The sequence below is a fragment of the Talpa occidentalis genome, unplaced genomic scaffold (assembly GCF_014898055.3).
Source record: "Talpa occidentalis isolate TD23 unplaced genomic scaffold, MPIMG_talOcc4v2.1 talOcc4.16, whole genome shotgun sequence".
Classification (NCBI taxonomy): Eukaryota; Metazoa; Chordata; class Mammalia; order Eulipotyphla; family Talpidae; genus Talpa; species Talpa occidentalis.
The window spans coordinates 27,080,898-27,288,562 of NW_023601653.1; the positions used below are offsets into that span (position 1 = coordinate 27,080,898).

Genomic DNA, 207,665 nt, shown 5'->3' on the forward strand with positions numbered 1-207,665 from the left:
TACAAATCCTCATAAGAGCAGTACCTACAAGCTCATGAGAAAATAAATCAGGCTACAGAAAAACTAAATGAGGTGATGGGTTAGCAGCAGTGGCACAGGGAGGGCCACTTTACATTGGGTGGTGAATGGAGACTCATTACCAGATTAGTGTGATTTGGTACCTATCAGTGTGCTCCTCTGTGTGAGCTGCACAGTACTAGGCTCTGTGCAAAACAAAGTCAAAAATAGCAAAAGACAAAAAATGGCCCCTGTAAAGATTAAAGGTGCATATTTACAGAATTCTTGCCCAGAAAATAAATTCAGGAGATGGAGAATCCTATGCCTTACTTGTATTCGAATTATAATTACACAACCTTCATAAAAAATAGAAAAGATGGAAATAAAGAATTCTGTCACCTTACCACAGATTTTTGAAAGCATTTTCTATGTTAAGACCAACAAAGAAAAGATAATGTCAATACTGGGAGGAGATGAAGGGCTGAGGCAAATACTAGAACAGAGGTTGATTGCCTCTGTGGCAAAAGCCCCTTAGGCTAGAACATAAATTAAACCATCCCTCAAGGGCTGTTCACAAGAGCAGACAGCCTATTAAGGCAAAGTTTAGAGACTGTCTTGTTTATTGTCTGGATTTTCGTTGTTTTTTTTTTATAACTAAAGCATTTTGGATTCCCCCTGCCAATATTTTCATTTCAGCTAAGGTTATGAAAGTGATCTGAATTGTACATAACTGCTTCACATCCTCATGAAATCTCTCAATATGACACATTTTAAAGGGAATGATTGTGTGAGGTATGTTTAGAATAGGAAAGCATCCTGGGAGTGCTTCACTGTGAATTTCATTTTTGACATTTATCCATAAATTAATTACTCAATTATTCATGCATAAATAAACATCATTGAGTTTTCTCATATGTTAATGATTGACCAAAATCTTATTAATACTTAGATTCCTGTCATTCTAGCATTATTTTTTTCCAGCATTATTTTCTGATGTGCAGCGTATCTCTAGAAATAAAATATGAACCTCTGAGGTAATTAAAAAAACACTGTATTTTAACAATTATCAGATAAAGTCTAAGGGAATAAATAGTTCCTCTAAAACATCTGGAAAACCAGTATCTAAAAATAAACGGCACACTAAGCATGATTTCATTTTGCAGGACTTTGAAGCTATAACTCAATTTATTCTTTCCTCTATTCATTTAACCTATTGTTCCCTCACTCTCCCTATTTCCAAGGAGATGGTAATAATAACCCCTTTGCATCTCAAAGGGGCTGTTATGAAGATAAATGGCATAATGTATGTGAACATACTTTTCACTACTTGAAGGAGTATATCTTCTATATCTACACTTAACGCTAATTGTGTTTCAGGACATATAGAAAGAACATTTAATAAGATTTTATACTCTACTTGAAATAAAATTTCATAGATATATTGAATATATTTTCAATTAAAAAAACAGCCATTTACTATATCCTCTGGTTTGACTGATTTGGAATAAATGCTATTGATTTTTTCCTCTTGAATTCATTGTTTTTCATTAATCTAGTAAGTGTTCATGGGCAAGCACTCGTTGACATGTTTTCTGGGCTGTTAAGCCTAAACTCCGAAACATACCACACCTTGTACTCTGTGTTACAACTATAAATATTAGTCTATGACAGCCTAGAGTTAACAAGGTATGTTCTTTGTATTAATTTTAAAAACCATATTTTGTTACCTTCAGTCTTGTGAATTTTTCAATCCACCATTTTACCCATAAACAGAAAGTAGTAATGATGCAAGTTATCTGAAGCCACAGATAATCCATTGACTCACCCAACAAAATAAGAAGTTGTGTGCTACAACACTAATGATAAAGGACTGATCACAAAAATCTACAAAGAGCTGATGAGACTCAACACAAACAAAGAAAATAATCCAGTCAAAAAATGGGCAGAAGAGCTAAAAAGAAACTTCTCTAAAGAGGAAATGCAAATGGCCAACAGGCATATGAAAAAAATGTTCAACATCACTTGTAACCAGGCAAATGCAAATCAAAACTACAATGAGATACCATCTTACACCAGTGAGAATGGCACATATTAAAAAAACTAGCAACAACAAATGTTGGCGAGGATGTGGAGAAAAAGGAACTCTTCTGCACTGTTGGTGGGAGTGCGAACTGGTCCATCCACTATGGAGAGCTGTGTGGAGATTTCTGGACCTACTGAACATAGAGCTTCCATATGATCCAGCAATTCCACTCCTAGGTATTTACCCAAAGGGCACAGAAACATCCATTCCAAAGAGCACCTGCACCCCTATGTTTATAGCAGTACTATTTACAATAGCTAAGCTTTGGAAACAGCCCAAATGCCCAAAAATAGATGACTGGATCAAGAAGATGTGATACATATACACCATGGAATATTACTCAGCATTCAAAAAAGATAAACACATGCAATTTGCAGCAACATGGATGGCGCTGGAAGGGATCATGCTCAGCGAAATAAGCCAGAAAGAAAAAGAAAAATACCTGATGGTCTCACTCATAGCAGGAATTTAGAAAATCTAAATAAGAGACCAGGAAAAAGACTAATCAATGCAAAGTAATAATCAAAATCAACAAGCAACTATAAACCAGGGACACATGGAGGGGGTGCGGGGGAGAAAGAGGAAGGTGCGGGGAGAGCAAGAACTAGAGTCAAAATAAGGGGGTGGGGGTGCAATTGTATGGGGAATATAATCAAAATGAAAATGCATACATTGTGCAAAGATGAAAAAAGATGTAAGAATTATATAAATAAAATATTAAAAATAGGGCCAACTCTGGTGGCGCAGTGCTTGAGCGCTGGGCTGCGAGGCTGCCCGCAGTCTCTCTCTGTAGTGCCGGTTCGTTCTCTGGCCGCCAGCGAGGTTCCCACAATAAATAAATAGATAGATAGATAGATAGATAGATAGATAGATAGATAGATAGATAGATAGATAGATAAAGGAACTTCTGGAACAAAAAAAAAAAGTTGTGTGCGATGGTGGCAGTCATGAGGATTGTAAATATGTGACCATAACTAGGCTGAATTTATTCTTTTATGTGTCTTCAGTGTATTATTCAAGAGGAATCCCAGCTGAGTTCTCCAACCCCCCAGTTGAATTGTGATTATTCATGGTTTCAAGGTCATCAACAGTCATAAAATGAATGCAGATTAATATAGGGAATTGAATTTAATTCCCATTACAACAGAGAAATAGTGCTGGGAATGGATACTATGCCTGCTTGTCTAATATATCCTTCTCTGCTCCCAAAGCACTTGGCCTACAGAAATATTAACACTTGGACAAATAAATAAGCCTGACAATGACACATATCCTTTCAAAGACCAAAGCATTGTGTACTTTTACCCCCAGCCACTAGAATAGAGATTGGAATGGAACAGATATAATGTGAAATCTCCATAGATGAATGTGTTACCTGAAAATAATTACTAATTAATCATGTTAATCTCAATTTTGAAAAATATTACTTTATTGAAGCCAAATAAAATCAGAAAAAGAGGTTTGGAAAGAAACTTGAGAGAAAATTATTTGGACTTTTTAAAGCACAGTTTTATTTCTTTTTTTAAAATTTAAATTAAATCCCATTTATCTCTCTTTTTTTCAAGTATTATTTTTTGAATTTTGAAGATTTTTTTTAAAGATTTTTTTTTATTTATACAAGAACCGGGGTACAAGCCAGATGCGCAGGAGGGTGGGAGGATCCACCAGAGACAGAGCGGGGAACAGAACAGGCAGAATGACCGAAATACACTGCTGAGAGGAGCAGCGGGTGAGTCAGGAGAGGTCTGCTGCACCGTGTGTGTGTGTGTGTGTGTGTGTGTGTGTGTGTGTGTGTGTGTATCTCCCCAGCTGGCTGGGATCGAACCTGCACTGCGGAAGCTGTGGACAGCTTCACAGTGCTGTGCTGAACCACCTGCACCACCGGGGTATGCCCTCCCAGAGTTTTATTTCTTAATACCTGTTCTTTCCTTTATCCAAGATGCTTCTGTCTGTCTGTCTCTGTCTCTGTCTCTCTCATTTTCTTAAGGCAGAATGACAGCAGAATGTCCAGCAAGGCCTAAGTATTTGCTTTTTAATGCTTGCCCATGCTTTTGTATGAAGTAACTCACAAAATAAAAAGAGCTGAGTCTCAGTCACTAAGGAAGGTCATGAGTATTTGACTTCAACCAGGAATTAAAGAGATGTTCAGCACTTCAGAAGGTTTCACATACCACAAACACTCCAGAAAAGACTCCTTCATATCTTTTGCCCTGAGTCTTTGAAAGAAAAGCAACTGCTATTGTAGGAATAAAGGTTTATAGCTTGTGTTGCTGCTGAAGTTTGAAACAGACCTGACTTCCATGGATGGGGATGATTTGGATGATCAAGAATCATAGTGCTGCAAACCAATGTTATCTTAAAAAAATACTTTAAAAAGAAGGGTTAAACATAAGAGAAAATGCAACTTGTCAAATTTCTTCTCTTAGATATACAATAGTGTCTAACCAAGGGCCATTTCCTGGTACTTCCACCTGTCTATTTTATGATTACTGTCCCTATGTGCAGATTCAGCAGTACTTTCAAAATGTACTATATCTGTAAGTCACCAAGGTATACTGAAAATAGTGTATGATATAAATATTAATATTTCTCTTAAATTTGATCATAGGTTAGTTATACCTCCATGGGGAACATTTCTTACATGCTACAGAGAATCTTTTGATGGAATTTCTCATTGCCGAATGAATTACTGGAAAAGAAATTAAAACACTCTCCCATTCAGAAAAAGTGAAATTTTCCAAATGATTATTTTTTCCTATCTGAAATTATGACAGTTTGAATTAATTCTAGATATAACCTAATTTAGGCATAAACTAATCTGAGATAAACTTTTAGCCTGACTTGTCATTTGAAAGATTTACACTTCACTAGAGACACACATATCATAAATTTTCCTATTAAAAAGAACCCTCCACATTTCTTCATTTACATTTGCTGGCATGCCAGGATTGTGTATTGTTAAATTAGAAAGGAAGAGAAAGTGGAATGAATTACTCTGTCCAATCCTCCACTTGAAACTTGAACTCTATGGAGAAGAATGAGAGAGAATGAGAGAGTAGGGGAAATAGTGGGAGAAACAAAGCAAAGAGAAACTACCAGAAGTTAAGTAAAGATACTACACTAGTGTACCATCCTCTCTGAAGCAATCTGAAGCTTAGAGGTTTTCTTTCATTCTATTTTATTACTTTATCATCTACATTAATGTATTCACAAAGGCCTACTGATTTCTTCTTTCAAATGCTCAGACTTCATTGGTTACTTATGTCACCCAGACTTCAAATGTTTACTGAATGACTACCATGGGTAAAGAATTGTGTTTATGGAGCAGGAGTATATGGCATATGCTATAAGTATCATTTCTGTGAGTTTCCAGGAGCCAGATGTGTGTGTGTGTGTGTTTATATGTAAAATATGAATAATAAGAGCCTGAGAACATTTTTTTTGTCTTTCCAGATGATGCAATCTTGTGAGAAAGATGTATAGAAAACAACAAAAGAAATTTATTCAGGACAATGATCCAAAGATAATTATAATTGAAAGACTTATTATTATTCAAAGAAGGGAATGTATCTAGCTGGGTCAAAGCTTCATAGAGGAAATGAAAGCTAAATCTGCCTAGAACCATTAACCTCTTATGCTAGGATAATTCGTTTTGTGTGTACCAATAAGCTTTAAAATCATAATTCAGTAATGGAGCCACTTCATTTCATAGAGTTGGGTTTTTAAAAATGTTTGTCATGTGAAAAGATATGCTATAGGGCAGTCAGTGGATCTGCCTTGACTGGTCTAAAACGCCATTACCCATGCATGATCATAAACTTCAGTTGGGCTTTCAAAACTCCAGGCTTTCTCCCCTCTAAATTATTTGGCACACTTCATTAAGATAATATTTCATTTTTTTTAAAGATTCATTTATTTATGCATACAAGAACTGGGGTATAGACCAGAGGTGTGGGGACGGGGGTGGCCGTGAGAGGATTCACCAGAGAGAGTAGGGAACAGAACAGGCAGACTGACTGAAATACACTGCTGAGGGGAGCAGTGGGGTGAGACAGGAGAGGTCTGCTGTGTGGATCACACCCTGGCCTACCAGGAATCGAACGAGTGCTGCAGTGACTGGCTATAGCTTAATATTGCTGTGCCTTTAACCCTTGTACCACCAGGGAGGCCCCTAAGATTAATATTTCTTACATCTTGCTGTATCTTGTCATTCCCTTATTCTTTGATGGTCCTTATTTTTTCCACTTCAAATCTAAACTGGCCTTCATGGCCCTGCTTCTACTTATTTAATCAGACATCCTGCACCTCCACCTGCACCTTTCCAGGGATCCATTCTGGTTGAGAACAAGCTCCAGAGCTTGACTGCCAGGGTCTGAAGCTGGTTCTGCCACTCAGGAACCATGTGGTCATGGGCAAGATAGGCGTTCACTCAGTGCCTCATTTTCCTCATCTAGAAAATGGCCATAATTGTTTTGCCTCAAATCATTAAGTAATATATTAATTGAAATGATAGAATAGTTCTTAGCAGCTAGTAAGTATGCAATAAATGATAGCTTTAGTTTTCTATTGAAATCAGCTTTTTTACAAGATACTACCAAGAATTATAATTCCATTAAGTTTACATTTAGCAAAAGCATCATCACTTGAGAACAGCAGTTACTTAACTGAAAGTGAGATTGAACTCAAAATTACTTTTGGATAGAGACCAAAAATATTGCCAAGTTTCTTGTTGTTTTGGATTTTTGGATGCAGGGTGGTGGGGCTCATTTGAAGTCAGAATCAGCCCTGAAGTGACTCAATTCTACTCCCAGGGTGTAGTGTGGGGAGAATCCGACACTTGGGGGAAGATAATTAGAAAACTCTTTCAATGAGTAGACATTTTTCTCATTACGAAAAGAGGAGTGGTAGGGCAGGGAAATCTCTTGCTGTAATTTATTTTCTGGAAGTTTCGTACACACTTTGGGAGAAGGCAGAAGAAAGGAGAACCTCTTCTCATGAAAAAATAATTGCATCCATAGGAAATAATGAATCTCAAATTGGAGGAAAATGTGTGGGGAAAGAAAGGCAGGACCAATTGTCTCACTTTTGATGGGGAGAGATGAATCAGGGACATGTAAATTATCGAGATTCTCCTTGCTATTATCTCTGCTGAATTTCATTTCTAAAGACGTTGGCCCATCTGTTTCATTCAAAGATGCTGTATTAAAACTTCTGTGTGTTACTGGTTCAGATAGTCTACCAAATTTAGAATAAAATCTCTCTTGCCTTTGTGGAAGAAGAGTGGAATCAGGATATGGTTGGTCTTACCTTTTTCCATGGAGGAAAATGGCACCCAGTGTCAGAAGGTGCTCTATGAGGATCAACTAACCTGTCACAGGTTAAATCTCTGCTTTCTTTGTGATCTTATGATCAAGGGGACTTCCTGGACCTCTTGAGCCTCTTTCCCGTTTCCCTGCATGCAAAGGTAACAGTCTGAATGGAAACTCCAAGGAAATTGAAGAGGAGAGAAAATAATTCATTTCTGATGATGGTCAACTCAGTGGTGGGGCACCACATGGAGAATACTCCTTTGTGCCAAGAACTATATTTGGAACATCAAGTGCATAAGGATCTTTTTCTAAAAGTTCAAATTTATACTCTATTTTAATTAATTTTTATTTGAGGTAAGTATATTCTTTCTTTAAATTGTCAAGGATTCTTGGAGCAATTTGAGCTGCCAACATTATGTATTTTTTTTTCCTCATAGGAAATAATCTGCCCTTGATAAGAATGACTGGTTCTCACCAATTCTTCCCCAAGAGATTTCACTCACTTTTTTACAAGTCTCAACTCCTCAGATGCATGGCTGGTCTTTTCATCACCTTTGGAAAGTTTTTCCTCTTTCTCTAACCAGCAATTTCTCTCTTCTGTTAATTTTCTTTGAAGTGTCATGTAGTCTCCAGAAATAGTTGAATCATTATTTCAGGTTTTGCTGAAGGTTTTTATTCTTACTTTCGAACTGTATTTTCTGACTGCAAAGATGCTTGTTCAGTCTGGATCTTACAGAGTATAGCTCTTCATTTGTTTTATCTACTTCAGACAACTGAGTGTAAATTTGGTTTCTTTTTCCTTCTAGGATTTTTAAAGAAGCATTTGGAAGCATTTAAAGAAGGATTTTTTTTTTTCATTTAAAGAAGCATTTAAGTTAGCAGAAGGAATCTGTTGCTTAACAGCTTCTTTTTGTTGTTATTTTTTGATTCAACCTTTATTTCAGGTTTCAAGTTAGCGTCATTTGTTACGTCTTCTCCAAGCATAGTAGTTCAACCTTTCCTCTTTAGCAAGGGTTCAGTCAGAGACTTGATCTGTCTTTCTTTGTCATACAGGATTTGGTCAGCATGTACTCTGGAATCTCTGAACGTTATTTTATTTTTAAATTCACTCACATCTTCTTTCCGTTTTCAGTCTCTTGTAAAAGCAATCTCTGCCTTCTGTGAAGTTGGGAGTCATCACTCATGTAACCTTTTATAGGTTTCCTAAGTCATTCTTCATTCATTTGAACTCTATTAAGGGTAGTTTTGACTTAGCTTCTTGTGATTGAGAGATTTTGATTCATCTTCTGGGGAGTGTATCCTTTTAGAAATACTCGTTATCAATTCACCTTTTTTTTTTTTTTTTTTTTTTTGGAATGTTTAGATTTCCCTTCTAACTATTGAGAGTAAGCACTCCACACTTAAGGCAGATTTAGACCTGTTCAGCTTTTCACATATAGCCTCCAAGCTTTGTACTTCTGTAGACTCCTCCTCCTCCAAGATGACATCATATAAAGATGGCTCTGGGTCTTCATACTCTTTGAACATGACTCTATTTTTCAAGTAGTTTACATTGCTCTTCAATTAGTGTAGAAAGTTTTTCAGCAAACTTTTTCTTTCTTCCCACATGAACCCACCTTATAATAAATTGAAAACTTCACAAAAACAAGTGAACATCGAAAAATCCAAGAATAGTTGCACATATTACCATTTTCTGTCTTTTTTTTAAGATTTATTTATTTATACAAGAACAAGGGTATAGGCCAGAAACGTGAGAGGTTGAGAGGATTCACCAGAGACAGAGTGGGGAGAAGAACAGGCAGACTGACTGAAATACACTGCTGAGGGTAGCAATGGGTGAGACAGGAGAGGTCTGCAAAGCTATGTGGGTATCTCCCTGGCTGGCCAAGAATCGAACCCACGCTGCTGAGACTTCAGACAGCTTCACAGTACAGCGCTCAGTCTGCTGCGCCACCGGGGAGGCCACATATTACCATTTTCCAGGGAAACTAAGACCTAGATGCACATTTTTAGGCAATGCTGCTACAACCCCGAGTAGCTTTTCCAGGATAAGCTCCAAATACCTCTGAAGAGCAGTCATAGGCTCCTCCCAAACACCAAGGCTACTTGCCTGTTACCTGTTATGATCACAGATCAGAATTAGCCAGGGAATGGCAATGACCACAGCTCAGAATTAGCCAGAGAACTGCGTAGAAGCCAACGGAACACAGGAGACAATGGAGCAAAGCACTGCAGAACAGGCTGCAGGGGATGGGTAGGAGGCCCCATTCCAATCAACTTTATGTGTCCAGGCTGCTGACTCAGAGCGCGTGAGCCCTCATACTTCACTTCAGTCTTGAAACTCATCATGTCTGAATCTATATTTAGCTGATATTTCTGCTTAAGGACACACTTTCTCCTTTCTTCATTATGTCATACTATTTTCCCTTCAGAAACTTCTCTCCAGATTCCATCCTCTCCTAATACATGTATTGATGAAGAAACCCCATCCACATCATCCCAGGATCTGAGAGTGCTCCATTCAGGCAAAACAAATTTTTCTCTCTCTCCTTGGAATTTGGGGATTGCAGCTAAAACTATCTTCTGTCAGTTCTCCAAGCAGATTATTAATTGGTTCCATCATTTTGTGCACATCTATTTATGAATATGTTGCTGCTTGTTGTATTAGACCCTTAATCATAATACAGTGCCCATCTCTATTATTACCTTTCTTAATGTGAAGTCTATTTTATAAGACATAAGTAGAGCTGTTTATGATTGGTTTTGGTTGTCACACACTATAAGCAGAATTCACGTAAAGTTTTTCCTATCTCTTTGTGCAGACTGTTCCTGCTAGTGTGTGCTGCAGTTATCTGTTTTTCTCTCAGGTGTTTTATTGCAACTTAGTTGTGAGTGTCTGGAGGAGGCGAATCCAATGTCTTGTTGCCATCTTGTTGAACTCTGTTAGAATCTGTAGTTTTATACAGGTGATGTTCAAAATTATTCTGCATGTGCTATATTTAAAAAACTGCAAAAAAATGCTTATACTGTATAACAAAATCTCCACTGGGCTTGTTCTAAATAATTGGATAGAATATTAAAAATGTTAAAGCAATCTTTTAACTACCAAGCACAGAAAATGAGTAAAATATGATCTTTGACAGAAAATGTAATCAATTTGAATTGCTCTCTCTATATTGCTTGGTATAAACTTGTGATTGCCACTGATAATGTTAGCAAGGATATAGGTAAATAAATTTAAAGTTGGCTACTTCGATTTTAGACACTTTATAATACACTATCTCAAAAAACTGAGAAATGTTTTCTATGCTAAAAAGCTGAATATAAAATATGCAACAAACTGAGTTCCTAATAGAATATGAGGAAATTAAGATGCAAATATTTACATAAATGTAAAGGAGAAAATTTGCATACAAATAATACCGAAACTTTTCTATAGAGACTGTTTACTGGCTTATATAAATTCAAGGCATGATCTTGATAGAAGAGTTGAACAAATTGAGTGAGTTACCAATTCTTACTTTAAATATTCTTTGTAATATCCTAGCATTCAAATAAGTCAAGAAACATGTATGGCTCTAGTTATTGCATTATGAAATGGTAAATATCTTGATATAAGTATAATAATCATTTTGTGGAGTATTATTTTTTCAAAAATTAGCACCATTATAATATTTGAACATAAACATTTATAGAATGATTTCAAGTATTATTTTATAAATTTGCAAACAATTCCATACACATTTTTCAAATTTGAATTAGTGCAATAAACCCTATTTAAGCACTATGATGATTCAGTCAATGTTGACTAATTGGTATTGCTGTCAATAGGTTACAAATATTGTGAAAACATTGGTTATACAACATAATGAGTAATTTTGCTGATAAGAAGTCTGGAAAACAATTTATACAATTATAAACGTATAATTATAATTTATGTTTTTATTATTCAAATTCTTTCCTCCTTTCAAAAGAATAACTAAATGTATTATAATTTGATTTGTTCATTTTGCTATTTTACTAACCTTCAGTAATAAAATTTCAAAAGTGTAATGTATATTTCTCAATGTATTTATCAAAAACGAATACTTGTCAAGGTAGAATGGCAAAATATATTTCATTTAATAGTATATATACTTGTGCATGATCCCTTCCAGCTCAAGCCATGTTTTTTCAACTTAAAAAAAATTAGACACTACAGACAGTCTCCAATTTAGAAGCAAAATTTTTCCAGTGGTACTTTTCAATGTAAATTCAAAATGTATTTATCATAGGGCATAATGGGTTAAACATATAAATTTATCCCCAAGAGGCTATGGAAACCTTCCAACCACATAAATCAATGTTTCTGTTAGAAAATATGTTCAGAACTTCAGGACAATTACTCTTGGTTTGTTGACTGAATAGTTATTCACAAACCTTTCTCTCTATCCAATCTCTACCATGGAAACACTAAGGTAAAAAAAATTAAATGCTGCTTTCCCAACCTCCCTTCCAGCTAGCAGTCATCAGGTGACATGAATTTAACCAATTAAAGGTAAGCCTTTTTTGGGTCATTAAAGAAATTTTCATCCTCATAACTAATGGAGGGACAAGATGAAAGCTTCTTCACTATCACTTTCCCCTTTTTGGTTTGGATTCAGACATGAGTAGTAACCCTTCTCTGACCAGAAGACAAAAATCACAAGGCTGAGCATGCCCACCAAGAATGGCAGAGCAAAGGAGTAGAAAGAGCCAGGGTCCAAGATAATCCTTCAGAGCAGCCAGACTAACACCAGCCACCATTTACCTCCAGCCTTCTTTTTAAGTGTGTTAATAAATGACTATATTAAAAAAGTCTATAGTTTGATTTACAACGTTTACGTATCTAATTTTATTGCATATGGACCTTTGTTCTTAATGTTTTCTAGGTTCCACAAATATTAGTTGTAAACCTGATTAGTGAGTCTTGTTCTGGAGGAGGTGGACATTTCTATTTTTACTGAGCTTGGGAAGATGCTAATCAGTGTATCAATGTGTAAGTTAAAAATATAACAAAAAACGGAAGGTAAGCTCCTATCAAAAACACTAATGAGGAATTAGGCCAAAGGTTAAACTAGTTCAATGGCATATAAGAAAGACCAAAATATGCTAATTTCTAAAAGAAAAAAAAAAAAGACTGAAATGACATAATCAATACAAAGCTGTTTAATATCCTCCAGGACCATGAAAGTTAACCTTTGGGGTTATCATTTTTATTGCACAGAAATATTTTTTATCTCAACTTGACAAAAGTCATTTGCAACTTAGCAGTCTTCTAAAGGTTAACATTTAACTGCATAGAATCTGGAACTTTGTCAATAGTAAAAGTAAATCAAACAAAACTGAATTCTCTTTTAAGATTAGATAAGCCTTGAGCTAGGCTATGCTCTAGTTTACCATGAGAAGTCATCCTTGACATCCAAAATTTGAATACTTTTTCTTAATAAGGGAAAGGAAATAAAATATGGGTAATTAATTTTAACTTGGGGTGAGAGAGGAAGTTCTCTAACTGGAGCTTTGGCAATGGGTCAATATTTCATGTGTTTATGGGACTCTGACTTCAGCCATATGGAGTTAGGCCCAGAAATGGCCTGTGACTACCTCCCTGGTGGTGCAGCAGGTTAAGCGCAGTGCTGTGAAGCTGTCTAGAGCCTCTGAAGTGCGAGTTCAATTCCCGGCTGGCCAGGGAGATACCCACATGGCGTGGCAGACCTCTCCTGTCTCGCCTGCTGCTCCCCTCAGCAGTGCTTTCGGTCCGTCTGCCTGTTCTGATCCCTGCTCTGTCTCTGGTGAATCCTCTCACCCTCCTGTGCCTCTGACCTGTACCCCAGCTCTTGTATAAATAAATAAAAAAATCTTTAAAAAAATAGATTAAAAAAAATGAAATGGCCTGTGACTGAAACTCTTCAAGAAGGGATGTGGATGAGCACCCTCCCAAGGCAGGCTAATTTTATCTGAATTTCATTTTTGTTTTGGTAGATTTTCTTCTCTTCAGACTTCAGTAAAATCTTGCCAAGCATTGGCCTAATCTTTAGCTGTCTTCTGGAAAATTAGTTTGGGTGGGTTATTTGTGTTAGGAAGAGAGAGAAGGTGGAGGGGCAGCATTATTTTCCCTCAGACTGACGCACTATGTTGGTAGCAACAGTGGCTCAAGTAAAGATGATGAGGCAAGAGAACTTACATGAAATTACTTATCATTGAAATTGTTGACTATACAAAGAGTAAGAGTTACATAGGTCAAGTTTGACCAATACCATTGGCAAGTGAAGATCAGATGAGATGAAATCCTGAACAGGTGTGTATCAGAAATTCTTAGAAGGGTACTTTGGAAAATACTAACTTTTTCCTTTGGATGAATAAATGAGGGTGCAGGTCACCTACACTTATCAAACTATAATGCAATGATTACAGGTTTGAATTCTAGAGTTATATTGCTTGGGTTTAAATCTTAATTTTACCTCTTAATAGCTATGTGAACGTGATATTCAAGTTGATTATTCAGGTTGATATTCAAGCTTGATTATCTAGCTCTTTTATACTTCAGTTTCCCTGTCATACCTGCCACACAGGATTGTTGTGAAACTAAACGTCTGTCTATCTATCTATCTATCTATCTATCTATCTATCTATCTATCTATCTAGACAGAACCTCCATCAGAACAGTGAAAATGCAGAGCTTCTCCCCAGGAGAAGGCCAACTGAATGTCAGTGGATAAGTCTCCTTAATCTTTTGTTTGCTCATCCTCTCCAACAACATTATAAATAATTCTGTGCATGATGTCCCTTTGCACCTGAAGTATCCAGGGTGGTTTATATTTTCCTGACTGAGGAACATAGTTTTTATTACTTTATCATATTATATTATTTTTATCATTAATATAGTTTATACAATTAATATTATTAATATCCTATGAAACATTATCTGGAGACCAAAGCATCTAACCAATGTTACCTTCCTACCCAACTTTTCCAACCTATTATTATACTCCTTTTCCCCATAGACTTCATCCTTGACCCAGAATTATATATTATGGTTGATCAATAGCTACATGAACTGGTGTCTCATTTAGATACACCACAATAGGTTTATATCTATCACTGATAAATGATCTAATGGGAGGAAAGATTTGTTTCATTCAACATCAGTGTAAGAAAGATCATTGGTATTTTAGAGAACAGATTTTGAGCAATTAGAAAAATGTATAATCAATAATAGGAAAGTTCTTACGTCCCACATAAGGCAAATGTATCTAGAAATATTGTGTGATTTACCTTTAATACATTATCTTTCTCCAGGTCTCTATTGATTACCCATGACTTACAACTGTTTGAGGAGAAAATATATAGTATGCAGATAACCTCTTTTTATAGCTCAAGTAAATGTGGTTTATTTTCATAGCTGCACTGCCATGGTAAAAGGAGCTTTAATCAATGAATTTAGCATCCAGAATTATAAAATTACAGAAGGATTTGTGAATGTGAGGACTTAATACTGGGGGATAATTTAAAAAATGGTCTGGAAAAGAAATGAGACAGAGGAAAAGTGTTTGGCTCAGAAATGGACTAAAATGATTTTAGAAATCAGTCTGGCTTACATTAGGCTCATTTTCCTTTGATTTTCATTCTCCCCCTTTTTTGAAGACTTTAATTCTATTTGAAATTTGTCATATCTATCTTTCCTCACTATTTTCCCCTGGTAGTCTCTGGAGAGGACGATTGTTGAATCTGTCATCTTAGCTGGTTTTTGCTGGCAAACAAGAGGATCCTCATTACACAGTTACACAGACATCTAGCTGGCCATTAACTGTGTGAGCTGGAAAATGTCTTTTCTTTGAATGATCTTTTCTAATGGCATAGTTCAGCAAACAGTTTCCTTGGCTGTGTTGATCTCTTTACTTATAACCTACAGCTTGTGACTATGGAACATATAACTTAAAGTAAACTAAAAGTAAATAAGCTGAAAATCTAGTTGAGACCTATAAAACCTGCATCATGTTATCATTATACCTCTTGCAACAACTGGTTATTTTACACATGAAACAATCTACTGTTTTCTGAAAGCCTGAAAAAAATCAAAGAAATGATGGCATATAATTTTTTGAATATTTTATTTCATATTATTCTTACATCATTTTTCATTTTTGCACAATCCATGCATTTTCATTTTGGTTATATTCCCCATACAATTGCAACCCCCCCCCTTATTTTGACCCTAATCCTTCCTCTCCCCACTCCTTCTCCCCGTAGTGTGTCTCTGGTTTATAGTTGCTTGTTGATTTTGATTTTTACTTTGTATTAATTAGTCTTTTTCCTGGTCCCTTATTTAGGTTTTCTAAATTCCTGCTATGAGTGAGACCATCCATTATTTTTCTTTTTCTTTCTCACTTATTTCGCTGAGCATGATCTGATGGGATGTAATTTGAAGAGTTGTTGACTGGAGGGAAGTAGAGTCGAACAAAAATGACACTGGCTTTATGAGATATAAGATCACTTGAATTTATTCCCTGACTCTCTCTCTCCCCCTCTCTCTCTCTTTGTCTCTGTCTCTCCTTCCCCTTCCTTCCCTCTTCCCACACACATCACAAATGCAGTTATATCATGAGCAGTTATATCATGAAGGTCGAACAACTATGACCTTCACCTATTGACCTTTACCTTCACCTGTCACCTATTTTAGCACTGAAAATTTTATTGGAAAATAACCATACTTATTGTTTGCATATTGTCTGTGACAGCTTTTCACTTCAAAAGCACTCAAGTTGTTGTGACAGACACCACATGGCTGCAAAGTCTAAAATATTTGCTATTTGGCCTTTTATAGAAAATATTTGCTGATCTCTGGCTTAGAAGTTCAAGTGGAAGCTCAGAGTAGAAATTCAAGAAATATTAGCCCATCATTATAGCTTGAAAAAAAATACCACAGAACATCTAATGATCAGGCCTGGGTTTCTCATGTGATTCTCCAATAAATCAAAGCAGGGATCCTCAGGGAAACAAGCGATTCTGTGGCTGGGACAGGAAATATACAGGGTGAAACTGGAACATCTTGTAGTGCCAAAAAAGAAAAGAAATACTAAAAAAGAAAAAAGAAAAATAAAGCAAACAATAATAAGGATATATCAAAGGGACATAGGAAATAAGTGAAGGTGCTTGCAATGGCTAAAGCTAGTGTGGTTTGAGTTAATTAAAATAGTACTGGATTATAAATCAGAGTATAAAATAAATCTCCACATGTCCAAACTGATGTAAATAATTGATTAAATAAATAATTGGGAGTATAGAAAAATCTCCAATATGGGAGAATTCAAAATAATTTATTTGGGTAGCCCACCCACAAGGAGGAATACAGTCCACTCCTTAAGCTGGGCTGCAAACTGTGACTGCCTTCACAACGTGAGGCTGGAGAAAGGAGTAACTGTAAAGGAGTAACTTTACAGTAGAGGAGCCTGACAAACACTACTCAAGTTAAGTGATCAAGGTCAGCATGAGCAGTGATTGGTTGGCTTAATAGTATGTACCCTTGATAGTATGTGATAAGAATGCTATCTTGCCTCTGTGGTCTTTCTCCACAAAATTTATAACCCAGGTCTAACCATGAAAAGAAAAAGTCACACAAATCCCAGCTAGGGGACATTCTACGAAACATCCAACTAGTCCTTCTCAAAACTGTCATGGACGTCAAAAATAAGGAAAATCTGATTACTGTCACAGTCAAGTGGAGGCTACAAAGACCTAATTACTAAATGCAATATGATTTCCTGGAAAAGAAATAAGATAGGAGATAAAAACTAAGGAAAACTGAATAAGCTATGAGCTTTAGTGATGACATAATATCAACATTGTGGCATATTAATTGTAAAAAGTGTATCATACTAATTTGTTTATAATAGGGGGAAACTAGGCTTGGGGTATAATGAACTCTGACCTATTTTTAAATTTTTATGTAAATCTAAGTTTATTCAAAATTGAAAAATTATTTAGAAGTTTGATAGAAAAAACTTAAAAAGTTAGATGGCCATAACTTACACGTAATTAAATGTAGAAATTATTTCACCATATGTTTAACAAAGAAGAAAATGAAAAAAAGAATTTCAAATATGTTTATTCTCTTTTAGTAATACACTTTACTAAAATGTTTTATTTAAAATTTTTTGCAGCCTTTGCGTTTGTAACTAATAGGTTCTGATCTGAAAAGTGCTAAAGAATAGAAACTACTTCAAAAAGAAAAGACAAAGAAATGGGAAATAATTGTCATGTTTTAAAATATAATAGTTACTTGTAGGTTTTATATAATAGAAGTAGAAACAGAGAAGGATAGAGTTAAAGGGTAAAACCTACAGGGGACATATTTAATTCAAGTATTGTATTTTGGAAACTCACCAAAAGCAGAGAATATGACAACTGGGAAATTAGAGTGAGCAATACAATGTTATGGAAGTTCATTTGTGCATCTGGAGGGAAAAATCAGCATAATAAGAAAGAAAACGTTTTTCTTACCTTTAAAGGAGAAAAACATAGTAAACCATAAAAATATTTCTGAAAGAAATAACTTTATCCAGGTAGAAAATATGCAGCTTATAATGTACAGCTTATTATGCCTGGGCAAACCAGTGCTAATAATTAATCTAAAATTGACACACAGTTCATTCCAGATATTGCTAAAGTTTGAATGCTTTAAAAATTTAAGTAAAGAAATCCAAAGCTGTCATCTGAAACACTTTAAATCCATGACAACATACTAAGTTATAAGATGACTTAAGCCAAAGTGAGCCATATTGGCAATCTTTCTGAAAGAGAAACTGATATTTCACAAGGGCTAACTCAAGTTATGCTCAAATAGGGTGTCATAGAAGCTCTAGGTCTCTGATGCTAGAAGCAAAGTGAAGGAACCTGATTCAATCCCTAGGTTTTATCTTTTTTCAGTCTATTCAAATATAAGGAAGCAATGCAGTTATTTGAAAGGCTGATGATATTCCCATCAAAAGGCTTATCACTGTGAATGTAGTCACAAATTAACATTTTCAATTGTTTTCCCTGATATAATAGGAAAAAAAAATTTAGAATCACCATACCTTTAGTAAGTATTTTTTAAAAACATAGGTAGCCCTCAAAAACTCAGGATAATAAAGGAATTTAACACTTACTCCATGATGTTAGATCAGAAAACATTTGCTGAGTGCATGTGCATATATGTGTGTGTATGTGTGTGTGTGCGCGCGCTAACTGGTACATTATAAAAATGCTAAAGTATAAAAAATCAATACTATGTGATATTAAGGAAACCAAGGTGCTTATAGTCTTTTCTTGATTCTATTTATGTTGCAAGATTAGAAAGGTGGGCTCTCAGAATGAAACAATGTGACAAAAATACCCTTATCCATTTTTAACAAGGAAACAACAGATTTTTCACAAATTGACAAGTTGTGTATTATGATACAGGTCCAGAGGAGTGTTCTCTCTCTCTGAGTTGTTCTCTCATTGCCCAAACAGAAAAATAGCCATGGAAAATGGAAGTAAGATCGCCAGACTCCTGGCTAAATGGACAACATTCAGAAGAGGTTATTCTGGTTTGTTGTAGTTCTGGACTCAAATTACGGTTAGACCATGATTGAGCAGAAGGTAACCAATCAGAATCTACCAACTTGCTATTTTTTGTTTATACTTTCTTTGTTCCTCATCCCCATAAATACTGTCCAAACCTCCATTCTATTGGAAACTTATTTGCAGTTCTTGCCCTCAATAAGATTACATTCCAGGTAAACTTGTATAAAACTGGTTCTTTTCTCAAAGCTTGTGGCATTTTTTTTTTTTTTTTTTTTTGCTCCCATGCCATTGGGTAACCACCCTGTGTTCAGCAACATTAGGCAGTTAATTGTTAAAAATAAATTTCAAAATCTGATCATATTAAAAAAACTCCAAACTGAGTGTATAAATTCTGCACACATCCAATTAATTTTTTAAAAAATAAGTAATATTTCTTTCAATGAAGAGTCAAACAGTAAAGGTGAAGCAGATAGAATTCTTCTGCTGATTGTTTGATAATTGTGCTGTTTAACTTCTTGGCTAAATGGTAAGGACTTTATTTTTCTTGTCCCATTATAGCTTTAGAATAGATCATTTATCAAATTTCACTTACTTAATAAATGTTTATTGATCCTAAAATTTATATCAGGCATTATGCTAAAGCTCTGGGGCTACAACTGTAAACAAAATCAGAAGAGTGTCTCAGCTCATGAAAATTAGAGTCTAATAGAAGAGATGGATATTAATGAACTAATTCCATACATTGCTCTTGTCATAATTGGTAGGAAGGACAAGTGCATTGTGCTAGGTGATTTAGTGAGAGAGTTGGAAAAAGCTTCTCTGAGAAGTCACTCTTGAGATAAGATATAAGTTTAAGTAAAATTTCACTAGACAAAGAGAGGAGGAAAAATTTCTCAGGTAGAGGAAAGGACTTATGCTAATACCTTATAGTAGAAGATGCTTTGGGTCATGAATGAGCTTTGAAAAATCATAGTAATAATGTCTGCATTTCTTTTATGAATCAAAAAGTATTTAAAAATTTTAACTAAAAGTGACATAACATTTTTGCATGGTAAAATAGTTATGCACTCTACTCTGTGAATAAATAATATGCCTGGCCTGGATGAAGGTAGATTAGTTACAGGGTTAATGTAGTTATACATCATATCATATCATTTATCAGATCATTATGGGTACATTATGGTACCCAGTATATCTTGAGCCATGCTGGAGATTCTATAAAGTGGACAGATTTGAGAGTCATTTAGGAAATAACATGCTATGTTCCTAATGGTAGATTGAATATGAGTAGCGAGGGGTGGGGTGTGCAGAGAGAAGGAAAAACAAGTATAAAGAATTTCTAGGTTTCTGGCTAATGCAACCCGATGGGTATTAGGCTATTCATTGAGTCAGGCTAGAAAGATGATTATTAAAATGTAGGGAAAGATGACATGGAATAGAATGAGTCCATTTTGGGATACTGACTTTAAGAAACCACTGAGATATATGAGAAGGAATGACGCAAATTACACTTCCAGAGGGCAGAGTAAGAATCTGAAAATCTGCTTCCCATAAAAACAATGAGGGACTGGCAATAATCATCAAAACCAACTTTCTTAAACTTCAAGAATTTAACCAAACAAGCAACAGTGACAGAAACTTTTATGGAAGAAAAGTGACAAAATCTCAGTAAGCACAATGAGCTTGGTGGCGTTAGAACTTGTCTTACTCCTATCATACTCCCTGGCTGGCTGCTGGGATTAGAAAACCACAATGAAACTCACAACTATGTTGTTGTTACAACTGGCAGCCTAGCAGACACTGGGGACAGCAGACTGGGCTTGAAGTTTCCTAAAGCCATTGACCTAGACCCAGAGACAGGTCACAATCTGATGTTTCTACTAGCAACCAGGTAAAAATCCATTCTGGGGGTTTCTCTTTATTTCACCTAACTCAGAGCTCCTTCTATGTGAGTCTTGCATCCTTATAATTACAACTATTGCTAACTGTTTAATAGCTGCTTAAAACACTGATGCCAGTTGTAACTAAGAAGTTGACAAAAAGTCTTTTTTTTTTTAAAGATTTGTTGATTTATACAAGAACTGGGGTACAGGCCAGGGGCATGGGAGGGTAAGAGAATTCACCAGAGACAGAGGGGGGAGCAGAACAGGCAGACGACTGAAAACACTGCTGAGGGGAGCAGGGGGCAAGACAGGAGAGGTCTGCCACACCATGTGGGTATCTCCCTGGCCATGTGGGTATCTCCTTGGCTGGCTGGGAATAGAACCCGTGCCACAGAGGCTGTGGGCAGCTTCACGGTTCTGCGCTCAAACTGCTGTGCCACCGGGGAGGCCCTGACCAAAAGTCTTAAAAAGCAAAACTGGAGAATGAAATGTCCATTGGAGGATTTGAAAAGCTCCAGCACCTTGGAAATCTGGAAGGCTTTATTCATATGCAGGGCTGTGCAATGACTTGAGAAAACCCTTGTCTCTCATGTTTGTCTGATGTTCTGCATGAGGAGGAAGGAAAGACTAAGGCAGAATTTTAGCTGCGTGCTGAAGCTTTGTAGGCATACCCTAACACACAGACAACCCTTCACAAACATAGGGAGACCAAGTGGTTCAAGGTCTTTAGAGAAATCTCTGTCTAATCCTTAGTGTATCACTAGGTAACTGAGTAGAGACTTCGTCGCCTACATGAAACAAAAATCAGACTGAATTACTGTAAGAAAGTTACTAAATAAGTAACTTTGCTGGTGGGATTATAAAGTTGTGTAGCTGATTTGTAAAGCAATTTGGCAGTAACTAAAATTGGTAAACAGAGTTACCATAAGATCCAACATTTCTCTCCTAAGTATATGCACAAGAGAAATGAAATCAATGTCTATACAAAGCTCATGTATGAATATTCATGGTATGTTTATGGAATGTTCATGGTATTTATAATAACAAAAAAAGTAGAAACAGCCCAAATATCCATCAGTTGAAGAATGGAGTTTAGAAAATATGTGCATCTATACAAGAGACTGTCGTTAGTCCATAAAAATACAGTGTTTATAAATGCTAAAACATGGACAAACCTTGAATAAAACCAAACACAAATGGTCACATGTTGTATGATTCCATTTAAATGAAATGTCCAGAATAGGTAGATCTAGAGAGAGAAATTAGAGGTTACTAGGGCCTAAGAGAAATAGAAATAGGTGTGACTGCTACTAATTATATTTCCTTTTGGGGTGAAATTACAGTAAAATTATATTTATATAAACTTATATAGTAAAATTATATAAAATTGGTGTCTATGCAATTTGGTGAATATACACAATTATATACTTTAAATGAGTGAGTTTTATGGCATATGAATTTTATCCCAATAAAGTTGGTACAAAAAATAAAAATGATAGAATGCTACATTTGAATGCTTGCCATTTATAGGAAAGATTAATTTTGGATACAAACTAGAAAGTTTACTGTCACTTTTTTAATATAAAAAAAGGAAAATTTCATAATTGCTTTAGTCCATTCCAGCTGCTAAGATAGAGGTGACTTAGAAACAACAGAAAATTATTAGTCACAGTCCTGAGACTGAGCAGTCCAATATCAAGTCACCTGCAGATATTTTGTCTGGTGACTGCCTGTTTCCTGATTCTTCTCCCTGTGTTCCTACTTGGTGGAAAGGCCAAGGGGCTCTCTAGGGTCTCTTTAATAAGCACACCATTCTCATTCGAGAAGGCTCCATGCTCATAATATATTCACCTCCCCAAGTCCCCTACCACCAAATACCATCTCATTAGAGGTTAGGATTTCAACATATGAATTTTGGACGGACACAGACATTGAGTCCATAACAATAATGAAGTTACAGAGCCTGTGTATTTAGAAGAATTTTAAAACTCTATGGGGGAGATATAACATCCAGAGATTGTAGGAAGAAATTGCTGTACAGAACAACTTGATGAAATATATATACACACACTATATAATATATACTATATAACATATATAGTATAATTATATATAGTATATATAGTATAATTATATTATATATAATACATAATATTATACACACACACACACACTATCTTCTGGTTTACCCTGACTTAAATCTATCATGTGAGAGAACGTAAATATGTCAAAAGTTACTTTGAAACCAGGGAAGAAATATTATTAAGATAAAAGAAGTCAGCTAAGAAGATTAAAGCATATAGTCTTTTCCTGTTTCCCAGACTTCTCCAAACTTTTCAAAGCCATTTGGATAAGAGGACAAGGCAAAAAGACAGAGTACAACACTAAAGGGAGCCTTTCATAATCATTGAAATGTCCAAATGTAAAATGCAAATCATTTTTAAGGCACTGGTTCTGTGCCTTGAGAATGCTTGAAGGATTTTTAAAAGGAACTAGAGATGGGCAAAGCCTAGATGGATAAAGAAAGGAGATTTAGGTGGAAAAGAACCATTCTCCTCAAGGTACATGGCACATTCAAACCACTATTCAATTTTTAGGGCCAACTGTATACATCTACAGGATAAGCTAAAGAAAACGTTTAGAGTGTGTGAGTGTATTTTAGCAAGAAATACATTGCAGCATCAAATAACTCAGGCTCTGCATGGAACCTCATTGTCTTACATAATTGGTGTCGCTATCAGCTTTGTCCACATTAAGGTCATATTCAAAGAAGTGTTTGTATCTATTCAAATCCTCTTGGCAAGGTTACCCACTGGCATTTAAACAATCGCCAACCTCGAAAACTAATATCAGAACTCTCAATAAGGAGCAGATTGGATGGTGATGGGTGAATTTGTTTTTGAACAGTGAATGAGACAGTGATGTATCCACAGTTCAGCTTTATTTTGTTTTATTTTATTTTTTTAAAGATTTATCCATTCATGAATACAAGAGCTGGGGCACAGGTCAGAGGTGTGGGGGGTGAGAGGATTCACCAGAGACAGAGAGGGGAAAGAGAACAGGCAGACGGACTGAAATACACTGCTGAGGGGAGCAGCGAGTGAGACAGGAGAGGTCTGCTGTGCCATGTGGGTTGCCCCCTGGCCAGCCAGGGGTAGAACTCATGCTTCAGAGGCTGCGGATTGCTTCATAGTGCGGTGCTCAACCCCTTGCGCCACCAGGGAGGCCTCCTCACCGTTAAGCTTTAAATGTAGTTTTTTGAGCTTTAAATGTAGGGCAGGATGAAAGAAAGGTGGACTTTGAATCAGGCTCATGAGGGAGAGTGATTATAATTCTTAGCCTCTATGATTTCCTTATCTATAAATAGAGAATCAAAATTTCTTCAGGGAGATTCAGGATAGATGAAACAAAATAATGTAAATATTGTGTGTTCCTGGCATATAAAGGTTTTCAATCACTGTAGCTATCATCATGTGCTACTGAATCATATTTTATATCTTAACAATGAAAAACATCAGAAAAAAGCAACATAATTGTGGCATTATAAAATACCCAAATATGTATAACTCATCATAATAAGCTTTAACCAACACAATTTCGTATTTTAGAAACTTGGTCCAGCTTCAGGAAATGTGATGAAAAGAATAAAGCTACTATTTAAGGGTGTCACTTCTATATGGAATATAGAGACACCTACAAAAAGGCCAGTCAAACCAATAATAATCTCATAACATCTGACAGCAAAATTGAGGTGAGCGAAGAGGAGTGTGGGAGGTGAGGGGCCCAATGGATCACAGTAGAGGATTGTTGAGGCACCTGTGGTGATCATGGTGTGCATTTTTAGTGGTTTAAACCTATAACCCCAGAACAGACACAAAGATGTAAGCCTACTTTACCCAATAAACATAATTTGGAAAGAAAAATAAATAACATGGAGGCACAGTGTTTATGAAAGAAATGTTCCTTCATTTTCCACCTTAAAATAAAAGAGAAAGATTCACCTCAGATGTAATTATCTAACAACTGGTAGAATGAGAAAAACGAATGAAAAATGCCAGACTCCTTCTAGATCTTCTCTTCTTCACAGGTGAAAATTAGAACAGGTTAAAGTGACTATTTTTCACATGGCTATGCTTGTCACTCAGGGGAGAATAGCACATATATCTGAATATCACCAGTATTTCATATTTATGTAGACTATATTCAGGCCTTGCTATCCTACAAATTTAACAACAGAGTTGCATTTGGTGGCCTATGTTCATTAAAATATCTGTTATTAAAATTTTCATTCTTTGTCAGCTATAGATGTCATGAGATCAGTGTATCTTATTCATTTATTAGAACCATAAGTGCCCCTCACGATCGCTGGTATGCCACAATACTAAATAAATATTGGTTGAATGAATGAGATACTCACACTGGGTATGCGAGGGATACATTTGCCACCACACTTCATTAGGAAAGAATAGGGTTTGCCCTTCTAGAAGCAGACACAGGCAGGGACTCCCAGATTAAAGATCCATGGAATTGATGTTGACAAAGGAGTAGAAACTGAAGTAGTTCTAAGTACAGAAGGTAGGAGTGTGTGTGTGTGTGTGTGTGTGTGTGTGGTTGTGTGTATGTGTGTGTTGGGCAGGAAAATGCAGGGCGGATAATGAACACAGTGATGTTGAGGCAGAACACATAGAGAATCACTCCTTTGGGATGCTAGTTGGAGTTGGATGTGCCATTGAAACTTTTCCACACATAATAGCAGGGGTGGTTGTTAGGTGAAATAACAAAAAAAAAAAAAATTAGGTATTATGAACTAGTAGGTCTCAGTGTGATGGAGTTAAATATACTTTATAATTATGAAATGTACATGATAGGTACATTTAACTTTTGAACTGAATTTGAAACCTAACTGTCCTTTCATTTGCATTTAATATCTAAAAGCATGAGACTGACACCTGTTAAGTAGGACCTCTAAGGCACTGGCAGCCTGGAAAGATTGCTGCTGGCAGCCAAGGTCATTCATCTGCATATCCTTTCCAAGAATACTATGCATGTCCCCCTGCTCATGCAAGATTGATATTAAAGTCTAGTAAGCATCACCTACTGTGTGCCAGGTCACATTTTATCTTGTTACCTCCTTCCAGGAAATAATTTATTTAAATTCATTAAGTTTATAGAGAATGATTTATTAAAATAGAATGCAGTAATTCCTTCAGGCAAACAGAGGTATTTTATAATTCTCATCCATCATTTGTTCTTCATGAGGAATTTTATAGTTACCATAAAATCAGAAGGAATAGTAAACACACTGTATACCAGACACTGTTTCAAATAGTTTACACTGATTATCTCATTTGATTCTCATAGCAACCCATTCTATAGGTACAATTATCACCCAATTTCAAAGAAATAGAAACAGTAAGAGACATTAAATCATCTGGTCAAGGACACAGAAGCTCTAAATTAATGGATCTAGGGATTCAAAGTCAACAGACTGACTTCAAAGGATGGACTCAACCCCCAATCCTTCACTAAGCACTGGGTCACTCAATACCAAGGGTTTCAACTTTGTTTTTGTCTGAAGTTCAGCACAGAAATCCTTGGATTTTAATGCATTTAAGAATTACACAAATTCCAAACACAGATTCTAAATTATATGAACACAAATTCCAAATTAAGTTTTATGTGTGATCTAAGGGATTTCAAGGACAATTTTTGCCTTACTAACTGACTTTAGAACTTAACCCTGGTAACAAAACAATTTCACTGTAATTTGCAAAATCACAGTCAGCCTGTAAAGCAAATGCAATGTAAGTAGCAGCCAGCCCTCCCTATCAGGGTGCTTGGATGTGTCAATTACAGATAATTCATGTATTCATTAGTACTCAGAGGTTATTAGGTAACAGAAGTCATCCCACTGGATTGTAGTTAGTTTACACAATTTAAGACACAAAATAAATACTTAGATTATTAGTATTGTTACCTTTTCAGACATGCCTGACTTACTCTTCATTTCTTTATTCATTCATTTGCCCCTCTCCTCTTTCCCTTCTAACATACATTATTCATTCACTGCCATGTGTTAGGTATGTGGACAAAACAAAACAAAATGAAACAAAACCCTCACATGGTCTTGTCCATGTTCAGTTTATGCCCTTTAAATGAGTCAGTCAGTGTTGGCTTAATTCTTAGAATTATGTCTAATATTAATAATGAAACTATGACCGAAAACCATAGAAAAATCTACGATACCTAGAATTATGTTGTGATATTTATATATTTCAGAACTGTAATCAATAAAATTCTAGTGTGAATTGACAAAGGAATCTCATTTGAATTTGGTAATTGCATTGTGACACTTTTTTATTGCTAGATTATAGAAACATGTGTAGCTCTAAAAATGTCCATCTGTCATCAAGATAGAGGATCAGTTTCAGTTGTCTATCTTTTATTTGTATATTTCCAAATTTAGAACTTTCTTAATAAGAATTTCTGGATTATTACTTCTACATGTTTAAATGATACAAATAGAAATTCAACAATAGTTTACTGTTCAAATACTCAATGCCCAAAAGAAAGCTTCTAAGTCACAAGTAAGACCAGAATGTTATTAAAGAAATGCTATTAAATATATTTATTAATTTATCTTATGGAAGTAGGGATTATAAACCAAGATGAGAAAGGTCAATCCACATCTCATTCTGAAGGAAACAAATTTATGCTCCTCAATGCAATAAGGTTATGGCCATCTAAGACGATCTAATGATGGAGAGAGGATGTTGTCAAGTTTAGAAAAACACCTCAACATATTTTAATTAGTTTAAATTTTATATAAACTTGTGTATTTTGTCTATCAAAGCACATAAGTATGACTCATGGTTCCCATTTAGATAAAAGAAAATCAAAATCACCAATAAGCCTATATATGTACAAACATAATTATATAGGGCCTCTCCGGTGGCGCAGCGGTTGAGCGCTGGGTTGTGAAGCTGCCCGCGGCCTCTGCAGCGCCGGTTCAATCCCCGGCTTCTCCCCAGCCACTGGAGGCGGGTCCCGCATGGTGCGCAGACCTCTCCTGCCACCCGCTGCTCCCCTCAGCAGTGTACTTCGGTCCTTCTGCCTGCTCTGCTCCCTGCTCTGGCTCTGGTGAATTCTCTCACCCTCCCGCGCTTCTGACTGTACCCAGTGCTTGTATAAATAAAATATATGTATATATATATATATAATTATATATACTTTTCTATCACAGAATGGGCTTAGATTTGTAAAAATTCAAAAACAATTTTAAGTATTTTTTATCCTAGTACATATTAAAAAACTTAAATTGTGAGGTAAGTAACGTCATGAGTATTTTAAACATATTTAATGACAAAATACAATTTGAATGAGTGTTTTTTTTTAAGATTTATTTATTTATACAAGCACTGGGGTACAGGCCAGAGGCATGGGAGGGTGAGAGAATTCACCAGAGACAGAGCAGGGAGCAGAACAGGCAGAAGGACCATATCCACTGCTGAGGGGAGCAGCGGGCGAGATAGGAGAGGTCTGCCGCGCCATGTGGGAATCTCCCTGGCCAGCTGGGAATGAATGTTTTTTTCACAAAACTATTCAATAAAATTTGTAACCTGATGGAAAGTTGTTTTACAGAATTCTTTGAAAGTGAAGTCACAAAAGAAAAGTAAGTTTTGTTTATTCCTAGTTAAAAATAAATTTTGCATTTAATAAGAATTACAATTTACAATCCATAAAAGGTCCTTTCAGATTTCATTTTGTTACCTTCAGTTCCCTTGAGATTTATGTAAATGTTTTCCAAATTTACCAATGAAATATCTAAATATAATTTATAAGGGCAATATAACTATTGTTTAAAAAATGAACTTGAAACAAAAAAATGAAAAATTGAATAGTGAGAACATGAAGAAAATACATAAGTGGATGAGAAGCAAAATATAGGTATCCTTTAAATAAATAATAACTTTTTGAAACAGCAAAGTAGTGAAAAATGTTGATAGCTAGCTAGTAGTATCCTTGACACTTGATTGTACTCTAAGCCAGATCTAAGTCACATTGTAAAGACCAGGACTCAGAGAATATAAAAATCAAATTATTGAACAGTGTATTTGAAGTCAGGTTTTTTTTTCCTTACATGAAAGTAACTTCTCCAGTCATTGAGTAGGTGGATCCCAAAGGACTAGAAAACTACTAAGAGAGAAAAATGACCTGTCAGATGATAATTAAAATTACCTGCAGGTTTAGCATTGTTGCTGTATTACAACCCCTAGCATGCCTTAGAGATATCTAGTAAAATAAGTCTTTCCTCTCAAAATCTATTTGTCAATCCAGTTACTTGGTAATATTATCCACAGAAATATATCTCCCACTGTATATTGAAAATGAATAGATGAATTGCATTTTCTTTATTTTAAAAATGCCTTGAAAGTCAACTTTATAAAATATATCTGTTCAATCATCCAAAGAGGTAGCGAAAGGAAAAAAATCCGACATGGGATGTAAATAATAACAAGTAAAGGAAATATAGCAAGTCTAGAGATGAAGGAAAATTGAAGGGCAGAAATATAAATGCTGCAATTTTATCTCTACTTTTTCTCCTGAGTGATGCTGAATGCAAAAATTAACCTGGCACTAACCTCCACCCACACTTCCCATTGACATAGTGGGAGATCTTCACAGAGTTACAATTATGAGCTGTACATAACACAAAATTGTTAACTTGCTCATTTACCATCTCTCCAACTCTCTAAATATTTTATCTCATATACTTAGGTGAAAGTTGCACTGACATCAAATGCAGACATTCTATGTCTTAAATCTACAGCATATATACATGTATATATATATATATGTATATGGAAATGAAAAATAAATTTCATATCTATGCTTAAACTGTCTTACATATATATATGAAAGTTTGTCTTATTTGTCCACCAGTCACTCTGAAAACATTATCATCTGGAAAATCTTTGGTAGGAATGTTGTGCATGTAAAAGTTTGAGGTAAACAGAACAATTCCCCCCACCTGATAATATAAATTTTACAGCCTCAATGATATTTTTCATTTTCTCCAGCTTTGTCTTTAGTTTTAAAATTGGTGTTAATATCATTATAACAGAACTGACATAAATGACTCAGTGTATACATCACCATGTAAATCCCTATAGCCACTCTCTAGTTCATTTTTTTAGCAACATTTTAACTGAATGAAAATATCTTTATTTCAAAACTCATTTAGAAATGAAGAGAGGGGCCACATTTTATTTATTCTTTTTTTTTCATAAATCTCTACAGATCATGTAGAGAATATCTTGTATATATAAGAAATCAGTAAACAGAGTCAAGCTAAGTTTCCAATGTAAAATGTATTTTTAAAAAAGTTTAACTGCTAAGCAAGTTCCATTCTTTCATTCACTAATGTTTATTGAAAAATCAATAAATTAAATGTCAATCAATGAGTAAACAGGGAAAAAGTGACAAACCAAACATTGTCCCTCTACCTATGAAATCTACAATTTAGTGTTATAACATAATATCATAAAAAGCACTAGGCTGGTTGCAACTTGGGTTTGAGTCTGAGCTCTGTTCTCCCTCCCAGGAAAAGTTGGATAGTTGATGGAATCTGGATTTCATTTTCCTTTGTTGGTTAGACTCAATCTTCATTATTATCCTTTATGGCTCAAAACTATTATTGTTCTTTAAATTGACTCTGGAGAAACACACTTAGATGGATGCAACTTGTTTAATAATATATTTCAATATCAGGTCTGTGTTTTTTAAGACTTAAACTGCTTCCTTTCTTTTGCAGACCAATCACAGAACCAGAACATATGGGTATTACCAATAGTCATAAAGAAATAGAAAACTATTTGAAATAAATATTCTGGTAGGCCTAGTATATTATTGAAAGTTAATAATAAAAAAATATTAGATTAATATGTATTGCTTTAGACAAATAAATGATAGCCACCTTGGAAGATCCTGGCAAGGGAGTTCTGATGCATGGTTACCCCATCAGGCAGTTGTGATGACTTTCCCCAAATCAGTCCAGTGCTCTAGAAAGAATTTGAGGACACAGAACAATGGCTAAACCATAGATTGTTTTTTTTTAAATAAATTTTATTTTTATATTCCCCATACAATTGCAACCCCCTTATTTTGACTCCAATCCCTCCTCTCCCCGCCCCCCACCACCCATAGAGTGTCTCTGGTTCATATTTGTTTGTTGATTTTGATTTTCACTTTCTTATTCATTTTCCTGGTCCCTTATTTAAGTTTTCTAGATTGCTGCTATGAGTGAGACCATCCGGTATTTTTCTTTTTCTTTTTGGCTTATTTCGCTGAGCATGATCCCTTCCAGCTCCATCCATGTTGCTGCAAATTGCATGTGTTTATCTTTTTTGAATGCTGAGTAATATTCCATGGTGTATATGTGCCACATCTTCTTGATCCAGTCATCTATTTTTGGGCATTTGGGTTGTTTCCAAAGCTTAGCTATTGTAAACAGTGCTGCTATAAACATAGGGGTGCAGGTGCTCTTTGGAATGGATGTTTCTGTGTCCTTTGGGTAAATACCTAGGAGTGGAATTGCTGGATCATATGGAAACTCTATGTTAGTAGGTCCAGGAATCTCCACACAGCTCTCCATCGTGGTTGGACCAGTTTGCACTCCCACCAACAGTGCAGGAGAGTTCCTTTTTCTCCACAACCTCGCCAACATTTGTTGTTGCTAGTTTTTTAATATGTGCCATTTTCACTGGTGTGAGATGGTATATCATGGTAGTTTTGATTTGCATTTCCCTGATTACAAGTGATGTTGAACATTTTTTCATATGTCTGTTGGCCATTTGCATTTCCTCTTCAGAGAAGTTTCTTTTTAGCTCTTCTGCCCATTTTTTGAATGGATTATTTTCTTTGTTTGTGTTGAGTCTCATCAGCTGTTTGCAGATTTTTGTGATCAGTCCTTTATCATTAGTGTTGTGTGCAAAAATGTTCTCCCAGTCGGTGGGGTTTCTCTTTGTTTTTGTTATTGTCTCTTTTGCTTTGCAGAAGCTCTTTAATTTGATGTAGTCCCAGCTGTTTATCTTTGCCTTCACTATCACTGCTTTGGTTGATGTGTCTGTAAAGATGTCTTTGATGTGCATATCGCGTAGTGTTTCACCTATATTTCCTTCTATGTATTTTATGTAAACCATAGATTGCTGTAATTTACTTTGAGGTCTGTTAAAGAGAATAATTCACAAGGCCACTCAGAGTATCCTCTTTGGAACTTCAGGGATCTCAAAGCACAACTTACATGGCCAAGACAGTTTCAGTTAGCTCAGGAGGAGAAAATCCCTCCAAGTCTGACCCAACCTGGAACTAGATGCACTTTTATCAACTTTATACAGTAGTAATTTCAGATATTTTTATTCTTCTCATAACCAATTTGGTTTTAGCATTTGATCTTGCTGTCTAGATCATCTAAATCCTAGAAGACTTCCTGTGGGAAGAACCTCAATCTCTTCAGAGACTCCACAAACTGACCTGCAATGCTGTCCATTTTCTTACTTTTTGGTTCCAAGAGAGGAAGTATTTTCCTTTTACCAAAGTTTATCTTGCTTTCTAGTCTCCAGTTTCCTTTTAGCTCCTCCTGCCTTTCTGGTTACTGTTTGCCATCTGCTATCGCTTCTCCTGTACCTTCAAATGTGCATCTCAGCTACTTACTTTTTTCCCACTATTTAAATAAGTTCAAGTCTCTACTTAACTACCTAAATGTTCTCTTTGGGGAAGTCTTTTCTGAATCCCAAAATTGGTTTAGGTATCTTAGTTATAGACTCTCATTGTACCATGTATATTTCTTAATAGCTTTTATAACTACCTTAATTGAAACTAATTCCACAAAAACCATTAACTCCAGTGGGGTACTGGTGGTCTTCGATACTGCTTTATCTACAGTGTTTAGTATAAGGCTTGATGCATAGTAGCCATTTGATATGAAACTATAGAATGAATAAACAAATGTATTCTCGCTCTTTTCTGTAGCAAATGTCTTTCACAACTGGTAATAAAATTTCCTCTTAAGCTTCAAAAGAAGCACTGGTAAGCTATATGTTTAGTGGTGAGGCAAAGAGTGGTAGAGATAGGAAAAAAGGGAAAAGCCCATAATGGTAGTTACTCTCCCTTAGGAGTTGCTGAATATTCAAAGTTACCCATTCTTCTGCTGGGAGGCCTTCACCTGTCTTCTCCAGTAATCAGGCAAAATGATCATCTACTGAATCACTGAATATTAACTGAACAGAAAAACATTATGCTTTTTACTACAACTTTGAAACTTTCCTTTTCTATTATCTTTTTATTACATTATCATTTAGGATAATGAATTTTCAAAATTGACTTCACTATAAAATTTCAAGAATATTTTTATGCATAAGCAAGCATATGCACACACATACAATGGAATACTACTTAAGTATAAAAAAAGGTAAACTCTTGCCATTTGCTATAACATGACTGGAACTCAAAGGATAATGTTAAGCAAAATAAAACAGGAGAAAGACAAATACCAGGTGTGTCATTTTTATATTAAACATAGAGAAACTAAAAAGAGGTTCAGATAAAATCAAATCAATAAAAATCCCTAGAAATCTTACTGTAGGATTAAATGTACCGGAATTGGGGGAGGGGAAGAGCAAAGTGAGGAGAATGCAATGGACTATGGCAGAGGACTATGGGTGCCTTGGTAGCAGGTGTTGTATGGAAACATACACGTGTGGTGTGATCCTATAACTCTAAGTCATATACTGTGTTGTAAACCAATTTTACCTCAATTAAAAAAAGAAGAAAAAAGGTAGAAAAAAATAGAAAACAAATAGAAATTAAATTACTACTGGTATTTTGGGATAAAGTTGATTTTCATGACTCTGTGTAAATACAAATTTGACACTGGTTGTAGATGCAATAAAGATAAGACCAGTAGAGAGCACTGCATGTCCTGGCTTTTTAAATAGTCCCTTGAATACTAACGAGTAACAATGTTTTATGAAAGAATATTATTTCTCATTTTAATTTTTACTTAGATTTTTATCTAGTGAGTCAATGTGTTATTTTATTTGCAAAATAATGTATTCAAATACTTCCTTTGTGTTTTCATTGTCTTCTTATTTAACTTGGTGGAAATAAAATATTCCAAAAAAACTAAACTATGTAAAAGTTGATTTTAGGCTTTTAATTTTAACTCCTTTTTAGACAGTCATACTGTTAGCTTCTTTGGTGAAAATTATGGCCATCATCAATATACAGGAATGCTAGGTGGTGTATCATGGCACATATTTTAAACAGAAAATGATCATCAGTCTATGGCACCTAGTTTTTTTTAAATCTCTTTGACCTTTTAGTTTTTAGAAATTCAATTATGACAGTTCTGTAGATAAGAGATATCAATTGGCATGTAATAGGATGCTTGCAACAGAGCAGGAATAAAATAGTCACAAGTTTTATAATCTGGATATTATTGAAAATGGACACATTAATATTGGATTATACAAAAGTACACGGTTATCACTGCGAGAATCCATGTTCCTAAGTATGATATAAATAAAAAAGACTTTTAATTGTCACACTGGTTGAAATAGCAAAAGCCTGGAAACCTTGAATTTATGTCTATAAAAGACTATTTCAATGGGATTTTGTGATGTGGTTAAGATTTTATACATATATATGTCTGTATTTAATAGGAAAATATCACTAAGTAAAATATGGTGTAAAATATGTCATATAGAATAATGCTGCATGATTTTTTAAAGATGTGCACAGGAGTATATGTGTACATATATATACTACATATAATACACATAAATATCTAATAACTTCTGGAAGAATACACACACACAGTCATACACGTACACACAAATCCCTGTACACTGGTTATTTGTGGTGAGTGGGTTTCTTTGCAATACCCTTTGAGAATTATATTCCATGTATATTATTTCACACCTAAAATTTCAAAACAAAAATTCTTGTCAAAAACAGACTATGTATAAACAATATAAAAGATTCAATAGGATGATTTACTTGTTTGTCTGAGCTAAAAATGATAGAGAGGCTAAATCTCTCCACTTATTTCAGATTGCTTATATTTGGCTTCTAGGCAAAAACGTTTATTTAGCTTGATATGCCATTACTGATCTATGCAAAATTCCAGGTGACAGAAAGCTGAAGACATTCTGAATTAAAACCATCTTCATTTGTATCATTCATTCTCTCTCTAGTTAAATCTTTACAATAAAGCCATAATTGGATTTATTGTGTGAGTAAATGCTTTAGACAAGAAGTAAAAATAAGACATCTTTTTTTTTTTATTTTTATAGAGGCATGTTTTTATTTATTTATTTATTTTATTTGTTTGTTTGGTTTTTTTTGTTTATACATGAACTGGGTACAGTCAGAAGTGCGGGAGGGTGAGAGAATTCACCAGAGCCAGAGCGGGGAGCAGAGCAGGCAGAAGGACCGAAGCACACTGCTGAGGGGAGCAGCGGGTGGCAGGAGAGGTCTGCGCGCCATGTGGGACCCTCCTCAGGTGGCCGGGGAGCAGCCGGGGATCGAACCGGTGCCAGAGGCCGCGGGCAGCTTCGCAACCAAGCGCTCAACCTCTGTGCCACCGGGGAGCCCCTTAAGACATCTTTAAGAGGGGATTTCTCATAGACACTGAACACCAGGAAGCGGGTCTAGCTTGCATGACCTAGAACCAGGGAATGGCATGATAAGATCACAGCATCAGCAAGTTCAGCTACTCAGGTGGTAAGAGTTCCCCTGGACCAGAAAGGGTAGGCAGAGAGCTGAGAGGGTGGAACCAAATTTAGAAGAGCATAATCCAAATGCCCAAAAATAGATGACCCAAATGCCCAAAAATAGATGACTGGATCAAGAAGATGTGGTACATATACACCATGGAATATTACTCAGCAGTCAAAAAAGATAAACACATGCAGTTTGCAGCAACATGAATGGAGCTGGAAGGGATCACGCTCGGCGAAATAAGTCAGAAAGAAAAAGAAAAATACTGGATGGCCTCACTCATAGCAGGAATTTAGGAATTTAGAAACCTAAATAAGGGACCAGGAAAAAGACTAATTAATGCAAAGTAAAAGTCAAAATCAACAAGCAACCATAAGCCAGAGACACACGGGGGTGGTGGGGGGAGAGTGGAGAGAGGAAGGATTAGGGTCAAAATAAGGGGGGGGTGCAATTGTATGGGGAATATAACCAAAATGAAAATGTATACATTGTGCAAAAATGAAAAATGATGCAAGAATTATATAAAAGAAAATATTAAAAAAAGAAGATCATAATCCAATCCTACTGGTAAGAAAAAGTGAATTGGTGGTGGGAATTTCAGGGGGACAACACCTGAGAGCAGAATACATTGAACGAAAATAAAAAATGATGTAAAAAATATATAAAAGAAAGTAAAAGAAAAAGACACATGATGAGGTTGTGCCCAGAATCATATTTAATTGCAAACCAATTAAAATTAAATTGCTTTTTTTTTGCTATGAATCGAAGCATTGGGCTAAAGCAAGAATTTGAAACTCTCCTCCTTTAAATGTGCTGTCCATGCTAATGCTACATTTTGCCTTTAAACTTGGTAATTACTGACACATCCTCAGCACACACTTAGAGCAAATTCTGTAACTGCCTCAATTACTGTGCTGTATCATTATCCACAAAGACTTCAAAGAGAGCCTTTTCATCCATTTCTCTTTATTAATTAATTGTGTAGTAACAGAATCATGGGGAAATAAATAAATTGAGCTGGATTTTAAAAAATAAAGATAGGAATTCAGGTACTTTCCTAGAAAACCCATTTAAATAATATTTTAAATGAAGCTAAAATCCCAAACAAATCTTGACCATCATTAATGGGTTTTTCAAGGATCAAGCTGACAACAGTTACCTCTTCAGCCTGCTAAGATTCACTGTCAACATGGACACAATGTTATAACGACCATGACCCTCCTCCTTTAGTTCCTCATGAAATCCCTTAGAAGGTCCTGGCTACTTGGTTAGCAATCTTCTGATTGAAAATTGCAGAGGGACCTCCCTGGTGACACAGGGGTTAAAGTCTCAGCTATCAAGCTATTGCCAGCCACTGTGGCATGAGTTTGATCCCTGACCAGGGAGCTGACCAACATGGCATAGCAGACTTCTCCTGTCTCGCCCTCTGCTCCCCTCAGCAGTTTATTTCAGTAGATCCACCTGTTCTGCTCCCCTCTGTCTCTGGTGAATCCGTTCACCCCTCCACACCTCTGGCCTACATCCTAGTTCTTGTATGCGTAAATAAAATAAAAAATCTGTAGAAAATTGCAAAGAGTAGTATTTTGCTCAAAGGTATAATATAACATTTTATTATCTACATGCAGCAAAGAAAAGATCCCCATTTCTTCTGAAAGTGAACATAAATTGCCTTAGGAAGCTTTCACACAATCCAGACTTCCCTGTTTTTCTCTATGCTGTTGTTACATACATATTTATAATCTTCATTTGTATCACATATATATCATTTTGTAATTAATTCTATGCCTTTTCATGAATGACTATTTCCTTTCCAATTACTTTGGAAACTCCTCAAAAATAACATGAATGTCTCTCTCTAACACGATCCCAGATCTAGCAGTCCAGTCAGTATTCCAACAAGCACCGTATTGAGTTGTTACTTAAAAAATTTTTCTATCAAGTGCAACGTGACTTATTTTCTGACCATTCTAAAGCAGTCTCCTCCTCTGCCACATATTCCATCACAACTTCTTATTTTATTTTCTTTGTGAACCTTATGGTGTGAATGTACATGTTTAACAACTGGCTTTTCAGAGGAAAAAAGGAAACTTCCATACATAGTTTTTTGACACTATGGTATCAACATTCCCAGCACAGTCAATGCAAAGAGACCAAAGTGATGTCACTGAAACAGATACTGGAACAAAATGCTCATCATTACATCTGAACAGGTTGCAGCATATCACTGTGTGGTGTTTACCACTACCTCAGATTTTTAGATTATTTACTGTGTATTTGTAACTTACCTGTCACCCTTCATACAGATTAATTTCTTCAAAGAATTTTTTCCATGTTTACCACTGAATCTTTCCATGCATAGAAAAGTACCTGGCAGACAGCAGATGTACAAAAATTAGGTGGATAAAATAATAATTTTGAACTCCATATTAAATACACTAAAAAAATTTAAGATGTAATGTTAGATATTTTTTAACAAAGCAAGAGAATTTTTTTAAAAAATATTAAGTGTTGTGGGTTCTAGAAGTTTGGAAATATCTCCTATGTAGATGTGAGAAAGAAATGAGTCCAATACTGCTTTTTAAAATCATTTCATCTTACCCTTTTGTACTTCTTAGATTTCCCAATGGTGGAAATACGAGGTTGGGATGCATTAAAAAAAAGGAAGGGAATCAAAGCTTTAAATTTAGATTTCATTATAAAAGATCAATCATAACTCCCAACTGTGAAAACAAAAAAAAAATGTTCATTTTACAATGAAACAAAACATCATTTTATATTCTATGAGTAAAATAGGCATAATTAAAATACCCTAGAACCAGACTTTGCACTTACTGTATATGCTATTGCTTATGGTAGAATTAGAGTAAAAAGTAATTATTATACTTATGATTTGCTTAAAATAATGCAAATAAGACTCTACAACTGAAGAATAATTATTCAGATTTCATGTTTCCTTTTCTCACAGTTCTTTTTTACTTCTTTTAAAATAGATGAAAATTAGTTATAATTGACTTTATATATTTTATTTCATCTTTAATTTTCTAACATCTGACACTGAATTAATAACTCTTGATTTCATTCTGATGTATTTTTTAATGTAGACACTACAATTTTTTCTTAACCCAGAGTGTATTTGTACATTTCACTGTGTGATGGCACAAAGTAACTCATGAAAGATTCCTTACATTTTTGTTTATTATTCTATCTTTCACAACCTGACTTTCAATGGTCCTTTTTAGATTTGTTTTGTTTTACTCAAATATGCACCATATCTGCTCTCCCATCCCTGGCTTGGTTCTTTTGCTCCTCTTAATGCTTTTCTCCCTATTTCTGTCTTTGATAATCCTGGCATTATTCTAGGAGCAATTTAATCACCAAATTATTCAATTTTTTGTATAGTCATTAATTAACTTCTGTCTTATTACTTTGTTTTGTCTTTCCTTTCTCTCCCCGTGAGAATAAAAGCCAAGTAAAAACAAGGCCTTTCTTTGTTCATTACAATAAATAGCTCAATGCCTAGAACAGTGCCTGATGTAAGTATATTAGTTACCCTTAGTATTTGTTGCATGAACAAATAAGTAGCTATCAAAACAAATCTTATGATAAAACAAATATAGTAAGAGTCTCGAATTATGATGATTAAGAAAACCCACAGTCATTTATATTCCAAAGTATAGGTTGGCACTTCGTCTTAATCTAGTGCTATTTTGACAAAGCTGTGAGAATTAAAGAAGATAATGTGATATCTTGAATAAGTCAAAAATAATTTCTAACACTCAAGGTTGAAAGAATTTCAGTTTGAAGGTGCTATTTTCCTTATATGAAACTGTGCTTACTTTACTCCATTTATAATCTAACTAAACACATTTTCTTGGCATGCTAATGCTTTATGAAAACCTCTTGATTTTGTCATAATTCAAAAAGCTTCAATTAAATGAAACAGACTTTAATGTAGTTTTCATTGATTTTCTTTAACAAAAACATATTTTATTTTTCAAAGTAGGTAGGCATTTTGATATTAACTTGTATTTATATAGAATAAAACATAAAAAAAAATTGTAGTTCTTTCTTTTTACCTAATTTTCCTCCATATATTCCTCTCTTTGTATATCTCAAGCATAACAAAAAAGAGAAAAGATATCTGGAACTTTGAAATAAAAGGTTAAAATCACTAAATCTTCATAACATAAAATGAAGCACGATGTTTCTTTTCTTTTCTCTCTCTTTTTTTAAAGATTTATTTATTTATTTATACAAGCAGTGGGTACAGTCAGAAGAGCGGGAGGGTGAGAGAATTCACCAGAGCCAGAGCGGGGAGCAGAACAGGCAGAAGGACCGAAGTACACTGCTGAGGGGAGCAGCGGGCGGCAGGAGAGGTCTGCGCGGCCATGTGGGACCTTCGCCCAGCGGCTGGGAATAGAACCGGCGCTGTAGAGGCTGCGGCAGCTTTGCAGCCCAGCGCTCAACTGCTGCGCCACCAGGGGAGGCCCAGCACGATGTTTCTTAGTGGGAAGCACGGACACTTAAATCCAGGTGCTACTATTCTGAGGCAAGTTACTTAACCTCTCAGAACCTCAGGTCACCTATCAATAAAATGAGATAATAATACATTTTGTTCCAGACTGAAAAGAAAAGGAGAGAGAAGCCAAGCTAGTGCCAAGCCTGCGATATAAAATACTCAATATTTATTTCTTTAATTAATGAGTTCAACTTAGTTACTGTTGAGCTAAATTACTATGCATCATTTAATGGAAAATTGCAGCAACTGTGCAACCAAATACCTAAAACGTATTATTACAGGTGTCTTCACATTTCCCTGATTAACACACAATTAACAAAGCAACATACATACATAGGAGCCATCAAGCACATGATCCTTGATGAAACACTAGGTTAGTATAGGCATAAGCCAAACAAGTAACTATGAGAGCTAAGTATGGCTCACAGCCACCAAAGAAAAAGAAGAGGTGATAAAAATTTTCTACGTCTCTACAGGTCTCAAATAAAAATTCACAAATGTTTTCAGTGAGAGTAGTATTCACACATCTTAAAACCAGAATTTAACAGATACTCAATTGTTTATCATTCATTTTTCTATACCCATGTAGGCATAAGCTAAAGGTATTTAATTTGCCACTACTAGAAATAAGAACTGATGAATATGTGGTTATTTGTGCTGCTTCTTACTTTCACTCTTATTCATTATAAAAGCCCTACAGAAACAGAAAGCGAGTGTGATAGTGCAGATTTTCAGTTAGAGGACTCAAGGTGTTAGTCCAGAAATGTGCTCTTCAATGTTTGGTGTTGGGGATACATCGGGAAACAAAAAGATAACAAGCCAACCTTCTTGGATCTCACAGTTTGGGATTTGTGTTGAAATGGAAACAATGATGACTTTTAGATATATGAATGAAGCCACACAAATATTTATATATAGTACAGAGTGTTTCTAGGAGAACATTAGTGGTCAAGAGACTGGGTATGACCTTTTCATCCTCAATTATTGAATGAAGCTTGATATTTCATGAAAACTTCAACTGCTATTGTGCACACCTGAACTTATTTCTGTTATTTGATTCAGGGGATATGAATAAGGAAAATCAGAATAGTTGCTTCCCCCCCCCCCTTATTTTCGGTGGCGTTTAAAGACTTATTCTATAGAATTCTTATAGTTTGTTCATTGTTTGTCTCCCAAAGTTGACAGAGTAATCTGCAGGAAGGCTATGTCAGGTAAACCAAGCACTACCACAGGGCTTGCCAACCAGTTCAGGTGGATGCATATTTATGTATGAATAAATGTGTATATAATTCACTATTTTTGAAGATTTATTTTATTTATTTATGCATATAAGAACTGGGGTGTAGGCCAGAAATGAGGGGTGAGAGGATTCACTAGAGATAGAGTGGGGAGCAGAACAGGCAGATCTACTGAAATACACTGCTTCAGGGAGCAGCGGGCGAGACAGGAGAGGTCTGCTGCGCCATGTGGGTTAGCTCCCTGGCCAGGGATCGAACTCATGCCTGCAGTGTCTGGCTGGCAATAGCTTGATAGCATTGAGACTTTAATCCTTGTGCCACCAGGGAGGCCCTAACTTACTATTTTTAAAAGATACCTCATCATCTCTCCAGATCCTCACAAAACTCAGGGAAATTGCAGGATGGAAAATGCAGTTCCCTCATTTTATAGGATGTCAGTGAGATTGAAGGTTATTAATTCCCTTCCCTTCTTTGACAGATAAAGAAATTGGAGATCAGTGAGAGATTATGTGATTTCTGAATAGTACATAAGTAAGGATTGAATGTCAAGATCAGGGTATTTAAAAACACTACAAGAAAATATAAGCATATTCAACTACAATTTTAGTTGTCTTTCAGTTCTGTTATATGGTCAATCATCTTCAACTTGCTTATTCAATAATGAAATCTTGCTGTTTAAAAATGCAGGTCAGAGCATGGGATGGAAAAGATCTTCAGAAACCATCCATATTTTAATCAGAAGACAATGACAAAACATGTGCAGATATTTTGCTATGAAAAAGTTGCATTTAAGAGTTTATTATTAGTTTTAAAAAATTCTGTTCTGTTACATGGAAGTGAATGAATGGAGACAACTTTGTCATTTCCCATATTGAGCCCACAGTCATCATCATTGAGCATATTCAAAATTCCTCCATGCTCCTTAAAAAATTGTCTGGTAAAGGAGTGACTACAGCAGAGCCAGAGTGAAAGCTATCTGTTGGGGTCACAGCCAGAAGTTGAAGATTCTGATTACTGAAACTTGATCAACTGACCCCAAAGTCACCCTTTTAATAAAATCATTTCCCACTAGATTACAGGCTACAGGAAGGCAGAAGTATATTGAACCCCTAAGTTACAGAAGGCCACACGGCCCGTTACACTCGGTTCAATTCTTGGCACACATGTTATTTAATTATTCAGTGGCATCTGAGTAATCACTGTTTATAGATCAACCTATAACTGCTTTATGGAAAAAAAATGCTAGGTTCATGTTTTCAAATAATGATAGAAAGTTCTTTTTGTGCAATTTTATTTAAAACTATTTTAAGAAGTTTTAAGGTAAGTTATTTTCTAAGCAATGTACTGAGGTCCTTTTGCTGACACCCAAAGATGGAACCCTGGTCTTAAGTCAGTTACATCGTACACTGTTACAAGTCAACATTCCAAAAACTTTAACAGAAATTAACAGCAACTGTAATTAAAACCTCAACATTTCTGACACTCACAGCATGTTCTCTACCAAGGGGATGGGATTACTGAGTTGAAGATCTCTGCTAATCTGAAAATTCATCTGCGATCCCCCATCCCCCAGACCTGTGTGTGTTCTGGCCGTTTTATTTGAATGGAAAGTTGAAAGACAGCGAGCAGCCAGCGACACCCATCCAGCGCTGCAGGGGTGGCATTGCAAAGTTCTAGGGCAGAGCCTCGGTTCCCAGGGCTGGAGATGCTGTCGCTCCCCGATACCTGATACCTGCTCAGCCTCACGCGGAATCTGAAGGTCTGCCCGCCCAGGAACAGGGGCGTCTCCAACTGGCTGCCAACCCACCCAAGCTTTCCTCTCCACGCCTCTCCACCACCACCACCTTCCCACCTTCTCCCCTCCCCCTCCTCTCCTCTTCCCTCTCCACCCCCGCCCCCAAGCTCCTCTTTTTCTCACTACAAGCGCTTGCTGATGCTGAAGCCGAGCGTCACTTCGGCTCCCACGGCAGACATGGCGACATTGACAGTGGTCCAGCCGCTCACTCTGGACAGAGGTAAGGAAGCGGCCCGCCCGCCGGGCCACTGCGCTCCCCCTGCCCGCGCAGAAGCCCCCGCCAACTCCCACCGGGACAGCCCGGCGCGCTCGGGCAGGGGCAGCAGGGCGAGAGAGGACGGGCGGAGAAGGCGTTCGCGCAGAGAGCAGGACACTTTCTTCCCCTTTCTGCGCCCGCCACGTCCGCTCTGCCCCTGCACGGCGCGCTCGCCGGGCCAAGAGGTGCCTTCTCCCGGCTCCGGCGCCCCGGCCGCCACTCCCAGTGGCTCCCCGGGTCGCCTCTCGGCCGCCGGCTTTGTTGAAGCGGATGCGCGGGGACCGCTAGGAGCCTGGGACTCGCGCTTGGAGAGGGGCAAGGAGGAGGCTCGCCGCGCCGGGTGAGGGCGCCTGCAGCCGGAGACCCGGGAAGCCGGGCGAGGAGCCGCCTGGCAGTAGCCAGAGCCGGGGGGCCCAAGAAGAATGAAGTTTGTCCCGGCGCCCGGGGGGCGATGGTCGGTCCAGCTGCGGGTGCCCAGGCAGCCGCCCGGGGGCGGACAAGGCGCACGGAGGGGTGGCCTGTGCCGGGGCGCACGGCGGCGGGGCTGCCGCGGCGGGGAGCTGTCCTCGGCCGAAAGGGCAGCGCCAAGCTGGGCAGCCCTGTCGGGCTCGGGGCGCGGCGTCGTGACTGAGGATCCAGGTTCTCCCCGGCTGCGTCCTCGGAAGGCGGCGGGAGTCGCGTTTGCGCTCGCCACCGACAGCTCCAAGGCAGTGGCAACTCAGTTTCTCCAGCCCCAGTCAGCCTCATCCTCCCCTATTCCGGTGCCACCGCGGTGCCCCAGCTGCGGAAAGCGCGGGGACGCAGCGCAGGCTGGGTTGAAATGCAACTTCTGACCTGCGACCCTGTGCGTCCTGCTCTTTGACTTGAATGGGGAAGCAGCGTTCGCCCGTTCCCCAGCATCTCCCCAAGCCTAAGAATGGAGTCCCCCCGCTTGGATTGGGGCCTCTCTGGTGCACGGTGCGGGGTTATACCTGTCCCTGTGTGCTCGGGTTTTCTTTCTGGTTTCTGACGTCCAGTTATGAATGCGCTCCGGTGCCACGACTCTGCAGCGGAGGGCACCTGCTTGTCCCCGTCCACAGCAGCAGCCGGATTTAGGACCCTGGGCGGCCATTTGGAAATGGTTTGCTCAGACGAAAATGATTTAGTCCGATGTACCTCTAAAAATATTCTTTCTAGCAGATTAAACTGGACTGTGGGGCACGGGAAAAGAGCATCCTGAGGCGAGGACAGTGAAAATGCCAGAGAACTCAGTGAGGTTTTTAATTTGGAGAGATTGTGAGTGACTTTAACGCAATCTGTTGGCACCGGAACAGATGTGTGGTGCCCATGGCAACCTTATTGGGGTAAAAGTTGAAAGATAAAAAAGCATTGATTTTATGTTGAGAAATGTGGATTTGCAAGCCAGTAAATTAATAACAGTAGTTAAAGAGCTCAGAAATCCATTGTATAACACATGATTTCATCCAGTATCATCATCTGCACTAAATAGGATAAATCCATTGCCAGTAGGAGCTAAACAAATGGCAAGCTATTAGAAATTATGGATTTTGCAAACGTTTCTATTTTAGTGTAATGTTCTTTTATATTGTTCATTATTAAAACAGCCTTTTAACATCCTAAGCAAAAAGACTAGGTTAAGGAGGAAAGAAACTCCAAGAAAATCGCATATTTGAGCAAACGTATACACTACTACTACTCAAAATATTTTACTTTTGGGGTTTTACTCTAGCCCTTAGATGCTTAGCTCAGTCATTGAGAGGAAATGCAATCAGGCAGCGATTTTCTTCAACTTTGTTCTTGTTCACAGCCAGACTATTCCTGTTCTTCCCAATGTGAGTTGATCCATAGGCAAGCGAGGTGAGTTGTAACTGAATAAATTCACCAGCAGCTCACTGCAAAATCTAAAATTTATGAATGATGGGTTATTGACATTATTGCTGTGTATGCAGTCAATATATAAATGTTTTCTCTCTTCCTCATTAAAATATGAATTAATTGCATGTTTCAACTGATGAAAGAGATCTGAGAAATTTCACACAAAAATAAATGTTTTAAAGAGGTATCCCAGTCACACTTATCTGGCTCCTAGTTGTAACTCTGATATTTACTTTTCATGGGTGGTTCCCCTCTTATTGGGGTTTGGATGAGATAAGTCTGACATGGTATAGCTTTAACAGTCTACATTTTGATTAATTCAAACCAGGACTCTGTTTTTGGTCACCTATTGGAAGATGTCCCAGAACACCCCCTTTCCTAGTTTCTTTTGGCACCCTGGATTGTGCTGTGAGGTTATCCTTTGTGTTGGCTCTATCAAAACATTTTTTTTTTTTTGTGCTCTGTTGCATCTGACTCTTCATTGAATGGAACTCGTAGAGGACAGCACCATTTCTAAATTCACCTTGGTATTCCCAAGGCCTGCTCAGACTAGTCCCCAACTCAAAGGAAAGGTCAAAAGTTAAGGTAGATTATTGTAAGTGAACTAAGGACTGTAGTAACTTAAGCAATGGTAGCATACAGAGATTTGGTATCTAAGTGTAGTTCCTGGACCGACAGCATTGTGGCTCTAGGAAGAATGGCAGGGCGGTCCTAGGCCTACAGTTCTCCATTGTTCTTTACCCCTGTACACTGGATGGATTCTGATCAGTAACCACAGCTCACCAAGGAGGATTGTGACAAATGGGTAGAGGAAGGAAAGAAGAAGCTTGATGGATCCTCCCAACAGGAATCTCAGCAAACCTGAATATGTAGTCCATAATCCGAGAATGTTAATTCTTTTCTAATATATTCATTTTTCAAATGAAAATCATGAACGCAGTTTTTATAACGAATGTTCTTGTGGTTATGCTGCTAGCTAGTGGAAGCTATTATGCTAATATCTAATTCTTCTTGTCCAAAGTTCTTTGGCACCACAAAGTAATTCATATGGAATCTTCAGGAGAAAGATTTTCAGCAAACAAATCAAAGACCTGGATTGAAATTAAGATTTATTTCTCTCAGAATTCAAACCATACTATATGAAAATAAGGTGCTTTGAAGTTGGGACTAGCTTCTTGGGTTTGTCTGGGGAGCAAGATTTTGCCAGGACCAGTCTGGGCCCTAAAAAGATGAAAGGAGTGACTTAAGGTTTTCACAACTCTGCAAATCCCCAACTCTTTCCTCTTGCCATTGACACCTCAGATTAACCCCGTGGAAGCCTCTGGGTGGTGAGGGCCAGAGTTGCTTCCCCTGCTCCCTCTGGTCCCAGTCCTTGAGGTTCTTCATTTACCTATTGTGTGCCTGCTATAAGACAGACATCACTATGGGACTGATATACAAATTGGTGAGCTAAAGGCATAATTCTAATCTTATGGTAATTTGAGCAAACTGGTAGACACACACTCACACACAAACACACAATCCATTCAAACAACAAATATCCACTTTTTACCTACTATATACAAGATGCTACATGAATATCAGAAAGGAAGTTGTTGCTTTTATGGACTTTGAGAATTTAGTGGGAGGAAAAGATAATAAGAAAAAGATTAATTAATTAATTCAACAACTAATTATTATAGAATATCAGCCTTAAGGCAAACACTGTTTCGGGCAATGTGACAGTACTAATGAAGAAAATAGATAGGGTCTACTAGAGTTTACATGCTCATAAGAGTCACATACCAAACACATCTATACACAATTCCACTTAGTGAGAAGAAATAAGACTGGATCAAGAAGAATAAGGGAGTGTGATCATCAAGGAAGGGCCTCTGAGTTGATGATATTTGAGAAGAGTCCTGAAGAAAGTGAGGAAGCCAGCTGCAGAAATTTGGGGGAAGGGTCTCCGGCATGCATCCTGGGAACATGAAAGAAGTTGACAAAAAAAGATGAGCATGGGCCTCCCTGGTGATGCAAGGGGTTAAGTCTCAGCACTATCAAGATATTGCCAGCCACTGCAGCATGAGTTCCATCCTCGGCCAGGAAGCTAACTCACATGGTACAGTGGACATCTCCTGTCTCACCCTCTGCTCCCCTTAGCAGTGCATTTCAGTAGATCCACCTGTTTTGCTACCCTCCCCTCCCAGTCTCTGGTGAGTCCTCTCCCCACCTCCCAGAACCTCTGGCCTATGCTCCAGTTCTTGTATGCATAAATTAAAAAAAAAAAATGAACACAAAGGAGACTAGTAGAAGGTGGAATGTGTAAAGTTAGCTAGGGGCCTGGTAAAGTGAATTTTAATTAGAATTTTAGAATTGTTGACAATCTGAAGCACTCTGACATTACTAAACACGCTAGCATGTATAAGTAAAAAAAAAAAAAGGCTCAATGTGAAAGCAAAATTTAAGTTATGATGCATTAATAAGATCCTCAGGAAAGGCATTCTGAATAGAAGGAGGAATATACATAAAAGCAGCTCCATGTGCACTGTGTGACTATGATCCCCTTAATAGGTCCATAACCAAGAAATGATCAAAAAGAAAAATTACTAAGAAATAACAACACCCTAAGTATGCATCCTTGGTTAGAAATTTCACTGTAAATATGCCCAAAAAATTCCATAGATCAGTTTTTTGCCTCTTATTCTAGGTTAAAACATCATATATTATAATTAAATTTTCAAGGATATATTGAGCACTGTAATTTATGTCACTATAAATTAAATGTACAAGTTGAATCCAAACACTCATAATATGAGATATATTTATTTTCTGTCTAATACTTTGTATTAGACAGTGATGTCTCGAGACAAAGTCGGACCTGTAATTTACCCTTGTGGAAAAGAAAAGATGATGATAAGGAGATTAGTGTGAAATCTTCTTTCCTAGAATTTAAAATGTTCACAGAAGTTCTTCCCCATCCAAAGGTTAGTTTACCTAGATTTTAATCTCTAAAACCAGAAATGACCTTCAGGTAAACTCAGGGGAAAAAAACAGGGTTAAATTCATGATACTTAACACTTTCAGAAAAAGAACATAGGAATGCTTCACTCTATTAAATTTTTCATGCATTTAGGTACTTTCTTTCTTTCTTTTTTTTTTAAAGATTTATTTATTTATGCATACAAGAACTGGGGTACAGGCCAGAGGTGCCAGAGGATGAGAGGATTCACCAGAGACAGAGTGGGGAACAGAACAGGCAGACTGACTGAAATACACTGCTGAGGGGAGCAGCGGGCAAGACAGGAGAGGTCTGCTGCGCCATGTGGGCATCTCCCTGGCTGGGGATCGAACTCGTGCTGCAGTGGCTGTGGACAGCTTCATAGATTGAGTCTTAACCCCTTGCGCCACCAGGGAGGACCAATTTAGGTACTTTCTTTAGTACAGTACCTCCAACTCTTCTTCACATTCCATTTCAAGGTCAAAAAAGATGATACATGAGAAATTTTCAAAATTTCACTTTTGCTTATCTTTTTACCTTATTTTTAAGCAGAATGACTTTTTAAAAAATCTTGGCTTTTAAAGAAATAATACAAAACCAGCTCTCAGAAAAAAGGGATAATTAAAACAATTTCTAGGAGTAGTTAAAAATGGTATAAATTTAGATATTTGAGACTTGACTTTATGACATGATCAGTTACTTACAATCTGCATTGTGATGTCTATATAAAATAAAACGTTGATGTCTCAATTATCTACCTTTGCTATGAGTTAAATTCAAGTTAGATAAGTTGCAAAAGTGTAAATGGAGATCTTGTTTTCTTGACTTCTATGTAAGTTGCAATATAAAATACTTAAGTAAATTTTGATGTTTTCCCTTTTTTAATATTTTATTTTATATAATTCTTACATCATTTTTCATGTTTGCACAATGTATGCATTTTCATTTTGGTTATATTCCCCATACAATTGCACCCTCCCTTATTTTGACTCTAATCCTTCCTTTCCGGTCCCTCCCTCCCACAGTGTGTCTCTGGTTTATAGTTGCTTGTTGATTTTGATTTTCACTTTGTATTGATTAGTCTTTTTCCTGGTCCCTTATTTAGGTTTTTTAAATTCCTGCTATGAGTGAGACCATCCGGTATTTTTCTTTTTCTTTCTGACTTACTTCACTGAGCATGATCCCTTCTAGCTCCATCCATGTTGCTGCAAACTGCATGTGTTTATCTTTTCAAAAACCGCCCCCAAAACAAAAGCCCAGGACCTGATGGATTTAGAAATGAATTCTACCAAACATTAAGAAACAAATTAGGGCCTCCCAGGTGGCGCAGTGGTTGAGCGCTGGGTTGTGAAGCTGCCCGCGGCCTCTGCGGCGCCGGTTCGATCCCCGGCTGCTCCCCGGCCACAGGAGGAGGGTCCCACATGGCACGCAGACCTCTCCTGCCGCCCACCGCTCCCGTCAGCAGTGTACTTCGGTCCTTCTGCCTGCTCTGCTCCCCGCTCTGGCTCTGGTGAATTCTCTCACCCTCCCGCGCTTCTGACTGTACCCAGTGCTTGTATAAATAAATAAATAAATCTTTAAAAAAAAAAAAAAAAAGACTGAAAAAAAAAATATACCAGTTACCTCAATTAAAGAAACAAATTAGTGCCTATCCTTCACAAACTCTCTCAAAAAATTGAGAAGAAAGAGATAATACCAAACATGTTCTATGAAACCAACATTACACTAATACCAAAACCGAACAAGGACAACACAAAAAAAGAAAACTACAGGCCAATCTCTCTAATGAACATGGATGCAAAAACCCTCAATAAAATTTTAGTTATCAGAATCCAACAATGTATCCATAAGATAATTCACCACGACCAAGTAGGATTTATTCCAGGGACACAAGGATGGTTCAACATCCAAAAATCAATGAATGTTATCCAACACATCAACAAAAAGAAATATAAAAACCATATGATAATATCAATAGATGCTGAGAAAACTTTCGACAATGTTTTCCCTTTTTTAAAAAAAAATTTAATCTTTAAAAAAAAATTAATATAGGGCCTCCCATGGCGCAGCAGGTTGAGTGCCGTGCTGTGAAGCTGTCCGCAGCCTCTGCAGTGCCTGTTGGATCCCAGCCGGCCGGCGAGAATCCTACATGGCACAGCAGACCTCTCCTGCTCCCCTCAGCAGTATATTTCATCAGTCTGCATGTTCTGTTCCCCGCTCTGTCTCTGGTGAATCCTTTCACCCTCCTGCACATCTGGCCTGTACTCCAGCTCTTATATAAAAATAAATATATCTTTAAAAATTAATATAAAAACAAGAGCTTTTATTTGATGTATTTCAACTTTATGGGAAGAACTATGTGTGCAAAAATTGAATGGAAATGAAAATCCCATGGGTGCCTCACTTTTTATATAATTTGTGATATACTAAACATTTTTCTGTCTTCCTTTTTCAAGGCATGCTGAGCTTATTACTCTATGTGTCTCCCAATTCAAATCTTGGATAGACTTTAGCTTTTCTAATCAGCTGTGTTCACTAGTTTTTATGAAATCTGTATATGCCTGAAAATTGCTTGTGCTTCATAGTCCAGAGGGGCTTTCTTCTCTCACTTCTTGTTTTTGTTATTTTTTTAAACATGAATTGAGATTAAGGAAGAAGAAAAATAAAACTTAAGCTAGGTCTTACGTTGTTTTAAGGATCTATGTCTTGGTGATTGTGATGGGGAAGGAAATTGAAAGGGACTGAATATATTTTATAGCTTATGTCCTAAAACCCTGCCACCTAAGATATGTTTTAGTCTACAATTATTAAGTACTTGTTTCCTTTTCTCCTGTTTTCTGTTGGCCTCACTAGACATTAAAAGAAATATTGACCTTTACTTTTTTCAAATCCACATTGGAGCATTTCTTTTTACACTATGCGGTTACAGGACGTTTTCCAGCAGTCAGAATTGCGTGACCTCTACCTTTTTTGACTGTTTAAAAAAATGGTATTTGACATTTAATGAGAGTTTTATTAACAGGTTTAGGACTGAAAAGAACTGGAGACATTAAGACTTCTAAGAAAGGAGGAATAAATCTGGAGAGCCCTCTCTAGGTTCGGGTGTGAGCTTTTCAAGCTCTGGGCTGTATTAGGTGTGCTGTTGTCAATAACAAAAGGAATGTTGCCTTGGGGTGTTTTTTCGGCCATCACAACTAGTTAGTTCTTAGCTATTTAGTAGGAAAAGGGAGCATCAAATGAGAAGTGTATACTGGTATCAGAGATGGTATTGCAGGTGCAAACTTCTTGGAGATATTTCTTTTCTTAGTGTTTACATCTGTCTAGGAATAGTCTTCATCGGGTCAGAGATCACATTGGATTTTTTATGCAGAACCCGATATATTGCCTGGCATGTAGTTGACATACTCAATATTTGCTGATTGATTGATTGATTGATTAATTGAATGAATAGTCTTGCTAGCATGGAGTCATTCTTAATTCTAGAAAAAATAAGTCTTCTAAAATATAATAATGCAAAAGTAGTGACTATCTTAGTTTATCACTCAGCCTCTCTGGTGTATGTGTATCTCACTCCTGCTCACCAGAGCAAAGAGATAATGTGAGGTTCTAGTACTAATTCTCATGCCCTATCGCATTGCTGAACTCCACCAGTATGTTTACTTGTTAACTGAACTAGGAAAGGTAATGGCAGAATACAACTGAAAAAGCTTTCTACATTTATAAATATAAATGTATATATTTATATAAATATAAATATATATATATGAAGGCCTTGCAGAATTTCCTCTATACACACACAGCTATAACCTCTACTCACATACTTCTTTTAACCACAGTTGATGAATGATGGAGTCAAGCCCAAATAAAAAAGTTAAAATAGCTTTAATTTGAAATCACATTCTATTGGCAAATATGAATAATATGAATAATATCTTTAAAATGTCATATTGATTATATCAATGTTTTATTTTTGGTTAGGTGATAGAGAAGTTACTATTTTTCCCTTTTATCATTGAGTTTCATTTAGTTCTAGCTGAATTTGAGGACTTCACAAATAAGTTGACTTGAAAAAAATTATGTTGAATTGAAATTTCTTTTGTAGTTACACTCAGGTAGTTATTTGCCTTGGACAGAAAACTGGGGCTTCTAATTTCCACTAGAAATGCTTTAGCTATTTCAAGTCCATCTGGTGCTATTTTTGTTTACTTGTCCAATGTGGTACTAGCTATGATATTCCATTACAAAATATGCTTGCTTTTCTATCAAAGAATTATCTTGAACCATAAAAAAGGATAAAACAGTAGGAATCACAGAATAGCAATAAGATTCAAACTCCCACGTTAGATGGGGGAAAAATCCCCATTAAATCAAGCTGAGTCTACTAAATAGAAGTAATAGAATTTGGGAATATGGCTGAGGGAGGATGGAAGTGATGTTTGAGGAAAACTGAAGAAGAGCAGTAATTGTTGTTGAAAAAAATAGCATGGTTTCCAAATAGGTGATAAAAAGTATTTCTGGAAGCTATAGACCAAACTTACTAGACTGTTTTGAATCTCAGTTCCTTATCTGTTAAATGATAAAAATAGCAATTACAATGAATATAGACTTTAAATATGTAAACAACTATAAAATGCATAGAATAGAACTAACCAAGAGTAGCCACTCAGCAATGGTAATGAACGTCTACCCTGAGCTCTAGAAGTCAGATACCCTAACCAGATTGCTAGGGGGCAGGAAGATAATGCTTGTTACTTTCAGCCTATTCCAAAAGGCAGGGAAATGTATATTTTTTTAGTCCCTAGAAGCAGGAAGCATTTGGAGATGCCTGGAGGTCAGAACAAAGAGTTTGCTATACACATATCTGATTTGACAAGCCACTCTTGCCCAAGTCACTTCTTTCTTGATGCTTCGATAACACTTTTTTTCCTTTTTTTAATATTTCTTTTATTTTATTTTATACATTTTTACATCATTTTTCATTTTTGCACAATGTATGCATTTTCATCTTGGTTATAGTCCCCATACAATTCCCATCCCCCTTTTTTTCATCCTATTCCCTCCGCTGCCTAGTGTGTCTCTGGTTTATAGTTGCTTGTTGATTCTGATTTTTACTTTATTAGAATTAGGTTTTTTCCTGGTCCCTTATTTAGGATTTGTAAATTCCTGCTATGAGTAAGACCATCCAGCATTTTTCTTTTTCTTTCTGGCTTATTTCTCTGAGCATGATCCCTTCCAGTTCCATCCATGTTGCTGCAAATTGCATGAGTTTATCTTTTTTGATTGCTGAGTAATATTCCCTTGTGTATATGTACCACAACTTCTTGGTCCACTCACCTACTTTTGGGCATTTGGGTTGTTTCCAAAGCTTAGCTTTTGTAAATGTGTTGCTATAAATATAGGGGTGCAGGCGCCCTTTTGAATTAATGTTTCTGTGTCTTTTTTAAGTAGTTCTACCATTACGCTCACTACATAAGGTTGAAGTTCTTTTTTTTTACATAGTTGTCATCCTAACAACGTAATTCATTTATATCCATCTTTGTCTGTGCAGGGCCTATTAAGACAGCTGGAAGTTAAGTGCCCAAATGTTTCCTGAATAAGTTAATGGTTTTTCTTCAAATATTGGATAGTTTCAGTGTGTAAAACTAGGTAAATGAGCACAAGACAGAAGGCAACACACTTACACTTAGGAAAAAATCCCCTACATTTATTTTGCTTAAAATTGGAATGGGTGCCCTCTGGGAATGAGTGAACATCCTATTACTGGATTACTGCAAATGCGCAGGCAGAAGTTGAAAGACACATTGGAAAAATTCCAGATGGACTTTGATTCAGTAATTGTTTAGGGATTAGAGGTCATGTAGCAGTTCAGTGGTTTGATTTTATTCTTTTTAATATAAGAAGGTAAGATATGTAGCTCTCAAAAGTATACTAAACAGTGAGTGGGAAAATATATAACCAAAGTGACTTTTTGACTCTTATTTAATGTTTCTTAATGTAAAGTGTATGATGCTGAGAGAGAGATAAAAATGTGCAGTCAGAATGTGACCTCTGGATCCAGATGCCTGGGTTCAAATCCTAGCTCTTTCTGCTTCTCCCTAGATTTGTAACATCAGTCTATTACTATTCTTTCTGTATTTTAGTTTTCATCCATAAAATTGTATGTAATAATAGTCTCTACCTCTTCAGATTGCTATAAAAATGAACTGAGGAGACATACCCAAGTGCTTAAAACACTGTCTGGTCCACAGTAAGTGCTCAATTATAATTATTTCCCACCTCTTCTCCCCAAGGCATGTTATTTTTCTCAGTGCAATAAATGAAATGTACATAAGCTTCAGGGTTAGAGATATGGATTTGAATCACAATTCTCTTACTATCAGTGGAGGCTTCAAATACTGCTTACTTGCTCCACATTTTTTTTCATTCTTCATATAAAAATAAGGACACTCTCTTTGCATAGTGATACATTTCTTTAATTCTTCCTTTCCTTAGTCCTTAAAGGAAAAATGATTGAGTATCTACTTTGTGCTGGGTTACCAAGTCAAGGGCTAGGGGAAGAGCTTGCAGTCGAGGGAAGATAGACATCAAATAGATAATTTATAATAACCGTTTGAGTATTATAACAGCTCACACTTATTGAGCATTTACTACATGTTCGACATGTAGTAGTGCTTTTCATGTTTCCTTTTAGTTAGTCCTCACAAAAATTCTTTGAGGAAAATGCAATTAGTATTTTGAAGATGTGGGAACTGAGTCACAAAGAAGCAAAGTAAAGGGATTAGAGCTCAAACTGGATAACTTTTGAGGCCATGGGTTGAATCACAGTGTTATATCGTGAAGAGCAAGGGCATATGCCTATAATCATTAACAAACTCAGAGGAACATGATCTTGCAAGGGGGAGCAGAAACAGAGGTGCCTGCAAAGGTTTCAAAGATCAGAGAGACAGGCAGGAGGCACACCAGGGAGTGTGCTGTTCCATACAAAAGGGGAAGAAGTTGGTGGCATGCTTATCAAAGTAATGCACCCTTATGTTGGTATAGATTAATTTTTGTGTTTTAAAAGTCTAGCAGTAAATAGCAGGTGTTTACTAACGGTTGTGCTATTATTAATAGTAGTTATTAATTTCTTAGTACTACAGGTCAAAATACCCATGGATGGAACTGGATGAGAAAGTACGAGCAAAATCCTGTATCTTCATCCCATGCTCTTCCAGTGGCCCAAGAGATAATGACTATGACATTCAGATGACCTTTCAAGTGATCAGTAATGCACAGATAAAACTTTAGACATGGAATTTTGACAAGTTCACATAAGAAAGTTCAAATATGACAGTAATTCCTCATTCCAGCCCCCCACCCCCCACCCCCACCCTGCAATCTTTGCTTCAAGTAGTATAAATGAGAGGGATCGGGAACATAGCACAATCTGAGTTTCAGTCAGAGGGAGTTGTGACTGCATTTTCCTTCAAAATTAGCTCTAAATGTCCTAATGGGTTATATACACTCTGCTTACCCATCATTGCTAAAATTCATGACTTGAGGTTGTATGGATTTGGATACATGCATTTCAGTGGCCCAAGTAATCCTATACTTGTCTATCTTTAAATGTGGTAGAGATATGCCCCCTAAGTAAAACTTACAAATAACTGAAATGAATCTTTAGGCCAAAATCTATTAATTATTGGCTACTTTTAGACAAAAAAATAAAGAAATAATATCCTTCCTTTTTTGGTATAGCATATGCTGTCTAGCAAATAGAGTCTTTCAAAGGAATGGGAAAGGTAAAACAAATAATGCAGTAAAATCTACTGCATATTACTAAATGAATGTTGAGATATTTATTTTGATGGCTCAAAGAGAAATCCTGTGTCACTTCAGGCCCTCGAATCTATTTTAGTTAGTTGAATTTGACACATACATGCCTCTGGATAAATCAGGTATTTTGGATCATGTACACACTCATTTCTACTGATGTCATACTTTTTCCAGGTATTACCAGTTTAGCATTCAACTGATAGCTGAGAATAACAAATTATTAACATGAGTGTATGTTATGGACTGAATGTTGGTGTGTCTTCCCTCCCTGTTCAGATGTCAAAGCCTTAACAGCCAAGATAACAGTATTTGAAGGTGAAGATTGTAGAATGTAATTAAGTTTAGATGAGGTTGTGAGGGCAGGGCCCTTACAAAGGAATTTGTGTTTTATAAGAAGAGGCCAGAACTCTGTCCCCACCATGTGAAGATACAAGCAGAAGTAATATGTCTATAAGCCACAGAGAAGGTTATCACCAGAAAATTAATCTTTTGGCACCCTGATCTTGGAATTTCCAGCCTCCAGAAAATGTGAGAAATAGATGTCTTTTGAAGACACGTAGTCTACAGCTTTTTGTTTTAGCAATCTGAGCTGAATAAAATAGTGCAGCAATCATCACACGATCTTGGCCTCAGCAACCCTCTATCCTGCATAGTTGAACAAATTAGCCATAGACAAGATTAGTCGTACATGGAGACACATTAAGGTATGCCCAATTTCCTACACCATTTCAATTTTTTCCTTCTGAGTTTAGAAATTTCTAACATGTATTAACAAGTTTTCTTCTCTTGGGTTGCTCTCCATTATTTTCAGAGCTCTAAAAGGAAGTATACTGCATTTTCTTTCTTAAAAGATTTTTCTGAAAGTTTTTCAATATGAGATTTCCTATTTTCCAAATAAAAAGGCGCTTTAATCAACTGTCTTCTATCATATAGTGCTTTATTAACCTAATACTGACATGGACCTTTCTTCAAATGCTATTTATACACAGCAATATACTCCTGGCTGCTCCAGCCCATCATTTCTGCTGTTGTTATATCTATATTACAAACCTATACTTCATTGCTACTAATTTTGCTTTAAACCAGGCATCACAAGCTATAGTCCCTAGCCAGATCCAACCTGTGAGCTAAGATTTTTTTTTTTTACATTTTTACACAGTTGGAAAATGCAAGATTATTTTGTGACACATGAAATTATAATGCATTCCAATTTCAGTGTCCATAAAAACAGTTGTATTAGAGCACAACCTGCTTATTCATTTGTCTATTGTCTATGGCTGCTTTTGAACTGTAAATGGTGGAGTTGAGTAGTTCTGACAGAGATCCTTTGGTCTGTAGAGCATAAACCACTTACTATCTGACTATCTACATCGAATGCTTGCTAGCCTCTGCTTTTAGAACCTTACAATATAAAGAAGACAAAGTGTCTTTTATATTGAGCTTCAACTTAACCATTTGAGGAGCTCCACTCTCAATTTCCAGGTTTCCCTGTGCACTTGTACCTGGGATAGTTCTCTCTCTCTTTCTCTCTCTCTCTTTTCCCCCTCCAGCCACCCCCCCCCACCCCCGTGGTTGTGCTCTCTTCCTCCCCCTAGAGGTAGACTGCGTTGAATGTCTTGTTCTGGATATCTTAACATGGTAGTGGGCATCTTGGGGGGTTTTCAGATGTCAGGCAGGTCCCAGCCTCAGTCTCAGGAAGGACCTGTGTGGAAGGACCTCTAGGATGGGATTTCATCAGTGAGCCTGACTCTGTTGTACCAGCTATGCTCGTCCTTTGGTGTTGGAGGGAGAGTTCCTGGCTCCTTCTCCAGAGAGGGAGACCTCTAATAGATTAGTGTAGGATGCTGGAGCTAGGACTACTTTCTGTCTCTTTACCCTTCACTCTTGGTTTCTGTTTGTGTTATTTATACCATTTACCCACTTGTAAGGGATCTGTACCTCTAGTTTTCTCGTTCACTCATTCTTTCCTATGAGCTCTAATAACAGTTTTGGGGGAAAAACCTATGAGTGTTGACATTCCCAGGTTTTATATTCTCACAATAACTCACATTTGGAGTTTCATCAATTTCTTAGAAAATTTAGCTGAATATGTCTTCCTCATTTATGTGGCACCTGGTAACTCATCTGCCTCAGCTCCACCACAGGTGAGATTAGTGGCTTCCCCTGTTTGGAGGGGTTCTTATACCCTTTGTTCTTAAGGTTTTTGCAAAATTAACCCAGATAGTTTTGCAAAGTTCTGGATAAGCTATCATTTGAGCCAAAAGCATTTCAGGCAAAGCAACAGCAGATTCAGGTGAGCTAGGTAAGCTAATATGATTCACATGAACCTAGTTGAGTAAGAAATTATGATCCCTGTTGAGAAGACAGACTTTGAAAGCATTTGCTGCAACCTGGTTAAGTTTTGGTACTGATTTGCACATATGAGCAACTATTTGGTTAGGCAGAATGTCTCTATGTCTCTATGCTGCTGCGCACATTTCAAATAAAAATCCAATTTAGAAACTAATTTGAGTGAATTTGTAATATGGCAAACTGAGAGAACACAGAAACTTCCCATAATAAACATCGACATGTGCCAAGATAAAATTTAGCAATTGGAAAACTATCCATAGCTTAGATTGCAAATGAGAAGGTAAATTCCAGGTACCAGAACTGAAAAAGAGGAGTTGAATGTTAGTGTATTCATTCAGCAGTCACTTTGGTAGAAGTGCAGAGAGGGAGCTGAAAAGGGTGCCACATGGCCCCAGATTTAGAAATAAGCTCCATCACTAGGTGAAATTCATGAGCTGGAAGTGAAGCATTAGAGCTGCACCCCACATCCCAAATTGCATTAATTAGCTGGGAGTCTGGATCTACGTCCCAGAGTTGGTTCTCAAGAAATGTACATAAAATGACTCCAGGCTGACAGCCCAGAGAGAGCAAAATGAGGAACAGCACTCGAAGAAATCTCGACATTGTTTCTCACAGAATCAACAATTCCTGGCATGGGCGGACTCGCAAACATAGAAAGAGGAGAGAACCAGGGCTCACCAAACACTGTGGGAAAAAAAACCCAGTGGAGCAAAAGAAATTCAGAGAGAAAAGGGTCTGTCTGAGAAACTAAGAGATCTTAATACAGAAGAAATCAGAGAGAGACCATAAAATAAAAATATTTACAATAATAAAAATATTTTTAAAGAATAGAATCTCCAGGAAAAGAACATGATGCTAAATAAAAGATAAACTTGAAAAATATTACTGAAAATGATGAGAAAAGAATGTTGAAAGATTTTTTTAAGTAAAATGACATTAACTTTAAGTTTTGAAAAATTTAAAAACTACTTGTACGTCCATTTTTTGTAAATTCACACACAGGGGAAAAAATCACTTAAATAACACCATTTTCACTTTATCTGATGCTCTAGGCTGATATTAGAAATGACTGTTGAAAGAAAACTAAGTGGGTTAAGTGTTAAAATAGCCATGAATTGGGGGTGACCTTTGTGCTGGTTTTGATTTTTTGAGCTAGTCATCTGATCACGTCCTCCTTTGCATTAAACAGCCTCCCATTTTCCATGTTTGTTTTTTTTTTAAGATTTATTTATTTATTTATTTATATTTATTTATACAAGCACTGGGTACAATCAGAAGCATGGGAGGGCGAGAGAACCAGAGCCAGAGTGGGGAGCAGAGCAGGCAGAAGGGCCGAAGTACACTGTTGAGGGGAGCATTGGGCGGCAGGAGAGGTCTGCGAGCCATGTGGGACCCTCCTCCGGTGGCCTGGGAGCAACCAGAGATCGAACCGGCTCTGTAGAGGCTGCGGGCAGCTTTGCAACCCAGCGCTCAACTGCTGCGCCTGGGGAGGCCCCATTTTCCATGTTTTAATATGACTGGTCTTTCTGTTTTTCCCTGAGAGATTTTCTAGAGTTTTCTTCTCTATCCCTTTTCCCATTCTCTGAAGTCTGTATTTTAGAGCTCTTTCTTTTACAAACAAGCCCACCTGAATCTGCTGTTGTTTTGCCTGAAATGCTTTTGGCTCAAATGATAGCTTATCCAGAACTTCATTCACTTTCTACCCCAATTTCACTTCTCAGAAGTTTTGTCCACTATACTAAAATAGGTTCTTTTCCCTATTCCTTTCATTCTCTAGCCCAGAATAATTTGTAACTACAACATTTTTATTAACTTAAAGTAGAGTGTTTCTATGAAATCTTTCATAAGCAGAAATGAGGTAAAGTGAAATAGCAATTATCACTAATTTACATGGAAAAAGTTTTGAGTATTCCCAGAACAAAAAATGATCTACTGAATCATAAACTAACACATAGTACCTAAAATAGAATTAACATAGATAAAAGCAAGAATGGTTTAATAATTGCACAGCCTACATAAAGTAGAATTAATATACATACAATGTTGTTTTACTTACCAGAGTCTGGAAAACAGTGAGCATGCTGGGAGGTTGAGAGGTGGTGATGATAGTGTATGTTAGGCTGAGTCCCTGGAGGTTGGGTTGGTGGAGGTACAAGAGGAGACAAAGTAAGGGGGAGGAAAAGGTCATCTATTAACACACAATTGTCTCTGAATCTATCAGGACAGGAAGGCCACTACCATCTACACCTTCTATGTCTGCCTGCGGTCATGTGGAAGCGGCTGATGTGGAAGACTTGAAATACTGCAGTATGCATGATCGCTTAGCATTCCACATTTTTCTGTGATACAATTCTTTATTGGTACTCAATATATCCTGCAACCCTGGCCTAAACTTGTCATACCCTTTCAAATTCAAATCACACTTTTCTACAATCATCGAAGCACTGTCTTAATCCTAACAAAAACTCTCATAAATGCTCCATGTTCAGTTCTCCACAATCCAAACACTTAATTATGTACAGTTTTACAATAAGTACCACACCTTTTTGAGCCCCATAGACTTTTCTGATACTTCAGGACACATCTTGCTAATGGATGCACAGAATAGACAGAGATAAAGCACAGAAGTTCAGAGACATAGTTCAAAGCTATGGCAGCTTCCAGCTGAGATGCTGAGTGTGGTTCTGGGAAGGAGTTTGGTGATGCTGCCCTGGCTGCTGTGGGCGTGCACACTCTCTATAAGGATGCTGCAAAACAAACTCATTAAAGCAAAAATCCTCTTCCGGTTTCTTAGTGGAGACAGGTTATAATGTAGGTCTTTTGCAAAAGTAACATGGCATAACTTGTACTTTTGAAAAACAGGAGATATCTGTATTAGTGAATACACTTTCCTTTCCCTTTTTTACTTAAATCCCAAAGGCTCAGAACACTGCCTGGTACACTGTAGGTGTTTAATAAATATTTGTTGAATGAGCAAGTAAAGTCAAGGTTTGGGCAGTGTTGTTTTCTTTGTGGGAAAGCTCTTTGTTTCTTCTTAACTTCTTTTAGCAAACTCCTACTTGTCTTTCTAACATTCTGGATCCTCCAGAAACCGTTTCTTGTTCCCGCAGCCTAAGCTCGCGCCCTCTGTTTTGTGTTTACATAGCCCAATGAATGAGCTCTTCTAAAATCTTTCAATCATTCACTCCACATGTATTCACTGAGTGCCTAACTGTGCCCAGCCCCAGCCGCGGGTCCTGGGGATGCAGTCATGAACACAACAGACATAGTCTCAAGTTCTGTAAAGTTTCTATTCTAATGGGGTGGAGGTGGAGGGGAGAAAAGAAGTAAGTCAACAAGGACGTTTGTACTTCCTATATTTACAAGTAACATGTCAAAATATGGAGCATGATTACAGGAGGATGAATCGAAGAGTAGTAGAGGTGACTCTTAATAGAACCATTAGATGTTGTCAAAAACGATCTTCAAAGAAATAAAGAGTTGGCCTTGAGGTTAACTGGGGGGGAGTAGCTCAGTCAGGGAAATAGCAAATGTCAATCCGCAGGCATAATGTTCTAAGAGCGAGCCCAGGGCAGCTGGAGCAATTAGCTGGGGAAAGGATAATAAGAGATGAAGTCAGATTGTATTACCTTTCTTGAGAATGATGTCATTTTAGTTGCTGTAGTTACCACTGGGTTGGACTGAGGGAAGTTTAAGGGCCCTGGCTAGGGCTCTGGCTGGATGGTTCTGGGAACCCCAGGTCCTGAAGGTGCGGCTCCTGGCACAGCCATGAGGTGGCGTCAGTCTGCACAGGCTGGGAGTTGGGAGCTTTAGTGACTCCAGGCAGCACCTGAGGACCGCTCCACCCAAAGGTTGGGCCCTTAACTCAAGCCTCAGAAAGGTATTGCTCTAGTCCAGGGATCCCAGCCCTAAAGTCTAGGATCTGGCCTCGGTGGTGCCCATCTGTATGAAGGGCAGTTGGAGGTCACAGCTGGGAGCTGGGTGCAGTCCAGACAACTAAGCACAATGTCAGCACCTCTGCTCCTTCCATGCTGCTGGGGAGGTCAGGGCAGTGAGGGCCAGGAGCAGTCAGGTCACCACACAAAGGCGCTGGGTGATCCGCTGCCAGAAGTTACGAGTGTGGCAGCTGAGGGCCACTTTATCAGCCTCCTGCACATCTTTCGCTAGCTGCAGACTGGATATGGCCGGAACTTACTGTTTTAAGGATTTTGAATTTTACTGTAAGACACTAAAGTTACAGAAAGGATTTTCGTTTGGAACAGGCTCTCTCTGCTATGTTGATAGAGAGGGTAAAAGATAGATGGGGGATTAGTTAAAAAGTAATTAAAAGAATCCAGATCAGAGATGATGGTGTTTGGGATTTGGGTAGTAACAGGAAAGGTAATGATAAGTGGTTAAATTATATTCCCATTTGGAAGATTTCACCGGCAGGGTTTGATGAAATTTTGAGTGTAGGGTGTGAGAGAAGCAAAGCAGTTGATGATGAATCAGGAGTCCTCCCAGGTTCCAGAAAAGATGAACATTCACTTTACTGAGACTGGGAGGACCAGGGAAGAATGTAGTAGAAAGGGGACATGTCCAGGAGGAATATAGATATTGGAGATGTTGAAATATCAATTAGACACCCTCGTGAAGAATTTTGAGTTGGCAACTGTCTATAAAATTCTGGAACTCAGGGTCAAAGTCCAAGATGTTGCTATAAATAAGGGAATTATCAGCATATAGCTGGTATTTGAAACCATCTGGAGGATGAGAAGACATGAAGTTTGATGTCTCAACTCTGGGTAATTCCAATTTAAAGGTTGGGAAGATGAGGGCGCATCAGCCAGAGAGGAAAACCAAAAAGAGTAGTGATCCAGAGGCCAAGTAACTGAGCCTTTTACGTAGATGGGGAGAATGGTCTGTGTGAAGTGCTGATAAGTGAGGTAAGATTGACCAGCAGCATAGAGGTCACTCGTGGTGCTGATGCTTTGTTGAAATAGTAGATAAAAGCTTCATCCTAGTAGGTACAACTGAAGATGGCAAAGATATTTTTAGAGACAGTATAAACAACCCTTTGGAAGACTTTTGCTTTTAAAGAGAACAAAAAAATACTATAGTAATTGGAGGGAGGTGTAATACTCAACTTTAAATGGAATACTTTAAATTCTTATGTCTGTAAGAAGAACCATACACTGTGGTAACCCAAAAGCAGATGTGCAATTAAATATTTCTTGAACAAATAAATACCATTTCAGCTAAAATCACTACCCTTAATTTGTTATGGTTTAGAAATATTTTCAGCAGATGTTTTTTCTTTTAAATTGGATAAGAATATGGAATCTGTGATTTGTTAAACAAAACTTTGAATTAAATTACTAGTATGACTAATATAGCCTTTGCTGTCAGTCACCTTCAGACAAATATCAATAATTTTTTTTCCTTAAAGATTTATTTATTTTTTTTATAATAAATTTTATTTTTATATTCCCCATACAATTGCAACCCCCCCATTCTGACCCCAATCCCTCCCCTCCCGCCCCGCCCCACCCCCCCACCCCCCAAAAAGTGTCTCTGGTTCATAGTTTTTTGTTGATTTTGATTTTCACTTTCTTATAGGTATTCATTTTCCTGGTCCCTTAAAGATTTATTTATTCGTGCATACAAGAACTGGGGTACAGGCCAGATGTGCTGGAGGGTAAGAGGATTTGCCAGAGACACATTGGGGAACAGAATAGGCAGACTGACTGAAATACACTGCTAAGGGGAGCAGTGGGCGAGACAGGAGAGGTCTGCTGTGCCATGTGAGATTCTCGCTGGCTGGCTGGGATCGAACCCGCACTGTAGAGGCTGCGGACAGCTTCACAGCGCTGCGCTCAACCACCTGCACCACCAGGGGAGGCCCATCAATAAAAATTTTAAAGAAATAAACAGAAAAGAATATTTTAAAAATGGTAAAGAAATAATTGATCACAAATAATATGATCATTTCATATCCACTCACCAGCAGGCAATTATGCTAAGCACCACATACTACCTTTCTTGCAAAGATGCAATAATGACAGATACAATTTTCTAAATGTATTCAAGGCAGGTAACTTTAATTATCAATAACAGAGTTTTTCAAATCACAGAGGACAAAGAGCATATGTTTTTCTTCAGCAAAGTGGACATTGGTTTTAGTGTGGGGAGCATCAAAAAACCAGTAAAAGTTTTTAGAACGATGCTCATAGTATAAACAATTGTGTGTGAAAGGTTGATACATTGCTATGTGGTGGCATACTTTTATTTGATGGCATGTAGTTATCGATATGGGGATGAGAAGTTGTAGTACCATGATTTCTAACCTTGACATTTGCACAACTAGAGAAATTAATGAAATCATGAAAGGTAAGAAGAAATATTTAGAATGCAGATAGGTAAGTCTTCGGAGCTGCATTTAAAGGGTAATTGAAAGTGAACATTTTGAGCAGGGAAGTGAAATGATCTGAGTTACGTATTTATTAGTGAGTATAAAAATTGGTTGAAGGACTGAATGGATGAGAAGGATGAATGTATGAGAAAGTTTCATGAAACTAATCAGATGAAAATAATCAGGTGAAAATAATCAGATATATAGGACTTTCCAACAACATGAAAGATGTACTTAAAGATGTTTCTTTACTGTAGCCTATGACATAATTTGTGAATCCTCAAGTTGTTTGGAATATGCAGATTATGGAACTCTATATGAGGAACCCTGCTATTTCTTGGAACAGTTTGGCAGTTTTGGACTGTATTATTGTTGTAACGGGTTGACCTGATTTGAACTTGAGGAGGAATTAAGGGAATGGAAAAGAAGGAAGAGTAAATGAACTTGTGTTACTGAAGGGGAAAGAATAGTCAAAGGAGAAAGTTGCTGTTTCAAGAATTTGATGAGTTTAGCTTTGCACTTAATGAGCTCCAAAATGCAGAGCAGACGACCAAGTCTAAACTGGAAACAAATTTCACAAGCACAGACACCATGTCGTATACAGTGCTGGAGAATAATCTTGAATTGCATAGAGTATGAATTAAAGACACTGACGAAATAATTGCTAGAGTTTTTTTTTTTTTTTTCCAGAAAAACAAAGCAAGATAGAGCAAGACTAGGTTTAGAAAAGATATGACACATACTTGAAAGTGAGTGCCATTTCTTAGTATGAGGAGCATCTATTTCAGATTTCAGACAGACATATAAAAAGAAGATATAAAAAATGTTTTCTGCTCAGCATATTAATTCACCATTCCAGTAAAGCATGGTGTCTCTTTCAGAATCTGATGTACTCAGGATTCATGGGCAATCAGAGTTTTGTGACTTGGGCAATCAGTGTTTGGTGACAAGCCAGGAATTCCTCATGGATTCAGCTGTCATCTTTCCTGTGTCTATTACTTTGCAATAACCCGCTGAATCCATGTCAGGATCACAATCCTGGTTCCCCATCGCCTCTCCTTGACCTTCTCAGAGGTCTACCCTCCTGGCCTTCTTATAAACCACAGTTCTCAAAGAAGCATTTGTTTTTTGGAATTGTGCTTGTCACTACATGCAGGTGAATCATGGAAAGTGTAGGAATTTAATCAGATGGTTGAAAGGCCAAAAAGCTTCACCATCAGAAACAAATCCTATGAAAAAGCCAGAAAACTGAGATTAAATAAACCACAACACAATATGTCTTTTGTTGTATTAATAACCTTCACATAATTAGGTCTATCTGGCTTTAGGTCTGTAGAAGGAAATACACGTCGCCAAACACATAGATGCATTTTCAAGGTCAGAGTGTGGAGTTTGGAAGAAAAATAAGGAGCAGACGGTAAGCTCATAGGAAAGCAAAGTCAGCCAGATCTCCCCAGATGGTCACCTTTATGCTGGGTTTTTTTTTTTTTTTTTTTGTAGCTTGTGAATTAGGCACCTGTGTTTTCTTCAACTCACTCCCTGCCGTGTGAATTTTTGCATTTGACATTTTAATTGCAAATAAAAACAATATATGCAGATTTTTTTCTCAGCGACAACAACAACAACAAAAACCATGTTGTTTTATTCTTAATTCTCTTGGAATGAAATAATACATTCATATTTTGAAGAGCCTAGAATACTTATTTGAACTTTACAATTGGTAAAATTGTGAAAAAAAAAAGGTAAAAAATAAATGTATGATAGTAGAAATGCAAGCAGAATGGTTTGACTTACATAAAGAACTTTTAAGCACTTTTTAAGAGACTGGCTTGAATAACTTTTAAGATGCAGTCAACTTAAAGATATGCACATTTCCCGTTTTCTATGGAATGCATTTTTAAAAGAAGATCTATGATTCATCATCAGAAGTTCCATATTAATTTCATATCCAATCTTGTATATGTTCCGTGAGCTTTGTAGTACATCTACCTCCATACGTGAGACAAACAGGATGCCTTTAAATAAATTGTGATTATCAGTAAACAATATACTTTTCTCAGTCATGTTTTCAAATTTCTATGACATTTGAACTGATGTCCTACTATTAAAATGTCAGATAACTAGTAACTCTACCTCTATCAGTGCTTAATATATCAAAACAATAATTTCATCTTTATTTCATATCATTTATATACATTAATAAGTGTTGACATTGAGATGTATTTTGAGAAAAATGGATTTTGAAGATAAACATAACTTTTCACCATCTGTTAAAGTTAACTTTGATAGGTGTAACACAAAACCAAATGTGTTGAGGGCATTAATAAAATGTAATGATGTACTTACACCTGAGTTAAGGTATTCAATGTATACATAATTAAAGATAAAATTCAATACATATGGCAGGAATAGATTTATATTAACACCACTTGAAAAATAATGCCTTACAAATAAAACTTGTTATGTAGGAATAACTTATCTTGCATTTAAAAATGTGAATGCATATCAGATTTAAGTATTGGGATCTCATTCAAAAGAAAAAAACAAAGCTAAGCTTATTTTATTTAATATTCTCTCAAATGAAACAAAACCAAGGTCAAGACCTTGTTGAACATGTCATTTTAAGTTTATTGCATTTGCCTGTTTATTTTGAGTCAGTTATATCCTAATGACTCATGAAGTAGAGTAGGTACAGTATAATTTTAAAGACAATTAGTGATCTATGGGATTAAATTTTTTCATCTGACAAGAAAATATTAAATTATTTTTAATCTAATCAGAGGTTGCAGGATCTCTTTTTACCCAATTAAATGTTTTATTTGTGAATTTTAAAGCTAATGCCTAATACTTAAAATCTATGATTCAACTTCCAAACTTGCATCTCACAGAACTCTGTTAAAATTACATCTATAAAAGGTGTTTCTGGTGCATTTGTAATGTATACAGAGTTTGAATTTTGATTGAAAGTCAGTGAACAATCTTTTGGGCAGTATGTATCGAATATTTTGTCTCTATTTCTTTTTACCCAAACATCATAGATGTCAAGAGCCATATGAAACAAACAATTTTCAAAGGTGATGGAGTCTTATCAAGACAAAATATTTTGAAGAATTCCTGGAAGAGAGCAAGCAGATAGGATCAGATTAATGTGTGAAAATGATGATAGTAGTAATCAGTATTGACATTTATTAAGCATTTGCTATGTACCAGACCCAGTGCTGAACATTTTCATTTATTAATTCTCAAAGCACATGCACACACACATGATCTGAACTAGGTTTTTCATGATTTTTGTTTTACTGAAAAGGAAATTCAGATAGGTTGATTAAGCCTTAAATGAACTGGCTTGCAAGACTGGAATGAGTTTTGATCCCGGCACTCTAATGTTTGAGACTCCCCGCTTGATCCCCACGAACTCAAAACACTTAGCTTCCCTTTCTTCCTAGTTTCTATCTCCTTTCTATTCACTGTGGAATACTGCTAAAACTGAGAAAACTAAAGCATGAGCCCAAGAAAATAATTCAGTGTGTGGACATTTTCCCCAATAAAGGCCAGCAAAAAATGCAAACTCAGATACAGAGAATATTTGGTAAATGAGTCAAGAACTGAACTGATAGAGTGAATTCACTCTCTCTTTCCTTACTTTGTTAGACTTTGAAACAGCAGCATTTGTTCCAAGGATAAAACCTGCAACATTACTCCTTGAAGTGGGAATTTCAAATTTTAGAGTAGGATTGGAACAAAGCATAGCAGTATGCCCAGATATTTTTCAAAGACTAGGAGTGACTGAGCCATTATATCTAATGACAAACCATCTCTTTATTCCTCCTTGCTAAAGTGTCAATTCCTTATCTACTTGCATACCTAGTCCTTGAAAAAGGCTTATATTATTAGGGATTGTGTCTAATGAAAGATGGATGGAGGTGGCTTTTGATTATGGAACATAGAGTTTAAGCGCTTATCTTTAAATTAAATAAAAACCAAAAAATCATCAACTCTTTGAGAATGATCATCTTTATTACAGTACCCATCTTAAAAATATATCCCAGAGGAGATAGAACTAATTATGAAATGGATTGGATGCTTAAAAAAAAAAATCAGAAAAAGGAGGGAGGGGCAGGAAGAGAAAGGACTAGAGTCAAAATAAGGGGGGGATGCAATTGTATGGGGAATGTAACCATAATGAAAATACATACATTATGCAAAGATGAAAAATGATGTATTATTATATAAAATATAATATTTTTTAAAAAGAATTAATGGCAGACATTGACATCTTCAGCATTCATAGTATAAATTAAATTTCACTGGACTCATAAACATACGTGTTTTCCAAACAGCACTGTGGATCTTTAAAGAATTTAAAGAATTGTCTTAAAGCTTTAGATAAAATCATGAGGTAGAGGAGATGTGACATAAGACTGGGAGAGCACTGGCAATAGTGTGTATCCTGACCAAACCGTTAACTGCAGGAGTCTCTCAGCCTCAGTTTCTTCCTTCTATAATCCTTGTGGATACCACCTTCAAGCTGTCTTCAAACATTTAACTTTAATAATTGCTGATAAAAGAGTTTGTACATGCTGATCTACTAGAGATGAAAGTGACTGAATTTCCAAAGAAAGTAGTTAAGAGAATACCTATCTTGATAAATGAGAAGGATTCCATGCCTAAAAAAATCAATTATACAAAGATTAAGAAAATTATTCTTATCACAGCAGCTTGGCCCCCTGCTACTCAATGTGAAATATTGTACAATTTGCCAAATTTCTTTTTTGACACCAAAAATAACTCAAAGTTCTGATTTCAAAACACCTTAAATTTATTTTTATAAAAATAAACACATACTGATTGAAAAAAAAAATCAGACAAAATAAAGAAGCCGATATAAAAAGACAGTATCATAAATAGAAAATTTAAAAAAAGAGATGAAACACTAGCGCAAAATTTTGGCAGAATAATATTAATTAAATATCAGCCAAAATAGAATTTGAGTCAAAATTAAATGTGACAAAGTGTGATATTTAATTTAGAGGAAAATTACTAAGATTCTATTAACATTCTGAACTATTTTGTACCTAGTATCACAGTTTGAAATATACATGTATGAGGAAAAAGCTCTGAGTGGGAAAAATTAGTAATTTGAACAAATTTCTTTGAGATTAGCACCTTAAATAAACAAAAAGTGAGGCTATTTGATATTTCAATAAACCACAATCAACAACTTTGAGCATACATACATGTTTTTATCTGCATTACCTATTACTTTCAAAGAGCTGTGAGATATTTACAGATATATCTCCAAAAAAATGTAATTGAAATCCAAAATGAGAAATCATGCAACCAATTTTCCTTCATCAATTCCTATAAATAGGAAATCAAAATCAAACAACATGTTAGAAAGGATTGACCTTGTCAAAAGAAGCAAGATGCATCTTCTCTGGCATTCTGAGAAAAATTTAGGGTCACTAATACACAAATACACACACTGCAAACTGTAGAGAAAGAAGTTATAATAATAAATGCAGGTGGGCCTCAATGGTGGGCACAGGGCTTGAAGTCTCCGTGCTATCAAACTATCGCCAGGAACTGCAGCATGAGTTCAACCCACATGGCTCAGCAGACCTCTCAAGTCTCACCCGCAGCTCCCCTCAGCAGTATATTTCAGTTAGATCTGCCTGTTCTGCTCCCTACTCTCTTTGGTGAATCCTCTCACTCCTTGCAACTCTGGCCTGTACCCCAATTCTTGTATGCATAAATAAATAAAAATAAATCTTTTTAAAAAAAGAATAAATGCAGGTATGAGTAAGTAAATTATGTTGCAACAGACTATATTTCATAAAACCAAATGCTTTATAAGGACTAAGATATATGAAAATGTTTGATCAAGAAAAAAGAGCACTGTACAAAAATTAATTTAAAAAGAGAAATAGAATAAAGCTATAGATATAGAGTAGGATTTTTAAAAGTATGAAGTACTGTGTATAACTTTAGAGCAAAAAAAGCAACAAAGAAAGTCCAGATTAAATGCACGTTCTAAGAGCACAGAAATTCTTAGAATTGACTTTGAAGGGATAGAAAGTTGGAATAGCCCAACAGCAGAAAAAATTGAAAAGGAAAGCGAAAATACCCCTAAGAAAGATCACAAGCATAGATGAATTTTCAAAGATCTGTCCGTCAAAGAAAAGATACCTGTAAAAATATTTTAAATATTCCAAAGAACATGCTGAAGTTATGGAAAAATTCTATTTGGTACCTCAGTAAATAATCAGAATTTATTAATTCTAACTTTTTTTTTTCTAATTCTGATGACATGAATATGATTATTGTACAACTAAAATGAAATAAATAACTATATACCCATGATTATGATTATAATTACCAATGAATAAAGAATTTTAAGATTCAGAAAAAAATAAATAACTACTGCAAGTTAAAGTTATTTGTTTTACTTATTTCAGTCATTTTTGAAAGTTTTAAATTTGAATAAATGATTAGGCATAATTTTGTAACATTGCTAAAAATTTTTAAAGAAAAATGTCAAAAGCATAGGACTAGAATTTATTCTACCCTATAAATCTGTAGATGCAAATTTACTTTATAATTAGCAAAACAAATACTCATTTGTTTTTAATACCCTTTAAATGTAGTCAGTACTTCATATGACTGGACTTATGACCAAATAACTCTTCATTGGTTGCAATCATTTTGTTAGGCAAATGAATAAGTTGCTAACAATTCCTCTTCTTTTTCTATTTCCAAGTGTTGGCTTATAAAAGAAACACTAATAGTGAAGCTGAGAAGGCAGTCCCCTAGGGAAGCTAACATAATGAGGAGAAATTCATTAATTCATGGTTTTTATTTGAAAATCTAAATCACCCTTTGTACAGCTGCATAGTAATCATGTTCTCAACAAAATATATATTCACCATAACAATTTCTGCAAACACCAATCTTCACTGTGTCCTCTAATCATCTTTTAAAGATGTAGAGAACACTACCCAACCTCACTATACATTTCCCAAAGTAACTATGAAACTGGATGACAGTTTGATATAGCTGTGATAAGGTAAAAGAGGAAACATATTAAGTCGCTTGATAGCAGAATAATATATCAAAGTGTCAGTTTAGATAAAAACATTCATTTGTTTTCTAGTATAGGATATATCTGAGGATGTGAATTGTTAAATTTGTAAGGTTTCTTTATAGCAAGCTCTCTGAAAACATCTAACCTGATTGGAAGTCTCAACAGTAATTTCCCGATCAAGTCTATCCCTTCCAATTTCCTGGGCACTATGAAAAGGGGAACTGGAACTTACTAATAATAATTACAAGGAAAAATCTTAAAATTTTTGGTAGACGTAGGTGAAAACACTACCAATATAAAAGCTTGGTAGTGTTTTATGGTCTAAGTGAGGAAAATAGTAGAACGCATAGATCCCTAGAGTCTGGTATTTTAATGTTTATTGAAAAAGCATTACACAGATAAAGAGTTATGGGAGGAAAGATAAAATACGTAACTTCAATTTAAAATTAAGCTTAAAGCTCTGTTCTTCAATTCAACTGCATTTAAAATCAATTGAAGTCATAGATGAACAATGATAAAGAATAATGAGGATAGACAGGATGGGTTGCTGGAGGTACATCATTAAGGTATCTTATTGTCAATTTATATGTCATAATTTTATTCTGTTTCTACAGCTATACTTTCGGTGTACTTAACTGATTAATGAATAAGTACCCATTTTGTTAATTTTGTAAGAAACTTCAGAAATAATTTATCTGCACATTGTTAGAGTTTGGTCATTATACTTCACAATACCTCCCCAGACGAGTCAAAATAAGATGTCCCTGATCACTTTCATGAATACTAAAATGAACTCTCATCCACTTACTAGTCATATCCATTGATTATTACTCCTCTCATTTGTACATTGAAGTTGATCATTATAGAACGTCAGTCAAGTCCCTTCAATTCTCATTCGTCAGAAATCACAATTTATAAGAAATCTAAATCTTGTCAAATAGGGGTTGATGCATGTATCATTGTAACTAGTGAATACAAATTCTTAGATAAATATAACAGGAAAATTTAAATTCCATACAGTCAATTTTGTTTGACAGTTTTTAAGTGTCTACAATTGTGATTCTGGATTGGATATAATGGCATATACAAAAATTAATATAACACATGTAATTCTAGTATTTAGCATAAAAGAGGAAAATAACTGTTCAAATTCTTTCAGATGTGCAGAATCAGATTACATTGTGGCCAGGCCTAATTGCTCATAAACTCCCCAAACACAATTAAGTCAGGTGTTTATTCCCACAGATGCCATGAAATAAGAAAATATGAAATGAGCTAATTTCATTGTAACAATGAATACATTTATACAGCCGACTGTCCTGCAAAGACCCAGATGCAAGATTAAACAGAAATGTGAAGTGAAAATAGCAAGAAATAAAGAGATATCTCACATTTGTGTGAGAAACCCACACAAAAGAGAAAGGTAAAACTTTGATTTCTTGTGAATTCAGGTAATGACAGACAAATCAAGTTTCAATTTTGGCTGCTTGGAAAAATTGGATGAATTTTTAAAGAAAAGGAAAGAGAAAAAAAGTAAGAGAACAAAATGCCGAATATAGTTCCTAGAAAAACTGGGAACATATTACTCATTCCAACCACATAGCAGAGATTGTTTAACAAAGAAAGCTGAATCTTAAGCTTTGTATACCTAAAGATTTGTTTATTGGGTAAGTAATCACTTTGAAATGAAATAGGTACCTTCCATTTCAGAGAATCTCTTAGCAACTACAGCTTTTCATTTTGTAGTATAAATTGTTCCCTTGGTTGCTGTGGGTTTGGCAAACACCCTGAGCAGAGTCTGCCAGGCGCTTGTCATTCTATAAATTTATGATGTACAAATTCTAGTATTTTCTAACTTTTTTGGTGATAAACTTTAATGCCCTCCCAAATCCCATGAAGAAAAGTCATTCAACTTTTGATAATAAATGATAAGTTAGATGCTTTTAACAGCACGAAGAAAGTTTTTTTTTTTTTTTTAATGTATGCGCATTTAAATTGAGCCAATTCTTCCTAGGGTTTGCCAGTCAGTCTGCATATAAGGATCAGGGGAAGTTGCTGGTGCATCAAAGCAGAGATGAGTTTTAGATGAGAAGGACACTTTCATTGTCAGGTCTTATTAGTAACTTGTAACTTGTAAATTGTTAATTTGTAAATTGTAAAAAGCATTATTTGCCATTTATTTTATTTTGTTGCATTCTCTGGGCCAATATTTTTTTTTTAAGATTTATGTATTTATGTATACAAGAACTGGGGTGTAAGACAGAGGTGTGGGGGGTTGGAGGCTCACAAGAGAGAGTGGGGAGCAGAACAGGCAGATCTATGAAAATACACTGTGAGAGGAGCAGGCACGAGGCAGGAGAGGTCTGCTATGCCATGTGGGTAGCTCCCTGGCTGGCCAGGGATGGAACTTGTGCTGCAGTGGCTGGCGATAGCTTGATAGCACTGTCTTTAAGCCCATGCACCACCAGGGAGGCCCCTAGACCAATTTTTAGACACATCCGAAAACTAGTGTAAGTCAATATTTCATGTACACTATTTAAAATATAGTTTTAATAATGGTTCTGTAATACTATACAGGAAACACTGAGTTGTTACTAGGTTTAGTTGTTTATAACCATTCTACTTTAATTTTGGTTTCTTGAATGTAAGAACATCTTTCCACAGAGGACAACTGACTACCTTATGAAAAAAAATTTAAATACCATTAATTCCCCCCCTATAGCTTATCATTTCCTCTTCAAACATTATCACTAATAAAATAAAAATTAGGACTCCTAGGAAGAAAGGGTTAGAAGAAAAGGTGATGTCGATCTCATATATATATATATATATATATATATATATATATATAGTGCATATGCCAGACACTCTATATTAAAACCTCATTGTAATTATATTCTCATTTAGACCTCAAAACTGATTAAAATTATCATTATCACACTTCACAGTTCCTTGGTCTTTGAGTTTTAGGTGTGTAACCATCCATAGTCTCCAAATGCTTGGTGCAATAATAAAATATTTTACAAAGTCTCATTGACCTTGAATTGATTGATCATAAATGGACAGAAAGCAAATAACTAGAGAAACTATCACTCCTCATTATTTCCTTTTAAAATAATTTTATCATTGGGTAGTAATACTTTTCTGCTTCTTGGCTATTCTTGTTACATATTGCATATGTTAATATTATTTGCATATTGGTAAAGCAACAGCCACATTTATTGATGAAACACTGCTAAGGCATGTGACTGTATTCACTAATAAATCCTTTCTTACAGATAAAGCATTCTGCTGAGATTTCATGATACTACTGTACACCCCTTTGGGCACTGATTCTTCTAGCCACCTGTGCTGCCCAAGTGTGCCATCCCTGCTGCTGCCATTCTAGTCTAAGTTTTCACCATCTCTTGCCAAGGACTTCTTCCTAAATAGTTTCTTGTATACACTTGGAGGTTCACAATAATTATTGAAACAAATAATCAGCCGTAGTGATAGTTATAAAATGTTAAACAAATCATATCATTTTCCTGTCAAAACCTCTCCAATGCTTTTCTTTCTTTATATTAAAAGATGACCTTATGAAATCATTGCACAAAATCCAACCCCTGTTTACTTCTCAAACTTTGTCTCCTATTCTGCACTGTGATGGGGATCAGTTGCTATCTTCTGGTCTGTGAGACTTGTTAATTAAATAGTCAAGAATCTTGCAAGGCAGTGATACCATTTGGTAGCTTGAACCAGCCCACTGTAGGAGTATTTACACTAAAGAAAATCAGCAAATGCTACAAATAAGAGCTTTTTTTGGTATTGTTTATTTTTTTATTTGCTGCTGACCATCCACTAGTTTAAGTTTTCACCATCTCTTGCCAAGGGCTCAGATATACTTCTTCCTAACTAGTTTCCTGTATAATGCTGGTCTTGTCCTCCACTTCACTATGGCCCACTGCTACTGGTTTTGTTTATTCTTTTTTTAAAGATTTATTTATTTATGCATACAAGAACTGGGGTACAGGCCAGAGATGTAGGGGGTGAGAGGATTCACCAGAGACAGAGCAGAGAACAGAACAGGCAAATTGACTGAAATACACTGCTGAGGGGAACAGCGGGCGAGGCAGGAGAGGTCTGCTGCACCATGTGGGTAGCTCCTTGGCCAGCCAGGGGATCGAACTCTGGCTGCAGAGGCTGCAGAGGCTGCAGATAGCTTAACTGCAGTGCTGTGCTTAACCCCTTGCACCAGCAGGGAGGCCCAGGTTTTGTTTATTCTTCTAACATGTAACTGCTTCCCTCACTTAGGATCATCGACCTTGCTTTTTTCTCTTTGTCCTCTTTTGGATTTTCATATGACTGACTCCTTCTCAACATCCAAGTTTCAAAGTGTCACTATTTTAGAAAGGCTTTCCTTGACCACCTTAATCACCAAAAGTGACTCCAGTCTGTCTGCTATCAACTTTACCCATATAACCTGAAATAGTGTAGTTAAAGTTGTATATTTGTAAATCCGTTGGTTTTCACTTGCTTGCAAGTCACAGAAAACCAAATAATAAAGCATATATTTGTCTCATAGAAAAGAATTATGAACTGGAACATCAGCTCAGTACTGGCATCAAGGGTTACGGCCCTACCTTCTCCTGCTCCATCTTCCTTAGTTTTTGATGGCCATCATAATCCCAGAATAACTGCTTCATCTCTAGGCAATTTAAGCCTTTATAGTTGGCAAGAGAATAAGGAAAGAGGAGGAGTGCAAAGACTAAAATGCTGAGGGCATGTGCCAGCAATTTGTCCATTTAAAAAGCCTTCCTGGAAGCCATATCCAGTGACTTTAGACTTACAATAACTTGGCCAACTTACAAAAGAGTCTGGAGGAGAAATATGCTTTCCAATTTTCATAGTGGAAAAAGGCAGGGGATGTGAGGGTTGAAGATGGCTTTGGATAGATAATTTATATCATTTTAGAGAGTATTCAATAAATTTTATGGAATTAGTGGACAATATGCTTCAAATGACCTGGCTCGGTCTTTATCTAATTCCAGATTCAGATGAGCCAAGTTCTGCAATCTAAATGCCAATAAAATTAACAAAATTCATCATTAAGGAAGGAAAAGATGATTATTGGACTATTTCAGATCACTGGAAGCTCATACTACTTAAATTCCAATATTTTGTCATTTCCATTTATAAAGTTCAACCTATCAGAAATCTTTCTGAAATGTAATTTTAATATCCCCAGGCAATTGATGATCATCTGTTCATTTTTGCAGTGATCAAAATATGTTACCAGTATGAACACATTAATTACATTGTAATGTATTAGAGAGTTACTTTCTGAGACTTCAGTTAATAATGGCACATAATACAATATTTAAAAAATAAATTTGGCTTACCTTTATTATTTTACCAACAATCTTTTTTTTTCAAATTCTGTTCATTTGTCATCAAATCCCTTTTTTTGGACAGGGTGGAAATAAATGAGCATAGGGTATGGAGTAAACACATCTGTTTTGAATCCTGACTCTGTCATCTACTAGTTGTATAGCCTTAGACCAGATAATTCATCTTTTTGGTCTTTTGTCTAGTTTTATTTTCATTAATTGTAAAATGAAAACAATATTAATCTTGTTGTATACTTGCAAAAATTTTATAATATGGCCTAAATAAGTCAGGTAAGCACTGACTATTCCCTCACTTGGTTCTAAATCATGCATTAAATTATCTGTTTACCTGTAAAGAGTGTATCTGTGAACAATTTATATCTGTGAACCATTTCTTCCATTGGAACCATCTGAGATGACTATTGAAAGAGCAGATTTCAAGACTCCATCTTTTACCTTCTTTTATTTCATCTCAAATTTTAATAAATGGTCCAGGATTAAATTTTTATGTTGACTAAAATTTGAGAGTCACTGCTTTCATTCCTCAGACAAGGATTGGTTGATCAGATGAGCTTAATCTCTGTGAACAGCACTGGCAAAGGAAAAGTACTGAGAACGATTTTAAGAATTTATGTTTCTGAGCCACGTCTTGAATATAGCCCAGATTCAATAAATGTATTTGCAAGATTCAAATCCTAACTCTACGACTTACTTTTTTCCCTTGGAAAAGTAACTTTAACTCTATCAGTCTGGGTTTCCTCTTCTGCAAAGTGGAGATAATACAGTACCTATCACATAATGCTGTTAAGTGAAATGTTTAGATAAGTGCCATTCTGAACATTATAAGTGACAGCAATTAGTGTCATAAGTAATGTTGCTAGTAGAATCTGAGGCTATGTCTTGAGACTCTATACCAGTGACTCCCAACCTAACTATACATTATAATCACTGAGGAGCTCTGAAGACCCTGACACCCAAGCCATACTCTTGAATAATGAAATTGGGAAATATGTATATGGGTAGGATCTAGGTATCTGTTCTTTTTGTCAGTGCTCCCAGGTGACTCCAGTGGGTGGCTGAGAACCTCATCTTCCATTTAAAGCTCTCCAAGTGATTCTGATGACCTGTAACATTACTTGAGAGAGACACACTGATAAATGGAACAGGGGTTAATCTTTATTGAGGGAGGAAAGATTAAGAGCTCAGCCTCTAATCAAGAAAGCTTGCAGTGCACAGAGCTATTATTTAAAGCGCTGAATGTTGAAGGAAAATGCTGCTTAAAGAAAAATTGTGATTGGAATTAAAATAAAAATTTTGAATCATCAGGTTCCAAATCCAGGATCTTCTATCTGTTAATGAGATACTTCGACGCTCTATAATACATCTTAATTTTCTCATTTGCAAAATGTGGATGTTCACTGCTATAGTTTGGTATAAAGATAAAATGGCTTAAAAGTTGTTAAGCAATTAGTATATACTGACTCCCATGTCATATAAATTCAATCAAAGTTTGTTGTTTTTAGAAGTTAGGATTATTGGAATGTGGAGTGGTGGGACAAAGGAAGCACCCAAGTTTTTGCTTAGATAAAGGGATAGATGGAAGAGGATGAACATGAGAGGAAAGAGGAGAAATAAGTTTCACAAAATGTTCTAAGATTGTGACTGCATTGTTTTTTGTTTAGTAGTATCTCCAGTCATTATCTAATGTCCCTCATAATCTGAATTCTACTGGTTAACCCACACTTCTATATTCATAATCAAATTTTGTAGAATAGTTTCATAAAATAAAGGTAAGGAGAATCAAGTGCAGGAAACTCAAAGGGACTCATAAATAAATCTACACACTTTATTGCTATGGTTTTATGTAAAAGTATTTTGCTGATTAAAAGAATTCCAGATTCTGGGCCTCCCTGGTGGTGCAAGGGGTTGAGATGCAACCTATGAAGCTATCTGCAGCCACTGCAGCACAGTTCGATCTCCAGCCAGGAGCTACCCACATGGCGCAGCAGACCTCTTCTGACTCGTCCACTGCTCCCCTCAGCAGTGTATTTCGTCAGTCTGCCTGTTCTGTTCCCCACTCTGGTGAATCCTCTCACCCTCCACACCTCTGGCCTGTATCCCAGTTCTTGTATGCATAAACAAATAAATCTTTAAAAAAAAAAAAAAAGACTTCCAGATTCCAGCTTTGGTTAAACACATACAAATATGCCATTTCTCCCGTATTCTGAGGTGGTAACAAGTTTATGATGACTAGATAGCTATGCTTTTATGGGATTCTGAGTTCCATGACTTCAGAAAGGAAGGGTCCCATTCTTGTTAAACTTTGTTCCAGATCTAATAGGAACACAGATTAGTGTATGTCTGTGTATAGGTATGTATATATGTATGAAAGAATTTATAATCTCAAGGATGTGGGGTATTTTCTGAAGCTAATCACAGGGAATTGAAAATCTCTAATATATATAAATGCCTAAGTAACTTCTGTGAGTTGTTGATTTCAGCCACAGAATTAGAAGAAGTCATAAGTATTTTTTAAATGGTCTTCCACCTTATCGTTTTTTCTTAGCAATCCACAAGCCATTTGAGGAATTTTAAAGCTATGGCACTAAGAAACTTATTTTTTAAATACATTAACATGTGATGTTGCCAATCGAAAGAGAAGCATTTAAATTAATTGTTTTTGAAAATTCTTTTTCTAGAAGCTGGTAGGTGTATTATCACTCCACTTTATCATTATTTTTGGATAACTTTGCAGATCACATACAGACAATGCAGGAGAAGAAATGATTCCAGTGAGACAAAGGAGAGATGATAATGAGGGCCTGAAATAACATAATGGCAGTAAAATCAAGAGAGACCATTAATTCATTCATCAAATGTTTATTCACTATATAAACTAGACTCTGTGGATGCAATGTGACAAATATATTCCTAACTTCAATGAGTTACAGGCAAGGGCAATAAATATACTAGTAAATAAACATACTAGTCAAACAAACATAGAAGTAAATGAGCAAATACAGATGTGATTAAAGTGATAACATCCTCATAAGAAAGAAAACATCAAATTGAAAGAAAAATCTCATAGGTGAAATTGACAGGACTCATTTGGTTATTAGGATATCAATATTAAAAAATGACATGTTTCCGGCTCTTTGTTCCTGAAAGAATATTCAATCTGATTTTTGTGACAGAAATAACGTAAAATAAATGCCATCAAGAAGACATATTAAATGACAAACTGTGTACAACAGATTTATATGACCTTTTACAAAAGACAGAATCAATAAACTATGAATTGTAAATTCTCATTTTATAATTAATCCCATTTACTTTTCATTGTCACCATTCAATTGGAATAATGGTACTTTGGTTATGTAATGCAATTTATTCTTCATTTTTAGTTTATTTAATTTTAATTTTAATTTAATTTTATTTTGCTCAGATGTTGCCAGAGCAATTGAATTACTGGAAAAACTACAGGAATCTGGAGAAGTACCAGTGCACAAGCTACAGTCCCTCAAAAAAGTGCTTCAGAGTGAGTTTTGTACTGCTATTCGAGAGGTATGAAACTAAGATTTTAATAACTATTCAGCCATATGTCTTCTGCATAGAAAACATGTCTCTTCCACATATAGTTGAAATAGTTAAGATTGTAACTACATCTTAACTTTCTGTTTTTAGGCCTTTGGACAGATGACAAAATGCAATTTCATCTGCTAAATTCTTAAATTAGAAGCAGTTAGGATTTATAAACACATATAAACCAAATGTTGATCTTATGGTGCTAATGAAATGACTGCCCAGCAGATGACTCTTCCATGTAGTATATACTACTTAGTAGTCATGTGAATTCATCGAGAATTCAGGTAGAAATAGTAACAATTAATGAGACTGAGATTTCTTAAAAGAACAGTCAGCTAAAATGCTCACAGATAAATCTGAAGGAGTAAAACCTCCTACTGACTGAAGTTATAGTTATCCAAACACTGCTATTTAGTGAAAGCATGGAAAATCTCTGAGCATATGTTCTTCTAACAAAACTTAATTCTTTTTGAGTTATTAATTTTAAGAATCCTGAGGTGAAACAAGTATGTTAATATGACCAGGTGAATTTTATATTCACTTCAGTGAAGTTGAAAAGTGAACTAATGAATTTAATTGGCCATAAGTGTGTTCACTTGAGATATATGTATGCATGTTTTATTTTTGGTTCCATCCATTTATGTGCAAAGAATTTTTTGGAAGATATGTTTAATGTTTAACTTTAAACATGGATAGAGTGTCATGGATTCAGTATACAAAATTAGCAACCTTGTTATATAATGGCATCTAGAATAGCATTGCAGTCAGAAGAACTAGCAAAAACATGTCTGACATTATGTTTATGTGTGTCTCTTTCTGTTCATATTGAATTTAGCTTAAGTTGGAGAATGACTGAGAGAGCTTGATGGCTTTTGTATTCCCTTTGACTTTATTTGCATTGCTAAATATAATGGGACACAAAAGCCAGACTGTTTTTTGTGTGATAAGTTTCCTGCCAATGAGAGCCTGAATTCAAGAAAGCTCATTTCTGAACATCTTGAAAATATACCCCACAATAATATATTTTTTTATTTTCTGGAGAAAAAGTTCAATTATAAAAGAGTAGAAATTACCAAAACTTACATAATGCCTCGATGTGTTTTTCTTGACATACTTCAAGCAAAATGAATCATAAATAGTTGGAGAAAACTTTATCAAATCATGAACTCTAGAAATGTTTAACCTGGTGGGTTGCTCCAAACAAGGAAAAAAAAAAAAAAGGAAAAACATGTCTCTGTTCAGTTGATGTAACCTATTTCTGAACTCTGACATTTTGCTACTATTTTGAAGCCAGTTATAGTGAAGATAACAACTGTGCCATTCCCATTTGGCATGAAATTGAGTGAAAACTCTGATTGTTTCAGTAAAGTTCTGATTTTTATCTGTTGTATGAATGTTAGGGTGTGTGTGTGTGTGTGTGTGTGTGTGTGTGTGTGTGATTTCTTATGGATACTTTAAAGACAAGTTGTTAACAAAGTTTCTTTGTTAAAAAAAAAGCTCGTAATGAAAATAAATCTTGATAATCTTGATGTTGTATGTACCTGTGTAGTACCTGTGGAGTTTCAGGTCCCGACACCCAGCTTGATTACATTGGAGGCAAAAGACAGGTTCTATTTTTCCTGGAAATACATTACTTGCAACATCAACATGCATTAAGTAACAGAGACTCCCACAATTATCCTAAAAGATGCCTTGTCTGCTCCATGAAAAGTGGTCTAATAATTACACAGTCATAGCATGGAAACTTTATTCTCAAGTTTTTATTTAGAAATGGAGCAAAGTGTGTTCTTTTGACAGTCAAAATTTTCTTGGTTTTCCAGTGGATGTGTTAGATGCACTTAATTGAATTTGGGTCAGAAAATTAAAAAAAAAAAAAAAAAAAAAAGAAAATTACACTTTATTTTTTTAAGTAAAGCATTGCTGTATCTTAGGCTAATTTGACAAGACAGCTTCATTAGTAGCTAGACTTTCTTGTAAGACAACTGTCCATAGAATAGATACTAGCAATTTGATTACGGACTTGCTGGTCTTGGAAACTTGCTGCGGGAAACACCTGCCATTTTGTAGGAAGAGATTAGAGTTAAAAATGTGTGACCTTTCCAGTGCTGAAAGAAGAGAAAGGGAGCTGAAAAATAAAAAGTCTTGTTAGTTTATCCATGGGGAAGATCTACAGCAACTGCAAGACTGCAGAAGTCTTCTAAAGGTTATTTCTGCTCAGATGATTTACAAATGAAAAAAAGCATTCCAATGCCTTTCCTTGCAGACAGAAGCTGCATTATTGACACTTACCTTTCCAAATAGAATTTCATTTGACTTGAGAACAAAGGTGGAACTTTAACTTGAAGTATCTTAATCTCAGGTGTCTTGACATAAAACTACTCTAAAAGGACATCTAATTATTATTGAAAGCTATGTGAGCTGAGACTTTGAGTACTTGCTATTTTAATATTTATTAAAATGTTTTGTTATTTGAGTTTGTTTCAACAGACCAAAACTGATGAATACTAAAATTACATAAATATTACTAAGTGAAGGTTATTCTAAATAAAACAACCTTCTCATTAAAATATATTTTAAATAGTCACTAAAATTTCTTTTTTTATGGTTTGGTAAATTTACAATTATTTACTTTCCTGGAAGTAGTTGTTAATTTTTTTTAAATGAGTCATGTAATCTTTAGAAACATGTGAAATAACTTGTTAATGAAGAAATAATCAGGCTATGATAGTCAAGAAACATTTATTCCAGACTAAGGATCAGGATCCAACTCCACATCTAACGGGCAGTTCCAAGTTTTGTTCTACAAGGGTCAGAGAATGGGAATTTTGTTGAGGGTTAGGCAGGGAGGTGGTCTGAGCTTCGGTGATTTTGGATAGGTTCCTTTGTCTTTTTATGATTAGTCTACAAGGGTCTTCAGAGAGAAGGCTGCAGTGCAGGGTCTTTTATTTCATCAGCATATGGTCTCCTGTTTCTTTTATAGACACAGATAAGGAAGAGAGATGGAATTGCTGAGTCAGGCTACAGTCAGCATTTCACAGAGAATTCTCAAGATGGCAGTTAGACTCTGCAATGAGTCTGTTTAATTTAAAATAGATTCCGGAAACTCAATATTGAAAGTTTAAAAAGAAGAAAAAAATGGCACATGCATTTACACACATAAGTATATTTTTGTTGGGATGACACTATAGCTTCATCAGTCTCAAAAGGGCCGATGATATCTTCCCACAACCCCAAGTAGCCCCAAATGAAGACAATTGCGCAATAAGGGATTCTGGTATCAGTTGAGAAATTCTGCTTGACTAGTTGCTCTTTGTCTCTAGGTCCTTCCAATTCTATGAATATATAATCACATAACTAGTAATCTATATTTTCCTTCATGTAGGTTATAAGGAATTATGTAAAGTTGAGCGTATATAGATGGTTGGAGTACATGACTATGTGAGATTCTATATGAATGTGGTAGAAAAGACAGATACTATCAAGATTTAAGTGATAAAAATAATCAAAAATAAATGTACTCTTTTATGAGTTTTTTAAAGAGTATCTACAATTTTATCACAGGAGATTGAAAACACAATATGTCACATCATTCACTGGAAAGAGAATTGTAAAGTGCAGTTATTGTTCTATTTCTGCAGTTTTCTCAGAGAAAAGACACATTTTTAATAATGCGCTGAGTGTTTTTCACATCAACATGTCACTTTCGGGTAGCAAGAACATGGTATATGTGGCAGGAACCAACTTAGATTATAATTGCAGTAATGGGTCATTGATCTTAAAGATCTCTAAACAGACCCTCACAAATGGTCTGTAATGACTCTGAAAATTTAGCATCACTGTTGAGTAAATACTAAGCCCAAGTCTTTCTGCTTGCTACTACAAATGATAAAATAAACAGTACATATTTCCAGAAACTTGTAATTATGTGTACTTATACAGTAGTTCAAATAGAGTCCTCAGAGAAGTTGTAGTCTTTATCAGTCAGATAAAGTGAACATTCTGTCTTCTGTTGAAATCATAAGGCTGAAAATGAGAAGTTCTATTTTTGGTACCATGGATGGCAACTTTTTTTTTTTTCTGTGAACAAGTTCATTTAACCTTTTCTTGTTTTAGTAGAGATAATTCCATTTGTACAAATGATCTAAAATGAATGTATTTTAGATAAATTGGCATTTAAAAATCAGCATTTTTAACCAGTTTGCTGTTATCCTTGAGCATGAATTACACATAGAAAAGAAATGAAATTAGTTTCCCCTGTAATTCAAATATATGCAAGTCAATAATTAACTCCCTTCCACTCTACTCTCATACAAGATTTAGGGCTGATAACAGACCACTCCATCTTGGTGCATCATTTGCTTGCTTTCTTTTTATAGACAGTCATGCATCACTTAACTCTGAGGCTACCTCTGGGAAATGTGTTAGGCAGTTTGTCATTGAGTAAATATCATAAAATATGATGACACCAGCCAAGATGGCACAGCTTCCTAAATATCTGGGTTACAAGGAAAGCCTATTGTGACCCCCATTGTGTTCCATAGTTGACCAAAACATAGTTACGAGGTATATAACTGTATTCAGATTACTTGTATATTTTCTTTAAAACATTTATTTTAATTTTATTTGTTTACAATGTTATAAAAAGGTATCATGCTGATGAAATCTTTGGGGATGGTTTTTTCTATCTGATATCAGGCTGCTAACATGCCATCATTTGTGTGTGTGTCACTGCAGTTCATTTGTTTTGACTGTTGTGATATTTTGTTGTGTGACTACCACATTTTATTGACTTACTCTCCTGCAGGTGAGCATTTGTTTCCAGGTCTTTCCTGTGATCATCAGTGATGCAATTAAGTGGTTTTTCAAGTAAATTAGTGCTGAGTTAGTGCTAGAACAAAAGTCTCTTGAATCTTAGTCTAGTTCTAATTCTCTTTGGTAGACAGTACTGGTATAGCAGTACAAAAACAGGACTTTCTGAAATGTAGAAACAATGATACATTTTTTTCACTGCTTATTGGCAATGAGCCAAAGTAATTGAAAAATTGCATTATGAGTCCTAATTCCGTATTTTCTATTCCTATCAGTGTTCTATTTCTACCAATAGCATCATTTCACAATTTTGCCTTCTTTGATGGCCTAATTTAACACAAGACAATGTATTGTATTTTAGTAATATATTTCATCATCCAAATTGCTAGAAGGCAATGTAAAAATGTTTTAAATAATTATTTTATAATTGGCATTATATCACCAAAATAAATTATGATATTTTGTTCTGTAATAGTTTAATTTTTTTATTATGAGAACATGGATTTATAGATCTATGTAACTGTCAGGAGTATAGCTTTCCATCTCAACAACACATTTCCCAAAGCACTCCCACCATCAAAGGGGGAATAATTTAGTACATTAAGATCAAACTTCTGCAGATATTTAGGATCCATCCAAATATTCATGTCTTTTTGTATGTGTCCATTGTTTTTGTTTTTTTTTTTTTAAAGATTTATCTATTCATGCATACAAGAGCTGGGACACAGGCCAGAGGCATTCACCAGAGACAGAGTGGAGAGCAGAACAGGCAGACTGACCAAAATAGACTGCTGAGGGGAGCAGAGGGTGAGTCAGGAGAGGTCTGCTGTGCCATGTGGGTAGCTCCCTGGCCGGGAATTGAACTCGTGCTGCAGTGGCTGCGGATAGCTTCATAGGTTGTGTCTTAACCCTTGCACCACCATGGAGGCCCTGAGGCCATTGTTCTTTTCTTGGTAAATTAGCACTAGCAGCAGGGAAACTATTTTTAACCAATAACCACAATTTTATTTTATTTTTTAAAGATTTATATATTTATGCATACAAGAACTGGGGTACAGGCCAGAGATACAAGGGGGTGAGAGGATTCCCCAGAGACAGAGTGGGGAACAGAACAGGCAGATTGACTGAAGTACACAGCTGAGGGGAGCAGCGGGCGGGTCAGGAGAGGTCTGCTGCGCCATGTGGGTAGCTCCCTGGCTGGGGATTAAACTCGTGCTGCAGTGGCTGCGGAGATCTTCATAGTTTGCGACTTAACCCCTTGTGCCATCAGGGAGACCCAATAACCACAATTTTAGGTAGAAGGCCTGCTATCTTAGATAAAGAGAAAAGAAAGATGTTACAGGTAATCTTGATTTCCTAAAGTACCATGATTTTCCCATGTATACCCATCGGCCATAAAATAGAGATCCCAAATATTTATTAAGCCTTATACTTTTTGAATTGCCTTTTTATTTTTTTGTTTGGTTTACCTTTCTACTTTATTTTTTAAATTAATTTCATTATTTGTATATATTTTACATCAGATATTGTCCCCATAAAATTTCTACCACCAATTCACCTGTGCAGCATCACCGTAGTCCCTTGTAGCTAGTACTACCCAAGTACTACCTACGTAGCTCCTCCCTCCTTTTCTCTCCCCCTCCCCTTCCAAGTATCTCTGATTTATGCTTGTCTGATTATTTTTGTTTAGTTTTACTATGTGTTTTATTTTTAGAATGTTGTTATTTTTCCCTGATCCCTTATTTTGTTCTCCTATATTCCTCCTGAAAGTGTAACCATCTGATATTTTTCTTTTTCTTTTTGACTTATTTCATTGAGCATAATCTGAATTGCATTTTAGAATCACATTTTCTCCTTGCTGCTATTTCACATAGAATAGCTATGATGCATTCCTGACTTTTTCTACTACTTAAAATCCAGACCAAAATTACTTTGCTCTCTATTCCCCATTTGCTCAAACTTGGAAGTACAGTCATAACACCCAGACCTGTTACTGATAGTCAGGAAACTGCAGTCAAATTAAAAGGCATCATTTCAAGTTTTTCTGGATCTATGCAAAGAAGTAACCAATAAACTGTAGTCACTAAGTTAAGGATTAGGGCCCAGCAGACACATTGTCTCTTCAGTCTTGCTTCTGGAAAGCTGGGACCAATGACCAGTGGCACAAGTGACAGTATTCATAGATGTCTGGATAACCAGCAGAAGCATCATCCAATGACAATAGACAAAATAAAATATTTCTTGTGTTAAATGTAATGATGTTCCTCTTTCTTAAAAGTCAAGAAAGGAGAGGGAAATTAGTTTTTCCAGAACACCAATAACACAAGCAATTGCTTTTTCACTGATTTCTGTGTTATTGTTTTCTTTACACACCTTCTTAAACAGTTTTCAAGTACTACCTACTTGGGAATAACAACAGGCAAGAGGTGACACAAGGATAACAGTGCCACACATATCCTTCTAAAGAATACTCAGTGCTAACTATTCTGAGAAATATAAGCCCACAGGGTTTCAGTATGGGGGGAGGTTCCTGGCAATATAATGACAAAAAAAAAATTTTATGGTATAATAAAAACCCTAACTCCTTGGGTTTCCGGTGAAAGTATGTTCTATTAAATTTCCTCTATGACCACTTGCTCAGACTGCAGATATTTTTGATTCCTTATTTTAGGAAGTGAATTATAACCACATTCTAAAATTTCTTTGGAAATCATTCAACTTCTTCACGAATGGGACACCAGTTACTTCTGAGTCTTCCCAGATACAGAGACTAACCAGCTGCTACAGGACATTAAGAGGAGTAGAATCATTAGACATTAGCTAAGTAAATAAAACCTTCCTAAGTAGAATATGAAATACGTCTTTCATTCTGATCTCACAAAGATTTGTGTTATTTAGATTTCAATAAAATTATAGTACTACGGTAGTCAAATAATGAAGTTGGAAGAAATTTAAGGTCTTAGGAAATTATGATGACACCATAATAGTTCAACTAAACTTCTCAATAATAAATATTCTAAAAGTTTCAAGGTAGTCCCATGAGTGCACAATAATTTATTAATTACTGTGGTTGAAGAATTTGTAATTGTAAGTGTGATTCAAATCACATTGTTGATATCTCATGCAAAATACCTTGTCAAGCATAAGCAATTACTCAAACAATACTTAAGAGGAAGAGATTTATTTAGAATCTTCATTTGCCTTAATTAATTTTGGCACATTATTATAGCCAAGGAAAGAATTTTCAAGATCTCTGTGGCTTAAGGACTGAAAGTAATAGAATTTCTGAATCACACTTGGTATTCAGATTTTATTTTATTTTTTTTTAAAGATTTATTGGTATTCATATTTTAATCTTAGAAAGGATAAACTTGGCTAATAAAGAGTCCATTTAAAATATCGATTTAGGGCCTCCCCGGTGGCGCAGTGCTTGAGCGCTGGGTTGAGAAGCTGCCCGCAGCCTCTGCAGCGCCAGTTCGATCCTTGGCTGCTTCCCAGCCACGAGAGGAGGGTCCCACAGGGCACGCAGACCTCTCCTGCTGCCCGCTGCTCCCCTCAGCAGTGTACTTCGTCAGTCTGCCTGCTCTGCTCTCCTCTCTGGCTCTGGTGAATTCTCTCACCCCCCCACCCCACGCTTCTGACTGTACCCACTGCTTGTATAAATAAATTAAAAAAAAAAAAAAGAATTCAGTATTAAGTCACAAACCACTTTAAAAAAATAAAATAAATAAAATATGTATTTAATCATCACGGTGTTAAAAATAAAAACAAATTAAAATGATATTGTTGCAATTATGTGAAGATAGGTTGAAATTTCCATAAACTCAAATATGTGGCTATACAAATAAGTTTCCACAACTTGAATTTTTATTTAATGAAAGCTGGACTCTGTTAAGGTGGAATTTTTTAAAAAAATCTCAAAACATTATTTTGCTAGCTAAATAGTTACAATGATTGAATAATAAGAAAATTAAATATTGACTATGGGATAATATTTCACAAAATATTTCCATTCTGTAAAAGATAAAATGTTTTCCTCTTATTGAATACCTAGTGGTAAAAAGATTTATATTTGTTCATTTATTATGAAGTTCCAAAAGGTTTTTGAGCACCAAATACTTACTTTGGAAAGATGTTTTACAATAGATACAATAATTAAACATGACCATACATACAAGCAAAATATTCGCAAGTTAGTCATCTATCTGACTTTTGTTTATTCCATGCCAAATGTTCAGATATTTATAAATATTGATTTTCTTTTAAGACAGCTGTTTATGACTTGAGAAAACATGCTTATTGAACTATATTTGAGTGTATTTGGTATTAATGTACATATTGACAGCCAAAATAAAATAGGAGTTTTCTCAATACAATGACTGATTTGAATATATAAGACTATTTAATTGGATTTAAAAACTGTTGCATTGTAATCAAAACTACCATGAGATACCATCTCACACCAGTGAGAATGGCACATATTAAAAAAACTAGCAACAACAAATGTTGGCGAGGATGTGGAGAAAAAGGAACTCTTGTGCACTGTTGGTGGGAGTGCAAACTGGTCCAACCACTATGGAGAGCTGTGTGGAGATTTCTGGACCTACTAAACATAGAGCTTCCATATGATCTAGCAATTCCACTCCTAGGTATTTACCCAAAGGACACAGAAACATCAATTCCAAAGAGCACCTGCACTCCTATGTTTATAGCAGCACTGTTTACAATAGCTAAGCTTTGGAAACAACCCAAATGCCCAAAAATAGATGACTGGATCAAGAAGATGTGGTACATATATACCATGGAATATTACTCAGCATTCAAAAAAGATAAACACATGCAATTTGCAACAACATGGATGGCACTGGAAGGGATCATGCTCAGCGAAATAAGCCAAAAAGAAAAAGAAAAATACCGGATGGTCTCACTCATAGCAGGAATCTAGAAAACTTAAATAAGGGACCAGGAAAATGAATAAGAAAGTGAAAATCAAAATCAACAAAAACTATGAACCAGAGACACTTTTTGGGGGGTGGGGGGCGGGAGGGGAAGGATTGGGGTCAGAATGGGGCGTTTGCAATTGTATGGGGGAATATAAAAATAAAATTTAATATTTAAAAAAAAAAATAAAACCTCTCATTTTAAAGCAGAAAAAAAATAAAATAAAATAAAAACTGTTGCATTGTAATTAAACTTGTTGACTTGCTTTGCTAATGAGAAATAACCTTTTAAAGACATCATTTCAGGGCCTCTCCGGTGGCACAATGGGTTGAGCGCCATGCTGCGAAGCTGTCTGCAGCCTCTGCAGCACTGGTTGGATTCCCCACCGGCCAAGGAGCAACCCACATGGCATGGCAGACCTCTCCTGCCTCCCCCGCTGCTTTCTTCAGCAGTGTCTTTGGTCCATCTGCCTGTTCTGTTCCCCGCTCTGTCTCTGGTGAATTCTCTCACTCTCCCAGGCTTCTGGCCTGTCTCTAGTTCTTGTATAAACAAACAAACAAACAAACAAACAAACAAATAAATAAATAAATCTTTAAAAAAAAATAAAGACATCATTTCAGACACTGCATTCCAATATACATAATTTTATTTTATTTTTTTAAAGATTTATTTATTTTTGCATACAAGAACCAAGGTACAGGCTAGAAATGTCGGGGTGAGAGGATTCACCAGAGACAGAGTGGGGAACAGAACAGTCAGACTGACTGAAATACACTAATGAGTGGAGCAGCGGGTGAGTCAGGAGAGATCTGCTGCGCCATGTGATTAGCAAACTGGCCAGGGATGGAACTCGTGCTGCAGTGGCTGCAGATAGCTTCACAGGATGCATTCCAACCCTTTGCACCACCAGGGAGGCCATCAATATACATAATTTTATTTTAATGTAGCAAGTTGTTTAGGAAATAAATTAATTGTATGTTGAATGCTAACTCAGAGGGACATTTCCTGTTGCCTGTTATTCTGTATTATTTTCCCTTTGATTTGGCCTCTAAAAACAGAGTAACCATTGACATAGTCTCTTCACCTTCTCTCATCTCATTGCCTTTATCTTCTGTGTCTGAAAGAGGAAAATAAGCTGAATAAGATGGATGCATTTCCCCCTCACTGTCTCAGCCTAAAATTCCTTAATATCTGTGATCCTGCTGGTTTTCTGTTTTTGTTTTTAATGTAGCAGTAATGGCCTGAGGTCTTAGATCATTTCTATGTGAATGTTTTTCCGTTTATAGCAGAATGTTTCATTGACCTTTCTTTGTGTGAGTAATTCCTTAGAATCCTTATTTGCAGCTAAAAATAATGCAACCATATCACATTAATAGTTTTCACATGTTAGACCTCCAATTTGTGAATGTGAATATACTTCTGAATGCAACAAAAATATTTGTTCCCTAGGCAAATGACACTAATTTTCAATTTGCAGGTAACTGCTGCAGGGGATCTTAGTAAAGTACAAGGCTTCACTATCCATAGTCTGGCCATAGCTTTGGCTTGGCAACTTTGCTCCTGCTCCTAATATCTAGCTATGAGACTTTTGTTTTTCTGGTGTGTGATTTCACGGTAAGGCATAGACAATGGTGCAAACACTCAGGAGGTGTTTGTGGTAGTAGTTGTAATTTAGTGCATCTCTGGAACAGTTCTTCAGTCTTCTGTGTTTGCTGTGTTCCCGATTTCTGTTCAGGACTTGCATGTAATGTAAGTTCTGGTCATGAGAACCAGCAGGATTCATCTTTCTTCATACTGAAGAGCGTATACTTACATGAGTAATACACCTGGGTCTTCTCAAAGGTAACAAGTAAGATTTGCAGCTGCACCCTTTAGAGCCACCATTCATTTTTGTGGTTGTATTGAATTTGGATATTTATTATTACAATTTCCAGGCAGATGGTGTGTCTTGAGGAAGGGCCAACATTTTCTCCTATGCATAGAGGCATCAATTGTGTGAAGTATGAGATTGGCTTTCCCATAACATATTGTTTGTACTTTTTTTAAAAAAAAATTATTTATTTATTTATACACGCACTGGGTACAGTCAGAATCGCGGGAGGGTGAGAGAATTCACCAGAGCCAGAGGGGAGAGCAGAGCAGGCAGACTGACGAAGTACACTGCTGAGGGGAGCAGCGGGCGGCAGGAGAGGTCTGCAAGCCGTGTGGGACACTCGCCCAGCAGCCGGGGATCGATCGAATGGGCTCTGCAGAGGCTGCGGGCAGCTTCGTAACCCAGCGCTCAACTGCTGTGCCACCGGGGAGGCCCTTGTTTGTCCTTTTGTATATTTACCACAAAGGGACAATACTGTGTGCTTTGAGACTGTAAGAGAGACCCCAAATCATTTTAAGAATAAGCAGAAGTTCCTGGACCTTGCAACCAGCAACTTTCTTCTCCACACTTTAAATATTTCCATGTTCTTTCTTTTTTTTTTTTTTTTTAATACTTTTTTTTTTTTATTTGTTTGTTTGTTTTGTTTATACATGCACTGGGTACAGTCAGAAGCACGGGAGGGTGAGAGAATTCACCAGAGCCAGAGCGGGGAGCAGAACAGGCAGAAGGACCGAAGTACACTGCTGAGGGGAGCAGCGGGCGGCAGGAGAGGTCTGCGTGCCATGTGGGACCCTCCTCTGGTGGCCGGGGAGCAGCCGGGGATCGAACCGACGCCGCAGAGGCCGCGGGCAGCTTCGCAACCCAGCGCTCAACCGCTGTGCCACCGGGGAGGCCCTCCATGTTCTTTCTTCCTAGAGAATGAGTTCCCATCTTTTCAATCATCTTCTCTCCATTCTTCTTGAATTCCTCTCCAGAATTCATGAATTCTCCAAAATTCATCAGAAATACTTACTGAAAGTATTTTATTCTACAATTTTCTATTTTGTATGATGGGGTTACATGCAACACAGTTATGTAACTCATGTCTACCTACTCATCGTAGCCACAGGCCAGATTGGAAAGCATTCAAGTGTGACCTTCTCTTAGACTGAGAAGATAAGTTGCAAATAAATAAATAAAGCATAAATAAATTAAGTGTATTTCACCTCGTTATGCTTTTAGTAGCTATAAGGTCATTTAAATTTCTGAAAATACGTGGATTATTTTATCATTGTCTACTTCTTAGAATCTTCGAAAATACGTTAGTCAGTGATACTATTCCCAATAGTTTTTGAATTTTAGCATATGACAATTCAAAGTACCTGTGAGACATAACCAAAAAAAAAATAATAAAACAGAGGGTATCAGAGGATGTGGTTTCCATTCTGAACCTCTGGAATCTTAGCCAAGATTTACCCAAGTTGCTTGAAGATACCCCCACATCCAGCCAGGTAAACAATCCACACAAGTAGTCTGAATTTAGTAGAAGCAACAAACATGTGCTGGAGACTACAGAACTCCCTTCACTGAGAAATCCTCTAATTCAGATTGCAATGTTCTCTTTATTTATTTATGATGAGAAAACATACACATGTTAAATATTAAAGTAAGTCCCCATGAAGCCTTCCCTTGAACTCCCTAGACTTCTGCTTATTTTTCTCTGGAACTACATGATGTTAGGGAGTGAGGGTTGGAGGCAGCGGTTAAGATACCTTGATTTAAATTTGGCGCGCAGACCTCTCCTGCCGCCCGCTGCTCCCCTCAGCAGTGTACTTCGGTCCTTCTGCCTGCTCTGCTCCCCGCTCTGGCTCTGGTGAAGTCTCTCACCCTCCCGCGCTTCTGACTGTACCCAGTGCATGTATAAACAAAAACAAACAAACCAGCAAACAAATAAATAAAGCATGCCTCTATAAAAAAAAAAAAAAAAAAAAAAAATAAATAAATTTGGCAGTGCCTTTTATTTACCTATATTAATACTTATGCCACTTTACCTTCTTCTTGTGCTTCACCTAATAGCATCTTGCAGACAACTGTGTTTGTTTACACTGGGTATTACATCCTTACCTGTTTTCCTCAAGTGTCAAGTGCAAAGCAGTTGAGAGCAAGAGGTCTGCTTTTTGACACTGGATGACAACACTGGTGCTAGGTTTTCCCCAAGTATGACCCTGTCCTACTACCTGATCATGATTATAGCCTATCCAGGGACCTTGTGAAAGCAGCTCTGAGGCAGAAACTGGCCCCCAGTGATCGTACCCAATAGGTCGTGTACTTTTCCCATCATCATTAAATCTTAGCAGTGGGTTTGTTGAACAGCTGGGCAGGTAGCATGTCAGTCTTGTCAAGACACATTTGAATAAGACACTGGCCACTTTCTGGTTTCTGAATTGATTAGCTACTAGGAATTTTAACCTCAATTATACCTAAAGATAGATAACTCACAGCTCTAAAGAAACGCATGCCTTCTATCAGCTTCTTTCCTCTCTTACTGGCAGGGCATTGTGTGCAAACACTGACATGTTGGAAGACCTTGGTGAATGATTATCTTGGTCCTAGGTAGATGGACTTCCATAATTACTATTACCCTAGCACGGGAGACAACTGCAGCTTTATCCCAGAGAAGAAATGCTACTAAGGTGCAGTCAAGTTGCTAACCATTCATTATTTCACTCTGGGAGGCTTAAAATAGCAACTTGCAGCCTCTCCTTTGCTCTGCTATCCTTCAGGGATACGTATTTTTGTGTGCTCTGTAAATCTGAAGTATACTTAAGCGAAAATTGAAATACTAATACATTAAAGTAGCAATATAAAACACAAGTAACAGAAACATTTTTTTACATTTCTGGGTCTGAAAGGTTTGGGTTGCAAATACTATCAGAGTGTGAATGGAAAAGATTTGAAATTTGTTCCATTAAGACCTTAACAAAAAGGAAACAGGCTTTTTGATGTTGTATTTCATTTTTTTAAGTACATTTTTCCCTTCCGTCATTGTTAATTTTTGAACTGTCTTTGATTTCTCCCCTCAGGGTATAGTCCACATTGTTCTCCCCCCACCACATCACCTATCATCCATCACCACAGTTCCCTGTGCTCTTCTCTCCCCTGTTTTGACCCTAGTCCTCCCCCTCTCCTGCTGTATGCCTCAGATCCGTGGTCATCTTACAAATTTTATCTTTCTCCTGACCCTTTGTTTGCTTTCTCTGTATTCCACATATAAGTGGCACCATCTTATATTTGTCTTTCTAACTTATTTCGCTTAGAAATATTTCTAACTTATTTCGCTTAGCATAATCCCTTCCAGCTCCATCCACTTTACTTTAAGAATCTAATTGTCTCCAGTTGTTATTCCTAATGAACTCTGAGTCCTAATGTATTTGTGATTTCTCATTTTTATGGAGCATCATGTTTGAAGTAAGAGAGGGATGTAAGAGAAAAATAGAAGTATTTGTATTAAAGAAAACCTCTCCAGGTAGACAGTAGGTTATGGAGTAGAACATTGGGAAAAAGAAAAGTAGATACTCCAACTTTCCTACCAAGCGACCTCTTTGCCTCTTCTAACTGGTAGAAATATGGTTTTGTTAGGTGTCTACATTCTCTTCTCTACCTGCTTGCCTGCAGTATGACTCAAGGAAGTGTTGGTTTAATCTAAGGCAGTGCCAGTATCTCATTCTCCTGGTGAGTAACTAGCTTAGTATGTTGGGGGACCCCCATCTCACCAATGTGGCATGGTTTGGAAGTTCAATAATGAGTTTCTATGATAGCTATCACAGGTATTAAAAATAGACATGGAAACAAGTAACTTTTTCTTTTGTCCTGTCTGGATGTAAGTTTTGGCACAGCCTTTTGAGAACTGTGAGAACAAGCCCCCCAAGACAAAACTGCTGTTCTGAACAATCCAAAGGAGTGAAATCTAGAGTGGTCATGGCAAGCTTAAATCCCTGAACCCATTGTCTAGACTGGTCTTCCCTTGGACTTTCTGGTTATTAGCTCTTCTTAGTGTTTGAGCCAGCGGTTCCCCAAATTTGCTACACATGAGATACAGCTGGAAATTAAAAAAAAAAAAAAGCCCAATGCCAGTTCACACCTCACTGTAATTTGATCAGAATGTTGGGTGGGGGCCAGACATCTGCATTTTAAGGTCACCAGGTGATTCCATCAAGGAGCCATGTTTAGGAACCATCTGCGTTAAGCCATTTTATTTTTATCTTTTGTTATTTCCATCTGAATCCTTGCTAACTAAAAGAACAGAATCAGAATTTAAACTAAAAAATACTTGAAACTGAAAACATTATTTATATTAGTAGCCACACTGACTGGATAAGAAAACAGAAACAATATTAAGAAGAGAGTAATGAAGAGTCAGAAAAATGCTATCACAGATTTCAAAAGGAATTCTAAGTCAGTTACTTAGCAATCTAATTGAACCATATTCAAATGCAATCAAGTATCTACTACTCTTGATAGAGTAGTCTGGCTGATTATTTCCTTTCCCAAAGTTTTGCATCTACTTAATAACTCTAAGTTAAATTTATGTATAATAATTAAAAGGGAGGGGAAAAAGGGAGAGAAATCTTCCATCATTATTAAATTTGGTCTTTGAAGACTATGTCTCCCTAAGAGAAACATGTATTGGTTTCTATTATATATAATTTCAAAACACAAAGATTCATTATTCTTTCCCATCTCCCTCCCCCCCCCCCTTTTTTTTTTAGCAGTGTGAATCCCACCTTAAGATCCTCTGATATCTTACCTCCTTTTGCCTGGTTTCCTGGTTCATGATCATTATAAAATTGAATTTACAACTTACAGTGCATATGGGTAAACATTAACATTCCTGACATGCACCATGACTCTGGGATTCAACCAATTTATAATATCAACATTTTCTACTCTCTGGAAGGCTGTATTTCCTCTTATTTTGAGGAAGGAACTTCTTGTCATCTCCCTGTTCAGAGTAGTGATATAAAAGGATTTAAACCTTTTATATCAGAGCCAATGGGCAGCTCCTCTTTTCACATTTCTTAAAAACTTGGGCTTGGGAGCTTGTTTAAAATCTCAGGGTCAGCTTGCAGTCTAAGAGTGAATCGTTTTGGTACCCTGAATCCTGACCATGTTTGTGATCATACTACATCATGATCTAATATGACAGCTGCCAGAAGAACCTTTCAGTTTCTATGAAGATGTTCTTGATTTCATACAGCTAGTACTCCTCTCCATTGCCCAGTCATTAGGCTGTGGTCTTGATTTCTTACTTTCTTCTTCAAGTAAGATAACAAAAAAGAGATCAATGTTATGTAAATGGGCATCCCTAGTGTTGTCAGCACATTGGTCACTCATTTAAAAAAAAATCTGAAATATTGATACATAAATAATTTTGTATGTCATTGGTCATATCAGTGTAGAATTTCTTTAATTTTATGAAACAAAGCTGCCAATATAATTCACTTTATAAAGGAAATAAGTGACTATCCAATTTTATTCTTTAAGTAAAGGTTTTTAAAAATGTTTTTAAATAGGCAAGAGACTATAAAAGGAAGGACTCTATAGATTTTGAAGCAGGCATGGAGCAGATAGTTGTTTTCCTTTAATACTGAGTTATGCTGCAATTATCTCAAAAAGTGAATGGGGGGCCTCCCCGGTGGCGCAGCGGTTGTGCGCTGGGTTGCGAAGCTGCCCGCGGCCTCTGCGGCGCCGGTTCGATCCCCGGCTGCTCCCCGGCCACCAGAGGAGGGTCCCACATGGCGCACAGACCTCTCCTGCCGCCCGCTGCTCCCCTCAGCAGTGTACTTCGGTCCTTCTGCCTGCTCTGCTCCCTGCTCTGGCTCTGGTGAATTCTCTCACCCTCCCGCGCTTCTGACTGTACCCAGTGCATGTATAAACAAAACAAACAAACAAATAAATAAATCATAAATAAAAATACATGCCTCTTTAAAATAAAAATAAAAAAAAAAAAAAAGTGAATGGGTAATGTGGCATGAATGATCAGTGACCGAGAGTTAGACTTTGCATAAATCTGTGATGACAGCTATTACCTGATTGAGGGTTGGTAGTAAGGAAACACTTCAACCCAATTAAAACTTTCTGAGCTTCTCCACCCCCATTCCAAACTTAGATTTTCATAGGATTTAATTTCAAGGATATGGAAACACAAAGGCAAATTTTTGTGAAGCCTAAGGACAGGTTAATAATGCATTCAGATTCAAATCATCTTCCACATTGATAAAACTGACCTACTTTTTCCTTTCAGAGAGAAAATGTCTTATGAAATATTTTCACATAAAAATGTTGCATTTTGGTGTCTTTCTTCGTACATTCTATAATTAAACCTGGCATATCACTTCCAAAAGTTAAATGAAGTTTAGTTCATTTTCAGGTCTGGGCGTTTTAATGAGTTAGCATCTCTGCTGCCTAAGACAAGTGGCATTCACTGCTTTGCATGCCAGAGAATTTTTCTGACAGTAGTGATAATGATGCAGATGTTTTTTCTTTGTAGGGATCTTCCAACAATATCCCTAATGAAAACACATGCCTACTTCCTGGCCAAAAAAAAAAAAAAAAAAAATCTTTCTTCAAAACAAAAATTTCCAATGCCTCATCCTGAGATGAAATGTAAACAGCCCCATTATTATTTATTTTTTTTTACTGTGTTTTGTTGCAGTAATAAAGTGATTCTTTCACTTATTTTTTTCCTGGTCTTGTTATGGAGCCAAATTTTAGAAAAAGTTAAGCAGATTCAAGGTGGAAAGAGGATATTTGGAGCAGTAGGGTTACAATTAGAGCAAAGAGGTCAAGCCTTGTGAATTGACTCTTGAAATTGATTTGCCATGTCATCTTGAGCTTTATGTCCAAGGCTGATTTGGTTTCAACATAGAAATAGATTCAGTTGGCTATTTCTATTATGCCCTTAAATTTGTGTGTGCAATTTTGTCTCTTGACATTTATAAAGATAAATATAATGAAAGATCTATGTAAATATTTCAACAAATCTTTTTATTCAAAAATTGTGAGATTTTTGTGAGAATGCAACTGGGGTTTTTGCAAAACAAAACTTTAGATATATTTTAAGTTTTAAGTGAATGTTTGCTCCTTCCCTTTCCTCAAAGGAGTATTTTAATGTGTTCCAAAAAAACAACCCTTTCATCAGATAGCTTTTAAAAAGAATTTCCAGTTGCTGTGCACAAGCAATGTCTTTATCCTATTTTAAAAATGCTGTGTGGTAAAAACACTTAACATGAGATATATGCTCTTAACAAATTTTTAAGTGTACAATATAGTGTTGATGGCTGTAGGTACAGAATTGTAAAGCAGATCTTTGAATTTATTCATTTTGCTTAGCTGAAACGTTCTGTCCATTGTCCTTACTAACTTCCCATTCCCCAAAACGTAAGTGAAAATAATTTTATTCTTTGATTCTACTAATTGATTATTTTAGATACCTTATCTAAAGTTAGTGGAATCATGCATATTTTCCTTTCTGTGACTTACTATTTCACTTAGCATAAACAAAAGACTACATGTGTTGATGAGGATGTGGGGAAACTGGAGCTCTTACCTAACTGTTGGTGGGAGATGCAAACTGACACAGCTGCTATGGAAAACAGTATGGTTGTTCCTCCAAAAATTGAAAGTAGAAGTACCCACTTTTGGATACTCATCCAAAAGAATTAAAATCAGGATATTGAAGAGATATTAGTAGTCGCATAAGATCATGTGTTCCTTGAAAGTCTTGACAGATTATGCTTGAGTTTCACCATGAGCCTGGCTCCCACGATCAGACTGATAAAGGATGGGGTGAGGACTAGAGATATCTGTTGTACCCTTTGCTTCATTGCAAGAAAAAAAAGTTTTAAATTTACATGATTGCGTTCAGAGGAATATGCCAAGATACTGCATCTGATGGGACACATCCATATAGTTTCCTTTTCAAAATGTACCACCTCTGGGATTATTATCAGTATCCTTTCTCTCCTTTTTGAGTAACTGAACCTTCACAGTCTTCAAGGCATATAAGTAAACAACTCATCACAGTAGAAGAGAAAGAGCTTTGGGCAATATGGATAATTCAAGCCAAACAGTATCTGTCATTTGTAACAGTGTTTGTTTGTGTGCTGTGAGGATTATGTTTTCTCTCTTATGTGAGAGGGGATTATGTTCTCTGTCTTATCTTTGAAAGGACACATTGATTGCCTTTTTGTAGAACTAAACTTAGAACATTTTCGGCCCTACCTTCATAAACAAAGTATGTTTAATTGTGTGTGTTTGCTTGACTTTAATTGCCTTTTTAATCTACAAAAAAATGGACAACAAAATCATTATTTCTAATCATATTTAGTCCGGAATAAATAAACTTGCAAAAACAACTCTTATCAGGGTCTCCCGGTGGCGCAGCGGGTTGAGCGCTGTGCTGTGAAGCTGTCTGCAGCTTCTGCAGCACGTGTTCGATTCCCGGCCAGCCAGGGAGAAACCCACATGGTGTGGCAGACCTCCCCTGCCCCATCCGCTGCTCCCCTCAGCAGTGCCTTCGGTCTGTCTGCCTGTTCTGCTCACCACTCGTTCCGGTAAATTCTCTCCCCTCCCGTGCCTCTGACCTGTACTCCAGTTCTTGTATAAATAATAAATCTTTAAAAAAAAAAACTCTTATCAGAAGTTGATTTTAAGTCAACAGTTTTAAAAATATCTTCTTTTTCCCCCCTCTTTCTTTTATCATATTTGCACATGTTTAAGAAATGGGATTATAAACCAGAACTTAGTGATCATTTTCTAGTCATAACATGCATTTTGTGAGGTTAATTATACAGACCCAAATCTAGTTCCAGGACCAAAGCTGTACTTAATATCTGGAATATAAGAGAAAAGATGAGATGGAAAACTCACTGAGAAGAGTGTAGTTTGTATGCTTCCTCTCATCTTCAGAACTTGCATTACTAGCTGTCTACAAAATATGTCTTGGAGATTGCAACTATTCAAACAACATTATCCAAAGTTAACTTCATTGTCCTGCATCCCTGCTCATGCCACCACACTGGACTTCTCTTTGCTCATCAGGGCCTAGTTCACCAAATCCTATTCCGTTTACTTTTTAATTGTATTCACTACTCTTCTCTCTTGCCTGCCAAAATACATTAGTCTCCTTTCCAAACATAATCCATTTATGATGTCACAAATGCTGTGTGAGATATACTTAAAATAAAAATGTATTCATTGTTTATCTGAAAATCCAATTGAATTGAGCATTCTGTATTTTTACTGCACCTCTGGAAGCTTTATTATTAGCTATAAAGATTTTAATTCAACCAACAAAAGACAGGTTGGTTCTCAATAACTGAGTTGAATTATTTCTTTCGTGTTCATTTGATGAGTTGCTATGACTCATATTACAGTGATAACATACTAGAAATTTATCCAAACTGATTAATTCCTTTTCCTGATAAAAATGTATTTTTGGAAGTGGAATATGATTTTATAACACTTGCAAACTATTAAACACCCTAATAACTTTCAGCAATGCTGAGTCAATATTCTAGCACTTTGGGTTCCTTCTGAGATTATACATTATCTTAATCCAATAAGTAAATAGAGACATATTTTAAGTTCCAAATATTTTTTGAATTTTTCCAAAATAAGCAAATAGAGGTAATCCAGTCTTTTTGACTGCTGCTAAACTAATTGGAAATGACAACTTCCCAAAATTTTGCTTAGGCATTTCTTGTCACAGGGGACTCTGGCTGTGTAACAAGGACAGGATGGGAACAATTGCCTTCAAGGAATTCTTTTTTAGACAACCATAAGGAAAGAGATTTCTCCCTGGTGGCTTGGTCATCTGCCATGTGGACCCTGTAGAAATGCTCTGTTTATTTCGAGCTTTCATTCTTTCTTTGCAATTATTAAATGATTTGTATACAAGTATTTAATTTGTACCACCTTATGAAAGTTATATGTGTTAAGAATGCATGAGAAATAGAAACCAATTATTTAAAAAGTAGAGAAATTAATGGTTAATGGCATAGTTTTTTAATTTATAGACATTCTTCAGTTTTATAGCTTCACAACTAATTATTGTGTTACATAAAAGCAGAGTAATCAGTTGTGAAACCATAAAACTGAACAAAGTATTTCCTGTTCCCTTTGGAAAATTAAGTATATGGCATAGTTATTTTATTTTGTTTAAAATAAGTGATACAAAATATTTTCTGGAAATTTCAAAACTAATAGAGATTCTGAGGACTGTGTTACATAATATACAAATTGTCCTGATGCTTCCCTACTGAGTTCTTGCAGAAATAAAAACAAATTAAAGGATGTGCCATCTACTGTCAAGCACAAGGGGGCATTCATTTTCTTTTTTAAATGATCCCAGAATGCCATTCTTTTTTTTTTTTTTTTTATAGAGGCATGTTTATTTATTTATTTATTTGCTTGTTTGTTTTTGTTTATACATGCACTGGGTACAGTCAGAAGCGCGGGAGGGTGAGAGAATTCACCAGAGCCAGAGCAGAACAGGGAGCAGAGCAGGCAGAAGGACCGAAGTACACTGCTGAGGGGAGCAGCGGGCGGCAGGAGAGGTCTGCGCGCCATGTGGGACCCTCCTCTGGTGGCCGGGGAGCAGCCGGGGATCGAACCGGCGCCGCGGAGGCTGCGGGCAGCTTCGCAACCCAGTGCTCAACCGCTGCGCCGCCGGGGAAGCCCTAGAATGCCATTCTTGAGAGGTTTCTCATCTCTTCCACATTACTTAAGAGGTAGAGTTCTGGAGAAGTTTCTTAATGTGCCCTTCTCATTAGACTTAACTAGTAAACAGCATTTAAGAAAAAAGTTCCAATTCCTTTGTCACATAGTTAGGCAGTTGCATAAATATTTAAAGGGATCACTTTGTCTAAAAAGATCCTCATCTTTAGGACATGAGATTGGTCACAAATTATGAACCACTTCAACTCAGCCTTTCCTTGAAATACTGCACATAAAGACTGGATCATGGTTGAATGTGGAAATACACATCATATATACTATGAGATGTGCACTTCAAGTTTCAGTGTTATTGGTAGCATAGTTGGTGGTCCAGAGTCTGCAAATCCTCTTCTGCCTTCCATCCTTCCTTCTCAAGGAGTTGCAAAACAAGGAAGCCAGGTGAAAGAAACATAAACAAACAGGAGAAACAAATTACTACTTTGTTATTCTAGTGGACAGAGCCCAGATCCTCTCTGGTAGAATATACATTGGAGAATGAAGCTTAGCCCTAGACATCTAAGTGAATTCTCTGTTGTACAGTCTGAATCTGAAATGTCTGGTGTGGCCTAAGAGGTGGAATATAAAATGAGAGCACCAGTTACATCTTCTCCACTCAGCCAACATCTGCATAAGATTTTTATGATGCGGATGCAGAAAGAGGTGTGTCTCATAGCTACCAACCTTTCAGTTACTAAATTGGTACCACTAGTAAGACCATAGCTTGATACAGTTCCTGGATGCTGGCCAAACTCACAAGCAGAAGAATTCTTTTCCTGGGAGAAGAGCAAACCGCTGTGCAGAGGCTAACATGGCAGGGAGAGTCTGAAAATATCATATTTATTTTCAGTCTTCAAGTTCAGTGATTTGGGGTTGTTCTTAATTATAAATAATGACTTTCTATTGATAACTTGGTTGCCAGATGCATCTTGTCAGGATACAGTTGAGGTAGGAGGCTCTGTACTAAGGGTGATTTTTTAAAAAAATTATTTATGTATACAAGAACTGGGGTACAGACCAGAGGTGTAGGGGTGAGAGGATTCACCAAAGACAGAGTGGGCTGTAGAACAGGCAGATTTACAGAAATACACTGCTGAGGGGTGTAGTGGGCAAGAAAGGAGAGGTCTGTTGCATTGTGTGGGCCAGCTCCCTGGCCCGCCAGGGATCCAACTCATGTAGTGCTGCAGTGGCTTCAGAGTGCTGCGACTTACCCCTTGCACCACCAAGGAGGCCCCAGTCCTAAGGTTGATTTTATTTCTTGGAAATAATAGTTGTATCCATGACTATCACCTGAGGTTTCTTCTTCAGTGCTAAAAGGGACTATTGTCTAATCAAAGGCATTTGCTATATACTGCATCAACAGGGTTGAAAAAAATAATGGTAATGAAGTCAACTGCCTGAAAGAAGGTCTTTTGTGTTCTTTCTGGTAAAAAGCTGCCAGAAGTCATTTGTTTTCCTAGTCCAGAGTTGAGGACATAAAGAATATGCCGCCATACAGTTGTGACAGAACCAAGGAGGAATGCTTCCTCTTTAAGTTCATGACTCATTCTTGGAAGGAAAGGCAGTGCCATATAGATTTTACCAATAGTACCATCAAACATCTGTTTAAATGACTGAACCCACCTCCACAAATCATTTTAGTTTAATCGAGCTGCCCTTTTCCTTCTTATACCTGTCATTATTTTTCTTGTCCAATTGGTAGCATATTTTTGTCGAAATTGATGGCCATAGAAAGGTGTAGAAAAAGAGATTGCCTTGGAAATTGTATCCTTCTTTAATTTTCACAGGACTGACTTGAGTCTTGATGTTCTTATTAGAGCAGATAAGAAGTGTAACCGGTGTGTACCACTTTTTTTTTTTTTTTCAAAAAGTGGTTGGTTCTAGACATTGAATTTCATACCCTAAATTCCGTTATGGGAATTCCAACACAGCAATGTTAAATAGAATTTTTCTACAGTTATAAAAGCACTGGGGACTACATAGGATATATACATAGGTGGAGAGCAACAACTTCAAATAAATAAAATTTACTTATGGCTAGAGAAAACTCAAGGCAAAAATTAGATATGTTTTTTGAATATCTTTTCTTTAATTGTTTAACCAGTTTTCAATTGGTAAGGAAATATTTCCGCAAAAACTCCGAAAATTAGTAGGCCACCTTTTCAGTTACTTAAGCTCTATTTATTGCATTGCAGTCAATCAAGCTCAGTATGCACATTCACATCAAGACACTCAATTTCTGTATGCATGGACCCTGCTCCACTACATAGAAGTAAATTTAGAGCCCCTAATTCATTTTATATGCCATTTCTTGTCTAAAATCAGCTTTCTGAAACCTGACTTATTTTCATTATATTATGATAAATACATTGTGGTTTAATATTGTGAATGTTGTCTAATTTCCCAGGTGACCTATAACTACAAAAGGATATAAAGGATTCAATATTTAATTTTAATAATAAGAAATGTTTTAATATTTTAAAGTCAGATGCCACTTAAAATATTTTTCTTTCTTCCATTCATCTGTGTTTCCAAATTTGAAATATCAAGAAATTAAATAAAAAATTATAGATAGTATAGATACAGCTTTCAGTCTTATTAATATATACTTAGGTTTTTTTTTTTAAAGTACATTCTTTCTTTTTTTGATAAAAGTCATATTTAACAAGCTTTAACGAACACTATAATGTGGTAGGATTTGGATCATATCATTTTTCCATTTGGTCTTTGTTTCTCACTCATTTGCTCTAATAATTCTGATTATATGTCTTTCCACTATTTTCCCTCTTGAGGTAACTTGGTTTAATGTCATTTTCAATTTTCACTATGTTGCTGAAAGTTCTTTTTCTTTTTTCTAGTCACTGACACAGAGGGGTTTGTTTAATCCTAATTGTAATTCTGTTGACAATCTAGTAGCCAATCTATCCATAACAAAGTACCTGAAATCTATAGAACATCCTATGTTTGAAAAAGATCTTGTCATCCATTAAGGTATACCTGTCACTTTCTACTTTTAGAAACATTGAGGAATATGGCTATTGTCATCTTTTTGTTATATTAAACACTTTCATAAATAAATGTATATCTATGTATTTCAAACACCATAATTTCAGCTTCCAGAACACTATTAACTTTCTGAATACTTCCATCTCTTAACATTTCCTGCTTTTCCATGAAAAGCATTTTCTGCTTGATTTAAAGTTGAATTTATTAAAGTATAATTTACACTGGGTAATATTACCCCTTTTGGGGCTTTTAATGATCACACACAATTATATAGCCCTTACCACTATCAAAATATAGAGCAGTTCCAACACTCTTTTTCCCCACCTTCCCTCATGTCTTGTGGTCAACTCACCACTACTTCCAGTTTTGGGTAACTTTTGATCTGTAGTCTATTGCTTTCCCTTTTCGAGAATGTCCTATAAATGAAATATTTACAGGCTTCCTTCACTTCAGGGCACACATGCATCTGAGATTCATTCACATTTCTACATGTATAATTAGTTTGTTCTGTTTTATTGCTGAGCAGTATGTGTGTACTTGCTCCAAAAGAGCAGCACTTTCCCAGAAGCCTTTCATCTAATTCCAGCCAATTTTCATTGAACAGAATCTGGTCATGTGACCAGGCAATGGTGAAAAGAGGGTATTGAAAATGGGGTTAAGCAAGGTGAGCTAATATAGGGTCTACCTCACACTGGAATTTTTAAATAATACTAAAATATTTAAGACAATAAAACTGTAAGAGCAAAAGACAGAGTCATCAGGGTCTGGTTTTGAACTCAAAGCTTTTTTAAATTTACTAGCTAAACCGTCCTGCATTATTTTCACTGCCTTGATTCTAGCAGGCATTTATGACATTGGAACCTTTATTCTAATGGGCAACATACAGGCAAAGGTACAGTGGGGACATGATCAAGTATGTACATGACAATAATAACTAAAATGCAGTAGTGTTTGGTGATGGGGATACCTGATTTAAACATTAATGCCATTCTCTGAGCAGGAGATGATGAGTTAAGGTTGAACAAAGGGGTTAGATTTGAGCAGAGGGTGGAGATAAATCCACTTAAATGAGCAGAAGAGCAAGTAAGTAAAATGCGTTTGTGAAACAAAATGGCATACTTTCATGGCAATAACATGGACACATGTCAGCAGCTATTCTGATAACCTGGAGAATTTGTACTAACAGATCCCACATTTATTTTCCTTCCCCTTTTAGATTTCCCACTGAAATTAAATACCTCAGTTGTTTAGTGAAGGTATAAGACTAAAAGGTAGAATCAAAATGGTGCTTCTACCTTTCTTGTCAAACCAGTTTGTGTATTTTCTCCCCTAAACATGTCAGCTGGGAAAATTATTCAGCATTTGTGGGGAATCAACCAAATGTATTTGAGAAATGATGAGTGAGCTAAAAAATGCTGGGAAGAGATTAGCCTCAGATATACGATGAATGATCACTGAATGGATGAATAAATCAAATTTTGAATTATACATATTTGATTTATACATGAAAAAGGAGCTGGTTTATTGCTATATTCCTATTTCATCTTTTATTGAAATAACTAATACATAAACTCTCCAAAAAACATTACAACAGATACAAAATAGACTTTTACCTCTGTGCATTATGCACTTGATATTTACAACTTTATTATTTAAATCATTAAAAGGAACATGTAGCCCAATATATTTAACCTTGCTATTTTTTGGGAAAAGATCTTTAAACTATCTATTAGGAACTATTCTTCATATTTCAGTTTATTTAAAATGAAGCAATTTATTTTATCACTGATAGTTTAGAAGGGAATGTTTGTAATCTCATCCCTGGCAGTTTAGAAGGAAAACATCCCTTCAAATATGTTATAATAATTTCTATAGTTGTGTCTAAAATCATGATTAAGACTATGGTGGAGGACTATGGGTGCTTTGGTGATGGAAAAGCTGTATTTCTCAAGGGAGAAATCCTATATTGTGAAAAAACAAACAAGGATGTAAAAGAGTAATAAGTCATTAATAATAATAATAATTAAAAAATAAATTAGTAATGATATCCACAGTTTAAGGAGTGTTATTCAGAGCAAGTGCCTTAAAAGCATTATTTCAAATAAAACAACAACCAAATTGAAGAAATATTCCTTATCCATTTTTCAGATTGGCAAAACGAAAGTCAAAGTATAGAAATGGTAAAACAGAGTTCTTAGAGTGCCCCAATTTTATTCTAAAACTCAAATTTAGATTTGATAGTCCCCAAACCTCAGTGCTTTCTATATCATTCTGGGTGCAGACTTAACTGCATCTTTTCTATTTCATCTAAATATTAACTTGAATATTAATATTAAACTGAACCATAGTTGCTCTATTGCTCTTTGTTACCACTTTAAATAATCTCTCACTTTACTTACCTTTGCTCCTGAATATGTTTCTATATATCTACATTTATGAATACAAATATGAACAACAAAATACATTCCAGCATGCTGGAGAAAGATATTGTAACCCAGTATTGTGGAATAGTAATTGAGAAAATTATTTTGCAAGTGTTAGCCTGACTCAGGAAGTAACCACAACATTTTAATGACACATTTGAGAAATGGGGCTTATATATAATGGTAAAAATTTTTACAGACAAAGTAGTTTTTTAAACCAAATGTAAAAGAGGAGTTTTTGAATAGCCAAAAAAAAAAAAAATCTCCAAATTTTTAAGTAAAAGTGGTTGCCTTCTCTGGCCCAACTCTCATATCTTTCTCTCATTCCCTGAAGTAGGAGGGATTTTGGATTCCAATTATCAGGATAATTGATTCCAACTTATTTCATCTTATGATAGAGAACTTTCATTTTATTTTATTTATTTTTTTTTAAAAGATTTATTTATTTATTTATACAAGCACTGGGTACACAGTCAGAAGCGCGGGAGGGTGAGAGAGTTCACCAGAGCCAGAGCGGGGAGCAGAGCAGGCAGAAGGACCGAAGTACACTGCTGAGGGGAGCAGCGGGCGGCAGGAGAGGTCTGCGCGCCATGTGGGACCCTCCTCAGGTGGCCGGGGAGCAGCCGGGGATCGAACCGGCGCTGCAAGGCTGCGGGCAGCTTCGCAACCCCGCGCTCAACCGCTGCGCCACCAGGGAGGCCCTGAGAACTTTCATTTTATAATGAAAATTTCATGCCTTATCTTCAATGAAAGAATTGATTTTCCTAATGGCCTTACACTTTCTTTTTTTTTTTTTATGTGAACATTTTAGGTGTATCAGTATATGCATGAAACCATAACTGTCAATGGCTGCCCCGAATTCCGTGCCAGGGCCACAGCAAAGGTAAGCCTTGAGTAACTTTAAAAATATACTTGACCCCAGTGATCTAGTAATTGATTGTGCGCGTGTGTGTTTCAGGTATTCTCGTGTGTACACTGTAAGAGAATTTAGACATCAGTGGCAGCCCAGAGTCTAGAACCAGTACTACTTCCCAGGTAAAAATCCTAATGGAAAATTAAACGTTTCTGCTGCTTCTGTAGCTTAAGAAAGGAGAATGATTTCATTCAACTCACTAAATGTCCATTTGGCACAAGCAAATCTACTGGTTCATTGTTTGAAATTTCCCATGGTTTTCTTATACATTCCTCTGATCCTAAAGGACCTGTTCCCTATTCAGTGCATGAATATTTATTTGCATAAGATAATTCTAAATATTTGAATGAGACATGAAAAGAACTCATCTGCTACCCACTGGTGTAGGGTTCTTCCATGTAATCAGCAAAGCAGTGGGTAGCTTGCTGGAAGAATGTGACCTTGACCTCTAGAGGACAGCCCTGTCACTTTTTGTGGTAGCGACCACACTTGCTCTTTCACAATTCAAACCCAGGGGTTGCAGAGACCCTACTTATGAAAATGTTGCAGCAATAGGATCATAAAATTATCTATAAAATAGACCATTAGGAGACAATCTTTTTGAACTAAAATCACCGATGCAGTTCTTACTGTACAAATACAGAGATGTTCTAATAGATATGCAAGTTGCTTTTTAAAAGCTTTTCTCTTTCTAATGATGGATAAGAAATAAGAACTGGTGAAAATAATTAGAATTTTCCATTTAGTTCTTTTGTGTTACATCACCTCTTATTTGGTTTCTCTCCTGATATTTTATTTTCATTCTGTAACTGAACACTGTAGATTTGTACATTTTTTTTAACCCAGACAAAAAGAGGGTATTATTATCATTACATCATGCTTTGCTTGTACTGAAGTGGAACACACACAGAAAAATGATCCCTACATGGTTTAATTAAGGGGAAAGTGAATTATGTAGTGTTTTACCATTCTCATTTCTTATTCATGTAGAACAGCAGGATAGCAGCATAATGTTGCAATAGCACAATATTTTCTGGTTGTTTCTGGGCTGTCTGCATTGCATCCATGTCAGCCATTAAACTCTATGCATGACACAAGGTTTGCATGAGCAAATGCATGCAGCTAAAAACCAGCCATTATTTCCATATCATTCACTATCTTTCACTAAATGCAGACAATAGCATAATGCTAAATTGATGTGATAATACTGTGTGTGGAAAAGAATATATAGTACTTGGGAATCAATATTTTCACAGTGTTGACTAAATCACTTTATAGTAAGTATCTAATCAACTGTGGTTAAGGCAGGTTAATGGAAGCAGAAAATAAAAAGCAGGCAGAGAATCTTTCCTGGATAAAAGTGACTTAAATGCTGTTATTTTGTTTCCTTGGGGGTGGGAAGTAATGGTAAGTTGTTTCCTTCAACATCCTTTTATAAATATATGAATTTTAAAATAAAGCTATACCTATGTGAAGTGGTATTTTATACATATAGGTATAAAACCATAGGCTGCTCATTTTGCCTACATTGCTATAGTAGTTGAAATAGTAATGTAAAGTGGAGGGGAAAAAAAAAACCTGTGCCTGATAAGATAAAATCCTACAATAATATGGAATATTAATGTGAAGTACTATTAATATGTTTGAATCTATCATTTTATTTTAGCTGTTGTTCTTTTAGATATCCTCAAATTAAAAAAAATTCAAGTTCAATTTTTAAACATGAACAAAATTGTCTAAGTTGGTGTACTCACAATAGGAAAATTATATATGTACTCATCCAATGTGTATTTACACATACAAATGTCCTCAGTATGAACAAATATTTACGCACATTTATGTGCAAGCGGAGAGTTAGACTATGTCATACAAAGGGGTCTAAGTTACAATCTCTGCCTCTTAAGGTGCACACAGTCAACATATGTGCTTAATAATTATAGTATATGTACCATATGTAGGTAGTATATGTGCCAAAGCTAATTGGATTCTAAGAACAGGAGGAAATGCTAAAGGAGGTAATTGGGAGAGATTTTTATAAAGAAGAGACATTTTTTTTCTCATAATGGATATGCTCTAGAAAACTGGAAATAGCTGGCTGAGCTTTACAGAGAAAAGAATCATACATGACAGCTATATGAAGAACGCCCTCCCTTCTGTGTTCTTTCTTTCACAGGAGAATGCTATAAAAATATGAGGAATTACCTGATCTACCCACTGCAAAGCCTGTGATTAGTCTTATTTTCCATGATTTATTTATTTATTTTTCCATGACCATCTTTTCTTTCAGGCAACAGTTGCAGCTTTTGCAGCTAGCGAAGGCCACTCCCACCCTCGGGTAGTCGAACTGCCAAAGACTGATGAAGGCCTTGGTTTTAACGTGATGGGAGGAAAAGAGCAAAATTCCCCCATTTATATATCTCGCATCATTCCTGGAGGGGTGGCTGAAAGACATGGAGGCCTCAAAAGAGGAGACCAGCTGCTATCAGTGAATGGAGTGGTATGTTGAACAATCGGAGATTTTCTCCCTTATCATTTTTTTTTTCTATTTCTGACGTCAATACTGAGATCCTAGTACAAGTGGTTATTTTGTGTTCAAACAGCTTCCTAAGTCGATATACAGAAAAGCTGTAATTTTATATTTTTTATTTCTCATTGCATCTCATTCAGGTGTGACAAATATGAATGAGCTAGAAAATCGTCCCAAGAAATTATCTCAACTATATAGGAAAAATTCTCTATATAACACTCTGATTTAATGTTTAGAAGAACATAGTAATCTTAAAGTTCTTTTTATCAAAAGTTATTATAAGCAACGATACATGTTAAAATAAAGATAAAACTCTTTAACCTAAAATGTGTGTAGGGATTTTTAAATTGCAATTAGAAGGAAGAGTATTTTTAATATGTAATAATAGTAACACACAAGAAAAATGCACAAATAATTCTTTAAGCCTACTGTACAGCAATTGAGTGGGAGGAAAGGAAAAAAAATCCCCCATTTAAACCTCTTCCTTCAAAAAGTTTTATTACATTATTTTTTGATGTCTGTTATTTTATTTTTTATAAAAAATTATTTTACTTTATATATACTATATATATATATATATATATATATATATATATATATATATCATTCTTCCTTTTTGTACAATGTTTGCTTTCTCTGCTCAGATGCAGTCCCTGTAAAAAATTCCCACCACGAATTCACCCGTGCACCATCACCAAAGCCCCTTATGTAAGAATATACTCCCTCTCTTGTTTTGATCATTCTCCCTTTATTAGCCATATATATTTTAGTTTTCACATGAAAGTTAATTTAAAAGTGTGGCTTTTTAAAATAAAAGTATGGACATGTATTTTTTTCATAACTTCATATTCTTTGGATGTCCTCACCATGTAAGAACAGGTCGCTAAAGAAATAACGTTATGAGAAGTATGTAATTCCCCCCATAACTTCTTACATTAAACATAAATAACCTAAAAGCTTAAATTTCAGAAATTCAAATTAGAACATATCAATGCTTACCTTTCTATTAACCTCAGGTCTTTTTTTTCCTAAGAACTCAAACTTTTAATAAAGAAGTTAGTTTTGGGTTGTGAACATATTAATCTCTGCTTAGATCACAAAATCCAAAATAAAATACATTTGGAATGTGATATCTTATTGGTAACCATGGAGTAAAATTTCACATTTACATCTTGTGATTTTTTAATTTCTTTTGACTTTTTTCCTGGCTCCAGTTTCATAGAACCTAAAACCATTCACTCAAATTTGCTGATCTCTGATGTATATGGAAAACACTAATCTATGAATATTTTATGTCACGGCAGCATTCCAGCCTTAAAATTACTGTCTCATTTACTTTTTCCATCTAACAATGCTTTGGGGTAAGCTTTTTTTATTGACTTTTAGAGGACTATGGCTTTTTTAAAGCATATTTCAACTAATAATTTCAGAGGTGACCTTACCAGTAGAGGCTTTAGAGCGAGGTCATGAAATTATGCCACATAGTGATCTATAACTCAGTGTATGAATTTATGTTTTTTTCCTGATAAAAAAGCATAGATAAAAAGATTGTGTAGATTTTAAAACTTTATGAAAAGGAAAAAAACCCAAAATATAACACTATTAGCTATAACTATAAAAAGCAATAATAAATACATGTAAAATCAACTTAAAAGATGTTTGTTTTCTAACTATCAAAGGAACTAGAGCACTTTTGTTTAACCCATGTATTTTTCAGGACACACAGCTATAGGAATTTCATAATCACTTATCCATCCCTTGTAATCATCATGCAAATTTATCTGGGAAGCTGGAGGGGATATTAGAACTGTGAAATGAGACAGATCAGGCTCTACCCTTCAATATTCCTATAATTGTACTTTAATATCCTCTAAATCTAAGTTTCCTCATCTGAAAAAAGGGAGGCATAACTAATTTGAGGGGCTCTCTTAAAGATTAAAATGAGACAAAATGTCTATTGAGAACTGCTCTGTGATTACGAGGTCTCACACAACGTTGAGTCAAGTACAGTTACCGAAGAAGGCTGAAGAGGGTTAGCAATCTCCTTCTAATGTTGCTAATGCTATTTATATAAAAATGAAGCTTTAAGGCAAATTCTGCTACACATAGAGGCATATTTTAGCAAACATCTGTTAGCAAGAAGGTATTAATAGACTCATATAACCTCTTCCATAAATTCAGTGAAGTTCAATGAATTTCCTAGTTCTCTGTCCACTCAGATGTTTCCCTCTCCATGAAACAAGGGTCCCTTGAGGTAGATGAAACAACATTCCAGGACCAGGAATTTGTTACCCCTATATTCAGTATCCTGCAACCAGAAGTCCTAATAAACCAGTGGTTGAAAATAGGACAGTTTAATATTCAAATTTAAACCACTAACCCCAGTCTGGTCTATGGTCCTTCTTAAGATTTTTGCACCTTGTCCGTACAAAGGTGGGAAATGTTTCCAAACATCTTTAATATTCCACATATACTTAAAACCTTTAATTTTACCAAGTAAGTTACATTTATTATGTTAGGTAGCGTCATTAATTTCACCAGTGGGAATTGATTTTCGACATATTTTGCTAACAAGCAAAACATCGTGTATGGTGCAGGATAGAATTGGACTTTCAGAATGAACTTGATGGTGCACGTATACATGCTGAAATTTATATGTCATAATGCAATGTGACATCAAGAAAAAAATTAGGAAATAATTAATAAAACCATTAAAAAAAATTAAAATAGGTATAACAACTGCATTTTAGCATGGCCAGCATGCAGAGTTGCCTTTCTGGTATCATGCTGGCTAAGCACCCTGCACTCATCTATGCTTCTAGAATAGGAGTTTAAAATATTGCAGATGGGGCCTCCCTGGTGGCACAAGGGGTTAAGATGCAACCTATGAAGTTATACGCAGCCACCGCAACGCGAGTTTGATCCCCAGTCAGGGAGTTACCCACATGGTGCAGCAGACCTCTCCTGACTTGCCCACTGCTCCCCTCAGCAGTGTATTTTAGCCAATCTTCATGTTCTGCTCCCCACTCTGTCTCTGGTGAATCCTCTCACCCCCCACACCTCTGGCCTACACCCCAGTTCTTGTATAAATTAATAAATCTTTTAAAAAATTGCAGATTCATGTAATCAAACTAGGTATTATAAACTATATTTTGAAGTACTTAATAGCAATTTATATACATTTTAACAGTGTCTACTACTTATCAGATGTTTATCAGAAGATGAGCTTTCCTTCTGTAAATGAGAAACTTTATGACCCAGTGGGTTTCCCGTAGTAACACACAGAAGATTTAATCGAAGGCACAAGCCCTGGGCTTCTAACACCAAATCCAGAAGTCTTTTGTAATTCCAGGCAGATAATAGTATTTAATGAAAATAAATTACTCTGCAATGGAAGGTTCAAAAAAGAGAAGTTATTAGTAAATGATCAAATGATTTCTGTTTATACTTTAAAATAAAGTACCATTTGGGGAAATGAATATGGAAATTTTCAGAATATGCCATTCTTAACTGGGGGAATACATTTTTGGAAAGTGCTGATTTGAAGGACTGAGAGTAATTAGGATTAACAAATCTTAACTATTTCAGTGTGAGTACTCAGGAAAATTTTTTAGTATCCAACTTAAAAAACAAAGAATTATTACATGGCCCTTTACATCTGAGAAGACATTTAAAAAGAGTCTTGATTATGTTTATTTCTATACTCTGCCTACTTTTCAAAAGGATAGGATGTCTGTTAAAAAAGAAAATATGGCTGGAGTCGCGAGAGCCGCTTCCTCACGCGTCTTCCCGGGGGCTACTTCGTGTGGGCTGTGTCCTCTTCTCTCAGTCCTGGCCTCCACCCTTTAAATGCCATTGAGATTAAGGGGGCGGAGCAACATGGCGGCGAGGAGACGCTGCAAGTAAGATCTCCCATTAAAAAAAGTTAATAGGGAGGAAAAGCGGCAGGTCCCAGTGAGAAGTGGGACACGGAAGATAAACGGGTGACGCCAGCGAACTGCCCGAAGAAGAAAGTGGCCATAAAAGAGGACTAGAAGGGAGGGAAGCACAGAACCCTGCTCCCCTCCCCCGCCCACAGAGGCGGCACTCTCCGACCGGCGGAGAGGAGGAAACAACAAACTAAAACGGCCCACAAGAACAAACGACGCAGCAAGCGGGACTGTGAGTGGAAAGGAACTATTGCAGCCACCACACCCCGTGAACGGGAGCTGAGGCGAACCCTGCAGGATTTGCCGCGGCGGTGAGGGAACGGCTCCGGGCGCCATTAGAGAAGAACAAAGACCCCGGGAGACGCGCACACAGCCAGGGCTGCCGGTAAGCTGGCGCGGAAACGCGGCGCGCTCGGGGAGCTTGAAAAGCAAGTGCAGACCTGGATCGCGGATGCCCAGGTCCCCGCGCCTGCGACCTAGGCTTGCGGGGAGACGACCTAGGCTTGCGGGGAGACGCACGGAGGTCCTCACTGAGGTGAAGGTCCCTCCCTGAGTGAGCAGGAACCAGGCGCCCAGGCACGGGAGCTGTGCAAAAGGCGCCATTCCCGCGCCACTGAACTGGGCTACAGCCCGCGTCCTGGAACTGAGGGCTTTGAACTGAGACCTGGGGCACGAAAATTCGGGGCGTGGGTTCTCCACGATGGTGGGGCACAAGGCAGACACAGCACCCCAAAGCTGTTGAGGTGTACCCTACCATTCCCGCTCTGTTCTCTGTCCCACGGGGTGGGGGGAGGCGAAAAACAGCCCCCCAAGGACAATAGGAGAGATCTCTGGCGCCACCTAGCGACCAGGAAAAAAAAAGTCACTAACACCCTATAAAACAGGACATTTCTTAAGACTGCTTGAAAAGGGCAGAAGGTTTCTGGAGGACCCAGTGGCCAGCCGGGAAGTTATTCCACGCCAGGCCCCTTCCGACCAGCAGTCTGAGCCCACAGAGGGAGCAGGCACCCACGTCCGGGGCAGACCGGGTGCGCAGAAGAGTGTGCCTGAAACCGGAGGCGCAGGGACTGCATCCCGCTTCGCCATTTGAGAACAGGGACATTTCTTCAGTAAAAACTGCCTAAAACCAGCAGAAAGCTCCCCCAGAAGACAGAGATGGCTCCTGGAAGAGCCAGAGGGGAGCGGAGAAGTTCACCCAAGATGTCAGTCAGTCCAAGCAACACAGTGTCCCAACGCATACGACAAATTAGAAAACAGACAGTAGGGAGTAGAAGAACCACACGCAACCTAAAAACTCCTCAGGAAAGAAGCACACCACAAAAAGAAAACCACTCCCCAGATTGCAACGACAGCAACTTGGAAGAACTTCTGAGCCTTCCAGAAAGAGAATTTAAAATTGCCATGATTAAAAAAGTGATAGATCAGAAGAAGGAAATTGAGTCCCTAAAGAGGGAAGTAAGAGAAATGCAGGGGGCCTCCCTGGTGGCGCAGTGGTTGAGCGCTGGGCTGCGAAGCTGCCCGCAGCCTCTGCAGCGCTGGTTCCATCCCCGGCCACGGGGTGAGGGTCCCATATGGCGCGCAGACCTCTCCTGCCGCCCGCTGCTCCCCTCAGCAGTGTACTTCATCACTCTGCCTGCTCTGCTCTCTGCTCTGACTCTGGTGAATTCTCTCGCCCTCCTGTGCTTCTGACTGTACCCAGTGCTTAAATAAATAAAAATAAATAAATAAATAAATAAATAAATCTTTAAAAAAAAAAAAAAAAAAAAAGAGAAATGCAGGAGATCAAAGAATTAATGGACGAACTAAAGAACTCTGGGAAAAGCAATGAAAGCAGAATAGATGAAATGGAAGAACGAATAAGTAATCTTGAAGACACAGAAATAAAAAGAACCAAAACAGAAAAGGAAAGAGAAGTACGAAGGAAAAAGAATGAAGAAAGACTTCGGGAACTATCTGACTCCATGAGGAAAGGAAATATAAGAGTTATAGGAATTCCAGAAGGAGAGGAGAGAGATGTAGGAACAGAGAAAATATTCATGGATATAATTGAAGAGAACTTCCCAAATGCGAAGAAGGAGCTGAAAATTGATATACAAGAAGCAAGAAGAACACCAAACTTCCACGACGAAAGGAAAAACACAGCAAGACACATAATAGTAAAGCTCCCAAGAATCCAGGACAAGGAAAAAATAATGAAGCTGACAAGGGGGAAGAAACAGATAACATTCAAAGGAAAACCAATCAGGCTGACATCAGACTTCTCTGAAGAAACACTACGGGCAAGGAGAGAGTGGAGGGACATAGTCAACAGACTCCAAGAAAACAGATGCCAACCAAGAATACTCTATCCCGCAAAGCTCTCTTTCCTCCATGAAGAAAGAATATGGACCTTCCCAGACAAAGAGAAACTCCGGAATTTCATTGCGACTAAACCCCCACTCCAAAAAATACTACAAGGAATCCTAAAGCCAGAACCTCAGAGGGACGAATAACAACGAAAGAAGACCAAAAAAAAAAAAAAGTTATTAAAAGAATAAATAAATAAAATCAAAGGAAAGACAAAAATAATGGCAAATACAGATGCTAACATATCAATATTAACTCTAAATGTAAATGGACTAAACTCTTCAATAAAAAGACACAGAGTTGCAGCCTGGATTAAGAAACAAAACCCAACCTTTTGCTGTCTCCAGGAAACACATTTAGCTACAAAAGATAAAAATAGGCTCAAAGTCAAAGGATGGAAAACAATCCTACAAGCAAATGGGCCAAAAAAGAAAGCAGGAACAGCTATACTTATATCAGATAAAACAGACTTCAAACTCAAAAAAATAAAAAGAGACTCCAATGGTCACTACATTATGATTAAGGGGACAATACTTCAAGAAGAAATAACACTCATTAACATATACTCACCAAACGAAAGAGCACCAAAATATATCAGACAACTGTTGTCCTCTCTGAAAACAGACATCAGAGAAAACACATATGTAGTGGGAGACTTCAACACACCACTATCAACAATGGATAGATCAACAAGACAAAAAATAAGTAAAGAAACTAAAGCTCTAAATAAGGACCTAGAGCATTTGGGCTTAACAGACATCTATAGAACACTAAACCCCAAAAAAACGGAGTACACATTTTTCTCAAGCGCACACGGATCATTCTCCAGGATCGATCACATACTGGGGCACAAGACAAACATCAACAGATACACCAAGATTGAAATCATACCAACCATCTTTTCTGACCACGAAGGCATCAAACTAGAAATAAATCATAAAAAGAAGGCAAGGAACTATCCTACCTCATGGAGATTAAAAGCCACACTACTGGAAGACCACTGGACTAACGAGGAGATCAAAGAAGAAATTAAAAAATTCTTTGAATTGAATGACAAGGAGGACACCAATATCCTAAATGTATGGGATGCAGCAAAAGCAGTAATAAGAGGAAAATATATAGCAATAGAAGCTCACATCAAAAAACAAGAAAGAACTCAAAGAAACAACCTAATCTCGAAGCTCAAAGATCTAGAAAAAGAACAACAAAAAACCCCAGAACCAGTAGAAGAAAAGAAATAATAAAAACCAAAGCAGAAATAAATGAAATTGAAACTAAAAAAACAATCCAAAAGATCAATGAAACCAAGAGCTGGTTCTTTGAAAAAATAAATAAAATAGACAAACCCCTAGCCAGGCTCACAAAGGAAAAAAGGGAGAAAGCACAAATACACAGAATCATAAATGAAAGAGGAGAAATCACAACGGACACAGCAGAAATCAAAAGAATAATCAGTAACTACTATGAACAGTTATATGGAAACAAGTTCAACAATCTAGAGGAGATGGACAAATTCCTACAACTCTACAATCACCCAAAGCTAGATAAAGAAGAAATAGAACACCTAAACAGACCAATTACAAGCAGCGAAATTGAAATGGTAATTAAAAACCTCCCCAAAAACAAAAGCCCAGGACCTGATGGATTTACAAATGAATTCTACCAAACATTCAGAGACGAATTAGTGCCTATCCTTCACAAACTCTTCCAAAAAATTGAGAAGGAAGGGACAATACCAAACACGTTCTATGAAGCCAACATTACACTAATACCAAAACCGAATAAGGACAACACAAAAAAGGAAAACTATAGGCCAATCTCCCTAATGAACACTGATGCAAAAATCCTCAATAAAATTTTAGCTATCAGAATCCAACAATGTATCCATAAGATAATTTACCACGACCAAGTTGGATTCATTCCAGGGGCACAAGGATGGTTTAACATCCGAAAATCAATCAACGTTATCCAACACATCAACAAAAAGAAATATAAAAACCATATGATAATATCAATAGATGCTGAGAAAGCTTTTGACAAAGTGCAACACCCATTCATGATAAAAGCCCTTGAAATTCTTGGGATACAAGGAACATACCTCAACATCATAAAGGCCATCTATGACAAGCCAACAGCCAGTATCATTGCTGAAAGCAATTCCATTAAGATCTGGAACAAGACAAGGATGTCCACTCTCACCACTGCTTTTCAATATAATACTGGAAGTCCTAGCCAGAGCAATAAGACAAGAGAAAGACATCCAAGGAATCCAAATAGGAAAAGAAGAAGTCAAACTATCACTATTTGCAGATGATATGATAATATACATAGAGAACCCCAAAATCTCCACAGAAAAACTAATTCAACTCATCAATCAATTCAGTAAAGTGGCAGGATACAAAATCAACACGCAAAAGTCAGTAGCCTTCCTATACACAAACAATAAATCTGAAGAAGAAGAAATCAAAAAAACCACCCCTTTTATTATCGAAACAAAAAAAATCAAATATTTGGGAATAAATCTAACAAAAGAGGTAAAGGACCTATACAAAGAAAACTATAAAACACTGTTAAAAGAAATAGAAGAAGACACAAAGAAATGGAAAGACATCCCCTGCTCATGGATTGGAAGAATAAACATTATTAAAATGGCCATCCTACCAAAAGCAATATACAGATTCAATGCTATTCCAATCAAAATCTCAATGGCATTCTTCAAAGAAATAGAACAATTATTGATGAAATTCATATGGAATCACCAAAAACCCCGAATAGCCAAAGCTCTACTGAAAAAAAAAGAAGGAAATGGAGGCATCACACTCCCAGACTTCAAACTATACTACAAAGCCATAATCATCAAAACTGCATGGTATTGGAACAAGAACAGACATACAGACCAATGGAATCGAATAGAAAATCCAGAAATAAACCCACAGATTTATGGTCAACTAATCTTTGACAAAGGAGCAAAGACTATGCATTGGAGCAAAGAAAGTTTGTTCAATAAATGGTGCTGGGAAAACTGGGTCGCTACATGCAAAAGAATGAAGCTTGACCACTACCTCACACCATACACAAAAATCAACTCAAAATGGATTAAAGAACTAGACATAAGACCTGAAACCATAAAATACATAGAAGGAAATATAGGCGAAACACTACGGGATTTGCACATCAAAGACATCTTTACAGACACATCACCCAAAGCAGTGATAGTGAAGAGAAAGATAAACAGCTGGGACTACATCAAATTAAAGAGCTTCTGCACAGCAAAAGAGACAATAACAATAACAAAGAGAAACCCCACCAACTGGGAGAACATTTTTGCACCCAACACTAATGATAAAGGACTGATCACAAAAATCTGCAAAGAGCTGATGAGACTCAGCAACAACAAAGAAAATAATCCAGTCAAAAAATGGGCAGAAGAGCTAAAAAGAAACTTCTCTGAAGAGGAAATGCAAATGGCCAACAGACATATGAAAAAATGTTCAACATCACTTGTCATCAGGGAAATGCAAATCAAAACTACCATGAGATACCATCTCACACCAGTGAGAATGGCACATATTAAAAAAACTAGCAACAACAAATGTTGGCGAGGATGTGGAGAAAAAGGAACTCTTGTGCACTGTTGGTGGGAGTGCAAACTGGTCCAACCACTATGGAGAGCTGTGTGGAGATTTCTGGACCTACTAAACATAGAGCTTCCATATGATCCAGCAATTCCACTCCTAGGTATTTACCCAAAGGACACAGAAACATCAATTCCAAAGAGCACCTGCACTCCTATGTTTATAGCAGCACTGTTTACAATAGCTAAGCTTTGGAAACAACCCAAATGCCCAAAAATAGATGACTGGATCAAGAAGATGTGGTACATATATACCATGGAATATTACTCAGCATTCAAAAAAGATAAACACATGCAATTTGCAGCAACATGGATGGCACTGGAAGGGATCATGCTCAGCGAAATAAGCCAAAAAGAAAAAGAAAAATACCGGATGGTCTCACTCATAGCAGGAATCTAGAAAACTTAAATAAGGGACCAGGAAAATGAATATAAGAAAGTGAAAATCAAAATCAACAAAAAACTATGAACCAGAGACACTTTTTGGGGGTGGGGGGCGGGAGGGGAAGGATTGGGGTCAGAATGGGGCGTTTGCAATTGTATGGGGGAATATAAAAATAAAATTTAATATTTAAAAAAAAAAAATAAATAAAAAAAAAAAAGAAAATATGATAAATGTGTAAAAATATGGAACTATTAAGATGGCATATTAGATAATGAAGTGGGAAGTAAAGAGGGGAAATCAAGAAATAAAGTAATGATATGAAAAGACAAAACATTTGAACAAGTGATTTATTTATTTTTTTAATCTTAGCATTTTAGAAGTCAAAACAGAAAGAAACTCCACCAGGGAGAAAATTTTATTTTTCTATTCCCGAACTCCAAGAGAAATTTCCCCTGGGATTTTTGCAAATGACACACTGAATCACTTAATAAAATTTTATAGAAATACAGAGGCCTTTGAGTAGGACTACTTCTTATGTCAATCCTCAATCATCAGTAAAAACATAATACTCAATGCTCAATGAAATTTTGCATTAACAGGAGGTCACAATTTGCAAAAGTTAAAATTTGAAGCTTTCTAAAGCTCTCCTCTTCACTCTTTATGCCCAAGTCTTTCATCAGCAATTTCGGGAAAGAACCGAAAGACTATTTAGAAAGATTGCAGCCAATGTGGAGCCAGTAGAAATAGCAAATACATTTAGTGATATAGTCTGGGGAAATAAAGTCTCTATAGAATATTACAATATGCCTAATTTCATGAGATTCTACATGTCTTGTTTCCATGCCCAGAAATCTAACTACCTGTGTTCAAAATCAAAGAGCAATGACTAAACATTCCAACCTGAAGAAGAAAAATCAGTCTGGGGATTTCCAAAGAAATGAATATGAGACAAGTTGGGAAAAAGCAAAAACATGTTACTGTGACTGTAAGGGTCATTAATCCAAATACTATTACAGAGACACAAGGGGGAAGAGATGGGTCAGCTTTTTTATGGACTGCTCTGCTCACTCCCCATTGGTTTCCATTCTTGCAACAGAATAAGCTTATCCCGAGCAGAGAAGTCTCCTATATGATGAAAAAGTTGAAGGACTTGTTTAGGATAGAAACATGTAGGGGAGTGGAGGCTGACTTTAGTTGTCTTCCATTGTGTGAGTCACTGGATGGCAGAGCCAAGACCAGTGGATAAGAGGCATAGGAGAGGCAGATTTCAGCCTATTATAAAAACAAAACAAAACAAACAAACAAAAAAAAAACACTTCAAGCAGTTAGAGTTTAAACAGGGAAAGACTGGATCCTGAGACAGTTATGTGCCCATCATGTGAAGTTTTCATCAGAGATTAGAAGACCCCCTTCTTTCAATGGCCTTCGACTCTCTTTGAATATTTCAAAATGTGTGTACCCTGTAGAAAAGTGGAACAGTGGACTCCCAAGATTTTTAAAATTGTGTCACTCTGTGATTTTAGTTCCCCCAAGTCCCCTCTGCCACACACATGCATACACATGCTTGTGTGTGCATGCATTTGCACTCAGAGAAACAGATACACACAAATGTACACATAGGCGCACATATAAATACACACACAAAGTGAACTTCAGCCTCTATCATGATATTAATTGATGCTTTGCATATGTAACAAATGGTCATTTAAAAAGTCAATCCTACTGAAATCTGAATAAACTGCATTATGCCAATGTCAATTTTCAGGTTTTAATATTATACAGTAGTTTTACAAGATACTGATATTGGTGGAGACTGGGTAAAGGGTACATAGAACCTCCAGCTATATTTCCCCTCAATTTATAGTGAATCCATAGTTATTGCCTAATAAGTTTCTTAAAAAAAGCAGAAAGTGCAAAAGAATCAACCTGAAAGAGCATATTCTACTGGCACTAATAGGAGAGTGCGGGTGAGTAGCAGAAAGGCAGAGGACAGAAAGATAAATAAAAGCACACGAACTTTAAAAATATGTCACAGTGAAAAGCAGACTTCGTTCGCTTCTGGAATCCCAGGACTGTTTTAGAGCTTCATTGGTGGGAAAATTGCAGTTAAATTCACCTAGTTCCATAGTTAATCCTAAATAAAGCTGTGGATATGGTGTGTGCACAGTGTTAATTGATTTTTAAGCATAACAGATGAATATGTAAAAATTTAGAAATGGAACAGAATAAATTGTTTTCCTTGCTTCTGATCCCCCTCCCCCATTTTATAAATATCTTTGCCACGTTAAGGGTGAGTACTCAGCTGAAATGACTTATGCAGAAAGCCTGTCAGGTGTGGCATAAGGATGAAACAAAAATTAAAATTAGAGTTGAGGTTTCTGAACCTACACCATCCCAGAGAGGAAATTGATATTAAAATCTTATCTTTTATCTGAACAAAGGAAAAGTAGAAATGCAAAGATTTTTTAAATTATTATGAAATACACTGCAAGGTTTCTATGAAAATTTAAGCCCCACATTAAAACATGTGCCCTGCTGACAGCAGGGATCTGTGTTCATTGCCTTTTCTACAGTCTTGGAACAATCTCTGTATATGGTGGAAACTCCATATATTTTTGAAGAAGTGTGGGTACCATTTTTAGTAGTTTGCCTAATGAATTCACTTTTTCCCATGATGACCTTTTGTGTTTGTTATTATTTTTGGCGCTCTCATTTTACCAATGAGGAACAGAGAGGTCAAGTAACCTGCCCCAGGTCAAACAAACAACTACTGAATGTCAGAGTTGGAGTTTCCAGCTTAGGCAGTTTGCTCTTACTCATTGTAATTTAACATAGCCATTAATAAATATTTTCATGTAGTGGGTTGCATAAGTGCATTTCTGGTCCTTCGAGAGGGTCTACTGTTTTACTCACTTTCTCAAAGAGATTTTAATTTTTATAAAGAACCTTTCCTAAAAGTAGTAACATTTTGAACAAGGAGGCCACTTGAATTTAAATGGTTCAGAATATTGAGGGCAAGCAGAGAGTTTGGTTTGAACACATTTTAATTATTCCATGCCTGCCTGGCCCATCTGTCCACTTTGTGGGGGGCACAGAAACAGGAACCAGAAAGTAACCTGAACAGCCTGATCCACACTCACCCGTGAGGATATGTTTGCCTGTCGGGGGAGCCAACCCGGTCATAAGAGGGGGAAGCAGAGTCTCAGGGTTTGGTTCTGCAAGAACTGGAGTTTTGGGTTGCTGGCAGTCAGGCTGCTGGCACTTTATCCTGGAAAGGGGCTGGCCATGGCTGGGTGCCAAGAAAATCTGCAATTCCCACCATTCAGGTGACAGGGCCCAGAAGGGGGCCTGTAACAGTATGAGGATCCCCAACTCAATTCTAAGCTGTGAGGCCTCAGGTAGAACTCGTCTCACACATCCCCTCTCTGCCTGGGAGTGCCAGGGAATTACTTATCTTTCTTGGCATTGAGTAGGAGATTATTTGAATTATAATTAAATAGATGTACAAACTGGGGTTTTTCGTTAGAGCTGAAAATGTTTGTCCTCTGGATGATGTCTTGTGACAGTTATGAAGGAGTCAAGAAAAGTATAATGATGTTGTTTTATTGCTGTCACCTCTGGAATGGCACACACAAGGCAGCATACTCTAGTATATTTTGACAACATTGAAAGATGGCATTCTAGTCTCCATTGTTGCTAGTTGGCTTAGGATAAGAGATCTTTTCATTTAAAAAACAGAACAGGTAAATATCATTTTATATATTTTTTAAAGATTTACTTTATTTATTTATGCATACAAGAACTGCGGTGTAGGCCAGAGGTGCGGAGGGTGAGAGGATTCACCAGAGACAGAGTGGGAGCAGAGCAGGCAGATGTACTGAAATACACTGCTGAGGGGAGCAGCGGGCAAGACAGGAGAGATCTGCTGTGTCATATGCGTCAGCTCCCTGGCTGGGAATCGAAGTTATATTACGGTTGTTGGTGATAGCTTGATAGTGCTGAGACTTAACCCCTTGCACCACCAGGGAGGCCCCTAATATCATTCTATTTTTGCAGGAGAATAGGTAACAATTGCTCACTCACTGGAACTGCTACATGCCACTCCGTGATTTCAGTCTGCAGGAATGGGCTCTCACACATTCATACACCAACTTGAACTTTGAGAATACACTGAGATTGTGCTGATAATATTGAAATGTATTCATGCTTGAACACTCTCACATTTAGTCAACATTAAAGTACAAGCCTCTGAATTCCCAAGCAGGGGACCAGACTAACCTCAATCTCTATTTAGATTGTTGGTAATGGGTACATAACTCACTGCTTGATTCAGTTGTTCATGCAATATTTCTTTCTTATGGTTATTTTTTTCTACTTGCTATTTGTGTTTGTCTTATTATGTGCTGTTATTTTATTAGTGCTTTCATTTATTTAACAATTATTTGTGGAGCAGTAATAATATGACAGTGGTTGAGCTAAGCCCTGAGGTTAAATGGTGAATAAAAGAGTAAGGGTTATAGGCCTCTCCCATGGTGCAGCAGGTTGACAGCGCTGTGAAGCTGTCCACAGCCTCTGCAGTGCAGGTTAGATTTCCGGCTGGCCAGGGAGATTCCCACATGGTGGGGAAGACCTCTCCTGTTGTGCCCGCTGCTCCCCCACAGCAGTGCTTTCTTTCAGTCTGTCTGCCTGTTCTGCTCCCAACTCTGGTGAATCCTCTCACCCCTCCCACACCTCTGACCTGTACCCCAGCTCTTGTATAAATAAAAAATAAATCTTAAAAAAAAGAGTAAGGGTTACAACTCTTATGGAACTTTCTGTCTAATAGAGAATAATAAAATAATGATTGTGATGATGATAATAAATATATACCTATATATGCACATGTAACTTGTGATATATTTGCCATTTTTTCCAGTTTAAAAGTAAGTCTACCAATGATTCTGTTCATAGCCACAATGGTCAGAGCGGTAAAATTTTAACTCCATGTGTCTATCAGTTTCCAATGGCAGCTGCATCTCACTCATTGGCTGGTTGATTATTGGCAAGTCATTGGAATTTTTGGCATCATTGTATCTGCAAACTTAATGTAGATGCATGTCCTAGCTACCTTTTCTAATAGTAATGAAGATAAAAGAGAGAATTTTTAAATACAGCATTGGCAAAGTAAGACTTTATCTTTCCACGGTAGTATAGCATTATTGCTGTGTATTCTATTATTAAACAGCCTTTTTATCAAATTCCCAGATAAAAGGCCTCTCCATATTTCCTATTGTAGCAAAGTCTTAATTACAAAAGCAGAAAATGTAAATAAAGTAATGACCTCCTGTTGGCTGAGAAATGTGTGGTGCATCCCAAAGGAATACAGAAGTTTGTCTCAGAGTGTGCTAGGTCAAGTTCGGCTATCATGTGTGCTATATAGAACTCACCAAACCAATTACAAGTTATCACTGTAACCATTAGTGGGGAAACCAATTTCTATTGCCTTAAAGCTATGCCTTATGATTCAATTTACACCTAACTTGCTTGAGAGGAAACATTCTTCTAAGTTATTAAATGTTGGTCTATAGACTGCTGGCATCAGCCAAAAGCAAAGTTAGAATGTTGTTAAAATACTTTAACTCCATAGCTGTGCCTAATGAATACCAACAAAGACTAAATATCAGGGTTTACACAGTTTTCTATAGTGGATTTTGATGTTGTTCTAATGCAGTTGAATATATTTTCTAATAAGAATACTCTGATGCAGATGGGAATCAAGTAGCTCATGATACAAGCTACATATGATTGTTGGAGGTCCATGTGAGAGGCTCAAGCTTTTATTCAGAGCCTTAGATATGACAAATGCAGCGACAGAGTAGTACCATTGTGGTTCTGGAACCACACTTTTCTCATTTCAGCCATGAGGTGTGGTTAGTTTTAATGAGACACACTGCAAAATGTGTCGTATTGGACCCTAGGTTTTTCTCTTTGGTTTGAGTTCTCTTCACTCATAGATACAGAATCATTTTTTCACTGCTTATTTTACTCTGAAATATAAATTGGAGTTCTTCAGTGGCATCTAAATGCACTTCAGGAGATATCAGGTTTTTATCCATCATCACCAGTGACAGTATAGATATAGCATAGCTTAAGATATAAGAATATAACAATGATTATGAGTACAGGCATGAGTCTTTACATCCTAAAATCAAATTCTACCTTATGTTAATTATGTTCTTGGTTGGACATGATTTTAAATTGCTGCAAGGGAGGTGCATGCAAGATTTGTTCTCAAAGAGCTCACCTAAGCTAGCTTCTCACCCAGCACCTGCATCTCAACTCAGCTTTTTCATTCTAAGTCATTATTACATACTTTGTAGTCATTACAAATCTAGCAAAATATCATTTAAAAAAAATTGGGGATTCTAGTCTCTTGAGTTTCTACCTTTGAGTACCAAGGTAGCATGAGTCTACACTAAATTTGGTTTGCAATGGGTTTCCTTGAAAGGGAGTGATAAATTTGGCTACTACAGGATCCAATAGATGGTTATATAAATGTATGGAGATGACCTAGTACAAACTGTGCAATCCAGAGGGAAACACTCCATCACAGTTCCAATCAGTTATTGATAGTGGGGGAGTATGGATAACGTTGGAAGACATTTTAATTTATAAATTCGAGATTATAAAACAATACCTTCCGGCTTTGTAAAGGCAATGATATTTAAGTAGAATCTTGAAGGTTAAGTAGTAATTATCTATACAAATGTCAAAGTCAGTGAGTTGATGGAGTGTTACTCCAGGCAGAGGGAAGAACAAAAATACAGACATATCCTAAACAACAGCATATTTGGAGTAAGGAGGCAGGCAAAGTGTGATGGGGTTGGAGTTTATAGCATGGGCAAGAGTCATATTACAAGCCATGACTGGAGCCTGCACTTTTCATTTGAAGGTGGTAGGAAATGACCAACATAACATGGGTTTATTGCATGTAGATTAGTTGTTCTGACCACTGGAAACATGTGTGAGTATGTAAAAGAGTGAAGGAAAAACTAAAAGTTAGGGATATCAACTAGGAAAGCTTTAAGAGTTTTGGAGAGACTTGTTAAAGGCCATAACTGAAGAGACATTAGTTTGGTGGAGAAAAAAGAAGAAATTGGAAAACTGTTTTGGTGGTAATAATACTATAAGCAAGATTGGCTATGAAAGACAAAGAATAAAGAATTATGAAGGAAGTTTCCATGCTAAGCTTCTGACATGGGTCCTGCCTCCATTGACACAGGAGAGAAGATAGTTCATTTGTTTCCATTCTTTTTGAGGTGGTCCATTCTCACAGGGGTGAGGTGACATCTAATTGTGGTTTGAATTTGCATTTCCTGTAATAAGTGATGTTGAACAAGTCTTATGTGTCTGTAGGCCATCTGAATGCCTTCTTTAGAAAACTGTCTGTTTAGACCTCTTGCCATTTTTTATTGTGCTTTCTGGTTTTGTTTGTTACTGCATTTTATAAGTACTTTGTATATTTTGGAATTTAGCCCTTTGCTAGATGTGCAGTGTGTAAATATTTTCTCCCATTCTATAGGTTGCATTTAGTTTTTGCAACGACTTCTTTTAAGGTACAAAAGCTTTCTATTTTATTACTTGCTTAGAGTGAATTGTAACCTTATAGTGAGCATTTAATATAGAGTTGTAAAATTTTAAACAGTTATGGTCACAAAAATAAAGTTAATTTCAAGATTACCAGATGTTTATTTTTGGTGGAAGTTGAGTGGAACATGTGCACATATGGAAGACTGAAAATGTAACCCCAAAATTATAATAATAAACAAATAAACTAAATTTCCATATTTTTTAACGGCTGTTTTGTTGAGAAAGTGAGAAACTGAGACTCAACAGTTTGTGTTGTTGGGGTCATCCATGTAAAAATGTACAAGAGCCCAATTTCATTGGTTTTAGAGAAGGGCTTAGGTTTAAAATTAAGTTTGCCTTTTAGAGTATTTTTTTTAAGATTTATTTATTTATGAGTACAAGAGCTGGGGTACAGGCCAGAGGGGTAGGGGCTGAGAGGATTCACCAGAGACAGAGTGGGAAACAGAACAGGCAGATTAGCTGAAATACACTGTGGAGGGGAGCGGTGGGCTAGGCAGGAGAGGTCTGCTGCACCATTTGGGTAGCTCCCTGGCTGGGGATCCAACTCGTGCTGTAGTGGCTGTGGATAGCTTCATAGGTTGCGTCTTAACCCCTTGCACCACCAGGGAGGCCAGATTAGAGTATGTTAATTTAAAGTTAATTAATTGAATTTTATCCAACTGATGGCATTTCAAAGTAGAAAACTTTATGATTCAAAAACTTTTAATAAGTAAACTTTCATTAAATTAAATTTATTTTAGTCAGAATTTCTGAATCTTGGAACAGTTGATATTTTGATCTGGATAATTGTGTGCTAGGGATGCTGTTTTGTATGTCATGGAATATTTAGCATCATCCCTGACCAGTGACACACTCCCCTTCCATGTTGATGATCAAAAATGGCTCATGACATTGCTAGCCATCCTCAAGGGGAGAACTCATGCCTGGTTGAGAATCATTGCTTTCAACTAAATTCATCCAATTTTATGAAAACTGATATAAACCAAATGATAGCTGCACTGTTAATATCAAAATTGCTTACATTATACATTGCATGGAATATGTGAACAGATTGGCCTTCTACCAAATCATGGCATGGAGGAAGGGAATTCCACAAATAAGAGACTTCATCCAAGGCTTCTCTGTGAATCAAGGAATCAATAAGGAGAAGACCCAAAGCTGATCATGGGAGACAATAGCAAGGAGATGAACAACACACCATTATTGAGTCTGTCTCTATGGGCAAATAAAGTTTTAAGACTATCAATTTAAAGTTTTCAATCAGACTGCCAGAACAGATATACTAACCACATTCCATGTGCCTGGCACCGGGACAGAGACAGTTTAAATAAAACATAAGCCATACATAAAGGAGCTTTCTTTTATCTAATTCCCCTGGAAACTCAAAGTTGGTTTTCAATAGAAATGGCTGCATTATTTGAAATTGGCCCTAGCTTCAGCTTTGGATGAGTTTGCTCCCAAATTAAGCTTTGTAGAAATATTGTGCCAATATGTCATAAACAGAAATATGCTAAGACCTTGCCACTTTTCTTTTCTGCCTAATTCTGGAAGACACAGTATCTATTTGCACACTCAATAAAGTCTGTCACTGTGGTCTGCAGGAACGCTGAGAGCTTGCTCTGTGTTTTACCATGGTTCTGAAATGAGACTGGCTTGCAAGGTTTGAAGGGCAGCAGCTTCTAATCTTGAAATCCCCTTTATTTTTGTGACCACAAGCTGTTCAAATTTTTACAAATCTACATTAAATGATGACTATTAGAATACTGTTCACTAGTAAGCAATATAAGAAGCAATTTTAAATGTCACTGTCCGTGCTTGTAACAATGTGGGCAGTTAATTACAGCCGGAACCCATTGCATACACCATTTCACATGGGTCCTATTTTATTAGATGAGATTGACAGGAGGGATAATGCAAGTTGTCTGAGGCTAGTTATCAGATCACAGATCATTTTAGGGTGTCAATATTTGGGTTAGAAATATGAGTTCCTTCAGTTGCGTTGACTATAATTTTGCACATGTGTTTGGACTGTTCCACATAGAGAAGCCCCATCACTTTTAGCCTCCTGATCTCCAATAAATTTAGTTTTAATAAAATTGTCAAGAATTGAATTGTGTACAACTTTTAATGGGCAAGTTTATTTTGTGTATAAAATTAATCAAATATTGTCATTAAAATTTGCTCTGATGTTCTTTTATTATTTATAGGAAAATAGGGACCTGAGTAAAACTTTATTTATTTATTTATTTATGCAAGCACTGGGTACAGTCAGAAACACGGGAGGGTGAGAGAATTCACCGGAGCCAGAGTGGGGAACAGAACAGGCAGACTGATGAAATACACTGCTGAAGGGAGCAGTGGGTGCAGCAGGAGAGGTCTGCACACCATGTGGGACCCTCGTCGGTGGCCGGGGATCAAACCGGTGCTGCAGAGGCTGATGGCAGCCTGGCAAAACCCAGCGCTCAACCACAATGCCACCAGGGGAGGCCCCTGAGTAAAACTTTTAACTTTCATTATTTTTGCACAATCACCTGCTAAATCTGTGCACAGTCATCTGCTTTCTCTAAGAAATTAGCTAATTGGTTATTTCACCAAATCTTTAGTTTGAGAAATATTAAATAGAGCAGAAAGTACATAAATACAATTTATTTAAAGTACACATATCCCTAAGCAAGTTTATTATGTAATGTGACTTGAGCATAATCTTAAGAAGATTATGAATCTTAAGAATCTTCTGCCAGTCAAGAAATGGCAGAAGAACTTAAAAGGCATTTCTCCAAAGAGGAAATGCAAATGGCCAACAGGCATATGAAAAAATGTTCAACATCCCTTATCATCATGGAAATGCAAATTAAAACCATGTTGAGATACCAACTTACACCAGTAAGAATGGCACATATCAAAAAAACAATCAACAACAAATGTTGGCGAGGATGTGGTGAAAAAGGAACTCTCCTAGGGTCTCCCCTAGTGGCGCAGTGGTTGAGCGCTGGGCTGGGAAGCTGCCCACAGCCTCTGCAGTGCCAGTTTGATGCCCGGCAACAAGCAAGGGTCCCCCATGGCACACAGACCTCTCCTGCCACCCGCTGCTCCCCTCAGCAGTGTATTTTGTCCGTCCACTTGTTCTGTTCCCCGCCCTGGCCCTGGTGAATCCTTTCACCCTCCCACGCTTCTGACTGTACTCAGCTTGTATAAATAAATAAATAAATAAATCTTTTATTTATTTTTTTTTTTAAAAAAAAGGAACTCTCCTACTTGCTGGTGGGTATGCAAACTGGTCCAACCACTGTGGAAAGCTGATTGGAGATTCCTCAGTCTACTAACAAAGGAGCTACCATACAACCCAGCAATTCCACTACCTGGGATCTGCCCAAAGGACACAAAAACATTGATTCAAAAGAGCACCTGTACCTCTATGTTTATAGCAGCACTATTTACAATAGGTAAAACTTGGAAACAACCCAAATGCCCAAAAATAGATGACTGGATCAAGAAAATGTGGCATATATACACAAAGGAATATGATTCAGCAATCAAAAAAGATAAACTCATGCCATTCACAGCAATGTGGATGGAACTAGAAGGAATTATGCTCAGTGAAATAAGCCAAAGTAAAAAGAAAAATACCGGATGATTTCACTTATAGCAGGAATATAGAGGAACCAAATAAGACATCAGTGTAAAAAAATAATAACAGTACAAAGCACAATAAAGCAAAAATGGACAATTATAAATCAGAGACATCCTGCAGGGAGGAGGAGGGAGAGGGATCAGAGGGAGGGAGAGAGGAGCACAGGGGACTGAGGTGGTGGTGCACAGGTGCATCGGTGAAGGAAACTATGGGGACTACACCTGAGGGGGTGGGAGGAAGCAAATATTATTTAAAAATGAACAATGATATAAATAAATAAATAAGTATTTGTTAAATATCTGGAATATACTAGGCACTGTTTGAAGCAGCCAGGATTCTTTCATGAAAAAAAAGAAAAAATTTTAACATCATGGAGTTTGTATTCCAGTAGGGCAGATAAGCAATAAACAAACTAAATAAGCATATATATATATATATATATTTATTTAATGAAGTACCATTATTTTACATCCTTAATATTTTGACAGTATCAGGCGTAGATGTGGTCAGTACTAAGGGAAGAAGATTAAATCAGGTGACATTGACTTATAACACTGTATATGATTTAGAGGTATAGGATCACACCCCCTTACAACCAATGTTACTTCAATAAAGTAAGAAGGTAAAGATGGAACACAAGTAAAAGATGGAACACAAAAAAAGAAAGAAGAAATCAGGAGGATTGGTAGTGAAGACTCTGGGAAGGAGAGAGTGTGATGCTGGGTGGTCAAAATAGCCTCCCTGAGAAGGGGATGTTTAAAGCGAGGATTAAAGAAGATGGGTAGGGCCTCCCCCATGGCGCAGAGTTCAATCCCCAGCTGGCCACATGGTGCAGCAGACCTCTCCTGTCTCGCCCGCTGCTCCCCTCAGCAGTGTACTTCAGTCCTTCTGCCTGTTCTGCTCCCCGCTTTGTCTCTGGTGAATTCTCTTACCCTCCCGCGCCTCTGGCCTGTACCCCAGTGCGTGTATAAATAAATAAATCTTAAAAAAAAAACAAAGGAGATGGGAGACAGGGCCAAATGAGTGTGGAGGGAAGAGCATTTGATTCAGAGGCAAAGAGTCGGTGCAGAATTCCTGAAATGGAAGTGCACTGGCTCATTGGAGAAGCAAGAAGTAAGCTAGAGATGGGCTCAGGGGAATGAACTCACCTTTGAAGTTTTTGCTAATTCAGACCATGCAAGAGTTTAAGAATATATCATCTATTCTATATACCACTACATCAAAATGGTAATTTAAAAATCCCCAGATGTTAGGTTTACAAATGAAGCCGACACCACCCCCTCAACACACACACACGCACAAGTGTAGTGATGGGAATGATAACTAAGTAAGAGGGAAGTCTTCCTTTGAGAGTTTATAGGGCAGGCATTTGCTAAGCATTCTAAATGCACTGGGCCATTTAACTCTCCCTAAGTCCCTATAAAACACAAACCAATTCAATGTAATTTATGGAGTTTGAGGCATAATGCCAGTTCCTCTGAATCTTAGTTTCTGCCTTATGAAGAGATAATATAATAGTAACTACCTTGTTTTTATGTTTTGGTGTTAAATGGAGCAGTAGCACACGGGGCATCACACAATTCCTGAGACATAAATGTTAGTTGTTGTAATTGCAACAGTTCATAATTAAGACAGCAGTCATTGGTTGCTGTCTTAATAAGAAATAAGAAATCATTATTTCTTATCAAAATAAGAAATTTCTTATCAAAATAAGAAATCATTATTTTCTCAGGCAAAGGACTATATAGAAGAGGCATCTCGCTCCAGACAGAGAGGGTCCCTACTATAGAAGTGTTGGGTTGGGGACTGGGGGCAGGGAGGAAGGTGAACAGGTCATCTGAGAGGGAATATTTGGAAGAGGCCAGGCACTAGAGAAGTTATTCTGTTTGAAGTCTTATAATTTGGCAGATGGAGTTGAAAACAGGTGTCAGATCATAATGGTGTACCTTGTGCTGAAGACTTTGGACTGTATTTCAGCAAAAAGGAACTCAACAGGATTTTAAACAAGAGAATGACGTGATCAAAATGCGCATTTTAGAATAATTGCTGTGATTACAATGTTACAAGCAGTTTAGGATGAGCCAGAATTAAATGAAAGTAAAGAGGTGCAGGTTTAACTTAATGTTCAGTGAGGGAAGTGACATCTAATTATGATCTGTTAATGCAAGGAATAGCTTTGTTTCTTTGTTTGTTCTAAACAACACATTACTATTTGGGTGAGTGTGGGGAGAGAGAGGATCAATAATAATGATACCAAAGAAGAAATACAAAGCCAGCTCATTTCATTTTCAAAAAAAATCCCTAGGTCAACTGAGTTGTAACTCTCTCTGGGATCTCACATCTATCAAGCTAGAAATCACTATAGTTATTCTTCTCTGGAGCCAATAGATGAAAAGCAGAAATTTATACATGCAGTATTTTATAATTCTTCCTCTCCATTCTTGGTCAAATATCATACCCTGAAAACCTGGATTTCTAGCATTCATACTTAAGCATGAATCTTCTGCCAGGTCATGTAGATGAAACACTGGTGTGGACAGATAAACAAGTGAGAGAGGAAATGGAGGAACGGAAAACTCAGGTTACAGAAAATTAATGACACCAGCAGCAAAGGCATTTAGTCTTGATTGCTCAAACAGAATCTCATTGCATTCCATTATATTAGAGGCTCCCACAAACCACATTTCTACATCCATAATTTCTGAGGTAATTCAGCTAAAATCCCTTCATTTCACCTGAATTATCCAAGCAATTACAGTTATAATTTATTTTTTGCTCAAATTACCTCAAAGTTGTGCCTCAAAGCACTTTTAAAACAAAATTACCCTTTATCCCTCCTTCTTCAGTTTGTTCTGGAATGACTTTCCTTCTCATTTTCTTCATGATGATACTGGGCTATTGTATTAGAAAAAATTATACAAGAAATTGGGAATGTGTCTTTTAACAATTTCTAGACAACTGAGTGTGAGGAGATTGAAATTAGATTTTTTAAAAATTTCCCTTTTCCTCCTTTCATTACAGTTCCTTCCTGCTCAGTCCTCTCTCCTTCCCCATGAAGAAATAATATGATAATGGGTATTCACTAAGTATATTTCTTTGCATTCAAGTATACATACACACACATTCGTTCAGTTACTTTTTTATTTTTAGATATAAACATATAAGATGATATAGGAGAATGATTCAAGAGTCCAGGCTTAGATGTGTTGGCCATTAATTGTGTGCCAATGAAAACTTAACTTTTCTGTGTCTCGATTTCCTCATTTACAAAATTGGGATGATAACATTACAGACCTTGCCAGATTAATATGAAGAGTAACTATTTTGATACATTGAAAGCACTTAGACCAGGCCTCCCTGGTGGCCAAGGGGTTAGGCACCACACTATGAAGCAATCTGCAGCCTCTGCAGCATGAGTTTGATTCCTGGTCAGGAGCTACCCACATGGCGCAGCAGACCTCTCCTTACTCGCCTGCTGCTCCCCTCAGCAGTGCTTTTCACTCAGTCTGCCTGTTCTGTTCCCCACTCTGTCTCTTGTGAATCCTCTCACCCCCCGCATCTTTGGCCTGTACCGCAGCTCTTGCATAAATAAATAAATCTTAAAAAAAAAAAGCACTTGGAACAGTACATGACAGCAAACACTCAGTGAATGTTAGCTAGTAGTGGTGGTGATAGTAATAGTAGAAATAGTAGTAGCATTGTAACACCAGTAGCAGTACTAGAAGTTTTAAAAATACTTTGATATTTTATTTTCATATATACCAATTATTCTATGATTTGCTTTCTATATTTTGCTTTCTTGATGTTATATATGTATATGTCTGTCTATATTTGATGTCTTGTCAGTACTTTTTTTTTAATCTGCTGTATAGTACTCCACTGTATGTGGTTACTGTAGTTAATGTAACCATTCCCCTATCAGTGGACATTAAACTTGTTACCCATTATTGCTCTTTTGTTTTATTTTGTTATTATGAACACAGTTTCAGTGAAAATGGGAAACATAGTTTCACTCAGTTGTTATGTCTTCAGTGAAACATAACACAGTGATTTTTTTTTCTAGAATAGATATGGGATATGTGACAATCCAGGTTAGGAGGGTATGGGCACATTTTATTTTAATAGATGCTGCCATTGACCTCCAACTTATACTCCATGCTGTATGAAAATATAAATTTCACCAAAATTTTGGCATTGTCAAATTTTTAAATAAGTGAATTTTTTTTTATCCCATTCTGGATTTAATTTGCAACCCTCTAATGGTGGAGTTGGGCACCTGTTACCTGAAACTTGATTAGAGGATGCTAGTCATACAAAACTCTGGCAGGTATGAAGTAGGCATGAGCAATACAGGAAAGTGCTCTAGGGTTTTAGGGATATAAATATGGTGGGAGAAAGCAGATGTTGGAGAGACTAGCTGGAAGTGGAGAATAAATTGCAGGCTATTGTATGGCATTTGCATTTTACTTTGAATAAGAAAGTGATCTACTGGAGAGTAAGTATTATTTGACATGGACATTGAATGATGGGTAGAAGTTTTCTAAGATCGGGGAATGGAGGAATGTCACATAGACTGAGGGGATAAAACTGAGATACTATGGAAACATGAAGAAACATGGCAAAATCAAAAGCATGATGCTGCTCGAATATCAGAGATGGACATTAGGAAACAGAGTTGGACCTGCCAATTGATGGGAAGTGATTTGTATACTATAGGACATCTTTAGTTTCTTTCATAGAAAAGAAATAGGGAAATATTCATGGGGTCAGGGAGTCCACAGTTATTTGGTACATTTCTGGGGCAGTTTGGTACTTGGCATTTCACATGGGCAGATCATTAAATCTTAAATGCCATCTTAGCAGGAGATGTTATGCTCACCTTTTTGCATATGTGGAAACTGAGGCACAGTGATGTAAAATAACTTTCTCTAAATCTGACAGCTTGTTATCTTTGATACTAAACTTCAAAGCCAGCTCTCCCAAGATTAGTTAAACATTTGGGTGAGTGTTGTGCACTGTGCTAGGGACCAGAGAGAAGCAATCAGTAGCAGTTCCTGCCCTCAAGGACAGTGTCTGCCAGAGCTGTGTCCTTTCTTTTTTTTTTTTTTAAAGATTTATTTATTTATTTATTTATACAAGAACCGGGGTACAGGCCAGATTCGCGGGAGGATGAGAGGATTCACCAGAGACAGAGTGGGGAACAGAACAGAAATACACTGCTGAGGGGAGCAGCAGGCAAGACAGGAGAGGTCTGCCACACCATGTGGGACCCTTGCCGGCCGGCCAGGATCAAACCAGTGTTGCAGAGGCTACAGACAGCTTCACAGCACTGCGCTCAATGGCCTGCATGACCAGGGGAGGCCCAGAGCTGTGTCCTTTCTACTCTTCACTGGATTTTTAATAAGGGAATGCAAAGGCCAGTGAGCCAAGTTAGACTCTGGAAGAGAGTCTGGACAAGAGAGAAGCTAGAGGATATACTAATTAAGCAAGAAATCATAAGAAGTAAAAAGAAGGAAAGCATAAAATGAGATGATAATTGAGGAATGAATTATAACTAGTATGGGTGGTTAATTGGATGTGAGTGAGGGGAGAGTTAAGGATGCCCCTGTAGATGGAGTGGCTGAATTGGGCAGTGATAACAGGACTAGAGAGGAGGGAGTGAAAATAATCTTTGGGCATTAGTCAGTTAGAGCACTTAAAATAAATACCCCCTGAAAATCCTAGGATGTCACTGGTGACAAATATGAAGAATATCCCATGGGTATGTGTTTAATTGGAAAAGACATTTATATGCAGAGTTAGAGAGTTATTGGACAGTACAACTGAAACATCCTTCAAATTTTCACCTCTTTTCCTGCAAGTAGCCATCTGTAATGTTGAGCCTCTACAGTTTAATTAAACATTATGGTTGTTATTAATGTTTTACTATTTAAAAGTGTACAGCAACATAAATATTCCTACTGCTTTATACTTCATAAGAAACACAGTTGACAGCTCCAGACTAAGATAATTTCTGCTTAGATTTGTTGTGTTTCTCCTTTATGGTTGAGAATTGCCTAATTCTCAATTCTCCTAATTGCCTGAGCTTCTAGAGTTCTGCAACAGATTAATAATAAAATCTACTCTTTGAAGGATTTGGTTTAATAATTTCAGTAACCTAGAATTGTCTCTTTGGCACCCATTAGAAATCTATAGTTGGGCCTCCCCTGGTGGCGCAGGTGGTTGAGCGCCGTGCTGTGAAGCTGTTCGAAGTCTCTGCAGTGCGGGTTCGATCCCGTCCTGCCGGCGAGGGTCCCACATAGCATGGCTGACCTCTCCTGTCGCACCTGCTGCTCCCCTCAGCATTGTATTTCATCAGTGTGCCTGTTCTGTTCCCCACTCTGTCTCTGGTAAATCCTCTCACCCTCCCACGCCTCTGGCCTATACCCCGGTTCTTGTATAAAATAAATAAATCTTTTTTTAAAGATTTATTTATTTATTTATTTATTTATACAAGCACTGGGTACAGTCAGAAGTGCGGGAGGGTGAGAGAATTCACCAGAGCCAGAGCGGGGAGCAGAGCAGGCAGAAGGACCGAAGTACACTGCTGAGGGGAGCAGCGGGCGGCAGGAGAGGTCTACGCGCCATGTGGGACCCTCCTCCGGTGGCCGGAGAGCAATCGGGGATCGAACCGGTGCTGCAGAGGCTGTGGGCAGCTTTGCAACCCAGCGCTCAACCTCTGCACCCTAAATAAATCTTTCAAAAAAAATCTATAGTTTCTGTGATATAAGTAAAGTAAGATGCTGAAGGAAATGAAAAAAGAAAAAAGAAAGAAAAACAAATCCTGGTGTTATTGGACCATAGTGCGTGCTGTCATTTAGGAGGAGGTGATAGGATGATGCCTCCTATGCACTCTGAGGTAAGATTTCCCTAAAGCCTCCTATAGGCTAAGCCTTTTTCTGGGTGACAAAATCCTTCATAGAACCTTCCAGCACCAGTCCAATCCAGATGGGGACTATCTTGATCGCAGTCCATCTGCCATAAAAATCAGTGGAGACTATTTGAAGTGTGGGTGTTGACATTTGTCTTCATGGATTTCAGTCAGCATGCAGGAATGCGATACTGACTCATCAACGTTTAAACATTCTCTCACTTGAATCTGGGTGGTCCTTCTAAACTAGCTTTGTCATTTTAAGTCGGTTCTATCATTCTTGGGGTACTGCAGTGGCAGAGGAGATAATACTAGCATCTTGACAGAATTAGAGGGTGTGCCTGTGTGGACTTGAACCTATTCTTTCAGACCATTCTTTTAACTCAGCTTTTCCTAAATCTCCCTTCCTAATGTTGCCCTTTGATATTCAATGGACCCATCCTTCAAAATAAGATTACGTCTCTTCATGTTTATTGAAAATACAACTCTACATGGGGTGATGATTTAAAAAAAAAAGTTAAAGAAATATCATGTACCAAATACTACCATGCCCTCTTTAATCTTTTGCAATATCTTTCTGCATCTTAATGGTCAGTTAACTCAGGATTGAGGCATTTTCTGGGGCTTCCAGTGAAAAAATCAGGACTGTCTCTATCTGGGAATTGAGGCGTAAAGAGGCAAGACCATTTTCTAGAGGTCACACTTTTAAGCAGTAACTTGTCTATGATTCAAATTCTGATCCTCCTGACCCCAATACCTGACTGATCTGCCCTATGGACCTGACGGTACTAAATGTTGGTTTGATATTTGATTAAGGATTCATACTACATTTCAGTAACTGAGAATTTTTATAGGCTTAAATGGACCTGTGACCATGGTGAGTGTGGAGAAGGTAGTTCTTGGTGGATATGGATGGCAGTCATCACCACCTCCACAGCCCCTCCCTTATGCCAAATCAGACCTCAGAGCAAATATTGAGAATTGACAACTGCAACACTCCTGCTTCTGAACATTTGCAAGTCTCTGTTCCTCGGGCGTTTCATCATCACAGAGTGTGGTAGTTCACGAGGGTGTGGGCAGGCACAGCATGCATTTTAGAAGCACGAATCGGTATGAGTCATGATTGGAAGGAGGTTCCCTGTAATGTGAATTTCCTGGGTGAGATCTAGCATTCAAAAATTAACAGGTTGATTTAAAGATCTCATTTCCTACAAACATTTTCCCATGCAGTTTTGTTCTGTTTTCAGATTTCTAGTGCCCACATTTGTACTCCTGAAGATGGTCATGTGCATGGATATATGTGTATCTAAATGTGTATGTGTAATGTGTGTGCATAAGTATGTAAGTCTGTATGTGTGTACATGTGTGTGTACATGTGGAGGGTTTTTATGTATGTATGTTCGCAATGTATATGTGTGTTTGGGGTGCGTGTGTTTGGTGTATGTGTGTGTTGGGTGTGTGTGTATGTGTTTGGGGTGTGTGTGTGTGTGTGTGTTTAATCATCTCAACAAACATCAGGAACTCCCCACCCCTCATTTTGATGCCTGAACATCAAAGATTGAGCAGAGTTACTATAAATCATTACGACTGAGATGTAGTAACTGTACTGGTTTCCAGTTTTAGTCTCTAGATTTGAAAGGTGGAGACTGAGATCAACCAAATGTTTGGGTTGTAATTTCTGGCACTGAATTTTTTTCTAAAGCTTTTGCTTACTTGAAGTTTGATGCCTCCAGGGTCTGCTGCTAATGCTCTTCACTCTCTGCTTTCATGGTTCAAAACTTTTTATATTTATAACTGCTTTCATAGGGGGAAAATATGTGTAATTATAGATACTCTTCATCCTACCCCCCTCACCTCCTTGCTCCTTTGTACTCTGGTGATTTGATGATTCCCCCTCCCAAGCTCACTCACGTTATACAGATAAGTGAATCTCCTGCACGCTCTTCTTAACAAAGTATGACATTGTGGAGGGACTGACAAAACAGTTTTTCATGAATAAATTATGATCATTTGTAATTACCATATCAATTGTATGTATGGAAATGATGATTCTAAATTACTTGATGGTGATTAGAAACCATTGATTTACCTAAGTAGTTTTAAGCATTCTTCCAACAAACTTTATACACTATAAATTTATTTAGTAAACATTTGCTATCTAGATAATATATAGAAAATTCCTCCCTACCCTAATGGTAGATTGTATTTGGTTGTTGTTTTTGCTGTTCTTAAGTACATGAAGCCCTAGAAATTATCACAGAGGAAATAGTTCAATACAGGGCTAACAATTTTTGTGTCAGATTCTCCTCCAAGTGCTTTGTGTATGTTAAATGTAATATCCATAATGATATTTTTCAGTAGACACTGCAAAATACCCATTTTACAGGTGAGAAATTTGAGGCTCTGAGATACTAAGCAGCTTCTCTGAGCTCACAATCCTGATAAAGAAACTCACATTCAAAAGAGGCAGTCTTGGCTCCTTAGCTTAATAGACAAATATATGCATATTGATGGTTTATTTATTGACTAAGTAATTATTGAGCACACAATAGATGCTGGACACAGAGATAAATAAGACTCATCCTGCCCTTGGACAGTCTAGTGACAGCAGAATGATTACAAACTGATAAATTACAGTGCACTGAAATAGATATTAGCATTTAGGCAGGAACAAAGTACTATGGGAGAACATTAGCATATTTTTTCCCAAGGGATAAATGTGATACTTTTTATACACTTGCCACTTTTCTTCAGCAAGAGAGAATACAATTAGAACAGGAAATTAACATAGTTGAGGAAAGAAAAGGATTAAAGAGTCATAAAGGGATTTTTTTCTGAATATATCTGTAGTTTGTGCAGAGGTATTCCATTCTTAATTAAACACCAATCAATATGTCTTTTTTTTAATTACCAAAAATGCTGAGTATAAAACTTCACCAAGGCAAAACTGTAAGATTTTCCCTTGTCTTCTCAGTCCTCTTTCTTGGAGTAATGTAGTAGAGAAACTCTTAAGATATCATTTACTGTTGAGATAGGTATAGCCCAGAGCATGAAGTCCAAACACTAATCTGAACACCAGTGACTGGCAGGCTGTATCAGAGTTTGATAAAGTCACATATTCCTAGGTCATAATGCTGTGGGTCTTGATAGGGCCAGTCTGGGGTACAGTCTAGGTCTTTCTATTTTAAAAGTGTCTCAGTTGATTCCTTTGTACACCCAGATTTATCAATGACTAGTCTAAAAATCTCCACGAATCAGAAAGTCACCTATGTGATAGTTATGCTCTCTTTATTACCTCATTTAAGGTTATGGTTTGGTAAGTAAGAAGTCAGTGTCTAGAAACATCTCAGTTCAGTTCCACTGTTCCACATAGCACCTGGGGCTCTGAGGCCCCCCACTCCACTAATAGTGGGGACTTCATAGAGTCTCATGCCTGCCTTCGCTGGACAATTCATGCCCTTTACACCTAGGATTTAACCTGTCTTATCCTTGTCATTAGTTCTGAATCTTTCATAGCATGCAAACACCTACTTGCCATGATCTGGATTAAGTAATCTAGAAAGACAGAATGGGCTGTATAAAAAGCAGTCATCAGGGTGTCCCCTGGTGGCGCAGCGGTTGAGCGCCGGGCTGCGAAGCTCCCTACAGCCTCTGCAGCGCTGGTTCGATCCCTGGCTGTGGCAAGGGTCCCACATGGCACGCAGACCTCTCCTGCAACCCACTGCACCCCTCAGCAGTGTACTTCATCAGTCTGCCTGCTCTGCTCCCCACTCTGGCTCTGGTGAATTCTCTCACCCTCCCGTGCTTCTGACTGTACCCAGTGCTTGTATAAATAAATAAATATTTTTTTTAAAAAAGAAGTCATCAAAAGGAATAATCCAGTCCTGCAACTAAAAAGTTCATAAAATGGGCCTGATCACAGCCATTCATGGTCCTTGTTTTCATATCTACTGAGAGTGAAAGACGAAGGTTACTTTTTGGTGGGAGTATTGTGGTGACTACATCTGAGGGGGGAATTCTGATACTCCCAAAACACAAACAAAGCTGTAAAACCATGGTACTTCAATTAAAAAAGAAGAAATAAAGAGATAAACAAGATTGTTTCTAAAGGCCTTTACAGGTATAATGAATGATCTGAGTTTCTTAGCTACTTAAGTGCACTAAGGTGTCATAACCAAGACCCTTGATATCATTTAGTCCTTGATAACATCATTTCAGCCTTGATTCCCAAAGGAATGATTTCATGTAGGAAATCAAGCATAAGCCTGGCTCTAGAAATGTCTAGAATAACTGAAATATATAACCAAATCTTAGTTATCCAACACAGTGTTTAAGCAATTAATCTAGCAGCAAACTGTATCAGCATTATGTCCATGTGATCCTTACAGAGAAAGAGCTGCATAAAACCTGCATAAAACCTGGGCATGGGTCATCTGGAAATTTAGTGTGCATGGATAACAAGTCTCCTTCCCAGGGAATGCTTCTCTTCTCTTCCTTCCAGGGCAGTCTGAGGTCTAACTGGGATCAAAAGTAACTAGTTTTTCTGTTACAGGGAGGGAAGAGCTCCTGCCATGAGTAGATTTATGCAAGCAGTGCAACCCACAGAGCTCTCTTCTTAGAAACGATCCTAAATCAACTAGGAACTTCAACACACCAAGAAATAGCAGCCATGTTAATCCTCATGATGTTTATTTGGAAACAGAAAAACGATTAAACAATCAGAATGCAACCATGTTGAAAAGATGCTTCATTCCCCGGTCCCTGACTTGTTAGACTTCCATCAAATAAACTGCAAAGCTTCCCCATGCTACTGTTGCATGGGATTGCTTAGGACACAAGTGTGCACCTGCTTACTTATTGCGCTATTTTTTTCCTCCAGCTTCCTGAATGAAAATATATTCCTCTATATTTTAGCATGATAGGAGATCCAATTCTTATGGGTTTATATCAATTTCATGTGGTATTAGCTTGCATTTATGCATTTCAAAATGGTCATAAGAACCTATTTGAACTCTCCCATATTGATCTCTACGTGTATTTTTAAAAGATTTAGCAGGGAACAAATAGAAATGTTTTCAGGATGGGCATATCTGTTCTCTCATAGCGGCATTTTTATTCATGTTAGTGAATGCTCCTGGCCAAAGTAGGCAATATTTCTCTTTATGGGCTCTCTCTTTCAGAATCATACTTCTCTTTGGTCTAAATATTTCCTGGGTACCTACTATACTCTCTTTCCTTCCTCACCAACCCTCACTCCACCTTCTTAATCAAATACAATTTTTGCCACATGTCTGTTGGCAAGCCTTGTTACATTAATCCTTGTTAATGATTTCCTCAAATTGGAATAGGTACAACAAAACTTGAAGCAAGGAAATTAAATCTAAAAATACAGAATTTCAAGTTTTAAATGAAATAAGGGATTTCATTTTAAAATTGGAAGTCACCTTAGATCTCCCCAAATCACATAAAGGCCATATTCTTATTCTTTGTGGAAAACTGACATTGCAAGTTTTCAGTGATGCTCAAACTGAGACTTCAGGCACAGATAAAAATGCACTCTGCCCAACAGCTATTTATAACCCCTTGCTCTCTGTTTAACCCAGGCTTGGCAGAAGAGAGCTTATATAACTTGCCTCCAGGCTCACCATGGTCATTTCTTAAACCTTTAGTGTCTGCCTTGTACTCAGATAAATGATTGAAATGGTGCTCTTTAGAGGACACTGATGTGTAAGTTGTTAAATTCCAAGCAATTCTTTTCTTCTCAGTCCACATACATCCTGCTGTAGCAAACAGTAGACTAGAACACAATGTCCTTCTCCAAATCTGTAAAAAAGTAGTAATTATGAATCTTGAATTCATAATTGTAAATGTAATTGAAGTGTGCTTGAAACACAACTTATTTTCCTTTTTTTGTAACTCTATTTAAATACCCATTTAAGTTTCCTTTCTGCTTGGGTTGTGAAAGTGTGATCTCTACCAATTTGGGGTGTCCTCTGCTATGCTTGTATTCTGGGGCCTCCCTCATGGCTCAAGGGGTTAAGACAGCACTATGAAGCTATCCGCAGCCACTGCAGCATGAGTTCGATCCCCGGTCAGGGAGCTAACCCACATGGCACAGCAGACTCTCCTGTCTCACTTGCTGCTCCCCTCAGCAGTGTATTTCAGTCAATCCACCTGTTCTGCTCCCCAATCTGTCTCTGGTGAACCCTCTCACCCCCACACCTCTGGCCTATAGCCCAGTTCTTATATGCATAAATTTAAAAAAAATATGCATGGTGTTCTGGTCTTCAGGCTTCTCTCAGCCCCACATTTTTTGTTTGAGCTTTACCAAGGAAGTAAAGCAAAAAGTCCTTTGTATTTCAGTCTTGTAAAATAGGGGTTAAATCAACTGTCCTGGCTATTCACTGAGGATTAGTGGGCTGGGGGAGATTGTCCCTCTCAGGGCATCATAATATTTGATTACAACTTTCCATTTTGCTTCTCCCACCCTGGAGAATCTTTAGAAGGTTTGGGTAAGGAAGGTGCTTTGTCTTTACTTACCCTAAACATAATTTTCCCAAATACTCTCTATGCCATGATGTTCCAAAGACTTTTAAACTCAAAAGGCAAGAATTGTTTTTTATTTTTTGTAATCTATCTACCTTATAGGTATGTGCACATATCTGAGGATATTTTCAGTGTATTTTTCCAAAATTAGTTATTAAAAAAGGGTTTTATTTAATGTATAACAAAAGCTCCCTCCAGAAAAATCAGCAGTGTTTGTTAAATTATTAACAGTATATAAGTCCTATTTACTTACATACTTTTTACATCTTTTCCTTACATCTATTTTAAAATACATATTTATCCTTTTTTTTTAAGATAACATTGGTTAACATCATTGTTTATGTTTTAGAAGTATAGGATCTTCCCCTTCAGGTGTTGTTACTACACAGAACCCAGCCCCTAAACACCATAGTCAACCACCATAGTTGCTTTTGCTCCCTCTCCATTTTACTGTCACCCCCACCTTCCCACCCCCACCTCTGGTAGCCTAAGTTCTACAGTCAGATTTTTAGAGTTAGTTCTTGGTTTGACATTATCTTACCCTTTGTTTGGTTTCTCTATATTCCATGAAATTCATTTATAATATTTTAATTAAAAAATGAAAGGCTGTTTAAGTTTTTTTTGGTTTCTAGGGAATTTGAATATTTATTATGTCATTTATTTATTTCATTTGTCCCTGAGTGTCACTTTCCCATTTTGCTTAGATTTCTGTTGTAAGAGCTCTTTGTTTGAAGACTGTTAACAAATTGACTATCATATCCTGAAAAGATATTTTTATGGTTTATTAATTGACCTTTTACTGGCATGTGATATATGAAACTTACTAATTTATAAAGCTGATTTTGTGATTTTTTTCTTGTTATTTTTATTTACGAATTATTTTTACATTTCAGGATGATGATAGTGTTCATTTATGTCTTATGGGTTTTTTTTTTACATTTATGTCTTTTAAAAATATGTCATATTTAGCACTGGCTGTGAGATTGGGACCTACATTATTTTGAGTCATTTAGTTATTGTTCCATCATCATTATTTAATAATTCTTTCCCCTTTGGCTTACATTCCACATTTACCATATAAAAAGTTTTTCCTTTGATGTATCTGTTTCTAGACCTATGTTCCCCTCTATCTCTTACTACACCAATAAGACACTGCTTTAGTCATTGTAGATTCTTAATAAATTTAAATATCTTATAGGGATATTTTTGTCACCACTTTGTAATTATGTCAAAATTTTCCTGACTACATATTTGCACATCTAAATGATATTTAGAAGCCCCATTCTAAATGCTAGAATTATTTCTTAGATTTTCATTGTTTTTTCACATTTTTAAACTTCCATTCAATAAATTCTGTAGCCTAGCAGCTTATATCCTAAACAGCTTATAGCTTAACTATAAGCATAATAAATAATAATGATGGTAATATAGTCCATTTCCATGCCTTCTTGAAATTTCAAACTGAGTATTATTTTCAGATACTCATTTCATGTTTGTATCTCAAGGAAAAGTACTCGAAAGCTCCCCCTCCCCGCTCCTCCCTTTATAAGAACTATCACTGTCTTTTCAGAGTGTGGAAGGAGAACATCATGAAAAAGCTGTGGAACTACTCAAAGCAGCTAAGGACAGCGTCAAGCTGGTGGTCCGATATACCCCGAAAGTTCTGGAAGAAATGGAGGCTCGCTTTGAAAAGCTACGGACTGCCCGTCGTCGGCAGCAGCAGCAATTGCTAATCCAGCAGCAGCAACAACAGCAGCAGCAACAAACACAGCAAAACCACATGTCATAGGTGAGAAGTGCCTTCTACACAAGGGAACTCCCTTACACATACAAGTGTTTTTTAATTTAGTTCTTAGATTCTTGGAAAAAATCATTAGATTTCATAATTTAAAAAATCGATCAAAAATGTAAACAAGATAGTTGCTTCTTTGATGGATCCTTCAGTCAAATATCCTGCAAATGTAAGCTATTTGGGAAAATAATATTCTTGGATAGGGTCAGGTACCTATTTGCGTCTGATACATGTTTTTCTATTGGATGCCTTCACACAAATTGGGAAAACGCAATCTCTGTGCAAACCCAGATTCTCAGACGCATAACTAGATGGCATGAATTTCAGCCCTACTCACCCCTTGGACACGTACCTTTGCCATAGACAGAATAAACAACATTAGTGCTGATCCTGGGCAGATCCCCTTAGAACATTGGAAAGCAGCTCTACTGTAAAGAGCAATGAGGCCTTCCAGTGCCCATGTTCTGAGAGATTTTGAAATTGTCTTTGGATGTGTCAGAGATGCACCTGCCTTTTTCGAAAATCCACTTTGTGATAAAGAATGCTAAACCAGGTTTACTATACATGTTTAAGAAAATTCAAGAAAAATGATAGTAGAATCGGCTTTTAAGTGCTTGCTGTGTACTAAGCCCTTCTCACATGCTATTCCTAATCCTTAGAAAATCCCTTGAAGACGAATACCCATAAACCCTGAGTTTTTAGATTAAGGATGTGAAACTGCAGTAGCTGCAGTAGATTCTCCATAACCATTTGTATAAGCAGCATAGACTTAATTCCTTTCTTACTTGATCAGACATTTAATCTGCCATCTTCAGATATTCTGGTGTTATATAAATTGTTCTTGCCATGATTAGGAAGAGACAGTACTGTATATTTAACTACACTAAGCTGTCGGCAAACATCTATATGAAATGAGGCTCAAATGTTCTTGGGAAAATAACAATAAGTAATGTTGGTATTAAGTCATTCAATATCAGATTGGTATTTGCACAACCAGCAACACTGGAAATGACATGAGGCTTTGAATCTTCTGTAACACTCCTGAAAAGGAGAAGCTGCATGTGGAAATAACAAAGAATATGAAATTTTGTCCTTGACCATCCTGGGAATTAAAAAATCTATGGTTCTTTCATAATCTGTTAGTTTTATAATACATTCTATAGTTTGGTATCTTTATCAAAAATTAAAATACTTTCCCAAAGCTAAATTTATTCCATAATTAATGTTTATTTGGCGATGTTTCTACACAATGAAATTCTCGTACACATAAAAGTGTTTGTTTTTTTTTAAATATAGTTCTTAGATACTTGGAGCAAAAATCATTAGATTTCATAATTTAAAATCAAAAGCAATTATAAAATTCCACTGCTTGATAGGTCAAGCACTTTTCAATGGGTATAGAAACACATGAGCAAAGCAAAACAGTCTTGCTCTCATAGAGCTCACATTGGGTTGGAGGAGATAGCTAACTAGACAAAGTGTTGGGACCAATAGTTTGCAGATTTAAAATAAGCAGCTTTGGTAGATACTTGGAAATTGATGATGAGGGAAGACCTGCTAAGGAAGTGACATGTAACTTAGATTGAATGATGGGAAACCAAGGAATAAGCATAAGAGGAGGCAGTTCAGTAGTTGTAAGGCAGTCATGATCTATTTGATGTTTCAGGAATAGAAAGAAACTGGAGTAGTTAGGAAAGAGTGAGTGAGAGGAACAGTGAAATAGATGGGGGCCAGGTCACAGAAAGCTTTGTAAACCACTGAGGGAAGTTAGATTTTATTGAAATGGAGGTCATGGCAGGCTTTTGAGCAAGGGAGTAACATGATATGATTTATGTATTAAAAAGATCATTCTGACTGCTTTAGAGAGAATAAATTATTGGAGTAAGAGTGGAAACAGAGACCAATTAAGAGGTTATTATATAGCAAGAGATATAATGGCTTGGGTTAGGATAACATAGTTGAGATGAAGTGATATGGATGGATATGCAAAAAGCATTTTGTTCACATTCTCTCCTCTCCATTCCAAATGGAAAGATACTCTACATTGGTACTTTCTGAATACTTTCAAAGGCCCTTTTGCAAATAATAATAATATTCCACTATTTTTTAGTCAGACGTTGACACTCTTACACTGACTCATTTTTCCTTCTATCTTCAATAATACTGATTATGACAGTTGTACTAATTGATTTACCAAATGGGCCCATAGTGAAATTGTCCTGAGGTGTTTAGAAAAAAAATACATTACCATTGAGACTTCTGCAGTCTTGCTAAAAGCCTCCAACATTGTACTCATTCAATCAGCTTTGAGAATATGCAACTTAGCCATAAATATTTGCTGGATCATATACTCAATTCCATTCCTCTGTCCCATCTGTCTTCATTAAATCACTTCAGAATTTTTTATTGTTTTATAACCAACTACTAACATTTTTAATAATAAGCACTACAATCAATATCTTTTCTTGTGCAGGGCATGGGAAAGCTCTCTTTAAGCGAACATGAAATTTATAATTGTGTCCACCAAGACAGCACTTAAAATACACAGGATCATAGACCCTTGAGAAGAAATTTTAGTGACCATTTCAAGTACAAGCAAAATACAACCCAATCATGTCATCCATGTCGATTTTATGGTGAATTCAGTCAAAGATACCCACATTAGCTCTTGTTCAACTTTTAATTAATTGGATTTTTAAGGATTAAATAGAATTTGTTACACTGGCTAACTCATTCTATGGTCTCTTTGAGAAGAGATTTGAAATGAGTTCATCCTATTTACTTTGAACAGACTTCTGCTCAGTTTTTTTTAAGTGTGGTAAGTCAAGCAAAGAATAAAGCAAAGTAGTTTTCAGATAATGTCTTATTCATTGTCATATGGAATACAATTTTGATTCTCTAAATTAGAAAATTTTTTTATCTGCACCAGTGTAAGTTATGGAATAACTAGCAAATGGCAAATACAAATGCGTGCACGTAGTGTGTGGAAAATATCTTTCCTATCTACTTTTAATTTCAAAGTCTTCTGAAGTAAAAATCAATGGTCTTTTTTCCATAACTTCCATGTTTGATAATCAGGAAGACTAAATTACATTGTTTTGAAATATAAAAGACATGATTACAGTTCAACTACATTACATCCATATAAACAGAATATGGATATGTTAGGGGGAAAAGGATGTCCTAAAGCTAATTCCATACAGGCTTTGTGGACTCCACACCCACCCCAGGCCAAAGTCAAAGCCACTGGGAACTCCAAATCCCATCACCACCAAAGGGAAGGTGGCTGAGACCTGAGGGTGGGGTTAAGCAGCCAGGTTGATATAAAAGCAGACATGTGGGCTTTGGGGATCCCCATTTTGGCTCTCCGCCAGCTCGCAGCGTCCAGCCAGCTCTGAGAGTGACTTTGGGTTTCCAGGTCGTCGGATCGGGTAGGACGCATTAAAGACTTTATTTCCCTATTTTCTCCCTGAGTTGTACATTTTCCTTATTTCCTTTTCCCTTGTAAATAAACCTTTTATTAACCTTTTGTGTGTGCCTGTAGTGGAGTATTAATAAGTCCCTTTTAAGCGCGCGGGTGAGGACCCACAGCCAGGAACCCGTTCAATATCGGGGCTGCTCTATAACAGATACAGCTTTTTCATGCTACACACATGATTTGAGAAAAAAAAGTTTCATTTATAGAACTGTAAGCGTCTCAATTTTAAAGTGTGATTTCATGTATACCCATATTTTACCCAAATTTCCAAAGAATAAAAGTATGAAGGAAGAGGTATAAGTTCTGAAATGTCAACATTCTGGGGAAGTCTAGAACAAAAGCAGGTTTAACTTCTCTGACCTCCAATTGCTGGAGCTAGGGTAGATTCACATTTGAAATCATACTGCATCTTATAAAGTAGCTGGCATTTGCCAGTGGCCTCACTGACTTTGTATTCCTTCCTGCACTTATTTTGTCCACTACTGACTGTTCTATACCTTCCACTACCGCTGCAACACTTCAGGGACCCAGTGCCAGAATTCTGAGCCCAGTTTGCTGAAAGGACTGAGTCCAAAAGATGACTGATAAAACTGAACTCAAAGCCAGAAAGCTGAACTAGAAATAATAATCACAACGCTGGATAAAATTTATTAAGCGATTAGGGCATGCCAAGGACTCTCCTAAGTGCTTTGTATATATTAAACGACTCAATCTTCACAGTAATCCTATGAAGATTAGCTACTACTTTAATCACTTTTTAAAGAAAAAACTGAGGCATGTAGGATTTTTTTAAAAATCTGCACGTCATTTCACTGCTGTAATTCAAGCCCATAAATATGGGCTTCCAAACCTTTTTCTCTTATCACTGCCTAACTTTGCTTCATTATTTAATGGAAACTGTCCTTAAATTCTCCTGCCTTGCTTTATAGACACATTCACATAAGCTTTCAAGAATTCATTCTCATACTGCATAAAGTCGTAGTTACCTTCTCACCATCACCGCTCACCTCCAAAACAGTACCACATAAGTCAAAGCACTTCATCATCACAGCTGTATTTGTTTCCTATTACTGTGCTAAAACATTACCACCAATTTAGTCATTTAAAAGAACACTAATCTATTACTTATTCTGTAGGGCAGAAATACAGCAGTCTCACTAGGCATTAGGTGTCTCTAAGGGAAAATTTATTTCTTTGCCATTTCCAGCTTCTAAAGGCTGCCCACATTTGTTGCCTTGTCATTCCATTTTCAAAGTCAGTCATGGCAGGTGAGCCCTCACATTGCCTTCTCTGACCTCTGCTTCCATCATCACAGCCCTTTTCTTCATGCTTTCCTTTCTCTCTCTTCCACCTTTAATTGCCTTTTACATAATTTCATAATCTAGGATACTCTCTCTATTTCAGTATGAGCTGTTTAGCAACCTTAATTCCATCCACAGGACCTCCTGGTGGCACAGGGTTAAAGACAGGGCTTTCAAGCTATCTCCAGCCACTGTAGCACTGCACCAGTTTGATCCCCTGGCAGGCCAGGGAACTGACCCACATGGTGCAGCAGACCCCTCCTGCCTGGCCCACTGCTCCCCTCAGCAGTGTATTTCAGTAGATCCTCCTGTTCTGTTCCCCACCCTATCTCTGGTGAATCCTCTAATCCCCACACCCCCCAAAAAAAATTCCATCCACAACCTTAATACCTTAATTCCCCTTTACCTTGAAATCTAACCTTTTCACAGTTTCCAGAAATTAAGAGGTGGGCATATTTGGAGGATGATATTCTGCCCATCACAATGGTCATTTAATAGTAGCAAAACAATTTGATCAATAAAATTTATACTAATATGGGAAAGAGGCTTTACTTTTAGAATAAATTAAAGAAAGAATCACTAACCTGTTGGATTTTAAATTATGAGACTGAGGGAGATAATGAGAACATTTGGAGCAGATGAGTGTTTCTATGACCCCTATATTGGATGCCGGTGCCCTCTCAGCTGTCAGCACATCCCTCAAGCAGCTTTCCCTCTGGGTAGACAAAGACCTCCAAGACTCACTAAAATTCACCTGCCCTGAGTACCATTCCATGCGGACAAGTAACTCTATCATAAATTAACTCATTCAAAACTCAGTCACCAAATCTCTGTTACTGGATAAGCAAATAAACTTTGGGAATTTATTCAATATAAGATCCAGTAAAAGAATTCTTGTGGAAATTAAACAAGAAAGAAGTATGTAAGACTCAGCAAAATAGGGGGCGGTTAGTAAGTGCTCAATAAATTCTAGCTAATAGTAGTATCAATGCTAGTGGTGTAGCAGTTAAAATGTTAATGCTAGATAACTCTCATATGTGATGTCTGGGTGATTAGAGAAAAAACAATGGCCTAATTTGTGGCTTTCAGTTCCACCCTGTGGGCCTCCCGGGCTTGAGGGCACATCTCTTGAAGGCATAGTAGCCAGACAGATTATAAGGTTCATCTACTTACACAGTAGACAGAACAACTTGTTAGAATCTGTCTTCTATATGATGTTCTGCATCCATGGAAAAACATCTGCATCTTTAAAAACAAAGATTGAAAACCACTGTTCTTTCTGAAGGAAATGACTCCTTGATGGAGGGAGAGTGACAGGTTTGCAGGGAATGTTTGCCCCCTGGGGGAATATTTGCTCCCCTTGGTCTGACCTTAAGGTAGCAAAGTACTCTGCTCTACTCAGGTGACCTTGTGGGAGGAGAAATGGGCCTAATATCTGCTTCAGAGAAGGGAGAAAGGTGCTTTCAGTCTATCAAAGGGAGGCTTTGCTGGTTTGTACCTCAATAAAGACACTAAGACTCACCCTCCATTCAAAATATAAGGAGTATCTATTTTTTGACTTCGTGCAGGAAAAAAAGTCATCTGGAATTGGAAGGAAGGAATGTTTTTACATTTGAAATGTTTCCAAACTAATGTTCTTTATTTCATTTTAGGAATAACTGTATCTTTTGCATCCTCATTTGATAATTACTTCCTTTGCAAAAATCAAACATTTTTTTTCATATGTGGAAGATGGTGCATGAATGATAGCGCCCAAAATAATCCTTGCTGTTCTCACACAGCACATGCTCTTTTGATATTTTTAGCATATTGTAGTTGACAAATGAATACTAATCACCGATTTCTCTGCAATCTCTTCTCCCCTTTCAGGTCCTTGAAGAAAAGCTACTTGATCAAACATCTGATAGTCACAAATTTGAAGTCGTGCTTCAGAATCCCAGCACATAGTAAAAGGAGGAAAAAAAAACCCACACTGATAATTATACCTGTCAAGAAGCTGTGAACACGTGGTGTATAAATTCTTTACCAAGGCAACTTGACACCTTCTTTCTCTGAGTCTGAACCCCCACTTTTCCCATACTCTTTACACACACAGACCTTCCATTCATGCAGTGAGGATTCTTCGTGTGTAAAGGTAGCGGTTTGCCAGTCTACACACTGAAACAGTACAGGATGTATAAAGTCTATGACTTTCAAAGAAATCACCAGGGCCAGGATTAAGTGAATCCTTGGTCTATAGTTTTTCCAGAGATTAATAATCCCTCATTAGACTATAGTTCAAACTGCATCAGTTCAAGGGTGTCACCACTTAAAAGAAACCCACACATCGCCCCTCAACCCACCCTTTTCCACCTCCATTTTGCTGAGTTGTCTGAATTAGAACTCCAGTCACTTGCAAAGTCAAACTCTATCCACCCCCCTCCACACACAGAATGGCAAGTTATGGTATTTATACTCTTCAGATTCTAGAAGCAATTGGCTTTTTATTTTTTGTTTCCATGAATTTTATTATGCATTAATAGAGTGGGGTGATTTCAGCTCAACTTTTAGTTTGTTAGAAGCAAAGCTAGAGAAATCTAGTACTGTATTTTTTTTTTAGTTTAAGTATTGCTTGTATCTATTATTATTAATTCTAATAGAATATAATGTATATTTATTCCACAAAGTATATATTATCAGAGTGTATTTGTTACAAACTTAGGCCTTTTCTTACCCAGTGTTATGAATCTGGTAAGAGAATATTAGCAGGCACCTAACTTCATGAACTGAGCGCATATGATATTTATATATAACCCTGCTCTCAATATTTTTTGTTAAGTTTTATATTTTTGATTGATAAACTCTGAAGAAATCTAAACTCTTTCTATTTACATTGACATGCTGTCATAGAAGTCTATCTGATATTTTAAAGCTTAGGGCTTAAAAGCAAGATTATAATGTATGTGCATATATAAATAAATATATATGTCATACAAGGTTTAATGAGTTTTTCCAAATATAATCAGGTATTTTTGGCAATCTGAGATCAAAAGTGTTAATTTTCTGAAAATTAGGCATATGGAAACCAGTGATATTAATATTATGAATGAAAACTTGCTGCTGCTTCTTGAAAATATACTTACTTCATTACACATATTAATCTAGCTAAATAGTCAGTGAGCTATCATCTTTCAGAAAGTATCATTTACTAGAAAATGATCTGATAGTGTTACCCATACAGATTATAATTTTTGGATTATGATAAAATCGAAGCACATAAATCTTGTTTTGCTCTATGGAGTGACTAAGAAGCAATAATTATTTGGGCTCTTAAATCCCCTAAGCACACACATACTGGAAAAAAATAAAAAAACAATATCCAGTTGAAACATTCTTGATAGATCGCTAAAACTGGCAAATTTGAATATTTCTTCTGAAATGCAGAATTTGAATCGTTAAGATACAATATATTTTACACTTAAAGTAGTCCTCCAAATTAAATATTTATCAGTTTAGACCCCTCTTCTTGAAAATAAAATGAAACCAATTGGAACTACTCAGCATATTTTAATTTCCCCGTTGGGTGGTACTTTTGTTAACACCAATTATGCCTGCTCTTTATAATCACCCAGCAGAAAACAAACAGCAAGGAAAGGAGGAGGAGGTAAACCAATTTCAGCATTGACCTGTTGTGACAACAGATCCCCATCCTTGAAAACATATCATTTTTTACAAGTGAGAACTGGTGGGAGGTGGGAGGGAGAAGGGGGTAGGACCCTGAATGTTATGTAAAATAGGTTTACAAAAGAGACAAGCATGAGGGAATGAATGGAGACTACGTGAGTATTATTCAGTTTGAAAGCAGTAGTTCTCATTTTTATAAGAAAAATTTAATATAACATATATTTAGTTACCATTTAACAAAGAAATAAAGCTATTCAGGCGATGCCACAGATTCTCAAGAAGGGAAATGGTTGCACCCTTGTCATGAGAATATGGGCACTTCAACACATTTCAATACATTGTATAAATTTGGAGCTTAAGGTATGTTTTCACCTAGCTGTGTTTGGTTAATATTTAACATGTGTTTCATATCAATATAAATATTGTCATAGTATTACAGCAGCAACTATCAAATGAGCAGATAACTTACATTTGTGTTTTCTAAAAGTCTGTATCTCATGCTCTGTTTGCATAATGTTAAGTGTGAATAAATGTATGTCAAGTTGTTTATGAAAGTAAAGGGACAGTGTATCACACCTAAGGTATGTAAGGACAGATTACAGGTCACAGAGGTCCTAGGTACAAATGACCAGTCACATGGCCAGTCTTCTTCAGTAAAATCTGGTTACCAAAATTTAAGCTTTGCCCTAGAGGTTTAATCCAAAATAGCCATCCCTCAGCTTAGAGGGGCCCCTTGTGGTTCTCTAGGGTTCACTGAAGCCAGAGGAAAAGGGAAAAAAATACCACAACTTAGTGTTGACTTTTTATTAATGATCACATTAGAGCCACTGACATGCTCAAAATCACATTAAAATAGAGACTTTGTTCTACTTCTACATGAAGCTCAATCTCTGATGCCATCAACAAATCAATATTTAAAAGTCAAGGGTGAATTCTGTTGTGACTATGTATCAGTAATCCTGGTGAATGAATTTTAGTTCTTTCCCCTGGACAGGTTGATGACCATGTTCTTCTAAACTCTTTACCATTATGATTTTGAAGGCGAATGCATGGTTCAATATATATATATATATAAACTTTTCTATTGGCAGTTACATTTTGATTCATTTCCATTTGAAATAGGGCATCCTCAGGGAGATAATGAGCTTAAATTACAATTGACTTTGGAAAGAATAACAGACTATTGTGCTTCTTCAATCATGTAATCAATGAGGAACTCTAATGATGATGTGAACCTCCACTACCCTTTAAGACAATACTAAGATCTAAATGCAAAATCAAGCATTCAGGGGATTTTTAAGAATTCAAGATTGTCTCTGAAGAACTTGGTTAGAGATGGATTACACCAATTTACAAATGCACCACTCCATCATGGCAAATCAAACTGATCTGATTTCATTTCATTTTACTGAGCTGTGCCTATAGACTTCAAGACATTGGGATATTTTCTCTACATTATATAAAGCATCCATAGACATATGTGGGTATGCAAATAATGCCTGAATTTCTAATACTCTAGCTAGTTTTTTTTTTTTTTAGCAATATAGACATAGCCTGTTAGTAAGACCAGTTTAGACAACAGCATGATATAAAAACCAATACTTAGAAGATTTAGTGAAGTCGACATACAGCAAGATTTCCCAAAACATTGGACAGTCTCACCCATCTCAACCTCCCTTCAGATCATAACTCCTTGAAAAAAAGGGCTATGATTACCTTGTGGATTGCCATACCCCTGGCATCTGGTATAATGCCCAGCACAGTGGAAACTCTAGATATTTGTGGGATGAATGAATCACTTAATAAGTAGATAGACATATAGATAAAGTTTGCTTTCTGATAATTTCAAAAGCTGATTAGCACTATAACTGCTGAATTTCATTGACCCAGAGTTGGTGCTTTGTAAAGCTCATAAAATATGTACCTACATACATATGTACACACATGCAGATATATGAATTTGGAATCAATTACTTCAAAGAATTTAAGGGTTCTTTGTACAAAGAATAATGTTTGGGGATTCAGAGTTTCGACAATGAGTAAACTCAACCTTTCCAATTTTCTTTTTGAGAGTTCTTTGTGTTATTGACAACGGTGATCCAAACATGGAACTCTATATAAGTTTTATAAATGATTATGTCTTCCTTTTTTTAAAAAGAAGAATCACATCATCAAACATTATTAATAATTGCCTTCAATATTAATAACTTTAAGGAATTCATAGCAATTGGAGGCACCATCCCTAAATCAACTGCAGCTATAAAAGATTACCTCTCCCTTTTTTAAAGATCAAAGCAACTTTATTCCTGTCGTGAACACAACATTCATCATGAACATTTATGACAGAAATCTGATTTCATGTGGACATAAGAATGATCTGTAATTAACATCACTTCTCCTTTCACAATTGATTCCTAAAATGTACTGAACTAAAGATTCATGACATAGCTATTAAAACTTTTCCTTGTGTTTATTCATTTAGCAAATATTTATTGTGTACTTGGTATGTGCTAGGTACTAGAAATACAATGACAAACAAGACAGACATTTTACCCTCATGGAGCATATGTAAGAAAGTCCTTAAAACTGAGTCTAGCAATAAATAGAGTTTACTGTCCAGTGGATACGTCTTCATACCTGATGGAAGAAATCCATAACCCCATTAAAAACACAAAAGACTCCCTGCACCCATGTTTATGAACCTTGCTTTTCTAAACACACCACTCAAAAACATTGTTCAGTTTATCCTTGCATCATAATCAAACCCCAATACGTAGGTAAGAAATAACTTATTCATAACATTTATTTAGCTCTTACAAGTTCTTCTGTTTTCAGTGCTGTCATACATTATCTTACTGAATCCACTCAATGACTCTACCTAGTAGATTATAGACAAGAAAACTGAAGCACAGATAGGTGATTTGTCCAAAGTCACATCACTTTCAGATGAAAATGGGATTTGAATGCACTCAGTGTAAAAAAAGAGCTCATGTGTCTTAACCATTATCTGTAATTTGGGGGACACCATTAAAATGAATCATTAAATTGAGTCACTATCTATAAAAGTACTCTAAAACGGTCAAGTAGTTTCCAAAAGATGTTAGTAAAGTATTACAGACAACAAACCACATTGATGAAAAAACCAGAGTGATAATTCAATCTATGTTACAGCTCACTCTCTGAAGATTACTTTAAGCCAGGGACATGGATGAAAGTACAGATCCAGAAAATGTCTGGCATGTGATAAATATTTCAATGACTTTTCAGAATTATTTATTGTTAGTCACTGTGTCTATTTGGTGCTACAAAAAACAAACAAACAAAAAAAAAAACCTGAAAGAAACAAAATCCCTTGCTGTAAGGGCTTATAGTAAATACACAGTGTGGAGATGGATCAAGGATATTAAGCATTGACAGAGAAGGATTGGGCAATAGTACTATTTTCTCACCATTGCATGTGATCATGTCTTTCCAATTGTTTTCAATATTTTTCTGAAAGAGCTGCAAACTTGTGCAGTGATTCAACTTGACCAAAGTGGTGGTATGCTGCTGGGAAGTAAAAGTATTATACACCAGACTGGAAGTATTGTCTTCATTATCATTAGTTCTTTTACAGCATATATCTAGAGGGATTTTTGGGTGTCAAAGGTACAAGTCTTTCTCTATATATCAGACCACACAGTGTGGTCTTTCAACTGAGTGTTTAGATATTAAAGCCAACACGAAAGGAAAAAAACTGAAATTGGTCCTAAATCAATGTCCACACTTCAAAAAATGACACCTTCTGTGGGAACAATAAACTCAGTATGCCCGTATCATTCACTCACAAAGAGCAATCCTGGCACTATTTAAATTTGTTCTTTCTCTGCCCCCTCCCACTTAAATGAGCAAGTGATACAACTTGCAGACACGATATCACTTCCATTGCTTCTGTTGACTAAAGCAAGTCACAAGGCCATCCAGATTCAAGGATTAGATAGATATTCTCTAGTTTTCTATAGAAGTTATTGCAAAGGAAATGGAAACAGAGAGACAGAAAATTGGGTCATTTGCAAAGTCAGTACTTTTAATGAAATAAGATGGTTGGGAAAACATAGCAAAGCTATATTTAACATTATTAAGTGCTTACTACTGCAAAACACTGTTCTAGGTTTCACATATAATAATACCTTTTAATTCTTGCAACATCCTTCATTTTGGAGAAATAAACTACCTGCATTTGGAGAGCTAAATGTGGCAATTATTGGAAAAGGAAATATAGCTGAGCCTAAGTTTGGGAAGTGCCTGAACTTTGGGCTATTTTCCCTGACCATAAGTCTTGTCTGTTCTGTATAGTTGCTGCTTGGGTTCCCAGCTTTGTATCTGACAACTCACAAAATGGTGTATCAGTCAGGATTCTCCAGAGAACTTATTAGACAGATGATAGAAGATGGACAGACAGATAAATACATAGAAAGAAAGGTAGATGGATGGATAGATAAATATTTATTATGGGAATTGATTATATGACTCTACAGAAACCAACAAGTACCACCATATGCCATCTGCAAAATAGAAAACTAGGAAAGTCAGTGGTGTAATTCAACCCCAGTCTGAAGGAATGAAGCTTCTCCGGAACCAGGAACACCCATGTCAGAGTGCAGCAGAGTGCCAAGAGCAAATTCAAGCTTTCTCTGACTTTTGTTCTATTAAGTTTATATGTCCACTTGTCATGATGAAAGTGTTCTTTACTCAGTGGTCTACAGATTCAAATACTAATTAATTCCAGAAATACCCTCTCAGACATACCCCAAATAAGGTTTGACTAGTTCTCCGGGGCTTCTTTTGGTCCAGTCACATTGACGCATCAAATTAATCATCATAAATGACTTCAACCTTTTGTCCCCAAACAGAATGCAATCACTGAAGCAGATATAATAGGGTGTTGTGAGGAATTTTTCTTCCTATTGACCAGAATTATGACTAACACCTAAAGCTGAAATCAGAAAGTGCCAAATACTTCCATAATGTAAAGAAAGCCTTGGACTTTTTTCTAAGAGGCAGAGAGACAATCCTGTAGGGAATGCAGTTTCTAGAATTTCCTCTATCTACTCTCCCATTCAACCCAGCCATGTGAGAGAAGGGAGCTTCAAAATAATCTGTCATAAAGATGGAAGGCTGATTGTAAGAAAACCTCACTAAGAATGCATAAAAACTCACTCTCCAGTTATTGATTGCTGAGTCATGGAAATCTACTCTTCCCCAATGGGTGGCACCTTTGTATGTGTAGCTGAGAGCGTTGATGAGGCATAGGGCAAGAGCTCTTTGGGTTAGAATAGACTAGGAAAAACCTCAGGAGAGTTAAGGAAGGTTCCAGAGATAAAGGCAACAAATTCCTAAGGGGGCTAATTAAACACCCCCAGGACTAGGGGCAACAGGACATTCCTGGATAAGGACAGTAAAGATAAAAGATAAGGGCTGGGACACTGAGACTTAGTTCTGGGCACAGAGTCTTTTAGGCAGTGAGTAAGACCACCGAGAACTAACCAATCACAAAGAGACTGGTGGAGCTTTAGAACAATTAGGGAAAGAAGATACATATTCCCTGAGACACGCTCACTTGCCCCTCCGAGGAGGCCTGGTTCCATTTCCAGGGAATCCCACTTTATTTCTGTTCCTTTTCTTTTCAGTAAACTTTTTCTTTTTCTAAATAAATCTGCCTCTTCGCGCTTGCTTGCCTGAGGGTCTGCGGAGTCCCTGCTATGGCTTCTTGAGACAGCAACCTGTGGTGGTCTAGTGACTGGGACCTGTTCTGCTCCCCACTCTGTCTCTGGGGTGAATCCTCTCACCCCCACACCTCTGACGTACACCCCAGTTCTATGCAAAATAAATTAAATAAATAAATAAATAAATAAATAGAATTTAGGGAGGGGCTTGGATGAACTTGGATGTTACATTAATGTCAGATAATAACTAAATAAGCTTCTTAATGTTTATTCTCAGTTATTTGCTTCTGGCCAATAGAAGCAAACTACGTGTGAATCAGAATATCTATGAACTATACTTGGGATAATATAGCTTTTATAGTCTGGAGAAGAAGATTTTTGAATCAAATGTAAAGAGCACAGTTTTAAATAGAACTGGATTTCATTTCAATAAACATAAGCAACAAGACTGCAAAGGGGAAATTCAACAAATCATGGGTGAAAAAATTGTTTGGCAAAAAGTATTTTTTTTATTTCACAGGTATAAAGATTCTTCAATAAGCTCATTGCATGTTATTGTTACAATCTAACTTTAAACTAATGCAATTGCTATGTTAGTACTTAAATTTGAATAAAGTCCCATCATAACAATGCACCTGTTTTAATATTGAAACAATCAAGTTTAATTGCTCAGTGTGATAATGTGATTTACAATAAGAAATATTTGGTCTCGGCCTCCCCGGTGGCGCAGCAGTTGAGTGCTCGGTTGCGAAGCTGCCCACAGCCTCTGCAGCACCGGTTCAATCCCCGGTTCCTCCCAGGCTCACGGAGGAGGGTCCCATATGGCGCGCAGACCTCTCCTGCCGCCCACTGCTCCCCTCAGCAGTATACTTCGGTCCTTCTGCCTGCTCTGCTCCCCGCTCTGGCTCTGGTGAATTCTCTTGCCCTCCTGAGCTTCTGACTGTACCCAGTGCTTGTATAAATAAATAAATAAATCTTAAAAAAAAAAAAAAAGTTGTCATTAAAAAAAAAAAAGAAATATTTGGTCTTCAACCCCATATCCTAGCACAAAGCTTTTTAAGTCCTGGAATTTCCAGTGTTTAGAGAAATAAAAGTGTCTTTTGTTATGTCAATAGAGTATAAATTCCATAGGTCACCTGGGGATGTGGAATGGTAGCTGATGAAGCCAACTCAGGGATTAGAGGCCTGAAACATTCAGTGGCACCCATATTCCTCCCAGGAAAAGACAGAAGCTGTAGATTGAGTTCAATCACCAATGGTTTCTAATTAATCAATCTATTCTTTCCATGTAATGAAAAGTTCCTAAAAACCCAAAAGCACAGAACTCAGAGAGTTTCCAGAGAGTTCCCTCGTGGAAACACGAGGGATTACTGGGCGATTTGGGTGCACTGAGAAGATGTGGAAATTCCTTAAACTTTCCCCAAACTGTGCTTGAAGTATCTCCTCCATCTGGCTATTCCTGAGTTATATAATTTTATTAAAAACTGGCATTTTCGTAAGTAAAATATTTTTCTGAGTCCTGTGAAGTACTCTGAAAACTTAATCAAACCCAGGCAGCAATCCTTGGAACTTCCTGGATATGGCCAGTTGGTCAGTATCCCAACTGCAAGGCATCCAGCACAGTGAAGTTCATACAGTGTTTCCCTGAGTCTAAAATAAATCTTTCTACTACCTTCCTTACCTTCTGCACAATTTGGATAAATGCTTGGTTAGGATCAGGGACAAGCACACAAATCTCTATGTGAAAGTTTGCTTTTTTCAATCCACTGGTTTTGAAGGCACTGAAGTTTATACTACAGGGAGGTGAAAAATGAGACTTTTTTTTTAAATAAATTTATTTTTATATTCCCCATACAATTGCAACCCCCTTATTTTGACCCCAATCCCTCCCCTCCCCACCTCCCACCCCCCATAGAGTGTCTCTGGTTCATAGTTTTTTGTTGATTTTGATTTTCACTTTCTTATAGTTATTCATTTTCCTGGTCCCTTATTTAAGTTTTCTAGATTCCTGCTATGAGTGAGACCATCAGGTATTTTTCGAAAAATGAGACTTTTAAAGAAAATTTCCAAATAAGAAATAGGTGTGAAAGTGAATATGTAAATGACCAAACCAAGTGTTGTTTTGCTCACTACCCAGAAAGCCAAATTCTGAAGCACAAGAATGGCTTTTCACAAAGGAGTTTTTATTGAGGTAGTCTCCAAGGGAGTTGACATGTCTGGCACCCTAAAAGTTGGCTCCACAAAAGGCAGGAGTGCTATGATTATATGGGGCGGGGGAGAGAACTGATGGGGTGTGGCACATGACGGGGTTGGGAGAGTTCCCATTTCCAGGTCCAAGAGTGCAGGGCAGTCTTGTCTTGAATCAATTTGGCTTTCTCAGCAGGGAGTTTTTTCACGGCTGTCAGCAACAGTCAGTAGATGTTTGTTTTTGATGTTACTATCAACCTCCAGTGAATTTTTTTTAGAGATATAAAAATTAATTTTCCAAATTCCCAGGAATGCAATTTGAGAGAAAAACATTAGTTTCTAGTTATAGGTCAATCACATGGAGAGGGTATGGGAATGAGAGAAAAAGGGGTCGTGAGAGTCTAATTCTACTTAGCCCTAAATTTTAGTCTTGGAGAGGCCAACTACAAATATGCATTTAGAATGAGAATACAAATCACAAATTTTCGAAAGTTGACAAATGCAACAGAATACAAATGTTACATGTTTTTATTAATAATTAACTGAAAACATGTAATATTTTTTCCTAACTTTTTTTACTCTTTCTTATTCCCCCAGATATAACATTGATTTTACAATATTTTCCATCAAGAGGTTAGAAAGAGATTCAGCAATTTCCTTTAAATGGGTTAATTAAAACGTGCAAGTTTTTTTTTGGGGGCGGGGGGATAGTTTAGAAGAGTTTCTTGTAACTTCATAACTTGATACTTAGAAAATCAAATGATTATTTTAGTATTATAGTTACATTTTTAAAAACTACTGTCATATATAAGCTGTAAGTTCTAAGTTTTTGTTCAGTGATTTATCTTACTATTAATGCTCTTTGAATTGAGTATACTCTTTAAATACTTCATTACTGATGTCCTTATATTAGTTGTAGTATATGATGAGCTTTTAAAATAATCTTCTTCTGTCAGTTTTTCTTGTCATGTCAGTAAGAAATTTACATCTTTTCCCACTTTGCTGAAATAGTTCCTTTTGATTGGATTATTTATCAATCCAAAAGTTTGCTAATTACTTCCATTCAAGCTTATTTTTTCTTCTTAATGAATTGCTCTTTTGGATATGATCTGATAAGCTTCTTCATATCAGATTAACTTCTATTAATTTTATCACTCATTTTGGTGACTTTTTCCTATTTCACTCATGAATTTGAATGTTCTTTCAGTTCATTTGGTAATTATATTTTCAAATAGCAAAAAAATAGACAGGTATATCCACATCTAGAGTTTGTCATTTCTCACTTGCTTATTGAAACATTCCACACTGTCTTTGAAAATTACAATTAGAATGGAGTTATTATAACCAACATGCCCTTGTCCCAAACACAATATATCCAAGGCCTCTGCAGGAAAAGTGTGAAAAGACCAGTGGTGCTAAGACATGGTCGTCACAGATTGCATGAAAATACCTTATTTTTGGCAAATTGTGAGGAAACATATGATAGTGTGGAAGCATTTAAGGTCTCTTGTGGAATCTTGGGAGGGGCTGCCACAATGAGGGGTCCAAAGTTTAAACCTCATTTTTCTCACAGTCATTCTTTATCTCCTTGAGGAGTCTGAGAATTTCTTGCCAATGCATAGAGCAAACCTGCCTTGCAGATGAGGAAAGGAGAGAAGCTCAGCGGTGCTTGTTTTCTAGGCATATTGGGTATCAAAATGGGAAATTCTGGAAAGCCAATCACTGCCAAGGAATATTTATCGTGTGTGTGTGTATGTGTATGTGTGAGTGTGTGTGTGTAAAAGGGAGAAGAGTCAGAGAAAGCTTTGATCTTGTTATCACCCCAACCAGTTGATATTTATTTATTTATTTATTTATTTAAAAAGATTGATTTATTTTATGCATACTAGAGCTGGGGTACAGGCCAGAGATGTGGGGAGGGGGTGAGAGGATTTACCAGAGACAGAGTAGGGAACAGAACAGGCAGACTGAAATACACTGCTGAGGGGAGTAGTGGGCGAACAGGAGAGGTCTGCTGCGCCATGTGGGTAGCTCCCTGGCCACCAGGGATTGAGCTTGTGCTGCAGAGGCTGCGGATTGCTTCATAGTGGGGTACTTAACCCCTTGCGCCACAAGGGAGGCCCCCACTTGATATTTATTACTCACGCTCAGAAAACCAGATTTGGAACCAGAGGTTGTCCGCACAAAGGAAGTGCTCATAAGCGAGTGGCGCCCCTTCTGGAGAACAGCGGTCAGTGCTCAGAAAAGGTTGCCCCCTAGCATGGGAAGTGGATGAAGATTATACAGGAAAGAAAGAAATATGGGGGCATGCTGAGTGGGTGATGTTTTTCACTCTCAGGTCCAGGGAAGGTTTTGGGCAGCCTAGGGCTGTTGATGACAAGACAACTGATATTTCTAGATTAGTTGCTCTCTTCTGTGTTAATTTCAGGCATGGGTTTTTGTCAGGCACTGATGCTAACAGCATCCTTGGAAGAAACAGAACATCTCATTAAGTGTTAGACGGGGCGTCATCAAAGCCCTGAGGAAAGGAGTCATGTTCAGGGGTTCAGGCCTGACACAGCTTTACCACACCGGAAATTTAGAAGCATCTTGCAAAAAATACCAGTCTCCCTCCCAGCTTCAAGAATGAATCTTACTCTTTCTTTTCTCCTTTTTTGTTTCCTAAGCATTGACCTGTCAAACAATAGCTCTGTGCACTAGATATTAAACAATAGAAATTTCTCTGTGTACAAGTAAGGACATATTGATACATATTGTAATAAAAGGGGTAATTGAAGCCTCCATGAAATTAAGGAAACAATGAGTTAGCCTAATGCAGGACATACCTCCTAATAAAAAAGAGACGACGTATTTCTGAATGGAGATTTAAAATTTTTTTACTGTGACCCTGAAATGTATTAATACAGGCATGTGACTTTGCATTGCTTAAAAGTGTAATTTTGTATCTGACCACCAGGGAGCAGACAAATGCCTTGAAAGAAAGGCTCTTCAATCACTTGGACATGAAATTGTCAACAACTTGATAAATACAGCTTTGATAAATACAGTGATTCTTTTAAAAATAAAGGATGACAGAAGGAATATGCGAAAGCATTATGGCTCCGCTGTTATCCATCTCAGTATGTTTAAAGCTTTTATCAACCCTCCATTACCTTGTGGGTTTGGATGGAGGAATCAGCTTCCTCTTTCTGAAGGTGAGCAAGGAGAAAGGACATGTCCTCTGCCTATTTCCTGGAACCCCTCACCATGTGTAAAGAAAGTAGACATAGTGAGGTATCATCAGAGTGAATCTACTGACAGATTTTCCTAGAAGCTTTCTTTAGTCATGGCCAAGATAATTGAAAAATAAAAAAAGTTCTCAATTTAATTTAGTGTGTCACTGCCAACAACAACTTTAGTTTAGACACTGGCACATTTTAAATTAAACTCCAGCCCTTCTAGTACAAACTAAAAAAAATTCTTGTTGTAGGCAGGTTGAAACTAAATACATGTATTATTCTTTAATTTGCAAGTCCAACATGTTATATAATTTAAAATAATCACTTGATACTATCACATCATCCCTTGGATTTTATTCAATCAGAACTTCTCCAAAAGATATTTAGTCTTAGGTAGAATTAAGTTGGAAAATGTTTCTTTGAAATCCAGGGGTTCTAATCTAACTTCCACCTTGTAGTTCTTTACCTGTAATTCCATCCCCCACTTCCCTTGAGTGCCAAGTGTACACATAATAGTTCCTCTCTCCCTCTCTCAACACCTGTTGTCACAACCTCAATTGCCATAAAAGACACAGTGGCCAGCTTTCAAAGCTACCCTTGTGGGCGCGGACTGCATTTTTATAGAGCTTAAACACTTAAGCTGAAGGGAGAAGGCAAGGCACAGAACTTGAGGTTTTGAACTCAGAATGCTGGGTGTACATCACAGCTGCCCCTGATCAGCACTTTGCTTAACCTTTCTGTGATTTTTATTTTTTTACTCTTTTTTAAAATGGGGGAGAGTGTTATAGGATCAAGCTCTTAGGGCTGTGAGAACCTTAAGTGAGGTCATGGCTCAGTGTGTCAGGCATGATGCAAATTCTTAATGAGTGTTAGTTGCATGTTTTCATTGCAAGGAAGGTTTTTTATAAGCCCCTTCTCAGATAACTGGAATCATTACCTCTGGCAGGTTGTCTCTTAAATAGGCCAGAGTGTTCTGAGCTTGGCTGTGATTGAATGCCTAGACTACAGCTTGAAAGAACAACTGTTCATGATGATAATGGTCGTGCTGTGTAATCCTGTGTAAGTCATTCAATCCTTTCTACAAATGATTTTCTTCATTTATAAGGAAATGGCACTGACTAGACAGACAAATATTGTATTAAATGGTCAAATACATTATTTGTTGTAGTTCCAAAACTCATTCTCAACTCAGTACTAGCTAGGATCTCAGATAATTACTGGGCATCTAAAGCCCAAATATCTGAAACTGAACTCTGGACCTGCCCTCCCCCCCTCCCACCTTAACCTATGGCAGCTCCACCCCACCAGTTGTTTCAACCATAAACAACAAAGTGACCCCTAAATGACACTTTCTCTCACATCCCACATCGAGTTTGTTAAAAAATTTTGTCTACTCAACTTTCAAAATATAGCCAGCAGCTGACTTCACTTCTTCCGTGACTGTCATCCTTATCCCAGTCACCGTTTCTCACCTGAATTACTTCAATAACTTCCTAACTGCTGAACTTGATGACATCTGCTAACCCCTAGTCTATTCTATTTTGATACTAGGAGTAGATGCTGAAACATAATAGTCATTTCACTACCTCTTTGTATGTATTTGGGTCAGAACAACAACAAGAAAACAGAGAACAAAAATCAGGTAGAAAAGAGAGTGGCAGATTCTTTGAATGGAGCTTCAGAAGCTATGTGAGTATAATCCTTACATGCTTCCGAGTTATAAGCTCTTGTTCATAAATCATGTTCTCAGGAAAATTGGTTTGAATCCAGACTATTGAAAAAACATGTCTCAACAAAAGTTTAAATCAATAATTTAAAAGCTATCTAAATTCAGCAAACATACATTGAGTGACTATTGCACACTAAACAATTGTGAGTGGTGACTAAACACACAAAAAAAGACACTATCTTTGCCCAGTAAGAGGTTATAATTGGTCAGGAAGCATAAGACATGAAACACTGATAATTATACTTCATGACAGAATGTGCTAAGTGCTATCATAAAGCTACAGAACACAAGAGAAAGATAGGAGTAAGAATGATTAATTCCCCTACTATGAGATATTCACTTTTAAATTTCATTTTAAGTTTCTGTGTGTGATTATCTCTTATGAGATGCTTCAACTAAACTGATCTCAGTCAACTGCAAATAATTGCTGTGGGTTTTATTTTATGTTATCAGACTCCATGTTCTTCATCACTAACTCAATTTTCTTAAGTAATGCTTTGTAAACTACAAAGCCCTGTATCCTGAAGTCTTGATTCATTGAAGATAATTTTTATATAATAATTCCCATAACCTAAAGTTCTACCTGGACTCAATTTAATTCATCTTATTATCTAACATAAAATGAAGCAGAAAATATGAAGCATGAATCTCATAAAACATAATTCAAGCATCTATCAAATGAAAAACATTTACGGCATTATATTTTGAACACTGCTGATAAGGTTTTATGTAGATGATCAAAGTTATAAACATACAACCAAACTAAAAATGATTAGGAAATTCCTATAGTACTTTCCATTTTAGTGAATGGTGACATCAGAAACAAAATTTTAAGAATTATCTTTGAAACTTCCTTATCTTTCCTCTCGCTCAATAGTCAATTCAACACCTGATTCTATAGATTTTTTCCTCCCCAGTAACTTCCAAATTGTTCCATTTCTTTCCACCCCTGTAGCTGTGCCAACCCAATCTACCTCCATATCTCACCTGGATGATTGCAATGGATTATTTGAGCATCCTACATCAATTCCTAGTTCCCTAAAAGCATTCTCCACACTGCTGCTAGGGAACCAAATAAGACATCAGTGTTAAAAAAAAAAAAACAATAACAATACAAAACACAACAAAACAAAAGCAGACAATTATAAACCAGAGACATCCTGCAGGGGAGGAGGTGGGAGAGGGATCAGAGGGCAGGAGGGAGGAGCACAGGGGACTGAGGTGATGGTGCACGGGTGCATTGGTGAAGAAAATTCTATGGGGACTGCACCTGAGGGGGTGGGGGGAAGCAAATATTGTTTAAAAATGAAAATGATGTAAAAAATAATTTAAAAAATAAATAATCAAAAAAAGAGGATTCCTTTTTGTGTGGGGATATTATGGGGATTTTGTCAAAAGGTGGGTTAACTATATTTCCACACTTATGACACATTATCATCATCTGTCCATCCAATGTTCTTCTCTTATTTTATTATTTGTACTGTCCACAACCATATTTTTTTTTTGGCCTCTCATTCAGCTTGCATAAGGTAGAATATTGGTAAAGTAAGGTTGAACATAGGTAGATATAGATGTAAGGAGTATGATAATGGGGTTTGAAACTAAATGTTACTATGTGCAAGATTATACCCTGCAAGAACACCAAACTCCCATGATGAAAGGAAAAATAGAGCAAGGCATATAATAGTAAAGCTCCCAAGAATCCAAGACAAGGAAAAAATAATGAAGCTAACAAGAGGGAAGAAACAGATAACATACAAAGGAAAAAAAATCAGGCTGACATCAGACTTCTCCAAAGAAATGCTACAGGCAAGGAGAGTGTAAAGGGACATAGTCAACAGACTCTATGACAACAAATGCCAAAAAAGAATATCCCGCAAAACTTTCAAAGTTTTCCTTCCTTTATGAAGAAAGAATAAAGATCTTCCAAGACAAACAGAAACTCCAGAATTTCATCACAACTAAACCCCTACTCCAAAAAATACTACAAGGAGTCCTAAAATGGGATCCAACAGAGGGATGAATAAGGAGTCAAGACAAAAATAAAACCACAGAAAAGACAAAATGGCAAATACAGACGCCAACATAGCAATATTAACTGTAAATGTAAACGGATTAAACTCCTCAATAAAAAGACACAGAGTTGCAGGCTGGATTAAGAAACAAAACCCAACCTTTGGTTGTCTCCAGGAAACACATTTAACTACAAAAGATAAGTAAAAGGGGCCTCCCCGGTGGCGCAGTGGTTGAGCGCTGGGTTGTGAAGCTGACTGCAGTTTCTGCAGCGCCGGTTCGATCCCCGGCTGCTCCCCGGCCGCTCCCCGGCCACTGGAGGAGGGTCCCACATGGCGCGCAGACCTCTCCTGCTGCCCACTGCTCCCCTCAGCAGTGTACTTCGGTCCTTCTGCCTGCTCTGCTGCCCGCTCTGGCTCTGGTGAATTCTCTCACCCTCCCGCGCTTCTGACTGTACCCAGTGCTTGTATAAATTGTTAAATAAATCTTAAAATAAAAAAAAGATAAGTAAAAGGATGGAAAACAATCCCACAAACAAATGGAACAAAAAAGAAAGCAGGAACAGCTATACTTATATCAGATAAAACAGATTTCAAACTCAAAAAGGTAAAAAGACACCCAGCCGGTCACTACATTATGATCAAGGGGACAATACATCAAGAAGATATAACACTCACTAACATATACTCACCAAATGAGGTGCACCAAAATACGTCAGACAACTATTATCATCTCTGAAAACAGACTTCAGAGAAAACATATAGTAGTAGGAGACTTCAAACACCACTGTCAACAATGGATAGATCAACGAGACAAAAAATAAGCGAGGACACTAAAGCTCTAAACAAGGATCTAGACCTCTTGGGCTTAATAGACATCTATAGAAGACTACACACAAAAAATCTGAGTACACATTTTTCTCAAGCGCACACAGATCATCCTCCAGGATTGATTATATACTAGGTAGGACACATGACAAACATCAACAGATACACCAAGATTGAAATCATACCAACCATCTTCTCTGATCATGAAGGCATCAAACTAGAAAGAAACCATAAAAAGAAGGCAAGGAACCCTCCTATCTCCTGAAGATTGAAACCCTAACTGCTGGAAGACCACTGGACTGATGAGGAGATCAAAGAAGAAATTAAAAAATACTTTGAGTTGAACGATAAGGACACCAATTTCCTAAATGTATGGGATGCAGCAAAAGCAGTAATAAGAGGAAAATATATAGCAATAGAGGCTCACATCAAGAAACAAGAAAGAACTCAAAGAAACAACCTAACTCACATCTCAAAGAACTAGAAAAAGAGCAACAAAAAAACCCTAAAACCAGTAGAAGAAAGGAAATAATAAAAATCAAAGCGGAAATAAATGAAATAGAAACGTAAAAAAAAAAAAAAAACAATCCAAAAGACCAGGAAAAAGACTAATTATAATAAAGTAAAAAGTAAAAATCAAAATTAGGAAGCAATTATAAACCAGAGACACACTATGTGGTGAAGGGAGAAGGGAGTAGGATCAAAACAAGGGGACTGGGAATTATATGGGGACTATAACCAAGATGAAAATGCATGCGTTGTACAAAAATGAAAAATGATGTAAAAATATATAAAATAAAATTTAAAAAATAAAATAAAATTAGCTACTAGAAAAATTAGATTCAAAGAAACAAAGGCATGCAATACCATGTTCAATTTTCAAAATTAAATCAAGAGATATAAAAAAATAGATTTATCCACAGCACACTTATACATCTAATTAAGTACTTCTTTCTGCTGCCTAACTTTGTGGAGTGCTTTCTGTGTATCTTTACTCTTCATGCCATGAACATAAATTTTTTTTGTTCAACATGAATTTATTGAGCAGCATCTAAGGGTCAGGCAACTTTCTAGACCATGGAGATAATAAATGGAAATAAGACAGACAAAAGATTATGACCCATGAGAGCTAATATGCCAGCAGTAGAAACAGATAATAAACAGATAAATGAGTAAAATATAGATTATGTTAGATGGTAATTACAGGAGGAAAATATAGCCAGAAAGGAGGTGTAAGAAGTGTGCAAGGATTGGGGATGGTAAAGGACCGCTGTGCTTTGAGTGAAGCAATTTGAACTTATTTAAAATGAAGTAAATACATTTACAAAGTTAACAACTTGTGAGAAAATCATGTATATAAGAAAAAGAACAGTTTTGGTAAGAAATCTTGTTTATCATCTTTAAGCACAACAAAGTGGGCCTTTACTCATCCATATTAAGATATAGGCTGAGACATACTTAAAATTTATTGCAAATTCACAACACTAATGATAAAGGACTGATCACAAAAATCTGCAAAGAGCTGATGAGACTCAACAACAACAAAGAAAATAATCCAGTCAAAAAATGGGCAGAAGAGCTAAAAAGAAACTTCTCTGAAGAGGAAATGCAAATGGCCAGCAGGCATATGAAAAAATGTTCAACATCACTTGTACTCAGAGAAATGCAAATCAAAACTACCATGAGATACCATCTTACACCAGTGAGAATGGCACATATTAAAAAAAAACTAGCAACAACAAATGCTGGCGAGGGTGTGGAGAAAAAGGAACTCTTCTGCACTGTTGGTGGGAGTGCAAACTGGTCCAACCACTATAGAGAGCTGTGTGGAGATTTCTGGACCTACTAAACATAGAGCTTCCATATGATCCAGGAATTCCACTCCTAGGTATTTACCCAAAGGACACAGAAACATCAATTCCAAAGAACACCTGCACCCCTATGTTTATAGCAGCACTATTTACAATAGCTAAGCTTTGGAAACAGCCCAAATGCCCAAAAATAGATGACTGGATCAAGAAGATGTGGTACATATATACCATGGAATATTACTCAGCATTCAAAAAAGATAAACACATGCAATTTGCAGCAACATGGATGGTGCTGGAAGGGATCATGCTCAGCGAAATAAGCCAGAAAGAAAAAGAAAAATACCGGATGGTCTCACTCATAGCAGGAATCTAGAAAACTTAAATAAGGGACCAGGAAAATGAATAACTATAAGAAAGTGAAAATCAAAATCAACAAAAAACTATGAACCAGAGACACTCTATGAGGGGTAGGGGGCGGGAGGGGAGGGATTGGGGTCAAAATAAGGGGGTTGCAATTGTATGGGGAATATAAAAATAAAATTTATTATAAAAAAATTTATTGCAAACATGACACATGCCTCATCATGTCATCATTCTTACCTTCAAATTCTTCATGGGCCTCCTGTTTTTTTTTTTTTTTTTACAGCAAAGACCAAAATATTTACAGCGATTATCTGGATGCTACAGGTCTGGCCTCAACCCACCTCTCTAGTGTCATCTCTCAGCAATCCTCTTCATCCTCTTCATCAAGACATATGTGTTCTAAGAACAAGAGATAAGGAAACTTGCATAGTCTAGAAAGCTTTCTTTCTAGACTTTACTTTCTAGAAAGAAAGCTTTCTTTCTAGACTTTACTCCCTGAGGAAGAAATAAATGATGTAAGATTTAAGGGAGTTAATTGGGTGAATGCAAAGTAGCTGGGGAGTAGAGTTATAGTTTAACTTTTATCTGCATAATTATTTGATTAATACCATCCTAATTAGAAAGCATACTCCATTGCATTCCAATGTAATGTTACACGGTAGGCTTTCATTAATATTTGTTGATTGTTTTAATAAATAAGAAATATTTGTCATTGGGTTCTGGTAGAAGTCAGCTTTCTTGAATTGCTTATCTGCTCAAATAAAAAATACCAAGTTGGAAGTGGCAAGAGAAATTGAAAATTTCTGCATGTGATATAGGCATCTTAAATTTACCATGAAAGTGGATTTTTTGCCTTAGTGGATCAGAGGTTAGAATAATGAACGGTATAATTCATACTCAGTGACGTCTTAGACAACAAATGTGACATGTTGTTAGTTGGAGTATGTAAAACCTATGCATCACTATTGGAAGAGCACAGCTTACTAAGCACTAAATATGAGTGGAATTTGACTCATTAAACATTCATAATTTTTATAATGAATTTAGGGATTTTTATAGAACATAGCCATAATGCCTGTGGGTATGAATCATGAAATGTCTCAATTGAATATGCTCACATTCAATCAAAGAGAGATTTTTGACAACTCTGTTCCTTCTTCAATGCTTCCACTAGATGTTTTAAAATGTAATGTGTCTGCAGGGTTGACCAGTACCCAAAAAATAATCCTTGATTATTAATTAAATAGATTTCAGGAAAATTTTGGACTGCCATTCATCTTGGACTAAGCAGAAAGCTTGCATATTTATAAAATTTTAAAGAGGTTTAATGAAGCTAAACACTGGAAAAGTTGTACTCAATTTTGCCTTTATTCATTTCCTTTTATATAATGCTATTTTATTTTCACCATAGTTCTGATCGCTACCTAAAATGTTATTTTTTGTTTTCTTTTGTCATTTGTTTTATAGAATAACTGTAGGCTGACTCTGTAATCTCTGAAAATAGAGACTTGATAGTTTTGTTCTGGACTTTATTCCTGCTATCTAAAAAAGCATATGGCACTAGGTAGATCTTCAAAACATTTCTTTTTTTAAAAGATTTATTTTACTTATTTCTGCATACAAGAACTGGGTGTAGGCAAGAGGTGCATGGGGGTGACAGGATTCACCAGAGACAGAGTGGGGAGCAGAACAGGCAAATCTACTGAAATACACTGCTGAGGGGAGCAGTGGACAGGAGAAGTCTGCTGCGCCATGTGGGTCAGCTTCCTGGCCTGCTATGGAACTCAGGCCATCCCCATGACAGCGCTGAGACTTAACCCCTAGGCCACTAGGAAGGCCCCTCAAAACATCTTTTATATATGAAATAAAGGTGTTTTAAAATCCCAACTAATATTTCTTTCTTCTTTGTATAGTCCACCCTGATTCCTTTAGGCAAAATATGTTACTTCCTCTGTACTCTGTTCTGTAGTATATCTCATCCATTCATTCCAATCATTTATTCCTTTGTTCATTCATATAATTAGTCATGCAACAAACTTCCATCAAATGTGTGCATTATGCTAAGAGCTATGAAAGATTTTGAAACTATAATATTGAGTAAAATTCTACTTCAGTTACAATCTAGAGGAGGAGTCAAATATCCCAGGACTGGGTTATGAAAGTGCACAGGGAAAAGCTCTTGATACAGACTTACAGAGGCAGAAAAGGCTTCACGAGGACAATCCTTTAAAAGAAGATTTAAAGAATGAGTAGAAGGGAAACACATTTCAAAAAGGAAGAAACAACATTTCCAAGTTGAGAAGCTAAACGAGACTATGGTGTATGTTGAAACTGCCTTGCTCATCTGACAAATCCCGGCAAGGAGACAATACACTGCACAGAGTAAGTACTCAATAAATATTTATCCCAGTGATTACATGGTTTCTCCATTAACAAACAGAATAATTACGGAAACTAGAAAATCACCCACAATGAATTACTCTGTACATTCTTTGCCCTGATTTAATAGCAACATAATTTCTCTCTCCTGTTACCCAAATACATGACAGAAATAGCATTCATCCTTACATATTATATTCTAAATACCTTAAAAGCAGAATGCAGTGTTATTGCTACATCATACTTCACATTTAGCAGCAACACTTTTTATGGGGGTATAAAAATCCTGACTAACAACCATTTTTCTCATCCTGTACTCTAGTCACTTTATATCTGAAAAGAAATCATCTCTATCCTTGAAGAAGGACAGCAGGTGCTTAAAATCTATCAAAACAGTTTCTTCACCATATTTTGACAGAAAGAGTGAGCTCTATTTTTCTTTCAGTGTTCTGGGTCTTCTAGTGTATCCCAAGCTAGTTCATACAGAAAAACTTTGGATAATTTCTTGGCAAACATAATTCATGGCTGACTTCTCTCTGTTTTTTATGATCACTAGTACATCCCATCTGTTTTGTAATTTCAATATGAACTTGTCACAAAAGAGATTCACCGTCCACCTAAGTTTCAAAGGGGTAACACATATAAATCAGAGATATTTCTATCTCTATCCACAAGAAAAACGCAAATGATGATATCAGGGTACATGTGAACCCTAGTAGTATTAGAAGGAAGGTGTGCCAGATATTATTGAGGTAATCAAACATATGCAAAATAGACAGCTCAATAGTTAACTCACTCTAAAACAAACTAACAAAAAATACATTATAGAACAGCACGGAATCCTAAGGAGTGATTTTTTTGGGACAAGTTCAGTTGCAAAGCTGTGTTATTTTTAATCCATTTTGACCCCAAAATGTGCCATTAGATTTTCAGTCTTTTCTCTCTTCTACTTATCATTTCCCCCCTTTCACCATAATGCACATGAAAAATTAGGAATTTTAAAACAGTTTTATTTAGTTGATGCCCTTTAAAATATGAGCATTCTACATAAAATTTGTGATTCTTAATTTCTTTTGGAAAAATAAAATGAGACCATGAGTCTCTATTTGTTCTTGATGGTAAGAAGCTTGAGCTAACAGTGTGAACACCCTGAATTCTCTGTTAGCTTCCATCTTCATAAATCCCTTTCTTCAAACACAGCCCCTTCAGTTTGTTTACAGTTTCTGTGTAGTTTTGATGTTTCATTCATTGATTTCTTCTTTGAGTGCCTGTATCTCATTTGAGACATGCATTACTGTTCTGACAGTTATCAATATAGAAGTCTACCTTCTTACTCAACTGTTAGCTCTACAAAAGTGCTCTGTTTCATTTTTGGATTTCCAGAGGGCATGCATGTTCACTGAATATTGAAAAAATAACACAGTAGAGGAGAAAATGGCAGAGCAGATTAAAAGACTTGTACAGGGGTTAAAACATCCGGTGTTTCTTTTAACACACTATGTGATGTTCAGCAAAATATACCTCCGCTTAGGAGTCTCAGTTTCTGAAAATAAGACAGTTAGGAGGTTGATAACTTTCTTTACAGTCACTCCAGATTTTTATGATTCTAGAGTTCTTTGAACTGGACTTTTCTCAACTTCTATACACTTGCCAGCTGCGTCCTGGAATCTCCACCCTCCCCCTACCCCATCCCATATGAGTGAGAAATTATTCTGATTATAGTTTTGCAAAGGGAGACAAGAGAGCATGTCAAAGAAAATAGTACTTGGCACATCATGAATGAGATTTTAAACCAAATATTTTTAGATTGTGTTTTTTCTTTGATATGCCATTATCTAAATCCTCCTCACAGGACTCCCACTTCAGATGTGATTTAGAGTTAATAACATGGTAAGAGTCAAGCAATTCTGTCTTCCCAGTTACATGACACAAAGGGGGAGAATACAAGCACCAGGGAACTCTGGATGAAGAAATTGCCAAATCGTTTGTCCTTTTATATTCTGCAGAGCATTGAGAATTCTGATGCCATTTGAAACATAAATAGTAATAATTGCAATAAATTCTTCTCTACTCCCAGCAGGACTGTCAGAATCTGAACAGCACTTCTTTTGCATTTAGCACCTGGGGGACACAGACTGTCTGGTGTCTTTGGGATGCGAGAATCATGTGCTACAATATTCTTTTTCCCACTTTAGCCTCAGACTGGATGTCTCAAAGAAAGTGATTTCCTTTTTGAAATGCATCTTTTCAGAAATATTCATGAAACACTGTAGAAAAATTAAATGATAAATGAAAAGATAACATCAGAATGAAAAACTGCTGTTATGCGCAGTTATTCTTAAGGATTCCAAACATTGCAAATGTACATACACGTACACATAATTTTTAAAATGATGTATGTATTTTACCCTCTAATTCCTTTCCCCTTCCTAAGAACACTGGTATCCTGTGAAATAGCATGTCTGCTTCCCTTGTGCATAATTTTTTTTAAGATTTATTTATTCATGTATACAAGAACCAGGGTGCAAGCCCAATGTGAGGAAGGGTGAGAGGATTCCCCAGAGACAGAGCAGGGAGCAGAGCAGGAAGACTGACTGAAATACACTGCTGAGGGGAGCAGTGGGCAAGACAGGAGAGGTCTGCCTTGCCATGTGGGTATCTCTGCGGGCGGCCGGGATCGAACCCGCACTGCAGTGGCTGCAGACAGCTTCACAGTGCTGCGCTCAATGGCCTGTGCCATCAGGGAGGCCCTCCCTTGTGTGTAATTTTGGTGAGATGATGAATTCAGATGGGAAGGGGAAATATTATTTCCTATTTCTGTATAGAGCAGTCTTAGTCTAGCTGATACTGTTGAAAGTTTGAGCCCAACAATTCTTTGTCCTGGGAGCTACCCCGTTCTTTATAGTATATTTAGCAGCATCTTTGGTCTTTGCCAACTAGATGCCAGTAATACCTCTCCAATGTTGACAACCAAAATTTCTCCAGGTATTACTACTCTCTGGGTTGAGAGGTAGCAGTCTTGTGAGACTGCCCTAGAATAAAATTCTGGGCTTTTATATAAAGAATGAGTGACTTAGCTATTTAGAGACTATGGAGGAAAGTACTATGCATGCCCAGTACCTTCTAGCTTCTCTTTTTCTCTCCAGAGATTGTAGTATCATCCCCTAAATTTCTGGAAATGTATTAACCAGAACTTGACATTCAGTGGTGGCTTACTTCATTCTTTTCCCATCATATTCATTTTTGATTGTTATTGAAGTCCTATTCAATATTTTTAAACCTAAAGGATAGTTAAAATGGTTCTACATGGCATGTTTTGAAGATTGCATAGTTGACTTTTAACTGGCATCATTTTGAGTGGCTTTAGGACATGGGATTTTGTGAGTGCAAGCTACCTGGTTATCTTGACTTTGACAGGTTGTAACAGCTAGTAATAGCTTTATCCTCAGGCAATTGACTGCATTTTACTAAAAATGGGTGATAATGGTCTTGACAGATGTTGGCTGCTTGGGCTCTAGAATCCCGGATGTTGTAGCTTGACTGGAGACTATGTTCTGACTTGGCACCAAAAAGGAGGCAGAAAAATGCATTAGTTCTTTTTGAACATTGAAAGGGAGAAAAATATTTGCTCTTATGTTTTTTATCTAGGTTTTCAGACCAGAATGGTGAGGAGCACAGGCTGTTGAGTTCCAAGTGGACTCCACAAGTGAATTTCAGATTTAAAATTATTAGTGTCAGACTTAAACAGACAGTGCTAGATCAGCTGCCTAAAATGCCACCATTCTTTCTGTTGTCTTATACTTCATTTTTTGGCAAAGTAAAAGCTAATATTTTTGATTCATGTTACTTGTCCACATGTGGGTACATTGTACATTTCTACGACCATCACCAGATACTTTCTAAATATTTTCTTCATGTTCTGTGTGCAAAGTGATATCTTTGTTCTGTGTACAAAATGATGTATTTTAAATTCAGAGGCCCATCCTATTATTATATTGATATTAAGGTGGTCAATTTTGGTAATCATGAAAAAAAGTAAATTATGTAGCCCCTTACCACAAAAAGGATATTTCTTTCTCTTGGTTGAAGGCAGAGAAACAACCCAGTGAAACCTTTGCAAAACTAAAGACCATGAAAGTAATTAAAGAAGTCCATACCTGAAATAACACATTTCTTGCAAACACAGTTCCCCAAAATAAACAAATGATTTGAAAAACACTTTTTAACCACTCACTCAGAGAATCAATAGAAGAATAAAAGGAAAAGAAGTCAAATTGTTATAGAGCAGGGAGAGGGGCAGCCCAAGCCCCGCAAACCTGCCTATTCTAAATGGGTTCTGCCATCCGCCGCATCAACACAAAACATATGAGACTTTAATGGGAAGGAACTTTAATTAGGAAACAATACAGGAAAGGCAAAGAATCTAGATTTGAAATGAAGCACCCAAAGTTACCTGTCCCCTTGTGAGTAAAACTCCATCCATATGGGATCGGCCCAGAGCAAGGCCCCAAAGCCTGCTACAAGTCTAAAGCATCTTCCAGGGTGGACCCACAGAAAAGGGTCACAAACAACCGGACAAGCCCGGAAGGAAAAGAGCAAAATCAACATCAAGATAAAAACTGCCATTGTCACCTCCCCATGGGTCTCACCCACATCTGTGTCACCCAGTCTACGACCAAAAGGCAAGCGCAGCTTCTTCACGTGTCTCTAGGCTCCATGCACCTCCTCCAGGTCTCCTGGCTCCATCCTGCTTCCTTCCTCAGTCTCTTCTGCAGCTTCTCCTCTTCCTGCTCAGCTCCACCCTCCCTTGGGTGGGGCAGGGAACCTCCCCCTTTCCTGGGGACCACCCTGTTACAAAATGATTAAATTTAAGAAGAGAAAGCATTCTTAAATTTTAAGATAATGGAAGACATTCCAGACAGATGCGGAAAACAAGATATTTGTGACTCAAGGGCGCAATAAATGGATATTAAAAAAAGGAAAAGAAAATGCTTCCAGATCTCATTTCTTTAAAAAAATTACATAAAATTCAGTTACTCACAGTTACCCAGTTACTCACAGTTACCCAGTTTTTGGTAACTGGGTCCAAAAACTTCTAATAGAGAAGGAGAAGCAAGATCTTAAAGAGATGTTTAAAATGACTGCTTCACAAAGAGCAGGATTCAGGAAATGACTGACATTGACCCATGTAGTTAATTCAAGTAAAGCTGCACGAAATGAGTATACTTGGGAAGCTCGTGAATAAACTACCTGGTCAGAAAGCCTTAATGTAGGAAATTTGGGTAAAATGAGAAAGAAAAAAAACCCCAGAAAATCAATATAGCCACTAAAAAATTACTTTGTGAACTTTCAAGGAGACAGTTATTGTCAGTAGACTTGCAGATATCACTTATTCTCTGGAGGATGTTCTCCAGAAAGATTGACATTATGAACCCAAGGGAAGGTTCTAAGGGAAGATGAGATTAGACACTAAGGGAAGCTGAACTAAAGCATAGTAGAGTCCATGCCTGGTCTGAATGTCACGTCTAATGGAAGATTAGGTCCTGTGTAGGGTGACCCGACTGGAGGAAAAGAAAGGTGAATACAATTTCAATAGTAGAAGCTTTTAGCAGAACCTTGAACATCACATATCTGTCCATGGCAGGCAACTATAAGACAAACTCTAGAGGAATGTGGAAGAAAAAAAAAAAATCTGAACCAGAAAACAAAGAAAGGAAAGAGAAAAACATCCAAATCCAGCAAGTAGTGTTAGTTCTACTTGTTCAAATGATGAAAGGGAGTAACTGAAGAGCCAGGAACACTATTAAAGCTGAATTGAACATTTCTAAAAGCAATAGGGAAATATCAAAAGGAAAAAAAGGAAGAAAACAGTTCTTTAAAAACATGCATAAGGAAGACCTGAAACATTCAAAAGCTTGAGAAAAACTGTCTCTAGAATACATGGCATAGATATTGGCCTTTACAGGATTCTAGGGCACAAATGTCAAAATTTGAACAGCACTGTCAGTTCAGGACTCTACGGAAGGTGATTCTGTAACTAAACAAATGTGAAGACCACTTGAAAGCCTGATTTCTCAATTCTAAAAATAATATAGCAAATAACAGTGAAACCAATCCCTATACTTGCAGCCAGGAGAAAGTGGAAACTGTCTATTAGTACAGAACCAGGGCACAGGATGCACAGACTCCATTGGGAGATGAAAATAAAGAAGGTTTGAATATGCTAAGTAAAACCAAGTAACACATGGCCACTGGGGATGCCACACTGCAAATTCTAAACTCTGCAAGGAAGTAGCATTTTGCAATATGTTTAGGTAAGCATTTGTGAGGCTGATTAGGAAGAAAGATTGGGTTGAGCGCAGCACTGTGATGCTGTCCACAGCCTCTGCAGGACGGGTCCGATTCCTGGCCGGCCAGGGAGATTCCCACATGGCGCGCAGACCTCTCCTGTCATGCCCACTGCTCCCCTCAGCAGTGCTTTCGGTCTGTCTGCCTGTTCTGTTCCCCACTCTGTCTCTGGTGAATCCTCTCACCCACCCGTGCCTCTGGGCTGTACCCCAGCTATTATATAAATAAAAAAATAATCTTTAAAAAATAAGGAAAAGGAGAGAGAGAAAGAGAGAGAGAGAAAGAGAGAGACAGACAGACAGAGAAACAGAGAGAACAGTATCTTCAAGATGAAGAGGCAGGAGAGTAATGTCACATTTGGAAGATTGCAATTTAGGTCAAGAGATGCAACGGGGTAATGGTCAGAAATGAAGTCAGGGGCCAGATCACAAGTAAAAACCAACAACAAAAACACCTAACCCATGGTAGGTACTAAATATATGTTACATGCCAAGATTAAAAAAAAGTTTTTTTCAATGACATAAATACTAAGTTTCTCAGAAAAAGCATCAACTAGAAAATATTCATGGTAAAATAAGTCAACATGGACAGTAAAGGGGAGACATGCTGCTGGAAGTGGCAAATGAAGAACTATATACTATGTCAATTAGCTATTACTGGGTAGCAATGTGCCCCAAAATGCAATCATCCAAAACAAGAGCAGTTTATTACTTTCCACGATTCTGGGTTGACTGAGTGGTTCTTCTGCTCATCTCCCTTGAACTTTCTCTTGTGCTTGTATTTTGTTGGGGGTTGTGTTCTGCTGGGGCAGTTGGAATGGCAGGTCTCTCTGTGCATTCCCCTGTCTTCAAAAAAGCTTGATTCAGCTTCCTCATATCATGATTATCTTTGGGATCCAAGTGGGCAAAGGTGACCGCTGCAAGGCTCTCTGAGCCCTAGGCCCAAGAACCCATGCTAATCACTTACATCACATTTTATTTGTCAAAGCAAGTCACAGGTCTGCCCACATTTGAAATGCAGCACCCAAAAACTAACAGATCTTTGAGGTCTTGTGATCAGTATCAGCTGAGAACTGACGTACACCAGTCAGCCTATGATATCATCCCTGTTTCAGATTCCTCCCAATCTTAAATTGCAAACTTGTGTAAATGTTACTACAGAAGGGCCAGAAGCACATGGGTTATGCTCATCCAGCCCTCTGTCTGTGGCTGCCCCACACATCTTTTTGTTTTTCATGATGTTAATTTTTGCTTACTTTGATTTTTTGTGTAAGCTTTTTGTACATTTATATTAATTTATTTTTACCCCTCCTCCTTCATGTTTCTGTTAATCTCTTCTCAATCTGTTTAAAAGCATAAGACATTCTTCAGTTTTCTCTTCCGGAGGTGTTTTCTTGTGGCGAATTTTGTCTTGCTCCAATCTGATTAGCCAACTAAATAGGTGTCCAGTGAAATGTCCCATGAGCACATTCCTGGGTTTGCTTTCCTGTTTCAGAATTTTATGTCTCACTATTCTTTGTCAACTGTCTCTTATGGGTGAAATACATTCTCCAGCAACTGTCTGAAAGAAGGTCAAATTTTTGAAACAATGCATGTGTATTAAAAATGCCCATATTTTACCTTTACATTTAATTGAAAAAAGTCGAGATGGGAAATCATTTTCATACATAACTGTCAAGGCTGGGTTTTGTTGTCTTTCATCTTTCAGTATGGCACTTGAGATGTTTATTGCTTTTCAGTTTTCAGATACTGATGAGGTGAATAAAATCTGTGTTCCTTTCTCTGGAAGGTATTAGACTCTTCTTTTTGTCCTCAATCTTCTGGAAGTACATGCTGATGTTACTTGGTTTGGGTCAATATTTACCCACTGTGCTGCGAAGTCAGTGGACTCATTTAATCTGACAAATACTATTCTTCATTTCGGGAGAACTTTTTTAATGAGTCCTTTCCATTGCTTTCTTTGCTGTCCTTTAAAAGGATTCCTGTTATTTGGATGTTAAATTGCTTGGCCTAGTCCAATGAAATGTCTAATCTTTTCTCTGTTATTTGCTCTCATTTTTTTTATTTTCTAGAAAGTGTCTTTAACTCTGTTGTTCAAAGTTTCTCTTTATTATTTCATTTCAATATATTTAATTTCCAGAAACTTATTTGTTCTTCAAATTCATTTTTTGCAGGATTCTTTCTTATTTCATGATACAGTAGCTTCTTCTTTTTAACATTTTAGAGGACATGTTTATTAGGAAAAGGAGAAAGAAAATGAGAGGCACCTACATAGTCACAGGTGGGCAGGAGAGCTGCTGATACAGTAACTTCTAAGCATCACGAAGCCTGAATTTTCTGTCTGTTCTACTTACTACTGAATCCCTACTGCCTTGTACATGGTAGGCCTGCAAATATTTATTGGGTGCATAGGACATTTTTATGGGTTATTTGGAAGTTTTCTCCTCTTTGCATAGTCTTATTTCTTTCAAAGCTTTATTTTCTGTTTATTTTAGCTTCTTTCTATAGCTGCTGATTCTTGCCTACTCTTGATTAAAAGCTCAGTTCTAAAAAGTAGATCAGAAACTCTTTATATACAGGCAGAATTTATTGACTGTGGAGTTCTCTCAGAGGATGAGTCAAATAGAATTTTAAATATTCAGTCCCAGTTATTTTTTCCTGTTTTTTTTTTTTTTTTTGCATGAGAGGGCCATAGTGCTCCATTTACCCTCAATATATATTTTAATTTTTATTTTATATATTTTTACATCATTTTTCATTTCTGTACAATGTATGCATCTTTGTCATGGTTATAGTCCCCATACAATTCCCACCCCCTTGTTCATCCTACTCTCTCCTCCCCACCTGTATTGTGTCTCTGGTTTACATGTGCTTGTTGATTTTTATTTTTTCTTTATTATAATTAGTCTTTTTCCTGGTCCCTTATTTAGGTTATCTCAATTCCTGCTATGAATGAGACCATCGGTATTTTTCTTTTTCTTTCTGTCTTATTTCGCTGAGCATAATCCTTTCCAGCTCCATCCATGTTGCTGCAAATTGCATGAGTTATCTTTTTTGAATGCTGAGTAATATTCCATGGTGTATATGTACCACATCTTCTTGATCTAGTCATCTATTTTTGGGCATTTGTGTTGTTTCCATAGCTTAGCTATTGTAAATAGTGCTGCTGTAAAACAGGGGTGCAGGTGCCCTTTTGAATAAGTGATTCTGTGTCCTTTGGGTAAATACCTAGGAGTGGAATTGCTGGATCATATGGAAGCTCCATCTTTAGCAGATTGAGGAATATCTGCACAGCTCTCCATAGTGGTTGGAGCAGTTTGCACTCCCACCAGCAGTACAGGAGAGTTCCTTTTTTCTCCACATCCTTACCAATGTTTGTTTTTTAGATACACTGAGAAATTAGATCCTCTGTTCAAGTTTATGATTTGAATCTACAAACTATGTTTCCAGATCCTATGCTTAACTTTGTGCCTCCCTATTTATTTAACTATTATAGCTTGAGTTTTTTTGCTACTCCCAGCCCAAAGCATTTTTTAGCTGAAATATAATTGGAAGGATCAACTTTTATTACTGTAAAGTTATAGTTGGTCATTACAAAGAAAATGAGTTTTAAAATGATTCAATCAAAATGCTATTTACCTTATTATGTGCTATTACTCACATCTTCTCTTTATTGGATCATAACTCTGATTGGTATTTCATTTTTATACCTGCACCCTTATAAAGTCTTAAATTCCCGATTGCGTTTCTCTTGCCAGTGCTGACAGTAACCAGGAAACATTGGTAGGTGTTTAAATCCATTAAAAGATAGATTAATCACAAAAAGAGAAAGAACAAGAAGAAAATGGTAATTATGTGAGATGATGGATTGAGGGATATGTTCATTAGTATGATTGTGGTCATCATTTTGCAATGTATACTTATATCAAGACATCAAATTGTACAGTAAATATAGACAAATTTTATTTGTGAATTATTTCTTAACAAACCTGGAGGGAAAAAAAATTGTGCTTACATTCTTTTCCTGGAAGTCTTCTATTCTACTAAGTAGGGAAAACTGGCCAAATCATCATAACAAGGACTGAAGCTCAACTTAAGAAAGATATTGTCCTCCATACCCTTCCCATGCCTCATCCTTCTGAATTATGCCTTTTGTGTCCTTCTTAAAGCCTATGATGTACACTTTATTTCAGTCATATTTATGCACTGTAATGGGAATGCTAATGTTATTTCATTCCTCTAATAGTAAAGAGCGTAAAGAAAACTAGAAAAATATATCCCGAAATACTTTAGCTCCTGTTCCAGTTTTCATGTTTTAAAAATACTTGTATGGGGGGGGGCAAGTATTGGTTTTATGTTTAGTTGTCCTAGGAGCCCTTGGACACCTTTCTGTCTGTGGCCAACTTTACCTCCCTGATGGCACTTAACTGGCTCCTTCTTTAACTTTGTTTCATACCAAGAGACAGAGCAACATTTTAAAGGACAGTGTAACATCATTGTTGCTCTGCCCAGGTCCCTTCTGATCCCTTTGAACTTGTCTCTGTGTCCAGCTCCAGCTTCTGTGTGTCTTGTTTCTACACAAAGAATTGGCCTCAGTTGGAACCAGGTTGTCTGAAAGTGCAGAGAGCAAGAAGTTCCTGAGGGCAGCACCAGCAGGGCCCTTCGCAATGAATGACATGCCACACAAAGGTGACAACGCAGTCATTTTCCTCCACTAGAGATAAATTCTTAGACAGAATTTAAACTCCAGAAATCCCAAGATGAGACTGATGCTGGAGCTTTGTCTGAAAACACATTCTTTTTGACTTCTTTCCCTTCCCTGTTCTGATTTTCACTCTCTTATCAGATTTTCCAGGGAACATTTCTTTAATTAAACTTCTTGGACATTAATTCCCATCTTGGGATCTACTTTTAAGATGCCAAATTACTAACTTAAGACATGAAGGGCCAAGTTTCCATCATTTGGTATAGCATGTATCTCCCCAAACTCAGCCCCACCCCATCCATATGCCTGTGTTTTTATACAGTTCAGATCTGTTTGCTTCAGTTTTTTTTTTTTTTCTTTTCAAGATTTATTTATTTATTTATGCAAGTACTGGGTACAGTCAGAAGCACAGGAGGGTGCAAGAATTCACCAGAGCCAGGGCGGGGAACAGAGCAGGCAGACTGATGAAGTACACTGCTGAGGGGAGCAGCGGGCGGCAGGAGAGGTCTGCGCACCATGTGGGACCCTCCTCGGTGGCCGGGATGGAAACAGCACTGCAGAGTCTGCGGACAGCTTCGCAGTCCAGCGCTCAACCACTACGCCACCGGGGGAGGCCCTTCAGTATTTTTTTTTTCTTCTCATCAGCCTAACTATACTTTTGTGGCATTTTTGTGTATTTTCTTGAAATTCATATCTAAAGATCAGGTTTCTTCTGACTATGAACGTGGGTTCCCTCTCCACATCCTTTATTTTCCCAAAAACTATTTTTTACTACCAATTCTTTTTTAAGAGCTCAGTTTTAATCCCTATTATGTTCTCTGAGGCCTATAATAATTTTATACATACATACACAAATGCACATATTTTAAATATCTGTTTGTTAAAACAAAATATTAAATCTTTTCTCTTCCACCCAAATATACTAAATGATGTTCTATTCAACAAGATGTATGCAAAAGATTTAAAACTTCATGTTACCCTGATATCCCCAAGAAAATTCTTTCCCCTAGTAAACACTGGAAAATGTTTAATGAGGGCCCTCTCCTATCTTTAGTAACATCTGAAATTGGTTTCATTGTTATTTGTCCCTGATTCAAAAGCCTAAGCTCCTGTATTGTTGGATTCTTGCATCTCTTCACATAATTTCTAGTAAATTTTCCATATACTGATGACCCAGTAAAGACTTCAGAACTAGTTATACTTTTAAGTTCATATATTCCAAAGGGACATAGAGTGGAGTTCTAACTGAACTAGTCTAGCCTTCTAAAGAAGGACCATTTGGGAAAGACATTTGTTAAGAGGCTCTCAAAAGTGCCTCCTTCAAAAAGGGCAAAAGAAAAACCCTAAAGTCAGTTGCATATCAGAAATGGCATCCATTAATCTCCTTGCCAAGCGGCACAAAGTAAAGAGACCTTTGAAAGGAATTGCCTTTAAGAATAGAGTCATGGTTTAATGTGTTTGGTTTGGAGTACCTTGCTTTTCGAAGCCAGCACCTGCAGCAGACTGACAGAGTCACTGCTTTTGGGAGCAGATTGGGTAATGATACTGATGACATTTATGGTCCAACATTTCAAGAATTAATTTACAATGGAAATGCTTCTTAGTGCAGTGAATACATCATTGCAGTGAAAGATTGACTCCCCAGTTTATCAGCTATAAACTATGCAGCCCAGCTTAAGTCTTTTAGAAGGCAAGCATTACAGACATTACTCACAGCTATTTGGGGTTCATAATTCACCAGGAGAATATTTGAAATATGGAGGTATATGACAGTATGGTAAAATCAAGAGCAAAAACCTAGAAAGGGATTTTGAGGGAGAAAGGAGCAGAGGAAGAATGTGTTCCAGGTGCCTCTGTGTCTCTTTCCTCCTGTGGTTGAATTTTCTACAGAAACAGCTTCATTCCTAACAATTTCTCATATTTCTACTTCAAAACAGTTGTGCCAAAACATCTTCTTCATCATTAACTTACAGCCAGTCTATCCTTTTCATTGGAAGTCTGGTTTTTATGAGTTGATTAGAGAAGTTAACATAAGGTGTTGTTATTTTCATGTTGTTTTGTGGACTTCATTAAGCTTTGCAAGTTACTCCTTTCAAGCCTTCATAAAGACTAATATTCTATGTAATTGTGACTTCTGTAATATTCTCCAAATGACTAAATACCTAATTTTTTCCAGTGGGGGTGACTGATACAGTAGATATAAAATGATAACAAATCCATATCAAGATGTTGTTTAGATTCTAGGATATATTAATAAGACTGCCTTCTAGTTGCAAAAATTAATTAAAATCATAGAGTATTAACATAAATTGTGATATAGCATTAATTATTGCATTAAAAGTTTAGCTAGCGAAAAGTTGAGATTCTGGAGTTACAATTAATCATACTGTTTCTTGACCCTGAAATAGACTTGGGATAAGTCCTTTGATGAAATCAGTATTTTTCTGGGTCTTTAAATTAGCAATGTCTTTCTCAAAGATGCACTGAGTGTGAATAATATGTGGTGAGCAACAATTCTATAGGGAGTGATTTCAAGGATTGTAAGGACAGTAGGGCAAGAAATACAGATCAATGAGCTTCTGAAAATATCTTTGATGTCAGAGTCCTCTACAAGCTAAGTGGGTATCCAGTATGGCTGGTAATTATCCCAGTGCCTGCGCTTCTATACATCTGCCTTCTCTCCAATCCATTTTTCCTCTTATATTAAATCTGCTGAGAATAGATGCATCCACCTGCAAATGCACATGAAATATTAGGACTGCTTTCAAAAGTAGACTCTTTAAAATAGAGATTGCAAATTGGATAATGTTAATATCAGAAGAGCTCATTTAAGTTGCTGTGCACATTTTTGTTTTCTTTATTAAAGTTCATTAAAAAACTTGGGAAAAACTGAAAAAGGGAAAAATATTAGGCAATTACAGTCTTAGTTTTCTTATCCAAATATACTGTTATTTTTGTACACTAATAGCTAGTAATATGTAGTGCAAGTACTGCAAGAAATGGTTTGTGACATTCTATATAATGGCATTACTTTTGACTGAACATTTACTGGAAGCTAATATATAAAGCAATTGAAAAAATACTACCCATGAAAGTAGCAGACTTTCCTATAACTTACCAGCAAGTGATATGGCTTGGGGAGTAAAGCTAGGACGGAGCATACCAGAGATGCTCAATTCTTTGTCAAAGTTCCGAAGCGCTGCAGTAAATATAATACATGAAACTTAATAGCCAGGATATTAAGAATTGACCTCCGGGGAGGATTAGGCTAACAATTAGGATTTTATGAATTTCCATGTCAGTGAACAATAAGTCTTGCCATTCTACTTTTGTTACACATTAATAGTAATTTTGCCTATCACACTCAAGTAAGAAGCAAAGATTTTCTTCTTCGTTTATGCTAAAATAGTCATATAAATGCAGAGAGATTGAAAAGTGCCTTCATCATTTATGCCAATCACTGATAAATGATTTCTATATATAACTCAATTCTTTTTCTCTAAGGATTAATAGAAAATCATTTTAAAGAATCTTTATTATATGTTCACATATGCTTATTACTATTTTAGAATTTGATTTGCTTTGTGAAAATATTTTCAAATTCTCTTTAGTTATTAATTCAAAGAATGAAGAACAAATTTCAGAAGGGAGGTGGGATGGAGAAAAGAGCATCACTAGTCTTCAAAGTAAGATTTTGTGAAAACATGCAAGTTAATCAAAATAGAAGGAACAATGACTTTAAGTATTTTGTTTTGATAAATTTAATATGACAGCACTATGTAACTTCTTATATAATTATTAATATCTGTTTAAAAATCTTAGAGTTTGTCAAACCCTGATACAGTTAATTTTCAAATTTTGATTAAATATTTATTGCAACACAGAAAAAAAAAAAAGGAAAAACTAGTATGACTATGTTTTCTCTAGTTCCACCTAAATACAACTTCCAACTGTTATATTTAATGTGTTAATATTGCTGCAATAACTAAGTTAAACCAGTTTATCTCTTGAGCAACAATTTGTCAGATTCCTATGGGAAATATAATTTAGCATATTAGGAACTATTTTCCAGATCCCACAGCGATTCGTATGAGTTCTGTTGATGTGCTGACCATTAAAAAATAAAAATAATCATCTCCACATATGTGTATATGCTTTCTATATGTGAGGAATTAATTTCAGGACTTATGTGTGTTACATGTAACTAATCCAAAAAACAACTTAGGAGGCGAGTACTTAGATCTCTATGTGTGACTGAGGAAAACAAAGCATAGAGAGAGAAAATAGCTTGATCAACTTATAAGCCTGGAACTTGTGATGTGGTCAAGGTCACTCTCATTTCACAGCTCGTTCCCTTAATCAAGCTACATATTGCTGTTGCTTTCTACATTCTTCTTAATGGATCAGAAAACCAGAAAGTCCCCATGTGGTATTAAAGAACTCTTTTGAGTTGTTGAAATAGATCTTGAACTTGGCTGGCTATGCTAACACAACCTTTGTGATCACCAAGGATCCTAGGGACTTTATACAGTACAGCACACTTAACCTTTCTGTCCTGACCAGAAATCTAATTGGGGTAGTTTTACTTTGATGCTCTATATTTGATTGGTTAAGCCACTCATCCTGTTTGACAGTGTTGTGTAGTGTTGCTATGCTTACTTTAACCAGCTGTCACATTCCAGCTCAGAGGTGGGTGCAATGATTCTTGTTTATATGTAATTCTGAAAGGAATTTTAGATGTTTTAAATTGGTAATATGTCAATGTAAAAGACATTCGTCCTTCCAGCATAGTGAACCTAATTCAGAATTCTTCAATGAACTTCATAAATAATGTTTGTCTGTCATTCAAATGTTAGCAGACTATTTTTGTGCAATTATTTCTAGCTCTGTTATTAAGCTTGCAATTGTAAAGAGATGTCTTTGTAGGGATATGGATATTTCCGCTTCACTTCTTCATATTGAATTGATTCTAAATATGTTTGGACCTATTCATATCATGTATCCTGTCTTTCTGAAGGAGATTATAACATTTAAAACAGGATGGGTGTTCTGATCTACAATTAGATATGGAAAGAAGTTTAGATTCCTCTAAGAGATTCGACCCACATATACAAATTGATATGAAATATAGGAACATACTGAATGAGCATTTATTTTATGCTATTGAAACAAGACTAGGTGCTAGGAATACAGAGAATATTTCTGCATTCAGGAAATGAACAACTTAGTAGGAAAAACAAACAAAAAGCCCCCCAACATTTTTAATACTCTTTAGCCACAAACTCACATTCTTCCCAAAAATGTATTGACTGCTATAGTAGGAGGAGTATTGAGTTTAGTTAATTTTGGAAATGACTTCAATTCTCCTTGTTACTTTCCTGTGTAGATAACTCTTCTTCCCAGTCACTGTTATTCCTATCCTCAGAATGTAAAACTAACTCAGGATTAAAAAAAAGTAATTAAAAATCAGAAATTTCTTTAAGAAAAAAAGCCCATCCCAATCCTGTGTAAGTTAATTTCTTTATTTCATGCACACAAAACACCCAGTTAAACAGCTGTCTTGCACAATCCTTGACTTTTCAACAAATCTGATTAATATTTAGACAGGGACACATGCAGTTCACAGCAACATGGATGGAGCTAGAAGTGATCATGCTCAGCGAAACAAGTCAGAAAGGAAAAGAAAAATACTGGATGGTCTCACTCATAGCAGGAATTTAGAAAACCTAAATAAGAGACCAGGAAAAAGACTAATCAATACAAAGTAAAAATCAAAATCAACAAGCAACTACGGGGTGGGGGGGGACAAGGAAGGATTAGGGTCAAAATAAGGGGAGTGCAGTTGTATGGGGAATATAACCAAAATGAAAATGCATGCGTTGTGCAAAAATGAAAAATGATGTAAGAATTACATAAAATAAAATATTAAAATAAATAAATAAGATCTAAAAAATAAAAATAAATAAAATATATTAAATAATTTAAAAAATAAAATAAAATTTTAATTGTATTTTCCCTTTAAAAAAATAGACAGGGAATGAATTTCATTAAAAGGCATCATCTTCAGGGCCTCCCCGGTGGCGCGGCGGTTGAGCGCTGGGTTACGAAGCTGCCCGCGGCCTCTGCGGCGCCGGTTCGATCCCCGGCTGCTCCCCGGCCACCGGAGGAGGGTCCCACATGGCGCGCGGACCTCTCCTGCCGCCCGCTGCTCCCCTCAGCAGTGTACTTCGGTCCTTCTGCCTGCTCTGCTCCCTGATCTGGCTCTGGTGAATTCTCTCACCCTCCCGTGCTTCTGACTGTACCCAGTGCATGTATAAAACAAAAACAAACAAACAAACAAATAAATAAATAAAACATGCCTCTATTAAAAAAAAGGCATCATCTTCAATGATAAGTTAATATTCTTATTTTCAAATTATATTTACCTTAAAGATAATTTTTTGAAGGGCAAATGTATTTACTGTGTGTTATCACAATTACTTTATTGCAGTAGTGTAGTGTTTTATCAAAATTGAGATTTTATATGCAATATAAAAAGGAGGATAAAATTTACTTTTAGTGAACTGAATATGGTATTACAGTTCTTCACTTTTATACCAGATTTTAACTGTGCACAGACGGAAGGTGTTAACATTTAATTGTCTGTGAAATATTTCCAAGGAGTTAGCTTTGATGTGAAAAACTAATAGTTACTTAGAGAACCATAATGCAGTAAACTTGAGACACCCAATCCATTTTATTCTTTAAATAAAAAGAATGAAATCGCAGCAAATAATATTGAACATACATTTCTGATAATATGAAGTTTTCATTTTCTTCATTATTTACCAGTTCTCACTCATTTCCATGGCAATATGATTAATCATTCCCTGGTTAAAAAGCAAGGAATAGCAAGTGGTACACACACAAGCTGAATTAACTCAATGTTATTTAACTGGATGAAAAAGGCAGTCAATCAGTTAAAAGTTTTAAATGTGTAATGGCAACATATCATGTATCCTTAACATCAGGATGACTGGATTTTGCTCTCTATATCCAGATGTCTGGCATCATGCAGACACAACCTCAGTGGTCCAATCAGTCAACAACTTTCATGGAGACCCCCCCCAACCTTGTACTGGACAACTCAGTGGGGCTTAAGGACAATGTTACCTTGAGCATGGGCTATTAGAAATTTCTCTTAATTAGTCTTCCTGTCTCTACTCTCTTCCAGGAAACTAACATAATACTAAAACATCATTTTTAAGATCTTAGTTACTATTCAAAATGCATCCCTCACCTCTGGTTTTCACTGATATCTCTAGTTGCTGTAAACATCTGTAAGAGGAGGGTTTACAAGAATACCACTGATAAATTGGTCATGTCATTTACCTCTCTTCTAAGTCCTTCCTTAGCTATGACTCATCTTTTCAAGTTGTTTTTTTGCTTAGCTATACGTAATGCATATCAAACTCTGAAAACAGTTCCAGGGACATAATAGACATTCCTTAAATGAAGTCAGAATTTTTGTTAACTAGTGATCAGGGTTGACAATAAATGAGAAATGCTGTTTCTAGTATAAAAGAGGTATTTAATAAATATCTTTGCTTTACCTTTGTTTAGAATCAAAATTTCTTTGAACCTAAAATCACCTTGATTATAAAATATCCAATTTGGAATAGCTTTTTGGAGTACAAGAAGAATTTTATACCGTTAATTGTAGCAAAGACTAAAACAAATCACTGATTCTATAAATTACAGTGTGGAAATTGTTACATCCAGAGAGAGATAACCATAGACTGAGGGTAAAGATATCTAGAAAAATAAATCCATAGGATTTTTTAAATGAGTTGGACAAGAGGGAATGAAGATTGAAGTACCAGGAGTGTGTCCTAAGTTTCATGTTTATGTCAATGGTGATATCATTGAAAGGGAGTCAAGTTTAGAAGTAGGAAGAGAGGCAGAGTATTGTGAATTTAATTTAGAACATATTTATTATGTTCTTTGAGAAGTATCATTGAAATATTCAAAAGATGTTAGGAAAACAGTCAGGTATACAGATCTAAAGATCAGGAATACATTTGGGCCAGAAATATGTCTCCCCAAGAATGGAAACTTCTGACCCTTCACTACCACATCCCATGCTACCACACCCACACCACCACATACACACCGAGACACACAGCACACACCACTCTACCACACACCACACCACCACATACACACCCAGACACACACCACCCACCACTCTACCACACACCACGCAACCACATATATACCTAGACACACACCACACCCCAATCTACCACAAAAAAAAAAAAAGAAAAGAAAAGAATGGAACCATCTACTGATTTGATTTTAAGTTTTCATGTCCATGAATAGGGATAGAGACAGTACCAGATCACAGAATGAAAGGTAGGGAAGTAGAGACAGAAAATGCACACTAGTCATGTACAGCAAATGTGTACAAGTACACATTTGCAGCAGCAATCATGTTCGGGTCCTTCTAGTGCTAGGACATAGGAAATCATGAAACCTATGCCTGAGCCTCTCAGAGCATGTGCTGTGAAGAAGCCCAAATAACCAGTCCAAATAGAGTTTTCTAGGACAAATTAAGTATACTCCTTAAGCCTCAATTTCCTAATTTGCATAATGATAAGCACTCAATAGTTGCTAGTTGTTGCTTTGTCATTAGTCCCCACTTAATCTGTAATGAAGTGAATTAAGTAGCATAAATGGAGATAAGTTTTGGCTTATTTTTCCTGTTACAAATGATTATTTGCAAAAGACTTTAATGCTAATAGTTTTAGTGGTGACTTTATAATCATATCATAATCTATCGTTTCTTATCCCATTTTACAGATATGGCAAGGAAAATTAAAAAGAAAGCAATACATTAATAATTTTAGATCCAGTTTATACTTTAAATTCCAAACATTTTGCTCAGCAAATGTACCATGTCAAACTAAATCACAAGCCAACTAAGGTATCTATCAGATTTCTTAAAAGAAATTAATTTGATTTCTGTAGTTTTTGTAACAATGAGGGAACATTCAGTGGTGATATTTTCAGAGATGTTTTGTGACTTAAAAAAAAGCTTATGGAGTTACAAATAACAGTATTCTAATATCATTCATATCTTTGAAATTCAGAGAATTAAGTTACTATTCTAATCTTGTGACTGTTTACCCTAAAGAAAACATTTCAGTGAATAATGTTCTCAGATTAAATATAAGAATGTTATTTTTAAAGAAAAATGTGTGAGTATAATATAGGCATTAATTTTATCTGACTTGCATCTTACAAGAAGATGTATGTATGCACAATGGAATACTACTTAATGATGAAAAAGATAAACTCGAGCCATTTATGGCAACATGGATGGAGCTGGGAGGGATTATGCTAAGCAAAATAAGTTAGAAAGAGAAAGACAAATAAAAGATGGTGTCGTTTATACGTGGAATACAGAGAAACTAAACAAAGGGTCAAATAAAGCCAAACTCAAAAACTAACCCTTGAAACGGATTAGAGAACTGATGCAAGGTGGAGGTGTGGGAGCAGATGTGAGCACAGGGTGGGGAGAAAGTGCAATGGACTGATGGTGAACTTGGGGTGCTTTGGTAATGGGAGCATAATTACATCAGCACAGGGATGGGGGCATAATATACTTCCAAAACATAAACAATGATGTAAACCAACATTATTTCAATTAAAAAATTGAATAATGAAATGGGGACAATCAAGATATTTTGATTTATATAGCAACTTGCTTTCAAGTAGTACTTTCTACTTTTCCTATAGAATCAGAGAACTTGCATTTCCCATGCATGAGTAGAAGAGTCTCTGTTGACTTGTGGTTTCTTAGAAACTTCTCCCCATCAGATTTGTAGATACCAAAGATAATATTTTCCCAGTTGAGTTGTTTCTAGAAATTTGACTACTGGCTGCATCTTTTCCATGAATTGAGGACGAGGAGATTTATAAGTGGTAAAATCCTGTGCTACTTGAATATTTTGCCAGCCACTATTTCCTACTCCCACTTCCCTGGAGATGGAAAGACTTTTCTGGGTCTGGACTACTGTAGAAGCAATTCCAGAAGGTTCCTTGTCAAAAAGTATATATGACTATATGTGATATGTTATGTGGAGCTGCTTATATAGTAGACACCTGCCTTCTATGTTAATATATTGGAAATGGAATCAATGAAGCAACTTTGCAGAGAGATTATTTCTTTAATCATATACTGATAGCCGCTGTATCAAATCCAGATGACTGAAAAACTACATAGTTTTTGAAACATAATATAATGTATGATATAATATGATATCAAACACTTGAAAAATTATAGAAGTTGCTGGGGTTTAATAAGGAAAAAAGTTAATTTTTAGTCACTTGAATTAAAAATTATGTTATCTGCTTGCTTTTATTAAATTTATCAGAGTATGAAGATGCTTTAAAGATTGAACTTTTGAAAAAAAAGACCAATTTTTGGATAGTTCTTATTCTGAATCTATGAGAAATGACAATAAATCTCTACCTCTCTATGAAAGTATAAAAAGAACAAAAGGAACCTACCTCAATGTCTAATAAAGTGACGTCCATCTTACACTGAAACTGTATCTGACTCTCTATCATGCTCCCTTCAATTTTCTTTACTTGAAATTCTCACACTCCCAAATCATGGATAAAGAAAGACCTACCTTTGTGGCAAGAGCCATATCCCACATCAGGACACGATGTTATAGAGTGACAGTGGTTATAATTTCTTTGAACTGAGCTCCTCTGCACACCCTCCCCCTTGGAATAATTTCCATCCTTTAAGACTGATGACTGGACAAGCACAAGAGAAGCATGTTAAAAAGAAGGGAAAACCATCCTGAGAACTGTGATTGCCAGTCCACATGCTTTGGATGATGAATATATGTAATTATAAACCACTAAAAATTTTAAGTCATTGTAGAATTAGGGGATAAAACTACCTGCTCTCTATGAAGTTACTTTAGATGCTTCAACGATGTTTCTTTTTAATCTCTTTCAGTGTTAGACTTGTGAAAATCATCCCAGTGATTTTTTCAATCTAATTTTTTGCATAATTATTCAATTTTTTAAATCTCAATTCTTTCTACAGGAGATTTAAAGTGATAAGCAATAAAAGATATATGTTCATCATACATACATACACACAAACATAAAATATGATCAATACAATGAAATGAAATGAAATGAAAAAAATATGAAAAGGAGGAAGCCAATTGCAGCCTGCTTCACTTTACTGCATCACTTTACAGCCAGCACTTTAACAGTATTAAAAAAAAACTCAACTCAAAAACCTGTAAATATTTTATTGACAATATTAATATATTAATATATTAAGATATTCCAGGCAGGTAAGAAAACTAAAAGTAAAATGACTTAATGTATTATAGGTATTAAAATGATGTACTGATGTGTGTTCTTTTTGTTTAAATATATGCTGTTGTCCTGCATAATTTCTACCTTCCCTACACACACACACACACACACACACACACACACACCCTTGACATCATGTGGTACAGTGATATGACTAAGGAAAATTTTATTTAAGCAGATTCCCTTAAAATGGGTTTAAAGAGGATTCCCTAGTGGCGCAGGGTTAATGTCTCCGCACTATCAAGCTATCACCAGTCACTGTGGCAAGAGTTCAGTCCCCTGCCAGGGAGCTACACACATGGTACAGCAGACCTCTCCTGACTCACCCGCTGCTATTTCAGTGTATTTCAGTCAGTCTGCCTGTTCTGTTCCCCACTCTGTCTCTGGTGAATCTTCTCACCCTGTCACCATTCTTGTATGCATACATAAATAAAATAAATCTTTTTTAAAAATTTAAAAATGTGTTTAAAATAGATGGTTTCACTTATAGTAGGAATACAGGGGAACCACATAGGACAACAGTGTAAAAAAATAATAGCAATACAAAACACAACAAAGCAAAAACAGACAATGATAAATCAGAGACATACTGCAGGGGAGGGAGAGGGATGGGGTGGGAGGAGCACAGGGGACTGAGGCGATGGTGCACAGGTCCATTGGTGGAGGAAACTCTATGGGGACTACACCTGAGGGGGTGGGGGGAAGCAAATATTGTTTGAAAATGAACAATGATGTAAAACATAAAAAAAAAATTTAAAAGAAAAACAAAAAAAAGAAAAGAAAAACAGTATTTTTATTTGTGATATGGATAGGACCTAAATTTAGTCCACAATTAAGTAAATATTCAGATTTATCTATAAAATCAGCTGCTTTAGTATTTTTAGTCTCACCTTATAGATTTCATGTAAGTGACTTCTGATTCCACTAGGGGTGTCCCTTCACAAACTCACAAACCAAAACATTCATTTAAACAATTTTATTTATGGTGGAACTTCCAAAATTTTTTATATCTTGAAATTATCCACAAAGTACTATTTTGTGTTTACATTAAACAGATGCATTTCTTATAAGAAGAGATGAAAATATATACCATTAGGCAGTATTGTTATATTTTATTTAATACAATATAACCAAAGGTTTAAAGAGAAAAGCAAAAGTTAAATATATTTAAAGTTCCCTGTGTTTGGCTCTAACACTTTAAGAAAAATAAAGATCTAAATACCACAGATAATATTTTGAAAAGCATTATGTATAAAAAATATAAGTTAAACATTGCAACACGCTATCTCCAATAAATTGCCTCCTATCAGAAACAACATTATCGGCACTAAGTCTCTAAAGCAGAGAAGAAGGAGGGCAGCAGGGGAAGCACAAAAGATATAAAGTATTAATTGCAATGGTGACTTTTTATTAGTTAAATACACCTTCTTATAAAGTGGCAAGATAATATTTACAAATTTACACCTGAAAAGAAATCCTGTGTAATAGGCCCTCTTGGCAGTGCTGATCTAGAATAGATTCTCAGTTCATAGCACATGATAGATGAGTCTGGAACTAGAGGCCCCTGGAGTTGCAGGCTGTGAATCAATGTTGGTGACTGGGGAGAGAGACACATGGTCCTGGAGACACAATGCGGGTTGCTCTGAGTTGGTGATCCGATCCACTATGCTGGATAAGCAATCCAAGCTGGATAAAGAACTTTTATCTGTGGCATATACTAAAGATACAAGGAGGAAAAACCATTTAAAAAATCCCCAAGTAGATCAACTTGTTTATGTTTCCCTTAAATTGTTGGTCAGGCCTTTTGATACCCAGAGGTCAGGTGGTCACAGAAAATCTGATACAGAATTTTGCAACAAATAACAGCAATTCATAGGGATGAAGATGGGCAGCAGAGAATCTGCCTTGGTAATATTTCCCACCAACTTGCATATGTATACTTGTACAGGTATCTGTTTGGGTGGTGGGGTTTAAGCAGGTGATGCGAGTTTATTTTGCTCTGCCACAGCCTCCCCAAAAGTCTGTTACCTCTCTTTCCTCCCCCATACTGCCTGGAAGAACAGAACCTGCTTGATAGGCTGAGATCTTTAAACTCTGCAGTCATCAATTCTTACCATTTGGTACATCAGGACAATAGATGCTGTCAAAACTGCTGCTCTTTCTCGACCAGACAGGGCTGTTGCATTCGGGCTAAAACACAAGACACACACACACACACAAATTTAGTTTTTAGATTTGGGGAAAAGATGCTCTGATAGGACGAGGCAGTGCTTGCACACTTGCTCAGTAAATTAAGCTCTCTGGATCACCTTCATCACCTTGATTTAGCAGGGGTTGCCCTCACCAAACTGCCAGGGCACTGAGGTCAATTTCTGTGCTTGGAGAACAGGAGGAGCAGCAAAGGAAGAGGGGGTGGAAATCAGCAGCAATGTGCATTGGGTTAACCATGAAAAATGGATTGGAGAAGAAGGAAGCCACACTAATTCAGGGAGAGAACACTTTCCCAGGGCAAAAACGCATTAAAACCTGGCAGTGCTGGAGCAAACGTCCCCTGAAAAGAATGCATCAACATCTCTTCCCAGACAGGACTCAGCTGAGCAGAGGCTGAGGAGATGAGGTATTCTGTTGGTTTCTTCATTAAGTTATGAATCGTGCGCAGTGGATGTTTCAGATTGTTCCCTTCAGAGGTTAGCCTATGACAGGATCCATTGGTGATATATTTTGGAAATAGCCTGAGTAATGGAGGAAGCCTCTTATTGATTGATCGTTCCAACCACCAATCTCACATAACCTTCTCCTACAATGCATATTTAGACCTAAGTAGATGGTGAAACTAAAATCCAGTTGGGCTACTGTTTCTGGCATTTTCCTCAAGGTGTCACCTCTCTTCTCTTAGAGCAACTGCCTCCCCACTCCCACCTCCAACAGCCACCAATAAACACTTCATATTTGGCTGTCACGCCTGGTTTAAATGAGATAAGACTTTTGGAAAAGATTGAGAAGGCCGGGCAGGCACCAGCATTAGTTAGCTCTTACCATGCCATCGGAGCAGTTGGAGGTGGGGCTGGTGGGCTCCGAGCAACTCTGTCCTGGCAGACCGTAGAAATTTTCTACCTGCTCCCTTAGCAGCTCTTGCAGGCTCTCGATGTAGCGGATGGCATTTCTCAGGATCTCCACCTTGGGCAGCCTCTGGTTGGGGTTGGTAGTGGTGCACCTCTTAAGCGTCTCGAAAGCCTGGTTGACCTTCTTCAGGCGTCTCCGCTCGCGCATGGTGGCTGCCTTTCGCCGATCCATGGTGGTGGACTTCCTCTTGCACGCTTTGCAGGCCCACATGAGGCAGTGGCCAGCCTGATGGTGGCCCGTAGGTGCTCGCACGTGCTCGTCCTCATCTGAGCCTTGCAGCTCTGCTTTGTGCGCCCCAAAGGGAGCCACTCTTGGTTCAAAATCATCCCCGAACTCACCCTCTGGAGACGGGATGCAGGACCCATCGTAGAAGTACTCAGAAGGCGAGAACTGGCAGCCGTCCATCATGTCCATCTTCAGCAGAGAGGCAGGCAGTGCACCTAGACAGCTGCAAGAGAGGGGAGAAACCCAAGCCAGGCGCCGCTGCGGGCGGGCAAATCCCAGGCTGAGCCCCTGGGTTGGTTTCTCCGGTAATTAACAAAAGCAGACGCCTCCCGGCCTCGGTGCGCCGCACCAGGGTTGGGGCTCTTTATATAGTCTTGGGGGAGGGAGGCCGGCCCCAGGAGCCGGGCACTATTAGCATATCCCACCGCAACCCCCGCCGGGGGCCGTCTGGGCAAACCTCCGCCTTTCCTCTAGAGACAATTTGCTGTTTACTGCCCCTTTGACTCTAATGGTTTTAGTGCATTTCTGCTAAGGCGGGGGAGGTCTCGCCCATCGGTTGACGTGCTCTCTCCAGATTACCTAAACCAGGGACTCTCCAAGTGGCACAGACAAAAGGAGCGGAGGAAGCCCCACGTTTTGTCATTGCTCACCCATTAAATAAAGCAATTGCTCCATAGAACTGCGCGACTCGAGGCCGGCAGCAGAAGCCACTCTGCCTTCCTCAGCCCAGACACGCGGGATCTCCTTATTTTTAGGTGTTTGTTCATCTTTTCCAGGAATTTTCGATATCTCAGTAATTTTTCCAAGCAGTGGACAAGTTAATGGTTGCTAGAAACTGCAAGTGACACTTTCACCAGGTTTTAAAAAAAATCTATTTTATCCTGAATAGGTTGTCATTTTAGAGTAACTTTGTAATTGGGGGTTGAAAGGGCGTTTTCTTTTCCCCGGGATCCGGGATCCCACTGCTTTGGGTACTGTCTATATGCCAGCACATTTGAAAGGAGGTGGGTGCAGGAGGGCCAGAGCACCAGGAACAACCCTCCCTTCCCGCTTTAGCCCTTTCTGCGTGTGTTTATTACAGCGCTTCTTTGTGGCTGGATTTGCTAGAGCCCTAGCAGGCCTGCGGGGTGTGCTGACTGCGGCCCTAGGATTTGTATGAAAAGGGCCCCTGTTTTAGACAATGAGCTCCCTTCCTAGGGACAGGTCTCTTCTCTTCTCTCTCTCTCTCTCTCTCTCTCTCTCTCTCTCTCTCTCTCTCTCTGCTCCGCCCATTCATTTCCACAGACTAAACAGTCAAGCTGGGCTTTGGGGTCGCTAATTTTCTGCTCTCAAGCAAACTAACACCGTTACAGATGCGTCCCAGCTGCCGGTCCAGCAATTTTTCGCAGCTCGTGTAAAATTTCCTACTCCTCAAACCTGACTAACTTCACACACTTTGGCGACAAAAGCTTTCCCGAAAAGCAATTGCAGCAGGGACTTTGAAACTTTGGGGACTACAAGGCGAAAGGGAAGAGTTGGCATTTAAGTGAGAATGACTCTATTAATCAGCTTCTGCCCCATCCTTCTTCACCTTTAACTCACTTTCAACCTCTAGGGGTGTGGTGAGCCCACTGATTATATGTAAGAGAAACAATTATTTAAGGACTAAACAAATAGATCTCTAAGTAAGTCTGGTGTTTTTGACCAGGACTTGCTACCCCACTCAAACAGGAGGGAGTTCTGGCTCTTTAACTTCTGTCATCCAGCTCAGTAAGTATTGAAGTGTTGTGGCTGCAAATTTATTTGGGGGGTGGGGGGGAAATGGTCCCTTCTATTACCTTTTTGTAAAATTAGTTTCACAAAGCAACTCTGCTTGGGGGATCCCAAGATGCAGGATCAAGAGAAGTGCTAACTTTCTCAGAGTTGAGATCAGTTTTCCAAAGTGAAGCCAGAAAGTCAAGGGTAAGAACCTGCCAGTCACTAAGGTTTGTTACCTGACACTGTCCCTTCTATCACTACTCCCTCTCTGCCTCCCTAAGACACAAACACACACACACACACACACACACCCCTTGAAAATCATATATCTTCTCATACCAACTAGCTGTTTAATTGTCTGGCTATTGAGAAATCCATCTGCATCTTATTTAGAACTATTAACAAGAGTTCAAGTCTTTGAAATGAATATGTACACCAGATAGGAGTCTAGTTCCTCAAGGACCCAGGAGAAATGGAAGACTCCGTCTATGTAGGTGGAAACCTTTGCGTGTATCTATATTGCTACTTCTGAAATATAATAGTGAGAAGATATTCTCACCCAGAAATTCTCAGTGTTGTGTCAGGATCTCCTCCCACTGTCTTTGGCCATGGAGTCCAGATGTTAGCGTATTGGTGGCAGCAAAAATAGAGCTGTGGGCAGATTTATGATTTAGGCACAAAGAAACTTGTTCCTTAGAATTTAAGTAAAAGATACATGTTACCATTCTGTTCACTTTTCTGTTGATTTCTTTCCACCAGACACCTAATGTGCTTTGTACCTTTTCTCCTCAAGCTGGGTATTTGTAGCTAATGGTTTTTGACTATTTGCCCAGCACTGCTTTCATCCCTTTCCATGGATTCACTCATTTAATACACACAATGACTGTGGGAACTAGTACTAAATCTACTTCTGAAAGATGGTAACGGAAGTTCAAAGGGTAAATAATTTGCCCCAGGTCACACAAGAATAAAAACTAGACATCACTTCTCTAGACTTTGCCCTCCTAGAGGTGGATTTTGTTTGTTTTCTTCTTCAATCAAGTCAGGTTTGGTTCCAATCCTTATTGTCACAAATTCAAATAAGCTGAGTCCTGAAGTCTTCCCCTCGGCTCCGGGCTTGGGAAGACACTGTCACTTGCAGGCTCTGTAAGTAACAGTCTTTCTCAGAGGGTAGGCCTGCCTTTGGTAAGGTGATCGCCAAACAAATTTGCCAGAGTGCTGCAGGCAGTGGAACTGAAGAAGCCAAGAAAACGCAAGCACCTGGAGGGTTAATAGGATCTGCTGGGGGGTAGGGGGGGGAAGCAGGAGTGGGCTAGGGGTGTGTGTGGGGGGAAGTACAGGGACAGGGTCTGGGGTTGAGGACCCTTGGGGCTTAAGTGCTGAAAATAAGATCTCAGAGCCCCAGAGTAAAAAAAAAAAGAGAGAGACAAAACTTTTAAATCACTGTCACGGGGAAAGAGAACAAGATCTAAAAATATGGGAAGCAGTGTATATAGAGAAGGAAGGAAGTCAGCACCTTAAATTTGGCTGGGAGTCCTCGGATTAGGGAGATGGTCTGATACCTTTCCCCAGGGACGATGTCAGAGCAAAATTAGTAATTCCAAGAAAATTTAATTTTTTGAGTAAGAAGACCTACTGGTTACCTGGGTGTTCTCTTTTACTCAAAATCATACTAGATTGGCTTTTGTTCTTCATGGAAAAGAGCAATGTTTTCCACTATTTCTTCAGCAAAGTGGATTCTTTTTCATGCAGAGAAAACTCATGTTTACTTAATTTGTAAGCAACTGTTTTTTTTTTTTTTAAAAAGTATCATTTGAAATGCTATTCCAACACTGACTATCAGCAAATAAGGGGGAGGAAACTGGAGCCACTGTCTGCTGTGATAGATCATGTCCACTAAGGTACCAATGAAACAGATAATTTAAACACTTTTTGCCATTTTACATTTTGAAGAAGAGTAAATACATGCTTGCTTTTCTTATACTTACCATAAAGACATTTAAGTAATCATCAATCTATCAACTTTTTTTTATGAGAACCTATTTTAGTTTAGGCATCCTGGCAACACTCCTAGTGCTGATGGACAGACCACATCAGACAATGATGCCCAGAGCTTCCTTTCCTAGTAAATTTTGCCAACACTAGTAAGTCTACACTATAGAAAATTCTCCGGGCTTCTATTGATGGGAAAAATCAAAAATACATAGAAGGATAAGCTCATATCCATGCACTTTTATACCTGCCTTATCAACTCCTGGACACAGGAGTTATTCTGGAGATTTTTGCTTATTATATATGACTTCAAAATGTGCTAAACAATTTCAAACTGCTATTAGCTCTGGGAGCTAAGCACACCTAAGTAAACACATTAGTACCTGCCAAAGCTGCTGGAAAAATTTGTGGAAAAGACAGCTGAGGAAGACATTGGTCTCTGCTTGAATTAGAAGACTCCCAGGAGAGATCAAAGGCCTAAGGAAGGACTTTTAGCAGCCTTGAGAATAGAAAAAGTAGCCATTTCTTGCAGCATTATCTTTGGT

The 207,665-nt window shown here is 37.0% G+C and overlaps 2 protein-coding genes across 3 annotated transcripts; one reads left to right on the forward strand and one right to left on the reverse strand.

Moving 5' to 3' along the window:
- Window positions 1-42,798: 42,798 nt before the first annotated feature.
- Window positions 42,799-155,902, forward strand: LIN7A (lin-7 homolog A, crumbs cell polarity complex component). 2 transcript variants are annotated; one of them, XM_037513929.2, is made up of 6 exons: window positions 42,799-43,390; window positions 80,738-80,856; window positions 109,496-109,567; window positions 111,885-112,094; window positions 148,705-148,923; window positions 155,575-155,902. In XM_037513929.2, the coding sequence occupies exons 1-5, from the start codon at window positions 43,309-43,311 to the stop codon at window positions 148,921-148,923; spliced, it is 702 nt and encodes a 233-aa protein (XP_037369826.1). In that variant the 5' UTR covers window positions 42,799-43,308; the 3' UTR covers window positions 155,575-155,902. The 2 variants fall into 2 exon arrangements, with proteins under 2 accessions (XP_037369826.1, XP_037369827.1); XM_037513930.2 differs by lacking the exon at window positions 42,799-43,390 and adding an exon at window positions 79,586-79,663.
- A 45,614-nt stretch (window positions 155,903-201,516) lies between these two features.
- MYF5 (myogenic factor 5) lies at window positions 201,517-203,617 on the reverse strand. Its single transcript, XM_037515243.1, has 3 exons — window positions 203,080-203,617; window positions 202,158-202,233; window positions 201,517-201,760 (listed from the first exon to the last, which is right to left on the reverse strand). Exons 1-3 carry the CDS (start codon window positions 203,578-203,580, stop codon window positions 201,570-201,572), a joined length of 768 nt encoding a protein of 255 aa, XP_037371140.1. The 5' UTR covers window positions 203,581-203,617; the 3' UTR covers window positions 201,517-201,569.
- Between the last annotated feature and the right edge of the window lie 4,048 nt (window positions 203,618-207,665).

What these genes read in the sequence shown, in the direction of transcription:
- MYF5 (XM_037515243.1), bottom strand. Translation starts at nt 203,580, where the DNA reads ATGGACATGATGGACGGCTGCCAGTTCTCGCCTTCTGAGTACTTCTAC. An exon ending in CCAACTGCTCCGATGGCATG is followed by an intron (nt 202,234 to 203,079) that starts GTAAGAGCTAAC and finishes CTTGTGTTTTAG; the next exon opens with CCCGAATGCAACAGCCCTGT. An exon ending in TTGTCCTGATGTACCAAATG is followed by an intron (nt 201,761 to 202,157) that starts GTAAGAATTGAT and finishes TTGTATCTTTAG; the next exon opens with TATATGCCACAGATAAAAGT.
- LIN7A (XM_037513929.2), top strand. Translation starts at nt 43,309, where the DNA reads ATGCTGAAGCCGAGCGTCACTTCGGCTCCCACGGCAGACATGGCGACA. An exon ending in GCCGCTCACTCTGGACAGAG is followed by an intron (nt 43,391 to 80,737) that starts GTAAGGAAGCGG and finishes TATTTTGCTCAG; the next exon opens with ATGTTGCCAGAGCAATTGAA. An exon ending in GTGCCAGGGCCACAGCAAAG is followed by an intron (nt 109,568 to 111,884) that starts GTAAGCCTTGAG and finishes CTTTTCTTTCAG; the next exon opens with GCAACAGTTGCAGCTTTTGC.